At 43.6% G+C, this 278817-nt stretch overlaps 6 protein-coding genes across 11 annotated transcripts in view; 2 read left to right on the top strand and 4 right to left on the bottom strand.

Moving 5' to 3' along the window:
- The window catches only part of entpd1 (ectonucleoside triphosphate diphosphohydrolase 1), a 16019-nt gene extending 10596 nt beyond the window's left edge, over positions 1-5423 (bottom strand). Inside the window, exon 1 of the mRNA XM_071523972.1 lies at positions 5296-5423. Coding sequence (XP_071380073.1) covers positions 5296-5311 — 16 coding nt within the window. The 5' untranslated portion in view covers positions 5312-5423. The remainder of the gene's footprint in view (positions 1-5295) is intronic.
- Positions 5424-10985: 5562 nt separating this feature from the next.
- ptprea (protein tyrosine phosphatase receptor type Ea) lies at positions 10986-60802 on the bottom strand. 5 transcript variants are annotated; one of them, XM_071523967.1, is made up of 22 exons: positions 60692-60802; positions 36061-36355; positions 24719-24796; positions 23947-24043; positions 23333-23406; positions 22139-22183; positions 21377-21513; positions 20200-20290; positions 19738-19814; positions 19528-19564; positions 19329-19426; positions 18350-18469; positions 17827-17990; positions 17365-17500; positions 17053-17202; positions 16330-16423; positions 15890-15966; positions 15621-15755; positions 15191-15316; positions 14266-14417; positions 13328-13463; positions 10986-13040 (listed from the first exon to the last, which is right to left on the bottom strand). In XM_071523967.1, the coding sequence occupies exons 3-22, from the start codon at positions 24789-24791 to the stop codon at positions 12966-12968; spliced, it is 2094 nt and encodes a 697-aa protein (XP_071380068.1). In that variant the 5' UTR covers positions 24792-24796; positions 36061-36355; positions 60692-60802; the 3' UTR covers positions 10986-12965. The 5 variants fall into 5 exon arrangements, with proteins under 5 accessions (XP_071380068.1, XP_071380069.1, XP_071380071.1 ...); XM_071523968.1 differs by lacking the exon at positions 22139-22183; XM_071523970.1 differs by lacking the exon at positions 22139-22183 and having other exon boundaries at positions 17827-17987.
- A 2481-nt stretch (positions 60803-63283) lies between these two features.
- On the top strand, positions 63284-64465 carry LOC139647999 (clarin-3). The gene is made up of 3 exons (XM_071524024.1): positions 63284-63515; positions 63834-64019; positions 64188-64465. Exons 1-3 carry the CDS (start codon positions 63284-63286, stop codon positions 64463-64465), a joined length of 696 nt encoding a protein of 231 aa, XP_071380125.1.
- A 20225-nt stretch (positions 64466-84690) lies between these two features.
- On the bottom strand, positions 84691-86830 carry foxi1 (forkhead box i1). Its single transcript, XM_071524012.1, has 2 exons — positions 86191-86830; positions 84691-85770 (listed from the first exon to the last, which is right to left on the bottom strand). Exons 1-2 carry the CDS (start codon positions 86786-86788, stop codon positions 85223-85225), a joined length of 1146 nt encoding a protein of 381 aa, XP_071380113.1. The 5' UTR covers positions 86789-86830; the 3' UTR covers positions 84691-85222.
- Positions 86831-97302: 10472 nt separating this feature from the next.
- On the bottom strand, positions 97303-269721 carry dock1 (dedicator of cytokinesis 1). 2 transcript variants are annotated; one of them, XM_071523954.1, is made up of 53 exons: positions 269555-269721; positions 250245-250328; positions 249721-249761; positions 249476-249531; positions 247477-247573; positions 246812-246960; positions 245702-245837; positions 244131-244288; positions 243061-243142; positions 242339-242474; positions 241531-241603; positions 239099-239238; positions 236840-236965; positions 236352-236476; positions 233730-233828; positions 231758-231830; positions 229338-229441; positions 228399-228582; positions 222769-222866; positions 220565-220654; positions 219173-219273; positions 218885-219013; positions 216781-216889; positions 215946-215957; positions 211831-211901; positions 206385-206491; positions 201282-201409; positions 198299-198394; positions 155407-155508; positions 152923-153017; positions 138740-138818; positions 137629-137729; positions 133858-133916; positions 133006-133154; positions 131685-131770; positions 131117-131273; positions 130322-130362; positions 129810-129900; positions 127290-127409; positions 125900-125989; positions 125164-125268; positions 120673-120814; positions 120319-120400; positions 118018-118102; positions 116692-116778; positions 114527-114703; positions 113403-113486; positions 106793-106930; positions 103394-103536; positions 102565-102763; positions 100869-101049; positions 99078-99229; positions 97303-98174 (listed from the first exon to the last, which is right to left on the bottom strand). In XM_071523954.1, the coding sequence occupies exons 1-53, from the start codon at positions 269595-269597 to the stop codon at positions 98079-98081; spliced, it is 5688 nt and encodes a 1895-aa protein (XP_071380055.1). In that variant the 5' UTR covers positions 269598-269721; the 3' UTR covers positions 97303-98078. The 2 variants fall into 2 exon arrangements, with proteins under 2 accessions (XP_071380055.1, XP_071380056.1); XM_071523955.1 differs by lacking the exon at positions 215946-215957 and having other exon boundaries at positions 239099-239178.
- LOC139647995 (inhibitory synaptic factor 2A) lies at positions 176819-191510 on the top strand. Its single transcript, XM_071524021.1, has 3 exons — positions 176819-178053; positions 183537-183608; positions 191327-191510. Exons 1-3 carry the CDS (start codon positions 176819-176821, stop codon positions 191508-191510), a joined length of 1491 nt encoding a protein of 496 aa, XP_071380122.1.
- Positions 269722-278817: the final 9096 nt, after the last annotated feature.

The following is a 278817-nucleotide window of genomic DNA, read 5'->3' as shown; positions in this document are numbered from 1 at the left end:
GACGTTGTTGGCAACCAAACATAGACCGACAAACACATACGCTGAGCCTCAGAAAACAAGTGCTTACCTGAGTGGCAAATTACTAAGGGCATGACATCATTTAGCTTAACAGTGACTGTATGAAAAGAAATTCACCACACGCAGGCAAATACACTTCCATCACACATACACAGACACGTTTTAGCCCACGCACACATGCACACTTATTCAAAGACAGATACACACACAAACATACATTGACACAGACACATTAATACACACACATCCACGCACGCCACATTGTTTCCATTTCCGATCCCCTCTGTAACCACAAATGTAGCCTTAAGGTGAGGCAGGATGGTCCAGACAACGACACAAGGAGTGGTGGGAGAGAGAGAGCGCAGTTAGAAGTAGAAGAGGAAAGAGAGTGAGAGAGAGACAGAGACACAGACAGAGAGGAGTGATAGCAGATGTTATGTGGTTGCATCTATTCTGTCTGTGTCCTTGTTCTGTACTTAATCCAAATATTTTAAGATGTTAGGAAGCAGGGAGTCATTGGAGAAAAAGAAGAGTAGAGAGTGTTGTATGATGAAAGATTCAAGATTCGAGATGAACTTCTGTTGTAGAAAATGGCCCTGTTTAAGTACAATCTTTTTTTTATAAAATCTCAACATTCCTACACTCAGCTCTGAACAAAAGGAAAGCATTGAATCCCCAGTAACAGAACACAATATCAATTGGGCAATTGGATCAATGCAAAATGGTAAAGCCCCAGGCCCAGACGGATTTCCCATCGAATTCTTCAAAGCCTTCTCCTCTAAACCTGTCCCTCTCCTTTGCTCAGTTTTCTCTGAAATCCTTGAAAACCATTCTCTACCCCAAACTTTAACCCAACCTGCAATATCAGTACTGCTTAAAAAAACAACAAAAATTCCCTTGAATATGGATCCTATCAACCAATTAGTCTGCTATGTGTAGATTACGAGATTCTCGCCAACACTCTGTGTCTCCGGCTATATTTGGATGAGACAGGTTTTATCTCCGGAAGGCAATCTTTTTTCAACAAATGTTTATTTATTTAAGATTATTTTTTGGACATTATTTTTGAAAGTTGACAGCAGAGACAGACAGGAAAGATTGGGTGAGAGAGAGAGGGATGACATGCGACAAAGGCTGGATCTTAACCCAGGATGTCACGGTTACATGGTACGCACCTTAGACCACTGAGCCACAAGAACACTCCTTCCTCTCAACACTAACATCATAATTTCCCTTGATGCCCTATAAGGCTGATGCCCTATACTTGCTTTTTTTAATTATTATTTTTGGAAAGATTTAGTTTTGGCTCATTTTTTTGCTGGATAAAGATTTTTTATTCATCTCCCATTGCCTCAGTCCATACAAACAATACTATTTTGAGTACTTCCCTTTCTTTCGAGGTGCAAGACAGGGGCGTCCTCTTAGCCCTCTCCTCTTTGACATAGCTATCGAAGCATTAGCTGTAGCCTTGAGAATGGAAGAGGGAATTTCAGGTGTACTCAGCGTAAATCATAAATTGTCTTTGTACACAGATGACCTCGTTTTGTATATTTCAGACCTTGATAATTCCTTACCCAAACTTCTACACATATTAGAAACCTTTGGTCAATTTTCGAGCTAAAAATTTAATCTATCTAAAAGTCTGCTTTTCCCCATAGATACAGAATTTCAGCAATGGTGCAAAAACAGTCTTAGTTTCTTTAAAAAAACAAAAAAAACCCCACAAACATAAATAACACTTTTGTTTCATTTGACTACATAAGTAAGAGCCATAATATTTGTTCACATTTGTTTAGATATTTACAAACTCACCACCTGTTGTGAGGTGTAATTGTTTGCCACAGGCTACTGTAGGCGCATGTTGATGACGCTAGGTGTGTCCAGGTGAGATGTAAGACATGTGACATGAGGCAGCACTCAAGTACTTGTTTGTCCAACGTGAATAAAGTAACCCAGAAGAAATAAACATTGTGTTGTCACTCATCATCAGGACACCACCACATTTCCACCCCTCTGAAGGGGCCAATAGATTTGCTAAACTGCATAACTCATCACAATGGCCAAATCTCTCGTATCTACAACAAATACAAAACGTCGATCCACCATCCTTGGCAAATATAAAAGGTGCATGGGAGTGGGACCGTGATATGGTCATTCCTGACACTACCTTGCAATCCAGTATTGAACGCATTCACGCTTCATCTATCTGTATTTGACATTTCACTATCTCCACCTCTCCATGGACAGACTTGCTAGAATTTACCCCCAATCCAACTGCTCAAGATGTAATCAAACCTCAGCAACACTGGGCCACATGTTTTGGTCTTATCTATCTCTAGGCATTTCTGGTCCTCAATATTCAAGCCTTTTTCTGATATCTTCAGCAAGACAATTAACACCCATTCATAGCATTTTTAGTGTACCCTCAGTGTAAATATAGGCATCACACCAACACACCAAGCTGCTGCAAAAGCATTTGCCTCTTTACTAGCACACCGCCTCATACTACAGTACACCCGTCCTCTCATTTACAGTGGATTATGTTGAGTTTATGTTGTACCTACAGCTTGAAAAAAATGAGTTACACTGTGCGAGGTTCCTTTAAAAAATATAAGAACACATGACTCCCCTTTATTAACGGTGTAGAGAGTCCTTCCCAGAAACCTGAACAATAACATTAACTAGTCATTCTAAACTCCTACCATACTGGAAATGCTTATAGAACCAGGCATCATGTTGTCAGTAGAAACACCGCTCAACCCCCTCACCTCTCCCTTCTTTTCTCTTCCCCCTTCTCTTTCTTCAACATAATTTTATTATGAGGTATATAATATACCAATAATACCATCACCATCATTAGGCTGTATACTGTACCAATATTGGCAGGACCAGGGGTCTCTACCTTTATCAGTTGCCATTTCTTTGTCTGTACCTCTTCTGTCTATTTTTTTTCTGTTTATTATTATTGTTATTGTTGTCACTATGAAAAATTGAAATTCAATAAAAAAAAATGAAAAAAATAAAAAAAATAATAAAAAAGTTCTGTTTATATTAGCAATGTTCAAATTATTCACCTACAAAAAACATTCACAGCACAGACATTAATAACAGAGCCTAACACACACATCCTTGTACTTCTATCCTTATGAGCACCTTCCATCGATTATGTTCATTCCCTAACCTTAACCCTCACTATTACATGCTTATACTTAACATTTACCCTAACCTGAACCTAATCCTAATACTAAATTTAGCCCTAAACCTAAGTCCGAATCATAAACCAACTCAGTGAAGAAGTGAGGACTGGCCAAAATGACCTCACACATCTGACACACATGCATACAAACACACTTACATACAGCAGGGTTCATAGTATCGCCTAACCCTCCATCCAACATGCACTTTGTCCTCCTCCACACAAGCAAACACACCTATAGAGTTTGTTCCTGTGCCGTGTTTAAGTCAGTTGGCTCCTTGTTTTATAAAGCTTTATGACATAACAAAGAATGGCCTCCACCCCTGTTGGCCTTAAACTTAAAGTTCATAAATCTCCTGCCAGAGAAACTGAAAGAGACTGAGCAACACTGAGATTTAGAGGTAGAGAATGAGAGAGAGAGAGAGAGAGAGAGAAAGGGGGAGAGGGGGGTAGAGAGAGGATGCCACAGACAGCAGATGCTGAGTCTGTTCTCTGAGTCTGAGTCAGTGGGTGACGCGGTGGGAGACGGAGTTTGTGGTTTCATAATGACAGGGGAGAGGAAACAACAACGTCGCTGTTAGACAGGTCTTAAGTGTTGTCAGTCTGGTGGTTGGGCTCTAACAACATCCATAAGCCTCTCTGCGGACACACATGTACATGTAAATATGTAGTGCTAATACATCTCTCACACAGACACATTCACCTCACCTTGCCTCACACACATGCATGCAAATACACACACACACACACACACACACACACACACACACACACACATATTAACAATTCCCTTCCCATACACACGGAGCATTGAGTCCAGTGTCCTTGAGTTGTCATTAGGCCTTCGGCTTCAACTTTCTTCAATTAATCAAGCGACACTTTGTTTGTTCAACACACTGAAAGAATGGGCCGCACTCCCTCAGCGGTTCCATAAATACTCTTGGTTGGGCTATTGTGAAAAAAGCATCGTCTGGCACTTCCTGCAAAGGGGAACCTCTGGCAGAGCCATATGACGAGCATCTGAGAGGAAGCATCTCTGACCTCCGCTCTGCTCTACAGGGAAGTAGCCTTTCTCATTGGTGGTAGCAGTCCAGTCTGACTCAGCCTACAGGACAGCCCCATACCAACCCTGGCCTCGTCTGGTCTACCCTGAGCTTATAGGAGGAGCAAAAATAGAACTGTTTTGGGTGGTTGTTAGTACAAAAGGATCCAGCTGGGCTTCCCTGGTTGGAATAAGTCAATGTTTCCATACACAGTTTAGTGTTTGCTTTAATCTACAAAGAGAACCAAATTGGCGGGATTCAAATATTTCAGGTAAGTTGTCAATCACCAAAAGTAAATGAAATTGCCTTTCATATACTTTTTTTGGATAGTCTAAACTTTCTGGAATTCATTGTATTGTCCAGTGTGACAAACTCCACCCATCTGGTACCTACAGTAAGCAGTGCAAAACATTTGGCTTGTCAAAAAGCTCTGCTTTGATCCTAGATGCGTAATGGAGTTGTCAACAGGATTACCTACAGCATATTGGCACTACAAACACAGTGCCCATTGAGGTGTGTACTTAACTTTAAATTACATCACTGAAACAATGATTACCTAATTGCTCTACCTAAGGGTCAATACATCTGATTTAATGATGATTAAGCATTAAATGTATCCAATTAAGTAGATAACCTTGTGTTACAGCCTCAATAACCTGCAATGCTTGATAAGCTCTATAATAAACCTCACATGCTCTTGCTGAGTGTGCCTCTGTTTGGGCGTGCTACTATGTGTGTCCTCAACTATATAATTCACATGGACGCCTACCCCCCACCCCCTAAATCCCTTAAGCACAGCAAAACACACAGGCACCTGCTATAGAGAAGTCACATGCTTAACATTCACATTCACATAGCTGGTACAGCTGAATACACTGTCTGATAAGGGTTTCCTGTCAGCCATCTGGTCAATAGTGTGTGTGTGTGTGTGTGTGTGTGTGTGTGTGTGTGTGTGTGTGTGTGTGTGTGTGTGTGTGTGTGTGTGTGTGTGTGTGTGGTGTGTGTGTGTGTGTGTGCCAGTCATAGCAGTACACCTACCTCTTTGTGCAGACATGGGTTCTCTCTCAGCAGCAACACAATGCTCTTTCTATTCTTTGCCTCTCTCCCTCTCTCTCTGTGTCTCTCTCACTCTCTCTCTCTCTCTGCTTCCTCTATCTCTCTTTCTCTCTCTCCGGTAACACAGCTCTCTGCTCAGTCTAATGTTTCTCAGCACCTCCTTTCACATACACTCGCTTTATTAGGAGAAGCAGAGCTTCCCTCCTCCCACTCGGCCCCCTCCCCTCCCTGACAGGCGCCTTTAGCTTTTCATTCTGTTTACTCCTCTCTCATTCTTTCTCTCTACACCTCTGTCATTCTCTTTCTGCCGCTCTCACTTACTCTTTCGCTCAGTGCCCTTGCCTTTCTCGCTTTCCCACTTTTTGCATCTCTCTCTCAATCTGTCTCTCTCTTCCTCCATCTCCCTCTCTCCTCCACTGGTGTCTTTTTTTCCTGCCCCTTTCTCATTTTCACTCTGCCTCTTTCTCTTTGTCGTTGTTCCTGTCTTATAAAAGTGGGTCAAACATGAAAGCATCGTTAGATCTGGATGGGAGCTGGAGCTGAAGCTGGAGGGATAATAGACAGAAGGCAACGGGTGAATCAGTCTTCTGCTTAAAAAGCTTGATACCCAGCACCCTCTTTTTATCTACAGTATGTAACCTTAAGTCTATGAAAACCGTTTGAGTGGATTTACTAATGTCGTTAAACCTCAAAGAGATAGCCCATAAAGTGAGGTCCAAGTTCACATTATATGTAAGGGAAATGGATTTGTACATGCAGAGCAGCATGCTTTCAATTAAGGATGTTAGACCTTGAGGCCATGGACACTGTTACTGGTATTACCTGTGTGGACACACTCTGTTTGTGTGTATCTGTGTGTGTGTGTGTGTGTGTGTGTGTGTGTGTGTGTGTGTGTGTGTGTGTGTGCGCGCGTCTGTGTGTGTGTGTGTGTGTGTGTGTGTGTGCGCATGCATGTGTGTTCCACACTTTAACCAAGGCTAAAAAACAAAGACTTGTCTGTTTTTGAGTCATGACCACAGGGGGAGACCAATATAGTCAGTTATACACTGGAGTATGCTGCAACCAGCTAGCGATAGCTGACTGCTATAAACTGATGTTGTGCAGCACTGCTACATGTACTGTATGAGGGAAATCTCATCATCAGCAGAAAACAGCTAATATATGGATGTGATCAGTGTGCATGCTGATGTGTATAGCACAATCAGTACGAGTGGGGTAGGAAGAATGTCTTTTTATGGTAGGACCCTCAGACAGAGGAATTATTTTGCTTGGAAGCCACCAAAATGTTGTGCAGTGAAAGAAGAGAAACGCACACAGGAAAGACAAAAATAACCCCAAGTTATATTGAATAACATTTAGAACCTGCCTTGTCTTGTCCTTCAGCTTGCATCTGTTATGTAAATCATTACTCATTAGTCATATGGAATATCTACCCATCTTGGCTGAAAAATTAATCAAGTTGGAATATTGCCTCCGATTCAATTCTATTCAAATTTGGGTTACTGTAAAATTCACCATCAGGACACTCACAGCCCTCTTCTGTTTATGCTTCAACACTAAACAACATTTTTCTTTGGGTCACTGAACATTCTGGACGGCACAAATCATCACAAATCATGCTGCCAGATAGTCCTCCATAACTATCTGTCATCATATGTACAGTATATCTGAATGAGCACTGATCACTCTGTGTGCCTTAATACAGATTGTGTGAAGACAATTATCAGACAAAACTGCAAGGGTTAGGTTGTTTTTTCCACAGGGTGAGCCATGCTAACAGTTTCTGCCCTTGTGGTACTGTGAGGTGCTTTGAATAAAAGCGTCCCACCAGATGGCATATGGCATGTTACTGGCAGACTTAACATGTTGCCATTACAGTAATAATAATGGACATCCTTGTCTCCATACCATGACAACTATGTTATTCACATCTCAACTCTCTTCTCTCTTACAGACACAGGAAGAAAGTCCAATCTTTTGATAGATAGATAGTTGTATTTGCGTAACATACAGTATCAACACAATTTCATTGAGCAATAGAGCACAGCTGGGTCAAACAGAATGTGCAAATAATTAATGAATAATAATTAATAATTCAGATATGACAGAAGAAAGAGCATGTTATGAAGAATAATATCGCGTGGCTAAATTGGTTGCGAGCATGACCTGTGGGAGATTGGGGATGTTCCTCGAGGTCCGGTGTTCTGCACGTGTTTGTCCCTCCCTGACAGTTAATGAGCCACACCTGGTGTCAGGTAGACACAGACCAGCTGTGGCTTGTTAACCACCAGGGAGGAACAAACACCTGCAGGACACCAACCCCGGAGAACCGTAATTGAGTACCTAGGGTTCTCTTCAGTTCCGGTCCTTGTGAGCCGGTGTCCTGCAGACTTTTGGTTCTACGTGGTTGTTAATGAGCCACACCTGGTCTGTGTCTAATTGAGACCAGTTGTGCCTCATTAACCACCAGGGAGGAACAAAAACCTGCAGGACACCGGCTCACAAGGACCGGAACTGAAGAACCCTGCTGCGAGGTCTTTCTTTCACAATTCCTTTTGTTTCCTCATTTTGCGAATCCTTTACTGATGCAACAACAGATCTTTTAGTTCCTCAAAATCAACAACAATGTGGATGGAAACTAAGACAGGAGACTGAGACGGGGTAAGCAACAGAGAGGGGAAGCACAGGGGAAGTGAGGAGAGGAGACGGGAATTGAGAGGGAGGGCAAGCGAGACTCATGAGGTTTGTTGCATCACATACTCAGTCTGCAACCATGGAATCATGACAACCAATAAATCAAACATTTAATTTGATGGCTTTTTCCACCGATTGGCACCCAGAGGGCTTTTAGTTATCGCGGACATTTTTATTAATTACAGCCATAACATCAACAATATTTCATATTGAATGTTTTCCTGTTGAGCCATGGCAACCTCTTAAAGAGGAATGCCACACATTCAGAGAATTCATGTATGGTTTTTCACACACTCACTCTAATCTGTGACATCATCAAGATGCACAGCCAGAAATTGCACGCCCATTTTATTTTATTTAATGACCCAGGTTTGTTTCACATTTGTTTGACACTCAATAGACCTTTATATTATTATAGAGCTGTCTTTTCTGCACCGGGAGATGTACAATTACTCACAGAGAATCATCAGAGTGCAATTTGTCACCTTTCAGTTTTGGTTCAGTGAGAAGAAAAGTGAGCAGCCCTACAACATACCCTAAGTATAACATGCATAAGGGTTATAAATAACTTCTCTCTTGCCATTTGCCTTTGTTTTCATTCTTTTGGGGCTAAACCCAGCAGTTCATTCATTGGAGCTTCCAGTGGATTTTACTGGGAACGTAGCTAGAAAAACACAGAAACCCGATGGAACAAGGGAGGAATAGGATACCATGTGTAATGCATTTATTTGGCTCTTGCGTTGCATTGACACCGTGCTAAGAGCTGTCTGATTGAGTTATGGTAAGTCTTAAAATGTCTGTTGAGAATGTAGTTAATGTAGTAAGACTCAGAAGACTAAGAATGAGACAGTGAGATAGAGACAGAGAGGGGGAGAGAGAGGGAGAGACCAAATTTAACATCAAGTCATTATCAAGTCAGTGAGGACTCGCAGAGATGTGTAGATAACATCCAGACAGACGGACAGGATCTCCAGTCCATTCTTAGGATATTAATGGTACAGTATCCACGTTCCACCCTGTGTCAGTCTCTTGTCCCACACAGCCACAAGACAAGCGAGTCAAGACAAGAGAGAAGCTCTGGTATGGTGAAGAGCAAGATAAAGGTACACACATTCTTAGTAACCACACTTTTGCAATACATCTTATTATGAAATTCTCCTATCTTTGTCTCTTTCACTTTTAAAGAGAACTTAAGAGACGGTCAGGATACAGTTATGGTCAGCCCCTCCCTAATGCCTTGTGGGTACGTGCAAGTGAGTTGATGAAAAACTGTGAGTCAAAGCAAGAAGCACCAATTGGCACTTTGGCTTGACTGTTCATTGCATTAAATTGTGCTGATTTGAAGCATTTCTGGTTCTTAACTCCTCCTAAAAGATGAGTGTTTTATCGGGGTCAAGTGTACGGGTTGATTGAACTCATGTGCCTTTGACAAATCTGATTTATATGAAGGAATCTTTTAATAACTTGACTTGACTTGACTTTATGATTCTGTGTTTTTCCAAATCACAAAAATCACAAATTCCCACAGAGGCCAGTATGTCTGTGGTTTTGAGTTCTTTCTATGTTTGGCAGAAAGTGAAAGGAACGCTGATAAAGTGATAGAGGAAGTGAATCGATGTGGGACCGAAATATTTTTAAAACGCTTTGTTTTGCATGTTATGCACAGTGTAATCGTGAATCTGTTTCCTCGATACATACATGCATTGGAGCAGAGAGGTCAGAGTGCAGCGGCAGCTACCAGGCTACCCTGCTGATGTATGAGGGAACCCATGTTCCATACTGTAGTAGAAGGAAAATGGGAGGCCTTGTGGATGAAAAGAAAAATAAGTAAGGGGTCAATCAAAATAAGGGAGTGGGTTAGGGTCAATACATAATTCATATGACCTCTTCACTCATGCTGACCTCTCCTGGGCTAAAGCTCCACCCGTTGAGGACTGTTACCATGGCACCAGGTCTCTGAGGAAGTGGAAATTGTCCACAAAGGAGCTTTTTGTCACTGGGGTTCCTCTGTCAGATGAAAAACATGATTGTTTGGCAAAAATAGTTGAAATTTAGTCCCTTACTGCTTGGATTGAACCTTTATCTATCAAAAGCACACATTTAGATTTTAGATTTAGAAGCTGAAAAACCTTTTCTCATGTCGTGGCATTCTAAAACTGGTGCTTTTTCATTTGTTTGTCTTGTAATCATAAAGTAAACGCTTTTAGTGCTGTTTACAACACTTTTGTTGAGGCTTTGTGTGGAAATTGCCATTAGATACAGTGATGTAATAGTACTATCTTGTTCAGTGGAAATGACTCAGTTAATATTTAGTACAGCAGAGATAGATGTGAAACTGAACCAGTGGCTAGTTTAGTTGCAGGCGGACCTTTAGACAACAGTTCAACATGACCTTTAACAGTGTTGCTGGAGTTAAGTACAGAAGCACTGAAAAGCCAACTGGTCCTGGAACAGCTCAGTATTGTACTTAACCAGAAACAATTCTTCAGAGCACAGTGAAGAACCCACTGTACGTGTTAAAGTGGTTCTTCGAGTAATGGCAGTTCAGTATAGAACTATTTAAACTACCAGCTTAAGGCTGTGTTACATATATATTATATACTTTTTTAGTTAAGATAGGCAGTTTCTTCAGCAGGAATAGGGATTGGCAAGTAGGATTAATTAAATTGTCATGGCTAATGTATTGTAATCTACAAAATCGTATTATTTGTTTTAGGCCTACATGGCTTGTATATCATAGGCTTTAAAGATGGAAGGCAAAAGGCCTTGGACTAAAGAATCCCTCATGTTTGTAGGTTGAAGCACGCTGCCCTCTGTTGGCCAAACTATTAATCACAAAGGTTAAAGAACCTTTATCAATCTGTGTAAAACCATAACAACTTTGCACAACTATCAAAGATATGCATGAGCTGTTGTATAATGGCATTGAAAGTGTGGTAAGTACATCTAAATGAAAACCCATTCAATGACTCGCAATGCATTTTCCAATGAATTTAATATTGCAACCTGCATTTAAAAGACATTGAGAATCCAAAAAGAGACAGATCACTCACAGAGAGAGCAAAGGCAAAGAGCTCTGACCTAAACAGTCTCTCCTCAGTCGTTTGGAAAGTAAGGGATTGACAGAAATGAAGCCAAGGGAAAATAGACTCGGGCTGGTTCGCTAAATCCCAATTTCTTCTTGCGCTGCACCTCACATCTCTCACAGACAGATAGCACAGAAAAATAATCTGACAAGTCCATTCACTTGACAAACAGTTTCTTCCTTTTCAGCGACTTTCACAATGTTAGCACTTCATCAGGTTGTATTTACATAACATACACTATCAACACAGTCACGTATTTCATTGAGGAATAGAGCAGAGCTGGGTAAAATAGAATTTGCAAATAATTTGTAATGTTTGGTTTAATACTTGAACCTGCATGGAGTACCAGATGAGTGGGGTTACTGCCTCAGGAGGAATGTACATACTGCCAGGTAGGTAGTCAAGCACAGAAAAGCAACTTCACTTTCAGATACTTTCCTATGAATGTTTAAACATTGTAGTACTGATTTTGTTGTCTTACGTGGCAAACCACACCAATGTACTCTAAAACAAACAAAAAAGTCATTGCAAATACTATTTGAACCAGGTCTGGATTATAGAGTTCTTTTGGCTCTGGTTGTTTTAGAGGTTTGTTTGCCCTGGTTAAAGCTGGCATTAATTTAAGCTGGCAATGAAGCAGCACTGGTATTTATTGGGGTTATTACCATTATGAGACTCACCTAATGTTGCTGTTTAAATGCTAATTCCAGATGTTCACTGGGCATCTAGTAGGAACTGGTACTGACTATATGTGTTTGCTTGATTACCAAATGCCATTTTGTTTCGATAGCTTTTGATATTGTGAAATAAAGGATTACAGTGTTCATAATTTATGCATCTTTCTATAAATTGAGCTACTACGCTTACCTTTTCCTTTTGTAAATGATCAACTTTGACCTTCAACTCAGAGAGTTGTCTTATAAAAGTTCATATGGCACAGATTTATGCAATAATATATCTCTAATCTAGAATATATATATAAAGCAACCATAAAACATATTCTTGAATATTGTAAATTCTTGGAAAAAGGCTTAGTTAGATGTGCTTTTTAATGTGCAGTCATTGTAGCAAAATACTAACTGTTGTCTACACACAAAAGGCAGACTGTAGTAACATTAGATCCATGTTATGTGCAGTTGCATACCACTTGTTGAGGTACAAAATCATTTTAATGGTCTTTCACTACTCTGATATGTCTTGCCTGAATCAGTTTTGGAAATCAACCCTGTATCATCAACTTGGTATCCATTGCATATAGGTATGTTCTCTGCATTATGGCTGAAGTGATGCATGTTTTCTAAACATTTCCATTGGAAAGTGTCACATTCGAAATGGGCATCTAACTTGAGGAAAATCAAAAATAGTTCCAAAATCACCTCTAATCTCAGATAGAAGTCGTCAATAAATGTAAGAATGTTTGTTTACATAAATAAAAATATCTTAACATCCCCATCATGTTCTCCAAATGCAAGAATGGAAGGTCGCTGACAATACATAAATACATTTACAATAGCTACAGCTTTTAAAAATATTACGTGTGGTCAATCCAAAATAACACTTAGAATAAACATTTAAACTTAAAGTACAGTATCATACAACAAAACTGAAATGAAGAGACCAAGGTTGAAACAACACTTCATGATAAAATAATTAATATACATGATGTGAAATATACATTATTAATCTGACTTTAGCATTTACAATTTTCATCCACTGACATACAGTATATTACAGCGAGGATGGAGTTTTAGTTAATGGTAGGACAAGTGCATAGCAAAATAGAAGATCATTTGACCAAATTAAGGAAACACATAAAACTGACAAACGGCTTTAGAAAACAACATTAAAAAATCATGTTTAAGGCAAATCTCATCATTTAAAATTGGCATAGTCTGAGAAAATGTCAACAAAGTCTTGTACCACCCTGTAGCAGAAGTCATATTGTTCCTGTGAAGAAAACAACAAAACAAAACAGAAAAGAACGATTAGGTCAACTAACCTGTAGTTCAATTCCACTCAAAATAAATCATTTTAGAACAATATATTTATAACATTTTTCTTTTGGTAAAAAAAAAATCTATGGCAACCTTGCAGCTCCACCAAAATGCATAAATCAAAAAGAACCAAAGGAATGCAAAGAATTGACAGAATATGACAAAGCTTTAATATTAAATTCCCAACATTTTTCTTTTGACAGGTTAGATTATTTATAACCAAATTCTTCTGATACCTACCACAGTTTGGACCATATGAGGCCTCTGCATGCGTAAACTCTTCACAGTTTGGAACACGTCCAGCAGGCCCTCTGCTTTGACTCGCTCCAAGATATTGCTCAGAGCAATGAACGTACCTGTTCGCCCCGCACCAGCACTGCAGCACACACACACAAACACAGAAACCCCTGGAGATTAATACAAGCATCGACAGTGGCTTGCAAATACAAAAAATATATTGTTTTAAGCTGTCATAGGCAGAAAACCAGCAGGAGGAGACGAGACAAATATAACAACACAAGCCTGAACGTCTGGCATTATGCCCTTATGCAACGCTACAGAAAAACACTGCTGCAAGGAAGAGCAGCATATTGACATCGAGTGTCAGAATAAATCTCTTCATGGAATCACACCAAGATCTAATCTGCTCAGATCAACGGCTGTATATTGAGCCATTCGACTATGGATTTCCTTACCCACTTTTATTATAGCTAAGGCCAGGAACAAATGTATTTTTAAAAAACTTGTTAGAAGACATTTGAGTATGAGTTAAGGTCAAATGCTTAATTTAAATTCTCCATGTTTTATACTTGCATATGTATTTCATTCACACTTTTGTTTGTTTGACCTGGTCCTTAGCCTTTGTTTGTTATTGTTTACTGTACAAATGTGACTTATCTTATTAACATTTCTGCTTGTCTTTCATGCTGTGGCCCATGACAAAGTGGTCCTAATGTATTTATTGTAACTGGTTTTAAACTTTGTGCATATCTTTTGGATGTATAGTATATTGTGTTTTAGAGGGACTCCTGGAAGAATAGCTGACACCCTTGTGCACAGCTAATGGGAATCCTTATCAATAAACAAATAATCTGGGTTGCAGACATTACTTCAGTCTGTAAGTGGTCATGCATGCTTCCATACGTTAACCAGGACTAGACGAGGGGTTTGGGCCGTACCTGCAGTGCACGACGATGGGATGGTTCCCAGACTGCTGCTGCTGCCTCTGCACTGAGGCGATGATGTCGATCATGCCTTTACCCTCGGCCGGGATGCCGATCTCCGGCCAGCCGTGGAAGTGGAAGTGCCTGATCAGCCTCGTCTGCTTCTCCTTTGAGAGGAAACGCACGGTGAGATGAGAGATCATAATACATTTCAAATACGATTTACTAGGGCTATATGAAAGTCTAATGGCAGGTGCAATGTCAGTGCAGTGTAAGCTTCTTAGGAGGTGCTGTGGGTCTGATTCAATCAAACATCTGAGATCCCAATGAACTGCTCTTACCCACTCCACCTTTCCTGTAACATGTAGGTATTCACTATATTATAGCACATAAGATAGTTACATCAGATCCTGCATAAGGTCAGAAATTAATGGAGGTTTGGGGCAAAAATGCCATTAAAAGTTCATAAAATGCCTGTGAAATTAAAAATGAGGGGTCAAAAAATGCCCCGACAATTAGAAATACCATTTTTTGCATTTCACCCTGTGCACATATTTTTGTTAAGTAGTCAAATAGAGCATAAATGTGGCTACTTTGTGGGAGCCTATGAGCAGGAGTTCTTTCCTGTCCATTCTTGACGAGAAAACAACTGCGCATACAACTCTGATTGTTACTCTGTCCATGTGATGGTATTATGATCTCAAATAAAACAAATCTTAGTGGTACAAATTGAGTGTTTATTTGCCATTATCCAATGCAAATGTAGAATTTCATAATTCAATACAATTACTTCAAAAAGCACCAAAATGCTCAAAAAATCAGATTAAGGGGGCAAAAAAATGCCCTCTTACCCTGATCCTGTGTTGCATTGGTAAATGCAATGTTGCATCACCGCCTCACTTAATGTTGTGTCTTTATAGTGTGTGGTTAGTTTGCTTACCGGGCCAAAGGTGAGTACCAAGTCTCGTAGACTGAAGGTTTCACACAAAGTGTCTCCCTTCATCTCTACTGTGTAATCTCCATAGGTGACCGAGTCCTCTGTGGGCCAGTACTGGAAACACTTGTCCTGCACACAGAAAAAGATGACTGTCATTTCATCAGCTTAAATGCATAAAAATTCTGTGGCATTTTTGCCTTAAAATCTGGTTAAAAAGTGGTTCCTTTTTTGTTTCTTAAATACACCAACATGAACACATTTTTTAAACAGGAGGAGGAAATCATAGCAGATGTAAAAGGAAGAATCCTTGTAATCCTCTGAATCCTTATAATTGTGGTGTATAGTTCTTCAAATGCCTAGTGGGTGGTGCTGTTGAAGCACTAGCAGTGTATAAAACAGCTAATGTAGTAATCATCACTTATGTGCAGCTTACCTGCTCCCTCTCCTGGAGCTCAGTGAGCATGACAATGGAGTGGCATTTCCATTCCCACACCATTCTCCAGAAGTCCTCTACTGTGTGGGACAGAGGCCCCTGGGTGGCGATGAAGTAGTCCTTCTGTCTGTAGCCCTGAGACACAGCAAACACACAGTTTACATCACCTTTATAGGTCCAGTAAAGAGTATAAATAGCAATGTCTATGAATTATTAAGGTCATAAATGAAGGAAGGAAGCCATTTGGTGATAAAATGTAAAGTGCTTACATCTATAAAAGATGCATTGATGTAATCGGTGAACTCCTGTCCTCTTCTCATGGAGAGAATAACTCGGTTGAAGTCATCTAGAACAGAGGTTGAGCAGGAAACCCCTTAGCACCATTCAGAATAGAGCAGCTCATAAACAGTTTCACAGAGTATCAGGTAACACAAAGTGGCCTGAGTGGCTAACACAGTGCAACAGACTCCCCCGCTCTATTTCTGAGAAACATGAATGAGAATGTAACATGAAAGCAATTGAATGCTGTGGAGCACAGCACTGGATAAAATCTCGTATTTAAATTCTAAATGTGGATACAGACACAATATAATCTGGAGGTCAGAATCTGCCATGAGTGATATACTTCTGGTTGACGCAATCTATTGGAAAGGCACACAATCAGTTCTATTCTTTATCCTGGTTTCTCATACGCTCCTTTCTTCCTTACATGGAATAATCTGCAGGACTCTGTTCTTCTTCATGTTGGCAGGAAGGTTCCCCGTTCTCATGTTCTCCTTCATTATCCGCATGTTGGTCAATTTCTGGACAGGAACCGAGCAAGCAAAGTCAGAATGTTACAAACCTGCAAGCGCTCACTATCCTTTTGTGCACATATCCAAGTAGGGCAATGATACAACTGAAGCTGCTGATTACAAATCACATTTAGTATTTACAGTCATACTGTATAAAATGTATCACTGCACATATAAGGGCACAACAAGTGAGTTTTATTATCAGGGCTTGATTTTGCTTTGAGTGATAAGGGTTAGGGTTTGGTTCTTATACCAAAAAAGGTTGTGGGCATCTTTCTATGTTCCCAGTTCTTTTATGTTTTAACTGCCTTTTGTTATGTTGTGGCCCACTGAAATTAAAATTAATAAGTGTTGACTGGAGTGTTGTTTGTTCACTCATACAGTTGATATGGTTCTGGGGCAGCTATTCTAAACTATCTAAAAATTAACTGTGATGGGTGTGGACTTATAGAAACACTGCCATAGTGTTGCTTTGTCAGTGAGTTAAATTGACAGTAATAAGTTTGCTGTGAAGTCAAAATATATTTACTCAAACTGTATCCCCAGCTACAATGAGATAAACATTTGGGGTATAGCAGTCTTGATATCTGATTAGATGTGATCTGTCATTCACCAGTATGTGACATGAGAGGCCTTACCTTAAACTCCTCCTCCAGCCCGACTCGGTCAGACGGGGCGGAGGTGTTGTGCAGTTTGTGCAGGTGTCCTTCCAGAGACGACACGTCCAGCTCCGTGTCTCCATAGAGGTAGTATTCCAGCAGGGCCTGGTAGATGAATGAGTACTGCATCTGGGGTGAGAACACATACACACACACACACACACACACACATCAAAGGGATAATTTATACTGCAAAAGGAACATTATCAGTGTGTTTCGCATTAACTGTGAAGTGCTGATGTAATGCCGCGCCTCCGAGAGCACTGGGAACTTGTGCTATCGCCAACTCACATCTGTCTGGATAAGCTGTGAGCGCTGTTCTCGTATCTTGGAGACGAAGCCAAACACATCAACCTTCTGCTCTGCGTGCATCATGTCTATCATGGCATCTATGACGATGAAGGTGCCTGTCCTTCCCACGCCGGCGCTGCGGAGACACAAAACAAACCGCCAAAGGGATAAGCCATAATTCTGACATGACAGTCACAATGTTGTTGACATTGTGACTGAGGAATAAAAGACATCTGTATTAGTAAACAAGTGTACTACTATAGTCACGCTAAATGGTTCCAAATGTTTCCGGCCATACTAGAAAATGTGTTTGTCTCCAGAGAAACAAAGAGGATACTTAAACCAAACATACCGTATGTCTCCAAAGAAACAAGTAATTGAAACCATTAAAAGCAATGTTCAGTCAAACCCACTGGAATGCACGTACAGTAAATGGACCCAAATTGCTATTCTTTCTGGTACCTGCAGTGGATCACAATGGGCCCGGAGAAGGGCGGATTGACCGTCTTGACCTTCTTGAGGAACTTGAGCATGCCGATGGGGGAGAAGGGAACCCCGAAGTCCGGCCAGCTGGTGAAGTGGAGCTGGGTGACAGGCCGGGGGGTCTTGGAGGCATCGCTGACCTGCTACACACAGAGACAAGACCAGACACAAACACACAGACAGACAGACACAAAGATAAATAAACAGAGTTAGCAGTGTTACCTGGAGCAGAACAGACACAATAGCCTCAGTCTGGCTATATTTTATGACTCTTTTTTTCAACAGGGACCATTATTAAACGTAGTATCCTTTGAGTTCAGTTGTTTCAGAAGTTGAAAGTTAAAAAGATGCTAGGTATTGTCTAGACTAGCACTATGAAAAAGGCATTGAACTACACATGATACAACATAATGTTCCTCAAACACCATACATTTTGCTGTCACATACATTTTCCAACTGGCTGTACTTGAACCTCCAAGTAAAATCCTTAGGTGAAACTCACATATTGTACACAGAACTTGCGTATGGTGTAGTCCACCAGGACAGTGAAGTCCTCTACTGCCACCCTGACATTCCCATAGGTCCAGCAGCCCTGGTCTGGCCAGTACTGATAACACTTGTCCTGGGGAGAGAGAACAGCTGTGACTCAATATATACAAACCCTGCACACGCCCCAGCCATAATTATTCACATGACTATGACATGCTGGAGACTGAATATACTCAGGAGTGTATGGAAGTTGGAGAAAATGCAGCAACATCCTCTGAATGATTCCCAGTGCGATAGCCTTGAGCTGGTGTCACACAGCACACAGCGATCCACACATTATAAAGGCTCCTGCCTCTGAAATCTATTCAAGGACTTTCCTTTCAAGAGACAAAATGATTCAAATGCATGACTTGACCAAAGGTGAGCGTTATGAAATCACACTGTGCAAATTATAGGCTTCAATTTTCCAGCCAGTCAGTCTAGATTAGTGTGAGTGAGAGGGATGAAACCACTCAATAAGAGTTGGCTGGGTAATTATGATACCGCCTTGAGGGCTTTATGAGGGCTTTATTACACATTATGTGGCCATTGATTTCAACCTGGGCACATGCTGATTTAAATCTCTTCACCAATTCTCTTCTTATTGATCTTTTTCGCCTTCCTCTCTCTGTTCTAGCCTGTTTGTTAAGTGAGGTTGTTCTGGTTCACATGCAGGGAATAGAGATTGTGCAACTGTTGCAGAAAAAGAAGGAAAGATTACAGGTGTGAGGTGAAGAGTTTAACTTAAAATCCACGGTTTCCCCCTATGACCGTGACCAGTTAAATCTATTCCAAGCACAAATCTTCTCAAGTCTTTTTGTGATGCTCTATTAATCCCAAAGGAGAAATTTGACTTTCTGCTCGCCCCCTCCACAGAAGAAAGCACAGAATCAGCTACAGAAGCAACTGTGGCGCTGGGAGCAACTCAGTGAACAGTGCTGAAAATCACTCACTTCTTTCCTTTCTTTCAGGTTTGTCAGCATGACAACAGTCGCTACTTTCTGCTCCCATATCATCCTCCAGAAGTCTGCAACAGTGTCTTCTTTTGGACCTGAGGGACAAAGAATATCAAATGATTTCCCAATGGATGAAATTTCATATCAAGGATTACGCAACATGATGATATACATTTCCGAATAAAGTGTGCCTCACCTTGTGCTGCTATGAATTTGTTCTTTTCCGTGTAACCCTAGTAAAAATGAAAATGACATTGCACTGTCAAATCATAGAGCAAAACATTCATTAATAAGACAAGAGTTCTTGTTTTGGTGGAACTAACATTTCCATTATGAATAGTGGATTAATGGCCCAGCCCATTAAAATGATCAAATAACAAAAACAGAGATTTCAAGCACAACTCACATCAATGTAAGAAGCATTCACATAGTCTGAACAGGGATTTCCATCCAGCTGAGTCAACACCACCCTGGAATGGTCATCTATTGGTGAAAATACAAATTGGAAAAGGTTAAACACAATTACTGCGCAGATGACCCCATTTATTTTCATAGAGAGCAATGAGGATCAGAATGCGTAGTTGAAATTAAATTCTACAGAGCAAATAAAGGAGTAAGGGATGAGTGACAGGAACTGGAAGAAGGAAAGAGGATGAGGAAGTGTTGTTTCATTGCGAATGAATACATGAGCTGCTGGTGTGAATCTATCATTCACGGTGGCTTCTCTCTCATCTACACGATGAGAGAGGAGCCACTGAGGTGAAAAGGCACACCCCCCACACACCCACGTACAGGAAACTGTGATGTCTGGGTGTGAGTCAAAAGAAAATGTATTTTCTATTGCATGGCAGTCAGAATACACACTCACAGGGAAGAATGTTGGGGTATCTGTTCTTCTCCTTGTTGTCGTCCTTATTGGCCTCCTCACATGTTCCATGGGTGTAACCCCCAGGCAAGGACTGCAACACAAAATGACATCAACACACCAGTTAGTAATGATACCATGACATGTGTTTTTACTGTTTTTACACACCATCAAATACTGAAAATCAATCAGGCTGACGTTCTGCAGTTCAGCACCAGTGCGTTGTATACTATGCTGTGCTTTGTTCAGCCTCGATATAGGCACTTCCTCTCCTACCTACAGTAAACAGACCTCCGTTAAAAGCAGAGAACTTGAACTTCCTCTGTCTGCGCTGAAAAACCATCTGAAAATATTCACACTGTTATGTGTTACATGGATCCTGAGTCATACACTTGAGGCTCTATTCCAACCGTCCTAGATCCTCAATTCTAATCAGAAATAGGCAAAAGGGTATTTTTCATGTCTGTGTGTCATGGACTGTGTGACACACACATAACTCATGTAGTTTTCCCGAATACTAAAATACACACAGGATAAGTCATGGTAGGAATCTTCTCCACGTGTGAACACCTTGCACATCGTTGTTGTAACTGTAATTTTGGAGATTTTTTATGTCTTAACTTCAATTGAAGGAGGACTACATGCTACTCTATGGGTTGAGAAGGTTGTCCCACCTCTAGCCTTTTGCCAACTACTAGCTTTTGTATCTTGTCTCCCTGTTAAATTAATAATAGCAATAATAAAAATAATATATTACTTCTACTACTACTACAACTACAACTACTACTACTTCTACTACTAAATCACTTTATTAGCATTTTTCCAATTGTAAATAAGAATTTGTTCTTAATTTCTTGTCTGATTAAATAATGGTTAAATGAAAACATGCAGATCTTGCCATAGCATAGTGTCTCAAATGAGTCTATGTCAAAATCAACCAATCATAACGTATTTAACCACACATCACAAAAAATTAACAAACATGCAAACAGAAAACGCTCCAATATTTCAGCAATCCCATAAATCTTGGGGTATTGGCTCCACAACAACTAAGTACTTTAACCCTACACATTAGAAGTAAACAGCACTTCCAGCACTTGTGCAGAATACAGAAGACTCTGTGCTGCGACATGCTGCTGTCGCCCTGAGCTTCAGACAGAGGAGAGAGGGGGACGCTCACATTGTACTCCTCCCTGAAGAGCTTGCCATCATCTGCTGAGCGGAGCCTGTACTCCTCCTCTAGGTGGTCCACTGGGAGGGGGAAGTAGGTCTTCGTGGCTGAAGGGGATCTGGGCAGAAGGACCACCGTCTGTTGCTCTGTGGGGTTAAGACAGAACAGAGAGTTTATCATCCCCACTGGGCTGATAAAGTTTAATGCAATAAGGGTGAAATACCGTTTGTGCTCAAGAAAATTAATAGCGGGAGTGCCACTCCGCTGTCACAATTGATTTAACTTTGCTGATCAGCTCAGTATTTTACGATTGTACTAAAAAATGAAGTTAATCTTATAATGGTGTTATGCTGTAGTGAATGCGGTTCAGAGAAGTGACGTGTACAAAGAGGATTGGGTTTAATTTAGACAATCACATAACCAAACTAGTGTATGAGGACTTTAATAAAAATTCATCACAGATCAAAATGAATGATTTGAAATGTTGTTGCACGTTCGCCAAGGGACAGCACCTCAGTAATAACATACAGAGAAGCCCGTAACAGTGTAAGTATTCAATGATCATCACTAAACATCACTGGTTGTTAGAGAACCAAAAGACCCCAGGGAGAAGCCACTTACAACACCCTGTACGCAGGTTTTTCAATGGAAACCTCTGGTAAGCACCCAACTAGGCATTCAGTTAGAGCTCACAATTTGAAAATAAGTCAAAAAGTACTAGATAGTGTTAGTAACATGAGGATCCTGATACCTCCACCCTGTATACCTGACCTGGTGGTAAAGTTGTGTATAACGACTCAGCACTGTATCCAAACTCTAAAACACAACACACACCAAATCACATACACACACACAGATGGTCAGGAGGGAAAACCATACTATGGGAAATATGCCATTTGATGTTTGAGACAGTTTTGACAATACATTGTCCACAGGACTGTAGATACCGTACCCTCACATAACATGGCTGAGACCATTTTACTTTCAGTTTGATAAAAATGTAACTTTAACAGCAGAACTGCACTTACTGTACTAATGACACAGCAACTTCAATAAGTAATCAAAGAGTTGATAAAAAAGATAAGAACTGTCTTATAGCAAGAGATTTTCAGTCTACTTCCTGAATTGAAAGTGAATTATACCCAGCCTTGCCCAGTTGTATAATTGGTGTGATTCTGTCACAGTACAGTAAAGGAAACTGTAAAAAGGAAATATAACATCTCCTGTGTGAATACAAAGCGCGCCATGTGCCGTGTTTAGAAAAAACATCATAAGCAGCTCAGTCAATGTCTTGAAATCCATCCAGTGTTTGTTAGAGCTAGATGGGTGTGTTCTGTGTTGTAAGCCATATCCTAGTTAGATTCCAATCAGGGGGCTGTAAGAACACAACCAGTGGGAACCTGCTCTGTGCATTCCATTGTGTTGTCGGATGAGAAAATACTTCCTAAAGGAACACTCATAAGTCCTTATGATGTGTGGCTTCCTTTAAAGTCCAATAGCTGTCATCATACTTCACGCAAATCAGCTCTTAGAATAGAATTAAAATAATGCAGCTGGATAACTGCAGTGGTGTTTGCACAGGTCACTGCAGAGCACCTGAGTTGGTATATACAGAGGTTACATTTGCTGTCAAAGCGCTATCAAATTAAAATAACTCAGACTAGGTGTCATAGCTTTCTTCTTCACAGCATTAACCACAGGAAGTCAAACCCAAACCACGAGCAAGTGGTGGTAAAGTTGCACCGAACAAACTCAGAGATGACATTAAGCCTCCTACGGAGTGTCCTTAATACTGTACTTCTTTCTCTTTCTCTTTCTTCCCCACCTGTCTATGTATATGTCTGTATGTCTCCCTCACTCTCTCACTCTCTTTCTCTCACAGTTTTTGGCTGCCAGTCTATTGCTCTCTCACTCTCTGTCTGTCTCTGTCTCTTTCTTGCATCGTACCATATACTACAATGTTACCTTGTTCTTCCAGGATGCCATTAGGTATCTTCTTGTCGACTGTTGTGACGACTGCTTTTCTCTGGTTTCTTAACCTGCCAGGAAATCAAGAAAAACAAGGGGAAAACAACTTAAGATCATTAGTAAAGTGAGTTCAAGTTCATTTTTACCAAAGCTAAACACTAAGATATTTTTTTTCAATATTAAAGATCTCCTTAATGATCTAGCATTAACACTATGAATAAAAATCTATCCGTCCTACCATCTGAAGCTTGAGAAGCTATTCTTTCTCATTAGCTGAAGTCGTGGAAAGACAGCGCTCCTAAGTCCCAACGTGTTACAGAACCTCTATTCTCTCTCTGTCTCTGTCTCTGTCTCTGTCTCTGTCTCTCTCTCTCTCTCCTGTTGCCTGTCTAGTCCTCTGTCACAGCCTGGCTGTCTATGCTCTTTCAGTTCGAGGAGCATGAGAGGGAGTAAGCTCGCAGCACTTCCTGACTGGGCTCCGCCTCGGTGACTAAAGGAGGAAGCGCTCGTCACCCTGAGCTCTGCCCCCCGGCCTGGCTCCCGGCCAAACAGCCAGGTCCGTGGGTCAGGGTGAGTGGGTGGGCGGCTCCTGGCGGGGCTTTGAGTTTTACCTGAGGAAGTACCAGGCTAGCAGGGCGATGATGAGCAGCAGCAGGGACAGCACCAGCACGGTGGGGAGGATGTGGGGGCTGGGGGACTTAGCGTCTTCTGAGGAAGAAGGAGAGGTAGAGGCAGGGTCAGGGAGCACCGTCAACAAAGGAGCAGGAAGAGGCCTGCGTGGCAGACCAGGGGGCAAGGCCGGCTGAGAGATGGGTGTGCACGTGTGTTTGCGTGTGTGCAAATGGTTGTATCTGGTTGTGCATGTGTTTGTGTGTGCATTCTGTGCATGTGTGTGCACACGTATACATGAGTCAATGTTAAATCAATAGTTGGCACAGCAATGCACCTCCCATGTTCTGCTCTGGCCACATGCCTGATTTAATAACTGGCTTCAGCAGTATTTTGTCTACAGAGATAAGTATCTGGGGCCGAGTTCATTTCAACCTGGCAATAAGTCTAACAGTAAATGAGAGGCTCTAAGAACGGAGACTCGGCCAAGAGTCACAGCCACACAGCCAGCTATTAGCTGTGTTTATATAGAAGTACAATAAGCTGTAAATTATTGTCCAGGGTAGCTGAAGTTCACTATGATCCGCTAATAACAAGGCTGTAGAAAAGGCCATTATCAAGCAGATGCACACACTGCAAAAGATACACAATAATCATATCTTAGGAAAAATGTTGACTGCAGTGGGTGGCAATGGGATTTTGTTGCTATTGCAAATTGTTTAGTGTTGTTCAGTCTCACATGCTGAGGTGAATTACCATTGTTACTGTTCTTACCTCTTGTATGGTTTCCATTGGTAGTGTAATTGGATGTTATTGTGGTTGCCACCAAAAACAGAACTGGGACCATTGTGACTGCAGAAAAACAAAATGAAGACGGATATTAAATTTACTGCCAGACATGTTGACAAAGTCAAGATTCATGAGAACATGGCCTCTGGATAATATCACCATTCAAGATACACAAAGACTATTGATAGATCTAAGGCATATTTCCTTATTCATGACCATTACATTCAGGAATGTGCTCATCGGTGCAAAGTTCATGGTGCTACAATAGAACAACACACTCATATCCTGGTGATTCATTAGCCCTGTCATACAGCCCAGGGTGTAATGCCCAACAAATCCACAGGGCGGCACAATACTCTAACCTTGGAAAAACTAGGCTGGTGTCAATACATGCTTCCTCACAGCTCCAGTGAGAAGAAAAATTCAAACGATAAAATCTAGTCTGAGGAAATCAAAAGCATTCAAAACATTTTTAAGTTCTACTGATGTCAAAAGAAACGTTCTTCATGGGATTCATTTTCATGAATAGCATTAATGTCAACATCCTCACACACTCTATAGCCTTCATGCAAATCTCAAGGCATTGCTATACCAACCATAATGGTGTAGCAGTGCCCTACAACCCTTATGAAGCATGTGCTCATGTGTTTTTATCAGTGTATTATCAGATTAAGAAAAGAGAACATGAGGAAGTGCCACTCAAAGCTGATTACAGATGTTTTCTCAACAGTCTAGAGAAACCAAATCGGCCATGCCACGCTTAATCACATTGTATCATTTTATACATATAGCATGCTTAGGGTCTTAGCGTGCTATGTGTGTAAAAAAACACACACACAAATGCGTGCCCCCACACACAAGCACACAAACAGGAAGCCCAGATATGGCACAGTAATCACCAGCTGACATGGGTCTACGAATGAGTGAGTGAGCCGAAGCTGCATGGATGGGTCAAGATCATGGGGAGTCTGGCAATCTGCAGCCAGGCAGCCCTAAGCCATATGACACTATGTGCTCAGACATCCACCAGGAGTCTCAGCTGACTGACTTGGATCATTCCCTTATTTTCTCTAGGTAGGAAAATGCAGAGGAAGGAAAGTAACAGGGTATCTCCCATCGATTCCCAGTGTTTGAGCATTCTGAGCGAATTCTACATTGATTTAAGCAGGGTGGACTACCTCCTCTCTTCTTAAATAAGCTAGTAATATTTTAAAACCAATAAGCCTTGAGATGTTTACAGTTTTTTTTAGTTTTTTTTTTAAAGTGATCTGTATTCAAAAGACACCCTGTAGAAACTTGGATTCTAAGCAAAGTGCACCAACGTAGCACTGCAATCGCCCCATAATGAAGCAGAGCAGACTAGTGCTTTGTCTCCACAAGGATGCAGGTGTGTGTGTGTGTGGCTTTGCAGCTGCGGTGATAAGAAAGCCCAGGCCAGTGCATAGTCAATGAAGACACTGTGTGTTGGAGCTGCCATGCTGTGCCGCAGTGTCCTGTAATGTGTCCAGGACACCGGAGGAATGTGGAGGCAGCAGACCAGAGGCACTGACTGCAGCGGGGAGAGAGAGGGAGCAGAAGGTCCGGGTCAATAATATTTCCTGGAGCGATTAATAAACCCTGACATGTCAAGCCCCCCTTCCGTGGGGAAGACTGATGAGAGAATTCTAATGAGAAAAGAGAGGAGACAACCCCCCCCCCACCTCTCCTCCCTCTTTATCCCCCTCCTCCTCTTTAAGGCTCACTCTTCTCCACGCCTCTCTCTGCAAATGTCACCGGCTGGGACCAGGGGGAGGAAGCTTTGTAGAGATACTGAGCTGAGTTAGTACAGTGTGTGTGAATCCTCAGGGCGTGAGTTTATGTGAGAGACTAGAGGTTTTTGTGATGTGGAGATGCAGCCATGGCACCGTTTGGGACTTTCCTCTAGACAAGTTGCATTGCTTTATGTGCGCTGTCTCTGTGTTTGTTTGTGTGTGCGTGCGGCTCAGCAGGGACATCCAGCGCAGCGCTCTTAGCTAGCCCCAGGGCTACGTCTTATGGTCAAGTATTGCTGCTTTCTATAAAGGTCCTCCAGTCCCCGGCTCCCTCTCCATCCCATCCAGAGGCGTCACCCTGTCACAGGCACATTCTCATTTTCCAACCCCTGTCTGGCTCTGTTGCTCCTGGGGAATCTCAGACTGCTCACCCCCTGCTCAGCCAGCTTTTCCCATCCCCTCACTGCAGTGGTGTCCAGACCCACTTCTTCAGCATCTTGGAGGAGATGACCCGCACACAGAGCAACAAACTTCCTTTCCTCCCTTTCTGTCCCTGTAGGGAATATCCCTCTCATAACTATAAATACTTTTCATCCCTCCGGATATCCAATCTCTCTCTCTGTTCCCTCTCTCTCCTTGTCTCCTCACTCCCTCCTAACTCTCTCATCATCAGCACAAACTAAGACCATAAGTCTCAAATTAGACCACTAGTACTAGTCATTGTTTAACACGGGTCAGACTGTGGCCAAACAGCTATCATCATATTGTGTATATTCTTGTCTGTCTACTCCATTTAGCACTCAGCAGCTAGTCACCTACCTTCAGCTATAATGAAAATAGGTCATGGGATATGGCAGTGCGGGGCAAGTTCTAAGGCGTCCTTATTTTCCGATAGGAGGCATTTGTAAGTAGCCTTGGGGAAGGGTATTGTCCTGGCCGGCCAGACAGCCAGTCAGTTGGGTGGTATGCGTGTCCCGAGTTACTCAGGCATAGAGCGAGCTCTGTCTGGCGGTGGGTCAATGCGGTCCTGGACTGACAACATAGCTACAGAATGGGAGGCCTCCGCTGTATTGACAGGAACTAGGCTCCTACAGAGACTAAATAGTTGTTGTGATGACAGCAGAGAGCAGGAATTATTCCCTAGGCCTAGCCACAAGCCAGCCTAAACCACGAGCGCTTAATCTAAACCAGCGACAACACAAAACTCATGTCAACACAACAAGACTGAGTAAAATAAACATATGTACATGATATTGGGACATAGTGGAATACATTTTGTGGTGTAAAAAGGCTGTACGATCTGCAGCTGGGTAAATCAAAGACTGCTGATAAAGGAACATCCAGAGGTCTCCAAAAAACACAGCATAAACACACAGCATTAAATCTAAATATATGACAACAGTTTAGCCACTGTTCTGTGCTCCCAGGGTATGTACAGTGTGAGTCAGACTCTGTCCCTGCTGATTACAACCTGACACCTCTAAATACCTGCTTACCTCACAGCAAAGTGTGGCCCGCAAAAGTACAAACACGCACACATGCAGGTGCACATGACATCACACACACACACGCGCATACACACACACACACACAATAATCTCAGCCTCTCACATTACACACACAGGCAACAGAAGACGGGAGCAGGCCACTACAAAGCCATTTCAGACCCTCTTTCTGCTTCTTTATCCTCGCTCCAAACATCAAAAAGGCAGTATGGATGTTTTGACTCATTGTCAATCTTGTATCTCTCACAGTTCCAAACCAAAAGCTGACAAATGCTTTTGTCTGACAGCTTTTTGTTTCAGAGGATGAGCCAGCCATCTCTGTGGACTTGTTTTGTTGTGGAGTGCTTCCCTTCTCTCTGTCTTTCTTTTAGACTGGGTTTAAAAAAAAAACCCTGCAGTGACATAATGATACCCCTGCTATTCTCCACCATTGTCTCATGTCTAACTCAATAATTAGCCTTGAAAACCTCACCATCAGAAAGGACAAGCTTGTTACAATCAGAAGATAAGATAGACCAATTGGCTGCACAACTGGCTGTCTTTGCCGCTGACAAGAAACACGGCGTTTCCCTGGCATTGTGTCTTTCCCCAGACACAGCACTGTCAGTTCCATTGAACGTGGTTTCTCTGGGCACAGAGTCTCTCTGTCTCTTCAAATAAATCAGCTGGGTAATTTGGAAAACGGGGGGTGGGTGGAGGGGTAGGGTGGGGGCATGAGGGGGTATGTGTCAGGGTGACTGAGCAGTAGGTACACCGAGTCCTCCTAGCAAAGAGTTGCCAGACTGTTTACCCTCTAGGCCACAAGGTCTTTTAAAACTCACAAATCTGCAAGACGGCTCACAACTGGTAACTCAGAGACTAGTGCGTTTCTTCCCACTATTTAACAGGTTCACTCTTTCTATTTGAGTGGGTCGTCCTCATATCACCAGGTCTCTCCATCTCAGTGCTCTGCCTGTGGGGAGCGGCAGTGTATAAACCTGGGCTGGGTTGGCTATTTAAAGGACACTGTGCTACATTCAGTCTTGACTGGGGAAATGGAGCCGGAGTGTCCATCTGCTACCACTGCGCTACCACTTCCCATGCAAAGTAACCCAGCTGAACAAGGTGTCCAATGTTGCTCTTTCTAAACTGATCCATCCATTTCTGTCTAAACTAGTTCTGCCGATGACATTCATAATTTAAATTCAGAATGTATCAACATCAGTCCGAGCATCAATTTTAAATATTTAAAATGAGATTGAAAAATTAAGCAGTTTTCTCACCTTGAGACTCACTGGCTTAACATTCACAACACTCACTTGTAGCCCCTTGTAAGATTTGAAAATATAAACTGAGTGTAAAAGAAGTAGTAGATTTTTTTTGTTCCATGCACAGGTTCTTCACAATGTGTTCCCATGGTAACCTGGGGACCAGCAGTGCTGCCACCAACACGCCACTTGTGGGATGTTGAGCATGTCCGCTCTATTTAAGAACAGCTCCAGCACACAGACAGACACACACGGAAAACCTGAGAACCTGATGCCATTCCAACTATTTGTCAGACCTAACCATTAGGCCCTGGGGAAATAGGGGGGTTCGGTGAAAGGTGTGGGTAGGAACCTCCTTGGTAGGAGAGTGTTTGGGCAGAACGCTGAACACCCCCGTGTCTGTGCAGTAAAAGACCCTGGTGGTCCTGAAGGTTTGGTTGTGTGCGGCTCAGTGCATAGTCTTGATAATAAGGGTTAGGTTCAGTTCCACCCAGGACCACCTATACTATAGCTCTAAACTGTCATTTTACTAGTTAAAGTAATTTTTAGCAGACTATATAATCATGCCCATAACATCTAGAGATCTGTGCTGAATTGCTGTGTCCCTCTGATCTCCTGCTGTATGTATTTCTCACCCCTTTGAGGTTAAATAGAACACACACCATGACATGTCAAGTGAAGCCAGGGTAATTAAATGCCAACCTCAAATCCTACCATGGGAACTTTAAAGCACTCTAATAAACCAATATAAACCAATAATAAATCATTATTGCGGAAGTCAGATAATCCCAGCTACCACTCACATTTGCTCATGTTTGTACATACCTTGTAAAGCACTTGGTGACTTTGTTTCTGCTCCATAAATGAAGATCATCATCATTATTATTATTACTATTATTATTAGCAGTAATAGTCGTGTTACTGTAAAACACTCTGCAGTATGTCATACTATCTGCAGCACCATTGTAACAACTCCACCTCTGCAACCCTGCTCTCTTGCCAACCTGGGTTCCTCCCCTCCTGCGCTCCCAGCATTGTCATTAATCAATTCCTGCCTCCTTCCCAGGGCGCCCAGACGCTGTGGCAGTGGTAATGACCTTGGAGACCCGCTGGCTCCGCTCTGCAGTGTCAGCCCTCTACCTCAATGGGAACAAATGTAGCATCTCCCGCAGAGAGCTCAGCTGAACGTGGGAGAAAGAGCGTATGTGCTTATGTGTGTGCGCATGTGTGTGAAACATTTGCTGAATGGAGGGACGAAAAGAGGTCAAAACCATGTTGGCCACTGTCAGCGAGCAAGCTGTGGTTCTGCGCGCTGTACAGCACCAGGTTCAGGCCAAAACATCCTGTTGACCAGGATATAGCTGCTACTGTGTCTGACCTTACAAGACCTGCCATTAGAGCAGTCTTTATGGGAAACAGGAGCTTTTAGCTGCTCCATATTAGTTAAAAATAACATGGGATGAGATGAGAAGCGATTAATGCTAATCCTCTTAAATAACATTCCAGCCATAACTATATTATAACATTTGAGAGCAGTTCTCACTTAACTATGTATAAATAGGGTTAGTGTATAAAGTCATGTCTACTGCGTTTATAGCGTTTGGAAGCTGCTGTCACATTCTAGTATTGCATGGAGACCGACCCCATAATTGGATGGTAAATATTTACTCCAATCTGTGGCTTGCACAAGCAAAAAAGCACATCTAAGCTTACACTTGGTTGGCTTGTTTGAGCAAGTGTGGTTTAGTTTGTGTGTGTGTGTGGGTGTGTGTGTGTGTGTATAAGTGTCACACACACACACACAGAGTCACAGTTAATATTTCTCCAAGAGGCACTAGGGCTCTTAATCACTTCTGATCCATAGATTTACAGGCCTGCACACCCCCCCACACATGGACACATATGCACATAAACCAACGCACACACACACACACAGAGACACACGCATACCCACAAACACACAGACGCTCCAGCAGGGAACCATGGGAAACACGTGCGCCAGGGCCACCATGCCAGATCTCATTCTACTAGTGGTCTATCATCCATAGCATGGGGGTGGGGGGGTTTGAACACGAGGGTCTCATCATCTCCTCCAGGCTCCTCACACCTCCTGACCCGACACTGTTGAACACCGATGCATCCATCATTCTCCCACCCTGACACCTCTGGGATTTACCTCCTCCCCTCCTTCAATTATTCAGAGGCAGAGCAATTATGGGCTGGAATCAGAGCCGTCGATGGCCAGCGTAATGCGCGGCAGCTGGGCTGAAAGTGACTGAACCTGCGTTGTGACACTTCTCATTATCGTCCAGCACTGTGATTACCGGCACTTTGCACTGAACAGGTATTAGCGAGAGAGGGGTGGAGAGACAGAGAGAGAGAGAGAAAGAGAGATGGGGAGAGAGAAGAAGGGATTCTGCATATATCTGGGAGCTTTTCAGGGTGGTGATGTAAGGGAATTTCATTACTCAATCGGTATGGCAGATGTTTTTACGAGAGACATCAAGAGGAGTAAAGTACACTCTAAATTACAAAAAAAGTGGAACTGAGTTCTCAGGCTTGTCGCTGTGAGGTGAGCACTTTCTTTTTCAGCGGTCTGACTGTATGCTAAATCTGCATGGTTCATATCACAAAAGTTTTTGAGGGTTTTTTGAGGGATCCTTTGTGATTATTGATAATGTAAGATTGCAATTTTATGGTTATGTGCATTAGATAGATACATTTGAACCTTGAACTTTGTAACAGTGGTTATTTGTATGATGCATTTACTAGCAGAAAATGTTCTTCAACATTGGAGCAAGATGGTGGTAGCCCTTTAGGCATGTTGACCTCACAGCTTCCCTATGAGGCACTCTGACTGTTAGTCTCTGAAATTGCACACATCATATCAGCTTTGAATCATTACAATAAACCAAAGGATGAATGGTGGTGGTCAAATTAACAGGTTATCACCTCTTCATCTGAATCTGACTATGAATTTGTCCTCTCATAACTTTTTATCCTCAATAACCCTCTCTGAAATCTCTTTTGCATAAAGGGTTATCCAGATTAAAGAACAGTTCTATGCAGAATCATAACAGCTGACTCAGAAGCCTTCTGGAAGCCTTATTTTTAGAGAGCATTACTGCCGACCAGACACTGCCTCCCATGAGAGCTTATAGCTCATTTTATGTCATAGAAATAACTGGTAATTGAGAGGTCCTGTGGGACAATGAGACTCACTTCACTCAAATGAATGGAAATAAAAAGCAGTGTCAGTTCCTGTAGTGATGACAATCCACTAAGCTTTGCTTCTGGCATTAGATTTATTTAACATCAGTTTTGAAGCAAGGACTGGGGCTAAACAGACCTTGCTCTCATAGAAAGCCCCCCTGACACAGCTCTGTCAGTTTCTATCTAAGATAAATTCAGAGGGAGAGAGAGAGAGACAGAGAGAGAGAGAGAGAGAGAGAGAGAGAGAGAGAGAGAGAGAGAGAGAGATAACCACAGTCCTTCAGGATCTGCACAGGACAGACAAGATCTATCAAAAAAAAAATCCTTTCATTCCCTGAGAGAAGGATGGGGAGGAGGAGGAGGGCAGTGGTGGAGAAACAAGTGATAAGCACTACTGCGGGAGAACAAAAAGCCACTTGATTCTGAGGGAGAAAAGAGAGGAGGAGAGGAGAGGAGGAGATGGGGGACCAGGAGGGATAAGTGAACGGCCCACGCTGCGAGGATGACGAGACTGCCAATGTTAACTGCCTCTGCTGCTCTGCAGAGATAGAACAGACCTGTCTGCTCAATGCGGATATACAGTTAGACTATAAAATCCTTGCACGAGTCTTTAAATGGGATATGGGGGCTGCATTTTCTGGTTCTTGACACAATGTCCCCAGATTGTCAGCATGGGTAGCAACATTTGATTGGGTGAACAGCGCCTGTTGCCATAGCAAACCGCACTAATCACACTTGATCTCCCGAATAACAGCCCTTTATGCTCCCTTATCACACACCCAGTGACAAGAGGTTTCACAAACAACTAGACAAACAGAAGCAACTGGTATTTTCACAAGGCTGGGAAACAATACAGTCCAGATTCACAGAGTATGCAGAGTATGTACAACAAGTACCGGTTCAAACAACAGCCTTCTACTGTATATGTGGGTCTGGAAGTGGAGGCAGAGCAATTATGTTACCCAAACCCCGACACAACCTAACACGTTTTCCACAATCCTCTTTCTCAGGATCACAGCCCCTGCAGAGCACATTATGAGCAGCACTTTGTTGATTAAGATTGTGTAACCCTGTTGTTTGGAGTTATTTGGTCTCGGCCTGAATTCTATAGGAATATGGGTCATTCAATGGGGCCTTGGGCACCACAGTGAGCCTCATTGTCCTCCCTCCTAAGCAGGCTTGTCACACGAACGAGAAAGGACACACACACACACACACACACACACACACACACACACACACACACACACACACACACCATAAGGAGAGCGAATGACTATTCTAAGTCTTAACTATTGTGTTGCGCGGCCTCTTGGAGAACTCGTTGCCCTCTTGGAAAAAGGAAGTGCAACATCCAGTCCTCGCACACCACCGACAAAAGCTCTGTGAGATGGGCCAGCCTGCTGGGAGAGACCCGGCCTGCCACTAACAGCTCCTGACAGAGGCATGGAGGCATGACAGGCCATCAGAAGGCATGGACACACACCAGGCAGGGAGGAGGGAGGGTGGAGGGTGGAGGGGGGACCTGGGGGGTACCACATGTTGGGTACCACTAAATCTCAGCCACAGACAAATGCATTTGACCTGCAGGCCACCAGAGGCAACAGAGAGGTCAAGATCTCAGCTCAATCTGCTAATGTCTGCCTGTGAGAGGTAGAGGGAAAAGAAAACTAAATTGAAGTTAAATGTGTAACTGTTTTTCACCACACCAGGGTCTAATAATCATTGCAAACAGTATCAGATAATTGTGTTTCTCACATAGGACAATACACTGAGTACCAACAAAGTTTAGACAGTATTTTAAAGTCAATTTGGTTACTTTTCTGTGATTGGCAAGTTACCTAACACTATCTGAGTCATTTTGATGCAGTGAACACCACCCACCTGGCACTCCACGTGAGATAAAACAAATGCTTATTTGCAAATACTTTGTGACCCAGGTCTTTTTTTCGTTTTTCACTGGTGAATTTAAATGTGAAGGTTAAAGACCTACAGTGGACCGCAGCAGTATATAAAGTATAAATATGACAAGGGAAAAAAAAAGCTGTCAGAAAAGTCGAGAGGGCAAAACAACCTCCCAGCTAGAGAAAATGTCCTTGGTATTATGAAAACATTTCTAAAGTTCATTTGAAAAGCCAAAATGTCCAAAACCTCAGATTCTGCACGGCTGACATTTGGGATGTGTGATTTGGGTCACATTCCTAATAAAAGCTACTGTATTTGCCCACATTTCCTTGTGTGTGTGTATGTGTGTGTGCATGTGTGTGTGTTTCTGCAGTGTAAGCACATGCTGTCCTCCATCTGCTGTTTGATAGAGACTGTTTCCTTTCCTGTGCAGCGAGCCAACCAGCCAGCCTTCCTGTACTGCTCCGCTCCAGAGGGGAAATGGGAGCAAGGCTGCCACACACTCCTGACAAAAACCCTGGATAAGATACTCACACACGCAGACACAGAGAAAGACACAGATAGACAGACACAGCCACACACTTTAACACAAACACACACACGCACACACTATCTCACTCTCTTCCTTCTTTTCCCCCCTTCCCGTTCTCTCTGCCCCAGTCTTTGTCTTGTATTCTTTTTTCTTTAGCCCTGTTTTTTCTCACTCACACCCCTACAAGTCACTAAACAGCTTGGTAGGGAATAAAACATTTGAATTGCAGAACAATGAAGGGGATTGTTAAATAAAGGGAAAGTCAATAGCCGGGGCGTTGGGGAGCTTTTGCAGCTAATGTGATCTCTAATCATGAGATCAATACAGTGAAATTTCTATTAACCACTGAGCAGGGAGGATAATCAACAGGAAAATTAATTTGCAGCTAAATATATGGATCATGTGGACAGTATAAATGTGTGTGTGTGTGTGTGTGTGTGTCCCCTGCCTGCAGCCTAGTTTGACAGAAGCAGCCCATCTAACTGGTTCGGCCCCAGTGACCTCAATTGATGGCATGGATCCTCAGATACTGGGGTGAGACAAATTGGGAGAGAACCGTCCTGATAAAAATTCAGTCACTGCTTTGTGTGTCTCTAGAATGATTCACTACCACCTCTGTCCGCTTCACTTCTCCCATCATGTTTAATAATATCTGGAAGTCTTCAGTCCTAATGATGCTGGCTACTTAAATGTCACAATATCCTTGCTAATATACTCCAACTGTAATTAGTGTACTGTAAAGCCAATATACACTTCACAAAATAAAGCACACAGCCAACAGTGACTGTATTTCTCTGACTAATCAGATGCACTCAGTACACTCAAACACACTCTCAACACTCTTTCACATCACTGTCCCACTTCCTGTTTCTCGGTCTTCTTAACCAGGACACACAGACAACTAGAGCACTGAAGCTCCAGAATGAGGAAGTGACTGACCACAAACATGCTGGGAACTTGTGATCAAGAACACAAAAGACCATGAAATAAGCCGGAAATCAGTCATCTCCCATTGGAGGTGAATGGGGGTTCCAATTGAAATCCTGAAAACAAAAACCCTGAAAAATCACATCCTTGAACTCATACAGATCTAAAATCAGCAGCTACTGTACATTAATAACTTAACAGAGTGCAGACTCAGTGTTAAGCATGTGGACCACTGTGTAATAATTACCTGGACGAGTGTTGATTCACTGTATACTGATTCTCAGATCCATAATAGCGGGTGGGATTGGTACTGGCTGGGTCCAGTGGTCACATTGCTGTTGCTGTTGTCTTCTGGGCCAGGATGGACAGAAGATGGAAGTGATGGGGGTGAGGTCTCACAACCCAGGGAGGAGAGACGATCTCTGGATCCAGGTGGCGGTGAGTCGCGGGTCTCAGCACTTCACATCCAGCAGCTCACCAAGCAGCAGCCAGCCAGAGTTTCTGTAGAGTGGCGCCGCAAGCCTTAAAGGGATGCTCACCACCTTTTGTTAAATAGAGAGGGAGAAGAAGAGGGAACATGTTCGACATTTAATTACACAGCTATTAAAAGGAGAAAGTAAGAGGAGACAGATGAGTAGGAGGAGGTGGAGGAGGTAGTGCTACTCTTCTCTCTAATAGAAATGGTAGTTAGCAGGAAGTGGTGAGCAGAGTGAAGAGCAGAGGACAGCTTCCCCAAAGGAGGGGACTGTGAAGTCTAAGCAGAGAAATAAAAAGAGACCCTAGAGCACTAATGAAATAGTATAAATACCCTTTATAGGGAACCCTTTACACGTAATGATGCCATTTAGCTTTGAGGGAAATTCATAAGGAAGCTTTGTATGAGAATAGTCCTCAGCACCAAAGGAGTGGTGGATATGCCACAATATCTAAAGAGACGCCTAAGGGTGATGTGCATGTGAGTATACAATGGTCACAAAAAGTAGGTAAGGTGAGGAAAAGAAAACAGTCCTTAGGAGAGTTCTGTGAGTTTGTTTATTGGGGTTACATTGTACCGAGTGTCTATGATGCAACAAGGCTTCCAAATCAACACTCACTCACAGTATATCTCACTTTATATCCAGGCTAACCTCATTTAATAACTAAATTTAAACTATTTAGTTTCCTCCAATTTCTAAATCTGCTGATGGAAAAAATATGCATACATCAGCCCAGATTTGAGGCCTAGTTTTACATAAAGCCTCATTATCAAAATATTTATTTTGATCCCTGAAAGAGTTACATATATCACTGAATACATTTACTCCATCAGAATCAAATGAATGGGAGACAGCCTGGTGGCATGTTTTCACGTTAGCTGTTTTTTATCCATTTGAGTCGCATGTATGAAAAAATACATACATAAGCTGTATGTGGAGATCGTGGTTTGGTGATATGCCATCTACTATATAATCCCTGCTATCACCCTAGGGAGGCATGAAAGCAGGATAAGGGGGAGGGGAGGGGTGAGAGAAAAAGGCGGACGAGAGGAGTGCAATTTATCTACCTGGGAACACTAAGCAGCCAAAGAATCTGAGAGCGTGACACTGTTGTGAATGTGAGAACCTTGTAACTCCAGTTGTTGTGATACTCATGTTTGAAGGACCCCGGACACGGTCCTCTATGGGTTGAGAAAAATTCTTAATAAGAAAGCTTATTATGAAACCCTTTCAAAACCCACTGAAGATCCTCACAGTCCTCAAGCCCATAACAAGGTTGTCTCAGTTCCTGAAACTTTGATATTTTTGGAGGTACAAGGTTTTTGCCCAACAGCAGCGGTGAGCATACCGAGCGGTTGCTATGGCGACGCTCTCGTCTAGCCTAGCGGAGGAGGAGGAGGGGTGGGGGGTCTCTCTCTCTCTCATTCTCGAGGCTGTAACGTCGAATAAATGGCCACATCTCCCACCCCCCACCCCCATCCCTTTTCCACTGGAGCTCAATGAAAACAGGCAGTCAACATTTGCTCTATGACATCTTGGAAAATGAGGTGTCATGCTTGAGGATTTCCATGACAGCCAAATAATGGCAACAGCTAAAGAGTCTCTGTTCGGAAAGCAGGAGAAGGTGGAATGGAGACGTGAGACAGGAGACTACTCTATCAAAAAAAGATGATATCATTATTCCTGCATAATACACTTTTAAATATTTTTCCATTCCCCCTCTTACACCTACAGTACCTTCCTGGAAAGCGCCGCGAGGGAGTATTTCAATTCAAATATCATCTTGAAGTACATAAATAAAGTATATGAGGTCTGACAGTGTGGAATCAGATCAAGCTAAATTTTGAATAATAGAGAACCTTTGAATTCAGCCTCCTTAAGATATTTATATTTGGATTTACCAGCTTTCTGTCTGCCACCCTCTAATGCAATTAGGTACGGAGCATCATGCTTGACAAGATCAGAGGAAAAGACTAACCTCTAACAAAACACATGAAAGCTGCCGAATGCTGACTGGGAGTTTTGTGTGTGAAGTCTGGTTATGTCCCTTTTGTGTGTGGAACAAGCTGTGATTCATTTATAAGGGTCACCAGACGCGCCTTCTCAACTTCTTCGTCTGACTCTCTGGGTCGATACGGCAACAGCACCGACCAGCCAGCCGCCGTTGGACACTCAGAAAATGTGGGAAAAGGAGAGCTAGTGAGAGTGAGGGTGTGTGGGAGTTCATAGAAATTGAGGAATAAGGGGTTTCACACACATACACACACATACACACACACACCCTCAGGTTGTGCCCTAAAGGCGAACTGAAACATTCAAGCAAACACACCCAACTTCACACCCACACACACTGTTCTGCAACTACTTCTGCCACTTGCCTCTGGATTTGATAATAATGTAGTAAGGGGGGAAAGGAGAGAGACGGATCAAATGAAAAAATGTAAACAAGTCATCTAGGGGATGAAGATGAAAAGTAAGATATCTGACTCAAAGAGCGACTTGCTCGGGGAAATTTTCTTATCTTCATAAAAAAAAATAAAAATGTTCCTAATCTTTCCTAAACTACAACAACATGATTTTCAAAGGGGTATCAGTTGGTTTGGGGGAGAGGGGAGCGCTGACAGACGGTATGCATTGGTCAAGGCAGACTGTGGTGATAAAGTGATCATCGTTTATCACAGGTCTCTTTCCTGTGGACTTGGAAAGCTATTAGTTTCAGTTTCTTACAGTGTATCACTTCCTCTAAGTTATACACAGAAATAACCGCATGTGATCATGCAGTTGCGTGTTATATTTCATACAGTATATTGTGAAATGACTGTGTTTGACTAGGTAACAAAAATGCATTCAGTTGAGGAAATAAAGTATATTTTAGTGGATATTAGATTTGAATATTTTTATTTTTTGTCAGTGAAATCAGTCCAAATATTGTACATAATGATTCCCACTATATACACTACTTCAATAAAATGTCAATGAAAGGCATAAACAAAGGCATAATCCCATCCATAGATTCCTTTCATCTAAACAGCTGAACACTTTGAGTTTTCACACCAGCACAACACATGCAGACATCACACAGAAATAGTATAGCCATGTCAAACCATCTCTGGCACTGGATCTGATCTCTGCTCTCTGGCAGGCCAGATGCTAGGTGTGTGTGTGCGTGTGTGTGTGTGTGTGAGTGTGTGTAGCACCTGGGCTTCTAGAGAGGTAATGCTGTATTCTGGGCTTCGTCCGACAGAGCCCAGGGTGTAATGGATTGTCCAGGTACAACGTGAGGACTTGCGGGAGATTTACAACTGCAGAGTGAAAAACACACTCTCACCAAAAGCTTCATATAGCTGTGTGTTATTTCTCCCCGAATAGACCCTAAGCTCAGCTGAAAATACATAAAGTCAAGCTGAAAAATACCAGCTCAAAGAGAGATGGACACTTCAATGGACACACACACACCTGGCTCTCTCATCCACCTCTCAGGGGTTGTGGTCAATCAGATTACAGCATCATACCGAGATCTCCGAGTGCACCGACACAAATCCACTTATTGAGATAAGCTCAGAGGGCAACCGCTGCCACACACACACACACACACACACAGCCGGGGAGAGAGAGGGATGTCACTTCACCCACTGAGGAGCCATCTGAGCAGCTATCTGGCCCCAGCATCAGCCCAGCAGAACGGTGTGTTCACAGAGGTCCTCAGTGACCTGCCACACTATGCCAATTCCATCCGTCATATAGTCAGAAACACAGTGCCTCCATAGACGATCCACTTATAAGTCATTACTGTAATATAGACAGATTCATTCTCAGTCATGCCCGCATATTTTCTCTATGGCCTATTTTCCAAATGCTGTGTGATCTGCCCAATAACACTTAAGCTTGGCTAACGAAAAATAATAAGGCCTAATAAGGCAGTGTTAAATGTGTCATGATAAAGCTTTAATTATAGCAGAGCTCCATAGCAGCAGCAGCAGTACTCTAGCACCTGCTTCACCAAGTCAGTGTTAGAGAGGTGTAATAGTGAGACAAGTGGCAAGGCTCATTGTGATTAATGGTGTTTACAGCCAAACCTGAAAGGGACACAATCAGCCTCTAGGTGAAAACTGCTGCAGCAGAAATTATAATAAATGGCACCGCAGGAAACAAATGCACGCGTCTGTACTTTATGCCACTATGATTAGATGTGAATAGAGCCTAGTCCCTGATGAGCTGTCCACACAGTGTGAGCTTAATGTTCCTCAGCAAGAGGACAGAAGGAAATAGGGAGTGTGATTTGGTTAGCCGAAACAGTTTCTCTTCCCTGAGACTCCCTCCTCTGTCCTCCTCCCTTCCTCAACTCGCCGATGTGTCTTGGCACCCAGGTCTGTCGAGCACCGGTGAGTGGCCATCGGCCAAAGCAAGCAGGATGCAAACGTGATAATATCATATAGCGGCTCTCCTAAACTTGGCAATCACCGCTATAATCAAATCTCTGGAAATTTCCTAAAAGGCCAAACAGGACTAGATCGTTCACAGACAGATGGTGTATGAGATACTACGTTGACAGTGTTATTTATTTACTCCGTGGCTAAATGAGAACCATGATTGAATACAAACCTGTGGCTCTCTCTCTACCTACAGATTGATACAATACAATGAGGGACCTGCGCTGTGAAAAAGTAAAAAAACACCACGAATAGCAGAGAAAACCTTCCTAAGGCCAAACACAATGACTCCCAGGTAGTGTGAGAAACACCTTGTGTCAACAGGGGCTGTGTGCTAGCTGGCCAGGTCTATCGATTAGGCTGCCCAGACTGATCCTCAGTCTGGGCAGCCTGTCAGTCGAGCTCTCAGTCCCAAGACCCAGACATGACTTACAGCTGGCCAGAGGCCTTCAAAATCCCCGTTTCATTATAACAGCAGACTGCAGCATGTAAAAAACACACATTATTCTGCTTTCCGTCCCACAATCCAACGCATGTCCCCTCGGTGGTGCTGTGTCTCCTCCCTCCTCCTCTCACATCCTTTCCCAGTGCTTCTCCCAGGCGCCTGGGAGCAGCTCAGACAGAACGGGGGGTTAGGATTTAACAACTCCCGCGCCGAGGATTCCCTGCAACACTTAAACTCTGTGAACCCCGCTTGGTAAATATTCATGACTGCCTTACACAGAGGAGTAGTGGTATTCCAGGATAAAGGGAGAGAAACAAACACACCTCGACAAAATCATGCAGTTGTACTCTCATATACGCACATAGACACACGTAGACTGACGTTAATGGGCGTGTACGCATGCATGCATAGACACATGTACACCCACACATATTGAGAGAAAAAAAGCCCTGTGGACTCTGTGCTCTGTGTGTGTGTGTGCATGTGTGTGTGTGAGTATGCCTGGCTGTAGCCCAAGGCTACATGTCTTGTCTGTCTGCACAACCTTGTCTGGGAACGGAGATGTTTTGCACGTTGCAGAGAGAGCCATGGACGCCTCCACTTCTTTCGCGGAGAACTGCCAAAACCAGGCACCAGTGTGAGAAATCATAACGGACTACGGAGTAATGTGCAACACTGCTCCTTTGAGGGATGAGTTTATTTATTCCCGTCAGATCATTGTTACTGAAAGGTCACACTGTCTATTGGATAATTAACACATACATCAACAGAAAGCCAACGGGTGAGCAATGTTGTAAACCTCTGAAAGATACACTGGTGCATGACCTCGTCCTGTAGGCTGTATGAATAATGTAACGCACTATCTCAACCCCAATATACCTGTATTCCAGTAAATATATGACCTTTGGCTACTGGTCAGGAGTTCTCTTTCTCTCAGCTTCAGATCTTCGTCATTGAAGCTGACTCAGAAGATGCAGTGTCCACAAGCAGGAAGAGAAAAAGTTTAGATCATATCCTGTGAGTGTACTGTGGTTTGCAGCCAAACACACAGGGGGTGTAAAATTAGCCGGACTGTGAGAACTAGAAAGGGAGTGGGAGACATAGAGAGAGACACACACACAACCCCCCATACACACATAAAAGACAGACAAAGGGACAAAGGGGAGGGAAAGAGTTGAAACCCTAACTGGGACAGCTCCGGCCACCCACTTCCTATCAAGAGTGACAACTATGACTACACTAACACAGATGTCATGCTTTGCTCAATACTTGCTTGGTTGTACAGTACATTAAGCCAGAGTAGAGGAGGAAATGCCAAACTAAATTGCATGGGTGTGAACTATGATCTAGAGCATTTATTGCGGGCGTATGTGTGTCTAACACCCATAAGCCAAGTATTATTTTTCTATGATGACTCATTCTGTAATAAACACAGAAAAACAACATCATCGGAGCAGATGGATCCTTGACTTAGGAGCAGTGGTACAGTGGGAAATAAAATGGTGGGTAAACTATTACATCTAGTTGGTGATCATCATGAGGCCAAACAACCACTAATATGAACAAACGCCAGTTGTATTTTCAGAAAAGCATTAATTTATGTGTTTGTTTCCTTAAAAGACCCTATCCTCATATAACTATACTATACCATGAATTCCACATAGGAAAGATTTATGTTAAAAAGGTGTGTAAACATGATCCTGCAAATCAAAAGCTGAGCAAACTGAATTTAGGTGGGTTTAGCCCCCACTATGTCCCTCCTCAAGATTGTATTAGACAACAAACGGCATGCTGCAATCTTATAGCTAACTCACATCAGCAAAGTGAACTGAACTGCAGCCCCTTGCTGCCCATAAGAAGGCATGCCCGGGACAGGAAGTGAGAGCTCATAGGAAGAACGCCCTGTAAAATTAAAATCAACAGGATATGGATGATTCACAGTGTAACATCCACTGCACTCCGGAGCAGTGACCAACTGCGCCTCAAGTAAAGTTCTTGAACCTCTTTGCGTCCTTCTCTTCAAAGGCATCACTCGAGCTGATCTACGGTCAGGGCCGTGCGTGTGAGTAAATACTGTAATCTAGTCATCAGACAGTGGGCAATTTATCCCCCCGCCCCCTTCCAGGATGTAGTCATGTAAACATGCAGTAAATACTGTGCTGTATGCTCCTCTGACATGTAACCTGAACCGTTCTGAGGGCCATTAGCTGCACACCGGAGGTAAAAAGGATCAGATTTACAGGGCTGGCGGCCGACCAAGCGACCGCGATTCCGATATTTCTAAAAATGAAAGTTACGATGGAATTTCATCTCTTGCTGCAGACATGTCGCACATTACACTAACAGGCCAGAGATAATTCAGAAAATCCCACTGAGTTTTGTTCTTCAGGGTATAACATCACTATCTGTCACACTTTAAACAATATCAAAAGGAGGATTTCTGCTTGGATCCCGTATTATCCAGAGGGCTGAGATTACGGATGCAAATTCTATTCCCTATTCAAGTTTTTTTTTTTTTCACTGTAATCTACTTCCCACCAGGGTTACAGTGATCCAGAGGGAAATCTTGGTTTCAAGAGCTGAGAGAAGCCCTGCTGTGGTGCTCTGTCTGAAACAGGTAATAGGAAATTGGCTACTCAGCACATCATCTAGCTGCTCCAGTCAGCCAATGGACTGATGGATGGCAAGCCACACTCAAGTGGCGACACCATTGATTTTCTTCTCATACACACTGCGAATGCTGATTCAAGATATTGCTACATTTTCAAATCGCTGTGATTGCCTTGCTGTGATATTATGGTGATAAATCCAGCCAAGGAAATTGATAAATGAGTTCAAGCGACATTGACAAAGCAGATTTATTTGCACTGAAATGGTTCGTTTGTGTGGTGATGCACATTATTTGTAATTTATTGTGAGGTTGTATCATTTCTGGTCCAGTTTTCCCCTTTGTTTAAAAAAACAAAACAAATTGAAATAGATTGCTGAGAAAACTGCAAAAGTCCATCCATCAAATAACACTGTAATAAAGACATCCAGTGCAATCTAAGAGCTGTCATAACATTAGCCAAATATAATCAGCGAACCAGTGTCAGTTAATGACATTTCACAGTGTTTACCACACCACAGTTCATCATGATGATGTAAACTAAAGCACTTTGTGATTGTGTTGTTCATCTCCATTAGTGATCCGAAACACCCTCACCGTTGTCTAAATATCACTGTATTCAACTGATATTCCTGTTGTACTCTGTCTTTTCACTGTCCACATGACTATCCAAAGTGAGCAGTTTCTATCAGCGCAGGCTCTAGCCCAGCTGGTATCTGTCATGGCCAATGCTGAGGGGGTGGAGGGGTGGGGGGGCTGTCAGAGAGTCATGCTACCTGTCATGGGGATTACTGGTGTGGATCATTGGAAAGAGCTGTAAACAAAAGGCCCACGTGCGCAGCTCTGAGGAGAGGAGATAAGAAGGTGTAGGAGGGTTCTGGTGGTGGAGGAGGAGGGGGAGGTGGGAGAGGTGGGGGGGTGGGGGTCATTGTGCCAAGCTAGCAGCCGTGTGACGGATTTCACACACATCTACTCGTCTATCTCTGCATCCCTTTGTGTCAGGCAAAGAGCAAAAAGAGCCCCCTTTGGTGTGCGCACAGTGGAGGATCACCATTTTCCATTCATGCCATTTGCTCTCCCTGCATGTCATGCAAGGGTGAGCAAACACACTTCCGTGCTCCTTCGGCATGCCGGGCTCAGTGCAGGCATGCAATTATTGTGTTCGTCAGCCACACTGGTCTCAGGAAAGAATGTTCTCTGGAAATGAGGAAAACAAATACTCATCCAAAAAAAACAAAAAAACAAAACACGCAATCCTGCCTGCACAGTGATCTAGCCCGCTGATCTGCCGTCATGCTTGCTGGCTGAATTCAAAGTGGATCCATGTTTGTTGGGTATATCAGACAAATCCAGCAACATGACAGCAATGCATTGTCTGGGCTGGTATCAGAGAAAGGCAGCAATTTGGCTACACAGCACTAGGGTCTGAACAGGATATTGCATCCTTCATGACATAAGCCGTAAGCAACCCCTTCATTTTTAGAATCAGTGAGTGACATTACACAAGGAAATAACAACAGACAGGCCATTCCAGCCTTTCCCAAGGGTCAGAAATGTGTGGATTAGACTGTCATTAATACTGATTCTGGATTATGGAAATCCTGAGGCAGCTCGGCCTCGGATTACTGCTATCCCAGCCACAGGAAAGTAGAAAGACAATGAAGATTTTTGTTCCCCAGAACTGACAGTAGCGCACAGTAACAAAGGGGAACTCATTTCCAATAGGGTCAGGAGTGATTAGACAAGTGGCAGCCCGGGCAGCCTATAGAGAAGCCCAAGATCCCCCAGAATCCCCCAGAATCAGACAGGATTTGGCAGATTATGACATCACCAACTCCAATTAGCCTATTACTGAGGTTAGCTGGGATACAATAGGTGAAAACGGTGATTTTCTCACGGCTAAGATTTACAAAGACATTGCATCGTAATGTGGGCCTGTAGTGAAAACACATTCAACTCTGTGACATAATTAATGATACTACTGATACTACAAAACATCCTTGTGGTATTAGGATAAATCTTTGTAGGATACCATGCAATCATGGATGGTACTTTACTGTGACAAACAATGGCACCCAGCAATTTGTGAATTCTAGACATGTCATTGTTAAATGAATTGTGATGGCTGCCTAGCCCCTATAGCCTTTGTGAGCTATTTTATATGAGTATATTTCAACATTTCCCTTTTCTGATGCTTTTGATGCATAATTTATTAGTCGCCCACAAAGGATTTCTAAGATTTTGCATCAAATTGAGTCTGAGAGCTCTGAAATTGCACCAAATGTCAGCATGAGGCAGATAATACAGTACTGTTTGTATTGGAAACAGTCATAGTAGAAATACAATGCTTTGTCACAAGTTATTTCACTGCGATGTATTAATGAGAAAAGCCTACAAGCAGCATCTCTCTAGTCTGAGCTCAGAATACACAATGATGGTCTCTCGCTATCTCAGAGCAGCTTAGACGACCCCAGGGCGCGTTATCTAGAAACAGTCAGTCCCAGAAGCTCCTGCTCTGTCACAGGCCCCTCCAATCATCTCCTGCTTCGTCTTAATGACAGTGAACGAGGCTACAGCTTGATTGCACATCTAATACCCACAAGAGAAACAGTTTGAGCGCTGGCACCCAGTAGAAATATCCCTGGGGTTGAAATGTCTCTTTTATAAATGAGCGTCAATACTCGCTCTATGCATAGAGACAAGTAGCTATTTTCTTATTTGGATTTTTCAACATATGTAATCATTTAAAAACCGCATTTGCAGTACCAGTGTTATTCTGAACCAATTTCCTTCCAAATAGTTTTGAACATGAATCTAAAACAGATCAATTCATCACAGCTGGGAATTCAGCATTAACCTTTGTCTTATGAGATTAAAGAAATAGACCACATAATATCTTGTGTTATGGTAAAATTGATTCGGAACAAAACACATTATCTCCGTTTCAAAGGAAGAAACGGAGGAAAATCAAAAGGGACAAACATCCAAAAGCAGAGAGAGGGAGAGAATGAGTGGGAGTTAATATAAACGTGGAATGAAGACAGGAAAATCCAAAGACAGAGGGGGGGAAGAAAGAGGGAGAGAGAGAGAGAGAGAGAGAGAGACTACAGAGCAGCCAGCGTGACCCGTCCTTGCCCCGCAAAAACAAATGACATCAGTGAATCTGCCAATCAGCTGACGTGACTCAGAGAGAGGCTGTTAGAATTCACTCCATTTCTCCTGAGCAGCTATTCTCTGACACACTGCCATTATCATATTATGGCAATAAGTGTTTTTAATAAGTGTAACTGCACCATGGATTTGTAAATTTGCAGCTCACATAAGGTTTTAATACAGAATTTACAACATCACTCCGTCTTGTAACTTTATGCCTGATGCAGATGGTTTGATTACACTTTAAGACCAAGAAGTAAATAAGCACAGCCTATTATTCTTCATGTAAAACTCTCCCTCCAATAAAGTGATTTCACAAGACACCTCAGATAATTAAATTCCAGACCTATTAAAATGAATCAATTTAGAGGGAAAAATTAAAAGCAATGGTGGTTGGCATGGCTGATTGTGATAAACATAATTAGATGCTGCTTTTGTGATAGGGCCAAAGCATAAAACCATTATATACAGCAGCGCTACAGGCACTCCCATTGACTGCCATTTAAAAGCCAATAATCACATCACACCCTTACTGGGTGGAATCATTGCCATTAGGGCACAGCCTTCTGCATTATAAATCTGTGGACTGAATTTATAGAAATTAAATATGAGGAGTCAGAAAGGATGTCAGTTATACCAAATTGTTTTTTTCTGCAAATACTGTATGAATCAATAATGAGAGAAGAGTTCAAGGCTCAATTCATATTTGCAGTGTGGCGCCAACTGTTGAAATACTGTCACCATATTGCTAGCACTGTTTACATAATGATTTATTAGATTAAAGAGATTTAATCCAAGTCAATCGGAAGAATGACAGTATGAAACAGTTGTTGTTTGTTGTTTGCTGTAAAAGGTTTATTTACATTTGTAATATTTGTAAAGCCTGGATTACAGTATTTTGAACTAGTTTTACTTTTTTCCCCATCGACACACCAAAGTTTTAATATGTGAACCACAAAATTTAGCTGGACAAAACAATTACAAATTGTTTCTTTCTCGCTTTCTTTCTTTTTTGTTTTGTTTTTGGAAAGCCACTTCTTTTCGCAGAGCACTACCTACTGCACAGGAGAGCGATGACAGAAAATCATTTCAAATCTAGTAAGCCTCCAAAGGTCAAAAGCTGAGGCTGCTCCCGATAATCAACCCACCTACTGTTCCAGAATAATGATTTGAAAGCCTTGTTTAATAATCTATTTCTATGTCACAAGGTTAGAGGGAAGCAATTTTGAAATGCTAAAACAGAGAGACTGGTGTTCAGGGATACCAATAATCTGGCAGACAGACAATTAGCACTGTCTTTTTCCAACTCATAACAACATTTATATCAAAAGGTTTACAGCATTTACAAGATTTTTTCTTAAAAATTAAATCTGGAAGTGGAAAATAAAGATTGAATGCACGCAGCTATCATAAAATGAGAAATTTTGTAACTTACTGCATCTGAATCGAATTAGAATCAAGATACCGATGGACGCCAGCTGTTTCAATGCAAAGCACAGATTTTTGCTGCTCATTCTTTTTGCTGATCTTGAACAGAAAACACTCAGCTCAGCAGGTTTTGTGACAGATCAATTTGGACAGTGAGTGAGTGCCATTGCACACCGCCATCAAAGGGAGGCATTCTCTAATGACTTCCAATGTGTCTGGACCAGATAAGGTTATTCTAAGATTACAAGCTACAGAGATATGTCCTGGCCAAACTACTTATTACACAGCTTCTTAATAAGGCCTCACACAAAAGCCACATCAATATATTCACGCCTATGTGTGCGCAAGAAGATATCAGTGGTGTCCTTTAACACACAGCACAGTGCTGCTTCTTATTGTTAGTAAAATGCTGAGCCCCATGTTAACCAGGGATGCACATACAAAAGTAGGACAGCATAACGCATTGGTTTTACATTAGAGAATTCCAGGCCAGTCTCTGAGCCAGCAAGTTAAAAAAAAAAAGGCTAAAAGAACTGCTAAACAAAGCAAAATGGATTAGATGAGAGCAGTGGTGAATAAAAAAGTGGGTGAACTATGATTGCCAGTGATCATCATAAGGCAAATGACCACCAATATAAACAAAAAACATTAGAAAAGCATTAATTCATGCTTTTCCCCCTTAAAATAGCATGTTCATGTAACTTACATCAGTGTGATACTAATTACTATGATGTATGCTATGGTGTACATCATAAAGATTTATGTCTGTTTAAAAAGGTGGGCAAACTCTGTTCCACCAATAAAAAGGTAAAAAAAACCAATTGTTCACAAAAAAAAAGGTGGGTAGACTGAGTTTATGTGGTTTACCCAAACAAATAAGTTCAGAAACCAAATTCAACAACGCAGACACACCCATGTCGTCTCTGGCAAACACCATGTGCGTAAGAAGAAGACGTCCCAGAAACCAGCACCCCCTGCCACCTTCACCCCAGCAGCATCTGAGAGAAGCCTAATTGGACACATGCAAATGAAAAATGTGTTAAAAATTCCTCTTCATCATGTGGGAATGTATTTTGGCACAAGCACCCATAGTTCCCTGTGTTTCATCTCCTCCAGTAGCGGTGGTGGTGGTGGTGGTGGTGGTGGTGGCGGTGGCGGTGGTGCACGGTGACTTTGAATTGAAATGTACACCCATCCCCTATTTTCTCTCCCTCTTCCCAGATTTCTCTTCCGATCCATGGCTTACCCCAACCCCCCTCTGTATTTTGACAATAACCAATTACAGGCACTGGAATGCAGTGCGATATGTGTGGCCTGGAGCATGTAGGATTTCATACCAGACTCCACACCGGTATGATAGTCAGCAACAACAACAAGGGTGGGGAAACTATAAAAACAACCCTTAGCTTCACCTCTCATATTTTTGGAGCTCATGGAAAATGACAGCCATCGCAGCAGCTAGTAGTATCAGACTACCACTGCCAGACTAATGAAAACAATCAAGAGGAGCCGCGGGAGTTCTGGTTGTTTTCAGGACAAAAGTACACAGCACCATAGGACCAACTGCTCACTGGTGCAGCAACACATGAGAAACAGTGTGCGACTAGAGCTGAGCCTGATGAAAACAGACTCCGACTAGTCTGCGCTAATGAGTTTTTACCATGAGGCTGAAGGCATCTCCCTGGCTAACTAAGCGGCTAACTAGTCCCCCGCTGTGGGCCAGCTGCTGGATGTGATAGTACAGTAATGAATTGGTGGCGGCACAAAGCCTTTTATTTATTTCCTGTTGTAGATGGGCCAAGTCAGACAGGCATCACCGATGGCTCAGAGCGCTGTGTCTGCATGTCGGATTTGGTTTAGAACACTGCAAAGGACACAGCAACACTGAACCCTGAGACTGAACATTTGCTTCATATCAAATATCACACAGCCAATAAATACCACAGCAACACAAAGCAGGTCCCCCTTTGACGACAAAATCCCAGCATGCTGTACCTCTGACACTGACTGTTGACTGAAGATTGCTGTACATCTAGCATTAACTGCCTGGCTCCTGCACTGGTTCATCCCAGGCAGTCATGAAAGCCTGTAAACGAGGGAGTGTCTGAGTGTGTTCAGAGAGCAAGGCGTTTTCCCTCTCCAGGGAGGACAGATCTGGTGATCACACTTCCTTTCCTGTCTCCTATCTGAGCCCCTCTCCAAGCCGATCAGGAGAAACAGAGGGTCTATTTTTCAGTCTCTTATGTCAGCCATGTGTCACACTCCGCTGGCCGCCAGTTTTGATAAAAAGCCTAAATATGTACAGCCCACAGAGATCGGCCTCATAAAAAGTAAACAGGGAAATGTGGAACTAATTACAGCCAACTGCCATATTTACGATGCCGCATCCTCCTTCCTTGAGGGAGCCTCATTCAGGGTAGTATAGCCAATCAACTAATACACTATACACAGTCAATGGCATATCAAATGTTTTACCCATCTAAGCCTTCTTTCAATAAGCTCTACTCTGTTAATAAACTGCAAAAACATGTCAGTAGCACAGAAAGTGGTGTGATTTATAAATGAAGAACACAAATTCTCAAATGAGGCCATCAAGTGCGGTTGTTTTCTAAAGCAACCGTGTAATTTCTAGCACGATAACAAATTAGTCATTGTGCAAAGATACAGTACACAGAGGAGACAGAGGGGAGGCAGTTTCCCAGTGTTAAAAATACATATCCCCTAATGTATGTTTGTCTTCTGTTTGTGCTCCAGATGCTGTGAGAATGAAAGCAGGGGAGGAGGAGGGTTTAAACAATCAGTAGTTCACCAGCGGTAAAGCAGACATCTGTGAGAAGAGCCATCCACCGGCTCCGCTCGGCCCATGGAGAGAGACACCGGGCGATATTCAGCCCCGAGACACATCATTATTATGATTACGACGATCCCTAACCTCCCTTCCCTCCACCTCTTACTCCTCCAGGGCGCAGCAGCAGAGAAACCACTCCGGGGTTTAGATCACAGCTTGTGATCCCTGCTCCTCGTTAGCTGACACACAACTGTCTCACTGCATGAGGCACCGTCAAACGGGGAGGCCCAGAGGACGAGTGGGTGGATAGAGGAAGTACTAGACTGTTAGCACATATTGCTCAATTACCATTACCATATGTAGCTAGCACTATATCTCAGAGTCTTGTTGTGGTGCGTCGAGTGGTGAGATAAAAGGGGTGGCTTACAACAGCTCCAGAGTAAAACACAATCAGCTCCTTTACATCCATGTTTCTCTGCAGTGGCGTAATTGTGTCTAAAACATTGGCGGGGGGGGGATTCTTCACACAAATATTTAAGCAAATAATGGCTTAACTCTATTCATATACATTTATTATTTTTCATTTATTTTCTGAACTCTATTCTGTTCGCCGCTTTCATCCCGGTGCAGCTGGACCAGCTGGAGGCTTGGCGGCGTGTTTATGCTTCAAGGCTGTTAGACAACATTTAGGCCTATATCACACACACACACACACACACACACACACCTAAGAAGCTTGTGACATCCAATTCCAAATGCACATACATTTTCACTTATTTTACATACATTAGTCTTGAAAAGTTACTACTAGCCTACTCCAAACAGAAATAAAGTTCATTGAAGAGCTGGTGGTTGGTACGAAGAGGCGCAGTTCGTGTCCCGTTGAAGCCAACCTGCCAGTCACTCCAAAGGTGTAGTCTGGCGGTTAGCGATGGCGGTTCGTTGAAGAACTGGTGGTTGGCACGAAGAGACGCAGCACGCCTCCCATTGAAGCAAGCCTGCAGCCAGTCCAAACGGTGGTCTGGCGGTCGCGGTTGAGGCGCGGTTCGCCTCCCGCTGAAGCAAGTCTGCCAAGTCTGTCTGAATTTCCCGATTAATCAAGTGCTATCTTATCTTATCTTATCTTATCTTATCTTATCTTATCTTAAAGGGTTGTAGGCCCTTGTCAAAGTCCACAGTAAGAGCTTTATCAGGGAATGTGCTGGGTGCTGCCGCTGCTGCTCCTGCTGCTGCAGCAGTACAGTTAAGCCAGGTGGTATTAGTCAGTAGTGGCAAGCAACAACAATGCTGCTGCTACTACAGCTGCTGCAGCAGTATAGGCCTAGTAGTGGTAGTTCCAGTAGTTCTCAATACAGATATCTTAAATATTTTAAAGTGGCATTTTGGCTAGTCATAATGTAATGAGAGATATTGTAAATTAGCATTTAAGATATCTCTAATGACATTATGACCTGTCAAAATGCTAATTTAAGATATATTTTATTACATTATGACTAGCCAAATTGCTAATTTAAGATATATTTTATTACATTATGACTAGTCAAAATGCTAATTTAAGATATTTTTTTTTACATTATGACTAGTCGCAATTCTAATTTAAGATATCTTTTATTACATTATGACATTATGCGCGTCTGCAGCGCACCCACATTGAAAATAATGGATTTGCGCATGCAAAAGACGCCGCATGTGAACCGTCAATTTTATTAGGGGGAACAATTTTGCTACTTTGAACATTGGGGGGACACGTCCCCCGTCCCCCCCACCGCTGATTACGCCTATGTTTCTCTGACAGTCTCACATCCATTGTTACACCCAGTCAACACATTTTCTTTCAGACCAAAGAGCAACAAAAATTTGTTAGAAAAGAATTTGCTTCAGTGTTAAACGTGACATTGTTGTCCATATGAGCTCTTACAGATTGCGTACGATATGTTAGGCTCTACATAAATTCATATCAACTGGCCATAAAATGGCACCAGAATAGCACCAGGCACTGTCATCCAATTACTCACTTCTATGAGAACACACAAGCCAAATAACAACACTTTATGTTTGCATCTCTGGCATCAAAACAGACTCTAATTATGATAAACAAATGTCCCATCATTTTAAATGAATGGTGTGGAATTTTACATGGTCACCAGCTGAGCCAATGAAGGCTTTGGCAGTATTTAGGAGTGTGTTATTGTCAACAGTGTGCTTTCCCAGTGGGAACATACTGTATAACCAACTGCTGTGATGGTTAGCAACATACAGCATCGTGGAATAACTATGAAGCCTTGTTGCCTGCAGAGTGAACATGTTTCTAAGCCTTTATAGATTCCTGTAGTTCTCCAGTGCTGAAGGTCAGTGTGACAATGCCATGTTTGCTCATAGGCATGCTCAAAATGAAGGAAACACTCACAGAAATGTACACCACAGTGACAGGTACCTGCAGTCTTGTGCTGATGTGGGGTGCATTTCCTTATATGGAATATAAGGAATCCTTATAATATAAGGATTCCCCTTAGAGGCATATTACTCTCACTACTCCAAATTATGATACTTATTCCTGTGATAATTTCCTTCCTTGTGGTGTTTTCCTTGATGACAATGCCACTATGAACAGGGCAGTAGGCCACCCAATTGTTTGAAGAGCATGACAATGTTGTTTACCAAATGCCAAGGCCTTTTCAATAATGAGATGTGATCCAAAATTAAGATTTTATTCTAGATTCTAAGATGGCATCTCGGACAACTACCATTGTGCAGATGGAAAGCCCACATAATCACTCAAATTCATTATTTCCCTCTAGCAAAAAAGTGGACCAAAACCAGCAAAAGCAGCCAACAGCATTAGTGGCCATCCTGACTGGGACGAGTCTTTATAGATACAGAGATGCCACTTGGGTACTTATGGGGTACAGCTAACCCTAGCTCCCTAGTGATGCCAAGAATCTATCATTTTGCCTGTTACATTACGAAGCTATTCATTCTTACAATTTTACAGTCTACTGAAAGCCGAGAAAGCCACCTACGTATAAGCTGACATCATTATAGGCTAACAAAATAACAAAATGCATGGTTAGAAGGGAGTGGGGAGATGAGCGTGTGCCCTGCTGGTATGCGTTTCCTATTGAGTCCCATGTCTCCATGGGTATCGGTGCTTTTGTTCCCTTTATTTTGACCATACCCTGTACTGTACAGTATGTTCTCTTTTTGGCACATAGGTAGAGTTGTGCAATACCATCACGCAAAGGGAGCAGAAATTATCCTTGACCACTGTGACAGGAATTCAATGGGATGAGGCATTTTCAAGGTTCCTTCCCCTCTTCTATGGTTTTCCTCGTCTTGCCTCTAAGACACAGTGAGATCCGGACTGCCTGTAACCTTGGCCATTCATATTATCCAGGACAAGCCCTGATTATCATCCCATGCATTAGCGCTTTCTGGCGCTTGCTGGAGGCCATCAGGATGCAGGGCATGTCGGCTCACCCCTAGCCGTGGGCTCACTGCGGCATCTGACTGCATTCATTTGGACACATTCATCACAGTCAACACCGGCTAAACACTACAAAGAAGCCCAAAGAGTCAGAAGTTAAAAGGTGCGTTTACTGAAAAAGATCTGACCTCGCTCGTCACGCCACATCCTTTTCAGCTCAACACAAAAAACGACAACGTGTCCAATAAGTCAACGCTTGTCACTAACGACAGACTTTTGATCTCATCAGCACAGTTGGATGAATTGAACAAGCCTCAACAGTACTGATTTCAAAAGGAGGCTCAAAGTGGATTGGCAATAGACTGACTGACAATAGACACCATCACCTCAGATTCATGAGACTGTTAAAATGAATAAGCGTGACTCTGTTTTTTCTACTCTCAACAGCTAATCTTCATAAGAATGGAGTAAACAAATCTAATTGTTGGTGTGTTTAAATTGTTGTGCTCTATTTTATAGCTTGTTGGCATAATTTCGATGACTGAATACCTCCAATGATCAAAAACGAGAAATAATAAAACCATTTCAATTATTGTACTCCTGTATTGCATTTCAGTACTAGGGTAAAAATGTTTATTCAGGTTATTCAAGCGCCTTCAAACCACATTATAGCTCTGAAAACACAAAGAAAATATCATTGAATGGGCTGTAACGATCATACACATCTCTCTGTGTAGCGGCCATGAAAGAATGAATAGGAAATGGGCCACTTTAGTATGGCATCCATTATTCATTAAGCCCTGCGCTCCTCTATGTCATCAACCTCTGTAGTGACACAACCAAACCATTATTTCCTCTTTCTCTCTCTCACTCACTCTTTACATCCCTCTCTTTCTGTGTGTTTCTCTCTCTCACCCACTCACACCCGGCTTTCCTCTCTCATCTCTCTAAGAACAAGGATCAACTGGTATTTCAATGATTTATGAAGGACTGCGGGAGCTTAAGAGCCTGCAAATTGTAAAACACTCTACAGAACATCCAACTTTATAATCCAACTTCATAATCCGACTGTATTTAATGTAAGACCGTTTGAAGAATATGATCCTACATGAACATTTGTAAAGACAAAAGCCTGCTGCAGCTCATGCTGAGGTGCAATAGAAAAACCATTGCAAGTGCTGATCTATCGCATAGCAAAATATATGACACTAGATGTAGAGGGGCAGCAGAGGCCCATAAAATAAGTCATAAGACAGACAGTAACCTTGATGCGTCTCCAGCCAGGCTCCATAGTTTATGGTCCTGCGGAAGTGAGGGGAGATAATCACTCTTACAATATGCCCCATTCGCATGTGAGAGACATATGATCACAGCCACACTACTGCTGCTATTGGACTCAATTGTAAGCCACTTACAGTGTTTGGAAGTGAGCAAAAACATAGAAGTGCAAGATTGTTCATTTTTAAATTAGTATTTTAGAGGAATATAAACAATGTGATTGCAATTAAGGAGAAATGCCTAAATCTCTTTAGAAACGTCAGAAATGTCATGAGCACATAGACTCAGTATCTATGCCTTAGTTTCACATCTTTTAACTCCAGAACAGTGACTGCATATTATCATAAAGATCCTGCTATCTAGGAGTGCGTGGGTGTCTTGGCATTCACATATAATAGGAGCGCATCTCAGATTCATTTACCACGAACATCAAACAAACAGCCTTCAAGGAACTCCACAATAGCTGACATATTTCGTCCTTGTTGTCAAAGGGTTATTACATACTAACTGCTTTCACCATGTAGGTTGCCCATTGTTTTCCACGGGAAACCTAATATTTATTTTTCTAGTCATTCATTCAGATAAAAAAGTGGATTGAAACAGGTTTTAAGCCAGAGCTTGAAATGTTTACTTTCACTTCAGCTAAATCAGGGCACATAGCACATAGTTAATCTCTTTTGGGCTCCACCCTGCTTTTAGTCCCTGAGCAGGTCGCCAAATTGGGCTGACATATTCTCTGGCCTAAAAAAAATCATAGCTCAATGCAATAAGTGTCTTTATGTTAAAATCACATCTGTGAACATGCTGCCCCCGCCAGCAGATCATGTTAAGTATGTGAGTACATGATTATTACGTCATGACTGCAAGTGCACCGTAAACAAGTTGTTGCTGTCTGCTGCTTTTTTTTCTCTATTCCTACAGGCTGAAACACAGGCAAAAACATACAGATCTTAAACCATTCCAACAATGCTTTTTTCCCCCTTTCTCTTTGGAGACTCATAAGTCAACTGCTGGGTCGTGGCTCAATCTCTCAGAACTTGTCTTCTAAGAGCTGTGTGGTGTACTTTGTAATGCTCTCATGTAACAACTGACAGAAATACAATAGAGAAACTATGTGTTGCCCAGAGGGGGAAATACACCCATATTACTACTGGGCAGCTGTTGTGCAGTGACATCATTCAGTCTTTCCCTAGGCTATATTCTCTTATTCAAACCAGAAGGTCTCAGGCTTAACTACAACATGCCTTTCTTCGTCATCTCCTATTTACATTTACCAGAGCGACTTACAATGAGTGGAATAAGCTTAAATTCCTAGATCATTAAAAGCAACCAGTAGTAAGGGGATCAGTGGTCAAATCCACAGCACCCAGATGATCGATGCAACAAATATCCCTGTGTCCCAACAGAGAAGTGCTAAGTAAAGAACTAAAAGCTGGGTAGAAAAGGTACGTTTTTAGGGGGTGTAGCACTACACAGACAGATTGATTTAACTTTAACTTCTCTTCAACAAATAATCTCTCTGTCTTGTCTCATGTGCTTGGACATACTGTTACTTTGGAGGAGCAATATACAATGACTCCTTCAAACAGATGGTTGGTAGGTTCTGACGCAACTGCAAAGGGACAGCCTTGATCTCCGTCCAGCTGTTTCCACGCTGCTGTGACCTAGCTCAGTCTTAAACACAGCTGACCGTAAACAAGCACAAGGGTAAAGCAAACAGCCAGCACAGCTTCAATTTGATATACAACGGCAACATATCTACAATTCAAACACCGTAGCTGTCTCTCACGTTCCCCAGTGGCAGCATTAGGACCGGCTCTGTGACCGCAGGCTCGGGTGTAACACAGACCATTGGGTGTGTGAGAGAGTGAGAGAGAGAGGCAGGTAACAGTTTGCACAGCTGCGTGAACTGTCCCCACGGCGGCTATGTGTTTAATAGCTCCCAGTCCCGGGCCTCCTCACATGGTGACACACCCTCCCCCTGTCACTGAGGTCCCACCTCTCTGTGAATGGAGGCTAAGGGGCTTTCCTGATCCGAGCAAAGTCCTCCAGGCAGGAAGCAACACACTGCTCACATGCTCCGTCTTTGGTTTTCCTGGTTTTGTTGTCGTATATTCTCTGCTATTGCTTTCCATCTCGCTTCATCAATTCCCTCTTATTTCTGTAATTTTTCTATTAGAACAAAATGACATGTCTAATATGAACTTATCCTAGTAACTCCTCCCCCAGGCCGCTGCTGCAAATTGGTGCTCTTAATATGAATTCGTAGTCCACTTGCCTGGTTAAGTGAGGGCTTAAAATGTGTTATCTCCTCTGCATGATTTGTAATACGTTTTATCATTACTAAATCATTTAAGCATGATGCCAAAATCCAAAGGCGGACTGCAGTGTGTGCATTCTGTGGCATTAGCCGCAAGCACAAACAAGCCTACAGTTGCAACATTGCTTCATGTGCTTTAGCAAGCTTCCACTACAGCAAGCAGAAAAATAACAGGTTGAATACAAATGGATGGTTTCTAGCGTTTCTATCAAAAGATGGATCTTCCCATGTCTTATTCATGAGCTTTCCACAAAAGACGGCTGGAGTTGTTTCTGCTGGCACATATCTGACAAGTTCTGGGTCAGTCCCGGGTCAGTCCCAGCCTCACCCCTTAATTGTCATGCCTTTATATACCAATTAGTTCCTTCTCCGTGTATTTGAGAAACCTTCAAGTAGAGTGTAAAATGTGGTTGCAACCTAAGAGGTAGCAAAGCACAGCATGAAGTCTTGCAGCGGCAGCACAAAGTTAGAATCTGTGTGAATCCATGTTTCCAAGACTTGGGGATTGGGAGTGACTGGATGGTGGGCGAGTTGGAGGATTAGCTTCGGGCTGCACACTTGAGGTTTATACCCGGCAAGCTGCAAGAAACTCCAGGTATGCACGAGTCATTCCTCGCTGTGGATTTCATTAATCACCACATCTGTTCATTTTGTACAGCACACCCACGCTCAAATAACATGGAACAGTGCTTCACATGCATTCCAATCTACCATTTTCCAATCCTAACTATATCTGACAAAACTGTACAGCACAGTGTTGAACAGCAATCAAATGTAACTTGGAAATAGCTGAACTGCTTTACCTATTGAGCATTTGTACTATTTTATAAAAAAAAAAATGTAATAGTAGTGTAAATGATAAACCAACATTCCTCACCCTCTTCCACACTTATATCCCTTAAATGATAACCATAGTCCATTATGATACTTCTACTACTGAAACACATCAGTACACACACCTGGATGACCTCCATGCACTGAATCAATCTCACACCTGGGACTATTCAAGGATAACAAGTAACAGAACAGGCCAGTCTTTTTGGCTATGATATTCTTCTGTGAAATATACGCTCTAGTAGGCATGGAAATTTCACCAGCCTGGTAGCCCATGGCTAGTATTTTTCAGTTCAGATTTAACTTTTTTATTTTTTAGCTGGTGCAAAATTGCTCAGACAGAATAGAATTTCAATGGGACTTAATGGGAATGGTGAAGAGATGGAAGCCACATCAACACCCAAAACACGCGGAGAATATACTTCTCAATTTCAGCAGTCAAATATGTTAATCCGTCTTGAGCCCTTAGACAATTTGGGCTGACTATCATCTCTTATGGCCCCCCAGAATCTGTGTCACACCAACGTAAATGTCCCCCAAGTATCAAGGGGTAAAAATGGAAAATGTGACACTGACTGTATGCAGAATTGTTTTTAGAAAATATGCACACATTTTGTTTCAGTATAATCTCTACCTTAAAGCCCAACCAGGAGTCAAGGCTGTCAGAGTCAGTCTCCTGTTTATTGACAGTAAAGACCTGAGTCTTAGCTCTTGCATGTGGCTTGTAAGTTCCAGGATCTGATTAGAAAAATATGTCACACATGGCATATAAAAGGGCTTGGCAAGAGGAAGATGAAGGCTAGTGTGTAGGGAGCCCGCCCCTAAACAGAGGACCCAGGGTTCAACCCCCGAGTTGGCAAGCACCCACCCTGCTGAGGTGTCTTTGAGCAAGACACTGAATCCCTCCCAGTAACCCTGACCTCTGACCTCCCTGTGGAGGAGGCACAGCAAAAACTGAAATCCCCTGCAGGGACTAATAAAGTGTCAAATAATTATCACATTAAAACCAAAAGATAATTTTTGAATTGTTTGGCAGCTAACATTACCCCTTATCACCAAACACTAAATGAGGACTAAATGTTATGACAGAACTGTAGAACCTGCACAGACTCTAGTACACAATAACAAGCCCTAGCATGATCCATCCATGATGTCTGAAGTACCAATGTTGCCTCTTCCCACTGACATGTTGGAACTAGCTCAACAGTAGCCCACAATAGACAAGGAGTCTATTGAAGAATAGGGATAAAATGATATCCGTGATAGAAATAAACACAAAAGATAAATACAATAGATAAATCGAAGAAGAACTGGACCAGAAAAATAAAGATGAAGAAGGACAGCAGCGAAGAAACTCCAACAGCTTGTTCTATTAACCCACATTCACTCACCGTGGGTTGACAGAAGTCGTCTCAGGTTGTCAAACAGAGAGGCACGGCTCCCAGTATTTTGCCATAACGTTGTGAGCTTAACAAGAAATGCATTTACAGCCTTATTAAACCTGAATGTGCTCGTGAAATTAACGTTCCGGCGAAGTATTGCTGATATTTAACCGCGCGTGCCGCTGTGCGTAACGGACAGGTAACACGATGTTGCAGTTGACTGAAAAATGACTGAAAAATTGACGTTTTCCACTCGCTTACTATGTGTCAAAATCCAAAACGGCGGCATGATAAAATGCACTTATCACTCACCTTGATGATTTAAACGTTAAATCCAGCGTGATCGCAGATTGTCTTGTGGCGAGGCGATGCTTCAGTGGTGCCGCCTGTCACCGGGAAGGAGCAGTTTGTGTTTACCCCAACATAACATAGCTGTACTGTCAGCGAGCAGAGCGGCTCCGGATCCGCTCTCCTCTCCGGTGAAGAGAGGGAGCCACAGCCTGGCCGTACGCTTTATTACAACATGTGGTTACCAAAGAAAGCGGGGACTGGGGACCTCCAAGGGCGTCCCCAAGTCAAATAAGGAATAGTTACATTTTGCTATTATTTCATTTCATTGCTGTCGGATCAAAATTCTTTAATCAGCAAAACGTTAATTAAAAATAAATGCATAAATATTTTTCCACACAGACACTTTCACTTATGCACTTCTTAAATTACACAATGGGGTTTGAATGAGTTTCGTTATGAGACTTGCTCACCCCACAAAGAACCCCGTGAAAATCATCAGAATTTGCATTAAAAGGTTTTCACGTAACAGCGATTTAAAATATACTGTGGAAATGACTGATTTGTTGCTGAAATTATAATGTAAGCATTTAGCTGACAGTCTTACTCGGAGCAAATTACAATGAGGCAGAACAATGTTGGCTGATTGAACCTGGGACCTTGTGGTTAAGGGACAGTCACACTGATGAGAGATTTCTCTCTTTCTCCAACTACAACATAAATTCTGTACTAAACTATCTAACAATAAAAATCTCCTGGACAAAATCTTACCAAACATGGGGCCCATGACTTATCTATATATTTAGGGGTCCTTAATATGGAAAAGTTAGGGAACCCCTAAACATGTGCACACAATGACACCCAGAGGTGCAGGACAGGTGGAATAGCTTTGTAAAGACATAAACACAGAACTATTAATGAGCATAGTAAGAGAGATCTCTCAAAATTAAGATCACATTTCCCATAAACCCTGTTGCTTCCTGTTGGAAAGATGATGTTGCTACTTGTCCCTCTCCCCCTCCCTTGTGTCACTCCTTGTGTGTTTGTTTTGAAGATATTTTGTCTTTTGCTATACTGAAGAGGATAACCATGCTGAAAGTGATTTTTCAAGAGGCCTTTCACTCATTTTGCCATCTGCCATTGCAAGAAACTCCATTTGTGCTGGAAGAACAGCTCCCTCTTCCTGTTGTGCCACAAAGCAATTCAGCAGTTTTCCTGCAAAATCCGACCCGGTGGCACATCCTAATGTAATATGCAGTGCAGAGGCCAGGAGAGGCTGTCTCATTGGCGATGGTCTCATTTGTTTATAGTAACGGTCTCAAAATTGTGACGGCCCCTGTCTGCTTGTGTGTGTGTTGTGTCAGTTACTGTGTCTACCCATGTTGTTTTTGAGGTGCCAGAGGAGCTGATTGCAGTAGCTGATTGCAGGAGCTGATTGCAGTGCACCTGGGCCCAGTGCACTACAGGATATAAAAGTCCCAGCTTCCAGCGGGGCTCTCTCTCTTCCCTGCCAGTGCCTGCACCCTTTTGTTTTAGCCTTTGTTTTATTTTTACTCCACAACACCCTACACTACACTATCCACACACATCCACATGAACACTACTGATGTCATTGACTAACACACCTCATATTTACCATAACATAAGTTACCTTGCAGTTTATTTTCTTTATTACAATAAATAATTTGTATTTATTGGCATTTGGTGTCTTTTCCCGTTTTTGTCATGGCCTAATGGGCTGGGTTATGACAAAATGAATATGGTAATAATTGATTGATGTTAAAATACTGTGGAGCACCTTTAATCTGATATACAATTATATTGAATTTGAGATATTAAATGTTTCTGTGAAACCTTTTGCATGATTCCCAACACACGTCATCTGCCCATATCATGGCTTTAGTGCTCCATCTATGACACACATGGGAGATCTGGCTATCATATCTCTTCCAGTAAACCTACTCTAGTGAGAAAGGTAAATAATTAATCTGCTTTATGTTTTATGACTCTGCCCTTTTAGGAATAGGACTTTGGATCCAAGGCTGTGAACCTACTTCCTTTCCAAACAAAGTGCACCGCCACTGGAAGAGGGAGACACTGAACACTGAGAAGACTATTAAAAGTGTCTTTCAAAAAGTGTCTTTTACATGTCTTGAAAGTGCTTTTGTTCAGTTGCACTAGGTTGATAGGCTACTGTATAAGCATAGTCGAACACTGTCAGTAATGGTCCTTCAAAATAGATTACAACATACTTATATGGAGATAACAGAAATAAAGGAGGAATGAAATAAATTGTAGTTGAGACCAGACACTTTACAGGCTGAGAGAAAGGCTTTCCTTTTGGCATTACCCTGCTACCTACCATGTTTATGCTGTTTGGGAAAATAGTGTCACCACTATGACAACCAGCTTTCTCTCTCTCTCTCTCTCTAACCAAAGGTCACACTCATAATCAAGAGGTTTTATTACCAGCAGTCTGCATTTTACTCCTCCCAGTAAGGTAACTGCTTCAGGGAATCTTTAGAGGATCAGGTGGTCCTAATCTGGTTCTGCGGCTTCATCGGAGCTTTACAGAAGAGAAGCTGAGATTTACATTCAACTAGTTCAACTGGAATAATGCCATCCACAAAGAAGACTCTCCATTTCATGTCCAGTGCGCTGGTGACTTCCATTTCTGTGGCGATGTTGGGGTATGCCATGTCGACACAGTGGGTTAAGACTACCATGGAGTGCGCTCCCAGTGGATATGAGCTCTTCAACGGAACTGCTGTGGTCACACTGGAGCTTTTTGAGGGCAATTCTAATAGAACCGCTTGTCCCTTTTTTGGGGGTATCAATGAATTCCAAGGTAACTTATGATCTGAATCGTATCCTTCAAGTTAGACAGAATGCAATTCCATATATACTGTGTGAGCACGTTATTGCTGAATGGTGTGAATTTCATACCTGACCAGACTTGACAGGACAACATCTAAAATAGTCTGTTCACAACATACAAAATCCCCCTGAAAATAACTGATATGGGCATTTCTTATTCTTCTCATATTTCTCATAGACTTCTCATACTTAGTATTAGCCAGCCACCAAATTGTAAGATATCATAATAGTTCCCTAGTAAGTTTCACATGGTTAACAATCCCTTGATGTTCCTGTGCTGCTTCTGTAGTGTTTCCTCAGTTGGGAAAGGCTGGAGGAGCTCCTGTGATCCTACATGGTCTGGCTGTGGGCCTGTTGGTCCTGTGTCTGCTGTTCTCAGCTGGCAGCATCCTTATCGCTCTCTACAACAGTGTCAGCAACCCTTACGAGACCTACATGGGGCCTGTTGGCTTCTACGCCTGCAGCTCGCTCAGTGGTAAGGATGACCATGATCTGGTAGTGACACAAATCTTAGAGAATTGAACATTTGGGAGCTGGTTTTGAGTAATAGATGTAGAATTGCCAGAAATGGATCGATGACGAGACTGATATGGAGGGTGGGATATAATTTTGTCCCGTTCTTTGTGCACTCTTTCTTCCACAGCGTCTGTGTCTTTTGTGGTCCTCATCTTAATTGTGGTGAATGTCAACTTGACCAACATGGCAGAGGAAGTGGTGAAGGACTTCGCCGGAGAAGATGTGATACAACTGAGGAACAAGTGGTCTGAGATGCAGGTAGGATACTACCTCCTGATCCCCTACATAGTACTCTCTCTCCTCGCCATTGGCTTGATCTACATGTACGAGCATGCAGCCTACACACAGAGGAAAGAGCAACAGAGGCCTACCGAGGACGCGCCCAAGGAGATAATGATGTATTAGCGGCCCACAAAGGAATCAATTTTCATTGACATTGATGAGTCGCTCATCATGCTCAAAGACTGTTTCTGGAGCGGAAATTATTTATCATAAGGGGGAAATTACTGAGAGAAATCAGAGGTATTGACAGTAAAGTATGTACAGTATGCCTGTTCAGCTGGTTTAGTATACGTATAGTAGGAATAGGGTGGAAGTGTCCAGTATTGTCATATTAAAGAATAAGTTTGATCATACAGCCCACACAACATCTTTGTTTTTTTCAAGTCAGTTTTTTCGAATCATTATGAGTAGTTTTAATCTGATCAAAAATGCCCATGTTTTAAATAATTTGCTCATACAAGTTGAATAGAAAAAACTAGCATAAGTTAACTAGCTGATATCTTAGTGACTTTGCAAGTACCAGTCTAAAAATATCTATTTATTTTGTATAAGGGCAATAAAAGTGTTTTGTTTGTGAAAGATGATACAAGTGCTTTATTGTTTCATTGCTTGGAGAAATTAGACAGTCATGCTTAAATCTTAAAGTCACAGTGAAACTGCATTTTGAGAGCAGCTTGCTTCCTTAATTTGATGTATTTCCTGTTCAAACAGGCTATAACACGGGGAGGGATCATTCAGAAGTGTAAACCGATGCCATATAAGTTAGGCAGTTTTATTTGATGGGAGTTAAGGAAGGGTGTGATTGTTTATTGGTTGGAATTTGTATTTACCGCTTTTATTTATCGCTTACTGGTACACCATGATGTAACCATTTAAGACACACTGTTTTCCAGGAAGTAAAAGTAACAGGATTTTGATATAAAAATACAAAAAAAATAAAATGCTTGTACATGGTTTTTTTTTTTTTTTTTTGACACTTACTGTTAAATACGTGTATTTCATGGTGTGGAAAATTAGCTAACAAGGTGAAAAAGTAATTTTTAATTTCATTGTGACTTCAAATGCATCAGCATGTTTTATAGGTATACAAAAACTTTATTACATTTTGACCTGCTTATGTGTCCCAGACACTAGTTTGCATAAAATCTGTGAACTTGAATAAACAGTGATGAAATTATGTTGTTTTCTCCTTGGTAGTGTGATTTGTCAAAATTACTGCAAACCTTCAACTATACACTATTCTTGTCATTTGAAGTTATAGAGGCTGTATAGAGACTGACTAAAGAGCAGAAGTCAGATTGAGTATCAGTTATTATACTATCATATATGTGGTTCACAGGTAAATCATACTTAGGTGAAAAATCTCAAGGTAAAACAATAAAAGGTGAGAGGCTGAGACAGAAAAGGGGATTCTGTAGTCATACCCAGTTGGAGGTGAAAATCCGAGGTGATAAATGTATCTCTGCTGCCCTCTATCTCTGAGACTGAGAAGTAATGCCAAAAGAAACAAAAAAAAAAACCATGAAAGCATGTCAACAACTAGGCTTAAAACAAGTACATTTGAAAAATAAAATTAAAAAAACATAATCAATGACTTTATTTTAATCACTCATCTCATAGAGCTGACAGGAGGACTTGAGGACACCTACTGTAGATGCTCGTGGATAAAATAACCAATTTTTAGAGCACATGATGCTCTAAATCATGATGACAATTTTTCTGAGATATTTCTGCCAAATGAGCTGACTGATGTTGCTCAAAGAGAGACAGAATGCAAAGGGAAGTCACTGTCATCCATCTTAAAATCCCCAGGAAATGGCTCACAGCGAGCAGTGACACAGGACACAGACACACAGACACACAGACTCCCACAGGCATTCCCATGACTGGAAATCTACTGCCTCAGACCTGGGAAGACATACATGGATTACCTTACTTACCTAGGCCAATTCATGTCTCACGATAGGAGCAGTGCTTAAGTTGAGCCCTTTAAACTCCGGTGATGCATTGCATCCTAACCCTATCCACTTCCATGTGGGATCAACTCGGAAAAGCCTTGATGAGAGATAGAGATTTATTGCAGATCTGCTCAATCCATTTCAGAGGATTTGAAATACAAAACAAAAGAAAACACATAATGAGCAAAACAAAGCGTGCTGATAATGTAGATGCAGAGATAATTCTTGCTGAGAATTGGCGTCTATTTTCTCCTGTAGACACACTCTCACAGCTGTGATTCACATGACTGTGTTGACATGGGAGCAGGGGCGAGGTGTCCTGTTACCGCTTCACGTGTCTCATCACTCAGGGCCTAAGTCTGTTTGGACATGCCCTTTCCAGCACCTCTCAGCCCCGCAACGCCTTCTACCTGCCTTCAAAGGAACCACTCTTCCTTTAAGTCTCACACTTCAAGGGACGTGGAGAAGGATGCGGCAGTCTGCTTTGTGCTCTTACTGTGAATATGTATTGAATTTCTGAGAATGCATGGTTTCTACCATGAATAAAAAGCACTGCAGGACTAAAACAAATTCAGTGAAGTAATAAATCCATGACAAACTTGGCTAAGGTGCTGGAGACAAAATGTAGTCTCATGAGAAAAGGAACTTCTGCTTACTTATGCAAGTTTAATTTATTGCTTCAATAAATTTCAGCCTTTCAGTCTGCTACACTCAACAACAAGCAAGTGTGATATGCCAGTGGCTAATATTTGAGTCTTCACATTCATTTCCTAACCACTACCATGATCACCAACCTACTACTACTATACTCATGATGTAGGATGATGCAGCATGATGTAACCCTAAGGTGTGATTGGAACCCAGTGAAGTCTTACAGCAGGTTGTATTCTCCAGAGGAAGCCACATTAAGGCCCTGTTTCAGTACAAAATAGCCTGCTGTGAAATTGATACGCACAACACACACACAGCCTTTTCAACCATCAGAGCCTTGACTTGACTGTCACCACTGACCCAGTCTTAATTCTGACAGTAGTGTGATACTAACCCTAACCCTAACCCTAACCCGAACTAAAAAGCAAAATAGTACTCCATGATTTTGTAAATTCTAAAATCATTATTTCCAGGGAATACTTGCATAAATAATAATGTGAAGGACTGATCCGTAAAAACATAAAGCATGGCAGCTCATGCAGTGTGTCTTTCAGTGCATGTTATCCCATATTTGCCTTGTAAAGAAGTGAAATCCACTGTAGAGTGCAATGCAGACACTTTAAGTTGTTGCAGGTTCCCCTGACTCTGAATATCAGCCTGCATGACAGCTGCCAGAGGAAATATTTACCTATCTTTTTTACCGCTCCCCTCCAGTTACTGTGTGCACTGAGGTGTGAAATAGCAAAATTGCTATTGAGAGATCTCTTTTGCCGTTTGCTGTGCAAACATTGATTGAATATAATCAGAGATGGGCACTAATCTCTTCCTCTCACCACGCTCTGTGTCTCTTACTTCTCCAGAATAGATAAACCTGGGATTATGCAGGACCCCTGAGCCCTGGCCACTCACTCTGTGTGATAGGATTAAAGCGGAGACTTTTGTACCTGTGAAACCTTATCCTCCCAGGTCCCGCATTACAGAGGCCTGTGAAACAGACACCTCCAGCTGCAGGGCAGGGGGACACACATTCAGCCAGGTAGAGTCCACTCTGGTGGGGCACGGAGGGTCGGGGGATGGGTCAGGTCTCCTTCCACCTTCAAGAGTCAGTTTCACGTGGACAACAGGGGGGGTGACAAGGTGTGTGTATGTGTAGATGTGGGACAACACTTGTTTTTACACTTTCACAAACACCCTTAGAAAAGGCTCCTCTACAGACAGATCTACTCTACTCTACAAACGAAAAAAGCAATAAAAGAGCAATATACACAGGTCACAAGGCAACAGCAAAATTCACACATTCTGTAAGTGACTCTAGTGCTGTTTCCTAAACTGTGAGTTTCCACTACACTCCCCAGTGCATCATATTCCTCTGGCAAAGCCTTAAGCTCAGTGAACCTGGAAGTCCTTTACAACTGAGAGTCAATCCTGCCCCAGAGCTTCTTTATGTCTCTACACTGGACGTCCTTATCTCTACTGACTGACCTCCTCCCTCCCAATCCATGATAGTGTGTGCAGTATCTTCCACGTGTTTCATTTCCATATGACATAATGAACATTTATTGCACTGCCACTGCCCTGCTGTGTTGGCAACACGCCTTAGCAACAGCAGCGAGACACTGCTTTAATTTCAAAGAAAGTTAGGATGCATAGGGGACAGGTATCAAGTGGTGAGCTGTATCTCTCCACTCATGAGGAGCAGGCCTTCTCTCACACTCAGCCTGACCATGTGATATCGGAAAGGTAGGTTATCTTTGTCATTAATCTTAATTTGTCAGTGAGGGCTGAGGTGTAGGCGGAGGGAAGGAGAGGAGGAGGAGGACAGGAGGAGGAGGGCTAAGAGGTAATTGCACCCCTGCTGCTCCATTATGGTGTCATTCCTCTGTTAACAGGAGATAAGATCTTCTCCAAATCACCTGAAGCCAATTCTCCACTTTACCCTGCCTGAGACAGACAGAGAAAGAGCGGGTATCCAGCCTGGTCTCCCCAGCTTACCTGGTCTCACAACCCTGATGAAATGCCTGGAGACTGGCTCAAACTGAACTAATCAATCTGTGTAGAATCTTGCTGGCCAATCTGTGTCCATGTGATAAAGAATCTCTGGTGTAGCGGTGGTATGCACCGATGATGCTGGATGGCGGCTTACACCCAGAGTGATGGATGGAGGGGAGGGGGAGCACTTTCTCTGCCCCATGCCGCTTGACGCCCTAGTTGATTAATGTAGCCCTGATTGGCAGGTATGACAGATATCACCGGGTGTAACGAGCAGGGACACACACTTAACCTATTGACACAGCCTGTGGTTGGATTATATTGGGGCCATTTGACCCAAACACAGAAACAAAATGGTTAAGGATGTAAAAAAAAAAAACAGCAAGGCTGCAGGGAGCTGATTAACGTCAGTGTTGTGTACCTATTAAATTATTACCTGATGATGAGACACTTGATTTTTTTTTAGCTTTTTATTGTTATCAAAAATCCAAGGTTGAAATTCTAGCAAAATATTTTTTTTTGCATATCAATACATTTAAAGTCCCGATTTGGTTTGAAACTTCCTCAATACAAAATACAACAGGCTTCCATTAAAATACATTTCTCATAGGAGTGACAGTTCCCCAAAGGGAATTACTTACTCAAGCTTTGCACAAGGTGGCAGTATTCAATAGTTTAATCAAACCAAATCTTGACTGAAACTGGCAATGTACGTAGATATCATTGCAGCCCATCATTGGGCATTAACCTAAGCCTGCATTTTGTGATACGAATCGTATATACGTATTTATAATAAAATAGCATTTATAATAAAATATCTTGTCTATGCCAGATACTCTTATAATAATACAGAAAACACAACATGAACCACTTAAATGAACCACTGCAAATGTCTCACCTACTGATTTTTAGGACACATATGAGAGTTTATATCTGTCAGTAGTTTTAAGGTTCATCTCTGTCTCCCTGAGATGAAAGGCTGCTGTGTGAGGGAGGAGCCCAGACTGTCACTGGAGCGGGACACAACTCCATAGATCACAGACACCCCACTGTAACTGAGACGCTCACTCACAGACTGCAAGCTGTTCCCCAATCCATATGGCCATAAAACTACTGAGATTCCAGCAGTCTGCAACCATGGACAGCACATATAAATTCTAGTCCTCCTTGGACAGTATTGGCTTACTCTTGTTTGGCAATAAGAACTTTTCTGTGCAAAGGATTCACCTTCTCAATAAGCAAGAATTTCAACTCTAATTTAAATAAGGTAAATATCAATGAGTGGTGTTGATACGAAGGTTAAAGAGCAGTTGAATGCATGTTCCACCACTACTGTACACTCAGTGGATTTCCATGATGAAATACCATGTCCCATAAAAGCTCTCAACGCTGCATGTCATCAGCTCCTGTCAGGGCTCTAGGAGCGTCTGACGGCACCGAGTGTCTTTTACAGAAGCCAGATGGGGAGAGGTGCTGGAATAAAGTGCATCAAGTGCCCCCCTATTGAGCTTTATGAACGGATTAAAGGATTTGCAGTGGACTGTCATGAGGCCGTCAATCAGTGTCACACCCGTCCAAAAGAGCAAATTTACGAGATCGACCGCAGAGAACACCTTGAGGCTGTTGTCATGAAGAGTATAACTTCATCTGTCAAGCCATTCCCTTCAACATCAACACCTTGAGCAATGGGAATAAAAAAAGATTGGGACTGTGACACAAGACACTACAAATTACCACAGCTTCTCAATACCCGAAGTTTACCTTAAGGAATGTTGGTGCAATCCAATACTTCTACACATTTACTCCATTCATCATCGAGCTTTCCGACACTCCTCTGAGTGGTGGCTCTGGCATTTCAGCCTGCGATGCGAAGTCTAAAAGCTGCAACGGCCTGTCTGTCTTACTAATAAAACAGAGGTTCTTTGAATACAGCAGAATTTGATATCAGCTTTCTACATCCTACATAGGGAACAATGCAGCCTCTCTACAGGAGCCAATGTTCAGTGTCAGTTACCATAGACGTGGAGACATGGTGTCTGTCTGCTGGAGGGCTCATAAGTGCTTGAGGCCTGTTTGCATGTGTATGAAATAATTTGTCAGACCACATAACCAGCTGACCCCTCACTTACCACAAGCTGGCCCCCCTTCCATGCAGGACCATGACAGAGAAGATGTTCCATCCATAGCTGCATTGAAATTAGTGTAATTCTCAGTAGTGCCAGTATCTAAAAAATGCATATAAGACCAGAAAATAAGAGATGCTAAAGAGGGAATGGAGGAGATAAAGCTCCCAGACCTGTCTTCACCCTCTGTGTCAAGTCATCACCTCCTGGTTGGGTGGGTGTCAGCAAAGGGAGGAAGGCTGCTGAAGAGTGGGGTGAGGTGGAGGGGATGGGAGGGGGGTAGGGTGGGTGAATGGATCACCTTGCCAAATCCGCTGTGAAGGCCTCTGCTCGGTGCACTTAGCGCGGCGGCTGGAGTCGACGCATAAGCGGGTGCAGGTCTCCCCGAGGCGACACTCAGGCCCCGGCCTCCCCTCTATTGTCATCTGCCCGTCTCTCAGCCTCTCCATCCAGCAATCTGCCTGGAGGAAGCTCACTTCCTCCCTCCGCATTCTTCCTCCCTCCATTACCCCCAGGAGGAGCAGGGGGAGTTCCGCCAAGGGGGGACTCCCAGGCGGGGTCAGGGGAGTATCGATGTCGGGGCCCGAGTGTTGAGGTCTTGCCACTATAGGCCATCTATCAAACACTATAAACTCATCAGCCATACGGAAATGGAATCATCACCATCCTGTCCGTATCCCTTTCTGAAATAATGACTATAACCTAGCGGGGCGGTTGGACAGAGGTTGTGTATTGGTTCGAGTTGGTTTTATGAAGATTGCTTGTGCTACTAAGGGGATGGATGCAGACAGATGCTAGTGGCTCCTGGATCTATGACAGTGATAAGAGAGTGATAGGACACTAGCACACCTCACTGAGCGGAATGGCAAATATGTCATCATCCCGAGACAGGGTCTAGCCAGGCCGTTTCAGAGAGTGCACCCATGTCAGGGTGATGTATGGACGCAGTAACACAACCTCTGAGAAGGCATGGGGGGGAAACGCTGTGCTGCCAGCCAGCTCCTCAGATCCTGAGCAGAAGAATAGGGGCCACATGTAAACATTTGAAATGTGCCACTCATTTCTCTCACGGTGATTTATCACCGACCTGACCGCTCTGACTGCAGCCATGTGTAAAAATCTGACTCAAAGCTCTAGCAAAGGTCAAAGCAATTTTGGCGATAGACTTCTTGGCAAAAACATTTCTTATAACTCTAACATAAATGCGAGTCCAATTTATAGTTCATGGCTGCAGAGATAGACATCAGTTAGTTAATACCAAAGGTCAGTCTCTCTGCTTTTAACAATATGGATTACATCTTCAGAGGTTTGTCTTACAAAACCCTGCCCTTTGGCTGGTTATACATTCTGTGAAGCTCACAGAGGGCCTGTCCCGAGTCTCTTAATGGAAACGGCTTGGGAACTCATTTGTGAAGAGCAGCGAGAAAAAAACACTAAGTCTTGGTGGAATTTCTTCCCCTGGGGATCCCTAAGTGATGTCCATCTTCCCCTCTCCCTGCAGTCATTCAGAAAACTGAAACTGGAGAACATGACTGACACTTTCAATTCTCTCACTCAGGATGTTCTTGGCAATTTATGGCTGAACGCAAGTTATCAATGAGATCAGTGCAGTGGTTTCAAAAACTAGATTTCTTGCAGATTGTGGTTATTGTCTGTTTTAAGGTTAAATTCTGACAATGTAATCATTATAGAATTAGCACCATCGGAAAAGAGGTAGAAATTGAATAGACTTGACAGAACAATTAACCCTAACCCTAACCCAAAATTAGAAAATCCTCAATTAACATTAAGATTCCACATTCAAATGTTTTACCCTCTCACTGTCAAAATGGATTTGCAGTGAAGTGACCAGCGCCACAACCTGCCCAGCAGAGGCCCTCATTCCCTCTCTCCCTCCACCAGAAACCAAAAACCCCTGTCACCATACCAAAGCCACACCAAGACAGAGGATCCTGAGACACAATAAAATCGGAGATGTATGGGAACCATCGAGGTAGAAATCTTTCCAATGATTTATCCCAGCACGCCTTTCACAGTTTAGACTCAGACAGGCCTACATGTAAAGATTTAAATGTGAGATACAGGTGAAGGGATTTAGAATGACCCTGACAGAAACTATGAAATATGGGAACATAAATGTACATACTGTCGAAAGGGTAAAATATCATATGGACAACACACACTGTACCATACAATGAACCCCTGCCAACCCCTGGCACAGTGCCCAAACCTGGACTCTGGGACTAGCACTCGCTGTATTCTGGCAAAGTTGCTAATTTCACCCCATAAATCACTTTGCGGTTCATTGGCTGGATAGCTACAGGAGTAAAACTATTCAGTAGGTGATTCCAAACATTATTCCTTGTGCTTTTCAAATGCTTTCTAATCCTTTAAGTGTGACACAAACACTTAACAAAGGAATGCTTCTTCGCTGTGCTTAAGCGCGGCCCGCTGAGAGGAGAGTTCTCCTTGCCATAAGATGTCAAAATAATCAGCTCGGAGCGCTCAGGAGCTGGCACGGCCTCAAAGAGCTAGCCATCACATATGACAAAGCCAGTCTGCGCCCAGGACCCGCTGGAAAACAGGACCGCGGCTGTGAGCAACTCTATTCATCTTAGACTGCAACTTCAATGGATCAAGTGTGTTTGACACCGGGTGATGTAGCGGTCGATATAAAGGTGGATAAACCGTGACGTCTAGTCGGTGTTCAAACAACTACAATTAAAGAAAAATCTAATTTATTTTCATGAAAGCATTCATTTATGCCATTTTCCCAGATCCTCAGTCTGACACTATGCACCATGATGTGTACTCTGAATTTACCTCATAAAGATTTATGTCAGCCTAAAAAGGTGAGTAAATCCAATTCCGCAAATAAAAAAGTGGGGACTTAAGGTGGGTTTACCCTCCACTATATCAATACTGACAATGATGTTATCTGAGTGCATGTACTGTATAAAGGGTATAATCTGAAAGGAACAGGGATATATCTTACAGTCCTTAGAGACTTCATTCACCTATTCACTGTTTTTTTAGGGATTACTTTTTTTTAAATAATTTCTGTTTTATTACAAAATATACATTTGAGCGTGACAGGAAAGACGGGAGAGAGAGAGAGAGGGAGACATGCAACCAGTGTTGTGAGTTGGATTCAAACTCATCATGACTAAATGGTGACTACTGAGCCACCAGGACACCCATTCACTATAAATATAACATACAACAACTTTGTATTTTGCACTGGTGATTCACTTTTTAATCTTTATATTTACATAAACATTTCCAGTGATAAAAAAAACAATTGGTTTTTTTTTAATTACAGAGTGCCAATATTTGCCATCTGTGTGAGGTATTCTAAAACTCCATAACCCCAGACAACAGTCATGAATGGATATATAGGATAGTGTCTCTGTGTACCAGCCACAGCGTAACCAGCATATAGTATAACAGAGGTTCCCATCCGCCAATCATCCACCAAAGGAAGGTGAATACTATTTAAAACACCTGATCTGTCCCACATATGGATCTCCAGTTCTGTTGACTGTAAACAACAACCAAAACGGACCTGCAGGTGCTCTTACCTCAACATTCACAGAGGAAAACCGGAACAAGAAGATGAACAACTCGAATGACAGCGGGAAGTTTTCATCTCTAAACCACTGGGAATATCTGAGAAAGAAAGATGAATTTACATTACATTACTGCTTCTTAGTGTATCTGAAATATCAGGTAATGTACAAAGCTTGTCAGGCTGGTAAAGTGCTTGTGCAAACACTTAGTGACAACCTTTAATTTGGTTTATATCCAGAATCCTATCTTCCACTTATTGGGGATTTCTTTCTTCATTCTGTCTGCTCGGCTTGTTAAATGGCCAGTCACTTCAGAATCAGTGACTGGAAAGAGCTTTGTCGTAAAATGTTGGGTTATATGATATGGACTTGGGCAGAAAAGTCTAATGAAGGATGCATTGTCTGAGAGAGCAGGTTCTCTCTGTCTCACTAAATGCGGTAACTGCCCTGACAGCTTCCCCACCTCATGGCATGAGTTTGGCTTTTTATCAGAAACAACACTGTACACCTGATCACTCCATTCACACTAGAGCCAGTGCAGCTTCATACTCTTACAATGACAGCATTATCTCATAAATACCTGGTACCACCTACTTTCTTACATGACATACAGCAAGGCATACACTGAAGGCTTATGTTATTTCCACTAGGCAGGCAGCAGATAATCTGACTCAAATATAAATTATTTGAGGTTTTGAAAATTAGATGTGCAGTATGAATGGGCAATCTGATTTTCAGCACTGAAAATTAAAACTTGGGATACACATGGAGCTTTCAAATATCTTTGGTTAAAAACACATTTGATGATTGCATCCATTGCCTTTTCATGTATTTCATGTATAATTCACAATATGAGCATCATCTTAGGATCCTTTTGAAATGGTTGCTGGTCTCTGAGGTCGGCCCGTGCTCCTTAGCAGGTGGCTGTTTTCATTAAACTTAAACGACTGATGATTGTTCTCTTCATTAAAGGCTGGCCAGTAATATTGGCCTGAGATGATTGCTCTAGGGGGGTTAACTATAGTGGTTGGCCGAGGCCTCTGCAGCCACGTAATGAGAAAAGCCACTAGAGCCAGGGCTATTACGCTGTCAGCGCTCATACCATTACACACCATTAAAAACAGCACAACTCTCTGATTCATCCTCATTATATTTATTGGATAGATGGCCTAATCTAATAGTAGAACCAGCCCAACCGCTGCATAGTTCAACTTGAGTCATCATTCTGTAGCAACTCGACAGGAGCTTCCATTTATAGTATATTAAATGGTATTAAATGGGGGATATGTAACAGCACAGTCGGTATAGGTTTTAGGAGTAATTCTGATTGATAGTTTGACAGATAAAAGGATTTATAGGGGACGTGGAACCTGTTCAGTATTTGGTCAGAAGCCTCTGGTTGTTCAGTGAGTGAAAAGCCCCAAGCTGTACACTTAGTCATCAGTGTGTCACCCCTGCAAGCATCTCCCAGTGTTGATATGTACGCATAGGGCAGTGTGCCTGGCTTATTCAACATAATGGAAATCAACCACTTGTCACTCCCCCTTTATCAAACTACCGCTCAATAAAACCTGTTGCTTCTTGGGACAGGTACCGGACGAAGGGGGATTCCCAAGATCCGAACCACACATGCCCATGCACCAGAAGACGCCTGGGATCGATCCAAACAAAGCAACTTCTGTCGGCTCATTAGTGAAGGTCATTAATGTCTAATCGTATTCAAATAGTTCTTGAGGAGGCGTCTAGGCAGCCCACCCATATGCAGATGGAGGTCAGGGGGGCTTGCCCTCCAGGACTTGTCCCAGGGCGGCTGTCCTCTCCTAGGTGACTGGGGCTGGAATCCCCTGTGGGCCTGTGGACATGTTGTGGCCCATCACCCTGCAGACACACAGCTCCCTGACTGGGGTTGTCTGCTAGACAGGCAGACTGGCTTGATAGCTACTGTTCTGCCACCCCTATTGTGATTTAACTGCTGCTCACAAGACCCATTAGCATAATGATAAGAGATAGTGACACCTCCCTTTGAATTCTATCAGGTAGCCTGAAAGCCCAAGGTAATGAAAGGGATAATTACACAATTTATATAGGGAGGGGCACTGACAGTCGCACAAAGCTATCTGGCCAAGGCCTGACACCACCTAATTAAGATGGTGTCCCATCCGTCATGATGTCCCTGTCAGCGTGTCGGTTCCTTGTAGGTTAAGGTAAATTAAAAAAAAGTGTGTCTCCCAACAACTCAAGCTACTTTAAAAGCCTTTTTAAATTGACATATTTATTGAAGAAAATTGGAGCCATGTAAAAAGGCTGATAAAGAAAGATTAGATGAATAATGGAAGGCAGACATTATGAGAAAGGCATGATAGTTTTTCTTATGGGACACAGAAACCTAAAAACAACATGACTGAACCTCCACAGACCTATTCAGCCATTTCTTGTCATGTTGTTCCTAAGCTTAGTGACAAGGGTTTGAAAAGCCACTCCATGCTGAGAACAGTAGGGGTTAGAAAAAACAAGGCGTTTTAAATCATTGTCTGGTTAGCAATAGAAGATGGGAGAGGGACTTTGTGGGACGTCACAAATACTTTTCTTATTGGTTTCTTATTAAGACAGAAATATTTTTTGTCCATGCAAGAGGTAAGGTTTATATGCAAATGATAATAAAGGAGTATAAGTCCTGAGTGTCTCCCTTTGTAATTCAAAATGATGCAAAATGTTTTTATTGGGTCTCAGGTTAAGGAAACTTTATGCTGTCCTTTTTTTAGAGAGTATGACCCTCTGTCTGTCTCTCCTGTAAATCAGTGTAAATCAACACAACAGTGTGCCTCAATGATTCTCCCAGTAATCAGCCCACCATCTCTATTTCACAGGGTAAATACAGGGCTTCCCTTTTGCTGTTTTAATTATGCCTTTGTGTGACTCAGATTATCTGAGGCTTGTAAAAACCTATTTTCCCTCATGCTGAATAAAAAAGGCCCCTTTGTCAAGTGGGGGCATGTCAACACACTTTTGAGGATGATGTAGGCCTCTCAATGGTGCTGTCAGCATCAGCCGTGTGGAGTGGATACACACACACGCATGAACACACACACACAGAGACAGACACAGACACACACACACACACGCACACACACACACACACATGCATGCACCCGCACACATGCATCCTGGATTATGTCATAGCACAGGAATGCCATCACATGGCAACGGGGAACAGACTGTGTTAAATGAGTTGGAGCGACATGACACTTGTTTTTATCACGAAACGCAGCCTGGTTAACAACGGCAGACCAAGCAGAACCCCGAGTGTTAACTGAGGGCTTCTGCAGCAGCAGCAGCAGCAGCAGCAGCAGCGAGGGTGGAAGCCTAGACTGGGTGCATGCCTTGTGTTTATAGTTGACACACAGAGCTGTTTGGGGTTGCTAGACTCCAATACCAGAGTCAACACTGAGCACTTGCCATACACCGATGTTTGTTTGAACACTTGTCTGGCAAATGAGCATCTCCTTTGCCTTTCCCTGGCTGCTGCCGCACAGCCAGGTTTATTTCTGTGTGCCTGGTACCTCTCTGTTCCTAAAATAGTCATTGCGTTCCAGAGGGAAATTAATGTTTCGAATCAAATGCATTTGAGAATAAATCCGAAAAAGATGCAACTTGATCCATCCTGTATTTTTACACAGTGTGAAAATTTCAACATGGTAATTATTCTAGTCAAAATCAAAATTGCAATTCATTAAGAAATGAATTGCAATAATAAGTATAGCTAATTGTAGTGTAATTACAGCCATAAGGGGGGTGATCAGCTTATCATAGCATTACATCTACCTGAAAAAAGGCTAGCGATTTAAAACAGGGGCCTTTCTTTCTCTCCTATTTAAGATGATAGCAGCTGCCTCAGAAGTGAGCCAGGGCCTTGAAGTGCAGGCCGGGATTAGTGGCGAACAAAAGGAGCGTTTGGAGGGGGCATGCCTGTCCCTTTTGAAAGGCTATCATTTAAAGCCTTCAGCCATAGATCATCTGCAGCTTACGTGGGGCAAACTGGGTTAAATCTTGATCAGGCCCATTGCTTTACTCTCTGTGAGGGGAGCGTTTGATGGTTCAGAGCAGGGAGGGTTCCAGAGATCTCCAAGGCTCAGTCTGTCTCCCCTCTCCTGTCTCTCTATTGGTATGCATCCCTCATAATAAAGGGAGGAGGTAGGGGGTCTCATTAGGGGCCAGAAGGGGGTGCCAGGGAATTCCTCAAGGCAGATGCACCAGCATCACACAGGACTGGAGCAGAACAATGCTAGCCTGCTTCACAGAGCAGGTGAAACTCTCACATTCATAATGTGAGATAATAATGCATAGGGGCAATTCTATCCAGTTGGCTTCCAGTATCAACAACACTCACCTTGTCCGCTTCTGCAACTTCTATTCTATAGTTTCACATCTGTTTCTTCTAAATGCCTCACATCAAGACATTTCTAAAAGTACAACAGTACTCCAGGTGGGATGTGTCTTCTGACAACAGGAACTTCATCTTACGTAATGTTCACACTGAGAGATAGCTTCCTTTAGAATTACTGACAATGACTGACAAGTTGTCCAGAAGTGGCTGTTTTGAAGATCCCCTGAGTACTGCATGATCTCTTCACTTCCGTCTTGCCACCAAAGGTCCAGGCAGCAGTGGGTAAAGTGGATTCCCCGGGGGTAGCTACTTCCTCTGTCATCTGTCACCACTTCCTGTATGTGAAGAGGAGGCAATGACAGGTCACAGGTGTTACGAGCAGGGTGGTATCACTGCAAGGCATCAGGAGCACAACACAGGCCATTCTCCTATAGACGGTAATACTGGTGCCGTACACTTTGGTCCAGTTTACTTGATTTCCTCAGATAATTTAGGATTTAAGGTTTCTTCAATTTGTTACAAAAAGTATTCTTAACTTATTCAGGCACTGCAGCAACCACTATCATGGGTTTAAGTGAGTGCCAACAGGTCAAATGTACCATAATCATGTGCAAGGCTTAAAGCAGTCCCTGGACCGAGCTAAAATGATTACATATTGGCTGTTACTCAGATATTTGTTCTGCTGCACTGCACATAGAAATTGATGTTCCGTGAACCCTGGATATTGTTCTCATAAGGTCATGGTTTGGAATTTCAGGGAGGTGATGAATGGTTGTGAATTTATTGGGGAACTTGTGAGAAGTCTTTCATTCTATTGAAATTATTGCACTTGATAGAAATATAAATAACCTACAGTAATTACCTCCACCAATGAAGTTGGAAGGAAGTTATGTTTTCACCCCTATATGTTTGTTAGCACAGATTACCCTTGTCCCAAAAATCAGATGATTCGATTTTGGTGGTAATCTGGGATTTCCACCATTAGACAATTATTGTTTTTTAGCCATAACTGCCATAACTGCGTTCATGTGCTGTTGGGAAGGTCCGACATTCTGGATTTGTAAGTGGGCTGCTAAACAGCATTGTATTCAGGTACTGTTTTGTCAGAAATTCAAACCCAGAAGACAAACACTAAACAAACATAAACTGTTAAGGAGGCTGCAGCTTTGCAAGTTGGAGAATTGTTAAGCATTGGCAGAGGTTTGCGCTTTATTTAGTGCCTTCTAGTTTTTAGTGTAATTCATGAATTCAAAAATGTAATAACATACTATTTTTTTTTCTGAACTGAGCACTTTTTCAGATATTTATTGAAGTGCAAAAATAAATATGCAGATGTTATCATATTGGAAGATTGTGTGTTTTCTTTATCACAAAAAGAGGGGTGCCTTAAAGAGAGTGAGAATGCCCCATAACTCGTTACAAACATCTTTCCAGCTGACGTGAACCTTCCATCCTGAGTTCTCCAGCAGTGTGTAAAACCACTACCATGGTTTGTTATGACAAAGGTCATGGATAAAGAATTATCTGCCTACAGTTCCCTAATGTGGGAACAAAGACATTGTCAAAATATATTCCAGCAATAGACTGAGCGGAGGATAGGTTACATTGTTGTGGGGATAGGTTTTCCAGACAGGACGATGTGAAGACAGGCCCCGGCTGTGGATTTACTGGGACTCGTTCTAGTCCGTTAATCCTTGTATCTCTTTGACTCTTTCAGCAGGTTCCTCAGCTGGCGAGCCTTGTGTGCTCTAAAGTGCTTGCCCTTCCTGTGCTCACCTAGACCAATAATTCCTGGTCCTGGTCCTGTTTCTACTGTCACCAAAGACTGGAGGGATGCATTCCAGGTTAAAATGCTTCACACAAAAGTATAAGAAAAACGACTGTATGGTGGAAAAAATGAATCTTGCATAAGGAATGTAATGTTCTTAGATATTTTAGAATTACATTTTTTGGTTATTTTATTCTGAGTAATAGAGTAATATTACATCCAAATCTAAATTTAGATCTAAATGAGCTTAATCTAAAAAAAAAAAAAAAAAATGGTGAATATGACACACAGTGTAGGGAGAGGTGTCTCCAGATTTTTCACATGCTCTGTACTGGTAACAACCGAGCAGTTTGCACTGAGATGAGACTTGTTCTGTATAAAATAATCCATATGGCTGCTCGCCCAGAACAGGGATCCCATGCCGTTATCGGCCCATACGTTAGGCTTTTTATGGGCCTCGGACGGGGAATGATGAAACCGAATCAGGTCATGCCAATTGATAGACATTATCCTCAGCTATCACATGCACACATAATCCTTTTAAAGTGCAGTGAAGATAGGTGCCCCCCTCCACCCCGCCGTATAGTGGCTTCCCCAGAAGCTGTCATCATATTGTTCTCTTAAATATTTAACTTCCTCAAGAGATTGAGCTGTAATATAAGAAATTACCCCTGTAATGCCCGCTGACTGCTACAAACAGATGTGAAATTTCAGGGTAGATCCAGACTGTAATCAGACCCTCTGTGGCAGAGCTATCATGTTCTTTAGTGGGGTCAGACGGACAGGCTCCCTCTTCATATAACCCCTCACATTTGTCTGTAAGGTAGTGTTATATGGGCTATGGGAAAATAATTAGGTTCTGGACATATCTTTTCATTTGACATTCTCAGTGACTTACAAACCAACAAAGTGCCATATAAACAAGCTTTAAAATGACATAAATGTCACTAGAACAGCAGATATAAATCTATGTACAAAAGAATGGTATACCTGCATAGTACATTTTAAAAGCACATGGAGGCTTTTGGAGCAGGGGAGGGGGACAGGCCTCGTTCTAGTTGCTTATTATCAGTTGAGGAGATCTTCCTTAATGGCTAATGGAAGTAAAGTTTCTCACCTTGGCTAGTGCAACTTTATCCACCAGTGATTCATCACTCCAGCTCATGTCACTCAATGGCTAACTGCACTTATCCCCACAGTGCCGAGCCTCCAGGCCTCATTGAAGCTGCAAGGCCCTGCTGCACACACAGCTCCTCTCCATTCACTGTGTTATTCCTAAGTCCTCTATACTGACTCAATACAAGACTTGAAAAAACAGGTTGACAAGTTCTTATTTGGCTTAATTTTGATAAATAATATTTTGTAGGATAACAGTACTGAACTTACTGAACAAACTATGTTTGATTTGTTCTGTGTCTCTCAGTAAAACCCATTCCAGTGGACCAGCTGATGTACATTTCAGGGAATACCTGTCCCTGACATTGCTGACTCTCCACTCAGATGACTTGTTGAGGAGATGGTTCATCTAGGCCCGTTTATAAGAAACAGGATTAAAATAATCCAAGTCTAAAACACGGGGTCCTTCAATTATGAGCTAACCTTGCCTTTGGAGGGATGACCCTGTGAGCCTGAAACCCATCATTATGGGTTTAGCCCACTAGGCATCTGTGGGGACCGGGGCCAGCCTTATGCAGAGGTATTTCGCTGGGCCTATCCCTTGCCCTGGGGCCGGGGGCCTACAGCAGCTACAGCAGACAGGAGTACGGGACCAGGTTGGCCTGACTGATATTCATAGGGGCCAGGTAAATGTGCCCTTCAGGCAGAGGGCACTGGAGCGTTGCCTTTTTGAGAACTGATAGCTGAGATGAATCACTGTATGAGAACTTGGAAGGCAAAAACAAATGGATGTACCTTGTGTTTCTAGTTTGCTGATTTGCAGGCAGCTTATGTAAATACAGATATCATTTAAGTGGATCCTCCTATTTATTTGTGATTTTCTTTACTTCTTTAAATGATTGTATCCTGACAATTCCACATTGGTTGTCCATGACATTTTGTAAGAATAAGAACTGAACTGGGTGACCGAGAAACACTGTAAGGACAAGAATTAAAAGGCCTTCAGTTTTGAAAGACTTCATACTCATACTGCATGTGATGAGGATTTCAACAGAAAACGTGTTGCTGTGAGAACCCGCTTCAGTATGACAAAAATCCTCTTTGTTTGATCCGTGGCCCTGCTCCATAGATAATAGAGCAAAATGTGGCCTGAGGGAGATAATTTGTTCCCAGATCCTCAGATCGCAATATTTTCATTTGAGCCCAGGAGGGGATCTCTTGAATTGCCAGCTTCCATTGTGTCCCAACCAGGAGCACGAATGTCTTGTCAATTAATTTTTCTTTTATTCCAGACCACAGAGCGCCTGAGTGAATTCAATTATCAACCAATTAAGAGGTGTTTCCTTTTATTTACAGACTTTGATTCCGTGCGTACTCCATATTGTTTCGAAATAAGACAGGAGCAGGGTGTTAAATCACTTGAGCATTTCCATTGGATGGGCTATTTAATATTTTCCTCCAATAACAGGCTTTCCGTTGTGTCCCCCGGGACACATGCAGCACAAAAGCACGTTACAGGCAGTCGAGCTCTCACGTCAATTGTTCAGCGGATGCTCTTCCACAGTGTTTCACAATAAAAAAACAAATCCCATTACCAGGACTCACACACACACGAAAACATTTCCCAGCGTTTTGCGTGACAAGACTTTGGGAATAGACGGAGACAGGTGGAATATTCAGCAAACAGGTTGACATCAAACAGGCGCAGTATGAATAAAACCCGCTCCAGACAAAAAGTTGAACTTCTGAACCTCGTGGAAGCAAGTTAAAGGTCTGATTGCTTGTTGAAATCGGGTCTATTGGAGGTGACAGGCGGAAAATGTCTCTGTCTTATACACTGTACTGTTTATAGCCACTTGACTTCAGGTTTTCTGACAGGCTCTGAAACATTTAAAGCGGTAGGCTATATTTATGGCTTTCTCGCAATACCACAAAAATGCAGTATTGAGAGAATAATCGGAATATTTGTAAGGCCCTATTTGCAGAGCCGAAGGTCTGTACAAACTCAGTGGACGGGGGAGAGGGGGAGAGAGAGAGAGAGAGAGAGAGCGAGAGAGAGAGAGAGAGCACAGCGGGGCCTCTAGATTAATTCAAACGCCCGATTTAACTTGAAAATCTTTGTAAATAACTCTGTCCTACACATGCATAGTCATTCCTCGGGGAAAACAGTTAGGCCCGATTAGGTCTTATCAGAATCCAAAATCGGTCAGTAACTGACGAAAAAGAACTAATAAAGTTTAGAATGGTATAGAAATATCACAGCAACACTGCGAGTCCCTGTTAAAATATTGTACGAATACCATAGGGATATTGTAATGATAATATTGGAGATAAAATTACTATAACATACAATAAGGTCACTTCACTCACTATTGGGTATACCATACACTAGAAATACACTAGAAATTGAAGGAAATTAACCATAATTTACGCTATAGGCCTATAACTGATTTTGATAACTCAACTGCACAGATATCAGTTGAATAAAGGATGCGTCATAGCTACCTAGGACAGTTCAAAGCATATAAATTACATTTTGTATTTAACAAGTGCCCTTGTTTAAGTGGCCTATAGGCTACTTGTCAGTGTTGCACTGAAACTATTCTAACTGATGATTTTCCGTCAATTGACGAAGTGTGTATGAATATGACACCTAATCAAGGAGTTCACATAATTGACGTTTATTCAAACAGCGACGTGAGTTTAAATAAAATACAGAACACAATTCATTCAAAAAATACATGCAATGTTTCTTCTTATGAAAATAATAACAATAATTTCTGTTGGGGAGGTGGGGGTGGGGATGGGGGGTGTTGGCCCAACCAAGCAGCTACAATAAACCATTAAAAACAGTAATCACAGGTAAACTACCCAAGACCCGCAGGTCCAGGCTGTCTCTCCATGGGCAGGTGGTTATTTTGTACAACTAAACATCCTGTCACAATGGAGCTGTGTTTTTCTGTTATAGCCATGAAATGAAATTTCCCATAGGCCTAAATTGGAATATAGACTGGGATAAGTTTTAGGTTTAACCCCAAGTTTTTTACTTTCCCAGTTGTGAGTAGTGTAACAAATTGCTGTTTCAGTTTCACTAATAGCGTTACAGTTAGGCCTACCAATAAAAAAAGACACATTTGTTCCAAACTCAGACTGAAGTTGTGTAGACTAACGGAAAAGCAATGTAACGAGTAGAAATGTAAAGTGTAACGAATTACATTGTAATAACATGACTTATGAAATCTGCAATGAGTAATAAATTACTTTTTCAGTAATGGGCCAAACACTGATAGGGATATATATATACACAGGATACATAGTGTTTCTACACCTCTGTCCCTTCCCGACTGTATATGAGGTTATTAACACTAAAATGGTTGGAGAGCGGGTTGGAGAGGCTCTGCACTGATGTGTAATAGTTCATTCTGTTGTTGTCAGAGTTCAGAGGAGCGATTAAAGTGGGCGAGTAGGAGCCAAGTCCGGACATGCCCTCTCTGCTCTGAGACAAACCCCCGAGATGCGACCCGGACCCGAAGTCCCTCTCCCCGCCTCTGGTGCCGTCGGTGCCGCCGCTCCCCGCCAGCAGCGAGTTCACGTTGGACACGAAGCTGTTGAAACACGGGCTGTGCTCGCCGGACGGAGAAGGGGAGGACTTGGGCTCCGTGGAGGCCGGGGAGCCGTGCAGGCTGGGCGGGGAGGAGCTCAGCAGGCTGGCGGTGTCTGAGATCTTGTGCTGCCCGTCCTCCGACTTGACTGGGAGCCCGGCGCTGTCACCTCCGTTCAAGTCAGCTCTCCGTTTTCTCTTCCTCCTGAAGTTCCCGTTGTCGAACATCTTCTCACAGTTGGGGTCCAGCGTCCAGTAGTTCCCCTTACCTATAGAAGAAGCAAAAACAAAATCATTAGGGCGTGTTACTGAAGGGTTGGAATTATTTGGGTGACATAAACATCAACTATCATCTTAACAAGATATTTAGTCTAGTTTTGAGCCTTATAAAGCCTCTTGTCCTTAGTGGAAAAAACGGACAGGTTTTGGATGATTCCACTTGTTTCCAGTGCAGTTTTACCAGTTTCGAGAGTCTTGGTTATCAAGATAATATCAGTTGATTCAAGAAAGTTCATTTGCATTGGAATTGCATCACTTAGGCTACTTTCATAAGAATACGAATTCAAGACAACACTAGACAAAATGACTTATTAAGATGTTTTTTTTGTGTTTGTTTTTGTTTTGTTTTTTTGCAAAACAGGCCAAAAGCCAAAAGAGAAATAATTTGAAATTGGAAAGATCGCACTCACCGGGGTCATCCTCGTCCCGTGCCACTTTTTTGAAACAGTCGTTCAGTGACAAGTTGTGGCGAATTGAGTTCTGCCATCCAGCTTTGCTCTTCTTATAGAACGGAAAGTTGTCAGCTACATACTGATAGATTTGACTGAGCGTCAACTTCTTGTCTTGGGCGTTTTGTATGGCCATCGCTATCAGCGCTGAGTAGGAGTAAGGTGGCCTGACCATCTTGAAAAGTTCCTGCTGGCTGGATATGGAGAGCCATCCCAGGTCAGCTCCACCAAAACCGGTGGGAGGCGGCAAGAACTGCCTCTGGTTCGACCCATATCCAGACTGTATGTACGAGGTTCCGTTGCTCCCGGGAAGATAAGGAGAGGAGTTGATGCTGGGTCCGTTCAGCCACAGGTAGGGGTTTGTGGACGGGGAGGTGTACTCTCCCAGGCCGTAGCTGGACGGGTGCGCCGATGGCCTCTGCGGGTGATGGTGATGGAGGTTCTGCTGGTAGACGCCGAAGTTGTCGCAGTACACGGCCATGTCCAGGAGCTCCTGAGCGCTGTGGTGCTGAATAGGGCTGGATTGTTGGCTAGATGGCTGGTGTCCAAAAGCATTCATAATCCGCTCTAATCAGATTCACAGAACCTCAATCCGTCTCTGTCTCTCTTTGTCTGAGGACTGAACTCTTCCCCAGAGGGAGGAGTATTTATGCGCTGCGCCCGGAGCCTCTACAGGTAGCCCATTGAAGGGAACTTTGGGGATGGTCACACCCCTCTTTTCATGTCATGCCTCGAGTTGTACTGACTCAATCTCCCTATCAATGAGCACCGATACTGCCTTGGATAGGCTACTACATGCTGAGCTTCATGTTATTTTTCGAAGGCATATATGGCACGTTAATGGCCTGTGCGTAATTACGCACGGGTAATTAGTTGGAAACTAAAAAAAATAAAAAGAAACTACAGGCCTATATGTAGGGGCGTCAATTCATTAAATCCTACGGTATGGCAAAGTCCCTGTGTTTAATATAATTTTCCACCAAAACTTCTAAACCCCGACATGGACTAAATTTAGGGGCAAAGTGGAGCAATGATGACTGACAAGATATTATTTGGTCCATGTGATGAATTAGTAGACTTATAGCTCACCAGTTTAGAGGAAAAAATCTTCTGGTTTCAATATTTGTGGTAATTTTTGCTTGATCTTTCTTCTGTATTATAATGATGAAAACTACAAGTTCGAATTTGAACTCATTTAACGGAGCGACCAAGCCTATCAGATTTGTTTAATGAAATGAAAGCATGTATGCCATTAACACAACATTATGTAATTCATCTGTTTTTATTTCTTAAGAATATATTTTTGTTATTATGCAATAAAATAATAATTATGTTTCATGCGACTACTGTGCCATGATTATCTCATGATGCTCGAACTCTGACATGTCATGCATGATAATGCTAAACCTAAACAACGAAGGCCTGCGTTTGTTTATAAAAATCCACCTTCTCTTAAAAGGAATTCGTTTGCAATAAACATCTCAATTGCTGCAAGCGTGGTATCAACAAGTGACTCGTGGAAAAAATATTCCCCCAGTATGCTATTTTTTGACATTCTATTTCTGTTGTAAAATAAAATTGCGTCTAATTTGTAATATTATTCTGCTCTATTGATCTCCACCAGTTGCCCCACTACAAATGGAGTGAGGACAAAACAAATCAGTCGCGTTCAACAGGTTATAGGCCTACAGCAAAGTAAATAATTAATTTGTCAAATAAATAGGCTAATAAATTCTTACAAAAATTGAAACTTTTTATAGTAGTAATAATATGATGTAACATGATTATTTGTAGAATATATAATATGAAGGAACTAAGGCTACTAATTGCATCCTTATATCAGAGAGAAAATAGTGAACAAACTTTTTAAACGTGCAGCTTCCATTTTGGAGTTGAATTGGAATTAATACATACGGTCTATGTACCTTGTGCTCATTGGAATAGCCTATATTACGAGCTGTACTATGTTTCACAATAGGTAAGTCTGTAGGGAAAGAGGACTCTTTGGTTAAGAGCCACAGAGGAGCTCTGCATTGTGAAAGCTGGTAGGGAATCTGCTCCAAAAGATCTTTTTTTGCCAGAGGGAGACCATGTCAATGGTTTCTAATGCCGCCCCCCTCTGGCTGGCAAGACGGGCCCAACTTTCGATGGAGAGTGAAACTGGACAGTAATAGCCCACCGATACTGTTCACTCGTCCTGTAAGGCAATGGTCTCTCTTCAAGACGTTCTAACGGATGGACACTCAAACCTAACTATAAGAGTCCTATAATGTTCCCATAGGGACTTATAGTGTGTCTCGTTTATAGTCATCTTATCGTGCCGTTTTAATTCCTATGGTATCTATAACTATGCTCTAGGGATTTCCACACGCAATCGAATTAAAATTGGCGGACTGATGCAACAAGTCAACTTTTGATTTGAAATGATCCCCAACAAACAAAATGGAAAGTGGCTTCCATTCCCTGTTGTCAGACACTTGAACAGTCTCTGCAGGGCCGCTGGGCCCCTGGACTAATCGGCAGAACATTCCTCCTCTCCATGACCTTGGTGTAATTGTTTGGCTCCAAGGTGTTGTCCCGACCACAGGCTGTACACCAGTGGCAACCTGTGGGCTCCGCGGGGGGAAGTGGCATTTAACCCCCACATGAAAACAACACAACCTGTTAGGTGTCTGACACACAGTACAGCTAATTACTGCTGACTGCCGACTGGAAATCAGAGTCTGAAACAATTTCAGAAAGGAATCCAATGATCCTCCTCAGCGACTGTCACCATAACATCCATATAATATTCCTATAGGGACTTATAGTGTGTCTGAGGTACCTAGTGAACATATCTCACTTTATGGTATTTTTATCTTACTTTTATCTCCGTGGTATCACTACAATATTCCTATAATACTCCTATAGGGGCTTTTAGTGTGTCTGAGGTTTTATCTCCTATGATATCACTGTAATATTCCTTTAACATTCCTATAATAATCATTTTGGAACTTATAGGGACTTTTTCCTATTTGAATATCATCCTTCTAAATTTCACCATGGGATCACTATTCAGGCCTATAGTTCTTCTTCATAAGGGATTGATCAAGGCACAGAAGTTTCCCTCACTGCATCAGAAATCGCAGCATAGCCTATTCCAACAAACACTGTATTGATGCGCTGTAGGAGCACATCAATCACAGTTCCCTCATCCTCCCCCCTCTCACGTTAAGTTCAGAGATGTCAAATGTGGCTCAACATGACAAGCAGAAGCCACCGTGTCATTGTAAGGTAATAATTCAAACATAGTGGGTGTGGGGGGAGTGTCTATTGTTGCTCTGTCATGTCTGTCTTCATCCCCTATTTCCTCGAGATTTTCTAGGTCATGGGAGCTTTCTTTAGGGGATCAAGTCAATCATAGCGGGGTCAGGGAGGCAGGGCAGAGCGAGCTGCAGGCCGCTTCAGGCAGAGCTGCACCGGACAGGCAGAGGAGCTCCATTGCTGCAGGTGATGGGAGAGTGTGATGCCGCTTTTCTGTTTAGTATTTATCAGCACATTTTACGGTAGGGATTACAGCTAACACCCACTGAAATCAACAAAAACCCTCAGGGTTAGTAAGGCTTGTTTTGTGCAAACAGCCTTGGCTTCAAGCATGTGGCCATGGGTTGGACATCTGCTAACTGTGTGCTGCTTTGAAGTGATTACCAGACTATTAAATATACTTAAATATGAGGAGCTCAAATAAAGTCACTAATTACAACTGTGTAAACAAAACTATCTGTGCAGCCAGAGGCTTGTCCTGCTCAACGTCTCCCCCCAGTGGAGGAACAAAGCAACTCATGTCATAAGAGATAGACACTGCTTTCTGCAAACCACGCAGTTTGAGTGCTAATTAATGTACAGCCTGTACGCAATTTGACATGTGAAAATGTGAGCTTCTCTTGCTGAATATTGTGCTGTGCAGAAAGTTAATTCCTCAGCGGCTCTGGCTGTGCAGGAGACTGGAGGTACTTGAGGTGTTGTGATGTAAGACTTGGCAGGCCCAGTAACTGTCTGGCCTCAAAGCATCCTTCATTTCTATACCGCTTGGTCTTTATGCCTCAAGCTGGCAAAGACACATTAACTGCAAGCAACATTTACAATAGGACCTCTAGCTGAGCTTTGCACTTTTTCAAGTTTCAAGTTTATGGATTATGGGTATTTTCATAAGTTGTGGAATACTAAAACGTTCTTTATAAAAAATGATCTCTTTAATGATCTCTTTAAATGTGCTTCAGTGTTTACAAACAATAAGAATGTAAACAAATCATTTACAGTTCCAAAATACATGTCTAGCTGTTGCATTCTGTACTGTCCTTGTATGAATAACTCAATTTGAAAGTTAAAAGATGTCCTCAGTCCATCAAAATATACATCAAAACAAGAAGTGGAGTGGCAATGGCATCACAAGTAGAAGTGTCATCTGTATTCTGGATGGAAAAGCTCAAGCCTTGTACAGGATTCTTCAAATGGAGCGATTTCAATTGAAGTTAGCTTTGATGAAATAGATAAATAGATGTGAAGGCATTTTTCAAATTTGGGTCAGTGGCCCCTGTTCAAATCTCAAATATCATTAGCACATGTTCAAATACATCTCAAGGCATTTGTCTACCTGTGAGGCCCATGCTGGAGAGTGTGCTTCTCAGTAATTAGACTTCCCTCTTGGTGAAGCCCCCTCTGACCAATTACAGTTTGTCCCTGGCAGTCCATCTCCAGCAGCCGTGGAGCCGGAGCACAGAGCGTGCTGTCTGAGGGAGAAATACCACCAGCCGGGCCCGCCGCTGCACCGCTGCTGCTGGTATTAGCTTAATTCACTCCTCCTCTGGGCAGATTTACGCCTCTACTCCTGATGATATCCTTGGAGAGATCAGACTTTACTGGTGTGTAAGAGCCAAAGTCGCACTGCAGTGGCTGCCAGCCTCCCTGAACGCTAGAGAGGCTGCGAGAAGAGAAAGCCAGAAAGAGGGTGAATTTCCTTGTGTGATTTTGAAAATCTTACAACACTGGTTTGTACAGAAAGTGGGTGTAGGGAAAGTCATAAAGGGACATTTTGACAGCTAAGATATTTCAATGGCCATCAAATAACCACAGCTTGGTAGTGGTGATTTGATGTAATATTAAGGTATAAGGAGTTGGTGGTGTCATTTCTGAACAAGGAATCATAATAATCAACACACCAACAACAATAGCTATAAGTGATTTATTGGTTTGACGGTGGATCATGTTTGGGAATACTTATGAATGGAGTTTAAAATTATACAAAACTATTAGTGTTATTTTTAATATCAATACACAAAAGCAAAGAGATTTTGGGTGAAAGCAGCAGTTTTATGTCATGCTGACAATACTTTATTAAGGCTACATCATGTGCCGTAGGAACAGAGGGGCAACCTGCACTAACAGTGTATGCCAAATGAGGGCAGCATTGCTTTAGTGATGACACACTTGTCGATCAGCATCATTCATTAAACCAAAAATCCTTACTAAATCTATCACCCATACTGTGTAGCTTTGTGAGGAGGCAGAACATATCAAAATCCATAATCTGATCATAGTATTGATTTTATTCACACACAATGCAGCTGTGTTGACAATTAAGAAATGCAGATGGTTCAGAATTTAAAATGAATGTGGTCAAATCTGAACTGCTGTCTTGCAGTGAACTATTTCTGAGTGCACAGTCTTATTTTAGAATATATATCTCACTATAACTTCCAGATAATGCTCCAATACGAATTGTGTTCATTGCTTACCCAGATGTTTAAATATATACCCTTATCTTAGTAAATTTATTCTGCTTGGAAAAGGTCAACAAGATGCTTGTGAATTATGATGTCAGGTGTAGGCATGGTTGGGTATGATAATTAATCATATTTTGCCATTTAACAGACAGAACTGTATGGAGAACAGGGCCTGGCTCTCAGCCTGGTTTACAGTTATCTTAGAAAGCAGCTATACTTTCCATCTATACCTTGAATGCACCAGAGACACTTTTGAACGAGCTCAAAAACATCATGCTCAGAAGATCAAAAAGACCATATCACACAGAATTGGAATAACATTACAAGGTCCCAATCAATATGCTGCTCTACAGACAGCAGGGCCCACTGTACATTCTAGAGATTTCCATGTCAGGTGAAACCAGCTGAGACCTCTGCATCTGTTTGCTTCCTTGTCACACCAGTTCTCCACCCCCTGATCTGTAGGAATGTTTCCTAGCAACACATCTCGCTGATTGCCTGGGAAACACCAGTGGTTCATAATAGCCCCAGCTAATATAGATCACCACCACTTGGCTCTCTCCCTCTAACCAAGATAACAGGGCTGTGCGCAGAATGTATGCTTTACAGTCGGTGCTGATTACAGCAGAAAATAGCATCCAGCCTAACAGGTTGAGATTTAGAACGCCGCGGCTCTCCTGTGCTTTATAGTCCGGTGTCGACGAGTAGCAGTCCTTGTAAGAGCCGGTCGTGACAGCCACTCTTGATAAGAGAGTGATGGAGTGTCTGTCTGGAGTGTGTAAAGTTGGAGGCAGTACAGAAACCTCATTAAAGTGTTCAATCAAAGCTTGGCTCACAGCAAAGAGCGCAGGTGTTTACTATAAAGTCTCTCCACACTTTAGAGGCGTGCTCAGACGACACTTTGCTATCTCAGAAAAATCTCAGACTTGAGCAGTGAAGACATATTTCAAACTTCACAAATAGTAAGCAATTCAAATTCAGTTTCTATCAGTACTTATTGCAGCCCTATTAGTCATATAACAGAAACATACAACTAAAATATAACATATAACTAATATTGAGTGTATTTGGCTAACCAGCCTTGCCTTGCTTTGGGATCATGAGGACCGCAATGGATATAGTTGACTTTATTGTGACTGCTCCATAATTTTATTGAGGTTTAATGTGTTTTTAAAGTTGTCTGATAATTCAAACAGCATTCAGCATTATGCTTCTTATAAACTGACTCAGTGTCAATGTTTGCTGGGAGCAGTGTGGACCTCCAGCATCCAGCTCACACAATCCAGGTAAAATACCTGAACCCTTTTCTCTCCACACAACTGATGTTTGCCCCTTTATTGAACACAACTCCATTCAGTCCGTTCACTCAACCACTCAATGACAAGTCCACTGAGGTAGAAAGGCTCCTGCATGACACTCTCTGTGACAGCTCCACACAATACTCCAATGTCACAGTGACACCTCCTGACTGATGGTGAATCTATACATTTGTTTACATGGGGCTAGAATAAGCAGAAGCAGTGCATGTAGCTGACAATGGATAAGGTCAATGCAAATCTCACAGACTATTTCTTTCCACAACAGTGAACATCTTGAATGGCCATTTTAGTGTTTTAGTTTTAAATTTGTATCAAACAACTGTTGCCTTTAGCGCTGGCTTTGGAGTCATGCCAGCTTTGACACCCATTAAAGTTTTCATAAATGACTGCAGGCAAAAAAGTAAAAAAAAAAAAAATATGTCAAACAAAAGTTTATCTGTATGTCTGAACAACTAATATACCTCCTGGACATTAAAATTACATATTTTATCCATGGGATTCTGCCTGAAGATATTTGTATATTATGACAGTTTTGGTCATATTAATAGCATAACAGCAACCACTACTATGTCCATCACTGTATACAAGTAGCAAGACTCCATTTGAAGAGGAAGCCATAACCCCTTAGAGAGCTGTGATTGGATTTGTGCATGGATGGTGTTTTATGGAAATATTGTCCCGTTTTATTATGCGGAGGACACATTAAAAGAGAACCGTGCCCATTTGAAGCCTCCAAACAAATGAAAGTGTGTCAAGAGGAACAGAAAATACACACATTATTTCAGGCAGATATGACAAATGACATGGGGCTTGGGTGTGTTGTAAATACATTTCTCCTGGAGAGAGGAGCTAGCTCACAGCTTTCTCTCTCAAAGCCTCTGGAAATCCTCTCAATTAAGTGATGCATTTCCCTATGCTGCGAGGAGAGAGAGAGGGTGAAGCATAATGCCTGTGCACAAATCACCAAGAGCCTATTGAAATAGCTCCCAGTTAACTATGTAATATTACCACTGCTGAAATGCTTCATTCTTTATCCCTTTTCAATTGCGAAGCTAGATATTGAGTGGGCACTGGGCATCCTTGGTAAGTGAATTATGCGATTGATGAAACCCTTTATCCCCACCTCATATTTCAGAGATTGAACCTATCACTGCAGTACAATAGGCGAGCTATGTAAAAGCTTAGGTCAAGGTACACTCTTAAATCATCACTGAATATACAGTACCTTCCCTCCCCCTCCTCTTCAGGCTAATTTGGCTTGTAGCCATTGATTAGGGATGGCCAGAAAGTCAGTGGCCATTTATGTTTGTATCTTTTCCTCATGTGGCACCCACACATGCACTCTTTTAGCTGATTTACATGGATTCATCATCAATTGAAGAGATAAATCCCACCAGTTTGCTGGGTTGAATGAGCATTAGCAGTGAGCAAAGGAAGGCTTTAATCAACACCATCATGTTTTGTTGTGGTAAGCAGCGTATGGCACTGTACAGTAGCAAGGGTAATGGTCCTTAGAGAGAGAATCAGCTGGCAAAGGCTTGAGAGAAATTGGAAAAAAAAGAGTGAGGGAAAAAGGGGAAAACATGTGAGAAAATGACATTGGTATGATAGTAAAACTTGCATTTTTATTGAATATTACTTACCCCATTTCTTTGTGTGTTGGAAGAGCAATTTATCATCTAGACAGATAATACATGGTCAAATCAAGGTCCTGTGGTGCACACACCTCACATTCAGCTGGGGTAACAGGTTCGCAACAATGATAAGTTCCCACCAGTAATGGATTTTACTCTTTAGATATTTACATATGAGGAAACAGGGAGCATAGGTCAGCAGTATAGGGAGCATGAAAGGAAATGGAATGGATCGCAGGGGCAATGTCATCTTATAATCTATGTAATAATGGTTTTTGAAGGCCTCCTTTCCAACGATTTTTTAACCCCTGAGACCGTTAATTTAACACTTCTGCAGAGAATTATGTAAAAGTCAAATTATTTATTGGTGTCAGTGCTAGTGAAGAGCCTATTGAGACCCATATAGCATTGATTCCTGCATTTTCATAGTGTGCGATATAATATTGGGATATTTTTCTCTACAAAAACCCACACAGGACCAACATAGCACAGCATAAGTAAAAAACACCCATAAGCCATTGTAAGTGGTCTCTGATGGTTGTTTTTCCCTGATCTAACTCCGCGGGAAAAGATGTCATTCAGTGCGCCTAATTAGGGCAAGAGAGCTTTACAAAACCCAAATCCAGGAGACACAAAAAAAACATTCTTCAAACAACAGATGCTACAGTTGGAGCGTTTCTCCGCAGGCGGACACCCACTCAGAAAATGTCAGCAGAATAGCAGAGGCATATGAGCCACCTGGGGCAAAAAACTGCAAAGAGGCCCCACAAGCTAGCTTTACGGCACACACCTTGGGACCTGTAAATACGCTGACAAAATGTACAGGTTCAAATGAAATGACAAATTCAACATTGAAGGTTAAACAGGACAATTTTTACAGCAGCTTTGAGCCAATGTAATGACTGTGGTGTGTTGGAGACTGGCCCTGTCAGTGTTTTAGTTCAACTACTGGTGCAAGATCACACACATCCCAGTGTGGGGATATCATGTGAGCTCAGTCTAAATATGGAAAGGAAGAAGACTGCCTCAGCTTATGGCTGAGAAGTTTTATAGCTGGTAGCCAACAAATGGAGACACCCATTGTTGCAGACGAAAATGCATAATGGAGTGATCATGGTAGTAAGAGGAAACCGCATAGACGCATTACAACCACAGAATACATTCTTATCTTTGCATGCATCCATCTTACCATATATATCATGGTATCTGATCCCACTAAATAGGTCAAAGTGACATTACTATGCATTATAGCCACATGAAATTTGTTCAATAAATAACACAGGTAGTTGTTTGCAGTATCTCCAGCAACACATTAAAAACATATCCAGAGACAGAATGATTAAAGGCTATAATTCATGAGCTGTGTGCCTCACAGTTCTTTATCCAAGAGGAAGGTTGCAGTGTCTATTTGTAGCTGAAAGGATTAGCTTTGCATACCAATTTTGATATTTAGCAAGAGTGCATGATAACTGTCATCTGAGCTTTATATTGTTCGAGCTATTCCACCGAGACCCAAAGTAATGCACTTATTTAGCAACTAATTAAAAAGTGTAATTCAATTTAAAGCTGCCGCATGACAGATAATAATACAATGACTTCATCGTGCAAACTTCAATTAATAATTTGGAGTGAAAATACATACAATGTGAAATCCATCAACCGTAGCCAGTAGGGAAACAACTCATCAGTGTTTCTGTCTGGGATGGAGCACCATATGGAGCTCGATAGTCCCGTGACATCAAATCTATGATATTGTAGGATTTCTCAAAGCTGTGCCAAGCTGACGCTCATCGCTGTCAACAAAATAAAACAAAGCTGGAAAAAGTGATGATTTGCATAAAGGGCCATTACACTGTCGCACAGCCGCAGTGTTTAATGGAGAATTCTTAGTATGACCTTCAACGATTACCATAAAAGCAGAATTCAAGATTGCGTGAAGCAAGGCAAGGCTGGCACCTGTGGTTTGTTGGCTCATCTTTGCAGTTGAACCGCTATTCAAATATGGGCCACATTCCAGATTCAAGCTTTCAGCTTTGAAAGAAAGAAACGATACCTTGGTGAGGGGATACATTATGTAAATTAGATTGCATCAGCCTATATAGAAGTCATTCCGTGGCATAACACTTCCCCGTATAAAACTCTGGTTTGTTGATAATGAAGCGGCAGCTCTGTGATGGCTGTCAGTCAAGAGGCAGAAAGTTGAGTGTTTAGTTGAAGTAAAGCAACGCGTACAGATTGCCGGTTTGTTTAGGATTTCAGAAATGCGAAAACATTCACATCTATTTTCAGCACCACTCACTGTAGACGGAATAATGAGGCAGACATCCTTTTTAAAAATACATACATTTGAAAGTTTATTCAGAAGTCATGTCAGTAGTGAATTGGGAACAGTCAATGTTATTGAAATCCAAGGTTACAGCAATCTATAACAGGGTCTATACAATGATAATGCGGTAGGAGTTAGTTGTATGTGCACTCCAAAAACACCAGCTTTACCAGTAAAATCAATGATAGGTACTCACATACCAATTCTTTACAGTCCCTGTCAATTCAAAACCTACAAGCCCTTTTTTTTTTATATAAATGCCAGTTAATCTAATGTTATGTTAATACAAAAAGACTCATGATAAAATCCACATACAAAAAACTGAAATAAAATAAAATCATATATACAAACCTCTGTACATAGTGGGAATATGAATTAAAAAAAAAGATAGGAATTATGTTTTATCAAGCTATGTGCTCTCATATACGTGAGAGTGGGTCAGTATTGGAAAGCTATTGGTCCAAGCGTATATGTCTGAACGCAATCTCATTTCATTACAAAGTCTTGAAGTGGCATGGTGTAGGTTGTAGACAGCATCGACAAATTCAGTGACTACTCATCTGTGCAACATGTTCCCTATGGTAGACTGCATCATCATCACACTGAAGGCAAACAAAAAAAAAAAAAGAAAAAAAAAGAAAAGAGAGGGGGCGGGCCGGAATGAGGTATTCATCTTGTCAAGCTGGGACAGGGAGCGAGGAATGTGTGGGTAAAAAAAAAAAAACAACCGCTTTAGGGAGGGCGGTTGCTGCTGATGTTTTTGTGGTGTTGTCAGTGTGTTGTTTGGTTGTGTCGTCAGTGTCTTTGTTCATTGTACAATTCCTGAATCGATAGAGGCCTGCTTCCTGGTGGTCTTGGGCGGGGGCGGTGGAGGGGTCTTGCTGGGCAGAGGGGGCGGCATGTGCTGTGAATAGAGAAAAAAAAAAAATCACCTTGAAATCTCCATTCGGTCGGCTGAAGACATAATAAAGCCTCATGTCTAACTTTTTATTCAAATCCAGATGGAAAATGTCACATTACCGAAGTTGGAGCTTTCGCCTGCACCTGCATACCGCTATCTAAAACTCCTGGGCGATTAAAGCGTGAGGAAGACAGATGAAAGACGGGGAGTAACGGCGGTCAACGGCCGCACCTCCGTCTCCGTCAAGGACCGGAACGGGGAGCCGCTGCCGCTCCGTCTCCGAACATCTGCTCTCGCTACATCACCGCCGGCCTCCTGCCACACTATCTGCCGAGGCTCCGTTTTACTACCTGTCCGCGGGCCGTGACGGCGGATAAATAAGATTAGTTAACAGAGTGGCGAGGAGAGAGGGACGGCGAGCGCGGCCGCCGGGCGAGCGCGGAGAGACGAGCCGCTGATTAACGGCGGGAGAGCTCCTGATGGATGTGAGAGGTAAAGTAATCATCCGATCAATCACGTCGCTGCGCCGGGCCGGCTGGGAGGAACGAGCATAAATAACAGCGGGGTGGACAGGCGGGTGTGGGCCCTCGCTGCTAACTGACAGACGCCTCCACTCTTCTCTTAAAGTGGATGCGTGACACAGGCAGAGAAAATAACGCAGAAATGCAGCTGTATACTGTAAACACGGACACGAGCGTACCACATGCGCACACACACACACACACACACACACACACTCCTCTGTACTAGACAGGAGGCTCGGGGGCAGGGGGCGGGGGACAGGCTTGACCCCGGTGTCAAACTCAGCGGTGTGTCAAGGGTGCCTGGCGTCGCTCGGCCTGTTGTTTCATTACGAGGGCCGTGCATCATTATGGAGCTATTCCCGGCCCTAATTAAAACACCTACCCTTTGATGCGGCGGGGGCGGCGGAGGCGTCGTGGGACTCGTCAAGTCTTGATTATCTAGCAGGTTGCCGTAATCAGCCGTGCTGCCTTTCACCGGCAGCGGAGGAGGGGTTTCGCCCTTGTCGGGGCAGCCCATCCCGTTCAGCTCCAGACCTGTGCAACAGAGGGCGCTCATCAGCTCACAGTCATCAACAGGCTACAGCAGCATCGGTTTCCTCAACAGTTTGGATGGGACCCAAAATGGGTCACATATGGCATAGTTCTGGTCAGACCACTCAAAACAAGAGTAAGGCTAGATACTTTTTTGTTTTTCTTGTTTTTGGCATTTTTACCTCTACTAGATAATTCAAAGTTGAGAGAGACAGGAAAGACTGGGAGAGAGAGAGAGAGAGAGAGAGGGATTACAGGTTATTATGACAGTTATTAGGTTATTATGAGGTATTATGTCAGGTGAGGTCGAGACAGAGATGCACTTCCTCCTCAAATGTGAAAAATTCAAACCAGCCAGAGAAATGTTCTTTAACAAACTCAGCTCCCAAATTCTAAACTTCAAAGAGCTGGATGACAAGTCCAGACTAGGAATTGTCCTGGGAGAAGGAAACACAGCAGATCTGACTGCACAATATGTGTTAACCTGCCACAACCTGAGGAACAGTGAGTGACCAACACATACGCACACACACACACACACACACATTGACCAATATGTTGTGTTTCTGATTCTTGTTTTATTGAATGTATTTTGTTATTGTTGAACTGTTATGACTATTGATAGTCATTACATGATGGAGTGCTAACCCAGCACACTCACACACACACACAGACGCACGCACACACACACACACACACACACACACACACACACACACACTCTGTACCTTCTTTGGCAACATTGTTGCCAAACTTTCATGCCAATAAAGCAAATTGAATTGAATTGAATTGAATTGATTACATGTGACAAAGGTCCTGGGCCGGATTCGAACCCAGGACGTCACATTTTCATGGAATCCAGGATGCCCCGAAGCACTGGTACGTTTTAATGAAACTAGGAGAAATGAGAGGGAACGTCTTACATTTGGGTTCGTGACTGAAGAAGTTTAAGGACCAGCGGGGTTCTTACGCTGGGAACACATTAGAGTGCATTTGAGTTACTCCAAACTGTGCGCAAATTACTAGACAAGAAATCCTGCGACTCAAAACTATTGAGATCAAATTTATTAGGCTGACTGATTAATTGCAATTCTGATTCATGGGCAAAATGTTTTCAGTACAAAAGCCTCCCGGAGAGGGAGACAAAATAGGGAATAATAATTTTGGTTTTAGTTTCCGTATGCATTATCAGCATGTGTATGAACTAAAATGCATGCATAAGTACAAAAACATTCAAAGCATGTGACACCTGCTTCACAAGGCAATGCATTTGGCAACGAAACGAAGCAGCCGCAGCGGACACTCTCACTTGGAAACGAATGCACTTCCATTTGGACAGTAACACGTTCAGTGCATTAGGTGTGATCCCGGCGTTAGCAGTCAGCACAGTGACAAAGAGATGGATTTACAGGCAAATACATGGTGATGGCTGCTATGTTTCAGGTGGCCATTTAAAGTAGTGCAACCGAGGACACGCTGTGCAGCAGGTTTTAAATCAAACCGAGTGTCATCACGCACCCGCATTGGAGTTAGCGTGGGGTAACACTGATGCAAGAGCTACAACACAGCCAAAAGCCAGAGGGAGGCAGAGAGGATGGGTGTGTGTGTGTGATTGTGTGTGTGTGTGTGTGATTGTTCTTACTGGAGACGGTGTGCAGGCTGAAGGAGAGCTTGCTCCTGGGCGTGATGGGCGGGGGTCCCGGGGAGGAGGAGGAGGAGTTGGAGGAGGAGGAAGGGGGTCCGGGCGACACGGAGAGGCGGCGGTCTCCTCCCATCAGGTTGAGAACTTGACTCTTTGGTCTCTGAGGCCGCAGGGGGCTGATCTGTGATGTCACACGCACACATGCATACATTCACAAACACATTTTTATTAGAGATTATATAGTGTCAGAATAAGTCAGTCATTAGTGCGCACTCAAAATAACACAACTTAATGCCAATAAAAGTCAGTAAAACCGCAGAGAGCGGAATTTACTGTGCGGCAAACCAATTGAGTCTATGCTGAAATATAACATAAAGATCAATAAAAGATCATTTAAAGGAGAAAATTGGTTTCACATCTCCATTGGGAGTGTTGTCTGCATATCCATAAGCATATTAAGCCGGCTATTTGTATTCCTGAAGGAGAACCCATTTAGATAAATGCGCTCGTTGGCTCACAGTATCTTATTTGTGATTACAAATAATTGTTTGCATGCAAGAGTGCGTTCTCTCTGCTTTATTATGACTGGAATTTGAATTTAAAAAGACATGTCCTCAGGGCTATTCCACACTGTAAGTTGACAAACAACTTTATAATTGGCCAAACTCAAACAAAGTCTGCCACAAGGGAAACACTGAAAATAACATAACACAGTTCTTTCAGTGATGTGATGTGGGACTTTTTTCAGGATTTTATTTTATTTTTACTCAAATTCATATCTAAGGGGAGATTGCTGTTTTCTTGCTTTTTACTGTTCCAGATCACATGAGAAATAGGGCACATTTTACTCAATCACTATCCTCAAAATTGCTCCTACTACTAATACTACTTGGTGACGTCAGCCAACAGGTACCCCAAGGGGCTCTACCCCTGGCCCCTGGGGTGGGAGACCCCTATCACAGGCCAGACGGCTGCACCGCTGCCAGGGGCCACCCTCAGATCCCATTCTTATCCTTATCTTAATGCCATTAGCCAGGGAGCATTCCTGCTGGGCACACAGAAATCACTGATACCTCTCTGCTGTAATGGACAGAGGGGAGCTGAAAAGGGACAAGAAGAGAGGATAGCAGAGTGAGAGAGAGAGAGAGAGAGAGAGAGAGAGAGAGAGAGAGAGAGAGAGAGAGAGAGACAGATAGAGAGAGAGAGAGAGCGAGAGCACAGCGGGGGGGGGGATGTAGAGTGCAAAGAGATATGGAGGGAGCAGAAGGGTAGTAGAGATGCGAGCCATGTGATGCAGAGAGAACAGAATGTAGAAGATGAGAGAGAGAGGGACTAAAGGCAGGAAGAGACGAGAGGAAAAGAGAAGACAAGAGAAGACAAGACAAGAGCAGAGAAGAGAAGATGAAAACAGAAAACTGGAGGAGACTGTAAAGAAGAGTAGTGTAGGATAGAGTAGATCAGAGAAGAGGAAAACAGAAAACGAGGAGGAAAGTGTGGAGAAGAGTCGTGTAGGATAGAGCAGACGAGGAAAAAACAGTAGAAGAGAAGAGAAAAGATAGAGAAGATAAAAACAGAAAAGTATAGGAGGAGAGGAAGCAAGTGTATTGTAGGAAAGAGTAGACAAGAAACCAGGAGAGAGGAGTAGAACAGAAAGCGGAGGAGAAGAAGTGGAGAGAAGAGGCCACTCTGCCGGTACCGTCTCGGACAGGATGACGGCCTCGGCGGGCTGCAGAGGGATCTCGGTGGTCTTCATCTCCTTGTCGAAGATCTCCTGGTGCTTGCTGTTCCTCTTCTCCTTCTTCTTGTCTTTGCGCTCCCTCTCGGGCTCGTCCCGGTCCAGCTTGTCCTGAGACTTGGTGTGCAGCTTCTTTGGCAAGAGAGGCTCCAGGGCAAAACTGGATTAAGACACAAAGGATAACGGGGCAATCAAACAAACGGCTGTCTCCTTCCTTTTCTGTGCATCTGGAGAGGGATTATTAATTGTTTATTGGCCCTGAAACATGACAACTTTTCCCAGGGACAATGCTGAGGTATTCCTGTGTTAGCTGCATGAAAAACCTACACTACACTGTTTAGTTGTGTGTTAAGGCATTTAAGTTGAGCATCTTTCATATTTTTTTCCATGATTTTGTGTCAAGACCTTTTTTCGTATCTGGAGTCTGTTTCTATGGCAATGACTCTGATTGAGGTCACAGAATAAATGTTTAGTTCATGTGTGTTCAAATTGAAGTTGGTTGGGATTTATATATATGACAGGTACACAGGACTGAGGTATCCAACTTAAAAAACAGTGCAGTTAATTTTACAAATATAACGTAAGCACATCCTGGGAAACCCTCTTACCATTGAAATGAAAATGGAATACTGGCGCATCCTGATCGACTTTATTCACATAAGGACAGGGAGCATTACGAGCCAACAATCCAAAAACAAATTTTCAACTGCTGAGACAGAATGGCCGTCGGCCAAAAGGAGGTCGCGCGCCAGGATTTTATGTCCCGAAGATCCAGTGAACCAGGTCTTACCCGTCTGAGCCGGGCCTGGAGGGGGAGTTGTCAGAGGAGATGGAGGTGACCGAAGCCACGGACAGCGGCCTCTGGGAGGAGGGCATGGTGAAGGAGCGCACCATGGAGCGAGGACGGGACCCCCGCCGCTCGTCTGCCGCCGGCTGACAGAGGAGAGGGAAAGAAAAAGAAACAAAAACACAAACACAAGAACAAATCAGGAAAAATTCACTGACTGCCTCAGAGTTCAGTGGTCAGTGACGTTGCAGGTTTTCAGTTGCAGCAGCTCTTTTTACTTTGTTTTTATTAATTCTATTCAAGAACATAGCAATTTAGGTACTTTTTACATGTTTTGTCATTCAGTAACAATATTTTTGTTGAAAATGTATATATTTTGAATACTTTTGTCAGAACAACTGAAATTCATGATTAAAGCAATAATAAATAAATTCAGCAGACAATCATACACCTAAAAAGGTATTTTTACCAGACATAAATCTTTTTAAGGGGAAAGTCGGTGCTTTTAAGTTGATTGTCTAACTTTAGCATAGAAATGTGAAACGTTAAATTCATATTGTTTAACCATTAGTGATCATCTTCAGATGTTTGGCTTGTTTTGGTCTTTTTTTGGAATATGATTTTGTGTCTCTGAATAACATTCAGCGTTTTCTGTAAATATAATTTAACGATGGTGTCATCTTGCTAGACTCACGTAAGCCGACTATAAATAAAAGAGAGAGAGAGAGAGAGAGAGAGAGGGAGAGAGAGAGAGAGAGAGAGGGAGACAGAGAGAGAGAATAGTGTTATCGTGTATTCAAGTACCAGCACTGTTATCCTCCAACACTGCCTGAAACTGTCTGTTCTGCTGGCCTGCCTCTCTTCCCTAGCAACAGGATTGGCCCTCAACTAAAAATCAACTCAATATAATGGTTAATATGAAAAACTCTTCTAATCTTTTAATATTGTCTATTGCAGATAAATCTTACATGAAATAATTAATTTATCTGCAAATAATTCACAAAAACATGAATTCAGTCATTCAGTAGAATGGATGAGATTTTGTGTTCCTGAAGGACATGAACTTGTTGCTGAATGACAAGTTTCTTACATTCATTTCTAAGCATTCCCAAACCCAGCATAACTTAATAAAAACTTTCATATACAAAATAAACGTTTTTAAGCACTTTTTGGATGTTGTCTTGTCTTGTCAATTTGTGGCCACTGTGTCAGAGCGAAAGAAGGTGAACTGATCTAAAAACCAGGAATGTCTTGCTCACTTGGCCTAAACTTCACATGACCTTCAAGGTCCTCTGTGTGATGTCATCAGTCGTCACATGACTATTAAATTTATTATCCTATGATTCAAAATGGCCTTGGAATCTCATGTTACTGAATGGCATTTGATGAAATCCGGATTTGTGGACTCGCCATTCAGTTAGATAGCCTATTATTAAAAGGATTTTTTCAATTATTCCAGAATTGTTCATTTCTTTTTAATCATTTTGTGCAGTTTTTCGTGTTACATTTTGAGTGCAAATAGAGTTACTGAATGACATTTTAGCACTGTAACAGTTAAATCTTCTAAAAATATTATTGTTGACCATAAATTGTCGGGCTTAAGTGATTTAATATAACATTTAATGAAATTAATTATTCCTGAATATAATTTATTGGTTGCGGACACAAATTCACTCTACAACTGTACAATTATTTTTTAGGTTAAGATCAAGCAAACGCATACTTTATGCTGATGAGTTCACTCACAATAGCGTGTAAAAGCATCACAGCACATATTTCTGGTCCTGCACCATAGTAACACAACGTACTGCTTGCAAATACTTTGACCACACACACATCCCATGGTTTATCACAATCTATAAATTAGTTAATCTATATTTCCACTCTAACGGAATTTAATATCAGGTTTTCAGGGCTATTTCCTGTAGCGAGCTGTGCGTCCTTGGCTGCTATTCTGTCCTTGGGAAATGCTTTCAGGCCATATTCATCACACATATACGGCTGTCCAGCCAGCCGGCCGGCAGGCGTGATGATAGGCTGGGCCGGCCCAAGGATTTACACCATGTAAAGTCTACTGCCTGACTGATCAATACTTTGCTACCTGGAAAAAGTGCTCATCTGCTGCTGCGGCAGTATGCCCTTGCTGTTATTAAAAAGTTCAGGGTCTTGTAGCTGGGTGTTATTGTCTGCTACACATTATATTAGAGATGCAGAGGCAGGGAGACAACAGGAGATATATATTCTGGAAAACAATCAACAATTGGGTTGATTTGGGCTGGAGAGGAGAGGAATTCGCAGCATTATCCCAGGCCTAGGTATGGAGCGCCAAATAAAGCAACATGATCTAATACAACGTAAAAGAAAAAACAAAAAAAACAGAACTCCACCATTAATTTCTGTACTTCAGCATGTCCCAAAAAGAACCTGCTGCGAGATTAATCTGGGAACATTTTAAGAATGATATGAACAAAGCTCATAAGCTCCTACAGTAAACCCTTCTGCATTTAAAGAGTCTTTTGAAAGGAAGAAAGGGGCTCTCGCACATCTGATAGCATAACCTTATTATCATGCCCAGGTAAGTGCTGGCTTTTCTCTCTTCTGAAAGGCCATCACCCTTTCCCTTTAAAGTGAGCGAGGGCCTCTTTACCTCAGGCAAGACTGAGGGAAAAGCTTGGCCAAGCAACAATTAAATCAGGAGTGGAGGAGAGCTACGGGAGGTAGTCCCCAGCAGCACTTAAAAACGCAACATCCCCACTACACACATGAGCTGACTTCAGCTAAAACTAAAACGAATGTCTGAGGGATACAAGTTCTAACTCCATTTGGAGGGATTAAAGCAGGCAAAAACAAACAAAGCTTTTATAAATGTCCTCATGAGAGATTTGGGATGATATAATTAGTCAAAAATGGGTCTTTCTGCGGTTTATACCATTCTGTGGTCATTTCCAGCCACACTAAATAGTCATACACCATATTGAACATTGTACGTTTTCACATAAAGAAAAGCCAGTTTCTCATTCCATTTGCCTTGTATTTGGTAGGTAAAAAATGTATGTGAAATAGTTGTAAAAACTACAAGCATCTCTGAGACTACAGAGAGGGAGACGCCACAGAGGATAAGGGAGGCCAAACAGAATCCTAGAATTTGGACTGCTAAAAGATTTGCTTTCTTACAGGCCAAACCAAAAAAATGCTTTTATGTTTTGCGAAACGGTGGTAGCACATTTTTTAGAAGAGAAGAATATGTGCAGCATTCACATTTTCCACAGATCTCCAGCACAGCGTACCGCAGAAAATAAATGAAATGGCTGCAGATCGCCCCCGAGAGGGAGGGATACCGGGCCGAGTTGCGATGCTCTTTTCCGTGTAAAGGAAAGGTCAGGTAAAAGTGAAGGCTCTTACCAGGGTCTTTACCCCGTACTGTTTCTCCACCTTCTCCCGCAGCTGCTTGAAGCAGGCCTCCAAGCGGTCGTGGAAGGGCCTCAGCGCCTCCGTGACCTTCTCCCCGTGGATGCGGACTCCGTCGGCCAGGTACGGGATCTGGTGGAACAAAAACAGCGGCGCGTTAAGACTCGATTAGATCCAACACTCCCCCGGGGGGGCGAGAGGCCGGCTACATCCCATTTCTACGCTACCGTCCCACTGCATAGATCCCATCTGACCCCCATGACCTTATAGCCCCTTTGGCTGTGCATACTCAGCACAGTCATATTGTGTGTGTGTGTGTGTGTGTGCGCAAAGGGGGGCGCTTCACTGCAACCCCATCCTGCTGGGTGTAGACTCTATTAGACGATGCCAGGTTGCCGTTGCCATGGTGACCCCCCACCCCCCCACCCCCACGATAACATTCTCAGGAGTGGTCTTGATAATATCATAACACTAGTGGATTGAACATGACAACAACAACAGCACGCACACAGGACTGAGGAACCGCAGGTCCTCCTCTCCACCTATGATGCTAAGAAAGACGCAATGCACCTTTTTCGGCACGCTGCTGCTTCTCACATATCACACCGCATGGAGCTGGCTAATAAGAATTCAAACACATAACAGAGGCAACTCAGGTAGAGAGAGAGAGAGAGAGGGAGAGGGAGAGGGAGAGGGAGAGAGAGAGAAACTGCTGAAAACTAGCAATTAGGAAACCCCAGTGCCACAGTCAATGTCAGCAAGCTCTGCTGACTAAATCTGGCAAGAGGAGGAAGTGTCATCCCTTGGGGACCGAACATTTGAGTGAGTTTTTTTTTTCCCCTGCCGGTTGGAAACACAGGTAAAGGTTTTCATTCCTGTAGAATTTGATGTTACAGTATTACACGCCAGGTCTTTGGCTGTGGTAAGTGGGGGAATTGCACAATAACTCACCAAGAACCAGCAAAGACGTTACAGTCATTTGTGGTAATAACAGACCTTTTCTTTCCCCATGGCAAATATAAAAATATTCCCTGCTTGTGTTGCCGCTATAAGTGAGAAATATTGTCAAAGGTAAAAGGAAGGTGGCTTATGCTTTTATGCTTATGAAAAAGCAAAAACAAAAACTAACCACATTAGAGGAGATTTAATTCAAACTTTTGTATTATCAGCCCCGGTCTGACGGAGTGGTGCATTTACACAGTTGAAAAGCAGGCATACACTGAACTGGAGAGTACATCTCGTGCCTCATCTTAAGTACAGTAGCTTTTATGGCTAACAAATCCTCCACAGCCCAGACCAAATTGAACAAAGAATCTGTTCAGAGTACAAAGAAGTGTATGAAGTCAGTCTGGCAAAGGCAGGCCAGCCAAGAGAGGAGTGTGTGTGTGTGTGTTTGTGTGTGTGTTTGTGTGTGCCCATGTTAACCTCTATGATTCCCCAGAGCATCCTCCCCTTTCTTCCATTTCCCTGAGGGCAAACTGCCCCTTCACAGCAGGCTACAGACAGAACTGACTTCACACAGCTGACACACAAAACACCACCGCATCACTTTTATGTGATGCAACCTTTTGCAATATTCTCTAACTGTGAATGTTTTATTTACAGATATAAGAACGCATTTCAACACGCATGACTGTGTTAATGGGGGGGGCGGGGCGGGCTGGCAGATCGCTATACCGCAGAAACACACATACATGATGTTGGAAGATAGACAGATAGAAAAATTAGATACCCTCAGGTTGTAGTTTCTCAACCATGTGTATTACACTGCACTCATACATTAAACAGCACTCTTTGATGGCAGAAGCATGCAGAGGGAAGCTGAGGCTGCATCACAGTGCACACAACCCGGGATTTTTCACTCACTGAGTGTTAGTTACTGTGCTGTGTTCCACAAAACCAAAGACCTGGCACAGGAAGATAAATGAGAGAAGGCTACAGACACCCTGTGAGGATTTCCCCTGATATTGAGCACCTTCATCATCACCACTGGGACCTCTTAGAAGAGAGAGGAGACAAGGAGGCTGACAGAGAAAAGGTGAGGCTATAGGAGGGAAGGAAAGAGAAGCAGAGAGAGAGAGAGAGAGAGAGGGGAGGGAGACGGGGGTTATGAGTGAGAGGGGAGGGGAGGGGCACAAAAAGAAGGAGGGAGGAAGAGGGAGAGGAGTAGGAAGGACATAGGAGGGGACGAAGGAGTGCTGAAATTCTCCTTGAGAGAAGGAGAATGAAGAAAGATAGAGATGGGGGGGGGGAGAAAGAGCGAGAGTGAAAGCTGAGGCAAGATTCACGTCTCCCAGGATACCCACATCTTTTTATAGACCTTAGGATGATATAACACCAGAGTGGCGGCATGGCAACAGAATTCTGCTTGGTGGCTGCAAGCAGATAAGCTCACTGTGGAAGACACCTTGGCTCTAGGTTTCTAACACACACACACACACACACACACGTTCAGCAGATTAATTAAATACACTATCTTTTGAAAAAGTTTGTATTTCACCACAGTGATCCAAGACAGATACACCACATGGCCAAAAGTATGTGGACAGCTGCTCGTGAAAACATCTCATTCCAAAACCAGGGGCATTAATATGGAGTTGGTCCCTTCTTTGCTGCTACACCAGCCTCCACTCCTCCCCAGACCATTATTCCTCCAGCAAACTTTACAGTTGACACTTGTTGGGAAGGTGGCATCCTATGACAGTGCCATGTTGAAAGTCACTGAGCTCTTTAGTATGTGCTTTTCTACTGCCAATGTTTGTCTATGGAGGCAATCTCCATGGCTGTGTGCTTTTCATATACCTATCAGCAATGGGTGTGGCTGAAATAGCCAAATCCACTAATTAGTGTTTAGATAGTTTTTAGATTGTCTTTAGCTTTTAGATTGTCTCTGACAGTTTTTAGACTTGGGTTTTTATTACTGTGTGTTAATTTATCTGAGTCTGTCTTTATCATTGTTTGTGCACTATTGTTTTATCATTAACTTGTCTTGTTTTTTTCTTACTATATCTCTGTTGCATCTGAGCCTGGAGAAACAATATTTTGTGTCACAGTCTATGTAAAGTTGGATGTATATATGTAGATTTATGCAGCTGAGATGAGAATAAAGCGGAACTAGAACTAGAAGGGGTGTTCACATACTTTTGGCCATGTAGTGTATTCCCTCACCTGGAGCCAATGTTAATATCGGCTAATTCGACCTGGAGACCAAATTTATAATCAGGCAAGTGCCACTATTGTCTGTTGAAAAAAAATCTAAAAGAAACCGGCATTGTTATTTAATATGAGCAGAGTTTTTCAGACTTCAGTCTTTTCAGCTGAACCCTGTCCCCCTCTCTCTCCCTAATGCACAGTGAAGAAACTTCAGAGCCACATGGCCTTTGAGATGCCTGACATTAAGGCTATGATGACATATTAAGACATTTCATGAAAAAGGGCTCGGAGAGGTGAGCAGCCAATGGTCAGTCAGACAGAGTAATAGGCAGACAGGATGAAGGGAACAAAAAGTGCACACACGAAAAAAAACCAAAACGTAATCAAAAGGCAGGGAATTGTTATTGACAAACTATTTTGACTTTTTCCACAACTTCTGCCAGTTCGCACTGATATGCTGCTGATGCCCTGTGCCCAGTGTGCATTGAAAAGGGCCTACTCAGCTCTGTGATTAGATTTATTGATTACTCAGCTACCCTTCACAACTCCTAATAAGGCAAATCAGACTACCACTGGGAAGTTTCACTGACTATAAAAGGCAGCTGTCCAGAGCTTTTACCAGCTACACCCAGAGACAACACAATAGGGATCGGCTACCTTGTATTTGCCAGCTTTCACAATACCTCATTTCCTGATTTCCAGTTGCTAATTACTAAATGAGGACAATGGGTATTTCACAATAACACCGCGCACTGGCTCATTTCTCCCTGTTTAGCTTGTTGATTGGAGCAGGCTTCCCTTCATTTGTCTCGTTTAGACAGATTCAAGATGCAAGATAAACAAGCATGCTGGTTCTGGCAAGGAGACAGCTGAAGCGATTTCAAATGAACATCTCTGCCTTAGTCATGTCTTTAAAAGTTCCCTGTGTGTGTGTGTGTGTTTGGCGTGGGCTGGGCAAGTGTATTTCTGTTTTCTCTATGACATGCCTCCGTGATGAACACACCAAACAACAGCTTTAATCACTTCTTCTTGTGCCAGTGGAAGATACGTCTTGGCTCCCCCGCATTTTCAAACACTTGCTCAACAGGATGTGATGGACATTTCTAACCTGCCACTGTTGCCAAGCTAGAGCAACTCATTTATCTCTCACTGGAAGCTCGGATATGACTGGGATGTACAACAGAGTTCCTGCTAATTGCTGCTGCGGATTGTGGCCGGGGGATCCATTTAGAATTGCAACGTGATATCTAATACAATTTTACTTCAGTTGAAATCTCTAAATGATGCTGAAATGAAACCGGCTCTTTTAAGTCTCGCCATTATTTTGCCACCTACACAAGGCTTTGAAAGGGAGGGAGTCCTTCAGACATTATTGTTCAGCACCTTTGCTTTGAGACGGATATAAAAAAAAAAGTGTATGATGTGTCTCAAAGGAAAAATCCAGCTTTGGATACTACCTACCCTTATTTTGTGATGATGTGATGAAGCCATTATTTTTAGGTCTACCCACTTTCCCTCAAGCTGCATCGTCTACTTCTACATCAGTTAGTGACGTCCTGCATTTCCCAGAATGACTTTCGTCAACTCCCAGAGAACGGATGTGAACTTGTTGCTTTCAATCAAAGGTGGGCCAACAACTATGTGTCGTGTCAAAGTATCCTTAAGCAAACTAGCAAACCCCTACCTGCTCCCTCATTGTCACTATAGATAAAAACATCAACTAAATGCCTAAAATGTTAAATAATTTTAATGTCAGAAACTGTGCTCACAATATGTAAGTATATAATAGTAGCACACTTTTAATAAGGTAATAATAGTGATAATACTACTACTACAAATAATAATAATAACAACAGAACACAATATCAAAAGCAAGGGACTAATATGAGAGCGGCATATCTCTGTATGAAGCATCATGCCAGATGAAGACAAAAAGCTTCACAAAGACAAAAGACTTTACTATTCAGATTCGGAAGAGTTCCACAAGCGATGCAGAGCACAAAGATGACCTATTTTAAAACAACCGAGTGGGGGGAAAAAACTTGCCAATTTAATTGTTTTCCTCTTTCTTTGGAACTGATGGTAGGAAGTAGAAAAAAAATCTTCTCCCCATGTACTGCAGACATGGAACCTCCTGTATCTTACTGGGTGACACACAAACCAAGAAACCATGAATTGCCGGGTGATAACAGTGACCATTAGTTGAGAGCAACACTGGTATTCATGTTTGAATTACAGCTCTCTAAAACTCCCAAGGGGGAAATCTTCAAAATCCCCTGGAAAACAAGGATAGTCATGAGAGGAGTTTATTGATCAAAGATGAGCCACAATGAGCTTGCTAAAGATCTGTTGAGTTTCACGGTAAGCAGATAAACTGTGCATTGTGTGGTGTGTTTGTGATGTATTCTAAGAGTGTGTGTATGTGTGTACGCGCAGTTCTTGTCTGCTGCGTATGCACTTCCTATGGGCTCAGCGAGGGTGCAGCGCACGCAAAACCGCCAGTGCTGATCTCACTCTCTCTCTTCATGCAATGGAGCGTCCTCCCTAACTTCAGAATGTTTGCTTCAGCACTCTCCCATGCTATTATCTCCCCTGAACTCTTTAACACACTTCCCTCTGCGTCATTGGGGATAGTTTGCAGTGCACTCACCTGTGGATGCAAGTTCTTCAAACAATATTATGTGTTTTCAGCTGTAACCTTTCACAGAGACACCCTAATGGAGGGGCCTTTTTCGCAGCAGTGCTTTAGTTAGGTGACTACATTTCAGACATAAACGCCATAATACACACAGTGCACCAAGTAATCTCCAGCATTCAGCATCCCCACTGTGTATACAGAGGGCTTTCAGGTGAAAACACACTGTCTGTGTCCACAGTGGAGATTCTCAGCTAGTGGTGCATGATTAGATGAAATTTCTGGTGTCGATTCAGACTCCCACATAATTGTGGGATCAACTCCTCCACTAACATCCTATAGATTTAACCACAGGAAGTTACATTTGAAACAACCCTGCACCTAACAGGCTACGTCTTGGTAACTGTTTTGTGAAGGAATAACATAAAGCTAATTCATGCAAATTAAGAAATTGGAATTATGTTGCAATAGCAATAACAATTTTGCACCAATTTACCTTAAATTTATGATTTGATATTTTTATTTATTCCTCCATACCATTGTGATTCATGCTCAGCTCAACATCTCTGGGTGCATGTGTGCCTACATCTGCTCTAGGGGTGTGTCATGGGAAACAGAAAGACCAATGGAATATGATGGAATTTGTCATCTTTAAATGCAAAAAAATCTGCACACTGTAAAAGTAGACCATAACATACACAAGTAGTTTCTCCAACAGACCACTGAGTGAGCAATAGAATATGCATTATTTGTGCACAGCCAATTCTGCACCTCACACACGCACAAATGATTCAACATGTTGAGCCTCAGTCTCACCTGCCAGGCGATGAAGTCCTTCAGTTTCTCAATCTTCTCAAGGTCCTCAGGGTGCTCCTGCATGTACTTGTCATTGAAGAAGGCCTGGAGGGGAGGGAGACAGACAAGTGATTAAGAATGTGTGTGTGTGTGTGGGGGGGTTGTTACCATGTAGAGTAGAGATGGGTAGGGGAGAAGAAACAGGCAAAGGGGTAGGAAAGGAAAGAGAGTGGAAGGGGAGGAGAGGTATTGGAGAAGGAGGAAGGACAATTTGAATTGTGGAGAGAAGACAGGGGGGACAAAAGACAGAGAGATGGGAGGGAGAAAAATGAGGAGTCAAGGGGGAAAAGATTGAGAGGGGGGTGACAAAAAAAGAGATGGGGGAAAGGTGGTAGGGGGAGGAGGGGAAAGATAAGAAATATTCAGCCGAGACGCCTGTCTTGCCTCCACCGCCTCCACTATTTCACTGAGAGGAAGAAATGACTTGGGGGCAAAGAATTCACATGTCGCTCCTCCTCCGACTCACACCGCACTGTTACAGCTGACAAATATGAATCCATTCTGAGCGGTGATATATGTTGAGAACCAACGGGCTATGACTGTTTTATCATCAAACACAAGGTTTCCCCTCACAGATGAGTTGCTACGGTGTTACGGGGAGCAGAATGTGTAGCCCATAAACCACTGAGAACTGTAGAAATGGGATGAAAAACGGGATGGGAAAAAAAGAAGAAGATTGAGTCGAGCCTTTCAGAGAAGACAGGCCCAGCTCATATCAAACAAAAGCAGATTTCTAATGACCTATGACGCAAACAACATGTGAGTGGAGTGGAATCATATGTGAAATGATGAAGAATGCCATTATCGAGGTTGATGGCATGAGAGCTTCGAGCTCATGGGATATGCATGGGTTTGTTTTGCAGTTCAAGAGCAATTCAAACCTGGGCAAAGATACAGTATATCTGAGTTGGTTCTGAATATAGTCTCACTTATTTGAACTTAATGAAGTGTGCAGTTACTTCCAATATAAAATGTATTGGGATACTATTTGTTCAGGCCTGTGTAGAAGTTGGAATGGATTTTTCCATGTAGAGGTATAGAGGGAACAGAATGAAGACAGAAGTGTGTCTTCCCATTGACTCTACCTTCTCATAGTTGGTGAAACCTCCCATAACAGCGGGGTCCACGATGCCGTTCAGCAGCATGGAGAGTGGGTTGATGGGAAGGTTGGGATCATTGAGATGCCTCTGCACCATGCTGCTGATCTTCTCATTGGTCAGCTGCATGGTTTCCATGGCGTTCTCCAATGGACTGATCTCCTCCTGTGCAACACAGAAAGTGAAGATGCCATCATACATTCTCAGCATTTATTCACCTGTATCAATATATATTATCAATATCTACAGTATATATTTATATATACACAAATATCACTGCCATCTCTGTAAACCTCACCCAAACAATCTAGCTGAATCATTTGTCTTTAATGACTAGGGATAGGTTATTAGAAGATGGGCCTGGGAACCCTTAACTACACACATACATCATCTAGGATAGGGTAGCAATGAATCATTTTCTACGCTGCCCATACAGTACATGAACTTGCAACTGTCAAATGAAGATGGATAGCACACAGTGCAGGGGAATTTCAATTCCCACGTCAACAAAATATGATTGGTGAATCTGAGAAAAGATGAATAAAATATTTAGAAACGCTTGTCCCGAAATGACTAAGAGCCAAACTGTGTGTCCGTCATTAATTTTACTACCCATGTGAAAGAGGAATCCACTCCAATCCATGAAACTCCACATGGGGGCAATCTCATGACTTGGAAAAAAAAAGGACAAACAACATAATGATAAGATCTCCTTGCAGACTGCTAATAAGAAAGTGGAAGAAACATGTGTGGATTGTCTGAGTAAATGTCAGATTTAGGCCCCAGCCAGAAAATAGAGATGTTGTGCCAGAGTGACAAATCTCCAATCTGTGCCGGTTTGTCCCAGGCCAGCTCGGTAAAAAGCATTGTCAGATGGAGGGCTTTAGCTCGGTGAATCTCAGCCCAGTCATTAAGCTTTAAATAGAGAGGCTGACCTGGGGGACCCGGCCTCTCCCTGGCTCATCTGGAGGGCAAGCTGCTCCTGCCAGTGTGTTCCAACCCAGCCTGAAGGAAGTTACCTCTACTCTGAATAGTGTCGCAATGGAGAATAGTACTTCACTATGTGGAATCACGGGTTAGGGCAAATCAATTTTATGCATTGCAATGACTGTACTAAGGACAGAGTGACCAGAGGGAGCAGTGCAGTGAGCTAACTGCCTGGGCTGCATGGTGTGTGGGTGGTTTGTGTTGACCCAGCTATTTGGGGGCTATGAATGCAGCGTGAGCCACACAGAGAGACTGTAGTAACCGGCCCGGCTAAAGATAACTACTGAGAGTCAGGAGAGAACACACAGTGGAGATACTCTGGAATAGGGAGAGACATGGGGAGTGTGTGTGTGTGTGTGTGTGTGTGTGTGTGTGTGTGTGTGGGGTGATTGTGAGACGAGAGAGAAGTGCCCTTTTCTGAGGCTATTCACCAGCACAGACATGAAAGGGACTAATCAAAGCGACAAATAAAGAGTAATTGATTGCAGAATACTTAGCCAGACTAATTACGCTAAGTAGCGCATTTGTTTTTGGACAAAATAACGACACATTAAAAGGATGAGGCAGGCGTCTGGGCTCTGACTGATACTGTAACCCGCTCCTGGGCTTCGCCTGATACTACTGTACTGCTATTTCTGCACGCTCTGGCTTCCCACTGACAACATCTCAGCCCAAAATAAGGACACAGGACCTGCGTTTTAATTAGTCAGAACAACAGAGCTAAAATAATAAAACCTTAATGCGGTTTCAGGGGGATGGAGGGGAGATGTGCCCATTCCAAGTGCTACCGTAAACACTAAAGTCATTTACTGCAGTGAGACCGACCTCTCATCAACAGGTTTTCAATACAGCAATCCAGGTAATTTTATAAAGGGGAAATCAACAGTAAGTGAGTTCTGAACTCAGTGGCCACTCTCCTCTTGCGGTATTTCTGCTGTGTAGCTATTTTCCACGGAAACAGGCTTTAAAGAGCGCTTGGTAAATCAATGCGGGGCCTCTGGCAGAGGGGGAACGTGCCCTGACGTTAGTCTAGGGAGTGGCACGCCTGCGTCCACACCGCTGTCTACACTGCTTAAGTGGACAAATCATATCGATTGCCTCTGAGCAAGGCCGCAGATCCTCATCTGATTAGGAGGCCGGCTTTGGCACAGTCCCTTCATACTCACTGTGGAGACGGACTTGACTTCGAACCAACGCAGGATGCCAGGTAGTTTGTATGCGGTCGTGTAGGTAGTCCTCTCGATCCACATGTTCTGCAGATGAAAGGACAAAGAAAAAACATACTTAGAACTCCGAAAGAGCACGCTGACATTTTGGGAGATGGGTGGAAAGCTCTACAGGCATGACAGGGCACTTTAGAGGGATCAATTTGCTGTTGATTTTGTTCCAAATAACATTCTAACAAGCTTTAAGACAGCTGTTCCGTAGACAAGAGTGAGGTGATGTAATGGTGGCTCGCTAAAAGCCCATCAAAGGCAGGCTGGTGGGAGCAGTGTAGGTAGAATAGATGTCATCTTTGTTATCTGTGGTTGAGCACCTCTCCCTCTTCCTCGTCCTGTACCAGCCTGCCTGGATGGCAGCTCATTAAGGCCCGGCTCACAGACAGTCCAAATGAGAGGGACTCTCCTCTAATACATCATGCACACACTACTGGAGCCGAAATAATGACTCCAAATCTTAAGGAAAAAAAAAACACACCACAGGAAAAGGCAAGTGATTATTTCCCTTGGGAGGGGGTTTCAGCAATCAAGCCTTTTTCATCAGTGTGTCAGAAGAAAAGAAAAACGATATCCCCATTTGAACAATTAAGTGGATCAGGTTGAAATGCACGAAAGAGTGTCAGCATCTGAGCATTCTTACTATTCTTGTACTCTGACAAGGTTCAGAGAGATGGCAAATTACACAGATGTGTTTGTATGATATGTTTAATAGCTTTGACAGACACAATGTGTCATCTTAGCAATATCTATCCAAGTGCATCTCTGGCAGGGCAGAAGGAGAGCTATCAGTCTGTCAGCATAATAGAGCAAGGCTGTGTGATGAGTAAAATGCATCATCCTGCTCTGCTGAAGTGATCCCTGGTAGAAATATGGAGCCAATTTACTGTATGAGAAGTGTGAATGGGTTTAATTGATTGAGTGGATGTGGCCTTGTCATTTGTAACCTGGATGTTAATGATCTGTATTGAGCAGCAAATGGCCAGCAAGGTTTAGTATACTGAATCCATTAGATGTACTAAAAATACATACATGGATGCTAAAATTGATGATGGCTGATGATACAGTACTACTTGATGATGATGATGACACTACTACTACTAATGCTACTAATTAGCCATCATGTTGCATAGCATTATGTTTAGCAAGCAATGTGCATCTAAGTTAGATTTTAAAGAGCATAAACATCATGTTCATAATACTAATATTGGTGAATCATACATAAAAAAATTAATTGTAACAGCTTATTCATGGGAAAGAAAAGATGACAATTACCGCAAACTCGTTGTCCGGGTCCTTCTCCCCCTTCCTCACTGGCCTGGAATACTGGAATTTATGGACTTCATTTACTGTGTAGAAGCTGGGGAGGAGAGACCAGCACCCGAGTAAATTAAAAGTGTTATGGGCAATCTACAGCTTGATTCAAAGGTTGATTGCTTTGCTTCAGGTCAAACACAGGACACGCTGCTTCCACACTGGGTTCGCCAGGAGCTATGGCATTTAGCATGTTGGCAGGCTGTCTAGGGCAGAAATGGCCTCATCTACATGGGAAATAAATTCACTTTGGGGTTGGAGGCATCTCCTGGAGCCAGTCGTCTCCGTATGTCAGACATGTGGAGACATACATGACAGAGGCGCATCACTGGCAGGGATGAACCTCCCCAAGTCAGGTTAATAGACTTTTCACACCAGGAAAATGATGGTGTTACAGTGGCTGTGGGGAGCAGCTGTCTGGGATCCACATCGTACGCAGACATGTGCACATGCTTACTCCCACACAGACACACGCTCTCTCTCTCTCTCTCCATCTTTCTATCCGTCTCTCCCGCAGACACAAATCCACATTCACAGTGAGAGAGGACTCTCCTGGGGAACGGAGTACATACCTATTACCCACATACAGCGTACTGCATTTTCCCATTCTAAAAAACATGCCATATGGTTCACTGAGTGGATTTTAACTTTATTAGCAAACTGTCATGAATAAAATATCAAAAGAATCAATGCCGTTTCAAAGCCGATGCCCTTTTCTGTTTGTAGTAGCAGTTACAGGAACACGTTCAAATGGGGCCGCCCTACTTTGAACAATTGGAATTGTTCATGTTCTGCTGATGAAAGGTGTTCGTTCTGTGTGCTCTGCTGCCAGATTAACAGAGCACACAAACCCTGTGTGTCATTCAAGCTCCACAAGGACAGAGAGCCTGGACCCGGGCCTCACTGGCCCTCCACTCACAGCCGCTTCTGTTGTACCTAAAATCAGATTTTCCCCTCTGAGCTCGGTCACCAACGGCAGTACGGTATTTAATGAACATGATAAGGCTCATGCCCAAATTAGTTGAGAGAGCGTGGCTTGAGCCTCAAAAAACCGAGCCTTGGAGCGTCTGATCTAATAAACAGATTAATAAAGCGGCTTTAAAGCAGCTCTGCCACCCCAATTAAGTCTTTTACATTCCATTAGCTGGCGGGCTGGAGATGAGGCAGTGGCATGGTCTGGACAAAGCAAGGTCAGATGGGGGTATGCTCTGCCTGCCGCTGTGACCCTTTGGCTCGTACAGCTCAGTCTCATTGCTATGCACCGCTGATCTTTTGCACCGAATGAGAGAGAACAAACGAGACAAAACGCAGAGAGAGAGAGAGCGACAGAGAAAGACGGAGAAACCAAGGTGAGACGGAGAGAGAAAGAATGTGGCAGCGGAGGGGGCAGAGTGAGAACGAGAGCGAGAGCTGGAGAGAGAGAGAAAGAGAGACAGCCAGAGAGAGAGAGAGAACAGAGAGTGAGTGAGACAGAGAGATAGAGAGAGACAGGCAGAGCAAACAGTTGGTGTGGAACCCGCCTCTATCGCTCCCCACACACGGCTGTCTAATCCAGGCTATTAAGAGAGTTACATATTCCAATCAGACCCTGTTAGCAAACAAGCCAACAGGCTGCTGGAGGGATCAATGCAGGGGGATGTGACCAATGCCGCAGGCTTGTGTGATAACATCAAGGCCCAGATATATTTGCCTAAAGGTAAAATCTCTATCCTTTGGAAAAATACAAACATTTCCGAGTAAACACCTTCTTTTAATTATGTCCAGTGTTGCGTTGGGTGGTGTCGGCCCCGACATATCAAAGCGAATTTGCACAGCTGAGTGATGTAGCGTGTGGCTGGCATGCAGGCTGGGCAAACAAGCCGGCGCATAGGGGCCTGGTGTTTGCCGGGGCCCCGGCGCTCCATGCCAAGGCGGTAATAATGTCGGGGAAACAGTGTTGCGCCTGGCACAGTGGCTAATACCGGGAGGCTGGAGGAAGTTAATAACCAAGAGGACTACAAGAAGGTCAACCGCTGTTTGTTCTACACACACATTTACATTTAGATTTATTCACCTCCTCCGCCTCGCCCCTCTGCCCACCGCTCTCTAGAAAACGCTACTGTAGTTGTGCATGTCCTCACAAGCTCTCTAAATTGTCTTCAGTGTGTCTGGGGAAAATAAATTGGGCTTGCCGGATTGAAATGCATGCAGTGTGATTTTGAATAACACACACTGTAATTGTATATAAATGAGTCTGCAAGGAGCGGGGGATATCCTGCTTACCTCACTATTTGTTCAGAGACGGGCTTGTTTTGGAACTTGGCAGGGAGGTCCAGGATGGGTTTCACTGTGAAACACTGGATGTCTTTAGCAGAAACATCAAGGAAAAAAACATGAAATGCCGAGCTCAAACAATAAACAACTAATGATGAATGAAAATAGATTCCTAATGAGCTATACATGAATGAAAAATAAATAGTGTGCATCATGACTTAGGAGAGTATGGTTGTGATGTTTATTTTCATTTTCTGTGCTGGTGACATTTAAGCCGGTGACACTAAAAACATTTCTGTGGAAAATAACCTGATGAAATTCTAATAAAATTATTCTAAAAAATTAAGAGGACAATAAGGATACACTGTCCAGGGGAAGTCTTGGTGTCCTCGCTGGGCGGAGTGGTTGTCTTCATCTTCTCTGCGTTGGGGAACTGTGTGAGGAGGCGAGCCTCAAAGTCCTCCCTGCGCTCATACTCCTTCCCACGGTAAATGAACATTTTGTTCTGGAGGACAACAGAAGAGGGAGTGAGACCTTGGACATGTATGTGTGTCACACACACCACCATACACATGACAGCACGCACGCTATCAGGCAGCCATGCAGGTGGGCACTAATTCGCATACACTATGTGGACATACTGTAAATACTCACCAATTTATCAGCCTGAAAAGGAATATGGCAGCACTTAAGGATGCAATGTCATTTAATAAGCAATTTCATTGGCATATTAGATCCAGTGGCTAACATTCATTCAGTGACAGTAGTGGGGTAAGGAGGCAAGGTAATGACAAAATTGTGATACTTAATGGAAGTTACATAGATGAGAACAGCTTTGATTTGTAAAATAACTTGGCAAGGTACTTAATCTCCATATTAAACACTTGAAAACGAGGGTGACAGCAAATTCTTGGCACCTCTTCAATCATTAGTCAGTCCCGGCTGAGGTCACTGTGGGCCTGCATGGGGAGGACTTGTGTTGTAGCAAATTGGCGCACTGCGCACACTCCAAATGGCTACTACCAGTTTGCTGGGGGCTCTCACACAAAAGGCTGCCGCAATGTGTTACTGGAGAAGTGGCTCGAAAACCACTGCAGTGGTACTAATGCCTCGGCTATTTCAATCAACACTTCATCATTGGCGCAGCAGCTGAGAATGGGCCCTCATCACACTGTTCACAGCACTTTGGTAATAGGAGCTTGAACTACTCTGGACATCAGCGAGCTCCACATCTCATACAGGGCTGCTTGAGATTCATTGGCTTCATTCATTAGCTAAACATGGGCATTACACAGAGAACAGAGCTGTAGAGTAAAGACTTTGTTCAGATAGAATAGCCATTTGGTACAGACAGCTTTGAATCGTACCTTCTTTTCCTGCCATGTTTCTTTCTTTCCTTCATAGCCCCTCGCTGCACAATAGCTCGCACACAGCAAGCCGTACGCTCATGCACAGCACACACCTCAATTTCCCAATTAATTAAATGAATTGCAGCCATGAAATATGCCTGGGACCATTTTCAAATTTGCTTTGACAGATAAGGCGACAAAAGCACACTGATTTCCAGAGTGATTTCCATTCCAACCGCTGGAGAATCAGCTAAACCTGCCTGACAATAAGCGGCTGCAATTCTCCGCTGGTGAACAATTGCAACATTTGTTTTCTATTTTGCTTGAAATCATTCGAAAACTGAATCATTTTCTATCACTGCGTACTGCGAGTCCATTCACATGAGACAAGCAGATTCACGTTGTATTGTTTAGCATTCTGGCGGCGTGTGTGCTCATCTCAATGTCACAATTCTCATTTTCATTACCCTCAAACCCAGACTGTCTAGTTATGGCAAAGAAAATCACCGTCATTGAGAGAATAATTCATGCTAAAATAGCCTTTCTTTCTTGGATGGTGAGTAGAAAGACAATTTCACACAGTCAGAGACAGTTAGTAAACAGTTAGTGCTGCTGCTACATTAACAAGCTTAAATCAAACACAGACGGTCAAGATTTTAAAGGTTCCTTGGGATTGTTTATGACAGTAAGACGGGGAGGGTTGAGAGATATGGGCAAAACCAATGGAATCGTGGCAGTGATACTTTCCAAGAAGAACGTAGGTGAAGGTTTTGTAAGATGCGTAGGTTTTTCCTTTCAATGTATCGTAAGGATCAGATGAGGTTCAACTCAAGTGGAGACTGATATAAAAAGGTCATCTGGGTTCACGCCAAACAAAAAAATACATTATATGAGAGGAGAGCACGACTTGTTCCTAAAAATGTATGAGCCGGGAACTTTTCTTCATCTCTGTTAGTGTGCTCAGGGGTCTGTTTGAGGAGCATTTTGAATGATAGAACATGACAGCTCATATCCGAGTGTCTCGGAATGTGGTGTGTTAGGATACATATTTCAAACCAACTTGGAGACCCTGAGCTCTTCTTTAAGCTGAGTGCTCACAAGAAACTCAATACAGGGATTAAGTGAAGTAGTATTGATAGGAAGAGAAGGGAGAGGAGGGGAAATACGGCAAGTGGATATAAGTTGAGAGAACCCATTGTAGAAGAAATCGGTCTTTGAAATAATGAGAATAACTTTGGTCTCCCTTGAGGCTGAAAGTAAGTTACGATTCTTTATAGAACAAATACAATACCAGCTTTCAATCACGCTTCGGAGCTGCTTGACAAGGTTTTGTGAGTTTCAAGGTTGAAATGATGACTTGGATACACATGATGCGCCTGTCTTTACAATGCCTTGATTGCTCAGTAACTGGGGCATTTCAGAGTCTCCATGAGCACCCATCCACCAGCGAACAAAAGCCTTCGGGTTTTACAGCACATACAAAAGAAGACATCCGAGACCAATGACTCTATTGTGTTTGCGGATCCATATTGAGTTCCGTGATCTAGAGCATTATACGATTAGCAAATATCCTGATGTCTAACCACATTAACAACTAATACATCATAAGCAGGTGAATTAAGCACCCTTGCATAAAATCAATTCTTAAGGGTGTGGATACAAAATGCCTTTATCAGAGTATTGATTTTCTCATGTAATTGACTATTCCCTGAGGCCTGGGCGATGCTGCAACACAAACAGCAATATAGTGAGTAAAACAAAACCCCTGTGAACTGCATTTATCTTAATTAGTAGCCCATAGATTAATACTTCCCAGTGTATTCACGCAGACAGTTGTGCATTAATATGTAATTATGAAACACATCAAGAGAGGGTACAATCTCAGAGCCGCTAAACAGGACAATGTGAGGGCCATGAGGCAAGAGCACTGACTATAATTACTGTATAAACAATCAGTTTCTAGCTCACTGTCAGGACAGAATGCCTCACAGCTATTTGGCTGCATTCATTCAACAACACTTAATCAGATTATAAATGTTGCATGGAAAATAACAATTTAGAGAAAACTGGGTTGCAGCAGAGGCTGATATTTACTGGGCTGAGTGTGCAGACCAGCTTGTATCTTGCAGCATAAAAGAAGCCATTATTTCAAAAGACAAATGAACTGAGCTGTGGAGATAAGTCCTGATATTACATTTCATTTCGCGGAAGTCCCATTTTAACCAGGTCAATTAACAACAAATTATTATTTGCTAAGACAACCTGGCATACACCTGCTCTGGTTCTTTCAGGTGAGGTCGAACCACTGCCAACAGAATAAAAAGGAGAGAAGAAAGAGGACTCAATGCAATCCTCAAAGGCCTTTTAAATAGCCAGTTAGATTAGGCCAGTGCAGCTTGCCCTGTCTGTAATGGAGTTTCTGCCCTGCCAGATGAAAGGGGTTAGGAGGGGTACATGGGAAAAATGCCGGAGAGTGGTAAAAGAACCCGGTGAAACGGATGTTGTTCACAATGGAATGAAAAGGAGTATGATCGCAGGAACACTGTTCTTGAAGCTGGCCTTTTCAGATTATCTCGTTCTGTGAGGACTTCTGGGCCATTTGGTGTGGTTCGGCTGCTTGTGTGATAAAAATGGCTGGAATTCCCACCAGAGAGGAAAGCCAGAGCTTCAATATACAGCACCCCTGCTGAATGACAGCCTTAGAACGACATCTAAAAGGCAGACCAGTCATCCTTCCTCAGCCCTACTGGTATTTTTTTCTCCTTTTTAAGCTCTGAAGAAACACCCCGACCTAAAACTATGCTCGCTATGACGCAGCGTCGCAAAGATATATCCCTAAATCAATTTAATTTTTCTGTCTAAATGAAAATTGATATGGGGAGAGAGTAAGAGCCCCATCGCAGACAGAATGCAAAAGAGCTCTGATATGTGCTCAATGGCACCTCACACACAAGGCTGGTGAGCAGATATCAAAGAGCTGCTAAAAAACAGATGCATCTCAGATAGGATAGAGAAGGGCTGAGAGAGAGAGAGAGAGAGAGAGAGAGAGAGAGAGAGAGAAAGACCTTACTTCACTCTCCTAATTTTAATTCATTTTTGCACACTGCTTCCACAGCTCACTCAGCTCTCTGCCTTTTTTTCAGGGAGACACAACCCTCTCTCCCACACTGAAGGGCATCCGTCCAGCATGTTCTGGATCTCCTCTGCAGCCCACACATGGAACAGCTGCTTATAATTCACAGTTTGTTTTCCTGTGAGTGAGCAAGCGGCTGAAAACCAGACCGAACGGGATGCTAAACAGCGCTTCCCGCCATAATATCCAAAAGGCGTGGGAGTGAGGGGTGTGGAACGCATATGTGTTGACGGCCGAGGCCGAGAAACTAAGCTGGCACTGGTAAACCTATTGATCGTTTGTAGCTCACCCACACTGAGCAGATGGAGGAAGAGATATCAGCCTTGTGCAGGTTTCAGAGAGTTGTGGGAGAGTGTTGGTGTGTGTGCCTACCCGGAGGAAGGAGGGGAAGCCCATGCCGTAATATCCTACGGCAAAGTAGTCTGGTCTGGGCCGGATGACCTTCACTATGTTCTCGTAGAACTGGGCCTGCTTCCTCTGTTGGGGGACACAATGGTAAGTTTCAGAGACATGGACATTAAGAGTAAAACTCTATGCATTCGACAACTGTAAGCACAAAAACAGCTGTATACAATGAGATGCACACGCATGAGCACATGTACACTACCAGTCAAAAGTTTGGACACACCTGATTGAATGTACAAGGTTTTTCATCATCTTAAAGCCATTTTGATCTAAAGGCTTATGTTGTTGTATGTTAAATGCTTGAAATTTGTTTCTTAGACAAATATAAATAGTGAAGTTGATGCCTATGTATACATTTCTTTCCAAAGCCTTTGCCTTTCCATCAAGGCAAAGGGTGGCTACTTTAAATAATTTAAAACATAAGATCGTTTTAATTTGTTTAACACTTTTTTGGTCACTGTGTTATTTCATAGTTTTGATGCATTTACTATTATTCTAAAATGTGGAAAATAGTAAAACAAAAAAGAAAAAAAAGAAATGAAAGTAAAAAATGAAAAATGAGGTGTGTCCAAACAAGACACAGGATGTTCTGTATCTATCATTTTAGAGTAATAATCCATATATTGCAATAACTTCCTTGACTCCATCCATGACACTATGCGCAGTTCAACACACATATAACATAACATATAACATCACTTACCAAGGATGCACTGAGCTGCTCGAAGTCAAACATTTCATTCTCGTACTGTTCTGCCAGCTCCTTCCCCAAAATAATTGCTTCCTCCCACATCTATTGGACACACAAACAGAGACAGTTAGCAAATGAGTTAATTTTCAAGGTACAAGTTGAGAGAAGGAATTCCATTCGCAGTCAATTGAACAGCACTATCTAACAGGCAGCGGTATTCAATGTAAACTTGCCTTTTTGAAAACAAATAAATCTGAATGCTATTGAGCTGCACCTGCTTTGAACACAACTGGCTGCACACAGGGATCAGAGAGCCTCAGGTCAATAATACTTTGTTTCTCTGATCGAATGCGCTGCATCTCGGAGGCCATCCCCTTGAGAGTTTGCGAATTGATTATAGTGATGCATTTCCCGATGAGCACTAGCCTCCTCCAGCGCACTGGAATAGTGGTGGGGATAGATGGGAGGCACTTGAAAACGCTGAGAGGCCTGTAAGTGGCCTCTTGACAGACTAGACTGGGCTGAGCTGAGCTGAGCTGGGCCAGGCTTAGGGGGGACTGAGTCCAGACCGCACCTCAGAGCAGCCTGCCATCAGCTCGAGCAGGGGAGGCAACACCATCTGGACCTGCTTTCTGGATGGTTCCTACGACACTTTTAGAAACCGTCCTCAGTCGGTACCATTCCCTAGAGTGCTGATGTATTCTTACAGCCACTGTAACACTTGATAATCACTCCATAGTGTTTGTTTGTTTATCCCAGGCTCTTTCAATTCGCAGTCTCCCTTGCCACTTCCTCCAGTTGGCTAGAAAACCCGACTCTGATGACACAAGTAAAGCCTACGGACATCCTCTCTGACTGGGTCTTATAGCCCCGACCAAGGCTAAGCTAAAAGGCTTTTTTTTTAAAGGAGCACATAGGAGTCCCCTGCTGCTAGGACAGATTTTTTCAAATTGGGGCATCTATGAATGGCGTGCTCTTCGCCTCTGAATAGGGTGGCACCATACAGAGATGGCACTGGTCTTGTATCTCTTTAAAAGAGGTATAAAGGATATAGAGAGAGGTGGGCAACAGAGGAGAAGAGAGGGATGGAGGTTATGAAAAGCAGGGGACAAGAGAAAAGGCAGAAGATTCTCTCTAAGAAGTGACCGCTTTTGTGCGGATCATTTACAATCCCTGGTCTGTATGAAGGGAAAACCAAACGGCTGTTTAGCAGCTCTTCCACAGCAGCTGCCTTCTCCTGCCAGAGGGGGTATTTAACAGAGATGACAGCATCCAAAAACAGCATCCTTAGGTTTTGGGGGTTTGTCATGATTTTGAAGACTGTCCTCTCCCTCTTTATAAGCTTACTGCATTGCATTTATATTCAACAGGATCTTGCGTGCTGGTGACCTCTGTCTCTTACCTTGCCCTTGTCGAAGTAATTGATAATCTGCTGGTAGAGCTGGTCCTTCAGCTGCCCTTGGGTGGTGGCCTGGTAGCCATCTCTCTGGGTCAGGTGGGCTGCACACGCCTCCTCTGACCACTGAGGAAGACAAGTAAGCGTCGGGGTCAACACAATGCAATACAATACAGAGCGGAAGGGATACAAATGACAAGAAATCAATCACTGAGTTGTTGCCAATGCAAATAGGTGAGATTGATGTGTAATTCTTTCTAAGCCTGCCCCGCGCTCTGGCATGGTCGGATGGAAACTTGAGAAATGGGCAACGAAACAGCCGTCGATACACATCGAATGACTCAGAGAGCGCATCGATGCGGCACGCTGCCTTCTCTGGCTCATATTTGCTGTTATTCAGCATCCCCGCAACCCAGAACAGTTCTCCAACAGGCCAGTTCACTGGAAGCCAATCCAGCGAAGTGGAGCAAGGGGAGCAGAGGGATGCTTGTGTTACCAATAAACATCAGATACAATTGATTCATGCAGCAGCATAATCTTATTCATTACAGACTCAGCTTGATTCTGTAAACAATCGCGGGCGAAGAAGAGGGGTACATCAAAAAAAAAAAAAAAGAAACAGAGCAAGATTAAAGGGGTATCCTTTTTTGCTGACCCCACACTCCATCCTGCTGTTTTTTCGCTCAACACAGAGAATAATGAGGCTTCTGAGTGGCTAGAAGGCTTAGCTAACAGGGAGATGTACAATCTGATTGGCCTCTGTGTACAGGATGCCTAATCCTATGCGGCCTGTCAGGACTGATTCATTACCAGCCCGGTGTAATTGACATTCTGTGGTGTTGTAAGAAACGTGAAGAGTAAAGATCTCTGGGAAAATCTGACCAAGTTCTGTCCGAGGGGCCACATTTGAATAGTAAAGCCAAGGCATTTGCATACACTGCACCGGCGAGGGGTGAAAAAGTAATTGCTCTGCACATTCTTGCTGTGGCATGAAGAGAGATGTTGGGAGAGATTGGCTCAGCCTATTGATCCCATTACAGCTGGACTGCAGCATTTATATGGTTAAAAGGAGATCCATTTATTCAGGAGCCACGGGGGACCCGGCATCGACAGAACTAAAGTGCTGATACATCTCTGACCAATATACATAATGCTGTAAATTCAACATCCTTTACTATACTACTGAAGGTATTCTACCAGAGGACTTATCGCTCTCCCAGGGCCTATTTTCATTCTCTACAAAATAATTAATGCTGGTGGACAGATATACAGAGTGACACTAAATCACGCCGTCATCGTTCCCAGCCAAGCTCATTTACAGGCGTCTGTGTGCGAATACAAAAGAAAGACAGTGCTTCCAAAGTCTACATGGAACCGCTTATTGGAGAAGAAAGGATTTAACCAGGCTCTGGTGGAACAGAATCAACCTCATTTCACAATATAACAGCGACTCCCCTTGTTTGCTCTCTGAGAGCATGCAACGGTCGGGAATACCGCAGCTGTTGGGAAATGAGCAGAATTAAAATAATAATAACAACAACTCGTGCGAACTCTGCCGCGGCTGTTCTGTGTGGAAAATGCGATTCAGTCACACAGCCCCACTCTCCCCTGTCGGGACCTGCACAAAGGCTGGAGCAGTCAGCTATTTATGCAAATAAAGATGAGATGTGGGTGCGACCATTTTGGATAAAAGGCGGAGAGGAACGACTCCAAATTCGGCGTACCCCAAACCCCCGGCTGGGAATAGACACGGCATCTCTTTGTGCGGAGAATTCTATTTGGGGTATTTTTGGCAACAAAACAAAACTACCAGGCATACAGCGGGCCTAAATTATATATCATTATATCTAGTAAATATTCATGTATCTGATCAAAATTGTCATTGGACTAGAACCTCAACGCTATGCTTCAAGATTTCCAGGCATTCAAACGACATCAAAGATACAGGCTCTATGTTAAGTGTGGTAGCAACCTGCCCTCTCCCCCCCTTTAAAGCCGAGGCACCGCATCCTGTGACTTACAGTAAAGGACCTGCGACTCTCATTTTCCAGGCTGACAAAAAGGACGGCGCTATCTTGAAGTGCCTCAGGTGGCTCCGCGCGCGTTTCCCCTCCGCTTTTAACTACGTCTGAGCTTCTTTCAAGTCAGATCAGATACCGGGCCATCATTTGCATCGGCCGGTCTACGCAAGGTGAAAAAGATGCTGCTCAGCAAGTCCGCCCTCTCATCAGCCATCTCCTGCCAGTGCGGGATTAAAGGAGGGGCGGACCTATCTCTCCGACCAGACCGCGTCCCGTACACATTGAAATTCACAGACACACTTGTTCGATGCCTAAGGTTAAATGCCACCTGGCTGATACTGGCTTACAGTAGATTTGGTTTCTGCTATCTGTGCTGTTTGAAGAGGAATTATTCACCTGTGTGTGTGTGTGTGTGTTTGTGTGTGTTTTCTAGTGAGTGCACTGGTACATTTATTTGTGTTTGCGTGTTTGCGTGTGTGCTCTTGTGCGAGCGCTATCTGTGTACCTTGAGCAGTTTGGCGTGCAGCAGCAGAGTGTAGGCAGCCTCAGTGTAGTTGTCACACTCTTTGTGGAGGTCACACAGCTTGTACAGGTACCTGGCAGGAAGGAGAAATGATTTATGGGTCATGCCTGGGTGGGCCTCTCACACTTTAACAATAGAGACAGAAAGTTAACTCTGCCAGACTGATGCCTCCTGACAGCCTCTTTTACCTCAAGTAACGCTTGCCAGACAGAGAGTCCGACTGGCAAGATTGTGCAAATGGAAATGTATTCTAACAAAATCAAAAATCCTATGTTGGATCTCCGGGGACACAGCTGGGAGTAAAGGAGCCAAAGCGTATGGTATTTTGTCGTTGACAGGGAAATTCAGGGTAATGCCTCAGCACTGACTCACCTAATGCATGTAATGTGCCTTAGTGCTGTGTAAGACAAGTTTATGTGAAAATAGCAAAGACCTCAAAAGGATTTAATCCATAAATATGTATATTAATAAGGCAGGATAGGTCTCGGTCTTACCTGATGTACATCTCCTCTCTCTCTATCTCCTTGTAGAAGTTCTAAGGGAAAGACACAGGCAATTAAAATGGGCTAGAGTTCATACATTTTCATTGAAAGCCACACCATTATCTTTTTTTTTTTGGAAAAGCCACTATGAACCACGCTAGATTATACTGCATAACATTTAGAAGTGACCAGTGGATGTAAAAGTCAATTTTCTAAAATATGGTTAAAAGAACAATGTTCCGGCTTCCAGCAGGCAGAAGTTAAGTATCTGCTAAAGAGATGCAAGTTGGCTGAGATTAGAATCACAGTGGTAGGCTGTCAAACCGCTCTCCTGGCTTGCGCTGAAAAGTTACATTTTAAATGGGCCGGCGCGGCGCTTCAGTGAACATGACTCAGTCGGTCTAAATGTTGAATATAATCACACATAGCCCGGGTTCTTTTCAATGGCTTATTTTAGGCTCGGCAGTCACATGAGGGAATATTGACATTTCACTGCTCCCAGATGAAATGTCATTTCACAAAAGAGAGGCCTCCCAGGTGAGCTGCACTGTGATAATGCCTTAATACATTCTGACATGTGGAGGTGGTCTCTATTGTTTCTCCTCTGCGGGGTTGTCACATGTCACCGCGGCTTACTCTGCTGACAGCACTAGCCTATAAACAAGGCCTGGGGGTTGATAACGGGACTTATTGATAACTGTTGTCAGAGTCATCTATATGGTCAGTAATGAGGGACGAGTTTGTCGTTATTGCACATGTGCTTATCTGTGACGGTGTGTGCCGTGTGTGTTTTGGGGACGGTCTTACCAGCACGTTGACGGTGCAGCTCATGCGGTTCTCCTTGTTCTCGTCGTGCATGATGGTCCTGTAATCCAGCAGCCTCTCCAGCAGACGCACCACCAGGGTGACGAAGTTCTCGCCCGTCTTGGCCAGGTACTTGTGCTTCCTGCAGTGCTCCAGTAAGCTGGTGTGTTGTTGTTGTTTGGGGTGGGGTGTGGTGGTGGTAGTGTGGGCAGGTAGAGGGTTGGTGTGTGTGTGTGTGTGTGTGGGGGGGGGGGGGGGAGGGGGGGAGAGAGGAAACACATGTATGAAAGGGTTTCTTACACAGTTAAAAATGTTTTGAGAAAACCCTCTTTCTTGCCCATTAAAACAGAGTTGGCACCCGGCTGTGCTGAAAGCAAATCTCACAGTTGCGCTCACACACACACACACACACACACACACACACACACTAAAAAAGCTTGTGTTTGACTGTGGTGGGAAGTCGTGTGATCATCAGCACACTGTGATTATTTTGAGGAGTGCTATGTTGCAATTAGCATTATCTAACTTGTCAGAGGCTCAGGCGTAATCCTGCCCATTAATCAGCACTTACATTTTCTGAAAGAGAACTTTGTACTGCTCATCTCCGCGGCCCCCCTCCACCTCGTGATCCAGCTTGGTGATGATCTCGTTCTCAAACTGCAATTAGACAGAGCAGGCGTAAATAATCAGTGTAGCTAATTTTTCAATTCATTAACGCCATCTCCCCCTCTCGCTCTCTTTCTCCCTCTCTCTCTCTCTCTCTCTCCCCCTCTCTGCATCATGGCTTGGTTGAGGGGATCTGGGCTTCCTACTTAATAGCCCCCCTCTTTCAGCCCAGCTGGCTGTGAGCTGGTATTCATCTGTTCATTATTACTAGCTAACTTCTCTTTATCTGTATGGAATTGGCTGGAACAGGGTGCAAGGCCATGTGATGAGACACATCCCCCTTATCTGAAACTCTCCTCTCCTACTTACCATTGCTGCGTTGTTGCTGCAGCTGTAGCACTTTCTGACAGTGATGCATGGGCCTTATATCTCCGGTATTTGTATGTGGCAGCTGCATAAAAATAAGTTTTATTGTGCTGAAACAACCCAATTTACACTGACTCCTTGATGTGCTGGTGTGTTAGCGGGGCCGCGGGAACGGGAGAGGAGAGGAGGTGAGAGCGCAGCCAAGTGAGAAAAGATGTAAACGCTGCTCTCTGTTAAGCTAGGGATTTACACAGCACACACCCGGCGAAGGGAATATTACTGGCTTACAGTATGAAAAGGGGTCAGGCCAAAGTGAAATTGATCACATTTCACTGCGGGGAGAGAATAAGAGGGCGGCATTCGCCTCCAATGAGCCAGGTCCTGAGTGACACATTGACTTAATTACCAGGCTCCCTTCACTCCCATCCCAAACAGACTGCGCTATTGGCAGGGTCGATGTAGCGGGGAGCCATCGGCTAAGCTGCCACTGCCTTCACGGGACTACAAGGTCCAGCAGTGGCACTGGAAGCCAATATAAAGAAGAGCGCTGAGAGGTGTTGCTTTAGAACTGGGTACAAAGTGCAAGAAACATGAGTCACTTTGGGAGCCCGCATTGCAAAGCAGAGAATTGGCTGAGACATCTCATGGCAAAACAGCTGTAGCCAATCGGATTTCCTCATGCAAAAAGAAGCTTAATTTTGTACTGTAACAAGGCATAACATTAAGTTCCACTTACCGCGGCTGTTGATAACCACGGCACAACAAAATGAGATTTGCCGAATTACGACTAAGCTTGTGGCTATAAAACTTTCTCTCAGACAGACCGTCCCTCTGCCCCCTTTACTCCTCCTCATCTTCCCTCTCTGACTCTCTCCCAATTTCCTGTTTTTTTTAAGTCCTTCTGTGACTGTTTCACACACCCGCTGGAAGCTGCACGTGAAGTGGAACTCGCACTGCATCATGTCGAAGAAGATGGGGATGGTGGCTTTGCGGAGCTCGATCTCAGGGACCAGCGTCATCTCCAGGATGGGACCCACCATCTCGGGAATGAATTTGATCTTGTGTGGGCCTTGTGGAGAAACACAGGGAATGAACAGATCAATCCATTTGCAGACTTCCAGTGAAATATTACCAGTACGGTATGTTGATCCTGGCAGGGCATAAATTATCATCAATGTGCTCTAAACTGTCAGTGAAATCTCTGTGGGTCTAGCGAGTTTCCTCTCATCAGAATTTTCATTGACATTTACCTGGTCGATAACTTCCAACCAAACACCTCAGGTACAAAATAGTGGTGGGCTAATTAAAAATCCTGGCGAATCAATCTAATTTGATGGAAAAGCCCTAATTATAGGAATCAGACAGTGGATGTTACAGTGAGAGGAAGACCTTAAAGGAGGCACAGGTGCACAAATCTACCATCCCACCACCCGCTCCCCCGTCTCATTCTCCTCCGAGGCGTCACTGCTGAGGTTTCATCACAACACAACATACAGCCAATTAGCACCTGATTCTCTATTCTTAGCTGCTGTTCTTTGCCGTGTAGGCACATGATGTGACTGTAATTAGATGGCAGATGATCACATAAATAAATTGAGAAAACAACACTTTAGCATGTGTTGGCGAACAACGTTCTATTTGTGGAGTTCTTACTATTGATCCCCAGCAGTGAACTCTTTCAACAAGAAAGAAAAACTTTTTTTTTTGGTCATATTTCCTGTCTGAAGTGAAACTGTCTGAACAAAATGGACATGCAGATGTTTTCACATTACCTAGATTGTACCACATGTCCCTGATTTCAAAGCCAATTTGTCTTCTCATGTCCTGGTACCTGAAACACAAAGATGGTAAATTTTTTATACATGAGCTCCACTCCAATCCTGGCATAGCAGTACCAAAAATAACACGGAAATGCAGTTTTAATGAAATCCCAGTGACAAATCGTGACTTGTGACTCATTGTGTTTGGAGATGGGGTTTAAAACTGAGACACGGGCATAAAAATACACAAGACAGCTTGGTGAGAAGCCTATTTCAATTACCCTAAGCAATGCAAACGTCTGTATTGGGACTGTAAGGCAGGAGTTTTTACATAAAATGTAGGTTTACAGAAAAAGCTGGGAGGATCACTCCCATTGTGACTCTTTGTCTAGGTTTTTGGAATGAGGGGGGGATAAGCTGATGAGCTCTCTACAGTCTGGGTCATGAACCAATCTCCACAGAGAGCCAGCAGCTCGGAGCCTATCTCCCTGCCTGTCACACTGGCCCCGGTCACACAAAGGACAAACAGTGAAATGGATAGGACGGAGAGAGAAGGAAAGAAGAGAGTGAAACAAAGTGAAAGGTGAGACAGTGAGTGACTGAAACACTCAAGGGGGTGGAGGCAGAGAGTGAAACCAATAACACGAAACAAAGGTAATGCCTTCACTTCTTTCAAAACAGACTGAATGTTTCATAGGTGATGGGAATAAACCGAAGCATGAAAATTCTATGCAGATCACAATTTGTTCCAAGGTGAAGAATGCAGAGGACAGGATGAACCATCTGACAGTCCTGAGATCAGACTGACTGACTGACTGACTGACGGACACCGACAGACACCACAGACTGACCGGGTCACTGAGGGGAGCAATGGCACCTCAGCATGACATTGCAGAGGAGTGGAGAGAGACGGAGAAGTGGAGGCATGGGGAATTAAGCGCTCTCTGAGCGCGCCACCTCTCCTGACCCCTAATTAATATCCATTCAGAGCCTCCTTCACACATCGTGACATTTCGCAGCACCCCGGGACCCTGACGCAATTCTGAAACCCGATCGATTGTTTTGCCAATATTTCACAAAGACACACTAATATATGATGACACGGATGGGGGGTGCATTAAAGAATACTTAACAAAGGAGCTGCGTCACCTCTCCGCAGCCCGGCCAGGTCAACACACTCACTTTACCATCCTTAGCTGTCAAAGGGAGGACTGTTGCAAAGTCTAAGGATCGATCAGTCGGCAGAGGCATCGGCAATGAGATAAAATAACAAGCAACTGAATAGCCTGCCTCTGTACAGTACCTCTGTAAGGCTAGGCGCAGAAAAAAAGAGGCATGGTGATGCATTATGCATAACGTCGCCATATTCTAATATAACAGTCCACATGATTGCTAATCCAGCATTTCAACACCTCTCAGAAACACTTGACTTGAGATGGCTAGAGCAGATGCTGTCCCAAAATTATTATTTTGGAGGGTCTTTTGGGACTCTTTTTGCCTCTCCTCATCCGCACTGTAATGTGTGAGAGTGTATGTGCGTGTCTCCTAATCTTTCCCCTGCGTCTATGAGCGGAAGTGTGTGTTTGTGCGAGTCTGTGCATAATCATCTGTGTGTGTGTGTGTGTGTGTTGTGTGCCAGTGTGAGCGCATGGGCTCGTGTCTGCTCGCGTGAGCGTGTGGGTGACTGATCAGGAAGCATCATGTCGTCGTCGGAGCGGAGACAGATGCAGGTGCTGGTTTTGTCACGCTCCTGCAGGCAGTGAGACAAGCAGCTATGACTGTCAGCTGTCAGGACCTACAACACATACCTGTCAGCCGAGGGGAGGGAGGCTCTTAGAGAGGTTAACTAAGAATAATCACTTGTCTACGGAGGGACGACGGCGGGGGCGGGGGCGGGGGGGAGTGGATCTGGGACTCTCAGCAGCTTGTGCTGTGCATTGCAGCGGGCCAGACCGCTGGGACAAGGGGCAAGGGGCAAGGGGAAAGAAAGGGTAAGGAGAGAGATGAGGAGAAAGAGAGAGAGAGAGAGGCACAGTGAGAGAGGCAGAAAACAAACAAGTGAGCCACCTGGAAATGATGCAATGGCCTGAAGGAGTAGCTGAGATATGATCAAAGCCTGGAGCGAGGGAAGTGTGGGATAATTACAGGACTTGACACATGCGACACTCGGAGTCTGTTTGCGTATGTGCGGCGACGACGCGGCTGTATGTTCATTTATCCGACTCTGTTTGTGTATCTGTGATTGCGTTTCCAGGGGCGGCCGGCCTGCGCCCTTCCAAAACAAACAGCTGAAACTTGATTAGCATATAGAGATGCATTAACCCTCCTATTCAGGCCATGCTGCGCCACTGCCTGGGCATTAAACGCTTTATGGCCATGTTAGCCCGATATCACTCCGTCTTGGCAGTTTGAGGTCAGCGACTGAGCTTGTGAAAAAAACGAGGATCACACAGACATCAGTAATAGGCTGTAGCTTAACAAACGGCGCTGGGAGAAATTTGCGGCGGCGGGAGAAAAGCTGATGCACCGAAAACCGCCATGCTCCACACATCTCTCCAATTTCACCTCTTTGCTGTTCTCCGCTGCCAGACGAAGGCACAATAATTGGCATGGCGGGCGGGGATTGACAGTTCATGCGCCAGCACACAGGCAAAAAGGGAACGCGCCGAGGAAGAGGAAGGGAGCGAAGGTGAGAGGTAGGTGGAGGGAGAGAGAGAGAGAGAGAGAGAGAGAGAGACAGAGAGAAAGACACACAGAGAGAGTGGGCGGGCAGAGGTAGGAAGAGTGGGTGAGAGAGCAATTGACAAGGCCTACAGAATATCCCCTTCTCTCTCTACCTGGTTATATTTGAATGACATGCTTGGGAACATTAAATAAGGTGGAGCTCAGCCCTTTCCTCTACTTACGTCACGAGAGCTAATTCCTGAGGCAGAGTGGAGGCGGCCGGGTGGGTCGGCTTACTGTGTTCGACTGTGTGCGGGAGTTTATCTGGAGCGATAATAAAGCATTGGCCAACAAGGAGTTTCACTGTCAAGCCGGGGCCGGTGTGATATACGCTTTAGTGACACAAGCTCGGCACCTCCTCCAAATGAAGATGAGAGCCAATATTCTCCGCTTCTGCCCAGAAAGCATTTACACATTTGGCTGCATAACCAGACTCTATTGACGTATGAGAAATTCTAATGTAGATGAATGGCTCTTTGTAGATACAGGCGGCGCATGAAAAGGAAATGAAACTACTCTCTGAACCTATAGCCGAGAGAAGGGCCCGGTCTTAGAGCAGATTTTCATAAGCAATAAAAGTCTGAAACTTCAAGGGACTTAAAACCTCTGCCGTTCTAAAATCTCACAGTACGACATACAGCGAGGTGAGGAGCGATATCAAATTTTCACCCCTTTATCTATTGAGGGGATAAGATGGGAGAGAGAGAGAGAGAGAGAGAGAAAAAAAAACATGTACGTTGGAAATGCTTTGAAGGGGGTTTGAGCAGTTCAGAGCCCCGCATCTGAATTCCAGGAGGGGATCTCTGACTTTGCCTGATACCTTGGATCTGAGTACAAGACGTGTTCCTCCATAAACCCCCGGAGTGAATCCGAGGCTGTTCGGCCTTGTTCGGGAGCGCCGGCGACTAGCGCAGAACTCCAGTGGGAGCCATAGGATGTTCGCTATCCCTGTGAGCCTCCGTGCGATGCATTATGGAACGCCCGCTCTCGCGTCGGGGACGGAGTTTGTGTGTGCACGAGGACGGCTGGCAGAGCGGAGGAGAGCGCTCGTGTACTCACTTGTGAAAGATCTTGGCTCTTTTGTCGCTTGAGAAGTTCTCCAGCTGCAGGGACTCCTGGGTAAGGAAGGCCACGGCCAGGTGGAAGTAGTTGTTCCACAGCTGACAGAGGCAAAGAGAGAGAGAGAAAGACAGAGAAAAATGATATGACTATTCAGATCACAGTCCATGATCTACCTGTGTGTGTGGGAGCTGTCTCAGTGGAAGAATAGGTTGGTGATTTTGGCTGGTGGCAGCTAAAAGGAGCGCTACCATAACCATAGTTTGTCTCAATCATCCTCATACGCATAGGCTACAAGTCTATTCATTCTGAAAGCATGTGCGCACTTTCTTATGAACATACCCAAAGGCCAAAATATATGCATGCATAAACACATAAATGCTACAAAGGACTGTGCAAGACTATTTATAATTCTATCCAGACAAATTATCCGTATGCCCTTGAGTTATTGATTATAATAAAGGAGAAAAACACTTTTATTCATGAAGCATAAAAAGGAGAATTCCAATCGCTATCAGACATAACAACTTTGTTAAATGAATCCATCCATAAAGACCTTAAAAGCTCAGAGTAGTTAAGTTGTTAGCTACATTAACATTCTTCCATATGTCACAGATTTGAAAAGCAAGCAGAAGAAGCTGTGCTATTCCAGAGAGCAGGTTAAAATATTCAGAAATGCAAATCAAATTGCCGGCCATTACAGAGTAATTGATGTTCCCTCTCAACAATTTTTATGCTAATCCCTTTCAGTGATCTTTTTTTTGTATCCAGAAGGTCCAGCAACCCTGCAGCTGGAACACTAAAGCAGCCACAATATGACACTGCGGGGATCCAGTGGAGTGGCTACTTGAAAAACACCATCCATTCCACAATATATCATCTACCTACTTCTCACTTTCTCTTTTTGGCGTGTTAAGAGGCATCTAGTGCTCTGAACGCTCTGCCAAACCTTTCCCCAAAACTCTGTCTCATAAATCCCATTGATTAGTAGTATGGAACTTAGACAGATAATCAAACCTTGCTTTCGCTGAAAGCAAATTGTCTCTGGGAGGAATGGTATCAAGGCTGAGTTTCAGAAACAGAGGCTTTCATTAGTTCATCAGTCACTTACCTGTAGCTCAAAGTTGGTTTGATCCAGGAATTTCTTGTTCAACACTGCTGCATACTGATTAATGGCCCGCAGGAACACCCTGGGAAGATAAGAGGAGTTGTGTTGGGATCTAGTCTTCTCGTTGATGAAATAAGCTCATTCCTCAAACTAAGGTATTTACCCACTATAGTTTCTAATTAGATGGGCTTGGAGCCCACTTTAAGACACTGCTGTGCATTCCTCATTGAAACCAATTAACAGTGCTTGTTAATTATGTATATCCAGATTTTTATGTTCACGCTCCATGCAAATATCAATGCACAACACTTACACTCACAAGAAAATGTAGCGTTACAATCTGTAACAGAAATGCTCGCAAATGAGCCATATTTGAGCTGTTAAAACAACAGTGCAGCTCATGTACAGATCTTTGCATACTGAATTTTAGTGCATTTACAACAACAAATCAATAAAATAACATTATTTTGTACATTTGACCACTTAATGGACCAAACCATTACATATCATCTATCTGACAGAAATAAATGTATTGGACACAGTTGTTTTCCACAAGGTATGGGAGCTTCTAGTTGGAACAGGAATGAGGAACAGATAATAAACTTAATCTCCACTTCACTGACTTTAATACAACTACAAAAAAACAGAGTCACTGAAGTTAAATTAGGCGTGGAAGAAATGAATACAAATGTCTAATGCATTATCCCACTTAAGCACTACCTCACACTGTACAGTTGGTATGCTACAATTTATTGTCAGTGTCTTATGATGGCAAATTAATGCATCAGATATAAATCAGACTCTCTTCTGCATGCATTCATTCATGCTTTTGTTCTTTCTTTGAGTTTTTGATTTATGACGTCAATCTTTTTCATTTACTTTGCGAAAGTTCACCATAAATCTTGTGCTCTTTGTGGTTCCATTTGCTGGAGGAAAATTCATTGATGTTGACTGTGTACGGGACTTAGAAAAGCTTAGAAAAGGTCACATCAGCAGAGCCAGTGTGATTGAGAGACAAACAACCGGCAGATCTTAAATTATGATTTTGAAAGTATAATTAAATACACAGAAGAACACTGTCCCTGGAATGAATAAACAAACAAACAAATGAATTAATGAATACATACATATAAGGAGGAAGTGATATACCAACGAGCTATGTGAACCTGCTGTACTGAAGATATGAATTTGCTGAGATTCTCAGAAAAAGCCTCATCAAGACTTTACTTTGCTGATCTGTCAAACTGAAAGCAATTTTCTGGCAACAGCATTTGATCATTGAGTGTTTTGTTTTTGACCCTAAACAGCATGCCAGACAATTTTGCAGAGTGCTATCACAAAACAGGCACATTTTATTTGATCAAAATGGAGAATGTCAAATAATTTCTGTGAAAACTCCCTGTAAGTTTAAAGTCATACATAAGTGAACACACATGAGAAAACGATACATGTACATTACATAACAACCAAGGAGAAGCTCTGTTCAATAAAGGTCCTGACAAACTGCTACAGTTTCTCCAGCATGAAAACACATTTTTCAGGCAAGAGGGTCTCTTTAATTGCCCTCTTGTAATTTTCATTAGCATACTAAGACAAATCAAGAGCTTAATGAGCAGTAAAGAAAAATGTGTGCGCATGGAGAAAATTCTGTCTACTTCAGCATGAATGCTGAGAAGCGGTGGTGTTATTTTGCATCAGAAATGGCACATCTTAAATGGAAAATAAGCCTGCTCTCATTTTCAACGTTATAATTTGGCAGTCTCTCAATCAGCAGGCCTTTTTTGTAACTATCAGAGTTGTTTTAAAAAAAAAAAAAGTTATCCTCCTCACAAAAATGATCATCTTTTAATCAATGCTCTCTGATAAGGGCTTATTTACAGTAATAAAGTAACATAACCATCACCAACTCCAAATCACCACCAAAAACAATAACTCTGCACCTCTTCAGTTTCAAAAAAAAGAAAAAAGAGAACCTTAAGTGGTTTGTACTTTCGTGCATAATGAATGTGTGACCCTGTGGAGAGGAGCCTACTCCCAACAGAGCTGGAATGCAGGTTGAATCTTTCTCTTTGGCAGACTAAAGAACACAAGGGCTGGAGGCCTTCCTAAAAAAGATGCGATGAGTAGATCTTAATGAGAACACTGGCTGATGGGTTAATCCACTCTGATGTTGCAGAATGAAATGTTAATAACTTAAGTGGCATGAAGCATTTAGAGGGGAATTATGATTGCTACTTACAGAGTCAGAGGCCCATCCGCTATTTAACTTCATTCCCTTGTGGCAGCAACCATATGACATTGTGTGTACCCATCTTCAGGAATTACCCGCCAAAAAAACTTTATCATGAGTGTAGGAGAGAAAAAAAACGAAAAGACCGTCTATCCCAGCACATTTAATAAGCTTGTTAACTTTATCTAAAACACAATCACCCCAGGTTCTTGTCATGGCTTATGTTCTCTATCTCAATCGCTACTTCAATCAGCCGACGGTTTGAACCACGCTCCTAGCAATTGCGGCACAACTGCTGAGCAATAAACAAACTCAGACAAATGATGGCCTGAGGCGGTATATAAAGATACATCAGCACGCATGATAAAAGATGGCAAGGTGAAACAAGGACAATTGTTATGCCAGTTGAGCGGCTTGCATCAGGGTTTCATAAGCAGGCAATAAAGCAGCATTAAGATGTAAGGCCCATGTAATTGACCCTGGCAGGTGAGCAGACATCCGCTACCCGGAGAGCTCCGAGTGAGCCTTCCCCTTTGCCGCGGCCCCGGCTAAACCCTGACTGGTCGGGACTGGGTCTTGTCGCGGGCATCAAGAATTCCCCGCACATCATCTGAGGAGTCTCTTACTTTATGATTCAGCTGCTCACAATAAGGCTCCCTGTCACCTGAGCTCACTGGTACGTCTCTATTCCAGAGCGCAGAGAGGGCTGGGGGTTTCCCCTCCCTACCCTGACTGGCCGACCGACCTTGAAAGAGGAATAGCCATCGCCATTGAGATGGCGACGCCACGGGATCCGGGGCGTTTTAAAGCAATACAATATTCATGTCCAACATTTATCTCCCTTGCTGACTAGATGCTATCTGGTGCCGATGGGTGATACATAGTAAGAGTCACCTTCATCATTATCTGGAAAGGTTAACTGTCGTTGAACACCTCTGGATAGACCATTAGAAGTCCATTTCTCGGGCTCTCTGGCCCCGGAGTGGGAGACCCTCCAGCCCCCCCGGCCCCCTAAGCACTCAGACAGCCTATTACCACCACCCTGCATCCCGGAGCACAGGCTCCCCCTCTGCACACCTCACTCAATTTTCTGCAGCTGTGAACATGCCAATATAGTTGATACGCTTAACGCTGGACTAATGGTAAAATGTGTTTCCATCCACTGCACCTGTCAACAGAGAAATATTACTGCTCTATATGGCGTGTCTACCTGGATGACCAAAGTCGGCCGCAACTTCCCTACAGAATGGATATCTGCATAGGAAATAATGCTCACGTGTGGTAGTGGCACCACACTGGTAATAGGCTAGTGCCGTGGTTTCCATGCAGTTTCAGAACAAGGCACTACAGGACATCTGTCTAGGCTGGTTTGTAGACAGAGGATATGATGGGTTCAGCTGTACAAAATTGACAGAGCATTTCAAATTACCGGTAGTTGTAATGTCTATAGACTTCACAGAGGCAGTCAACAAGTCACACTGCTTTGACAGCATGCTGGGTAACACAGCGGGGGATAGCTAAAGATCAATACTCTTCAGCGCTCCCTACTAAATATGACTCAACGGGCAAAACACAGCTATAATCAAGCATTCCCTCTTGATCTCCCTTGCTGGTCGTAGCAGTCCGGCCTCATACCGCTACAATTGGTTAATGTTCCAGACTGATGCATCCTCCTGCGGTCTCCTCATGACCTGATCTGCAGTATAACAGCACTAACACGACACTGGGGACTCTGTATACTAACCTGAGACGCTTCGTGCAAAGTTCTTTATGAGTGCTCGCTCATGCTGCAGTCCACATGGAAATGTAAGCCCCACCATCTAAAAGCCCCATTTCAGCCCAGCAGTCTGCCTGAGCACAGACACATAATGGGCTCTAACGAACAGACAGGACGGTTCCTCTGTGAGCACATCCTGCCATTAATTAAAGTGAAAACCTTAATGAGGCGGATGAAAATAGAATATACTCTCCCTCACAGTGGGCTCTAAGACTCTCCAAAAGGCCATTTCAAATGAGATTAAAGGCACTCTAAGCTAATTCCTTGAATTTAAGAATAGATTTTTTTTTTTAGACTTTTTTTCATGGAAATTGGGCTTCACAAGTATGAAACTTGAAAACCGTGGTTCTTAAATAAACGTGACATAACGCTTATAAAATCTTTTCTCCAGCTGTCTATATTTAAGTTCATTCAGGAGAAATTATTCATGGCAATGTAATTACTGCACGGTCTACAATTAATTACCCTATCGATTCCATGGAAAAAATATGACTTGAAAATACTTTGCACTGACAGAAAAACAGATAAGTAGATAATAGACATGAGAGAGATTCAGGAGTGTTTGAATAGGGAGTATGTGCTGGATATTATACAGTCTGTGGTGTCACTGCTCTTTCAAGCTTGCATTATTAACAAAGCCAAATGCCAGGGGGAAGATGCTTGGCCGCCTTGCAACATCTGTGACGGCCAGTCATTACGCTGCAGAGGGAAAATAAGATGCTCAGGCACACAGGGAAAGACGCTGACAAACCGCTGCTTTATAACTTCATTACAACTATGAGGCAAAATGTTAATGGCTGGGGGATTTAAGCAGCTCTACTCTAAATGTAATCAAACACTTATCCAACAAATTCAGTGTTTGTTTTCCGCCTCCAGCTACGACCTGAAGCATTTCCAGGGACACCCTAAAAACTAGTAAATCCTAAAAATATCTTGCCCTCTTGTTGCTCTCCATGTTTTTTCTTGAGGAGTTCAGCCGGGAAATCAAGGTAGCTCTAATCATCTCCAGAAATCTTGGGCTTCCATAGTTTCTGCTTAGGAGGACAAAAACAGAACTTGGCGATGCTTTCACTTTTTAATTAGGCGGTGTGAAAACAACATCCTACTTCCTACATATTTAAGCCAGTGAGATACATTCATATACGAATGGGCATCATTATGATAAATACACTCCATCAAATTGTCAGTGTCAGAAAAATCAGCCCATTACTGCTGACTGATGGGTGTGCTTGTACACATTTCCCTGGGCCACAGCACAGACTACAGAGGATTTGCTTTTTATACCCTTGTTGCATATTTTTCAGCTGCAAACTTCCCGCAGCCCGTGGTGAACAGACTTCAGTTCTCCTCGGATGATCTGCAACGCAGACACCTAGCGCATATGCTAATGACAAGTTATCAGCGGATCATACTTGCTAATTGAGTTCAGAGAGCATCCCAGATAATGATCGCGATCTATTTGCATACTATCGCTGAATAGCTGGCGTATCTGCCTGTGCTCAAAGATAAGGCAAGGTCAAAAACCTTCATTACCGGACCAATTTATTAAATTAGATTACCTTTATTTCAGACATCAGATCTAATCTTGGATGGATTTATCTGTCAACATATTTGCACTCATATTTCTCACTCAAGTGTGACAACTTTCCTCTATTCCTCTAGTGCATCAAAATATTTGACTCTTGTTTAAAACTAAGTCTATCACAGCCATTGCGATGAACTAGGCTATAAGAATTTATTACAAACAGCATCCCAGGAAAGCTATAGAGCTGCAGCCCTAATGACTCCAACCATCAGAGGGGTGAGTCTAATTACAGCTCTCCTCTATTAGGCCTTTCCATTTACACTGAGGGGAAAATCACAAATAATGACTTCTGGCTCCATTCAACTTCAGTCAAAAACACCTGGGCTGGCATTCACAAAACCTTCTAAGTTTAAGAGTTGCTCCTAACAGCCAATTCAGTTATAATATCTAACAAAAATATGGCTGGTACATTACAATTGTTTTTACTTTTTCCAAAAATAATTCCTAAATCATTTTAACAATAAAGAGGGATGATGATGCCTGACAAGGGCTTCCTGACCGCAATTTTTGCACCAAACACAAACTGAGTTGCTACAAATAAACAAAAAAGATGAATCAAATGTGTTTTTTTAATTCAGTGGCTGTACTGATCATTAATTCAGTGGCTGTACTGATCATTTTGTTTTCATTCATATTGCTTAGTTTACCACATGACATCTGTACATCGTAACTTCACATGACTGGAAGTGAGTTTCCCCAGAGGAAATATTTATTTTCCTGCTGATGATCCACAGCTTTATTTGGATGTAAACATTAGTGACACCTATGGCCTTGATATTCATTAAATGTTAGTTGCCTCGTTAACTCATTCATGATAGATCTGAGGTTGTTATATTTGTGATGCAACTTTCATCAGAATCCTGGCAATTAATATCAAATCTGCTGTCAGAAGTCTGATTTGTGATTTGTGTGCTGTGAGAATCAAGTCAAAAGAGCCGTTCTGTTTTTTTTCATTAGGAAGCCGTTGTTTATTTGCTTGGTGGAATCCAACATGACTTCTGAATTTTGCTGAAGGGCCTTTACAAACCAGCAGTATCAGCTGGGTTTTTGACTTCAATTAGCTGCACTTAGCAGTCGCTGTCAAGTGCTGAATGGATTTTCAAGCCTATAGTGTTTTTTTTGTATGTAAATTTGTATGTTATACTTTTACCATTATTTAGTCTTGTGATTTCTATTCTGCTGAATAGGCATTAATGGAGCCAGCAGTGCAAGCCCCCCCTATATTATAACTTACTTCTTTTACAGCACTTTGTTGAATAAAGTAATATATTACACATACTGATATTATAGCTCTCAGTAAGGAGTGGTTCACTGCATCATGGGAGTTACTGAGGGAGTTGACCCCAGCAGCCCTTTGCTGCATTCCTCTATAGGACACTGGAATCTGATGATAGAGGCCACGTAAAGGATCACTTTCAGCAGGTGTGTGTGTGTGTTTGCGACTGTATGGAACAACTGTGCAGGATAAGATTTCGGGCTGACCCCTCGGGCCAGTGAGGGCCTGTGTATTATGTGCATGCTGGGAGAAAAAGTTGCAATCCCTTTGACTTAGCAGGGCCAGGCACAGTCCCTGGTGTGATGCCACTGTCAGGGCTGACGTGCGCTAGCTGCTGCCAGCCGAGGAACACAGAGATCTGAGATGTAACGACGACAGCAGAGGCTGCGTTTCATCCAGGCCTAAAGTTTGAGAATAGGTGAACGGATTACTAATGAGGTAACGCAGGCTGTTTTTGTCAGAAGTCTAAATATAAGTAAGCAGGAAGCTCCCACTTTATCCATTGTATTCACAGTGTGTGCAAAGTTTAATGAGGCATATTCAAACAGTTATCAGCTGAATCACAAAGGACTTAAAAAGGATTCTAACAATCTAAACCCTTACCACTGTATCTATTTTTCATAACAGGTTTCCCATTTGTTGTAAATACAAAAGGTACTCCTGTATAAAAAGTTACAAATAAATATCTTTATATGGACTTTTATAGACTGAGTCACAGTGTATAAAATATAAGCAGAGTTTCACAAAGCATCTCTGAAATAAAGACTTACAGTGTATAAAGACACAATTTTATACAGTGGAAGTGTTTACTTAGGTTCACAGGTTCACAATCAATGCATTAGTGATGAATATATGGTCTCTATACATTACCAGACTCAAATTAATGCAGTGGCTGCCCCTTTTAGTTAATTTTGACTGCACTGTGCTGTCAATGCTGCCCTGAATGCTAGATCAAATACACATCAAAGATGCAGGCATGAAATGGGGCCACTTGGCTCGGCGCATTGTTAATCTAAAGACATGAGTAATTGGGTGATCAAAGTGAGAGGAGGCTTCCCGTGTACACTGACAAAACATGTCAGTTACCGTAAAAGGGGAAATAAAGAAATGAGCGATTGCGTGTTGGGTGGGTCTCCAGTGAGGTCTTAAAGCAATAACAATAATAAACCTGGCTCCTCCAGCTGAAAGGCGGTCTTCCTACTCGCTACGCCGCCTCGATGCCCTCGATAATGACTGTTATAAAAGCATGTTGAGAGAAATCACATCGGATGTTACCAATCTATTTAGAGAACATGTGGCAGGGTGAGATCACAGCTGCTGAAGTGCACCGTTCTCCGTGGGCGAGGCAATAAAACATGCCCGGACACAGAATTATCGACAAGTACACACACACATAAACACATACTGTGCACACACTCTCAAAGTAGTCTACCCTGGTGGTGTGTCTGGCATTTACGTTAGAGCTGTTCAGAGGACACAATGGAGCCAAGAGAGATAAAAGATTAACTCGTGGCTTCTAACCCACACTGGCATGCTGGTGTATTTTCACACACACACACACACACATACACACACACCTGGTACCACAGCCCAGCGTGTAATTCTATATCACAAACCGCGTTTCCCTGACACAATCCTCCCAGGGTTCCTCTGCAAAACTGTGTCTTAATCCTGTTATTGTAGAATTACCAATCCGGGGCTCTGGCATGCAGACGGCGAGCACACACACACAAGAGAGAGCGCAGACGACTGTCACCACGTAGTAGGGAAGCCATGTAAAGGTCAGGCCTTTCTCTTGGACTCAGAAGACCAGAGAGACGAGGCTGGAGAAGCTCTGGCTGGAGCAGCTCTGCTCGTGCGCAGAGAGTGCAATGAGTAGAGCATGTGGAGGATTTATGTTCTTTATTTTTACATGAAATTCAGTAATAGTATTAAGTTCGGTAGAAAAGTAACTACTTAGTTTTAACAGTAACTTTATCCAACACTGAACAGGGGCACTATGTGAGTCTTTGCACTGTACTCATGTTGGATAGTTTTACACATCTCTGATAGCTAAAAAGTGTGAAGTTACTGCTTACACACACGGTTACAAACACATGCGAGGCTGGAGCAAATTGTAGAATTTTAAGTTTCACTTTCGTTTTCACAAACTACAGTGTACCAGAAACTTTAGCGTGACTAATTCTCTCACCTCTATCAAACAGCCAATCACGACAAGCCATTTGCCTACAACATGGCCAATCCCAATCAAGATTGGCTAATCGCCAGCCAATCGTGATGCATGCTGGCCAATCCAATCGAGATTGGGTGACGACAGCCAAACATAAAAAAAAGACGACGTGCACCAAACGAATAGAAGTGGCTTAAAATGTTAGTATTTAGGTATTAAAATAACTAATTAGTTAAATGGCTTTCCTTGAGTTTTACTTTCATGTCAGGAGTCATCTTGTCAGAGCAGGTGTTAGTGCTTTCAAATGATGAGCATTCCATTTTGAAAAGAAACTCTTCATTTACTGTATAACTGTCATTATACACTTAATGCCTGACGAATGAGAAAGGTACATACAGCTACTGTCAGGTATAAACCTTTTATCTCAAAGATGTCAGAAAAAAAACACCTTATTTTTAGGTTGGCAATCATGTATTTCTGAAATCATACAATGGAGCTTCAAAGGATTTCAAGCATCATAAAATTTTCTCAACCCACAGAGGACCATATAAGCTTTCAATTCATGTAAACATGCTGTATGGAAGTGACCAAAACTGGAGTTGCAGCATCACTGCTCTTTAACTGATAAGCCCATAGGCATTTATTTTTTTCCTGGTGGGTGGTGGGTGGTGTGGGGGCACGCAGGATCACGACTTCATTGGCAGTCTTTTCACTCTCTCGGAGTTCTCCTTCCTCCCAGCCTTCAAGACCTGCCCTACAGGTCCTGGATTAGTCAGGGGGAGTACTCCAAACGGCAGCCAACCAGCTTCAGAAACCCTCTCCTAATGAGTCAGCGTGGGATTGATGGCATGGGTTACCGAGTTAAAGAGCCGCTTCTCCAGCTCGCCGGGGCTTTCATCTTTTCATCTGCCGTGCGGGGCTCTCTGAGAACTTCCCATTCATCTCCCAATGCACTATTCTTACACATAATTAACCGCTTCACAAGAAACTTTGTTTGAGATTCATTTGGGGAAATGAACTGCTTTTGAGAAGGTCATTTGATGTTAACTTACATCTAATGCTTGAAGGTGATCACGTGTACCAGAAAGGTTGTGATGGTGTCAGAAAGACTAGTATTATGAGGTGGACATATTGTGTAGAATAGTCTATAGAGGGGATGTAATAATCTGAGCCAATATGTGCCTGCAGGATGATTCAAAGCTGTTCAATTCATCTCCATGTATAGATAATCGAGTGGATTAGTGCTTCAAAACCCTTAACACTTGTATTAACTTGTTCAGAGAAATCACAGTAATTGCAGTGATTATTAAGCAATATTTTCACTCAATCTGTTAATCATGTCTTTTGGTTGTTAAGCACAGCCTTAAGACTGGAAGAGAACATGCTGCCAATGAACGTTGTGTAAACTGATGATGATGACTGCACTTAGTATGCAGTGATTCAGCACATCTCGGGCCATAAGGTTGAAGAACACACAGCTCCTGCAAAGTTTGCTACACAAAGCTGTAAGGGAGCATATTTAGCTGACTGTACAAAGCAGCCAGCAGCTGTTGTCTTGTAAAAAAATGCGGTGCAAGGCTTTTCATTCCTGGGAGAAAACTGACAGTGAATAGAGTGCTTAAGCAAATGTCATCTTGTGCTAATTCAGTAAGCACTCTTTAATAATAATCACGGTTTACCTAAAGGGCACTTACACCTCTAAAAAGGCAAGAGCAATAGTCGCACTGAGTAGCACATCTGAATTTCTGTAATTCCTATGGCGATGGTTAGAGAGAAGCTTGAAATGTTTGATACTTAAAGCACCTCATATTTACTAGGAAGCCAAATCATTCCAAAGATAGCATTAATAGATAGATGTAGGATATTTTGGGTGATAAAAGACAAGCCTAGGAGTGGGACCTGAGTCTGTACACCAACACAAAAGGTCAAGATCCTCGGAGCCAGCTGCATATAAGCCTTGACATATATTGTGAAAAATTGTGTGATACGTTCACATAAGAACATATGACCTCAGCCTCAGACAGATCAGTGTGAGGGGCCACATTGATCAGGTTCTTAGCCAACCATGACATTAGTGAACAAACATTACTCACACTTCTTCCACGTCATTTTGGAGAACAAGTGCGAGTCCATCTCTACTGCCAGTTAGCTGTTATTATTACGACAGGGCCAGTTGGCACTGGGCAAATGGCAGTCAACGGCTAACTGGCCTGATGCTGCTGTCCCTGGGGCAATTAGAGCCCATAAATCAGTTTACAGCCTGGAGGAAGTAAGAGGCAAGGGGTGGAGGAAAAGAAGGAGTGGGAGCAAAGAGTGCTGCTACCGCTGATGCCCATCTCATTAGTGGTGCTATCACAATGTGTGGACAGAGAAACATGAAAGAACTTTGTGCTGGCCCCGTGGGTGGCAGTCTGTGTGCTGAATGTGGCATGTGTCCACTGGCCACTGACGCAGCCCTAATGCCTCAGTCATACGTACTGCATCAATGCATATGCATTGCGTTGCTAGGACGCAAATTAATAGCATAGAGGACAGACTGATGCTTTGAATTTGACATCCGTGAAAAAAAAAAAGATTTGATGACGATGAAAGAAACTCATTTGTGCCGTCTCTGAATGTCCAGAGTTGTTTGACATTAGTTCTGAAAAATACTGGCACCTGAATGAAAAAAATGACGCCTGGAGGAAAATAGTATCAACTTTAGAAGTACCCGGCAGGGTGATAGCAGTCACCTAACTCGTCTGGGACCAAAATTATAATACAAAATTGTAATACTGATACTTAATGTTGTGTCTGTGTTTGTATTGTGTAGTTATAAATCAATTTTATTAAAATGTTAGCAAATGTTGCATTTTCCACGCACAAGTTGGGAAAACCCAACACATGTGGACATTCTACGGATGGATTCTCTCATCTGAAATCACTGAAATTCTGTTGTGCGGAGTCAGATTGACATATTAGGTGTGATTGTGGCTCAAGTGAAAGAACTGAGGCAAATGTGCTTCATGAGGCTTCCAAATCTGCTAACAAATGTCTCAGCTGAGCTCAGTTTTTAGAGCACTCACAGCAGAAACGGGAAGAGCTCATCTTTAGAATCCAAATGGACTTTGGGATACGGTGTTGGTTCTAGTTTAACGCTACAGCCTCAGAGCCGGGTCACCTTTAAGTCTGCAGAGACTGGTGTGAACTCAATCAGTCTCCAGCACGGTGGCAATCAAAGAGCGCGCGGCAACTGAACATGGCACACGCACTCAGCCTCCCCTGCTCTTAGATTATTAATGCAAAGAATATTTGAAGGGAAACGGCTGGTTGAAGCATCCTCTCATGGGATAAATGGACGTGTCACCTGGGCTACTGACGATGGGGAGGAGGAAACAACCGATCAAACGCACGCTGAAGGATGGCGACAAATGGAGGAGTTTTGCTAATTTGTCAGGTAGCCGACACCTGCGGTATTCAAACAGGCTCAAGTATAAAGACTGTGAGATGAGTCAGACTTTGACAGGCTTGTTTTTCATTGAGTTGAACAACGATTTAACTCCAGCAAGTGGCTGAATGCATTGACTAGAATGCAGAATTAATCTCTCTGCTGTCACAAACAAGCGCAGGCAGACAAAAGCTTCAAATGGAAAAGATGCTGCTGAGGCATGAGAGATGACACACTGGCCTCTGCTCTTTGGTTTCGAGCCAAAAATATAATAACAAAAAAGCATTTCCCAACCTACAAAGCATGATCCAAGGCTGAAATGCTCGGAGCTCAGTGATGCTCAACACACCCACCAAGCTGTAAACACAGCTCCAGAAGGTGCAGGATCACAGTGGGTACGGAGTACTTCAAAGAGCACATCAGTCCCGTGTGTGTGTGTGTGCATGTGTGTGTGTCTGTGTGCGTGGCCTGGGAGGGTCAGGGCCGCCCGACTGTTTTCATTCCCTGACACGCATTAACACTGCAGCTCAGTCTACGGCAGCGCAGATGTGATTTCCACACCTGCGGGGCACAGGGGGGCTCTCATCACAAAGCCACGCCGGCATCTTTTGCATTCTGACCCAGGTGGCTGACAATGTTTACAGGAGGATTGTGTGAATTCCAATAGGAATCGGGCTTGTAGCAATCACAAATGGGCCGATGGCAGCCGCGGAACAGAGACGAAGGAGCAGCAATGCAATCTCTTGTCAAATACGCTAGCCGGTGATGATGCTGGAATGGATTTGGGAAGAGTGGGCAGGGAGTCAAACTGCTCACAGTCAAGTAGAGGCTGCCTCCATAAGCTCTGCACCTGCTGTAAATGACCACTTAGTTAGACTCTAGTAGATACTCCAATAGACACTCTGTCGTGTGAAATAAACCTTGTCAACCTTCAGTGTTTCACTTCAGATGAAAGTTGCCATTGTCAGGGGTATTAAGTAAATTTCATGATGACCATGGATCTTTGGAACCCATTCAAAACACATCCAGCAATTTCAGAAATGCACGGATGCCACTAGGTGAGGAAGAATTTCTTTCTTTGTTATTGAAAAACTGACTTTGGATGCTACAGGGTTTTCTTCTGACAACTGTGAATACTAGCTATGTCATTTCACAATACGGCACTACAGTACATTTTTCGTGTCTGTCTAATCCGAAAGGATGCAAACAGAAGAAAAGTCTCACCATCACAAAAAAGAGCTTTCAAATACTTTCCCGGGTCTCACTTCATCTGACAACTGCACAAAACATAATGTGGTCCAAAACCACGGCTTCTGACTAAACTCCTGCCTGCAAAGCACATTTCATCCCTTTTTATTTTTCCAGCAAAAACGGAATCAGGCAAGGTGCACATTAATAAAACAGAAGACCACCGCAGCACAACAAGCAACAAAGTAAAGAGATGCTGAGAGTAAGTTTGGAGATTAGCAGGCAGTATACACCCAAGCATCTATAATTCATGCGATTGTTTGCGGCTGCGCTGGCTGCTCATCTGATTGCTGCACTGCTGAGGCCTTGTGCCGATATTTGCATGGAGAGAAAAACATTAGAATGTCCTTACCCACTTCTGACTGCCGTTCCTTAGCAACAACAGTGTAGGGAGATCAAAGCGGCATGATGTGTGTGTGCATGCATGTGTGTGTGTGTGTCCTAGGGAGGCAGTCCAGTGGTGTCGTACTTACTTATTTTGCATCATGTTCATTATGACCCAGTCCGCGGGGTAGACATTTTTCCCAATGAGATCTTTAAACATGATAAATGTTTCCATTAGGAAATCCTAAAAGAGAGAGAAAGCGTTCAAAATGAAAACTGTTATTCTTCCCACCTGCAAGATAAGAGCAATCTGAAATGAACGGTTAGGAGTTTATGGCTTGCAGGCAGAAACAGCTTTTAGATTAGTTTTAAGGGTCAAGGTGACTCATGCATTTCCCTTTTGCAGCGGCCACTTGAGACCGGTAATCCAACCACATGCTCACATGTGGTATTACACTGAGATTACAACCACGTTACTCCTCACGAGGAAACAATGCTTGTGATATCTAGATACTGTAAAAAGGATACACAGTACATATTAGGGATGGGACGTTATATCGAAATTCAATATATCACAATACAAAAATGTGACAATATGAATTGTGATATTAGCCCATATTGCGTATCGAATCGTATCGTGAGATAAGCATATCGTCCAATCCCTAGTACATATAATTGTCAGCCATCAATACATCCTCAATTGACAACTTGGGAACTAGATTCAGTCACACTGCTAACGGGTACTTAGCTCTCCCTTCTCTGCAGCGACCTGCCCATCGTTCCACTCAGCCTCAACTTCTGCCTCCTGACCCCCCCCCCCCCCCCCACTGTCGGGACTGCAGTCGCTCTCCTCTTTCCGGCGTGATTTCAAAACTCATCTCTTCAAGAAACACTTCACATTGGTGTCTCTCCACTATCTCTCTCCTGTCTTAAAAAAAAAAAAGAGAAATTCTGTCTGCCTTTTATTTCTTTATCTAGCACTTCTCTATCAAATAGATATAAATATTTTAGGGACCTGGGAATATTTGCTACATCTGTTCTCAACACACTGTGGCATTAACCCTCGCAGTCCTTACTGTAAGTGGTTGCTTGTAATGTTAGCAATCTAGGAAATGAGGCTTATTCTACTGTCACGCTCACTGCTCTTAGTAAGTTGTTGGCTAAATACCCAAAACTTAAATGGAAATGTGAATCTATTTTTGGTGGCAGGTGTTCCCTTCAGGATGAATCCCTGTGCTTTGCAGTGGGCTGTTTGGAGGAAAACTGCAAAGCACCAAAGTCCTTTGGGCTGCAGCCAGGTCTGAAATGTTGCTGTGGCCCACGCCAGCTTCAGCAACAATAAATCTGTGAAAAGGCCTAACTTCATCACAGTGATTGCTTACCCTACTACGGGAACCAGGCAGACTCCCTGAGACAAGCCCTGTATATACTGTTAAAGGTTAGAAACTTCTATCCCCCTCTCTCTGTCTCCACTCTCAAAAAATTTAATTAGCAGTTCCGTGAAAAATCGACATACTGTAAACAAATACCGCTATTTAGACTGAGCAGGGTGTCAGCATACACAAGACAAATTAAACAAATGACTAAAAGTACTAATCTTGCTCATTTCATAATTTCCCATAGGGGCATTTATTCATTCAACACCAGACAAAAGCGGTATCTGCCACAAGTGATGCCAAAAAAAGGCTTCTGTCTAACTAGATTTTAGAGAGCTTTACTCAGACCCTTGTCCAACCTATGAGGCCGAACAGTCATTTGTTGTGGTAAAAGCAAAGAAAAGGGATTTCCCCAATCATCAGAGAGTAACATTATGCTAATCTGGCAGCAGATACTAGAGGAATAGCGCTCCGAGGGCAGAATTATTCAGAGCTGGAATCCATAACATCAATCAGATTTATCCCTCCCCCACAACTTGTTGGCTGCAGGGAGTGGTCTGCTTCCCTTATGAGCTGCTATCATCAAGAGCAGGCTGTATACAGCAGCTTATGGAGGAAACATCCCTGCAGAAACTAGCAGAAATTCAATATGTTGTGGAAAAAAAACAGCCCAACACATGGACATTACTCCAGTGTCTGACTGTAAACATGCAAGCGATGGATCAATCAAGTTAATATTTCATTTCCAGAAAGACAGCGGGTTAACATGCAACAAGCCAACATTTAACTGCAACAGCCTACACTGTAAATAGAGCTGAACAATTAATTGAAAAAAAAAAATCAAAATTGCAATATGAACTTCTGCAGAGTTCACTATTACCACAGAGGATGCAATTAATTGCTTAAAAGAGAGGAGCGTCCAAAATGAATTTCTGAACAAGGTGTTTTAGTGCTGCGGGAAATATCTGGTCTATGAATCAAGTACAATATTGGTGAAAACATTTCATCATACTCAAATTCAGTAAATCCTGCACACTGACATCTATTTTTTTTTTTAACAAAATCACTTTTCTTTACACAATTTTAAAGTTCTAAAAAATGTATGACGAGAAAATCTTTTTGCGATAGTCTGTCAAATAATTGCAATTTAATTTTTTTTGTCAATATCTTTCAGCCCTAACTGTAAGTGTGACATGTCAAGACGGCAGGGTGTCAGTGGTTAATCTAGCTGTTGACACAGTGAGAAGGAGCACTCACCACCACATCACTCCTCATCTTGCCAAAGGTGCTGATCAGATGGGCGTAGTGGTAGTCGTCCATCTGCCTCAGTGTGCCGGTCATGCTCGCCACGAAGCTGCCCTGCAGAAGAGAAAAGAAACATGGAGAAGTGCCTTCAATACACAATCAGCACACATTTCAGCTAAAATTAAAGCCTGAGGACAGAACGAGTCTGCGCCTGTGATTTCGATGGACAGTGACTAGCTGACTTGATTGCATCGGAGGACCGGAGGACCGGAGGACCGGAGGAGCGGACCTGGCCTCCCAGGTTTGAAACAGTAGACGCCCGCACTCAGTGGCTGATCTCATTAACCTACTGCCCTCCACTCCTCAGCTCTTTGTCTCCGCTGATTATAATGTGTGTGAGGTCCCTAAAGCGCTGTCTTTAATTCACAGCGCTCCATGCTGGCTCTGGTTAGCAAGCTGCGGGTGTGCTGCCGAGAACAGATAAGGGAAGGCAAATGGATGGTAGGCTGGGTGGAAAGAGGTTGTCGCTGCCCGTCAAGAGCCATGCCAGTGATTTGGCTGATAGCGGCACAAATGTACGTGGGATGGAACGTATTGGAGAGGAGAACTAGGAGTTATTGATAGGAATGGTATATTTCTACAAAACCTGTGGAAACCAGAGGACACAACCGTTTGTGTGACTGAAAATGGTTTGTACCATAGAAGGGTAATAGCTAAAGGGATGCTAAAGGGGTGACAGATCCAAAGAAAGATGAAATGGGATGTTGATAATTCATGCAGCTATCAAGAGACTCATTATGCAAGAACAAAAGAGAAGTAGAAAGAGACGGATGGAAAAGAACAAGTAACAGATGAATACAAAGCACAGATAAAGAAGCACAGCAGTGTTGTGAGTGTATTAATTACATCATAGGCTGTGTTAACCAAACAAAATATGTAGTGCAGGTTAAAAAGAATTCTACCAGCAAGTTGCATAATTACAAAAACACTTGAAGAATGAATGAATGGTATTCTTGGAATTCTTTCATCATTGTTCTTTAACATTAACTCAATCAACACAGAATGCATGAGAGCACATCCAAATGAAGTCTAAAGTGTGATAAGCCTTTAGATGCACAGGCGTTACAGGTAGCTGTCTATCTCCATGTCAAGAACTACTGTTGGTAAGCAGCATATCACTGGATTAAAACTGACCACTTCCATGACCCAGATACATCTTACTAATGAAGAGCTGAGTAAATCTTATGAAAAAAGATATTCAAGCAGAAAGACAAGACAAAAAGGCCAAAAGGCATATTCTCCTATAAGATATGTGTTAAGGCCTCATCAAAAATCAGAAGCTTATCTAACTAGTTTAAGAAAATATATTTCAACCCTGAATTGAGTGACAGGTGTCTTTACACAGACAGATGAGTGAGATAAACATGTTTTTTTATGCAGTTTGAAGCTGTAAATGGTCTGTTTTTGTTCATGCTGTTTGCAATATGGAATAAACTAGATCAAAATGGGCCCATACTTTTTATTATAGTACGCTTTAGAAGTCGCAAAGAGAGCATTTTCTATCAGCAAGTATCCTTCCACACCTGATCAAATCCGAAATTGGGAATTTAAGAGGGACAGGGACACTCTTTGTGAAATGAGGCCTCTGCCAGTGCAGCCCTCCTGTAACAGATATATGAGTCAGCTGCTTCATGGTGGTTAATCCACACAGGGCATTCCGTTTCACTGGAGAATGTCTCCTTGAGCTGTAATTAGGCCTGACCCACCAAACAGAGCAGAGCAGAAACAATGCTCAACGCTCCCTCTCCCCCCACCCGACCCCTCTCCCTCGCTCTCTTTTTATGCATGGCCACTGTGCTTAGCATAGCGGCGCTAACTACAACTGAATGGAATGAATACAGCATAGATAATAATAATGCGAAACGCACCAAAACAATCACCAATGCAAACATCTATTATTCATGTTGCCTCCACTTTTTCTGTTGTCTTAAGTTGTGGGGCTGATAGCTGCTTCACTTCCCCTGCTGTATTGCTCCACAGAAACCAATGTGACTCATGGTAATATCGAGGCGTTCTCCTAAAGCACAGAGGGCAAGTCTCTTTCATCTGCGAGGGTATGTTAGGTTACGTGTTGCCCTCAGCTCCTCAGCACTGCAGCTGGAGAATGTATCCCAATTAGACAGCGCTTGAAGTAGGAAGTAGCATGTGCGTGCAAAAGAGTTATATAATTTCTTATTTTCCTAACCGGAGAACAAAGGATGCAATTACTTGATCGCGAGGTAGATAAAGGGATGAGGTGTGTAAGTGGAGGGGTGGTGGGATGTCTGGTTGCTGTGAATAAGTGTGGCTCCCCCTGGTCGGGGGGGTGGGGGAGACAGATTAACGTGTAGTTTCCGGGCAACTGCCACGTTATTCAAGGACTTGTTTGAGGATGTCGGGCCCATCCTTCTTCATTTCAGCTCTAATTTGACAGATCCAGGAGTGTGACTGGTGTGAGGGGCGAGCGCCGGCAGATGCAGTTCCCCTCGCATCGGGCAGTTGCTGCATTAATAAACGGAGCAAGGACTTCAAAGCAGGCAGCAGTCTTTAGAAGTCATCGTTTGCCGGTTACAGCTACTCCCCTCGCCGCACAGTGACGAGATCAGCTGGCGGGTATCCCATGTTCTTGCTTTCTTTCCCTTTCCATCTCTTCAGCTATGAATGAATCCCCAAGATGAAGATCTCGCAGAGCAAACTTCGTACGTCATAAGCCCCGATGTGGGAATTGCCATAAGACGCCGATGCCGCAAGCCAGAATTCATTGTGCGCCGTGTACAGTAGTGTAAGTCCCTAAAGCTTTACTCCAAACCTTCAATCTCCAGACTACAAAACAGCACAGGCGTACATACGTCATTGTGAGTATTGATTTGATTCCTGTAATGTATTGCTGCCAGACGTGAATGATTCTTAAGCTTCCAAACAAATGTAATTGCTGCTTCAGCCACCGGGATCTTAATCCCGGCAAATCCTAATGGCAAATTAAATAGAGGTAAGGGATCTAGCGCCAATATATTCTCCCATCTTGATGCGTGTATGGAGTGGGAAATATGGACAGAGAATCACTCCCAGAAAAGGATAAAGACCTTTCAATGTGCGGCAATTAAGATCTAAATGCAGAACAGGAACACATGCCACGCCAGCTGTTAAGGCATATTGCAAGAACAGAGACATGAGGCATGACAGCTAATGAAAAAACGCAGGTACGCCACTCCGAGGTCTCCAACTCTAACTGGGTGACTGCATGGTAACACGGTGTGATAGCCTTCACTGTCATACGGCCCACTCCACAGGTCTATCAGTGAGACCAGCGGCGGGTGGAGTGAACCTGGGAACTCTGAGGCCAGCCTGTCCTCTCACGCCTCATCTCTCCACTTTTATCGCTGTGATGAACCCAAACCTGTTACCATGGCAACGCTCTTCTTTTTTTTTTTTTGAGAGACAGAGAGAGAGAGAGAGAGAGAGAGAGAGAGAGAGAGAGAGAGAGAGGATGGAAGGAAATCAAATAAAACAGACTAGGAAAAGAATGCTTTGGGGAAAAAAAAGCCTCTCCCTCACGACTCTCACACGGGCCTATCAATTCTGATTTAGGTGTGGGCGATGGAGGCACCTGACACACTGAGCAGCTGCCGAGAGGGGTAGCAGCAGAGGAGAGTGCCGGTTCAGTTTCTGCCTGCTGTGACTTGAAGAAAAAAAAAAAAAATACAGCAAGAAACAGACATGCTGAGAAATAATGTTAGAACTGGTTTCAATTTCTTAAAATACAGTATATTTTAAGTTACAGAGCAAATAATAGAGTGACGCCTCCTGCTCATCACTGACAATCTTGGGATAATTTTGACAGAGAACGCGACACTGTACACCAATTCAACAACTAGACAGTCAAATGAACGCTACAAAAAATTTGAAAACAATGAAATTAATTACCAAGAGCTCAAGAAAATGAAACCAAAATGATTTCCTCAGGTACTGACAATACAAAAGCTGGGATTACATTCCAATTTAATGGTGAGCAATTGTCAGTGTAAATTTCACTCTGGTCTAGATAGAGCCCATCTGATATAATGAAGCACCACAGGGAGATAGCCAATAGAGGACAAAGACAGAAATGCTCAAGATGCTTACAGAAGACAAATAATCGTCTAAATGGCCGGCAATCGAGCCGTTATCAATCTCAAGCATTTATCTACTGAAACAATTATTCAAGCTAGGCAACAATAAACGGATACTGACAATTCATCATCAATATCCATCATGTTGTCCAGAAGCTGCGGATTTCTGAAACCCTTGCTCCATATCCATCTCAGGCTCGGGGGCAAATGAGGCAGAATCTTAGCGGAAATGAAAAGCGGTGATTAGAGGGCAGGGCCAGATCCATCATACTCGGCTCTCCAGCTCTCGCCTCTCTGATAATTCATCTCACTTTAGTGCCTGACAGCGGGGAAGCAAAAAAAAGATGTTTGCTCTAGTAGTGAAGGGGTGCCCCATAAACACAGCATTGTTTTAAGCCTTTAATTAGGCCAGTGGGGACATGGCATGCCAGCCTCTGGAGGGATGAAGACTGTGCCTCAACCTGCCTCTGGAGGAGAGGACACCGATAGAGGAGAAGAAAGAAGGGGGTGGGAGACCAACAGGGGCAGAGGTTACTCTCTCTCTTTTGTTTTCTCCTTCTCTACTGGCTTGAGGCCTGATGCAGATACACATTTGCTGGCTCATTACAAAGGACATTAAACAAGCACACACAAAACTTCCCATGGAGGTCACTACGCAATTTAATCTGGGATGGATGAAGACACTCCACTTGTGCAAACACAAGTGATCAGCACTGCTAAGTCATGGAGCCTTTAGTTCTACGAAAAAAAAAAGCTAATGAGAAAGCGAGGAGCGTAAGTACAGTACAGTGGGCCGCGTTGGCAGAGATAACCCACGGCAAACAATGAGATCTTCATTTATATTCTCTTCAATTTGCCTCCTCACTCAGGGATAGCGGAAAGGATATTGTCGGAGCGGAGTTTCAAAAAATTTCCATTGAGGTGATTTTGTGAGCAGAATTCAAAATGAAAGGGTGGAATGGCATCACTGCTTCCTGCCAGGGAGAGTGGAACGCACTTCACATACCCTCTAGGAAAAAAAAAAAAAAACCTGAGAGCTGCGAGCTGTGGAACGACCACCATCTGCGTCTAAATGTCCAAATACTGCTAGTTATAAAACTCAGTTCTGATTGACTGAGTCCTGTTCGAAGTCGTTGTAAAATACCCAATAAACACACACCTGTGCCCGTATAACACTTAATTTAAATATTAATGTTCTGACCAAAAATCACCACTCATACATGTACTTTTGTATCGCTTCGCAAGCACATCGTTTAGCCACTGCTTGATAGAAGAATAACATTTCATTCATACTGCAATTAAATTTCAATTAAAAGCCAAAGATGTATTGACCATTTGCACTCTTTCTTTTTAAATATAAAGGTGTATAACCACCATTTTATTAAAGTTATAACAGCCACTCGGTATATGCTATATAGTGATTTTAGAACAGTTAAAGGCATTGGTAGGTACAACATGAAGCAATCACACTGTTTAGCTTCTGTTGAAAAACTTTTTTGCTTGGTAGAAGAGCAATATTTCATTATTATCATCATTTAACTATTATTGATTGAGACAATAATTGTTCATTTTGAGACAATGTTGTGTCGGTGCTCTTATAAAAGCAATGAGCCACTCACTCACACTCACTTCACAACAGCTGCTCTAACATCACTGCCTCCTCTGTCTTCTTGCTCATGTACCAGTGGGGTAAATCTATCTGCCCCGCTTCTTTTTCTCCTCATACTATTAACACACACACACACAATCACACACACAAACAAACAGCACCGGCACAGAGCAGCAGCTGTACAGGCAGCAGCACTTGAGCACATTTCACAGTGGCCTGTCAAAGGGAGGCAGAGCTGACACATGCGGGGTACTTGGCCACCACTGCTGGATTCAACAGCATGCCCACTTGGCTCAAACATCAGGCGCTGGCCAACAAGGTGGCAGACAGGCGGGTCAGCCGATGGAACGAGCGGAGGACCTGTTAGAGGCCAGCTGAAACCATTCACGCTTCATTTTCATCTTCACAAGCATTTGGCCCGATGCAGCGCGACGTCTATATAAACACTTCAGGATACACAAGGATAAATAATACCCATGAATACCCTGGCCGCCCATCCGTGAAAGTGACCCGTCATGCCATTCATTCATACACTATCCAACTCAGACAAGCTTGAGGAAACACTTTCACACTCTAATACATCAAAGCATTCTTCCTCCTTGAACAGACACCTTTATTTATACAGGGAACCCCATCGAGTCATGGTCTCTTTCACAAGGCAGCTCTGTGTGTCCATTAATATAATGCCCAATGCCAAGCATGCGTCACTTACTGGACAGGAGATAGATGTTACTGACCGCTGCCCTGAGTGTAGGCTGTTTGTGGGCAGGGTGAGGAGAATGAGGGGACCGTGTAGGTCAATATGTGTCGTCATGTCTTGAAGCCAAAGCGCACTGTCCAGACTGTCCAGACTGTTAGCAGCTAAAGGTCAGAAACAGCTTCAAGTATTGTGGTTGGAGAAAGTCTACACTCTGGATTAGCCCTTGGCAGTCAGTGAGCCTAAGGCAGAGCCAGGCAATCATCAGACCGTTTTTTTTTTACATTTTTCTAAAAAAAAAAAAAAATAGGATGTTGAATACCAAATCTGCTCAATACAAATTGCAGATAATGCCACGTTGGTGTACTTCCCCCCTTATATTTCCATTGACATTCACCCCTAGAAAGATAGACCATTTCCCCAAAATTCCCCTCTTCAAGCTGTGCAAGAAGCACATGTCTGGTAAATAGAGAGTAAGCTTTGATGGATGATTTATTTCTACGTTTTGTTTAATGCTGCTTCATGTTCAGGCTAATTTTTGGACCGAGTCAGAGCCGGCTTTGTACACAAGTGGTGGGCTTGATGAAAAGACCAAAAGACCGCAGCAGATCTGGTAGCCATGTTTTCAGCTTTACTTCTCGCTCAGAGACTTGTGCTGGGGCAATGCAGACACATCATATCAGCTTGTCAGCTGAGATGCACACACACACACACACACACACACACACAATAGCTTTGCCTCTCGCTCTCGATTGTTGAGAAATCTAAGCTACTGTAAAATGACAGCTCATCTCCATCTGGTAACTCAGTCCTATACCAGATATGATACTCAGCTTTGTAATGTATCCTGTATGGATGAATGCACTCTGAATTTCCGGGAACAGATCGGATATTGATATGAAGTTGAGCGGCGATAGTAAGTGAGACAGAAGTGACTAAAATGAAAGTTGCATTCGTCGTCTGGGAATCAGCAGTTGAAGAGTGGTTTAGGCTAATTTGTTAATTTGGGCAGATGGGGAAGGGGGGGTGGGGGGGTCTGGGAACTCATAGCAGCTGTTTAGGGATCCTCTCCAAAGACTACTGAGACAGCCAGGGAATCCTGCGCTGGAAGGGCCAAAAAAAACACAGACGGCTTCCCATTCCTCTGGGTAACACCAACACATACTGCATCGATAAGCTCAAGTGACAATGACAAGAAGATGCCAGTGTAGGGAATAGTAGTGGTGGATTTTCCCTATATCACTAACAACACTGTACTCAAATAAAACAGCCCATGATCTATAAGTTTACTTACAGTCCTGCGTGTGCCATACATGCGGAGGGCAAGGACATCAAATAGGAGTCCCCCGAGGGCTTGGCTGTACGATAATGAAATCAATAGGAGAGCAGAGTGACTCCAGTGACTTCTCTGCCGCACCGGTCTATCCATCTGAGAAACGGTTTGCTTACACAAGCAAATCCCCAAGCAGATTCCAATAAAAGAGGACGATAAAGCCTATTTGAACCCCGCATACTGTACACAGCACCTCCCAGAGGAGAACTATCCATTACATTAATGCCATTAGCCCAGGGTCAAACCTAAAACACTCGCCAACCAGCACAGTGATCCAAGGTCAGATCTTTACAAACATTACACAGCCTTCTCCCGTGTCAAACCTGCACCTTGTCAGCGCCTGGCAGAGCAATAACAAGGCTGTGAAGCAGATGTGTTACTGTCACTCCCAAACAAGAAGCCAATCTCATAAAACTGTGTTGTGAGTGCGAGCGCACTATTCAGCACCTTCAAGGCGCAGTCATTCAGGCAGCAGGGATATCTTATGTCACCTTGTAGAGGAGCGAGATGAGGCGAGGGGACGGACAAAGAATAACAGCATTTTCTGTTATTCGCATGCGTCATAAGGGCCTTGGCTGGGAGAGATGTGAAGCAGTGAGAGAAAGATGAACAAGGGAAGGAGGTCTAATGGATTTAAGTGTGAAGTGAACCCGCCGAGCAGCTTTTCCCCTTTTCTTTCTTTGAAACCTTTTGGCACTTTCCTCCCAGCTGCATCAGTTGTCCTGCTGTCTTCAACTTGATGGTGTAGCAGTCACAGAACTGTCAATTATTCTTTCAAGCCTATATATTTATATCTATATTTGTGTTTTTCTGCCACATTACCATGATATAGTTTTGTGCTATTTTTGTTCTCCTGAGCTTATTAATGGAGCCATGGAGCCAGCAGTGCATGTCCTTCCCTTTATTGTAGCCGAGTATTTGTTAATATGTTTATGTTGTTTTCATTTTCAACTTTTGATAACTATTTAAATAAAATAGCTATTTTTGTATAGCAACTGTAAAGCCATTACGTGTAGAGCCAGAAACACCGGACGAGTGAGCATCACTCAATATGAGGTGAGCGAGTGCCGTTTGACTGACTGATAAATGACTGACCTGAACTTGACTCCTGATGAATACATCTTTCACAGTGGGAAAAATAACTTGCCTCCTTACACAAGTTTATTCTGGCTCCATTATTCAGTTTGAATTATGACAATTTCACGTCACATCTTCTGTATTGACATGTTTTACCAGGTTAGAAAAGGATTTAGGTTTCCCCTAAATATTTGCCTAACTCGTCTATAAGCAGCTGTGACTCGGAAACCACTGTAGACCTTGTGATACTTTCCTCATAACAAGAAACAATATTGAAGTACCAAGAAAAGATCTCATAGTAACAAAACAAATATCTAATAATAACGAGAAATGATCTCATTATAATAATTCATTTTTTTTCCTTACATTGTTAAATCAATCTCTTCAAGAGCTTTTTATGATATATACAGTAGATTTCATTTTCACCCAAAAAGCCAGTTAGGCCCCTCTGGCTCCAAGCCCTTGAATTGGTAACAGCTTACATGAATCCTCAATAAGGGACAATATGTGTGGAGTATACAGGCTTCTGTGAATGGTAATGCCAGCCCTTACTGTGTGTGCTTTTCTCTAAAGGGTTGTGATGCGAGCAGCCGTCCATTGTTTACCTGCAGGTTTGCTCCTAATGGTGGGATGGCCAAACAGGAGCACACACACCCACCCACACAACACACACACGTACGCAGAAGAAAGAACACATATACAAAAATAACACACCAACAGATGTAATTGCATGCACAGAAAAACACATGTAACATCTAACACACTGGCAAACATATGTGAACGCACATGGAAGCATGCACATATTCTAACACACACACACATATACACACACACACACACACACACACACACACACACACACATACACACGCTAACAAAAATACACAGGAGCAGCAGCAGCAGCAGCAGCAGCTGCCGTCTGGAGGACTGCAGCTCATTACCATGGTACCTGAGGCTTATAGCAGAACTAGGGGTTTCCCAGTGAGAGAGAGAGAGGGAAAGCTGCGGCTCCAAAAACATCCAACCAGGCATAGATTACAGCTCCGCTTTTGCACGATCACGATTTCACCACGTGTGCCATTTCCCCCTCCTCATTCTGTTCATTAAACACTACAATGGTGCATCACGAATCCAATTAAGTCAAAAAGGAAAAAAAAAACACACATGTCCCCAGATGACAAACCAGGCTTCTCCAGCACAAACAGTGTTAACTACTAACTAGCCCATGACAGATGGATAAGAAGCTGAAAGGAGATGGGGCAAACAAGCTCCTGGGAGAGAGGGGGAGGCAGATGGAATCTCCTCCTCGCAAGAGGGAGCTGGGGGGGGGGGGGAACTCGGGGAAATTGAGATGGTGGAAGGTGAATGGACACATAATGAAACTCTCAAGGGTGACAATTACACGACAAACACGCCACATGCCCGGCGACACCACACTGAATCACAAACGCAAGGCACGCATGCAGCCTGACAAGAAGGCGCAACTCGTAAACAAACGCATTACTCCTCGGTCTCCATTACTTTCTTTCTCAACATACACACACACACACACAGGACCAGGCTGGGTGTAAAAGTACACTCTGATTAGACAGCTTCCAATTAGAGGTTGCATTTAATTCTTCTGCTCCTGCTACTGAAGACGTTAAGGCGAGTGTTGATGTGCGTACGGTCTCCGTGGCGATGAGGGTCACTGCCGGTACTTGCTCAACAGATGATGAGATAAAGGGATGATGCATGAGCCCGCCAGATGTAGCCAAAACTAGAGCTGGACTTTCTCCGCTGCACCCCTCCCTCCTCCCTCTCTCTATTCTCTCTCTCTCTCTCTCTCTCTCTCCTGCTCCCTCCCCCCTCCCTCTCAATCTCCCTCACTCTCTCTCTCTCATACACACACACACGCAGAAAGAGGAGAGAGCGAGAGAGAGGGGAACCGCAGCGGTACGATGGAGATATTCTGCGTGCGTGTCCTCTGTCGCTGAGGAGCCCGGAGTTCAGCCACAGTGTGGATGGGGAGCGGGTGTGTGTGTTGTTGAGTGCGTGTGTGTGTGAGTGAGTGAGTGAAGCCCCTGCCGCCGCCGCCGCCGCCGACATACGGAGGAGAGGAAAGGAGAGCAGAGCAAAAAGGAGAGCAGGGGAGAGCGGGTGGAGAGGAGGGAAAAAGGGGGGGAGTGTTGACTCTGACTGGGGCTTAGAGGAATCTCACACCACTGGATCGGAGGACGCCGATGTGCAACAACTACTCCCAACTCCCGCTGCCGCCGGCCCGCCCGTCCATCCTCCCAACTTCTGCCATGGCATAGCCTCCTCTTCCAGCTCGCCTCTAATCCACTGAGGGAACGGACATGCACAGGCACAACCGGGGATCTAGGCTATCTCGTCCTTTACGTCAGTAATTCACAGTCTGAGGTGAGTCGCTCCCTCTCCCCTCCTGTCCTCTCCTCTCCTCTATTTCACCTCTCAGTCGCAGCAGCTGCATGGGGAAAGTCTATTCAAATAACCTCTGGAAGGGGAAATCCGAGGGATCTGCTCGCTCCGTGGGACTGAGCTCGGGATAAGCCACGGGGGAATGTTTTCACTGAAGATTTTTTCCCTTTTAGCCGGGTGATCGAATATGAAATACGTGCGGCAGATGAAAGGAGAGGAATCTCAGATTTGATTTTATGCTTAGTTGCTCTGCTGCATAGAATAGGTAAGCTGTTTTCAGTCAGGTGTTGTGGAATGTGCTGCTACTGGAGTTTAAAATTCTGGCAGTGAAAGAAAAAAAAAAAAGTTTAAATATGAAAAATGTGTATCTCAGGTGAAGTTGAGGAAAAAAAAAAGCACTGCCATCGAAATCAAAACAATAAAACTGACGTTTATCAGATGTGTCGGGTCAGTTTTCTCTTTGCGGGAGGATTCTGATCCAGATTTAACCTGATTGCCTCAGCACACATAGCTGGAGCGGTGCTTGCGTACGAGGGCTCGCATGATGCTGCATTTCCTCTCCTTTACGCAGCTGAGCGTGTGTTACATAAACCACGCGGATATCAAAAAACAAAAAAAAAAACAAAAAAAAATAAATAAAAAATATCTGCACCATCTGAATTGTCGTGCGGAGCTGCTGGCCCCTGTACGGAGTCAGAGACAGTGTTGCATGGAAGAGCAGGCAGCTTGCAGTGGAGAGGAATACGTAATGAGAGCCGTGCATCAGCCAGCTGACTGCGTCTGATGAAGGACTTTAACTGTGGAGTAATCTAGATTAATGGATTGGGCGAACCCACCATCTCCTTACTGAATGTGTGTGTGTGTGTGTGTGTGTGTGTATTGTATAGAGAAGTGGGATTCTTGGCTCTCCCCTGTGTGTGTGTGTAGCAAATCCCATATTTTGCTTCCAGTCACTAAACACTCACAGAGAGAGAGAGAGAGAGAGAGAGAGAGAGAGAGAGAGAGAGAGAGAGAGAGAGAGAGAGAGAGAGAGAGAGAGAGAGAGAGAGAGAGTGGGAGAGAGAGATGGATGGTCTGGAACCCTCAGATCTTGATTGCCCTTCAATTGCCACACAAAGCGCATGCCATTCCCGCTCATCACCGACACCCTGCTGCCGCCGCCGCCGCCGTCTCTCTCTCTCTCCCCCCCTCAACCCCTATCTCACATGATCGCTCTGATACCATCTCCCCTCTGCTCTATTCCACTTTCTGCAGACACCGAGAAGGGGACTGAGGGAAACAGATGAAGATAGATAAATATAGAGATAGACAGATGGGAAAAGGGGATTGTGTCAGAAAGAATGGAGAAGCAGATAGAGAGTGAGCGAGGATATTGAATTTACTTTCCACAGTGGAATGGCATATGTACTAAGAGTCAAGGAGGACACAAAAAAGTGCTTATAGGCTTATTTCTATCTGTACAATATAGGAGGCGGGGGAATAAGAGTGGGATGTAAGCTAAAAAAATACAAAATACAGGTTCCCCTCCGTTCCTCCATCCCTCCCTCCATCCTTACTGCCTCAGTGAGAACCCGGGCACAGTGGCCCAGGAGGAACGGGCGTGCTGGCCTGCCGCTTCAAAGCTAATCTTTATTTTTAGGAATCACTGAAATCAGTTAGCGGCACTCGCAGTACCACTCCCGAGGGAAGGGAGAGGAAGACACTCGCAGCCCACACACATACACACACACACACACGCAAGCACGAGTGCACACACAGCACCTCTGGACACAATCACTCCAAATACAGAGATACACGACGCTGGCGATGTAGTACAAAGCTGAAACAACGCTTTCAGCCGCGAGAGAAACGGGAATCAGGGAGAAACACAGCAGAGGCGGCCTGCAAGAGACAGACTACACACACTCCATTCTGGGATGTTCGTTGCATGACACCTGACTCCACGGAGCAAGCGAAGAAGGGATGAGGGTGAGGAGAAGGGGAGGAGAGCCGGGTTTCCAAACGTGCGGCGAAGTGTGCATTCGCCTCCCGCGCCCCCCGCTTGCTGGGAGTGGTACTCATTCATCCAGAAAACAAATTGCTCTCCTATACGAGAATGACTGCTTTTTGGAGCAAGCCAGATGTTACCTTTCATGTGGTAATGGGATTATTCATTAAGAGTCAGATTTTGTTATTTTTTTTCCCCCCTGCGTGCAGCACAACAACAAACAAGCAGTTGAGGTGAAGCGTGCGCGTGTGTGTGTGTGTGTCCGTGTATGTCTGCTGCATACTGAAAGACACATTTCACACCTGATCCCACCTGGCTCTGGTTGCGTGCGTGCACTGGTGTCTGTGTGTGTGTGTCTGTGTGTGTGTGTGTGTGTGTCCCCTCTGCGTTGCTGTAGAGGCCGACTCAGCTGGGGTGCCAACAGGCCCTGGGGAAGTGCTGTGGTAAAGGTAGGGGGGGGGGCTGGATGCTGTATGAATGCGGAAGAGGAAATGTCCCATTACTCTGCTGTGGCTTTAGATTCTCCGAACACTACCGTGACCTTCACTTACTTGTTCGATTGATTTCAAACACTGCCCCAAATTTCCTTCAAACGATTCAAACTGCGAAAGCTGCACATTTTTTTCAGCTGTGTCCAACAAAAAAAAAAGAAAAACAGAATCCAGACATGAGGACAAGTAATGGTCGGTCTTAAAGGAGGCCCATTGATTCAAGAGACTGGCCTGTAACTGAAAGGTGACTGGTTTGATCAAGTCAATAGTCATGTGTCCCGCAGAATTCCTACCTGGTCACTCACTGCAAGTAAGAGTGTTAGCTGAAAGCCTAAAATGTAAATGTTACACTACCAGTCAAAAGTTTGGACACACTAGATATTTCTTTATTTTTACTATTTTCCACATTTTAGATGATAATAATAATAATAATAGTAAAGACATCAAAACTATGAAATAACACAAATGGAATTATGCAGTGACCCAAAAAGTGTCAAACAAATCAAAACTATCTTATATTTTAGATTCTTTAAAGTAGCTGCCCTTTGCATGGATGGAAAGGCAAAGGCTTTGTAAAGAAATTCATACATAGGCATCAACTTCACCATTTATATTTGTCTAAGAAACACATTTCAAGCATTTAAGCATAAGCCTTTAGATCAAAATGGCTTTAAGACAATGAAAAACATTCAATCAAGTGTGTCCAAATTTTTGACTGGTAGTGTATGTGACACTATCGTTGATATACAGATATTTAAGATGATTTGGATCTTAACATGTCCATGTTCAGTGGAGTGTAAAGTAAACTCCAGCACACTGAAGAAGGCCTTCATGCTGAAGTTTGTGCTGTGCATGTTTTATATTCTGCACTGGAAAAAAATTGAAATTGGAAAAATCTTGAAATGAAGTAACTGAAGTAACAGACCTTATTTTTTCTCTTTGATTATGAGGCAACTTCCTACCGACTCCTTACCCACTCCACTATGGCTTTACCACTTACATTCAAGAGATGCAGCGGAACTGACAATATGATACATCTTACAGACAAGAGAGGATGGCTTTTGCCGTCTCTCTTCCCCCCGTCTGTCTATTTTGGTTCATGGCTCCTTTTCCGCGGCTTTGCCTTCCCTCTTCCCCTCTATCTCTGTCTATTTTACTCACTTTCAATTCTTCTCCATCCAAGCGCAGTGAGAAGTCTTTCCCCTACCCTCTTCCTCCTCCAACCTGTTTATTCTAGTCCCTTCCTCTCCTTTTCCATCCAAGCAGCTGTGTTGGTGTGTGTGTGTGTGTGTGTGTGTGTGTGTGTGTGTGTGTGTGCGTGCGAGTGTGTGTGTGTCGTTTCTTTGCTAGGGAAGACTAGGAGGAATCTGAGAGCAGCAGGGGAGTTCTCTAGTTACCCATCAGCTTTGAAACCTCAGCGTGTTTAGGAGGCAAAGAGAGAGGGAGCGTCAGAAAGACAAAGAGAGAAAGCAAAGGAGAGAAAGAGAATGAGAGACAAAGAAAGAGAGAGATATGATGTTCTGTCGAGAGACGGAGAGCAGAGGAAGGGAGAGAAGTGATCTGGTGCATTCTGATTAGAGCCGGCAGCCTCTGCAGCACGCATCCTTTCCTGAGATCTGATCTCTATGTAGCCTCTATGTTCGGTGACGTATGGATTACAGGCACGCTGTGAATTCATCAAGCCCCCCTGGAGCCCACCTGGGGTTTAGGCATAGCACACGTAGCCAACTGACTACAGCACGCAGCAGAATGACTAGAGGAAAAAAAAGTGCAATTCAGTGGGGAGGAAGTGAGTAAAAGAGAACCAGGCCACAAAGTCCAAAGGCAATCATCAAAAGATAGGAAGTCCTACATAAAGTAGCAGCATACTGGCATATACTGCATTGTGGCGCGATAGTAATCTCTAGTGTCATATACAATAGGAGATGATGACAAAAGGGCTGATGGTGACTATATCCTGCATTCTGAGCCTTAAAACCCGCAGGGGAGAAAGTCTTGCAGTGAAACTCCAGTCTCTCTCTCTCTCTCTCTCTCTTGCAGTGAAACTCCAGTCTCTCTCTCTCTCTCTCATACATATTACACACATAGAAGAAATAAATGGTTGTGTTACAGCTGCATTTGTCCAAATGTAGCTGCACCATATGGTTATCTAATAAAAGCTGTGCATATGGCAGGAACTCAATATATAAGGGCATTTCAAAGTCTTATGGATTAACAGCAAATCTGATTGGATTGAGATGTGATGGGGGTGAAGCATGTTGCCGTCTCCTCTGTTAATAAGTGAATAACTAGACTACAAACAATATGTTCCTGGTGGTATTTAGTCATTACCGCAATACCTCTTAGAACACAATGATCCTGAGCCCAATCTTTAAAATGGTGCCTGTTTGGTACCAGTGGAGTGATCCATGATGAGTGAGCAACAATTACTAGAAACACAATCCCTTAAAACCCTGTGGTTTCCAGCGCCCCTTCCATCTTACAGCATTAAGCTACCATTAACTGACAAAGGATTTGCTGCATTTGCTGTCAGACTAATGTACTGCTGCTATCCCTCAACACTGTTCCGTACAGTCAATCATTCAGCTATATATACCCTTCCATCACACCCTGAGAGCATGGGCACGCGCACGTACTCCAACACACACGCACACGCAAAAAATAAACCCACACCGACTGACCTTAACGACACAATCTAAGCTAAAGTACGAGCCTCCATATCTTTTTACTGTATAATCAATGTGCTCTTAAGAGACAGATCAAAGACTTTTCAAAACACTACTAAGCCCCGTGTAATTATGAGCAGAAGCTGACAGAGGAGAGGAGAGGGGAAAACAAAACAAGAGTAGATAAAGCTGGATTACAGTGGGGCTTGGCACTTCCATGAGTGTGATGATACTGCCGTACTCATTTGTTCAGGCAGCATCTGAGGCCATGCTGAGCCGCAATAATGTAAAACTGTAGCAATCAGAGAGCAGGAATTTGCCGTTGATCACATAGCGCAAGGGCAGACTTCAGGCCCACTTTGTCTCTAATGGAAAAACACAATGCTGGCTGCATATATTTTCCTGTGATTTCACTCAGTAAATAACACACAGAGCCAAGCTGTCATTGTGCATTTTGAGAGGGCAAGGACCTTGAAATAAGAGAGTTTCGGCCCAAGCACACCATCTACCCCATAATTGTGGCAAATGGCATCTAAAAGGATGTCACTGCTTTATTTGAATAGGGCGGTACCGGGCATATGTGACTGAGCAGCTTATGATTGCGGTATCTTTTCGGTAAGCTGTCGATCAAACAGCTGAAACATTCACTGAGTATAAATTAAGCAAAGTATTGAGTAATGTGAGAGTGAAAATTTAGGTACTGGAAATTACACTCATGAATCAATGCTTTAAATGTTTAAAGAGAAAGGCTGTCGAGGTCGGCGGTGTTAATTGATATGTAGGGCCATATTTCCAGGGTGATGAATTCACTGGGTTTGTGATCCACGTATTAATGAATTTTCCCTTTGGTGGAGCAGAAGCGATAATACAAAAGTAGTCAGGCTTGAAGTCATGGTAAACATTAAAACCCCAGGTTGAGCCAGACACTGAAGTCTCTACCTCTTAAGGTTTTACCTCCAGCGACCAAAAGTTCAATTAGGCAACTGCCATTCACAGAACTGCTGACTCATAGAAATCACCACTTTTCAAAATAACACAAGTAATGTGGACCCATTTACTCATTCAAGGTACATTGCATTAAATGAGCACGTACTCTGAGCATCATGACCGCTTCCATTAAAGGATAATGAATTACATTGCTGCAGTATTCTGGATTGTCCTTGCAGGATTCTGGAGTTTCAAAGAATGGGTGATTTAGCAGAGAAAACCTTCCCAAGAGGCCGCGGTGCTCAACAGGCTCTTGTGTCCATTCATCACGGCAGAAATGCACTTGTTTGGTTAGTGCATGTTGTTCTTAGTGGATAGAACAATGTGTGGCCAAGTCAAATCCCTACATCTGACCTAAACACCCGTAGTGCCAGGATGACGGCCTGCGCCTCTAAAAGAAGGTCAGATGTGAACACGAGCTTGCCATGCGCAGATTGACTTCTGTGGGGGCTGTTTTTGGTCTCTCCTATTGGGTAGCAATAGTGGGTCAGTTCACTTCACTAACTTGCCCCTAAAAAAAGAATCAGGGCCACCCTAAACAGGGGCAGTTGTCATGGCCTTGCGTGATGAGTCACGCTGTTTATGCAAGAGGCCGGGGGGTGGTGTCACAGCCCGAGGCGAGATACGGGATGCTGCTGCAGTCGCCTAGGCCCAAACCCAATGGATAACAAATCCGATCTGTGGAGCCCGGGACACATCATTCACCCTGCAGTGCTGATACGTCAAAAGGGATCAGACTTAAATTAGGACATGATACAATACCATGAAACTGTATGTATTCTGCGGCTTGTGTTTAAGGCAGGGAGAGTAGAAGGGAGGGGATGGGGAGAGGAAATATTGTTGCCTAGTGTGTGCCTCAAAATGGCTGTGGCTGTTTGCACCGAAAAACTGAATTGAATGAATGAATGTTCCACTATCTGATGATATGTAATATGGTGGTCGCTTTCATTATAAAGTATAATTGGATGTAAATTTGGACATCATAGTGAATTGCAATGTTTGATTCTGGGCTCCGTTTATAACCTGGAAGTATTCACACAGTCAACACTGACCTCATTTGGAGAGTGGAAGCAGGGTAACAGTTTAATCTCTTATTCAAAATGTCATCCATTGAGCAAACATGGAGAGGACATTGAGAGTGATGGACCAGAAGAGCATGGCCATGCTGGTGAATAGATAATAGCCTAGGCAGCCGCATAAACGCCACAAAGACACAGAGAGTTAGAAGGAAAAAAATATCTCTGACGCTGTGTTCATTCCAAATGCCTCAAGTTAGGGCTGGGCGATATGGACCGAAAATCATATCTCGGTATTTTTAGGCTGAATGACGATACACGATATATATCTCTGTATTTTCTACGAAGTGGGCTAAATGTTCAGTTGTAAGTAGGGCTGGGCAATATGGACAAAATCAAATATCACAATATTTTTGACCAAATACCTCGATATGGATATTGTGACAATATTGTAGGGATGACTATTGGTGCCATCGCAAAATATTTACACAATGAGATTTTTGATATATAATCATTAGTAATGTGGATATAATGACTAAGTGGGTAAAGGCAAATAATAGAACAGCTAGAACAGTCTGGTCAGTTGAGAAAATGACATCACTTTACTGTAATGAACCCTTTAAAACCAGGAAAAGACAACACTTATGCCATATCACGATATTACAATATCCAAAATCTAAGACGATATCTAGTCTCATATCACGATATCGATATAATATCGATATATTGCCCAGCCCTACCTCAAGTGCTGTATAGCTGGGGCAATAATTGGAAAATTAATTTATTGGATTGTGCCATACACAACCCTGATTCTGTCTGTTACGTAATTCCATGGTTGCTTCTCACGATGCTCTCACAGCTCAATCAACTTAATGGCGAGAGGGACAGGAGTGATTACATGCGCACAATGCAAGGTGCTGACCTTTATGGTCAAATGTTGTTCCTTTGTGTTTCCACTGATAACTACATTGTACACTTTTTTGCTCCTGCCCTGGCCTTTTTATGTGTATAATTACACTGACTGTGCTAAGTGTGAATGCTGTTAACTTGTGAATTTTCTGTTAACATGAGAATGTATTGTATGTTGTCCACTGCTGCACATGATTCAGTGTATTATGCATGTATGAAAGTGTGTATTATGCGTTGGCCTTGCAAACTGAGTTTCCATTGGAACATACACATTGCATTGCATTGTATTGCATGGTCACTTGGTCTGTGATCACCTGTGTGTTGAGACACAAACACACATCTGCCTGCACAGCAGAAGGCTGCCATGTCCAACCTCTCTGAACGGGCATGCTGGGCAGCTCTCAGCCAGTGTTTGCACTATGCTATTACTGGGCACTATTTGGACTTACATTGGCTTGAGGAGGTGTCTTCCCCACAGCTCAAGGCCACAATGCAAGAGCTCTACTTTACTGTGTGCATCTGTTTGTGTGCATGCATGTATGTGTGTGTTTCAAGCCTGTGTGTGTGTGTGTGTGTTAGATTGTTAAGACAGGCGAAAGCCTCCTGCAGACAGAGGCAGGCGGCCATCACTCTACTGACAGGCCGGGATGCCCAGCATGCTTTAATTTAATAATACAGAGCTAGGCTCATAATTTGATAGAGGGGATGGAGAGACAAGACGTCCACTCCATTGCTCCTAGGTAAATAAACAGGCAGGTTTTAAATAGGAAGTCATTCCCTCTTGACAGTGAGCAGTCATGGCAGATAAGCTGAGAAGGATAATTGTCCTATCTGATTCAGCATCTATATGAGCGCGTGGAGTGTTTGCTTATTGTAAATCAGCAGGCAGGAGGAGAATTATATATCTGTCAGAGCCTCAGAGGCAAACTGCAGAGTCGTGATGCAGCTACCGTACCTGTTGTGGTGGGGAAAGATAATTGATTCTCTCTGCTTAGGAAGTTTGTCCTTAGGGGGTTGCTGTACAGTGCTCTGACCAAAGTTTGTCTGTTTGCAAGTATTGTCCCCATTTCATTTTTTATGTCTTTATCTCTTTCTCTGTTCATTTAAAAAATAGAATAAGAACAAACTCCACATATATGCATGCCACAGGGGTGCGCGTATACAAACAATACACACCATTTAGCTTTCATTTAATTATCAACTGTAAAAGGGAAAGATCAGACACTAAAGATTTGTGCTGAACGTGATGAATCACAGCAGTAAACTGTGGACCTCAGGCATATTCTATACTGCTACTTTTTGACTCAGTGTGCTTGCAAATGTGTGACTGACTATGCATGTTAGTGAGTGCAGTCAGTGGTAATACATCGCCAAGTGACTGATGGCCACTGCAAAAGCTCCCATACAAACTGAGATGCACGCACTCATCAACTTAAAAAGTGGGTGAGGAGGAGGAGGAGTTGGTGATGAAAGATGCATTAACTGGCACTGATAAATGAGTGAGAAGACTTCTAAAATTGGTGTCATTGGTTTCACAGAGAGAAGATTAAAGGCATCATGGAAATCTGTTAGGATTATTTTTTAGGGCATACTAAAACCCTAACCCTTGCAGCTTTCCAGTAAATAAAAGCAGAAGGATTGGCAAGCATAAAAGACCATAGCCAACTGGCAATAACAGATGGAAGGGTTTTCATTCCAAGGGTAAAAGATACACACATATGGAAACTTCAGACCTCCTGCATGAAATCATTATGTCTTCTATTTCACGTGTAGAGAAATAATATTATATACGTTCTCTAATTATTATGGAGGGAGGTTAGATGTAATAATTTTCTTCAATAATATAAATCTGCTCATTTAATATTTGTACTTGCTATGCTTATGGCATGCATAATGATATATGTCCAATAATAGCACTTTTTAATGATATTCATTCAATAATTGCCCAGGTTCCTCCCTTCTCCCAGAGCTTATAGAGCATGTGTTCTGTGGTGTGGGATATAATAGTCAGACCAGGGTCTTTGTCTGAGCCATTCATTACCAGTGATTAACACAATGTCTCTCTCCATGCCTCTCAGGAACCATGGTGAGCAAGGAGGGCGGCAAATGCATGCTCACCAACTCTGAGTCTGACTCAGAGGCGGCGCCCTCGCCCTCCACCTCACTGGCGTTGGAGGTGAAGTATTCCCTGGAAGCCAGCCGACAGGTGAGGAAGAGAAACAAGGCCCTGCAAGTGCGTTTCAAGGACATCTGCGAGGCACAGAACGAGCAAAGGGAGGCGGCGCTGCAGGCAGCAGGGAAGGCTGGCAAGCCCGTCTCGTACAAAGTGGCGTACCGCAAGTACATGACCGTCCCCGCTCGCAGATCCATCCCCAACGTCACAAAGAGCACGGGTGTGCAGACGTCCCCCGACCTGAAGAAACGCTATCAGACCTTCCCTTTTGAACGCAAGAAAGGCCACACCTTTAAACACGTGGCATCGGTGGAAACTTATAAAGGTCAGAACAACGGTTTTGTCATGGAGGTGAAGCAGTCCAAGGCTGCTGAGCAGGGTTTAGATGAGGAGGAGGAGGAGGGAGCCTGCGGAGGGAGCGGAGTCCGGAGGACCAGGGCTCTGCTCCATACTAATGAGTGCATTGCCACAGTGGAGCAGCACACTGCACCTGACGGCCTGTGCTCTGACGCTCTGCTGCTCAGCTGCTCTGCGGACACAGACTGCCTTCCAGACACACCTAGAGGAAGCGGAGCCAGAGCACAGGCGGAGTACCAGCTCTGCAGTGTCCCGTCCAAACCCAGGACAGGATTACAACACAGGGAGGCCGATACAGACCGCTTGGCCAAGAGGCAGCTGCTGAATCTGGAGGAGGGCTCGTCCCGGACCCTGCCGGACAGGGCCTCCAAGGTTACAGGCCCCATCGCCTGGAACTCCCTCACGCAGGTGGAGTGCCTGGACAGTCCGTCTGTGCAGAGCAAGCGTAAGAAAGGCCTGCAGCTCAACGGGCTGCAGTCTCAGACGCTGCCACGTTCCAGTGGAGGCTGTACGACGCAGGCACAGTGCCACGCGGGACAGTTGTCTGCCCAGCCTCTACGAGGCATGGAGGAGCCTCTGTCGCCCTGCGGAGCTGGGGAGGCTGGGGGGGCACCAGCGGACCCAGGTTCAGGGGAAGCCTGTAAGCAAATAGTGCCTGTGACTCAGGAGGGGGATGTTAAAGCACAGCTCCAGGCCATGGAGAACCTGATCAGCTCCAGCCAAGAGACCATCAAGGTGCTGCTGGGGGTCATCCAGGAACTGGAGAAGGGTGAGGCCCACAGAGAAGGGTAAGACATCTCACTTAAGGCCTGTGCTTTAAACTGGTTTGCATTAGTATGTGCCTATTGGAAGAATTACTGTGATAATTCTAACTTACCCATGTCAAAATAACTAAAACCCCTAAGAGATGTCATAACTCTATGTGTTGAGATAACATGGTCTAATCACAGGTTTAAGTGAAGGAAACATCAGAGACAGTGAACACATTATAATTCAGCATGAGCAGGGCAAGTGTCCTCTTGATGTGTAGCAACACAGTACTTCTGCATGTGTGACTGCTCTTCAGTAGAGCCTCTATTGAACAGCCCATAGAGGAAGGATTGTTAAATGTAATCTTGGGGTTTGGGGGATACACTCTCAATGTATCTGGGACGGTGTTGCTTTCACCTGGATGTGCCCCACAGTGCTATTAGAGCACAGTGTCCTTTTGTGATGATTTCCCCCCAGATATCATAGCAGAGCCACTGCAGAACTAATGTATGGGCCAATCATCTCGCTCAATTTGGCCCGAGTGGTTTGATGACCCGTGGTATGAAACACTGCCACTCAGGATGTAGCCTTTAATCACAAACCCAAGGTTAGGAGACAGCTGAGATATTCTCGCTAGTTTTGAATGGAATCGGCTCAATGAACGATGAATGATCCTGCCCATTGATGAAAACTCCACTGAACTGAAAACACTACCATATGTGAGCAATTAATATTCTTTTTGGGGTAATATCTATTAAATAAATTCTTGATATAATGACTCAGGAGTTTGCTTTATAGTTAATATGAATACCAACAGTCAGATCTGAGCTATGGTCTTATATGGGAATTGAAGGAATATGAGACTGAAACTGGAATCCCCATTCTAAGAAAGACATGGGAATGATACATTCATGTTTTTTGCCCCTTAAGCGAAATACTAAACTAGACATTTGGCAGTTGGCCTTATCCAACTGTGCAACGTAATGTTAATCTAGTGAATCCAAGGCCTTTGAAAAAGCCACAGCCTGTGAAAAAGCCATTTGCTGTCTGATGGAAATTGAGTATATACAAAAGGGGCTCCAGATAGCATCTAGCCAGCTGAAGTAGAGGATTGTCTATCCAAAGGGATGAGACAAACAAAATGGCCAATTAGTTGAGTGAATTGCTGAGGCTCGGCGTTCAGATCCCTATCTGTTTTGACCAGTACTGTGAGGTACAGAGTGAGAGAATCCAAATAATCAACATCAGATACCAACCTGGTCCAAAACCTGTGGGAATAACACACACACACAGACACACACACAAACAAACGCACACACACACTCTCACCTGTCAAGCTGATAATCGGGCCGACTCTCACTATCAACTTGACTGGAGAGCAGGTTGAAACTCTTCTCCAACGGGGTTTGAGCAAGGAATAGATCTTCCAACCATCAGAGTTTACACCATCTAAAAAGCCAATTATCCTCCCCTCAACCTTTCACGAGGCAACCTTAATCTCCTTATCACCAAACTCATAAAATTGGGCTGCGAGTGAAAAAGTAAGCGGACATGTGGTGCTGCATGGGAAGCCGTCTCCTATGCGTTGCCTGGCACATCTGCCTTATCAGATGTGTGGAATAGTGGCAGGCGGAGGAGAGGAGAGGAGAGGAGAGGGAAAAAGGACAGTACAGAGGAGAGGAGAATGTAAGAGAACTCGCCACAGTCATGACTGGTTGAGTCATAATGATGTTTGCACACACCATATGGCCTTCTGTACCCATCCAGTGGGTGATTAAAACTAATTTTTAATTTAATTACTTTTTAAACTTAAACAAATTCATTGAGAATGATTAGTGACTAGTGTTTTACAGGGTCATCTGCTCATATACTGCAAGGAACAATCACTTCGATAGCAGAGTCATGTGCTATACGGTTATTATAAAAGCCTAAATTTCATATAACTCACTGAGCAACATAAGCCTCTTGTAATCCATCTGAGGCCGAACGCACTTCTACTTTTCTTTATTAACACAGTCTTCTTCTTACTGTACATGTTTCCAATTTCCAGAGTGGAATTTTTAGCGAGCCAAGCAGAAATTCTAATGCTGCCTTTGTCACACTACATTAGCTCCATTCTCCCGTTACAGAAATGTCACCGGCCCAACAAATAGGAGCGCCCACGGGCTATAGGTGAATTGTGAGTGCAATTACATCTGTTATATTACTGTTTATGTTATATGACATTCATTTTTCATGTAATGAAATGCAATGCCTTGTGCATTCATCAGTAGGCATGTGTGCATGACACACCCTTCAGACGCAAAACGAAATTCCATGCCTAATGTGCCGTGTCCAAAACACAATAACATGGGGAAAAATGGAAGAAATGAAAAATAACCTGTGTCTCAGTGCTGTTTATGAAAATGATTGGAATCTTCCATTGATTTATGTTACAATATACTGTAGTAGCACAGTTCAAAACGGCCAAGATTTCATCTAGAGATCTGCCACAAGGTCAGCTGCCTCCATTTTTCCATGATCCTTAAATTGGTTTCCCACACAGTTCCCCTGATCTGCATGACCTGGAGAGGGAGAGAGCAAGTGTGAGAGAGAAGGAAAGAGAAAAAGAGAGGGAGAAAAAGGAAGGAGAGAGAGGGAGAAAGAGGAGAAGCGAGCGAGAAAGCAAAACAATGAAAAAAAAAAGAGAGAGAGAGAAAGAGAGAGAGAGAGGGTGAGGCCTCTTCTCCCTTGGTTATTGTATTATTCGAACTCTCCAGTGCCAACCCGCTATTTCCAGATTATATGAGCAGCTCTTGCCAAGTGGCTGTGAAGAAGGGAGGTTAGAGGACACGACTCGCCTTTGAGGAAAGTTGTTGTCTCCTGGCAGCCTCAGGGAGCCTGGTCAAGATCAGGCGCTGATGTCCTCTCATACCATGCACACACACACACACACACACACACACACACACACATCCCTCGAGTACAGCTGTGCCCAGGGCATAATATGCAGCGTGAAGGGTGCGATGCATTTATAGAGTACATCATCGGTTGCATCCAACAGCAGAAAGTCCGGGAATAAATTTGCTGCATCATCAGCCAGTGTTAGTAGCCTTGCCCTAATTAATCACACTCATGAGGACTTGTTGCCAGTCTGTCTATTAATACTGTGTGTGTGTGTGTATGTGCGCATGTTTTTATGCCTTTGGACTCCCACCCACTCAGTGACCTTTTGGAGAGCTCACCTTGTAGCAGCAGGGGGGGGGAGGGTGTATAAATATACTGTTAATGGCACTTTTGGCTTCGCTCTCCCGCGGGAGGCCTGCCGAAATGAGCTCGGCTCTCTTATTTTCTCTTATCAACTCCGTCTGAGAGGGAGAGGCGGGGGGTGGGGGGTGGGGGGGTAAGAGAGATGGAGGGAGAAAGAGATCTAGACAGCGTGAGGGCGAGAGATACAGAGAATAAGAGAGAGTTGTTGAAAGGACGCGATCCAGTTGCCTGCACACCCCATCAGCGCTTATCGATCCGCTCATCTGGGTTGAAAGTGAAGGCGGGCTTGACCTTCCTCCGCTGCGCTGCATTATGGGGGGTCACTTCCTCTCCGCTGGCGTCCGCCGGGCTTCGCCGACAAACCCCTTAATTACACCGGAGCCCCTTGGCCGAAAAGCCGAATATTTCCCTTACCTATAAAAGCCATATGGCCACACTCATCCTCTTCTCTGCCCCCCCCCCCCCCCCCACCTCACGCCCTAATAACAATATTGGTATCAACACCCCTAATATAACTGTCAAGTGAATATAGCAAAGAAAGTGCAGACGGGGAAAGGGGGGGATTTATGTCAGCGTTTTAATTTTTATTGGCGCTTCGACGCTGCTCAGTTCTAGCAACGTGACACGAGTGCCTGAGGAGAGAGAGAGAGAACTGAAACACGTCTCTGCTGCAGCACACACACGAAACGGGAACTATCTGGAAACACGTCAACTACAATGGGGGGAGGCAACCAGTGGCTGTAGCGGCTGTGTGTATGTGTGTCTGGGTGTGTGTTCAAACCTACAATCTTAACAACCCTTGCTGTGTGATGTTATTCATTTGTTAACATACAGCATACTCCTCATCATTCCTTGCTATCAAGGTGATGTGGAACTTGAAGAGAGTGATATCAGCTCACAGACAGAGGTTGGGAGATTGATCCTGGGCAGAGAAAGTCAATAACTAATGCTCTCTCGTCTTACAAATACTGCCAGGTGTCCTTGAGCAAGGCAGCTGACCTGTACTGCTCCAGTGGAGCTGCTCACTCTGTGTAGCTGCCTGATAATGAAGGGGAGAGTGGTGGATAAAGGGCATTGCCTTGGAAAATAACAGCTCCAAGAAGCCTGGCATCTTGACTGTAGTTATTTCTGTGAGGATTTCAGAACTCATAACCTTCATAACTGTACATTTCTGGGTTTGCAAGACTGCTTTCTGTTGATGCAGCAATTGTTTACTTTAACAGCATTACATCCCATCTCACATTTAACAAAAAGTGATCAGCGTGGGTCATAACCGTAAAAGCCAACAGGCAGAGGATTGATTTCTGGTCCATGTGCTTAGTGAAGTGAGTCCACAGTATGTCCATGGTAATATGCCATTAATTACGAGGAGAGGCACTTACTGTCAATCTATATTCACATTACCACATGCTAATCCAATAAGAAAGCCATTGAGCCTTTGAAGCATGTAACCAAATTGTTCAATTCAGGGACGTCACCTTGTGTTTAGCTGCCCCTGGAGGGATAGGGAGCTATAATAAGATCATAGCTCAGGACAGCAGTTCATCTCAGAGACAGTGGATGATAAAATCAAATAAGGACATACAGAATAGGATATTGATTGGTTTGAATGTGAATTGGTTGAGAATCAATATCAGACTGACATCAAATGGGTTGTCATAAAACAAAACACATTTTATCTCCAACAGATTCTAATTAAATACAATTCATCTACCTAGTTTTGAAGTTACGCAAATGACCCGAGCCCATTTTGAGTACTGAAGACCACTCCAATGCTTCGCAATGCCATCGTTAATAGAATGGAAGGAGGCATGATGTGATTTCTCTAGTGTGAGTCTAAAGGCTATTATACTAGGCAATTTTTGGACAATATATAACACCAACAGGCAAGAATGAATTAAGTCCAAGAGTAAATATCTCTTTTATCTCTTCTACCTGACAACAAGAAGTTCTTGGTAGTTAATGCAACGATGCTGAGACAACTCCTGGGGCAACACTACTTTTCAACTTAGCCCAGAAAGTTGCCCTGTGTATCGCTGCCTTATCTGATCTCCAATCAGCCAAACCTCAGCTAATGGCCAACACTGCGCCCCCCCCCGCCCTGGCCGCCGGACACAGGCCGCTCATGAGGGCAGCGTGACTCCTCCTTGCCCTCGTTTGCTTCGGCCCCCGCTAACGAGGGATGACAAACAAGATGAGAAAGGAAGGTGGTGAGGGGAGCAGCTAAACAAGTCCTGTAATTACTCATTCACGACTCTTATCTTCCCCACAGCCTCTCCTATCGAACCGGACAGGACACGGCCAACTGTGACACATGTCGGAACAGCGCATGCATTATTTACAGGTTAGTGGCCATTCCTCTTTAAAGACAATGATCCAAATGTGCCCTGTCCTTTCTCCTTGGGGAAAGAGTGGACAGGTGGAGAGGGGGGTGAAGGGAGAGGGGAGAGAGGGAAGGGGGGGCAGGGGATGCAAGACTAATGTGGATCCTGTTAATGAGCACACAGAGACGTGTGACATTCGCACGCCACGCTCTCTCTCCGTCTATATCCGTCTCTGTCTCGCTCTCCTCTCCCTCCCTCAATCCGCCCCCTCCATCCGCTGAAGGGCACTTGGCGGGCGGAGGTTTAGCACTATTGAGAGACAAAAGGGCGCACTTGTGAAAAGTATGGAGGAAATACAGAATGAGAGAGAGAGAGCATGGGGGCAGGAAAGGTGAAATTAATTTAAATCAAAACATCATGAAATATCATCACGGTGTGCTGTTGCCAAGCCAACTGAGCCTCCACATATGCTCAAGTTCAGCTCAATTATAACACGACTCGGCTGGTATAGACGCGAGTCCTAAGTCCTTAGCGGTACATTTCTTTTCTTGTGTGGATGTGTGCGTGTGTAAAAGCTTTACTGCCTGCGTTTCCTTCTGTGTGTGTGTGTGTGTGTGTGACAGAGAGAGAGAGAGAGAGAGAGAGAGAGAGAGAGAGAGAGAGAGAGAGAGAGAGAGAGAGAGAGAGAGAGAGAGAGAGAGAGAGAGAGAGAGAGAGAGAGAGAGAGAGAAACTGTATGTGGCGGGGTCAAAGTCCACAGTCGGTGCCCCTGGCTTGTGACAGGGCCTTGCAGGTTCGGACACTGTCATGGGAGCCTTCCTTTCGGATATACAGTGGGACTGACAGTCTGCGGGGCCCATGAGGGCTCCTCGCTAACAGCTGGACCTGCACGGACACGCTCTGTATTTGTGTCGTGTGTGTATGCATGTGTTTTTCAGTTCGGTGCGTAGAAAAGGCATGCTTCCCACAGTCAAAAGGGAAAAGCGAGAGAGGAAAAAGAAGAGAGATTTAGAGAGTAGGAGGGCGAGAGGAGATCAATAAAACTGTTTTTAGTGGACACTGCAGTCCCACTCAGTCGGCATTTTGCCTCTGAAGGGCCATTTAAATCATACTCTATCTACCGCTCTCAATAACCGATAACCCCCTGGCGAAACTACAATCGGCTCCTAAAAATGAAGGAGTAAGGCACCGCTCTGCTCGCTTTGATGTCTGTGCTGGGGAAGGCTCATCGGAAGGTGCCGCAAAGTGGAGTGTGTTTAAATCCCTGCATAGCCGCAGGGTGTTCAAAAAGAATGAAGGGGCGCTTCTAGGATAATACAATGATGGCAAGATGAAGTGAAATAGTCAAATTATGGCACGGTAACGCGGGGTGAAGGACAGACAGGCGATAGGCTGGGTGCGGGGTTAGGGGATGGGATGAAGTGAGACAGACTGTGGAGATGTGGAGCTAGTCTGGTATTATAAATTCGTCATCCCTAAGTTTAATGCTAACGCTGTGTGATCTGGCCCCGGGGAAGAGCGGGCTCAGCTCCTCCGGTCCACCTAGCCTCCGTCCCCGCTCTGCCTGCCTGAGTAAAGAGCGGCTGCGCCCAGCCTCTGCATACCCTAGAGACACCCGCTAACCAGCCGACACAATCCGTGAGCACAATTCGCAGCGTGACGACAAGTCCAAATTTTTTTTTAAAATGAGCCGTTTGCGTTGCAAGACTGTTTCTGTCTGAGCAGCTGTGGCATATTCTTGGCAGCTTGGTGTGCACCTACACTGATCACACTGGTGTGAAAGGTGTTAAATTTGAATTTTGCTATTCCTTGGGTTCCCAGTCAGCGTTTATAATATGCAAAATGTGGACCGCTATAAAAGCTATGATTATGCACGCCCATTTGAATTGAGCCAATTTTAAGTGTGCGTCAGTGATGGTTCTACTATGTCTGTCTTGTCTGTGTTTCTTCTTGTCTGAAAATCCCCAGAGACAAGCGATGTGAATATTATGTAGAGATATCACAGACAAAGTCGGGTCAAATTTGTCTCGTGGCTTGGTCTCTGCTGATCATCCACACACACACTGACAACTGTCTTCAAACAGGCACTATATTATCATCGATACTGTGGATACGGCTTCCTAGATCTGCCACAATCCATTGAAACGCTTCATCTGCGGAGGAAGCAAAGAAAAACAGAAACTCAATACAAAATAGGAGGCTCGTTTTTGACAAACCGTGCCAGCACTTGGCAAGGTTTCAACTTGATAAAGGGCAAAAATCTCTAAGTGAGATGTTTGAAATCTCTGGATGTAGCGTTCAATTGACCCGAGTTCTCCTTTAAGAGACTCGCTTGGCATGGTGAATTGTGTTGATTGGACACAGAATCAAATATAGCAGTTGTATTCACACAGGCAGGAGGATTAAATAGCAATCTAATTACATAGATCTCCATGAAAACAACCTCTCTGGAGGTGGAGGAACACAAGATAGGAGGTACAGCCGTGAAGGAACACACAGTGTACGCAGGAGGAATAGCTGTCTATAGTATCTCTCAGGATTGTGTGTGTGTGTGTGTGCATGTGTTTGTGTGTGTGCGAGTGTGTATCTTTGTGCCAGGGCCAAGCCCCTACACTCTTGCGTTTATGATGAAGCTGGTCTCATGAGCACAGTGGACATATGGGTCCATAAATCATTTTAACGCAGCTCAGTATGGAACCAGCCGTGTACCGTTCAGCATAACCATCTAGTCCAGGAGTATTAGGCTTGATGTTGTAGCCCAACCTTAGCATAGCAACAGCGCCAGATGAATACTGTACTCTAGCCTTTGGGCATGGACATCAAACAGAATACACAAAGCTGCTGTAGTCTCTCGACCTTCTAATGTGGTTCCACTTTCCTCATTTTCAACTATCTTGAACTCTCTGTCTTTCACTCTCTCTCTCTCTCTCTCTCCCTCTCTCTCTCTCCAGAATACGTTATCTCTCTCTAACAGCTAACAGTGTGCGTTCAAATGAACTTGGGAATGTAATGCTTAATCCAATGTGCATGACATTGAAATAGAACAGGAGAAAAAAGGGATGAAAAGATTATTGCAATTCATTCCATTTTGCCAGGTGATGTAATATCTGGTATCGAGAAAGGAAGGGAGAGGGGAGGTTGAAAAAAAAAAGAGTTAGAGAGAGCAAGAGAAAGAGAGAGAGGATAAAGAGAAAGAAAGTGAGGGAGAGAGAACGGTGCAGAAAAGCTGGGCATTACAGGGGATTTGAAATGCATTCAATTTATTTCAAGACCACAGCATTAAGTCATGATGCGTCTTGACGCATTGTTCACCCAGAAACCCTGTAATCTCATTTTCCTCACAGTGCATTGATATGGGCTAATGTGCTGATCAAACAGGGAGATAGATTTAAGTGGTTGTGATCAAGGGAGTAGATTGGGGAGGGCTCCATCATTGCAGGACACCATTGTTCACAATGGGCGACAGCTATTTCCCATCAGTCCAACATGTCATTAGAAACGGCAAACTGCAGCTGATCATTAAACTAACTATCTGATGATAAACTATTCTTTGAATAACACTGCACAGCGAAAATGGATAGTGAAAAACCAACGGAGGAAAAATCTCAAATCTATTGAGGGAGGCTATGAAAATCAATTAAGCGTTGCTAAAGGCTGAAGAGCTGATTATATTATAACATATGGAAATTACTGAGCAGCTAGGCTGTCCTACCACACTACTTTGCGGGGGGAAGATATCTCTTTTTGTGCAAGCATAATGATGTTTTCCACCATGGTGGCAAGCCGGTTACCATAGTTACGAGAGTGATCCTCGGTAGGACAGACACCGTCAGGGGACGGCAGGGACAGTCAGGAGAGCACATGCATAGCCAGGATAAGATAAGAGAGAAGGAGAAGGAGAGAGAGGGAGGGGGTGAGAATGTGAAACAGGCAGATAGAGAGAGGAGGAGAGAGACAGAAAGACAGATAAAGGCCCACAGGATGTTTAAAGTGGGGTGAAGGTGGGGTGAGAGGTGTGTATGGAGATGAATGAGTGGGAGATGGGGGAGAGAGAGAAGTTGGGCATGGCAGGGCAAATGCACTAGTTTCTTTTCTTGTATATGCACTTTTTGGAGTGCATGAACGAGAGAGAGAGAGAGAGAGAGGAAGCGAGAGTTAGAACAAGAGAGAGAGAGAGAGAGGTTAAAGACTGACAAAGTCCAAAGTGCCTTCTTCAATTTGTTCCAATCCAACAACTCACTCAGGGGACTCGCAGCTAGGGGAGAGGAAAATGCCAACAACGCTCACTTTTCGCTTTCAGCAAAAATCAAAATGAGAGCATCGCCATGCGAGCAGACCGACACGGCAGGGCCCATGACAGTTTCATGAGGAGATGCTGATAACTGGGCCGGGTAGAGACTAATAAATCTTTCATTAAAAGGCCTTTTGAGTACGTTTCAAAGACGGGATGATTATCTTTTCACTTCGCTCTTTTTTGTCTAATGAGGCTGTGCAGAAAAAAAGATGATGATTTTCTGTCGCTTTTCAGTGACACGCAAGTTTCCCCTGCTTGCCGTTCCCAAGCCACGGGCCTCTTTGCTTATGCTTTGTGTGATTCTCCTGATGCATTGAGAGCCATGCTGTTGATAAGATAGTAGCACATGACATTAAGGAACACATCCGGCTTATCGCAAAATAACTCATCATCAGATCGAAGGTGGCGAAATGACAAACAGCTACTAGAGCGAGCGCGGTGGTCTCAGTATCATAAATCTATGGATTGTTCAAATATGTACGCTGAGGATCTCTGTGTGTTTATGTGTGTGTGTTTAAGGATTTAGCCTGACTGTAATACATCTATTGAGATTTGGGAGAGAAAAATACTGTGACAGTGCACTAACACAGGTAGCAGGTGAACTATAAAGGGCACTAAAACGGATTCTAGCGAAATAACAGCTGACGTCACATACCCCATCGCAAATGGGATAAGCAATTTAAATGGAGTGTAAACATGTGTCAGATGAGGAATGTAAATGTCTGATAAAGGTAACATCCCCTCCAGAAATTGAGAGGTGAAGCAGGGGTTAGTGCATGATGGCTTCATATGACGTGAACTTTTTTTGAACATCATTTTTATGGCATTGACGGGACAGTGTAGCGTGCAGACTGACGGGAAACGCGGCAGAGAGGGAGGAAATGACGTGCAACAAAGGTCGTGGTGCAGATTCAAACTCACAATGTTGTGAGTACGTAGCATGAATCCTAGCCCACAGTGGACACCCCACCAGGTCGCCCGGATGTCAGTGTGACCTTTACTCAGGAGACAGTGGACGCTATGGTTCATAACTGGGCTTCAGGGAACAAAATAACCAGGACACACGATGCAATGTACATCTGATCAAAAACCAAGACTTAAGTGTTATTCATCAGCACATAATGTATGTTCCTCCAGCATAAATGAGCACACTGTTCTAATAAATGATCACACCAATAATGTGTGTGTGGGTGTGTGTGTGTGTGTGTGCATGTGTGTCAGGAACATGGCTCACATGAAAGCTACAGCACTTCCACAACACAAAGATGTCCAAATAGGTAGGGAGATCCGTCTCTCAAAGCTGTTACGCAGTAGTAATTAAAGGCTCCAAATGAAGTCATCTTTAAGTGAGATGAAACAGGCACAGTGAAGCACAGCGCATGCTGCTTTGCTAATGACACTGCTGCACATTGCACTCACACAGATACACAGTCACTGATCATAGAATCTTTTGATGTCGGGTTACTACAGAAATTCAAGCTGTAAAGGCCTGGTAATTTTGAGTGAGTTTGACTTCAGAAGATATTAGTATTTGTCATGAGCTTTAACTTGCTTGCTGCGCACTCTGATACGCACATGCAAACATATGCACACGTGCGTGCACACACACAAACACACACACACACACACACACACACACACACACACACACACAGGGCCTCACACAAATAGGAGTGGATTTATGCCAGTATATTAACAGCCTGTACCCCATGATTAATGCTAATAGCTGCACTGTTCTTGGCTCTGTGTAAAGGCCTGAGTCAAACAAATGCAAAGTGCTGAGTGTCTGCTTCAGCACCCACACTCACTTGACTCACTGTCAAAGACCCACACGTCTATTCGGTTCTAATCAATGCCAAAAGCATTGGCTTACATAATAAAACCTGTTGTATTTTATTATGACAAACTTAAGTTGGATGCCCTGGACATTCCTGGGTTGTGCTTTGAGCTGCAGTGTGCTAAAACAGACATAAATAATCTGAGCTCAGGTGGAATGCCTGTAGTGACCAACATCCACTCTTTTTACATTCTATTCCATTCCATTCTATTCTATTCTATATTTGAAAACCTAGCCTCTGATCCCTAAATTGAATGCTTGAATGCAACAATATAGCCCTTTGAGCCCTTTGGATTCCTAAGCCTCTCAGTGATTCAGCTTGCAAGGATGTATTAGTGTTAATCCAGGACAACATCTGATGTACAAAATAATGAATACAACAATGGGTGATGAAAGACCGCTTTTGCAGTGAGCAAGAGGCGATCATAACAGATGCTTTGTATTCCAATCATAGCAGGCAGCCTGCTGCCCAGCTGACTTGGGCACTGCATAATCTCTTACAGTGGTTCACGGCGGTTAACAGCAGCGTCTAGCCGGGCCCACTGCAGTATTTATGACCTGGATCCTGCTGCCATTGTGTATGTCTGTCTGTCCGCCTGAGTGCCCCCCCCTCACCCCCCCCCCCCCACACACACACACAACCTGACTCAGGGTAGTGGCTAGAGGAAGCTTTAGCAGATTAAGGTCCCTCTACACTTGCCACGGCTGAGGCTCTAATCTGAGTTTCACTTAGCCGAACATAGGAGTCAGATGGGCGCGGGCGTGGGATTACACCACATGTGAATGATGGCTCGTCCTGATAAATCCCCTAGCACCCTGGGGAAACCTAGTGTACACTAGGAGGGAAGAGATTGTGTGTTTGTGCGTGTGTGTGTGTGTGTGTGTGTGTGTGTGTGTGTGTGTGTGAAAGAGTCCCACGTACTTAAGCATCCAGCATCTCCGTTGCCTTTTGCTGATGTTGTAATATTGTGCGGGGATCAAAGCAACTTGGTACAAACTAAAGTTCTGAAAGGCTCACATCAATATCCGTCCTCTGATCTCAGTTTTAGGAAAGCAAATGATCCTCGGTTCAACCTCCCTCCAGTGACCCGCCGCTCTTCAATGGAAAACAACATACTAATGGGCTTCCCTCTCTCTTATGAATCACGATAAGAATGCAGCCAAAGTAGGCTGCCAGATGCAATCCAAAAACAGTCGGAATTGGAAGATTTGACTGGGAGTAAGGATGAAATAAGAGAGGGGAATGTAGGTCACTCTAGCAGGCTGAGCAGTGCTGTGAAAGATGCCTGTCCAGAGGGTCAAGTGAGAACAGGCCATGGAGTAGATACTTAATATATGACTAACAGGACTGGGGGGGGGGGTTGCAGTCTAATACGACAAGATCAAAAGAGGCGTGAAGGGAGAAAAAAGAAATGTGCATTAAAGTGGCGTAATATCTCCTCCGTGTTTTCAATGTCAAAGTAGGGAGAGGAGGAATGAGGGAATATTCTGCACGCAGCAGCATCTGGACAAGGTGGTTTTAATATCTGCATGCCAAATAAAATGAGCTATTGCCGGTAGAGAGCCCCTGTAGAGCTCATTGTGTGTCTCTCTATCTCTCGCTGCAGTGTGGAGCTGGACTTCAAGCAGCAGGAGGACAAGCTGCAGCCGCTGATGAAGAGGCTGTGCCCGACAGACGACGCCCACTTCTCCCCCCTGCCTTACCCCCAGGAGGCCTTCACCTCCACCCCCAAACGCAAGTCCAAAGCCGACTCCAAGAAGCACGCACGCTGGAAACTTTGGTTCCTGTGAGAACACAGGACCAACCCCCCCCTACTACTGATGCCCAGGATTTATGCATCTGTCTCGTTATCTATCGGTTTTTGTTTTGTTTTTTCTGAGTCACAAACAGAATCCTGTTTTTTTTTTTTTTTTGGTAGACCTGGCAAACCAGTTGTAACGGAGAGCTCCGCTATTGGATACTGAACCCGGACTCAGAGATGACAGGATGCGTCATGGAAAACAAGCGTGGATCCCGTGGAAAATTGAAAATTTTGTCACGCTTACCAAAAAAGGATTCAGTTATTTTGAACTAATTTCTTGAAACAGGGCGTGAAATTACACCAGGGCAACTTATTTGGAGATCAGCAAGGTGAGAAGAAAAATTTGATTTCCCTACATATATTTTTCTAGCTGAAGTCTATGGAGTCCTATTCTATTATATTGGTTCAGCAACTGTCTCAGTCACATTTCTATTTACCAGTTGGGACTTCCCCACCCCTCCCTGAGAGGTCGGAAATTCAACCATGATGCTCGTTTCCCTGAGATCCACATCAACAGCATATCACCGTACCGGCAAAGCACAATTAACACTGTTCAGGATACGTTTTCTGCAGAATAAAAAAAAAAAAAAGGACTATTTTGACGATTCTCTTACACATGCAGATCACCTACTAACTATGAAAGAATGAAGACAATGACTGAGCAAGAGACTTGAAGGAGGGAGAGGTCATAGAGAGGTTTATTGGAGCTCTATGATCAAATTTCTATCCATCTCTAAAATGTCTCCTTGAAATAACTGACTTTGAAGTGAAGAATGAATAAATAACACTTATTTTCTTATAAACATTTGCAAAGTTAGACGTCAATGTACTTTTTTCTATATAAATATATATATATATATAGCTCACTTTAAGGCTTATTGGAATATATTTATTTGAGCTGCAGCAAAGGGGGCTGTGTATTTGACAAACTACAGTGCAAAGGATTCGAGTAGTTTCTGAATTTTAATTCATTTTCATACATCAAACTTAATTCTTACTCTCCTCACAGTGCATATGGTCAATGACAGAAGTACAGTCTAAAGGAAAGATGGAGTCCATACCGTCCGAGTCGCTTCATCAGTACCACACTATAGCTAGCTCCGCTAAAACACACAAAAAAGTTTCAGGCGATTTTTTCTTTCATGCAACGCACTAAATATTATGAGTCAGCTCCTTTGTCAGCACATGCGCTAGTGGTGAGTGGTCAGGGAGGCAGCTGTGATTGTATTCCTACAGTATCCTGCATCAGCTACTACTTCAACTACTGAAACCAAGCCAGGAGGCCTGAATGTGCCGCTGGCCACAAGCAGAGCCTTCTGCAGCGCAGGGTGGCAGGCATGTAGCCTCGTATGCTTTTTACAACCTCCAGATTTCGCAGGACATTTTCTAGCTTTTCAAGGAACAATTTCTAAAGAGGATGTTAAAAATCAAAAAGAGCTTTTTCTTTCCTTTTTGGTTAATTAGTAGCTCCTGCCCCTCGTCTCCCATCCATCCGATTGTAAAGTGAAAACTCCCACAGTTACCCCACACAGGGTTCATCAAAGACTATGTACAGCCAAAATAATATTTATATATATATGTATGTATATTGTATAGCATCTAATAGGGCTAATAACATTTTAATGAGTGGGAGAGCAGCCAATATCTAAAAGAAAACAACATAAAGTTAACAGTGCTTGCAGGAGCAAACGGCCGAAGTCACTCTCAAAGCCAAAAACACTGCCCAATAGAGAGAAATGTGCCAAAGTGGTTTCAAGGGCATAAAAGACATCTTTTGCTACTGACACAACAATACATGACAGACGACTAGGTATCACTGGTTTATAACCTTCAGTATGACCTTCACAAGCTCCGACATGCTGCTTTCTGTTGGCTACATGTGATTCATCACCTCCACTCTTGTACATGGCGGGTTGGATTCTTCAGTAGTTGTACTGTAGCATAAAGAGAGAACTAGATGTTTATCTGTACCTTAAAGAAGTGCAATTGATTTACTATGTGCAATACTGTGTATTTTATACTGTTTTTTAAAAAAACAAAACAACTGAAGGTATTTAATATACAAAATAAAATATGAAAAATAAAAACGGACATCTACAGAGCTCTCAAAGTCTGTAGTCGTCTGAGTATCATTTGCAAAACTGTGACCAGCACAGCAGTATGGAATTTTCATGAGACAGATATTGGTTCAAAATTAATTTGGGACTTCACTCGGGGCTGAAAGTTCGAGGATTTTGTATGCAAAGCGAACTATAATAGAATAAAGTTCCTGGGCGCAGAGGGGGAGGAAGCTTTGAGAATACACCTACATACACAGCTGTGCTTTTGATGCAGCGGGGCGGCGCGAGACGAGGGCAGAATACGACGACGGAATAAGCAGCGAAGGGGCTCCTGGTACGGAAGTCAACCTGCCTCGGAACCTGCTCCTGACCCACGGCTTAGACTCACAACGCAGCTCGCTCCCTCGCTCTCCTCGCTGTCATGCTGTGGGGGGGGGGGGGGGGGGGGGGGGGGGGGCGCGTTGTGTGTGTTTGCAATGAGGTACACCAAGGACAAAGCTGTAGGGAATGTGCTTCAGAGCCGCCGGGTCACCCTCACATGGGCGCCTAAAGCTCCGGGAGCCATGCTTGAGGGCGACGCTCTCCCACCCTCTCTCCCTATCTTCTCTCACCCATGGCAGGGCCGTCTCCACAGGGCTTCCCTCGGGGGGGGTGGGGGTGGGGGGAGGGTGGGGCTGTTTACAACACACAACTGAGGTTACAAGCTTCAAATCAGCTTCCATTCCTACACGCTTTTTAACTGTGCTGTAGTTTGAAGGCAACGAGCGCGCTGTGCCGCTGCATTAACATGTGAAGCCCAGAGTCCCGCTGGTTTTCACACCGTGTTGACAGTGAGTACACTTCAGACATGACTTATCGCAGGGTCAATAAACCCAAGAGGACATTCAGTCAATGTTTCGGCGCAGGAGAGGAAAGGTGCAGCGAGTGAGTGATAAGTGTGCATTCCAGGCATTATGATGCAGTGCCATATCTCACTATGCTTCTTTTCCAAAAGAGCTCTGCAGCACTCTGGCCAGCAAGAAAGAGAGAGAGAGAGAGAGAGAGAGAGAGAGAGAGAGAGAGAGACACAGAGACAGAGGAATACAGTGAGAGACACTGAGACAGAGAGAGATACAGAGAGCGAGAGATACAGAAGAGCCAAAGATACAGAGAAAGCTTTGTTCTGAACAGACGTCATTGCACTGACTGTGTTGCAATGTATTCGGTCAGTGACTGCATGCAGCACAGCACAGCACAAGCTGCAGCCCCGAGCCTGTCAGCCCCTCACTGTCAATCAATAACGCAGAGTCCTCCCCCCCCCTGCAGCTTTCCACTCCATTCCCTCTGCACACTGCAGGCAAACAGGCAAGAAAACCCTGAAGTGCTGCATCCTCTCTGACCACAACGTGTAGTGGGCTAGTCCAGAAACCGAAGCTCAATAAATACACATGGGCCATCCGGGGGCGACTGGAGGGCACAGCTAACGCTCTAGCGATGTTTCCATTCTCTCCAGAAATGTCTGTTAGCAATACAATGCTATTAATTTTTGACATTTAACAGTCTGCTGACAACGGAGACAACAAAATATGCAAAGGTCAGTATGACTAACATGACAAAAACACAAGGGTTTGGTTCACTGACTCTGAAGTCTTGCCTCCTCATGTGTATCTACCAGGCTCATCCAGAGGCTTAAATTCTAAGAAATGCAATGCAAAGGCATAAAAAGGTAGGACTTAGTGATTTCAGCAGGGAGAGCAAAAAACGATTTTGTGCTACTCTCCTACCAAAAGTGCACTCGCAAGGGCTCATCACAACCGGTGCAAGGGTGGACATGAATACAAAAAGACAGAGCTCGCCAGGTCGCCTAATGATGCAAATGTACAGCGATGGTGTGTCCGGGGCCCTAACAGGCGTAGCGCCGCAATGACAACGTAGAACAAACCTGACGCCCCCAGCCCGTCACCGTGATCATTCTCATCAGCATTCCGCGTCCGCCACCGCCGAGCGAGGAAGTGGGCGAGAAAGAGGCAGAGGAGAAAGGAAAAGAGGGGAGAGAGAGAGCGAGAGAGAGAGAGAGAGAGAGAGAGAGAGAGAGAGTGTGGCAGAAGACAGAGGAGAAAGTTAATGCATAAATCTAAATGTAAGAGGCTGCCACTCAGAAGAATAAGGTCGGTGGTTGGCTGCGGTGTTGTCTGAGTAGCGGCGCGCAATCTGCCTGCAGAGTAGGCAGCCGTACCCAGAGGCGGCAACAACAGCCCTCTGATTGGAGCGCTACGCCGCGTCTACCAGCCTTAACTGGGTCTCACAGCTGTTAAAAATTCAGTCCCACCTTATTGATCATTAAATAATGATTTGGGGACCTGCTTCAAATGCGGCTCCGCGTCTCTCTACCCTCTTTCTGGCTTTGAGTGACAATTTCAGAGAAGAAAATGGCATGAGTAGACTAGAAAAAAGGAAAGGTGCCAAGAAAGGTTGCATTCCCATGAAGAATGAGGGATATGGAATTAGTCATCTTGTAAAGAGCGCTGTTTTAGGCTTCAAAAGGCAACATTGTATAGTACTCGAGAAGAAGAGCTGAACGGCTTTCAAAAAGACAAGGCTTTGACGTGACCTCCAAGTCCCTCTGCATAAAAGGACGCCCTGCACACTCCCGCTAAAAATAAATATTACGCAGGTACTAAGAAATGTCAAGGCAGTCAAGTACAGTGGCTCGCTATATGGGCAGCGGCTGACAAAAGGCAGGGGTCAGAGAGGACAATAAGAGCAAGCTGTCTATAGGGGAGTGGAGGAGGGCAGAGGGCAGCCGCAGCACATGTATACAAAGTAGATGCTTTCAATGAGGGCCACGGGAGGTCTGGAGCGGAGCGGTTTCATTAACCAGAGAGCAGGCTGATCTGCTTCAACACTATTCGCCACGTGCCGCTGGAACCAGAAAACGCCACCGCACCGCGACCACGAGGGGGGGAACGCTGAAATGGATGCACTTAGTATAATAGAGCGGAAAGGAGACCTAGGTGTGCTGCTGTTGCGGGCGTTGAGAGCCTTTTACGCTAAGTAGCAGAAAGGCGTGATCAAAGGAAAACCAGCAGAGTGAAAAATACCAAGGTGACCAAAAAGCAAAAGGAGAGGTGGAGGGGCAGGCAGCTGGTCCGAGCTCCGGCAACACATCCACCGGCGTCCGACCCCGTTCTCTCTGTTCTCTCTGAGCATGAGCCAGGCGTGAAGGTGCAGAGCCCACTCTCTCCCTGGTGTGGGGACGGAAGGAGTGGAGAGCCAGGGAGAGTGGGAGGGGGCGAGTGGGAGCCCTAGACCCCCTCCGGGCAGCTGGCTGGGAGACAAGGGGGGCAGCGGGGAGGCTTCGGCTCAACACGCGGCTTCATTAGCTTTACATTATGCAGTGTGACGCACGCTGGCGCTCTGTTACACAACAGAGGGCTCCCCGTCCACGCAGAGAGCTTGGTGCATTGCTAGGATACCGTAACACAGAGGGAGAGACGGAGAGGAGGAACAGCTAGAGAATCTCTGCAATCCAACACTGCACACAGTGATCAGTGTGTGTGATAACTCGGGGTACTATTGGCTTCATTAAATCACTCTCTGCCGGTGTGGCCCAGTGACTGGTAATAAAAGCAGATAACCCTCCATTAAAGCAGGTGATGTCGTTTCCTGCTGCTCCCCAGATGGAGAGGGTGCTGTACACGCACGCACACATGCACACACACACACACACACACACACACACACACACAGTAAATCAATCAAGACAGGAGGAGGTAGGATGCTAAGGCAACCGGCAAGAGCCAGCATCACACCGCAATCCATTTCCCAGGGAAAATGTCTCTTGTCATTTACTTGCATTTAAATGGACCATCAAAGTACCTTAAAGTGCCCTGGGAGAAATTTCCATCATCATTGAAACTGTGCATGAAACAGCATATTTTCATTACCCGGGCCTCACGTACGCCCGCGTTCTCTGTTTTCAAAGTCACATCACAAGCTATAGGCGACTCTAATGAAAACAGGCGCCAACTGCATCCATAATGCAACGAGTCAAAGAATACGGAAGTTGATATTCTTATCACTGTGGGTGAGGACTCATGAAAATGGATGAAGGTTTCGCCATACGTGTCAGGCAGACAGCATATTTATGGGATGGTAGGGATAAATGCGTTAATTGCCATTGAGCTCCAGCCGAGAGAGTGATTGCGAGACGCATGCTAACGGCATCGGACGGGAATACAGTGATTAGATTACAGTACCGAGGCCAGGCATTAGAAATGCTCTCCGTAATAAATGACAGATCACACACTCACACACACACACACACACACACACACACACACACACACAAACAAACACACAGTGAAACAGCAAAAGCAAAACACACACACATACAGGCAAATAGAATTGGCTTCTCTAACCGCAGAAGATAAAAGATTAAAGCAGTGGAGATATGAGGAGATCAAAGCCTCTCTTGGATTGAGGTTGTGTGAAGCATTCTGCCAAGGTAGACTTTAACATTAATGACAGCTTTGGAATGGAACCGGAGTTGCATTCGGGCCTGTGGGAGTGGAGGGGGTTGTGGTGAATTCGGAGTGTGTGTCTGTGTGTGTGTGTGTGTGTACGAAAGCCGGCGGGATAGGGAGAAACACGGAGAGACAGAGAGTCAGTAGTGGTAGTACTAATAATAGCTGGAGTAGTGAGAGAGAGAGAGAGAGAGAAGTAGAGAGAGACTTACGATGTGAGGCGAGTCGCGGCCCATGGAAATTACCGTCCTGTTAACCGTCCTCAGCAGCTTCTCCATGATGATCTGCACATGCCATTGGGTGGGACCCTGCAACAATACACACACACAGACACACACACACACACCATATGTAAAGGCACATGGGGGAGAGGGGAGACATTGTAACTTGTAACATGAGAAACATTTCAATAAGGAAAAATCCAACTTACCTACTTTTACATTGTTACATATATCTGTGATATTGTAATTTAAGTGTTGTAATCTACTTTTTTGATGTACCCACCCTCCCTCAACCTGTCTCGTCTGCTTCAGTTATCCATTTCTTACATTTCCCAGAATGCCTTTTGACAACCCTCAGAGAACAGGCGTGAACTTGCTGCATTCAGCTGATGGTTATACATGTAGGTGGAGAGAGCAATAGCAGTAACGAGAGAGAGAGAGTTATTCCAGTTGGCTGCGCCCCTTACTCAAAATACACCATGTCTTGTGGCTACATTGCATTCTAGTCTATTGAGGCTACTGTCAGTTTAGAAATTGGTATACTTCTTCTTCTCCAATGGATTTCCTCCCTGTGTGATTACTGAACGTCGGTGCAAAATGAGTCTAGAAAGAAGCCCTCGCTCTTTGCTTCTGAGGGACTGACAGCAAAACCTGACGTTTACCGTTGATGTGTTAGATCGCTGAAACATTTTCTCCTATCAAACTCCATTGTGGCTGCAGTGGAAATATCTCAGTGTGACATTATGTTGTCTACATGGCCAGTTATCTGTGGGAATAAGGAAAATACACCACCAAACAACAAAATGGCCCAGAAATTCAATATACGCTGGCAATAATTGCCAACAGCCGTTTTATTAACAATGTTTAAGTGCTTTCGGGCGGATTCTTCCATTCATTTCTAGAAATGTGACTGCTGTTGCTTCTAATCTTTGAACAGATTTACAAATATTGTTAACCAGAAGACGGGGAGCCCCAAACGTGGCGAATGAATAAACCAGTGAGTTCCTTGCTGCTCTTTTTGTGGTGCCAACACAGAGCAAAAAATCTGTTTGTCTCCATCAATAGATATGAGAATTGTTGATACGGTTCCAAGCGTACAAGGGTTCTGGATTGAAACTCTGAAGTTACTTTGAGGACATTTCTTGCCACGAAACACAACAGATGTGACTGATGCAGCGACGATGATTTATACATTGTGAATCCCTGCTTTTGGAAGGGAAAACACCCCTGGGGCAGCGATACTTTTGACAAAAGTGGGACAATTTTCACTGGACCTGCCTATTAGTGGGTTTGAGCGAGCAGAGGGCCGTCTCTTACTGTCTGTTTCAGTCTGTGGGGGAAATCATCTAAGCGAACCCGGCTCTGCGGCGTCGGCCTAAACTTTCAATAATTTACACAGCTGTTTCTGCTGCTCAAACACACTCGCACGCGCCGGCTCACGCGCGCACACACACACGCAAAGACACACACAAATATTCACAGAAAAATGAGCCGGAGCACTGAGGAGAATAAATTCAACTATCTGAGGTGGGAGCTTCAGCTATTGCCTTCCAATGCATCAGGTATGACGCACATCTATGGTGAAAGCCCACATGACTGCCTGAATGCTTCCCGCTTCTGATGCTCTTTTGGCTGGTACAACATTTGATTCCCTGACTGTTTTTTAGAAGAAAAAAAAAAAAAAAGTGCTTCAGGCGATACTGAATTCATAGTTCAGTGCATGGTTGAAAATCACTTCTGTTTTTCTCTCAATCCATTCACAGATGAAAAAAAAAATCCAATCCTATCCCTTGGTCCTAATAAGGAACAGGCTAGATGATGATGAAATGAAAGTTATACAGAAGAACACAGAACAAGGTTTCCATTTCTACTACTTTAAAGGATGGTCCTGCCTGCGTGCGCATGTGAGTCTAGGAGTGTGTGTGTGTGTGTGTGTGAATGTGTAAGAGAGGTATGAAAGAGACAGGTAGTGTCAGAGAGAGAGAGACAGAGAGAGAGAGAGAGAGAGAGAGAGAGAGAGAGAAAAGGAGTAGGAGAGGTGGATAATCCCTACAGAGTGGAGTGTGGGAGGTCGGGCCGCAGTGATCGATGGTGAGTGGGAGTCTGAGGGGGGCGGGGGGGAGGGCAGGTGTCTGGGCGGGGAGGATGAAGACACAGAGGTGTGTGTGGTGTCAGAGTGCGTGTGTGTATGTGTGTTATCATGTGTGCATGTGTGGTTGAGACTGTGTATGACGGATGTAGGGTCCAGTGATTGCTGCTATGATTGCTCACTCAACATGAACACTACCAGTCAAACGTTTGGACACACACATTTTTCTTTATTTTTACTATTTTCCACTTTATCAAAACTATGAAATAACACAAATGGAATTATGCAGTGACCAAAAAAGTGTTAAACAAATCAAAACTGTCTTATATTTTAGATTCTTTAAAGTAGCCACCCTTTGCCTTGATGGAAAGGCAAAGGCTTTGGAAAGAAATTCATACATAGGATCAACTTCACTATTTATATTTGTCTAAGAAGCAATTTTCAAGCATTTAAGCATAAGCCTTTAGATCAAAATGGCTTTACCCTAATGAAAAACATAGTACATTCAATCAGGTGTGTCCAAACGTTTGACTGGTAGTGTAGACTGCATGCTGCCTCTCCCTCTAAAACAGCGAAGGGAATCACAGAGTCCCTCACCGTGTTCCTGGAGCCCATTCATGATGCTGAGGATGGCCTCTTGCCACCCAGAGCAATAAATTACACAGTACAGCTGACTACACTAGTTAGTAAATTAACAGTGCAGTCAAAATGTGCTCCTTCTCTGGAGGAAGATGCCCTCTTGCCACACAGAGCAATAAATTAAATTCAGAGTTTGTAGCCATTCAGTAAGTGGAATGTTTTCGTTCTTTGGAGAGGAACTCTTGGATCCCCCAGTTGTCCTGCGGTACGCCCCAGAGCGAGAGAGTAAACAGAAGAGTTCCTCACCACGTCCTTCCTGTAGAGCACCTCCAGGATGTCACTGAGCAGCTGGCAGCAAGCCTTCAGCTCCTCCTGCTTCTCCAGGTGGAACTTGAGCTGGTCTGTCATCAGAGGCAGCAGGATCTCGCGGCAATCTGCAGGGACACCACCACACACACACACACACACACACACAGCCAGTTAACACACGGACCAGATGATAGATTACACAAGGCGGTGCGGCATACGCTGTTGACACACTCAGGATGCAGATGCACGCAGCTTGTTAATGGCTTCCTCGCGGCGCAGAGGATTAAAGTACAACAATGTATAAATGAAATTATTAATTAAAACAATTATGGCAAAAGCTCCCAAAATCCCTCGGAATGGTGACAGTACAGCAGCACAACTGTCGGAACGAAAGCCTGTCGGAGCCGGAGACACTTTCACAGCAAACTTCCCTAAAAATATCAGGCAGACAAATGCAGAGTCTAACCACCTAGTGACCGGAACGACATCTACACACTGGCTTGGAAAATGTGGCTGGACAAAATGATTCCCCCTCCCATAACACATGCTGCTGTGTTGCCCTTGACTAAGGCACCTAAGTGGACCTGCCCAGTGGGCAACAGTGAATGACTGCAGTTGTGCCGGTCAGCTTTAAAATGGGAATGCAACTGTAGTGTGAATGTCATGCAGGGTGTTTCTGAAAAAAAGAGTGAGCATGCTGGACAAAACTTCTCTGGACAAATAAAAGGGAAAAACGACAAACAAAAACAAACAACTTTCTCACTAACTTCTGTCTCACTACCTACTCCCACTTCAGAACATTTGATTAATACTACAGAATATTAAACCCATCCAAGGAGTTTATCTGATGTCGGCAGTGACATCAAACAGTGAATTTCCATATGCAGAGGGTAGAGAATTTGGGTGGCAAATGGACAGGGAGGACAGCAGTGATAAGCCAGACAGTGAGAGCACTCGCATGGAAGGTAAACCTAAGGCAGTCCGCCACAAAATTATCATATTTTTTATTAAACACCCCGATTCCAATCTAGCGGTGTGTGTGTGTGTGTGTGTGTGTGTGTGTTCACCATGTGTGGGTTCATATTTAAAGCCTGGGGGACAAATACTGGAGTTGGGTTGGCTCAATTAGAAAATAGGGAGTAGGGGTGGGGAGTTTTTTTATTGCTTTGGGGAGAGGATGGCAATGAAAACAGCTGGGATCACTAAAAGTAGCTCCAGATTGGACAGGGGATGAGGAAGGGGACAGAGGGTTGGATAGAGAGAGACAGAGAGAGAGAGAGAGAGAGAGAGAGAGAGAGAGAGAGAGAGAGAGAGAGAGAGAGAGAGAGAGAGAGAGAGAGGGAGACACTTAATGCGGTCCAGTTCTTGGTCAATGAGAACAAAGATATCTGTTGTGGAAGAGCAAAGGGATTTTTCTGTCCACTGCTCCATGCAATTGGTGGTATTGAGGGGAGAAAATTAATGACCCTCTGTTAAAAAAAAAAAAAAATTCCCCTTAATTGGAAAGCGCTCAAGCTACAGCGGCTCTGCCTCGCACATCAGGGGGAAAACAGAATTGAGCAGTACCGTCTACAAGGGCGTGACCTATCAGTGTCCCCATGCGGTGCGCCAGTGACACACACACACACACACACACACACACGCAGACAGGCAGCATCATTATCAGTGCCATCTCAGAAGAAAGCAGAAGAAGAAAGAGCGTTTTCGCCGAGTGTAATCACCGCCGATGCTGTGACAGACTGCTGGGACAACACAAAACGCGTCAAACGGCTTTCTCCGTAATGACAAGGTGCGGCTCTAAGTAGACACCCAGCTATGGATTTCTGTTCCCAATCAATAGGATCCCTCTGCCTCATAGAGAACGTCGCAGCTTTAATAGGCCAATCAACTGGAACGAAATGAAATTTGACTGCATTACTTATCTGAGGAGCGCACACACACACACACAGAAAAAAAGCTTTGCCAATTGTCAATATTGCTCTGGGCCATGTGATAAACAGCAGGATGTAAAGCATAATGAATAGCATGAACTGTACTGACCTCTTCACAGACAACACCCAGAGGCGGTCCCAACTTACTGAGCAAGCATTCAATCAGTGTTGTACATTCTCGGACTCCCTGCTAAAGGCACTATATGAAGAACTGAACACTGGAGTGATTCCATCGCAATGGCCTAAGGAAGAAGAGGTCAGTGTTTTTTTTTGTTTTTTTTACTAAGCTAGACTTTGACACGGCGAGCAGCAGCCATATATATGACTGCTGTTTGCGTCTTTGTTTAAGTGTCTTCAGAAGCAGTTTCCATTCTACCTTCAGCGTTACTGGAATGCTTTATCCATAAGCCACAGAGCTGCACACAGAGACCGTGACGAGGCTGCGTATTAAAAGTGTAACAAACGCATTACACAGCGATTAGCAATTTAACAAATACAGGCTGCCGCAGGATTGGAAATTTCCCATTAAATGAGTTAAGCATTGATTAGTGCATCAATTACGCAACGATTCTCTTCTAGCAATCTAGGAAATCTCGCTCGGCTGCTGGACTTCACATGAATAGCATTTAATTAATCCTAGTGCAAACGCAATTATGACAAGGCTCCGACTGGAAGACTGTAGACAACATCGATTGAATATAGGGCCCGATCGGTGAATGATTATTTCTTTTCAATACCATTAGAATTAGAATAAAGAGGGGAAAAAAACCTGCTGCTACTGGAGAGACATCAGGCACAAGCAGATGTTTTTCAAGCAAGGAATAAAAAAAATTAAAAGTGAACCTTGGTAGAACTGATCTGGAAAGTACCGGGTTGAACAGTGCATTAGCGGTTCAACCTTGGTTTAAGAGCTTAAGAACACTATGTCTGATGGCAGCATTGAGGGCGCGCTGCTCCACAATAGAGCTATTATTCATATAAAGCTTTCCCTGGTAAATACCTGAAATTAAACGTTATGTTTTGTAAGCATTCGCCTGGTCAGTTGTTAGCTAGTCCTGATAGAAAGTGACAGCCATGTCTGCACTAAAATATTTTTGGTGCTGTGGGATTGAGGACTAAGCTGCCCGCCAGTTATAGCTTGGAGGGAAAGTGTGTGTGTGTGTGTGTGTGTGAGTGCATGCTTAGTAATCTTCCAGGGCTTGAACACAAAAGCAAATCTCCTATCTGAGGGTGTCTTACATTGTGTGGAGTGTTTAATACCTTGTTTTTGCAGAGCTCCAATCCTCATTCCCTTTGCGCCTCCTCCAAACTCAAAACCCACACAGACCGTAACACACACATACATACACACACAACCACACACACACAAACAGTGGGGCCCATTTGTGCACATGCCTGAATGGACATGCACGTGAGCGCGCACACATACACACACACACACACACACACACACACACACTGAGCTGGTAGCAGGGTGGGAGTGGGAGAAGCAGACTGGAACTATCGAGCTCGGCCATGAGCGCTCTCCTCAAACTTCCAGCGCAAACAGATTTTAGACGCTACAGTGATTTTCCCCTTTACCACAGACCAGGAGAGCAGCTGACATATTTGTTCTCTTCCAACGAGCCCATTTGCAAGTGATTTATGTGCCCGTCCCGCTCTCTCCTTTTACATTATCGAGAGTGAAGGTGACACATTGTTTGTGCCCCCAAAACAAAAAAAAACCTCTTCCCAGTTTTCCAAGTTCATTAAGTTTTCATCTGCGGTGGGGGAGCTACGCGTGCATACCAATCACATCTGACACGCTGCATTTCAATTTCAAACATGGAGAGGAACCTGTGAAAAAGGGACGTCACCTTATTGTCCGAAGTCACCGTTTTAAACAGAAATATGCCCATCGGGGACGGACAAACACAAATGCATTTAAGTCATGTTTTTTACATGAAAACAGTTAATATGTTAATCATTGTGCAACATACAGGGGGAAAAAAACACTCCCGTCAGCAAACATATTCAATGCATATTGATGAGAGAGCGGAGACAGAAAAGAAACTCCATGTTGAGGGCCACGCATCCAGTTAGCTGCCTCTCGCTGTGCGTCCGTATGCTCGCTACATTTCACTCTGGGATTGGCTGGTCGGGGAACCTATCAGTGACCACCTGGGGATGTCAGGCCACAATTAGCACGAAGAGTCCTATAGGAGCGTGGGCACTTAGTACGGCTGATTAGGACGCCCTTAAACACCGCCTGGCCGACTCATCTGCTCGGCTCAGCGGTCATTATCTGTAATAAAACAACAGGATGTGGAGTTCTGCTTGACACTGATGGGGACCGGATCGACAAAGACTACTGGGCACATTCAAAGCGCCGCCGCGTGCCACTGTTGTGAGAATTGAGCAGCGGGAAAGCCCATATCTACATCCTCAGCAACAGTCCTCCCGCTGATCAGCAGGCCGTTCACAAGCATCGGGGAGGCGTGCATGCCCACTGTGTAATTACAGCATCAGATCAATACTAATGACCGAGGGGCCATGCGCTGAGCTTTCTCTTTCTCTCTATAGCTACTCTCCAAACTGGTCAAAGCACTAATCAGACGATGGTACGATGCCAAAGTATGAAAGAGTTCGGCCGTTAAATTGAAGACAAAGCGGTTTATGTGATGTCTAATATCAGACATGTATTCAATAAAAGGTATTGTCCTCATCGACTGCCCTCACCTTTGACAGCGGCACAGCATGGCCAAAATAAGAGCGTGTGTGTGTGTGTGGGGAGAAGCAGGGAAATAGAGAGAAAGGCCACAGAGAGGGAAAGAGGGACACAAATTATTACCTGACAAACACACTTTGAGATAGAGATTAAGAATCAAAGACAGGGAGGGAGGAAGAGAGCGAGAGATTGAGTAGATGGGAGTGCTGACATTTTGATACAGACATACAGGGTCTGTAGATACAGGTGATTAGCAGTGGGTTTCCGTAATTCCCACAGATAACAGGAGGGATTTCCACTACGCCTCGCCGATGACCTTTACCGTGAGCTCACACAGGGCACCCTGGGGGATGCAGGTGGTGTGTGTGTGTGACTGCTTGCATTAATGCATTTTGAGTGGAGGTGCATGCATTGGAGCAGTGTGTATGTATGTGTGTGTGTGTGTGTGTGTGTGTGTCTCACCGTGCTGGGTAAAGAGGTCACTGTGGACGATGTCGATCAGACAGTCTAGCTTCTGTTTCACCAGGCGCCCCAGAGGGACCTTTAGAATGAACTCGGTGAACAGCTTGCTACGGAGACAAAAGGAGGACAATAAACACAAAGGTTAAACTGGTCAAGCAGCTCAGGTTTGGCTGAGTGTTTCATTGAATGCCAATCATCCAAATCGCGATGAACTCCCATGGCTTTCTTCTTGCTTCTGTCACATAAAGCTGCGATATAAAAAGCTGAGGTGCACAGAGTCTTGTGTGCCACTGCTGGTTTCATATATCAAGGTGCACCAACATGAAGCTCAAACTATGAACATTCAACAGTGCTGTCCCTCAAAGACAAATCCGCATTCATGCACAGACGGGAAGCCGGGGGTTTTGTCCTCAGCGAGGAGGCCGGGTGCTTGTTATGCTGGCAAGCCGGGGCTCAAGGAGGAGAGAAGGGGTTCTGGCAGGGGATGAAACGCTCTCCCCCCTTGGCTTCAATTTAGTCGCCTCCCGCTCAGCCAGGTTTGTGGTAACAACAAGAACAACCGGTGCTGCCTTTTGCTAAGGCAGGAGAAAAGCCCGGTCTGCGATTTTTGGTTAAGTGAATAGCTCATACTCACTGCTTTCAGAGCAAAGGAGGAGAGTGGCGGAGGGCTACTGCAGGTGCACGCAAGAAAGAAAAAGAAAGGCAACCGAATTATGAAATTAGGATAAAGATAGAGGAAAATGTGTCAAATTGCCATTGAATGGCTCCCCTGGTGTGGGTGAATGTTTTTTTTCTGGCTGCACAACACAAAGAAAGAGTGGAGGGTGGGAGTGTGGGAGGAAGGTCACTTTGCTTTCAATTCAGCCAATTCAGAGTGTGGATTATCTTTACCATCCAAAAATGTAAAAAGTTTTGCGTGTCTTATCTTGAAAGAAATAATTACGTCTGAACATTCTGTCTATAACTAATAAATAACGGTTTCACTTTTGAATGGATTTAAATGAAATAGAATTAACCTCACACCTGGTGGGAGGCAGAGATAAATGGTGAATCAAACAGAGAGAGACGGTGAGAGAGAGAGAGAGAGAGAGAGAGAGATAAAGAAGCCGAAAAAAATTGCAGGGAGTTATGAGAGCCGAACAGAGAGACGGCGGGTGAGCGAGAGCAGAGAGGGAGAAGAAGAGATGACAGGGTGTCTTCCACCTCAGATCAAAGGCCCCCACCCACACTGTGGCTGTGACGGCGGCGGAGTGCAGGCCAGAGGCAGCGATAGGCGGCCCTGTCTGGCTCAGACTCAGCCGTGGAAATGGCAGCTGCCCAGGTGCTGGACGTGGGCAAGTAGAAAGGGGCTCCTTGCTGTGTGCTTCTCAACCCCTGAAGGATGCAGGTGCCATACTGTGTAAGCTGTGAGGCCCAGAACAAGCGATGTACACCCTTACCTCCGCGGGGAGAACAGAGAGAGAGAGAGAGAGAGAGAGAGAGAGAGAGAGAGAGGCACTTTGACACCGGTGTCCTGCACTGTAAACTGAGACGTCTGTGTTTGGTCAACCAGCAGCGCTTCTTTTTCCTTGCTGGACCAGACTATGTGAGTGAGTTACTGTATTTTCTGTGTGTCAGAGATGAAACATATGTGCATGCATTCATATATATGTGTATGTTTGTGTGTTCAGGACATGTTGACAGGTGGAAGCTCAACCTCGCCTCAGGGGTTGGCTGTGTCAGCAGTCTGTCATGGGTGATTTGACAAGCACATGGCTTTGGCCCTTTGCGTGTGGCGGCACTCAGGAGGCATGTTAGTCTTGTGTTACACACTTGGCCTATTTCACTCCTCTGGTTACCAGAGACAGACAACAAATTCACCGCCTGCAACAATTCACATTCAGTGTTTCCACATTTTTGACCTTTTACTCAACATTGACATTTTGCAAGGCTTTCATTTCCAGGTATTTGCATATATCTGAACACCAAAGTCAGTATTCTTTGATTATTGTGACAAAAAATGCTTGATTTTGTGGCAGTATTTCTATAAAAATCTGCACAGCAATGTACTTTCCTTCACTGTGCTTTAATCAAAGTTGTAATGATCTGGTTCATTAGACTTAGATTATATGCGAGACTGTTAATTGGAGTAAAATAGTGATCATTTAGAAACACTGCTGTCCCTCACATGTTTTTAAAGGAAGCAAATTGACAGGCAGAACTTCAACTCCCTTTTGAAAGGACGTCTGCAAGGAACTTTCCCAACTTTCTGGAAGGATTCCCACTTGAATCATCAGCTTCCCACAGAGATAAAGCTAATTTCCAATAAGGGACAGCCAGCGGATGGCTTTGACTGCAAACTACACTGGAAGTGGAGATGCCAAAATGTCATTATCCACTGTGGAGGTCAGCCTTAGGGGGCTGAATAAGACCTCAGGCCTGGGGCTGGGGCTGGGACTGGCACGGCGTTACAGTCAGGTAGCCGGCTCTTCCTCCTCGGCCCTCAGGCCAAGTCAATAAGGGGCCACAGGGGTCTGGCAGAGCACCGAGGCTCGGGCCCTGGCACTCAATCAGCGGATACGCTGCAGTATAGCAGCCTCAAGGTTGGGGAGGTTGGCTGGCCTGCAGTCTCCCCAATCTTTTCATTTGGGCTGCATATAATACAGTAACCCAGACACCGCTTGTTAAGGAAGAGGGGTAGGGGGAGGGAGAGAGGAATCCAGTGGGGAAAACACAATTATATTCATATTTCTCTTTCAAAGATCTGTGAAAAACTACTGTGGTACCAGTTGTTCAGATTTTCTTTGACGATCAACCGCCCCTGTTAAGTTTTTTAAACCTGAGACTGAAACAGTGGTTCCCAGCCTTACTGTCTCCGGGGCCCTGAATTCAAAATATACCACCTTCTTCCTCTTTCAATACATCCTGCCCAATAACAATCAGAATTTTTATTTTTTTATGACATCTACTTTGGTTGCTCCATCTCTGAAAAAATATGAAAACCACGAGGATACTCATTTTATATCAAGCTTTCTGTCTGTTGGAATCGCTGGACTAGAACATTGCAAGTGTCATCCAAAGAGTAGGGGAGACACGGGCTGGTTGGCCACAGAGGCTGGTTGTCACTTTGCTTATTACAGACACACTCAAGGGAGTTAATAATCTTCTGTAATAATCTTCATCCCAAAAAGGTACCCTCTTGTTCTGAATATAACCCATGTGGTGTATTTATATATATATATACACACATGTGGAGTATTTCTTTGTATATTTCATATGTTGAAGTAAATTTAAAACTTTGTGGGATTTTCGTAATGAACATTTGTATGCTTTTTATATCCATCAAAGTTTTCAATGGAAAGGGGGAGAGGAATAGCTTCAATTTAAGCTTATTTAAATAAACTAAAAAGTTTGCTCAAGAGGTGATATGGGGACAGTTGTCTCAGTACCAACCAACCCCTATTATAACAGAAAAAACATGTTTATAAACGGTTACTTACTTCTATTTGTTTATAGGTAGAGAAAAGTGAGAAACTTCCAAAAAAAATTTAAAAAACATTAAAAAATGACATCTTACACCCACACAGGTCCATAAATGTGCCTTTAAACATGCGGTGGTTCACAACTTGAAAATCCCCCAAAGTTGCCGTGAGTGTAGCAGGGCAGGTCCTGATTGGTATTCAGGTTTTCTTAAATGCCACACAATGCCCACAACTTTCCAGCCATTCTCCAGAGCAAATAATTATTTGATAAGCACAATAAAGGCTGCTATTTTGCACATTTTGGTGGTTTGGTGTCTCCAGCATATAAAAACAGCTATAAACATTTAAGAACGTTTCTGTATTTGAGCTCAAACCACTGAAAAAAATGTAGGGATAACTAACCCCACCCTGCAGTCAGGGCTTGTTGTCACATTGTGTCGAGAGTGTCTTTGATGGTTAATAAATATTTGTTATGATAATTTGAAACTATAAAAGAGATATCCATTTTTGCCCAAGACCTTAAGCTTTCTACTGATGTTGAAATTAATTTTGTAAGACACTCTGAGTCGGAGAAATCCACAAGAGAGCATAAAAGTGTGCCAACCAGCCCCTACTTCCCCTACTGATTCCCACAGACATCTCTCCCTCTCTCCCTCTCTGTTCTTCTCCTCTCTCTCCTACCCTTCAGCAGAATAAACATTGCATCATTAGGAAAAGTGGTTTACTCTTTATTCACTCCCATTAGGCTCAGTCTGGTCATAAGTAACCTGCTCATTTCATCTTCCTGCTGATGTTCTTGTCTATGTGTGGGAACATCAGTCACTCGGGATAGAAACACCGGGGCTGGTGTCTGTATATGAGTGTAAACAAAATGTTTACAGATGATGAAATGTCTGACGAATACGTAGATGAAATATGCATTTTTAAAGACTCATTCGAAGCTGAAATGTATTTCAGTGCACATATTGGAAAGGCTTTCCTGACAAATTTGTAAGTATAATGCTTTATAAATGAGGCCATCCTATTTTATTTTTCTGTGTTGTGTCCCTTTAGCATAAGAGATTAAAGACATTCAAATAGGACAGAAAATCAAGGGCACACCCATGAGGCATTTGTTATAAATGCAGTGTCCTTTCAGGTCTCAGAAACTGTTTTCTGTCCTCAAGACACATGGTATTGAATTTTTGGTTACAGGTTCTGAAGTTCATTTGCACTGGAAAAGATATACAGTACATTTACATTTTGTGATATGAACAATCCACCAAATGAACACTTAACTTATAAAAAACAGAAAAACAATGCATTGCAGAAAAAAAGAGTATGTTGTACTTCATTTTCAAATTCATTTATCATAAAATGGTGAGCATAAAGTAAGATATAGCAGATGACAATCACAGCAGAGAACATTAACTGCAGTAGACACTTTAGTGGAGCAAGCACAGCAGGTTTCCAAGGCAACCTGAGCGTGTTTAACCAATGCCCATCACAGTACATCTGGTGAATGTTGAGTTGCTGAATGGAAAACAGCCCAAGTTAGAGAGCCAGGAGAGTGAGTGGTGTTTCTGCCTCTCAGCGGCGGCGCAATATGCCATCAGCTTGTTAGGCATGTATCTAAACATGAAATTTTAATTCAAGCGGGCACCTCGAAAAATAAAAGCAAATAAGATTTCTATTTTCATTCCCCTGCAGAAGGACATTTAAGTTTAATGTGGCCATTTTCTATACAGTAGATTGGCTTTAATGAGTCGCTGTGCCACTCTGCAGCGGCACCCCCTCCGCTCAGAGAGAAGTTCACTGAAAGAAGAATTCTGCGTATGCACATTACCATCAAGTACAGAAACAGTTCACTCACAGAGCTGCATGATCTGCTAGGATGACAAGCCCTCTTCTACCACTGTATACTTTCCTTAAAATTATAGTTGTCTATTGTGGGGTCAGTGTAACAACATTAAAGCATGGATAAACAACAGATCATTTGAAATTACCTCAGTTCCTTGGGATCAAAGACCAGCTTGACATCGTTGACGATGGTGGGAATGTACTTCAGTGCGGCACCCTTAACCAGAGAACCAAGAAACATGATCAGAACAGCATTTTCAACTTGAAGTTAATTAATTTTATTTAATTTAATTCATTCATTCATTATTTAGTACTTAGTAAGCAACTCCATTGCATATAATTTAGTGTCGAAGTAAGTTTCCCGCAAATGGAGTGTAATTGTGTAGCTTGAATATAATTGATTGTGTGTCCTCTAGCCTGGACTCGCCCCAGACAGTTCCTCGGATGAAAATGGGCCTCCCAGCAACATGAATGCTACAGCTGTTAAACCAAATTTTGCCTTCTGTAGGCCACAAACTAGAACAGTAAAACTCTGAATGAGCTAGATGAATCCATTTGATGAGCAACATGTTTGATATGACTGACTATTTGTGTGTGCCTGCGCTTCAATAAACAGCCCATTAATGGCAGATGAGATCGTACAGAGCCAAAGTCAGGGCCTTCATATCAGCCACTTCTGCTCACATTCAGTAGTGTGGGTGCACTTAATGAGTGGGGATAAGTGACAAGAACTTGTTCTATAAACCAACCCATGTCTCTTGAGCTCAACTTGAAGTCTCTTCCTGTCTTTCTATGTCCTTCTGTCTGTCTTTCAATCTATCAATCTGAGAGTAGTGTGCCACGATCTCCAGTCTCCAGTAGCCAATCCATACCATGATAAAGTCATCAACTGTGTGCTGAGTGGCTGATTACAGAGCCATCCGTTAATAATGGGGAGCGATAATCTGAGTTGACACCTCCCACTCTAACTGACTGATCTAAATGCCAGCCAAGGTGAGTCGGGGTGTTTATACAGCATCTGTGCAAATTAGCGGCAGTGCCAGTCTGTCTCATATGGGTTGATTACCCAGACAGATGTAACACACTGGACATCACCTGCTACAGTCAGACTGTTTGTCATTGTGCGTGGTTTAGTTGAGAGGCCGCTGGAAACGTGTGACAGCTAATTAGCAATGTTTAAATGAAGTTAGTAAGGGAGAAAATACTAACAACTTTGTTATTGACTTCAGCAAATGTAACTGTGTCATAGTAAATTCTGTCACAGCTAAGAGCTGTGACTTGTCTTATTATCAGCATGCAGTTAAGGAAGCAAGGTATTCCTATTTCTCAAATTTGATTGTTAACAGCTGCCACAACCCCAGGGTCTTATTCCAAACAATCAACTCAGTAGTTAGTCCTCCTCCTAGTCAGCATATGGAAGCATCCACTGAGAAATGTGAGCAGTTTCTCCAACATTTCATAAGTAAAATTGATGACATAAGGCTCCAGATTGCACCGGAATCCAGAAACCTCTGTATCTGTACTGAACCCTCTGCCAGTATGATTCACTTCAAACAAATTTCTATGTTGGATTTAGAGGAGATAATCTCTCAATTAAATTAATCTACCTGTCAATTAGATATCATCCCCACTAGGTTTCTCAAGGAGGTGTTTCAGACAATTGGCCCACATATTCTTTCAATTACTAACTGCTCATTGTCTACTGGCTCATTCCCCTCCAGTTTTAAACATGCAATAGTTCGACCTCTCCTGAAGAAACCTACACTTGACCCTCTCATTTTTAGCAATTTTAGACCAATTTCAAACTTACCTATTTTATCAAAAATTTTAGAAAAGGCTGTCATTTATGAATAACAGTAACATCTTTGAGCTCTGTCTAACCATTAGACGACCAGGTGTTGGGCAAAGCTGAAAATTGGACTCATCAGAGAAGATGACCTTACTCTAAAACATTAGTATTGTGTTGTTTAGAAATTAATATGAACTTTTCTTTGCATTATTCGAGGTCTGAAAACACTGCATCTTTTTTGTTATTTTGAGTAGTCACTTTCTGCAAATAAATGCTCTAAATGACAATATGGGGAGAAATGTTGTCAGTAGTTTATAGAATAAAACAAAAATTTTCATTTTACTCATTTTACTCAAACACATACCTATAAATAGTAAAACCAGAGAAACTGATAATTTTGCAGTGGTCTAGTGGTTTTTTCCAGAGCTGTATGTCCCGCTTCAAAGCGGTGCAACTGATAACCTCTCACGTCCTATGGCTTGTCTCTCGGATATCAAGTGCTGGATGTCACAAAACTTCCTCCGACTTAATGAGTCAAAATCTGAGGTCATTCTATTTGGCTCTCCTCACTCGATTTGTGACTGGCAAAAGAACCTACGGAGCTTATCCTCCAATGTTCAACAGTCCGCCCACAATTTGGGAGTAATCTTTGACTCTGAGCTCTGCTTTGACAAACAAATCACGAAAGTAGTTCAATCATGCTTTCTCCAACTTAAAAACATTGCAAAAATTAGAACTTTCCTGTCTCAAACGGACCTTGAAAAAGTCATCCATGCATTCATTTCATCGCAACTGGATTATTGTAATTCCCTGTATTCAGGGCTCAGCCTAAAGGCCATCTCCCCCGTCTCCAGCTCGTACAAAATGCGGCAGCCAGACTTTTAACAAATTCCGAGAGACAAGACCATATCACACCCATCCTCGCCTCTCTTCACTGATACCTGTTAGGTATAGATGTGATTTTAAGATTTTACTGATTACGTTTAAAGCCCTACATGGCCTTGCTCCTACTCACATTTTAGATTTATTAGCTCCATATGAGCCTAGCCGCTGCCTGCGTTCCTCAGGTTTGACCCTCCTGAATGTTCCAAAAGCCCGCCTTGTCACCAACGGAGATCGGGCGTTTGCTGTTAGAGCCCCGCAGCTGTGGAACTCCCTCCCAGAGGATCTTAGCCTAGCAAATTCAGTGCATTCTTTTAAATCGCTTCTTAAAACCCACTTTTACAGGAAGGCTTTTTCATAGTATTTATAGTATTTGTCTGTTTTCATTCATTTTTATCACTTTTATTTTATTGCTTTTATTATAAACTTTGTCTTATTTGGTGTCTATGCATCATGTTTTATTTATTTGTATCTTATTTATGACAATGTTGGATTCCTGAGTATGTTGTACTCTTTTATCATGTTTTGTAAAGCACTTTGTAACTTTGTTTTGAAAAGCGCTATACAAATAAAGATTATTATTATTTTCTGTGCACATTTCTGGACATCTCGGCATCCACTGGCAGAGATTTAAATCAGAGCTACACTGTCTGCATCTTTGCCTTGATTTTTCAAACAAGGCTACAGTCATGAATTCCAAATAGAAACCTGCTTTAGTCTACTCCCGCCTTATTAGTTGTGGTTAGTGTTTTAGCACTTTGTTATGCATCACTGAACCGCCTCACCTCCCTCCACAGATGCAGACAGACAGACTTGGAGAGGCTGAAAGTTGAATTTCAAAAGGCATTGTTTGACTCTCTCAAGTATCAAACATCTTCAGTTAGAAATCCTGCCTTCTGATAAAAAGCCAACTGCATCTGTTGGCACGTTGGAAAAGCTATTTTAACAAAAACTTTTTTCCCCCACTATGTTCTCAACAACAACTAAACTCCCACCTGTTGTGTTGGGACGTGCTGTATGAAGCAAGTCTCAGAGGAGTTGTGTCTCTTGCTCCTGCTACTCCTGCTATTTGTGTCTCAGTCACCAGACGTGTGCAGTTGTGTGTCAGTTAATGCGTGTGTGTGTGTGTGTGTGTGTGTGTGTGTGTGTGTGTGTTTGTGTGTCCAGATGCTCATCAGGATGCGGTTTCAAGGTGTGACTGGGGCTGCTTATTAGCTTCCACCTGTCACAGTGCTTTCACAAGGGCTGACTTAGGGAGAAACCAGGAGTCCTCGCTTCTTGAGGAACAAGCCCGTTCCTCAAGATCAATTTTTAATTTACTGACAGTAAAGCTAATATCTCACCCAATTACACAGCAACTGACTCCTAATTGACTCCGGGGCATTTCCTATGGTTGAGTGTGCACATGCATCTGCTGTAGGTGTGCCCAGGTGCATGTGCATTGTGATTTTGTTATCTCTGGATGTGTGTGTGCACGCGAGCATGTGTGTGTGTGCGCATGTGTGTTTTGCAGGACAATGAAATGCAAACACACTAGAGGGAGCTTGAAGGCAGGATGACAAAGTGAAGGCAAGGCAGTGAAAGAAATACCTTGAGGAGCAGCTAAAGAGGAGAAGGCCAGAGGAGCCCCAGATCACAGGACAGTCAAGGTCAGAGTGAAAGAGACAGAGAGAAAAACACACACAAACAAACAAACAAACAAACATGTACAGACAGCCAAGAGAAACCAACACAGACCAAACATATAGAATGTATGGACAGGAGAAAAACTTCAAAAGGCTAGGGCTGTACAATAAACAAAACAGAAGTAAACATCTTCAATTTAAATGGCAGAATGCAGTGGTGAGATGTATCATTCCTCCAGGTTTCCTAAAATCTGATCAGTGGTCACAGAGACTGAGATCGCTTGTGACAGACAAATGAATGGCTATATAATTTCTCTAAATTTTCAAAGAATGTGGGTGGTGCTAATGGTTGGGTTTTGCATATTTTGAACAAAATTAAAATATTTTCTCTGACTTGCCGAATGATTTGTAGGATATGGTTTCTACTTTGAGTATCTGTTTAAGAAGCTGTCTGAACAGTCTTTTAATGATTTTATGATTTTGTTTTGCTTTTGTTTTATTTAATGTGCAGCCCTATAGAGGTCATATGGAAATTTAGGAAAACCACGCACTGTACAGAGAGACAGATATTCTCACTGGCCAGAGATGGATGGAGCAAACACATTGGACTCAGAGACCATAAGTTGCCATCATGAGTTTAAATCAAATACGATGCATACATCTCTATTATGTCCAACTGGAGAGCATGCCGCCCACAGCAAATCATCACAGTTTCATTTACTATTCAAACATGCAGGTGTTTATTGGCATAGAGTTGCAGTGGTGGCATGGTGGTGGACATGTGCAGTATGGCGGCCTACCTTCACCATGCCCGTGTTCTCCGAATTGCTGTTCATCATGTCATTGAAGGAAGTAAAGAGGTTCCTCAAGGACTCCATGAAGTCGGCCTCCCCTTTGTTCTCATAGAGTCTGGGAGGAGAGGAAGTAGAGAATTACACTGGCAGATGATCACAAGGCTGTTTGTTTGTTTCATCCTTATGCAAACAGACCCCCCTCTCCCTCCCACACACACCCCCTCCACCCCCATGCAGTGGAAATGAGTTGGACAAGTGGACAAGAGTTTGATGCTTCTCTGCTAAATCATTAAAAGCGGCCAGCAGAATAAGCCGTGTGTGTTATCAATGCAAATATTCCTGCATCAAAACCCCAGTCATCATTCTTGCTGCCAGCCAGATTAGCATTTAAAACAACATGACAAGACCCCGACGCACCTGCCTGTTGTCATGGGGAAACAAAAACCAGAAAAAAGAATGAGCTACACTAATGACTCTCCTGGAATACTAACGGAGGAACAGAGAGGGAGTGTCATCTAATAGCCTTCCCCATCTGTCTGGGCCTCAGTAACATTACTGTTTCTTCCACTAGTTTGGTTCCGTGGCGCAAAAGCTGCCCAGCTAGCAGCCAAAAGCCAATAATCGGAAAACAATTGATGAAAACGCTTCCCCCCATTTCAAAGTGCATGGGAACACAAAGCAGGGCTCCCTCCATAATCCCCCAAAAATGCAAATGCATTTCATCCCACTTGCAGAGCCTATAAATCTCCACAGACGTGGTATTAACCGCAAATGAGCTGCTTTGTGCGCTGCAAAGTAATAATGTGTGTCAACCAAAAAATAAAAAAACTACAAATGGCTATTGATTGAAAACACATAACCCAGATGTTTTCCTCTTGCTCTGCTTAGGGGGAAGCAGGGGTGAGAGGGGTGAAGTGGGGGTGAAGTGTTTAGGTTGCTCCCACCACATCAGATTTCACTGGTTTTCTTCCAGAGAGCCAGGTATTGTGGTGCCGCTATCTCTCACAGCGCTGCGGGTATTACATGGTCCAGGATAGTCACTGTTGTGGGCTTACAGAAATCATGGGATTTGAGGCATCCCTCTCAGGGCTTCCACAACAACAATTACTTAAAGCCGCTTCTCACCTGCAGCACCAAGGAGCAGAGTCAAGTCAGGACAGCCACACCGGTCGTGAGGAGCTTTCCTCCAGGGGGGAAAATTGCGTGATTAGAGTGCCTCCTCTACCATGTCATAGGAATGTTCCGCTGGCCGGCACTGAGAAGCCTATCACCTGCTGATGTAGCCCTGCTCCCACTGGTCAGAGCCCCATAAAAGCCTCCAATTCCAAGTCACTGCCAGCCATCTCAAAAGGCAACTTTTCAATTTAAAAGAGTTTCAAAACCTGCGTCTGACACAGCAACAATGGCTCGATGGGGCTGCCACCGGCAACAATGGCCCACAATGCAGAAACTTCACATCAACCAAGGAAAGTGCTATCCAACAAAAAGATTTAAAATACAGATAGAACAGTCTACTGAAAGGTTAAGATAAGGGTGTTATTAGTCATCTTGCAAGGGGAGCCACTCGGCACACACTCTGAATGCGGGCCGCTCGGGGAGAGCGACGTTGCTGCGGTCTGATATGTGCAGTAAAGGACGGAGCGTCCTCTAGACACTGGACAGAAAACCAATCAAACTCTGCTCACTCAATTAGACCAGGGTCATACATCAGCCCCTCGCCCACCAACAGCTTCAGTCCATGGCTCTACAACATTATCATCCATTTAACATCCCCACAGCCAATTATACATGCATCCATAGAAATGACTTTACTGCAAGACCCTTCACTTATACCCATTTCAACTTTATTCCACAGTAATGGCAAACTGTGGAACAGACAAACACTGTTACAATTTATATAGATTTTTCTTATGGAGTAGAGATGAAACCACAGTATTACTGAAGGAATAATGGCAGCAAAAAAGTTAGAATGGAAACTATATGCCAGCTAGTAAAATGTATAAAAGAAAATGAAAGAATAACTGATTCTGCCCAAAACGCTGAGAGTGACTGTGTGTGTGCACGTATGTCTCTATGCAGTGTGTGTGCACGCAGGCGCATCAGGACATACTGGTTGAAGAGGACCCTGGAGCGGACGATGAACTTGAAGATGTACTCCAGAGCCTTCATGGCCTTCAGCAGCTGCTCCGTCAGCTTCTCAGCATTCTCCACGTAGTTCTTCAGAACCTTGGTCAGCTTCCTGCAGGAACGACCAGACCATATACTGAGCTAGGCAAATTTGGACTTTCAAATCCCACAGTGGGATCTCATTTGTCCTTAACTGTTGTTTTTTTCAGTGCGTTTTCTTCAGGCATTCTCCCAAACTGCTCACTACTTGCACAGATGGCAATTTACTCACGTGTACGCCAGTGTGGCGCTGAAATGCTTCCGAATGTAGGTCTCCAGAACAGGGTTAAAGTGCTGGAACTTTCTGTCAGCTATAAGCCCAATTATGAACACCTGTCAGAGAACAAAGACATATTCATTAAAATGTAAACCACATTGCTCATAAAGGAGAACAGGAAAAACCACCTGTCTCATTCAATATGCTGAAAGGGATTGGGAAATTAAACAAGATTGCATTTGAGCAAAAAGCCATTTTCTCCCAATTCTCTAGCCTGCAGATAATCTAGGACACCAGACAACACAATTTCTGGGCCCGTTCCCTGAAAGAGAAAACTGTTCTTTTGAGATCTGCCCTATGATGTTGGGCGATGGCATGCAAGATAGAAGGATTCTGAGAGATACTTTCAAATGACTCAGTGGCTACAAAGGCTTGATTTAATACATGAAAAACTTCTGAAATTAAAATTCAAGCAGGCTAATTTATTTTTGCTTTATGCGAGATCTTAATCGTGGTCTATCTTGCAGGAAAATGGGATGTTAACTCCTAGACCAACACAATTAATGAAAATGTAACCCTGGTGCTACAAATTCATGCATATCAATGCAGTAGTGATTCCACATGAGATGTGACTTATCTACAGTGCCCTCTGAGCGATGGGCCCAGTTCTTATTGATGACCAAAAGGGAACATGACTACAGGATGTGTGCTGCAATGTAATTGCAATACTGTGGTGTTGAAATGCACTGTGAGCATGAGCAGGTAGGTGTCCCAGTTGAGGCATTTTCATGGTACAATCCTCGGTCAAACTTTGGCACATGCTCAGCATTCCTGTGAGGAGTTAAGGTGTGTACTCTGCATACTTTCACTCAACACACACCCTGAGGCAGAACACGTCTGCCCTGGGAGAGGTAGAAGTGGTTCTGCTTCACTTTCAGACCAAAATGGATGCTGTCAGACAGTTTAAAACTTATCTTTAACAGAGCCTCGTTTAAGACTTATGCTTGACAGCATATAAATAAGTCATGGTCCAGCATACATAAGAAATGTTTATAAAATGATCATGTAATACTTCGAAGATGCTCCCCAGAAACAAAAGCAAGTGGATTATTTACACCCCCAAGGAAGCGCAGCTGAGGACAGAAAACAGGTGGCTGAGCACTTGTGGCTCAAATGAAAAAAAAAGGAAGAAAAAAAAAAACAACAACAGGTTTTGTTGCGAAATCAAAAGGGCTAAAGCTAAGAGTGGAGACATCCTGACAAAGAACCTAGGCTGTCAAAAAGGCTTTTAGCATATGAAAGATTTGACAACATATTATTTTTACATCTGAGCTATGAGTGTGTCTAAGTGTTTATTCCCACCAGCAACAACCTCAGCAGTGCTGGTATGAATCCGTCTCTGCTTACCAAGGCATCGAAGACCAAGGTATCAAAAGTGTCACTGTCAGAGTTCTCCATCATGATGTTGAAGAGAGCATCCAGAGTGTCTTGCAGGAACTAGAATGACAGACGCACAGCATGTTATGGCAGACCAACAGTAAAGCTTTGGCATCCATCACTCACACAAAAAAATAAATAAATAAATAATTGCTTCCAAACTAGTTTTGGAAGACAATGATCGAGTCTGACCGGAAAAAACAACATTTTATTCACTGCCTTTCCAAATCAAATTGAGTCTGTCATTACCAGTATTGTCAATTGAGCACAATTCCTGCAAGGTTTTAGCAAGGACATCCCACATACAGCTAGTGACATCAAAGAAAACAACTAACAAATGACCTTAGGGCACTCTGCCAAACACTTTCAATTTCAATCACATCAAGGGGAACAAATGGTGCGAAATCACAGAATAACATGGACTAACGCAAAAGAACACGATCACACTGAGAAAACCTGAATAATGTTGTACGGCTGAATAGGCTAATACTTTTAATATGTGGTATGACAGCTGCAATTAAATGTTTTAACCCGGTATGGATCTTAGTGGGAGGCTAATATTAACTTTGACGGAGGGAGCAAGTAGAAACTGGCAGCAGTAAGAGAGAGCATTGCAGAAACATATGGTCAATGTCAGGTGAAAACCTCCTATATCCAAAATGTCAACTTTCCAGGGACTAAAAAACAGCCTTAGTCTTAGCTCGACAACAATGTATTTTTAAGTTTATCCAATAGGTTTTGAAAGGCTTTCATAAGCCCAAGAGTCGCAGAATTTTCTCAGCCCATAGAGAACCATGTAATCCTGCACCTGGAGTGAAAACAAAATTTGGTGGACAATTTTATCCCATAAAGTGCTATGAGTGCAAACATCTGGAATATGCACTCATGGCACTTGTAAGGTGTAACCAGTGGGAATGGGACCCCTAACTCTGGCAGTGTTACCCATTCAGCCACACAGGAATGCAGTGAGAGTCCGTCACATTGCCGTAAGCCTCAATGGCCAAGTGCCCCCATACAGCTGTGAGCATTCAGTGGTAAAGGTCTACATACACGGTGATAATTTCCCTGTCAGCATTACCTCCAGCAACACTAACTGTACACGCACCATCCCTCTCTGGGGAAACATGCTCCATTTAGTCGGCCAATTCTGAGGCAACGTGAAAACAGATGTAAAGGCGCTGGAAACAGAGCAGTGGCGCTGGGGCCTGTCACCAAGAGGATAAGATTCATCATGTTCTATACAAGAGACAAACACAATGTTGACGCGTTCAAACCACACTTCAATTACGCTAGTGCCAGGATAACGGCAGACTGCGTGACACTGATGAGGGAGGAGTGTAGTGATATTGCTGATATCACCGCATCGGTGAGAGAAAGATAAATGGCAACTATGACAAAATCAAAATTCTCCCCCTCTATCTGTGATCTAATCTTTGTAAACAACATCTAATATATATCCACCAAACGGTTTATGCGTATTGATGAATTCGCTTTGAAATGCCAAGCCGAAAATGGCGGCTAATTGTACAGCAGCGGCATCTGAGTGCTTTGGAGAGATCGAGTGCCGCTGTGTGGGTAATGATAATCACACCCCTACGGTTTAATGAACAAGTCCAGCTGTGGTTGACACATCTATCTGGCCCGCTCAAAACTGTCTGGGTGAAGGGACTTCCTCTGGCACGCACGCAATCTGCCGGGCCCCCAACCAGTCCACGCAAAACTTTCTCCAGATACTGATTTATTTATCTGCCCCACGCTGGGTACTTAAAGGGCCTGCCTATAATTTTGACAGCAGGACCACTCCTCTGTACATTGTGTGCGGCGCTGTGTTCTCCCTCCCGGCTGTAGACAGTGCTGAAAAAAAGAAAAATACAACCTGTTCCCACCGACAGGCAGTGAAATCGTTTGTGGAATCGCTGCCAAGGAACTGTGGCTTTCAGGGACACTATGGAGTGTTTTTGATTGCATTGTTTATGTCACCAGCTGTTGAGACGTTTTGGTTTTTTTGTGTATCTAGGCAGAAGAACTAGGTGCGTTTTCAAGGCTGTGGACAGCCAAACAATGTGACAGTGACTTCTCAATCCGGTTTTGGTCTCAGCATCAAGTCTCCCTGACACACCGAAGAAGTGAAACAGGTTTTTGCATCTGCATGGGTTGAACTTTGACTCTCTGACCTTGACAACCTCTCCGCCCTCCACCTTCATCAGCTGCCGGAGGTTCTGCTGCAGCAGGCTGGTGTTGGAGCGCCACTTCAGCAGGCCGAGCAGGTCCACTAGAAAGAACACACAGACCCGTCATTACCACAGAGCACCATGAAAAGTTCATCCTACTGACTCTGGATAGAGAGATTGACAGGCAGAGACGGAAAACAAAGATGAGAATGAAGGTCTATCATTTGCATTTCATGAGCGTTGGTGTACAACAGTTGTTAAAGAGTGTTTTCCATACAAATCAGTCTCAAATATTTCCCAAATATAGTGTTAATAATCCATGCTGCAATAAAGTGTAAAAAATCGTTCTATTAGATCCCTTAATTTAATCATGGAAAATGAATTTATGCATAAGAGGATGAGTCATGATGTGATTAATCATGCTCAAGGGAGCACTCGTTCAGACCACCTTTGGCAGATTATCAAATTGGAGGCTTAAAAAATTCACTCATCTCAATTTGTTAAGGCACTGTATCTCCCACACCTGTGGACATCAATCAGATCAATTCTGAGGACGAAAGGCGTTACAAATGGTATGAGCTAAGCGGGGAAGTTGGAGGATGGCAGAGTTTCGAGCAACATCAGTGATTTTGACTCTGGACTATAAGGCAGAAAGCAAGCCATTTCTATACCAGATTGTTGATGTAGTATTAGCCAAGCCTGCACAGAAAGAACTAGGGCTGGGCGATATACTGTATAGTATAATATCCATATTGTGGTATGAGACTAGATATCATTTTGGTTATCATAATATTGTGAAATAACTTAAATGTTACTTTTTCCTGGTCTTAAAGGCTGCGTTGCAGAGTGATTACTGAATGATCATTACAAATTTTTAAAAATTTCTAAAACAATCTTGTGTGTAAATCTTACGAAAGCACCAATACTCATCCCAAAAATATCGTCACATTATTGATATTGAGGTATTCGGTCTAAAATATTGTGATATTTGATTTTGTCAATATCGCCCAGCCCTAGACAGAACAGCTGGGCTCAGGAAAACACAGTTTTAGAAGAGCCCCGGCTGGCTCACCTGCCTCCTAGCATCGCCTTGGGAGCTTGCGCTTGCCTGGGACAAGCTGAGACCCCCCCTCCTCCCCCTCCTCCCCCTCCTCCTCCCCCGCCTCCCCCTCCTCCCCCTCCTCGCCCGTCATGCTCTGGCAGAGCCAATCAAGCGTGGCGACACGGTGATGGATGCCTATCATCTGCACTCCTGACAACCTATCAGGGTTCAGTCGCAGGGCCTTGTCTAAACGACCAGGGGTTCTCCTGCCCCCAGGAGATATAGATTTTAAAACTGACGGCTTAGCACCACGCAGAGACAAATGGAATGAAATGAGGATAAATCATCAGGCAGCTTGGCCCCGGTGGGGGCGTCGCTGTCGGAGGCCACGCTGACAGAGGGAGTGATAGGAGGACACGCTGTCTGTAGCGCGTGGGACGGTGAGGCAGTGTGTGGGGAGCACCCACAGCAGTTTGGAGCGGGAGAATTGGCTTGCCTGGGAGTTACAGGGAAATCACAGAGTGAGTTAGACAAATAGCATCTGCTCTGGAACTGAAGTCTTTGCTGGCAACAGGGCTGGAAGAAGACACAAAACCAGCAGATGGAAAGTAGAAGCAGAAGAATGATTCAGTGTGTGAGAAATAATTACATTGCCATTGCATAAATGTAAGAAAAAAAACACTTCACATTACCATTTGAATGTTTGTTTATATCTTCCTTGACAAGAGCATTTTCTGCTCATCTCATTGCCACAAAGCAAACAAAATCTTCAAATAGCTTTAAGTCGCTTGTTCCTCCTTTTCTTTACAGTGACAACCTTGTATTCAGATGTCTTATGACACTATTACATTTAAGATGTGCCTGTCGTGTTACCGCAGAGCAGGCTTCATCCCACAATGCAGTAAGAGTAGCTTCACATAGTGTGAACCTTAGGTGTAATTACCCACTCTCTTCTAAAGTCATTATGAACTCTCTTTCCCTTTCTTCCAGCCAAAGTCGGGAGCAGCGTGCTAAAACGTCGTTCAGCGGACCGGGTCGTCTCCCGGCTCTGCTGTCATTAGATCCCTGCCACTCCTGCGGCCTCCCTCCAGCCTCAGTTTAGTGCGCCACACTGCAAATACCCTGGGAAGAGCCGGCAGCCACTTCACATGAGCTCCCAGCGCTGGGAAACCGCCTGCATAAATCTAGCTTAATTAAAAGGAGTGTTTCATCTCAGATGTGGGGATCAGGGACTCGGTGTCGTGTGTGTGAAGCAAGCAGTCTGCTGGGAAGGGCATTACAGTGGCTTCTTTCTTTTTTGCTTGCTTGCTTGAAAAAGTCTTCAGTTGCTCACCACTCGTGCGCAACCCGTCACAATGCAGTGAATACGAACTGGACAGATGATGCAGACGCTTGGATACATTGTAGTAGGTGAATAGAAGCAGCAGAAAGAGGATGAGACTGCGAAAATGAGAGACGTTGGACAGGATGCTGGAAGGACAGGTGGATGGTAAAAGGAGGAGGGGAGGGGAGGAGTGTGTGTGTGTGTGTGAGAGAGTCAGTGAGCGAGCGAGCTGTTTGGGTGTGAGTTTTAAAGAGCTTCTAGGTTTTAATAAAGCAGGCAGACTCCAGCACTGTCGGAGACGAATTGGCTCTGCCTCTCTTTATTAAAAGAACTCAAACCTTTTCCCAGAGCTTTGGCGTGGGATGACATATCCTCGGGGACACACACACACACACACACACACACACACACGCACACGCACAAGCCTCTCTGTTTAATCAAACTCAGTGTGTAGTGACGAGGCAGTCTGATCCCCAAGCGCCCATTGGTGCCTTGCAAATTACCATCACAAAAGTGCCAGGTAAATATCAGCAGTAGACCCGCTCCACAGGACCAGATCTTCCCACCAGGACACACACTGCTGCCCATCTCTCACACACGTTGAAAAGGGAGAAAGTACAAGTGTGAGAGAGAGCGGGGGAGATAAGGAGAGAGGACGGTGCCGATTGATTTCTACCCGCAGTGTGTTATATAGATCTACATGGCAGTTCACAGTATGGTTCGGGCTACTTCTCGGCTCTCTAATCTCATCAGTGTGGGCAGGACAGGGGATGCGGCTCTGCTGCCACACCTGAGAGCTGCTCCTCCGCTGACATCGCCACCCGCCGAGCCCAGTGGGAGGCCAGGCAGGACTGTAGGTAAATGACAGAGCACACCAGACTAAACTTAATAACCCTCAAAGGTAACATTACTACATCAAGGCACAACACCTCCTCTACAGCGGACAATATACAGAGCGGCGGTCTGACAACAAAATTCTCCCCTCGTCCCAGAGATCTAACCCAGGCCCGTTCGGGGGTCCGTTGTGACCTCATTACTGAGGCTTTATGAACTTTGCTGTGCATGTTATTGAAACCAGAGGCAGGATAACAACAACAAAAATCCACTTCTTCTCCCACACACACAGGTCTTCATTAGGCGGGGAAGATTAAATTGCCTGTTTACCACAGGGTCACATTAAGCCTCCACATTAGTATGACGGCTGCTGGGGAGAGGAGGCCTAGTAGAGATCGATACGCAGACAGACAGAGAGCTGTCACTCTCCTTACAATGCCGCTGTCAGGAGGAAAACCAAAATCCAAAACGTCAGCTTATCTGGAATTAAGAAAAAAAGCCCTATTTTTAGACTGACAACCTTGCATTTTTTAAATCATACAATTGGTGTTCAAAGGGATTCATAACCACAAGCGGTCTTAAATCATGTAATCCTTCACTTGAGAGCAGAAATATATAAGTCACCAAAACTGGAGTTAGGAGTTTTTCACCTAATGTGCGGTGTATTAGCTAACAACACACTCATCAGAGCCCTCTGCCTCTCTCTACAGATGGGAAGAATCAATGGTGTATAGTCAGTCAGTGTGTCTGTGTGATGTTGTGAGTGAAGCCCTGAGCCTTGGTCTCCTTTAATAACAGGATGCTGTGTTGGAGAACACTTCTGACAATTTAGCAGACCCCGAGCAGTCAATTCTTTCTGGCCTTACCTTACTTTTATATTTAAGGCTGCACACTGCTGAAAAAGAGGAGTTAAGCTTTCAAGTGGATTATATTGTGCTGGGCAGCTGGAGGTGGAAAAAAAAAAAAACAGGTTCACAGGGTTTCATTTTTGGGGCCAGCGGAAATCAAGGATAACAAGGAGAGGTAAGAAGTTGGCGGAAAGTTTAGTGGCTGCAGTGGGGAAACGGCACCTTCACCGCTGCAGTGGCGCTCCCAGAGAGGGGCGTTCAGCCAGCGCTCTGGTGCTGCATATGCTATGTGACCAGACTGCAATGTGCTGGAACTCACGCTACATCGATTTGCTTCAACAGCTCACTCCAAGCATTCCCTTTCACTCTGTCTTTGTTCAACTGTTTCAAATTATCTCCGTGTCACGATGAATACAAAACAAAAAGAAATGATGCGCTCCTTACTCAAGATAGGGTGTTGCTCTGGGCAAGTAAAACAATTAATTCCATTTCCAGTCAATGTTAGGCTGCAGTGAATTTGTCCCCTGCTCATTCTCGCTCTCCTTCCATCTGTGGCAAAGAAGTACCGACAAGAATGAGGAAGTCATCTCTTCAATTTGGTTCCAATTAAAAATGGCGGCTCAGTCCTGCATACCCAAACACAAGGGAGAAAAGTCGGGCGCAGAAGAAAGCGCAGCCATACAGGTACGCTGAGGTCACTGTGGGATCAGAGCGAGGAGCGAGTGAGCGCTCTCTCTCTCCCAGAACAGCTTTCCACCCCAGCTCCCCAACGAGACAGCCACAAGGTTATGGACATGGTTTGGGGAGACCAGTAAGTCCGGGGGGGGTTTACAGCAATGTCTAAATACTGTAGATACTGTTGGGTCCCATGGTTCATGAACGCGTATAAATGCTGGGGGAACACAGAGGTCAAAGTCCTTAATCCGTGAGCCATGGGCCAGAGAAGGGGATTTCCTTAGCTTAATAAGCATGGCTCTTCTCGGCACCCTGGGAAATAAAAGTGCTCCCTGCCAGATTGACAGCAGTAAACAGAGCAGAGCTGTCCTCCCCTCGGCAGAAACGGCCTGGAGTCTACTGACTGAGACTGAGTGGCAGAGGGGAGTGGAGGGAGAGAAAGTAGGTTAGAAGGAGAAAAGGATGGAGGAAAAATGTTGAGTGAGGGTTTGTGTCAAACATGTGGACAGATGTAGAGACCGGGTGAAAGGAGCGACGGACGGAGGAGCAAGGGTTATTGGAAATGGTGCTGGAGTCCAACTTAAATTGTGAAAAATGTATTTTAATAAGAACCTTAGCCAAAGAGAGATATGTTTACTATTCATGGATAATTTTTCTGTTTTTGAATCTTCAGTCTGCCACGTTCAGAGGTCATGTGTTTCAAAAGCAGGGGTCTGTCTGGCTAAAATGTTTTGAAAAATCCCTTTCTTCAGCCAGCCCTCTTTTGACGGGCAGATTTGTGAGGCTGCACTTCGCTACAGTAGATAGTGCATCAGAAGGGGGTCAAGCAGCAGAGAGACCGGAAGGTGAGAGAAAGAAGAATAGAATGGGAATGAGCTTGCAAATGAGAAACGAGTGTAGAGGCCATTACCGTTCTGTGTGAGCTTGGTGGAGCAGACCAGGGTGGAGATCTGGAAGGAGTCCTTGCTGATAGTGCAGTTGCCCAGGTTCTGGGTGCTCTTCCCCGTGGCAGAGTAGCCCTTCTCCTCCAGCTCCAGCTTGGTGGCAGGCAGGTTCAGGTACAGGGACGAGTCCTCCAGCTTCTTCGCTTCTGCCTGTTTTTTCCAGGACAAGGTTCACTTTCAATTCATCAAGTAAATGAAGTGATTTTGCAATTCAACCAGTCCAGATAGAAGATTCTTTCTGTATACGCTGCCAAAAGGGGATATATATGCAAAACATTTTACATCGATAGCTGACCAGTTTTTGCATGATAATGAAAATCCACAACCTGAATTAGCAGTATATGTTGTGGTGATTTGTTATGTAGTGTTATTGCATTTTTTTATGATGTGTTCCGCTTGTAAATCCAGTCTGCAAACCAAATTTCCCTATGGTTCAGTAAAGTTTTGAACGGACTCCATCCCTGCCAGTTATAGCATGACGAGCTTATAACACCACCTGACAACGCCTAACAGTAGCCTTGACTGACAACTTCAGTGCAAATAATAACAGAGAGGGAAAAAAAATCTAATTGGGGGAATTTTGCCCGTATTAACTTTTTAATTAACATAAATGGGAGCCGTAACGCAAAGGTATCATTATACAAGGCATTTTAATTGGAAAGTAATTTCGTTTCAGTGTGGGGGTCGATATGGGCTAAATACACAGTTCTCCATAGAACGCAGTGAAGCCGTTATTACAGTAGCTTCTAATAAGACAGGCCAATTTTTCACCCAAGACCCTGTTGTGGTCACGTCATAAGGAGCGTGGGTCGGCCCTGCAGGTAGGCGGTCAGTGACGGAGACGCCGGCAGCGGCCGCAGACCGAGCCTAGCGGAGCTGCGTTATGGGATATTTTTCATATTTACCTTGTAGACAATGAGATCGTGCTCGCCGTCCCTTAGCGTCGTGCCGTCGTACCTCATCAGCTTCACGAAAGACAGGGCAAATATCTTCTCTGATTTGTCTTTGGCTGCGGGAGGAGGACAGGCAGCGTGTCAGGAGGGCAGAAGAACAGCAGGAAGGCAGGGGTTATGCTTTCATCAAACTCCATTAAGAACAATCATTATTTAGTGAGAGGGAGAGCAAAGGTGGGAACATGCAACCAGAAAAAACATTCAGTTATTTGCCATTTTAAAACCTTTCTCACCAAATATTAATTTTGTAAGAATGGAATTATCTACTTTTCTTAATTGTTGTGTAATAGACTGTAACAGACCAAGGTTGCACTTGCACTTTATCTTAGGGCAGCGGCTGTGATCAGTTTATATAGTCCTGCCAGGGTGCAGAGAGGATGCTCAGTGGGGATGGGGGGGGGGGACTGCATTAACAGGCCAGAGAGTTATGGCTTTGTCCTGTAACCGCGCGTTCCCATAGGGCCACATATATCATCATTGTGGATCAACAAGCTCAAATTTACGTGCGCGGAGACGTGATTCATCGAAGTATCTCACGCATTCCATCTGCATAAATCCCCTCATTGGTTTGCTGCCTGCAGCCTCACCGGTGAATAATTGCTGGGCTGGCTGGAGAGAAACCAGTGGAGAGGAAACACTGTAGGCATGCCACCCGGGTTGAGCAAAATGTATTCAGTGACTTCCAAACGAAAAGGGGGAAAACTCGGAGCTCAAAAATACACGCTCAGAAAAAAAGGCTGCTTTCAGGACCAAGTCACTTTTTTGAGTCCATCCAAGTCAGCTATGCGCTGACATTGGCGGGACCTCCAACTCTGAGGTGGGCTGTCAATTCAGGTTTCTGTTTATTCTACTGTGCTACATTTAAAAGCCTACCCTCTCCGTCAGTCACCAGGTAGTGGCATTTGGTCAGATGAAACAGAAGTGAAAAGATGGCGGCGTCTCTCCTGCAGCCACGGTCGCCATCTGTGATGGCAGCCATCAGTCTGATGAGGCCTGACAACACTACAGTGGCAGTCTGCAGCGCCATGATAGGGGCCGACTGAGTCTGAACTAGGGGGCCGAGACACTGAGTAGATGAGCTGAGCTCCAGTAGTGGCTGTGATGTGCAGCTGTGTCAGTCTGTGCCTCTAGTAAAAGTTCAGCACTAGCTAGGAGCAGTTGAGGAGGCAGGTAGGCGGACAGAGGCAGACAAAGGCAGAGACAGACAACTCAAGGGCCTGGAGTTAGCAGACCATCTCCAGTCTGCTTATCTTCAGTAGACCGGAGCTTCCCAGGAAAGTGATTGGCCAATACAGTGCAGACATCAAATATAAGGCTAGCGTAATTTCTGTCAGTTAAATGCAAAGGTTTATATTCTGCTTGCAAAAATCTATAGCATATTCCAGTAACTGAATATATAACAGGCGATGGAAGTTGACTGGAAAGCTTACACCAAACATGAATCCATAGAATCCAACCATTGTAACTTTCCAACATATCTCTCCTTTGTCAACTGTCGGCGACAGCCTAAAGTTCAGCAGCATCGGCGTGCCCCTGTAGCGTCAGAGTCACCCAAGGTGAGCTACTTTCTAAAGCAACTATTACAGCAAGATAACAGCGGGTCGCGGGGTTTCAAAAGCAGGCCGCATAACAGCATTAGTCCCTGCAGGAGCTGTGGCAGTGAGATGCCAAGCGTGACGGGAGGGCTCTCCAGGTGGATTATAAGCCAGCACAGAGCTGTGAGACCTGTCCGTTACCCGCCATGCCACCTGCATACTCTGGGTAACAACCAAACAGAGCCGGAGGATTAGTGGTGGCTGCAGGTTACTTGACTAGACAAAGGGTATAGTTTCTTGCTGATAACCTCCTGATTCTGTGCTGCCTGCGAGTCCACACTAATTGATTGTTTTGTATATATATGCCTGCCTTGGCCGCCACCCGTCTGATCCCCACGCCCCGCTCCACGCCTGCTGCTGGTGGGATGGCCTCGCCATGTGGCAGGCAGATGGGACAGCAATGCTGCCAGGACAGGCTTCCCTGCCCTCCACACCCCAAAAATTAAAAAGGATATTAAAAAACAGAAGGAAATACAACACTGTCTCCCAGCTGCATTTAGCTAGACACTGGTCCCGATAAACAAACGAGTCCCTTCAGGCATTTCTCGCGTCCCAGCTGTAGTCACTGACAAGCCGTTCGATGATGCCGCTTTATGCGGGGCAGCCTAATATCTCTGATTAATGTGACACTGGGCGAGCTTCAAAGTATTTATCATAGTGCAACACATCTGCTTGGCTTGGAAATCTTCCATTATTTTGTTGTGGATAGATTAGCAGCCAATTGTGCAGCTGGTCATCAGCGAAACTGATTATTCATGAATTGACATTTGTACTCACAGTCCTGCGATGAGCGGTGGCGAAAGGTGAACCGCAGGTGGCTCCGATTCACGTCTTCAATAGGAATAGCAACCTGAGATAAGGGAGAGAAAGGCATCTTGCAGTGATTCAACAAGCACACACGCACACAACACACACACACACACAGATTTTAAGTGACAGGCCAGGAACAGAGCGAGCCCTGAATTCCAGGTTGAATAGTTTGTGTGTTGATTCAAGGTAATAGAAGGAGTCTGTTCTCTAAGTGACCTCTGCAGTGAATGCCCCTCTAGATTGAAAATGCATTTCACCTGCTTCTGCATTCACCACTTTATCTATTGTCCATGTCAATATTCATCCTTCTACATACAATATAGTATATATATATAAGTATTTAAGTTGCATGGACAGTAACTTTGTACTCTTATAAATACATTTCACCTGCCTCCACATTTACTATTTAATATACTGTTCTGATTAATATTCATACTGTCTTTATATGCATTGGAGCTTCATAGGTCAATAGAATCACATTTTGATGATACAATAAGCTCAATCTTGGATCTATAAATGCCCAGTGAGCTCTGGGTAGGGATGTAGGGATTAACCTATGTCACTATTAACCACACTTTAAAACACCACGGTTTTCTAACTATAAGCATTTTAGAAGTTATGGTACCTACAGTATGTCTGAGGTTTTGTGCTCTTTGAATGCAGCCTTACGTACGCACAAGATTGCACCTGTCAAAACTTCTCAGGAGCGTGAATCAGGTTATTTGTGGAGGAGACACAACAACCCAGCCTTATATTCACTGAAAAAAGCTCCTTAAATCAGCAGTGTGGGAGCAATTTGGTACCTCAAAAATAATCAGGGGGTTGTTGGAGAAGGCCAATTTGCAAAAACATGCCAACAAAAAGTGGCTGCCAATGGGACAAACACATCTAACTTTGTATGGCATCTTTGAGATCACCATCCATCACTGCATGATTAAGTCAAGGTAATAAAAGACAGTTGAAGCTTGTTTACTTGGTGGCAAGTTGTTTAAACAGAAATCTGATAGGGGATTAACTATAAAATTAGTACTTCCAATCAACGTAGTAGAGTAGTAAAGTACAGGTGAATTAAGAGTTGCCTTTCAATGTAACATAAGCCAACATCAGCAAAGCAGGAATTGGAGTTGCAGGATCCATCAATTAGTTTGCATTTTAAAACGCTCACCAAAACAGCATGTAACCTAGTCCAAAAAAAACTGAAACTGAAATTATTCCATTGTTTCTTCCCATCAATGGTGTGATCATTTACATCCTGTTCGCTCATTCCCATCTGTACTGACTAAACGGTTTCCAAGTATAGGCGAGGTGTAAAAGAATAACCTATTATACCAATCCATTATTTTTAGCTGCGACCAGCAGCTCTATAGCTCGCTCTGTCGGTCGGTTGGTTGGTTGGTTGGTTGGTTGGTTGGTTGGTTAGTTGGTCCACAAACATTTCCCCCGCGTGTATGCATGCGCGTACATGGTCGCAGCTATTGCAAATTCGTGCTTGTTTGTTTTCAAAAGGCAGTTACTGTATTATCATTTCTGCTTCAAAAGGCAGCTACTGGCAAAAACATCCTTTTTCCACCGTATTTAAAATAGATTAAGTTTTTTCGCAGGTCCAAAAGAAATGTGGAAAAATACAATAAAACTGTTAACTATAAAATGCTCATTTGATTTTTCCCCATTCTTAGTGTTGTAAAAATAAATCATAATAATCATAAACTGTGAAACTGCGATTTTTCCTCACATTATAATCATACCATAAAAATCTAAAACTATCTCTGGGAGACCTGTGTTGTGATGAATAACACGTCTAGGACTCTGAATTATATGAAAGAGTGGTAATTCATTTGAAGGCGGTATATAATGACTAAAATACTAGATAATAGAATAGATAATGCTATATTATTTGCTGCCAGCGGAGTTGTGAAGGGGTGGTGGTAAGGAGACACACCTTAATTGTTTCAAACCAGCGCGGCTGCTTGACTTGGTAGTAGATGACAGACTTGTACTCCAGGATCCCCTCGTCTCCTGCCCCAGGGAAGATCACATTCTAGAGAAAAGGATGAAGCAAGAAAAAGGATGAAGTTATCTTCTAAGACATGTTATGTGGTTATGCCGGCTAAGCTGAAAGTATATTCCAAGTGACAGACTCATGTTGGTTGAGCTATTATCACTCTGTCCAAACATTAGCACACTCGCACCATGTGGAAAATTGACTGCCGCTTATTCCATCAAATGTAGTCCCGGGGGCAAAAAGCCTTAATGTAGCACCATGGCCTCCAAAAGTCTGGGTGCGCATTATGCGGGAACATCCGTCTGTTGGCCGCCAATCCCCTGGCAGCATTGTGGAAATTAGAAATAAATGGGAAATTAAATATTTAAGAGGGAGGGGCACTGGCTCACCTGCTTCAGCGCAGCGAGGAGCAGGGGGGAAGCCAGGCGCAGGGGGAGTGGACCAGCTGGTGCTGCTGGGTCCAGCCATGTCATTAGCTCTCCCTAGTGGGTTCCCCCCTCTCAAATCCCACAACAGGTCAGGGCCCGTGTGTAAAGCACCACGCGCCCCCTGGAGGATGCGGCGCGAGGGGCGGAGGGACGGTGGATGCCCCACATGCCTTATTCTCTATCAATCAGTGCTCAGCCATCCCGTCCTGCCTCTCTCCTCCCACCGCTCTGGCTGACTCCCTGGCCTGCGAGCGCACCGCCACTGACATACTCCGGCGCTAATGGCTTCTGACAACCAGCAATTATGAGGAATAACAGGCCCCGTCTCCCCCCGGCCGCGCCGAGCGGAGCTGGGGGGCAGGTGCTGGCTGCCGCGACTCTGCCCCTTCACTAAGTGGCCAGGATTCATGACAGCTTCAGATGTGGGAGAGACAAGGAGGGAATGTGGCCACACATCGTGGCCCCGGCCTAGCCGCAGGTGAGAGGGGTTTGCGGGGGCGTGCTAATATGTCAAGGTGATAGGGACTCTCACTTCACAACAGCACAAAGCCGTCTTGAGACAGAGAGGATGAGAAGAGGAGAAAAGCCAGAAGGCAGACAGGGAGAGCAGAGAGAGAGAGAGAGATAAAGGGTGGGCAGGAAGGGGAGGGGTGAGACAGAGAGAGAAAGATACATATATACAAGATAACCTTTTATAAAATGTGGCCATCTTTGTGTAATTACATTCCACTATTTCCAGTGCCTAGTGTATGGGGGCTCCTGCATTTTATTATTGTAAAATATATATATTTTCCAATCCGAGTGGTTTCCATAGCGACAAGTGGAGGGGAAGTTTCTTTTATCAAAGATCACACCAAGACTGGTCATCAGACATAATCACAGGAAGTGACAGCGCCTCTCATCTCAGAAACAGAATTTCCTACAGCCAATTAGAATCCGGGAGGAGGGAGAATTTAACCAATTACCGCTCCTCCCCGGAGAGTCGAAGAGAAGAGATGGAGCGTTTCTGCGAAAAAGTTGCACGCCACAAGGTTGAAGGAAGTTCCTTCACTGCAAGGACGACGCGGCGGTGACACCCGCGGGTCCGATCGATGTTACTTAATCATGGTCGACTGCTGTCACTGACTCCAATCATTACAGCCAAACGGTCTTGAATGCAGACACACACAGTGAAAATGTTCCACGGACACAGAGTAGAGTGAGCGCATCACTGATAAAAAGCCTGTTTGCCCACTGTGCACCAGTCAAGTCAACATAACTCTGCTAGCTATAATACTGAGTGCACTGGGCACGCTGTGTTAAGCTAGGGAGATAGTGCGCCCCCCGTTGCCACATCCCATCCGACGGAGACCAAGATCATCGCTGGTTTCCGCCACTTCAGAACCGCACTTCTCTGTAATCACCGCAGATCCTCCGCAGCACCGCTACACTTCCTCAGCCCGCTGGGCCGAGTCGCTGACGAAGCCTCTCCATCTAGGACTAAATGTATATACTTGAGGCAGCCGGGGCTAATGGCATTCTGTACTGATCAGTCGTTCCCAGGAGGCCTCCCCTCCACCAGGATTTCATCATCCCCAATCTCTCTGCCATCATCAGTCCTTGCAGCTTGCACTCACACACTCACACACACACACACACACACACACACACACACACACACACACACACGGGTGAGCAAGCACACACACACACTTTGTTGCCGGAGGTAATTATGTCAATTAGAAGGAAGCATTAATTTCAGTCTTTGTCACTTCCAACCTTCTAAGCACTATGCCCATATTGCTTGCCCATGTGCTTTGTTCAGCAACTGTGAACCTGACAATGATGAAGGTTGATTCCCACAATGGTGAGCCAAATATTAGGCCAGTCAATCAACCACAAAGCACCAATATTGCACTCTGTCATTTATGACAGGTGGCAAAGGCATACAATCTGGCCCGTGTATCACACTGCTTTATAGGAGTCCTGGTCAGTTAAGCAGTGTGCTGAGCTGTGGGAGATTAGAGAAAGCCTGCTAAATCACAGGCTGTCTGAGAGACAGATCAGCTGTAGCACTTATGTGCTGAATGCTGAGTGAATTGAACCCGGGCGAAATGCGAAAGCGGTAAATTGACATTTCCGAGTCGTATACCTCCAGTTTCTTGCCGTCCTCGTCGTAGACGGACATGGTCACCTCCACGTTTTTGGGCGTGGTCTTGCTGCCCTTGTCAAACTCCCCCTGAACCAGAGTCACGTAGATGTCGTTCCGCACGTCACCTTGAGGAGACAGAAACAAACTTATTTAGGCTTTGTAGAGCTCATCGTTACCCCTCATTAAAATTCATTTCTGGGTATTACAGCATATGAAACTCATTAAATGTTCTTGTTTCTAGTATAGTATCGGGCAGACTTATACCTTATGGCTAATTACATCAATTGAGCTGCAATGAGTAATGTCTTGATGAAACCTAAATGATATGTCCATTTTATTTCACTCACGTCTTGGCAAATAAGACAGCTTAATTATAACGGTACTTCCTGGATGAATGGAGCATTCAGTGAATCAATCTCTCTTTGAAGGAACTTTAGAGGAGACTTTAATAGACAGACAGCCAAGGCAAAGCTTTGTGAACCCCTCACCTGGCATGATGATCTCAGGGAAGCCCATCTTGCGTGCCACGGCTGTCGATCGGTCCACCAAGTGAGGGAAGTCCTTCCTGATCTGATGGATGTCTCCGGGAAGGAGCTTGAGAGTCACCCACAGACCTGGTGATGGAGGGTAGAGGTCCGGGAACCAAGATACAGTCAGTGGGAGACAGTGTTAGAGCAAATTGCCACAGAAAACTGCTAAAAAGACAAGTCTTCATCTGCTTTGCACCATCGGAGGGAATGAAAACAAATAGCTCTAGGGCAAGACACCTTACTAAACAGAACATGCTCTCAGGGATGTGATTAGTTAGGAAAACATAAAAAAAAGAGGAAAAAATTGAGCTAGCGCTTTCTAGATGCTCAGGTAGAGTCGGGGGTAGGCATAATTGGAGTGAGTGAAACTAAGCCGAACTAAGCCGGAGTTTAAAAACTCCACCTGTTAACACCAAAGTGCTGTGGCTGCACATTGTTGTAACTAAGAGAATCGCTGTACAAAATATTTGATTAATGTGTTGACTTAGCCAGTACACTTAGAAAATCACTGAGCTACTTCCTGGTCTGTGGATGTACAGCACACCAGCTTCCAGTTGGTTGATGCTTGTAAGACTTCTACCGTAATGCCTGGTGTATGAGCGCACACTGCGTTTCCCTTATGGGCTCTGCATGGCCTAAACAAACCCCAAAGCACTGTGCAGATGTCAAAATGACAAATACGAATGAACATACAGAGGAAAGTTGAATGAATGAATAAAAGGTGTGTGTCCTAGAAAATTGAATAAACCTGGAAAAAAGAAATCCCTGCATTCTATCGCAGTGCCAATTTCACAATAGCGTCCCAAAAGCTATGACCTATTTTTTAGGCACTGTTTGTTTTGTATGAAAATCAGTGACATTTAAGGTAGAGCATTTAAATTGTTCAAGCGTAGCGTGGACCAGTAATTTCCAGAGTTGAATAATTGGTCTTGGAAAGATCTGAGACTGTGATGCCTGGGAGGTTACTCTGTGGGTCCGACTAATTCTGAAACAAAGGACCGACGGGGGACTTTCATGGATCGTATTTCCTAACAATTTAACACCAGTAGCTGGTCTGCTTTTCTCCTGGCAGGAGGCTCAGACACTGCATGGTGTGCTGGCTTCAGCTACTCTGTAACCACGTTATGAAGGGCTTGGCATCACTCATTCATAGTATTTTGTCAGGGGAAAAAAACAGGAAAGACACACACACACAAAACCAATCTTGCCCCCCTCTGTTTGAAGAAGACTGAAAATGACTCCAAAAGGCACTGCCATCCAATTAAAGCCCCCCCCCCCCCGTTCCTTCACATCCCAAAATTAGTGGTGCTTGTGACCCATGGGGCTTTACTCCCTTTCACTGTACAGGGCCCATATTGTTACGAGTGACAGATCTCTCACTAGCCTAGCTGGAAGCCTTCTGATAAGAGAGCATGACCGAAACAGCTGCTCTGCTGTCGTCCCGGTCTGGGCCTGAGCGGACCTGACATTTATCCAAGTACATCTTCATAAGACATGACAATACCATGGAGGCCGTCATGATGCTTCCACACCTCCCGCCCCCCACCCCCAGATGGCTGCTGTTGTTCTAACCAGAAACGTCAAATCAATGATAAAAATCTAGTTTTTGCAGATGAATCACCAGCTTAATTAACAGCTGGATTACTTAGATCCTGTAGTCATGGTGATGCGGGCTACTATTTATAGTGTGAGCTGTGATTTATAGTGTGGGCACTTGACAAAGAATTATTATGTTCTCATCTGTGAGATGAGCAGTTTCTATACCCTGCCAGCATATTGGGAGAAATCTGACTTATATATGAACAGCTCTCAAATATAGTATGAAATTATACCTGCTAGCATATGACAGTATGCGTCATTTCGGACTGGACCAAAGTGTAAAGTTTTGTGCATTTTCGTTCATGGAAAGATAGGACAGACAGACAGAAATATATAAAGAACAGTAAAAGATAATGGCATAGTAAGATGAAGTTAAGCCTTTTAAATTTTGCACATAAGACTATCTTTTTTTTCTATAGAACAGACTCTATACCCTTAATTCCCTTGGTGCCTTCTCTGTATATAATAATAAATAGTGGAGCGCAAAGCAAGGACAAACTTGTGTTTGAAACTTATTATACATTTAATAAGACACAGACGTAAGCCATTAAAAATCACTGTTTAATGTAATCAGTCTCCTTCCAGCCTCGGCCCTTGAGTCTGACCCCTGCACAGTACCTTGGCCCTTGTGATTGACCTCTTTGGCAGCGATGACTTTGTTGATGACTGTCTGGAGGAAGTCGTTCTCCCCCGCCACCCTGGGTGAAAAACGGGAGATGTTCAGCTGCTTGTGGCGAATGGCGTCATCCAACGCTAGCCTGCAGTATGCACACAACGGGCAAAACACCACAGGGAAGAGATGGAGGAAGAGGAGGTGGAGGAAGAACAGGAGAAGGAGTGGGGCAGGAAGAGCCAGAGGGCAAATGGGTGTGAAGAAGGGAGTGGGATGAGAGAGAGAGACAGAGATAAAGAGGAAAAGAGAGACACACCGAACAGTGATGCGAATACCGTGACAGAGACAAAGCCAATTGTTAGCAGTTAACAGTGAGGCAGGATGGGTAATGAAAGAAACACACAGAGAAATCATCGTTTAGGAAGTGATGCTGAGTCGGCCTTTACAGAGCCGAAGCAGCAGCGGGAAGCTAGATCTGCCTTGAAACGTTTTCAAAGCGGGACGCCGGGCCTATTGACAGGTAGATGGTTAAAATCCCAGGCTCTAACACCCAAGAATACACCCCGCCACAGACATGCATTCCCGTTCTGTTTGAATGACGAAGCAAAGACAACTCCACGTCATGTTTCGTACTCCGGGGGGTTCAGGTGTAGAGAGTGCCAGATTGATTGAGACAAGGGATGTACAGAGCATAAGACAGTAGCAGATGTGATGTGGGAAGCACCACATGTGTGGCAGCTGTGAGAGCCAGAATAGAGAAATGCGCGGGGCGGGCGGCGGCGGCGTCTGCAGTGTGGAGGACTCGAAACAAAACAAGGGAGGAGCATGGAGGAGAAAACAGTGATGATGTCAGCATGGAGGAAACAGTACAAAGTCTTCAGTGCCTCCATCTTTCAGTCCAAAACCAGTATGAGCAGAGCAGCAGAATAGGAGACAACAGAGGTTTTAACACTCATGGGACAAAACATTATAGGACGCAGGCTTCCCTTCATATTCCACTTGCCTTCATTTAAATGGGAAAATTTCAGAAGGTATTTTGACGAGATTTTCATAAAAGTGCCAAAAGCTTTGAGAACATGTTGGAGAGTGGGAGATGAAACTAATAATATCAAGAAAACAGGATTACATTGCAATAACGTTGCATATAATGTACACTACCAGTCAAAAGTTTGGACACACCTGATTGAATGTACTATGTTTTTCATTCTCTTAAAGCCATTTTGATCTAAAGGCTTATGCTTAAATGCTTGAATTTGTTTCTTAGACAAATATAAATAGTGAAGTTGATGCCTATGTATGAATTTCTTTCCAAAGCTTTTGCCTTTCCATCAAGGCAAAGGGCGGCTACTTTAAAGAATCTAAAATATAAGATAGTTTTGATGTGTTTAACACTTTTTTGGTCACTGCATAATTCCATTTGTGTTATTTCATAGTTTTGATGCCTTTACTATTATTCTAAAATGTGGAAAATAGTCAAATAAAGAAAAGTATGGTGTGTCCAAACTTTTGACTGGTAGTGTACATTATAGCATATCTAAATGCTAGTTTAGTTTCCTTGACTTTCCAATGTGCCTCGGACGAGGTCAGCTGAGTCCCAGTCTCATAATGAAGGAGCCCCTGGCAAAACAAAAACAACAAACTATTTCAATTATATTTGGATCTATCTAGTCCATATCTGAGAGCCATTTCCATTAACAAACAACATTGTTTGGATGCCAGAGCTCGCTCCAAATTACAGCACTATGTCAAACCTTCCCTGTAAGTCTCCACATCCTGTCTCTGTTGGCCTTGAAAACACTATAAACACCGTGGCGAGGAGCGCTCCTGGACCCGGCGCTTCAGTGAAGTAACATCGCCCGTTAAAATTCACTGGCAAATATTCACACTCACATAAATAAATAAATAAACATAAATAACATAAATAAACCCTCGTAGATCCTATTCTTCTCTTCAAACTGGAAGGCTCTAATTTCCATGATTTATGCCCACAGATAAAACTGTTAAGTGAGGTGATCTGCCAGCTAAACTGCCTGAATCTGAAGCATTTCCAATTATGCAGGAAATCACGTTAAGGAAAAGGTTACTCTGGCTCTGTGCGGCGTCCTACGAGAATGGCAGCAGTTAATGAGATTGCCTTAATTGAGTCAGCGGGGAATAGGGGGAGCGCTACTGTCTTTAAACCCCCGCTAATCAGGTGTCAAGGATTCAAGACTTTCAAAAAACACACACACACACACACACAGCCTCTGTGTCTCTAACGCATACATACACACGCCCTCACAGTGATGGAAACAAGTGTAAGGACAGAACTGTGCCAGCATTGCACTTGCTATTTTATGCAACATTATCCCAAGCTAAAAGGAGCTCTATGCTTTTCTTGTGTGTGAATGTGCTTTTTATGGTGGCTAATGACTGTGCTGCTTAACACCGCACTTACGGCTGAAACGGGATGAAGTGCTGCTTGTCCTCATCGTCCATTTTGCCCGTTATGATGTCTGTGACATCCATTACTGTGGAAAAACAAGGAGAAAGGGTTAAAAATATTCCCAAGGCCTCAGGAGAAAAGCTGATCTGACTTCAAAACCACATTTGACTTCAAAAACTCAGGGCGGAATATCCACTTGCTCCTCTCTTACATTTCCCCACAGGAGTTAGAGCAGTTTCCTACACCACCAGGCTTTACACTGTTCCCCTACAGCCCAGAGGTCAGCCGTCTATAGAAAAGTCTTTAATCTGTGAGGCTCAATATGAGCAATTCTCAAAACCAGGCTCTCCACAATGGAAGTGTACAAAGGCAATGATGGTCATGTCTAAAGATAAGGCATCATAAATCAGGCTGTCATTTCCCTCCTCTTCAAGTGGCAGTGGCAAAAGAGATGGGAAGAGGGGCATAATTTTCACTGCTGGAGAACTGTGGGCAAAAATCCAATCTAATTAGTTTACGATGGGGCTGGCAGCTTGCCAACAGGGGACAAATCAAATTCCAATTTCTCTTTCTACTCTAGCTGTATATCTCTGAATTTTGGCCAAATATATTTATTCATCCGGGCAAAGGGCCTTGGTAGATTCATTATTTTTCAACTGTAAGGCAAAGCAAGGGATAATTTCTCAAGGCTGAGGCACAAGGGAAAATTCAAGCAGGGCCAAGGCTACAAAGCTTTAAGTTAATCACTGTTTTCAAGAGGTATCATCTAGAAAGTAACAGCTCGGCACATTATGCCGTGGCACTGCGTAGTCTGGTTTACCTGCCACTCCGAAGGGTCTTCTCAGTCCGGAGGTCAGCTTCTTGGTGTTGTTGTCTCGTAACTCCATGCGCCCCACTCTCACAATCTGACACACAAAGCTGATCTTCTCCCTCTTCAGATCTTCGCTGCCCAAATCCTAGGGAGAAAAAAAAAAACAACTGATGCTGTTGTCTTGGAGTAATCCAGCCAAAAATGATGTCTTAAACTTTAAGTAGACAATTCTAAAACTATTACTATCAGATATTGTATCATTTGGGATCTTATATTGGCAAAATCCTCTGGCAAATTTGTCTGGATTTAGAGCTCCATCAGTCACAGGCCGTTTATTAGGCTACAACAATGCAGGGGCGCAGAACAATCGATCAACTGATAGCACCTTTTTAGGGAAGGATAAGTTTTTGTTAAGGGGCAACTTTTCACCGCAAAGAGCTTTAACAACCTCTTTGATTGTGTCCACAAATTCATTTCCTGTGGCCGATCCTTGCCGAGGCCAGCAAAGTGCTCCCTGTGGGTGCGCGCTGACCCCTCCGCCCTTGGGCTTCCATTAGATAGAGGTGACTGCCTTGGTAAATACACACGGCGAGCCAGGCTCTTTCTGAGAGAGCTTAACAAATACAGGCTCCGCAAACAGGCTCCCACATCCCTCATAACATGGCTGAATAAACAGCGGAGTACCATAGGCAAGCTCACACACACACACCAACACACAAACACACACTCACCGTGAAGACCGCTCGCAGGTTATGGAGCTGGTCTATGTCTTTCACCAGGCCTGAACTTGACCATTTCACCAGGTAGTTCTCACTGTGAGGGAGAGAGGAGGGGGGGGGGGGGGGGGAAGCATGACTCAACCTTTCAGTGTGCCTCAGCAGTCCCTCATGCTATATTCACACTGAGAACCTCTATAATGCAATGAGATTATCCCAATCAGATGAGGTGCAGTAACTGAAGTTGCCCTCAAAGCTGTGGAAGCCTGAATAGTAATCTAGCCACCGGTCTGTTTGGAAAGCAAAATGCATGACTGACGCTGGATGCAAATGAAACATTCCAACAGAGCTGCTCTACTTGTGATAATTTGTTGTTGCAATCCTCAAACAATAGCAAATCCCTGGGCAGCTGGCTGTGCTTGGTGTGGTCACGTACTTGCGTGGGTGTGTGTGTGTGTGTGTGTGTGTGTGAGTGTTTGCACTAGCTGATAGTTAATGGGTTTTGGGCAGTTAAAAGTAAGAACGTCTCGAAAATCAAAAGGCCTCTAGACATTATCTGGTATAAAAAAAAAGCTGGAACTAGATTCCACCTTGTATTTGTACAGAGAACCTTGAAACTCATCATTGGCTGACTATCAGATTTGGAAAAGAAACAGCAATATTTGAGCATCTGCTGTCAGATCACTATGGAAAGCATCTCCATCGCGTGAGCTGCAGTCAAATATAAAAAGAACGTGGGTGTGCATGTTCCATTGTTCAGTTCCTAATTGAGCTTGGGACTCGAGGTGTTTATATTTCTTTTTACAATGAGCCTAGTTTTGTTTTCAAATATTTTTCAACAGTATAAAACCTTGTCATGGTCATCTTGCTACATAAGCCATAAGACTGTTGTTTAATACATGAGCAAAAATACTCGGATTCCACTGAAATCAATGGAACAGCTGAATTCTGGCAAACTGAAACACTATGGAAAACTTTGGTTTGTGTGTTTATGTGTGTGTGTGTGTGTGTGTGTGTGTGTGTGTGTGTGTGTGTGTGCGTGTGTGTGTGAGACAGAGGGAGACAGTGTGCACCCAGGGGCATACCTGATGAACTTAGACTCCACTGGGTCGTAGAGGGACATGAGGACCTCTGCGTCTTCGCCAATCTTACACACTACATTCTTCAGAGTCACGAAGAGGGCAAACGAGGGGGTGGAGGCAAACTTCGCTTGCCTGCTCAGATCAATATTTTGCTTCTGGGACTGCCGGAGGGAAACAGAGGTGTTGCATTCAATACCAGGCACAACACTCTTCACCAGCACACGGCTAGACCTCTGGCCTGCGCGGTTTGAACAATGAGACTTGGGACACTGCATCAGCATATAAAGGAAGGGAGGGACAGTAGGTCTCTGCAAGGTAGGCGAGCTCAGTAACTGCACACTGGATTATTAAATGTCGGTCACAGCCTTTGTGTGAGTTTGACAATTTAACAAGTTAAGAAGCAAGCTTTAACAAGGTCTATAAATCCGTCAGTATCTATCACGCTGTGTTGCAGGCTGGAATGAAAAGCCTTCACATGTGTGTTCCCCAGCATTGCATCAACAGTAATGACGAGACTTGGTGTGATTTTCTGGACGCCCTTCAAAAAAAATGTGCAGGGGCCATAGCATTAATATTTATGCCATTGACCTGGGAGACTTTCATATTGCCCATGCATATGCAATAAAGACCCCTGAATGAAAAGGTCACATAAGATGAGACCACATAGCTGCGGGGCACTTAGCGGCTAGCGGCCCTACATACTGCCGAGTTGACATTCAGGTGAGGGATGCTGTGTAAAATATAGGGAGGTTTAGACGGGGGAACTGGATGATTTTCAGACTTTCTGGATAAGCTTTTTTCCTCTGAGCGGTCGAGGATGTTGTTGTACCAAAGAGTGGCTCCATGTTTCCCACTAAGTTGTGCAGATGCCACACTCCATTCCTGGTTGAACTCTAGGTGTGTAGGTGAAGGGGAGGTGGGGAGCAGATGCTACAGTGGAGGAAGCAGTCTCTATGGGAGGTGTGATCCAACAGTGCTCTCTAAAATAACGCTCCTCTCAAGGTTACTCCCACATAAGGGCTCAGTCACAAGAGAATTTTTTTCTTGCACTGCTAAGCTGTTTCTTTACTGGTGATATGATGAAGATTCACTCTCTTTGTCTCCTTCCACCCCCTCCCTCTGCTCCTTTCTTCCTTCCTCTTTCTCCACAGACCACCGGGTCGAAGGTGCTGATGGTCTATGATCACTTCTGTAAGTGACATATTTGAGGTGAGTCATTTACACCTGGTATTAAAGTGCAATCTGCATATGGATTTATTATACATACTGAAAGATCTGATCATGACCTTGCATTTAAAGCTGCAATTTATATGCATTCTCGTCATCTTCTACGATTTTCTAGATTCTCTACCACGTGAGACTTTTCCCCTAATGCAAACAAACTATATGGATCGCATTTACACATGGGTGACTCCATCTGATCATATTCCAATCGCAAGGTGTACTCTGTGTAATCACACCTTTCATTCGTTTTTCCTTACCCAAATACAGATCGTATCTTAATGCCAGGTGTACTGTAAATGTAAACGGGGTCTAAGAGGCTGGACCAGGTCTCCTCCAGGTGCTAGCTTTACCTTCTCCTCTTGGATCCTGTCTTCAATTTGTTTGGAGGCCGCCTCATGTGCTCTGAACAGGTTGATGGTGCTGGTGAGATCTGGGTCCAGAATGTTACCATCTGTATCTCTCACCACCAGGTCCAGATCCAGGTACCTGGTTCAAAAAGGGGCGAGTTACTCACTGAGTGTGTGTTTGTGTTTGTGTGTGTGTGTGTGTGTGTGTGTGTGTGTGTGTGTGTGTGTGTGTGCATGCCTTTGTGTGTGTCAACATATGTGCATGTACAAAGGGGCGTGTGTATGCCTATATTTGTGCGAGACAGGGAACAGTGGTGTACAAGGCAGGCCTGCAGCCAGAGAAGAGTTGAGGTGGCTGAGACGAGAAGACAGATAGAGACAGACTGAGGTTGGCAGGCCTTTTTAAAGGTGCACAGAGTGTGGAGGAGGCAGGACTGCCAGGAGAGAGGGGGAGGACACATCAGCCCAACCTGCAGGCTCAGACACAGCCTTTGAGCGAGAGGGAGAGAAACGCTGGGCAAATTTCTCTCTCACCACAAACACTCGCCTGCGCACTACACACACACACACACACACACACGCACACATTGTCTATACTGCCACTCCCTTTTCCTCATTTTCCCTGTATGTAATATTCTCTCTAATATTCCCTCCTTTTTCTTTCAAAGCCCCCCTTCTTTGTCCAACTGTTTCTCCCTCGGAGGGAATCAACACAGAGAGCAGCTTCCTGCCAAGCTGGAGTCAATGTATTTCATCACTCCACCACTCCCTGCCGATCCAGAGGTAAAAACCATTTCTCTACCTGGCCAAAGGTTCAAAGTTTCATCACAGAAGCAGAGTGGAGCTTCACAATTTTCATTTTCAACCAATTTCCCAGGCCCACTGCAGACACAGCAAGACCTGTCATTTCATGATGGAATACAGTACGGTTTGCCGAAGCTAAATCCCTCCGGTTTGTCCTCAACCTAAGCGATGACCTGTCATTTTCTATTGACTGACACTGCTGACCTATTCAAACAAGACTCGTTTTCCAGCTAGATACGGGGATAAAGGGATATAAGCTGCGGGGAGGGAGGGATAACGCTAAAAGCTTCTTAAAAAGCGGATCCTTACTTGTTGCCGTAGTCTATCTTGGAGGTGACTTTCTGTTTGAGCTCGGTGAGCTCGTCCTGCGGGAGGGTGCCGGACAGGATCTGGGAGCGCCATTCGATGAGGTCGTAGATCATGTCGCGGACAGAGTTGAACATCTCGCGCTTGTCCCCCTGTCGGCGGAAACGGAGCGATGAACACGTGTACAGCTCAGACGGACAGACAAGAAATTAAATTGAAACAAGAATGAAATACAGAACATCCAAGCACGTTTTGGTAATGTTGTGAACTAGGTATAAGCCTGAGTGTAGGTACAGGGTAGTATAGGTGCAGAGAGGGGGTGGACCAGAACTTTTTGAGTCTAGTTCTAATGGTGTCTAGGTCATATCTGCGCTCACCTGTTTTCTTTTAACATCCAAGCCAGGTTTTTACATAGGCGCTCTCCCAAAATAGCAGAAGGGAAAGTTACATCATAATGTGTGCATGGATAAACAACACTGTGAGTCTAACCTAGATGTGGTTGGGAGATGTGTGGTTCCATGTGGTTAACTGAAGCATCTGTCAACACAGCTGTTCAGCAGCCTTACATCATATCTGACTAGAGGGTGTATGTGTGTGTGTGTGTGTGTGTGTGTGTGAGTGTGAGTGTGAGTGTGAGTGTGAGTGTATGTATTTCCAGAGTGGCTCACCACATAGAGGTCCCTCCATATGGAAGCCCATTCCCGCAGAGTGGTGGTGACCTCCTGAACCAGGGGCAGCTCAGTGGGAATGACCGTCTCCTTTTGCCTAGAGTGACAGTAGACAGTTTTGATTCAGTAGGTCTGATTGCATGCTCATTACACTCCACATTCAGGCATACTGCAGCATCAGAGATGTTGTGTCGGGTAAGGACAGGAGGGGAATCACGGAGGATATTAATCTGTCCATAATATCCGAGTCATTATCATTGCAGGCAGAATCATTACATATCTGTCAGAGGGATACATCCTAGTTGTAGCAGTTCCATCCACTGTGAGTATCATGTCCGCTTCTGGATTTCACACAGCAGTGGGCTTTGTGTGAAACTGCACTGACACCTGAAGTGACTGGCTAACTAATTGGCTTCTGACTGCTTCCAATGTAAAATCAAATTAATCTCACACCTTTGTTCACATCCTTTGGTACTAATTTTTATACAAAAAAAGAAAACGTCCGTTCCTCATGGTTCTCAGTCGAATTCAATGACTTTGCAGTTAAAGGTTTATTTTTCCTTGTGTGTTGCGCAAGTGAAATTGAAGGAGACAGATCAAAACAAAACAGTGCCACGAGTCAGGCAAGGACAAACACGCATGTCACATCATATCAAGTGCAGAACTTCACACTCAAACAACATTAAAGGCAGTCTATGTAAGATTTCCACTTTAATCTATCTTACAAGCTTCTCAGTAGGTCAAAAGATGTGGTGGAGGGATGAACTTCTAATCTATTCATTCCCTATTTTGTTTGTAGTTGTCCCCCGTTTTCCCCTCAATGCATTTTCTATGGGCCGCAACAAAGCTCCTCCCATATAGCTGCAGCCCCTCCCACCCCTTAGAACCGTCCAGGCTCAACCAGCTCCGCCTCCCCCAACGACAGGTGTGTAGTGCAAAATATGGTGGAGGAGCAGCAAGTCATAAGGCTGAAAAATCCTGGTAAGCCTCCCACATTGCCTTTGACCGAGCATGGTCAAAAACAAGAATAAACAGTGTACAGGTACAGGTATTGCTATTGAAACAGGGAGGAACCTGACACAAACCAAAGGAATTAAAATAGATGCCAAGTTTATCATTTATTTTTCTCCAATCTGGACTATTTGGGAAACTAGTACTAACTAGATCTAATCCCTTCCATTACTCAGAACCAGGCAATGCGGAGCTGTGCAGGGCTGAGCCTGATAAAGGCAAAGTCCAGCTGGTTTGTTGTGTGTTTCCATTTTATTTTGAGCTAACCAAGCTAACGTTATGTTTGTTGCTATGCTGCGCCCCTGTACTGGCAGGATGCTACTAATGTTATAAGCTGTTATGCCAACCGTGGTTTAGCCGACCGATTCGCTGGTAAATTATGAATTGAGGACTTCAATTTGGTGTAGCTTTGTTTTGTCTTCTGTATTCTGTTCTGAAAATATATTTACAGAGAACAGAGTTGCCTAACACAGCAAATAGGGGAGAGATAACATCATGCCCATCAGCTCTACTTATTATGATGATCATCGGGTTTTTCGGCAAAAGCCTCACTAATGCACATAAATAATTGGTCAGTATGGTCTGTTGTGATGTGCCGCAGCAAAATTATTAGCCTTGGTGGTAATAGAGCTCACAAGCCCTGGAGTGTATGCCACACTGATCCCCAGCCATTACTGTGTTTCACTTTTAGCTGTGTTGCACTTTGCACCATGTCTCTAGTAATGTTATTATAGAAGCCACGCCACATGGCCATGAGTCATTTCTGCCTGTCCCATCTTAAATATACTACTGCTAAATTGCTGCTGGAAAGGCGAGGCAGGTTTTGTCTTTGTTGTGATTTAGAGTCGTCAATCATCTTTGGGCCTGCAGGGGGTTCTGTTTTACATAATCTTACATAGTATGCTTTTGAATATGCAACTAAAGTATGATGCAGAGAAGACATACAATCACACAGATCATTCCAAGGTGTAATTGGAGAAGTACTGACCCATTGCCCTCGACTGTGGCCTCTTTCAGGTGGATATAACAAGCAGGAAATATACCCTGGAGGGGGAAGAGATCACAATGCAAACAACTTTATACTACTGCTGGGGCAAAACAAGAACAGAGTGTTTTTTGTTCAGCATGTCATATGAGCTGAAAAACTGAAATTTTAAACTTATAGATAAGGAAAAGAATAACCTCTAAATCAGGAATATGAGAGTGCAAAACCTTTGTTTAATAGCCACTCACCTTTTTGGACTTTCTTCTCAGCCTGTGCCCTCTGTACCAGCCTACAGCAGAATGGAATATGTCAAATGTACGCTCCCTTTCCAGTGCACAGTACACAAGCGGAATACAAACACAAGAAACTCAATGAACCCTGTGCAAAAGTTAACTTTTCATAAGGTTATTTTTGATGGAGTTTCTGCTTTATTAGATAAATTACAGCGGGGAGTGACAGGAAAGGTGAGGACAATATTGCGATTACATGGCATGTGCCTTGCACACTGAAACGCAAGGCAACTTTTAAATCCAGCATCTAACAAATTAGAAGGGAGTCTGGTGGCACAGCAGAAGAAATGAAGTTGGGAGTGGGGTTGCAGCCGCCTACAGAAGCACAATATCTTATGTCATTATTGGTAATATATGATCTTATTGAAAATATGTACAGAACTTTGATAAAGCACAAGAGGGACTTGAGATGACAGGGAAATAATGTCTGACATTGGTGTGTCAGCTCTGATCAGGCGTGTCATCGGTAAGGCAGTTCTCACCTTCATATGTCTCTAGTATGTGCACCGTGTCTCCGATCTGCAGCGACAGCTCCTCCTCTCCCCGGGCGTCGTAGTTATAGATCGCTGGAGGGAGACGAGAGGGGAGAGTAAGAAGAGGGATATTACAGGAGTGCAGAAAAAGGCAATAAAGCGCGTGGCTCCCTTGTGGCGCTAATTGTGTGTCACTGCAATGTGTAGTAGCGGCATCACACATCCGGAGGACACCCGCCCGCACAGTCTGACACATTCATGGAGGGGCATAGCACCACGGATGCTGCAATATCAACAAAGTTAGAACGCACACTGCAGAGAAATTTTAGCAAAATCAAATACAATTTTAATTAAAAATGTTAAATTTAGCTGTGCTGATGCTAAATGCATGGGAGAGCATATTATAGGGGCCAACAAAGTCTATTTCATAAGTCAGATTAGTTCAAATCACAATGAACACTTCACACAGCTAAATTAGGATGTCAAAAATTTGTTGTGACAAATTCATTTACCAGTATATAGTATTAAATACATGACAACCAAACCACACATTCCATCTTCCCCTGGTTTTTACACTACTCTAAAGCCAAAAAACCATCTAAACATCACATTAAAAAGGAATCAACCTTTAAAGCTTATGCATTCATAGCACATAACATACAGTACATCTCGACACTGTTTGGATTCATATATACTACATTACAAGAAAAAGAAAACCCTACTCAGAGCTCAGTACCACACTAGTCATTTTTCTTGTCCACTCTGTCCATGTCAGAACTCAGCAAATGAGTAATGGCATGTGTGACCTCCATTTTCTTTTAGTATCTAGACAAGGCGGGCTATTCTTTCTGCTGCCACTGATTCAACAGTCAACATCTCCAATCCATTGTCAAAGCTCCCACAGCATGTCAAGGTCAACCTAGAACGACAATAAAACGGGGGGCGCCGACACTCTTTCTCTCATCAGTGAGTGGTGAACAGCATGTTGCTGCCAAACCAGCCATGACCGACACTTGTCTTTGAGAAACGTGACACAAACACACACACGCATAATCTATAAGGCCGGGAACAGCGAGGAGGATCCCAGCAGGACTGACAGTGTGACAGGTGGCCGTGGTGACACAGGATTTTTGTGTTGAGGGGACACCAGTGGGGAGAAATGAGCCAGGTGTGTGTGTGTGTGTGTGTGCATCTGCATGTGTGTGTGAGTGCGTGTCATGCTGAGAGAAGGCATGCGGGGCCCCATCAACAGAGGTTCCCAGAGGTGAATGACAGCATAATTAAAAAAGACCCTCGCCACAGGTACTGAAGCCTTCCCAGCATGCTGATGGTGCATAAAGTGAATCAACCATTTTCTCCCGTTGTCACCTGCCACCAGAAAAGCTGATTATGTTTAATGACTACATTAGATGGCACACAGCAATGCTTTTTTTTTTTTACCATTTAGCTTTAAGTTGTTAAGGTAGATAATATTTTCTATCGCACAGGAGATTTCAGCATCTCTTTCCTGTGAGCGATCGTTCAGGCCCGGGGGTCGGTGCAGTCGATGGATTTTTTATTGTTTTGAGAAGATGATTTGAGAGCTGGAATGTGATGCAAAATGTTCTCATCCAGAGGTCTGCCCAGGGACGGCTGTGGCTGACATATTTATTGGACCAACATAACTTTTTATTGGCCCGACTCCAACGACTCATCCATATTGTTCGATCCTGCATATAAAGTGAGATGCACTCGAGTGGGTCCACTATGTAGGTGTACTGACTCGGCATGTTACTGTAGCAGCAAATGTGCGTTGCAAGGTTCAGTGTCAACATGCTGATTGATTAACTGTGTGTGTTCAAGACCTAACTTTTGCAAAGCACACAAATTTTCAACAGTGATTAATCAGAGCAAAATTACAGTTTTTGTTTGGGGATGGTGGAAACTTCTGAAAAAAATTATATATTAATATAATATTGAACACTGATGTGGAAACTTTGTTGTCCATCAATGAACATACAATGAGAGAACTAGTGTACAGCTGAGGATGGAAAAAAAAATCCTGAAATAAACCTCTTAAATAACGCAAATTTTTGTTCAAAAAAGGAAGCCATGCTGCGATTGTAGGAAATAAGAGAGTAATCGCAAGGGTTGAAAAGTTGATCCTGTAAACCTTTGCACATGTACTAAAAGAGATTTTTTTTTATTCAGCAGAGTCTCTTTCTTCAACTTTAGCCCTGAGCACTAAGCTCCTCTGCAGCTCTGCACTAGGTCATATTCCTCCTGCGGGAGCAGAGGGCTGATCTCTGTCCACAGCCGGACCCTCAGTTCAATGGTTTTCAATGGACTTTATCAGCCCTAATGGGTAAACAGGGATACTAAATTATCCATTTTTCATGCACAGTGGCCACTGAGATTACAGGCAACTACTGATGGTGACCATATACTTTTTGCTATGACTCATAGCACAGTCTCCAAACCACTCATCTCATCTCATTTCCTTTAGCTATTGTTACAACAGGTGCTGCATGCGAGCCTTTACACCACATTACAAAACACTGGAAGCACAGAAGTGAAAGCAGATAGCTCTGACTACATACAGCAAGAGAGATAAGGGAGGAATTGTGGGTGCATAGTGCATATACATGTATACACGTCTGGTCTTATATATCACCCTGTATCAGATGTTCAGTGTGTATAGGGTCAGACAGAACATGTGACCTGGCATCATTCCTCTGGATCCTGTAAGATTTGTGTTCTATCCCAGTATCTCTCACAAAACCTCACCATTTATAGGAAGTGCTTTCTGCAGCCTGTTTCATTTCAGCCTTGTGTTGTTTTGTTATGAATGTGTGCACAGGCGTACATGCACGTGTCCACACACGCATGTGGGTGCATTTTTATTTGCGATCCCCGGAACAATCCGGCAAGCCCAGCGAATCTACCAGAACGCGGGCCGGCGGCTGCGAGAGGGAGCAGTGGAACAAAGACCCAGTGAAATGAGTTCAGTGGTTCCATGCCGAGATACAAAAGGAACCTACAGGGAGAGAAAACAACAAAACAAACAAAAGGGAGGGGGGATTAATCTGTGCACGGCCATGAGAGAGCAGCCTAGTCACCATACAGCGGGGTGGGCTCAATTAAACTATCATTAAGAGTAGCCAGAAAAGCCTGCGAAGCCAACAACTGCTGCATGTGTGTGTTTGTCTGGAACTGGGTCACGGTTCCAGCTGATTCGGCGTGTTATCTAAACGGCAGGTGCTGAGAGGAGAGCAGCCTAAACAAACAGCTCTGATAGAGAAGTAAAGCATCACGTTTCATAAAAAAAAAAAAAATGAGAAACTGCCCCCGTGATGACTGCCAACGCAACCGCTTCACATATCAAACTAATGGGAGCTTGGAGCATTCGGGAGAATCTCACTGGGCAAGTGATGCGACTACGAAATGAACAGAAACGACACCCAGGGCGGACGCCGGCTAAATGACAACCATCAAACACAACCCTGACACGCGTCAAGGCGACGGTGGCGCAACTTAACACCAGATCCGACGCGATTCTCGTCACGTGGGGACTGACTGACGACTCTGATTATTCATAAAGCCGTATTTGCATACCCAAGAGTAAATTGATGTCAATTAGGAAGCAGTGAGGGAGAGAAAAACCATCAGAGGAAGAAGAGCGGGATGAGGAAGTGGACCATATTCTCCCCGGAGTGTGGCATGCAAATCATTTTCTGGAAGCGGGGGGAAAAACAGTAGCATCGTTTGCCAGGGGCTCATTACCATACGTAACCTCTTACATAAGCCTGAGCAGATTCAGAGAACATTATCTTCAGAGGAAACGAGTGAGGAATCAGATTACAGACCCATCCACTTAGCCGGCGCGTCGTCTACACCCTCCCCACAATTATAAGCAGCCCCAACTAAACACTGGACTGATTGTAATTCTACACTATGGGCTCAATAATAACTTGTGCTAATCCACACTGGGTACAACATATCATTACAGCTAGAGGAGAAGATGGTGATGAAGTGTTGGGGGGGTGGAGAAAGAGACGGGGCCTCTCGATGCTCCGTATACGGTCCTAAAAGGCTGTGCGCCCACGCAGGGACGGAGGAGGTGAGGGTATCCCAGTCAAGAGGCTTGTCTAGGGGGAGACCGGCAGAGTGGAGCGCTAGGCCACTCTCACTCCGGTCAAGCTGGCCCTTTGTAGAGACAGATGGAGAGAAAATCCTCTAATGTCTGGCAGCAGGTAGTAGAAGCCGAGGGGCCCTGTCCAACATGACCTCACATCTCTGCAGGCAACTCCATCCGCCCCGAGTGATGGGACTCAACTACTAGAGCATGGGAGTCTCAATGAGTGTGTGTGTGTGAGAGAGAGAGGGTGAGAGAGAGCGCCTGTGCGCGACTGCGTATGACAGAGAGAAAGAGAAAGAATGGGGGAGCGCAAGATAATAGTAATGGAGAGTAATACTGAGTCAGGGAATATGACTTTAATACAGTGCTTAACTTGGATGAGAGGAGTTCAATAAGCACATAGTACACTGTGAATGCCCTTTTCTAGGCAGCGGGATTGAATAGAGGATGATTACTACACTCCAGCTGTACTCCGGGTCTCCTAGGCAAGACAGAGGAGTTGGCCGGGGGGTGACACACACACACACACACACACGCTGCACATACAGTTGTATCTTCAGGTTATAACTGGCTCTCAATGACTGGCCCGATTGAAGAGATTTGCATGTAAAAAAGATTTACCTCTCACTACCTAAGTGCAGGAGACTAGATTATGACACCATATCACACGCAATAGAGACGGTGTTAAGGGAATAAGTCAAATGTAGGTCAAGTACGAGATTCAAGAGAGAGCCAATTCGTTTTGAAGCATCACCTCACTGCACATCCACAGTGGGTTAAATATACCTTTCTGGAGTACATAGTCATATCCAGACTATGCACTATATAAGGCTCATTGATGAAAATGTTCTTTGACGAAACACAGCTTGGTTAACAGAGATGAGTAGTTTTAGCTTTTAATAGCCTATAGCACAAAATATGAGGATAAAAACGCTGATTTGGAGATAAAGCTAACTTTTTTTTTTTATAAATTCCGACTTGGGGTTGGATTCGACCCCATGTGCAACATCTGAGCACAAGAAACTTTTACAAATGAGCCTCTCTGGGCCATGACGCCTCGGAGGACATGACTGGCGTACGAAACAAACATACCCTTATTTGACATCAACCTGGTGTAGCCATTTGTATGGGACAAATGTGAGCCGAGCGAGGCGCCGGTGCAGGTGTTTACTGTGTGTGTTTTCCTGATGAGCCCCACTGGTGGTGAGACAGAGCTGGCAGCAGTGAGCTATGCTGCAGAGCTGACAGGTATTCTTCAGGGATCTGCCAAGTGCTGTTAGGATAACGGGAGGAACATCGGCCCGGGGGGGGGCAGAACCCAGCCCTTCTGCTGCATCTCCACACTGGCTGTGGACTTTAACTAAACCGGTCTGTCGGACTCCCTCACCGAAAACCATGACAATGATGCACATGAAACAGTGTTTTTGAAGTAGATGATACGTAGATGCGTGGGGATTATATCTGTTGGTCTGTGGTAAGTGTGTCAAGGCGGCCTCTGTTTTTCTCTGAGTGTGAAGAAATTCATTAGCAGGAGATTTTTTTGAATAAAGCCAAACTCCCACAGTTAAAAATAAAACTCTCAGGTGTCATAGTTTCAGCACTGGTGACAGGATGCACACAGAGCAATTGACAAAATACACTGAATTATTACACGGAACAAACTGCTTCTCCAACATTTTCATTTTGATTTGAAAGCAAAAGTATCAGCAATCTACACCACTGCTTAAGGCGCTCAGGTAGGCCTACAGGCTATGATTTGGATTTGCTAAGAAATACTTTCCAAACATCTCAGGGCGACATTATCATACTAAAGAAATCATAACAAGAATCTCAGATTTCTTTCTCATTTCATTAAAGCCCCTATGGGTAGAATATTTAGCTCAATATATCATTGTCAAATTAATTTTGATAGCATAGTATAATGGCTGTAGAAATGAGACCATTCATTGTGGTGAAAATTGGTTTATTCTATGTGTTGCTTTCTATGTGTTTATTCTATGTGTCCCGGGGTATGATTTCCCACAAAATGTGCAGAAAGGAGGAGGCTCGACCAGAACAGATCAACTGCCTCACTCTACTTGTCTGTAGCATGGAACTGATGTAAGTATTATATTATAGTATATTATATTATATTAAACAAATTCACAAACAAGTATAAATGCTGTCCACAGCGCCTAGCTAGGTGTGCATGATTGACTGTTGCTGTAGTTTAAGTTACTGCAGTCCTGGAACAATCAGGATAACTGCATCATTCACCCAATGCATTATTAGCCTTCGTCACACAGACCACCCAGTTACACACTGTAATGCGAACACTGATCAAGCAAGCATCGTTAGCATTGGGCAAACTTAATAAATTCCAAATCTGATATGCAAAAACCTGCTTTGCTAGCTCAGTCTAGTTGTAACTAAAATATTCCCCAGCAAAATATATATTTTTTTATACACACAGATTAGCCACAGCAGTTGCAATGCTTAGGGAGACTATAACAAAGGCCTCAACAGAGGTGAGCAAGCGCCGTTTGACTGACTGACTGACTGACTGACTGACTGACCTGAATTTGGCTCCTGATGAGCACATCATGTGCTGAAAAAAATAATTAGCCTCCTTACACAACCTTATTCCAGTTCCATTATTCAGTTTGCATTATAACATTTTCACATCACCTCTTTTGTACATACACTCACCGAGTACTTTATTAGGAACACCTGTACACCTGCTTATTCATGCAATTATCCATTCAGCCAATCATGTGGCAGCAGTGCAATGCATAAGATCATGCAGATACAGGTCAGCAGCTTCAGTTAATGTTCACATCAAGCATCAGAATGAAGAAAAAGTGTGATCTCAGTGACTTTGACCGTGGCATGGTTGTTGGTGCCAGACGGGCTGGTTTGAGTATTTCTGAAACTGCTGATCTCCTGGGATTTTCACACACAACAGTCTCTAGAGTTTACACAGAATGGTGCGAAAAACAAAAAACATCCAGTGAGCGGCAGTTCTGCGGACGGAAACGCCTTGTTGATGAGAGAGGTCAGAGTAGAATGGCCAGACTGGTTGGAGCTGACAGAAAGACTACAATAACTCAGATAACCTCTTTACTACTGTTGTGAGCAGAAAAGCATCTCAGAATGCAACACAGCGAACCTTGAGGCGGATGTCACTTTGGTAGCTGGTTGACACTGAGCTGAAAGCTGATACCTACCCAGTATTAGTATGGTGTTCCTAATAAAGTGCTCGATGAGTGTATACTGTATTTATCTTCTCTATGCAGTCTGCAGTGGGGGGCGAGTGGAGAGTCTCTTTGCGACAGCTGACGTAAAATACTACCATTAAGGGACTCAAGGAGTCACTGAAGTCATTAAGTTTCAAATGGAAATGGTAGTAAGACAGGGAAATTACAATATCAAATCAGATTTTCCATGATCACACTTTTGCACTCTTGAGAAATCCAAAATAATTTCAAACACCATTACAAAATTACAGCCCTAAAGTGTATTATTAAAATACACGCTGAGATGACCCGTAGATACTGCAGCAGGTTTTCATGTCTGCATATGCATTAGTCAGCGGCATGCGCGGTGAAACAAGACAATCAACTATACAGCATACTTGTAACACTCAGACAGAGGAACAGCTTTGTCAGTGACGTACAAGGCAGGGAAAACATGATAATTAATTTCAAGTCCCTCTCTAATAGGGCTTAATAAGGGGTTTAGGCATTCAGACGGAAGCCTGATGGTTCTAATTTAGAGGCGAACACAGACGGTGGACCCGAAGACCAACAGAATCACCCTCTTTCCTCTTAAACCAATTATGCATAATAGCCTTTTAGGTTTATCTGTTGGAAAGCAGAGATAATGCTATTGTAATTAACCTGAAATTAATAAGACGGCAGCTGAGCTGAGAGGGAAAACCAGCAGTTTTCTCTCCCCAGTAGGACCAGTTTTTTCCCACCCTGTGACTGGAAAGAAGCAGGAAATACCGCCTGTCACCTCACTGTATCACAATAGAGACAGCATTTCCAGTAGCTCATAAGGAAATACTGGTGCATTTCATGAGTACAGGAAGATCGGCTATACCTCACTGAAAGAAGATAAGGTAAAAAGTAAAACGGGACACTGGCACAATGTAATGGTGTAAGGGGAGAGGAAGTGGGAGGGGCCGGGGGGGTGAAGAGAGAAGTGAGAAGATGAAGGGAGGAGCAGGTGGACAAACTAGCATACACCTGAACTGGATGCCAACAGTGCTAATGCCTCTTGGCAGAACTTCAGCCAAGCGCTCGGCTCCAACACAGGCCTCGGGGTAGAGTCTAACAGAGGCCGATAACTCAGACTCCACTGCCTCCGCAGAGCCGGGTTGTTTCTTTAATTGAAAATCATCTTCCCAATACAACAGGGACAGCGAGCAAAACCCAGCTCATTACAGAGCGCTGATGAAAGCCTTACGCAGAGAGATGTTTTCACACAATGGTTTCTGGTGTTGATAGTGGTGGTGCAGAAACGTCACGATGTCTGCCAGGAGAGAAATGGAGGGTTTGTATCTGCAGAGGCTCTCCGGTCTGCGCTTTGCACACACAGCTCAACAGTGTTTGCATTAGGAGTAAGCGCTTTTGAAACACTGTCTCTCAGACTCATTAATTCAACAGGCATAACGTTGGAAAAAATAATCTAGAACTGGATGTGCGCATATAATTCTTGATGATGATTATTGTTCATACATTTGCACATTTTTCCACATCTTATCAATAACTATAATATTTCCCATCATTGCATCTAAATGCTTGATGATCCGCTGAAACTATAAAGTGAATCTAGACCTAGCTAGGGGAAGTAAACTGGAAGTATTAGGCAGAATCCACACAAATTAGCCTCTTGCACAGCAAGGTGTAGCCTATTAATTACTGTTCTGTGTTACATCTCTTGTGATACGAATACTAATGAGAGCATAATTACCTTGAAATAGTTGAAGAAATTCTGGAACTGATTCAGCAAGTTTACTTTAAAACCTGTTTGGTGGTACTTTTCTTTGCCAAAAATGGCACTTCAGTGACAGGGCAAAAGTGCTTGACCCTCACGGTGTATCTGCAGCATCTGGCAGTGCAGTGCAAGAACAAAGTGGACATGTACAACAGGACAACCCCAGGACCTAGTCTTCATGCTGTTATCATCAATCAGTCGGTGTTCAGCTGAGGCAAAAGTCACACTGTCAGTGATGAGAGAGGAGCATGGCATCAATACTGAGCAGCGTCCTACAGAAAGGGAGAAGGTTGCATCTGGACGATGTTAGACAAGGGTGCCTCCGGTCACCCACTACTTCTAACTGCTGACATCAAACTGTCAGACAGTCTTAAGATGCCAGACACAGGCTTTACTGTAGTGCAAGGAACATTAAAAAGACAAGAGCTGAAGGGTGCATGAGCAGAGACCAGGCCAGAGGTACAACCCCATCTAAATACAGACGCTGACACAACACCGAAGCTTAGCTCCAACTTGACTAAAGACAATTTGTGTTAATATTACGCATATTCCCTAATTTAGATCACACATACCTTTAAAAGGTTGCATGTTAAACTGCTGAAATGGATGGATGTAATTAACCTCCAGTATAATCCACCGCACTGTGAAATGACCATGAGGAACCTCTTTGCCACCCAGGGTGACTGGTTTAGTAACCTGCTGTCTACAAAGATCCAACACTTCATTTGACCTGAATGTGTTAAGCAATAGAAATTAACTGCCATTTTGCTCTCTCTTTGATTGGAATATTTCTTTTACATTCGAGCAGACTACTTATGCTCAAAGGATTGATAAAGGTCAATCTGAAAGAGCATGGAGGCCTACATACCAGCCATTGACAACAGTATCTTGTGGCCTTTGCGCATTTATAATAAGATAGAGGACTTTGGGTTTATTGCTTTAAACTGAAGCTGGCTTGTGTGGAACAACTTGACCTCTGATGTAATGGCTGTTGGGTAAATCTGTTGGCTGGGCAGCTTAGAACCTTGGAGAAAACGAAATAGATCTTCATTCCACCTCATTTTAAACAAAAGAAAAGCAGCAGCCTAAACAATTCAGATGATTTGCCATCTGATCTACTATATATTTAAAATGGTTATATAGAAAAATGAAAGAAATGGAGGACTGTGATTGTGATAATAACTTTACAGCACTTGTGCTTAATACTATTCATTTCCTATTCAGTGTGAAGATTATTAATACCTAGAGTGAACTACCCATTAATAATTTCCTTTAATAGGTTTACGGGCCTTTCACAGGCCAGGTAGGTGCTAATTTATCTGCAGCAAAACCAAACCCTAATGTTGTAGGACTTTTTTTCTTCTGTTGTCTTGTTTGCACAGTCTTATTTATGACTTTACTCTAAGTATTAGGATGGTCAAACGGGTACTTGTGGTGTCACAAATGATTAAGTTAGGTGTGTGATTTTAGTAATAGGGGAGCTATTTTTACCTAATGCTTTTGAAAAATGTGAGAAAGCAATTTCCTCTGAGAAGTGCACACAGCGAACTACATTTTCAGTCATTTAGCATAGTCCAAGCTAAACTAAAGTACAGCCACCAGCACATCACACCAACTTGTCAGACTTGACATTAATGGGCTACATTTCCACACATGAAGCTTAAAGTTAGTCTGCACAACATTCTTGGGTCACCAAAACTTTTAATGCCGCAAACTACATTTTAAGTATTTGTATCAAAATGTTGTATCTATGGTGCATTATTGCATAACAGTACTTCAATCAGTAATCTATTGGCAAAAGTGAATTCAATTCATTCCCCTGTTTAATTTGTATGGCACCATTTCAGTATGCCATCATGTGATGTCCTAACAAGCTATTTAGGGATTTTGAGTACTGTCCAACACCAGTAAAAGGTGAATGTTGTGTATGACTTTAATTGACTCAGTTATGTCGCTGTATGCACATGCAAAGACAGAGAAAGGCTTAAGTTTTAATGTTTAAAGTTAGAAAACATGATGGCCAGATGAAAACGAGCACAAATTCATTTGATGTCTCCTGTAGTCAATATACAATCTCTGCCATCTTTTTTTTCTGAAACAAAAGAGGTAGAGGTGTCAGCTACAGCACGGAGATGACTTCATCTAAATCTCCAAAGGTTGATCACACAGTAGAGCTGACACTCACCGAAATCTAAAACTGCCTCTAGGGCCCACCGACATCTGAGCTGGGCTCCGAGGCTCTGACTTTATCAAGCATTTAGCTAGACACACACACACACCCCCACATACACACATACACAGAAACACACAAAAGGCCATTTCATCAAATGCCAGCAGTACTGAATGGCTGTCTCTTGCTGCACACGGCAATCCCTGGCCTGTCTCAGCCCACAATCAATGACTGACACCTCCATTACCAGTCCCCAAAAACAACCCATGCACAGGGCATTTTAAAGGTGACTAATGCAACATTAATATGGACTGCATTTGATATTAATGTCGACATTTTAATAACTTGAATAGCCTCAAAGATTTTGAACTGTATGGAATTGCAGCATCTGGGATTAAATAACTCAAAACTCTGAAAATGATTGGGGAAAAAAGAAACTCTTGGGAAGTTTACTTTTGCAGAATAAATATATTAAAAGTCCTTTTCAGTGGAGAGGGTGGCCGTGCCCAAGCCAAGCTTATGGGTGTTTAATAACAGCATGCATGTGGTCGTCAGTGTGGTTGGCGCTAGGCTGCACACCCCCAGTCATGTCAGCGAGCAGCTTGGAGCCGGACTTTGTGTTACGTGGTAATTAGGAGGGGAGTTTTCCCAGGGAGCCGGTCCTCTTGGCCCACGGTTGACCCACAGAAACAGACAGGTCTTCCAGTGTCAGCTCACCCACCGGCAGCCTGGCACCGCCTCAGCTCAGCTGCTGGCTCATCACTGCCTGCCATGCCTCTGCTCGAATAAAGCCTCAGCCACAGCGGGCGGCCGGGTATTGAGAGTAATCAATGTACAGCGCTGTAGACTGTGTTGAAAATCCACATTCAGTCTTAATTATTCCCTCTAATTATTTCTACACATCCCAACAATTAATAATTTAGAAACCTTTTCTCTGCAAGAGGATTGCAGCAGAACATCTTATCTCCGTAAGTGCTGCCTATTCTGTCTTAAGCTCTTGTCTCATATGAAGGATAACATTCCAAAAACTCCTCCAAAAGCTTCTTGATGTTCATTGCTTAATATCTTAAAAGGACAACTGATCATATTAGTTAAAATATTCATGTGTTGCAAGCAAAGGATTTAAGATAACCAAAAACATCAAAAACAATCTGTAGGGAGTTTGATATTTACGCAAGCAGTCATATTGTCATAATAGGTTCAATTGGTTGGTACCTCATTTTAGAGTGAAAAGCTGAAGTGAACCAAAAGCCTACAATGCTGTTAACTGCATGTGAACCACCAAGTTACCTTCCTGCATGTAAACTGCCTGCCTAATACGGCTTGATGCATAAAAGGTCACAATATATTTCATCCAGCTGAATCTAAATTATGTCATAACACACGTCTACATCAATGACCTTTGTTTCCCATTGACATGTGGCACACCATTAGCCATCTGTCAAGCCCAAGACAGCAGCACAGCAGGCTTCTTTCAGACAATACACAAGCTGCTTGGCATGACCACGATCAATAGGGAGGGGACGGGAGGACTGAAGTCGTAGGAATGACCCCCACCACAGTTACTCACACTCACACACACACAGCCCCATCATACATGACCAAGCCGAGTGTGTGTGTATCCTTTCTTCGTCATGTCTTGCTGCCTCTGACAGGCCGTCAAGAAGGACCATCACGCCGCATTTCACTTGGGCTGTCAGTCACACAGGGCCACGCATGCTCACACCCATGTGTGTCAACTTTCACCACAAAGATGCTTTGTCAAGTCACATCATGATACTGTCTGCCACTGTCTCCACAGGCAACCGCTCATATGTACCATAACTCAGCAGCAGCCATGTGTCTTGTTATAGTTTAGCTGAAGGAAGTGAGATCATTTTTTTGCCATACATTTCTCACTGAGGGAAATGAAACACTTGTCGTTAAGGGCGCTACAGGTCTAGGCAACAAATAGTTGTGTTGAGTGATGAGCAGAAAATTCTTGCATGCAATTCACATATTCACATATTGACTGGTGATTAACTTTGTCACAAGCCTCTCCAGAAGTTACAAACAAGACAGCCAAGGCTCTCTTACTGACTCACTGTCTTATTGACAGGTGATGTCAATAAGAGAATAAAGAGCAACATACATTGCTGTTGACAGTGAATGGGAGGCCAACAGTGAGCACAAAAGGTGACAGTGCCTGAGGTGGTTTCACACGGATATGTACCCGGCCATTTCTGGTTCACACGTTGTAAAATCTGTCTCGTTACTAAAGCAGCTCAAGGTTTTGTCTCATGAAGGTTGCCCTTGGTTGTCTGGTTTGTAGCTTTGGAGAGACATTTCTATGTTCACAAACTGCCTTAGAATTAACAGTTGTTGAGAGATTTCCATTTTTAAAAAAAAGGTACATCAAATTTTCACCTGCTGTGTAAATCCAAGGCCAACTTGTTCACAACCATTTTTTCCTCTCTTCAACCTTTCACATGACAGTGACACTTAAAACAAGATGTAAGTGTTCCAGCTTTGTCTCAGTGGCGAGCCGAGGAGGAATAGTGTGGAACCACTTAGCTATGCACTGATTAAATAGGCCGGCTGTCATTTGTCTTAGCCGCCATCTCACAGCAAGCCATTGGGAGCTGTACTATTAGAATTGCCTCACCAAGCAGCGCGGCCCATAGTTAATATATTATTTCCTTTCAAAATGAATAATAGCAAAGTCATACTGACCTCCAAAGAGAGAAGAGGAGCATTATGGCCAAAGTTTTGACTGAGATAAAGTGACAGTGTCTAATGAATACCAAGACAATGAAGTGTAAATTATCACTGCATTAAAATCTCAAAATGATTTGTTCTGCAAAAAAGCATATTATACAAATAACTGTCATATCACATATCACAAAACTGACCAGTGAAAGGGATTTTTTTTAAATCTCGTATCACGTTTACCAGTTAAACCAGTTATGAATCACAGGGTTCAGCACATAGCTGGCCTAAATTATGATCCCACGTAAAATGGGTTGGCCCATGTGTCAGTGCATTTCAATATAGTCACTCAAGTTTATACAGTGGCTGTTTTGTTGACAAAAAGCTCTGCTGTCTCCTAAACAAAGCTGGTAGAGAGAAAGAGGAAGCCGGTTTGTGTACAGATACAACACAGGGGGGCAGCTCTCGGACTGCAGCACAGTTGCAGTATGTGGAGGAAAAAAATCAAGCAGGATGAGGCCCCAGGTGGAGAGTGTGTTAAGTTCTGCAGGCAGACAAAAACAAATAATCCATCGCCTTGAAGCAGAAACTCATAAAGTTTGGAAATAATGGTGTTAGCTTAGGGTTCAGGCTCCAGGTGATCGCTCAAGAGGGTCGCACCCGTCTCACCATCGGCGCTTAATAAAAACACTTAGCTTCCTGCTATCAAAGTAGAACCGCGCTGGTCACCGCACCAGAGGAAGGGGATGTGCAGTTCTTAAAATAAAACATAGCCACATTGCACTGTGGCTCTGTGCATCCTCTTATTTGATCACTCCGCTCTGCTGCGAGAGGCGAGCAATTTCTGTTAGTATCTTTTTATTTATGAGCAAAGGAGCCGAGCCAATCATAAACACCACCTGGCTTTAACACAGAACAAACAAAGATGAAACTATTTGTTACCCTCCTGACAAGGAAGAAAACACACCTCTCTTCAACTTGTCCACCATTTCTCAGCGTCCCCTTCCCTCTCTCCTGGCTCCTTCCTATTAATCAGTTGGTTTATTTCACTCTAGTAAAAGCACTTTGTCTCCACTTTTGTCAGCTCAGCTCTTTTCCCGGACAAAGTTTAAGCGTGGGTAGAATCAGGTGCCTCATTCTAAAGCTCAACTATGTAGTTAATATTGTTAAATGGTTTGTTATGTCAGAATTAATAGTAGCAATGCTTGGCTCTTTCAGCTTATGCCTTGTAATTGCAGAGAGATGCACAATGTAGGTGTGTGACAACTGACAACAGCCACGCACACTCTTCCCTTTTAACATTCACTGTGTGAAACAGACACACTGTAAGGCATTTACTGAAACAATCACGATGAAAACAACTCCTACCATATAAAAACAAGAAAACTGCTAAAAGGGAATGACTCAAATTTCGCTCTAATGTTGTTTCTCCCTTATTTCACACCAAATAGCTTCAATAGTTTATGAGAAGAATAAAATACCCGGCAAGGAATTCAAAACACATGGAGAGAGTTGATGTAGTAACTGAGACAAAGTTTTAATTGCTACCATATTTGTTAGCTTTCTACACTTGTGGGTGGGAGATGGTTTTCTTGGGCGTAGGGCGGGGGCTTCACAAATTTTTTTATTGGCTCAGACAAGAGACAAAGTGACTGTCTCTCCTTCCCGCTCCCAATGTGTCATTCACTGCTAACCTGCTCCAAAGGAAAGAGTCCAGACGATGGTTGTCAATCCTGTCACACTATACCGTCAACCGCAGTTTAAATCATAGCCGCGTTCAAGCTAGGGTTCAGAGCTCAGTGTGTGTGGGCGTGTGCATGCATTTGTCCTCTTAACTAGATAAGCAGCCACTCTGAGCTATGTGAACTGACCCACAGGAAGCGGCATTTCCTTACTGGCCAAACCTGCAGCTCAGAATCGGCCAGCAAGCTCTGTGCTGAAGAAAAAAATGTTAACGCTATCCAATGCAGTTTGTACAATCATAGCATTTGCTATATTCCGAGCTGGAATTATGTTAAATTACTTTAGGCTAAATTACAAAGGAAGTACTGAGGAATGGAAAACGTTTCTCATGACAGCCCATGTTCTCAAGGCAATTTATACTTAAGTCTCAACAGCAATATGTAGGCCTACATCTGGTTTGCTTTCAAGAACTGCAACCCCTCAGAAGTCTCTCTCAAGGAACAGCAACATCCCGATGAAACAGAATTAACGAGACAACACTTGAAATTAGCATCGAAAAGGATTTCTGGTTAATTCATCACACAACTGGGAGACAGCTAGAAAACATTTCCCCAAGGCCCTGTTAAATCTCCTTGCCACGAGAGGAACCAGCCTTCGGAACTCCTCCGGTTCCTTTGATTTATGCCGGGCCGGTTGGCATTTGACAAGAAAAGAACTGTGTAATGAAATTAGCTCAAGGTCAAGAGAGATTTTATTTGAACATCTCTTTGACGACTGGATCATTTGACTTGTCTTTTTCTGATGTGAACATGGGTTGGATAAGAAGTCGGGCCCGCGCCCAACCCTCAATTTCCATTTGAAGTTAAGCCATAATAGTCTCATATGTGACTGTCTCATGAATGCACAATCTATTTTGACAAGTCATTAAATCAAGCCAGTTAAATCCAGGCTGATAGGCAGCATGACAGGCATTCTGAACATGCCGGTGTAACCCAAGATGTTCCCTAGAGGAGGAAGTTGAGCTCACACCTCAGGGTAACAGTTATCCTTAGAAACACTCTAAAAACAATGGGGTTTGTTGCCTCTGGAGGGATAGGGGGGATTCCAGAGGCAACAAGAATGGGAGTTTCCAAAATTGAGTCAAGGTGCCCACATTACCAACCCTTGCTCAAGCCCAATGGGGAAAAAAGTATTTTTACACCGAGGTACGTTCACTTTCCTCTGACTTCCCCATTACATCTTAGAGCAGGGATGGGCAATCGTGTGTTATGGAGGGAGTATGCAGGTTTTCATTCCTCATTCCAACCAAAGACTACAGGTCATTTCATGGTTGAAGGTGTGCTTATCATTGAAATAATCTGCTGTCTTTGGTTGAAAACCTGTATACTCTCTGCCCTCCATGGCACATGATAGCCCATCGCTGCCTTAATGAAATTTGCCACACAGAGGAGCTTACCTAAACCAGCAGAGAACTAGACAGCACAGCAAAGAAGAAACATACAAACTCATGAACTTTAGACTAATTTGTTTTTTTCAGATTATCATTGCAACACATTTGTAATATGAGAGAGAACCTTGGGATTGGCTTACTGTGTTGGGCCAACTAGCTAGTGTGCATGTACAATGCAGTGCCTCTACATCATACTGTGATATAAATCAGCTATATGGTGACATCAAGCTTTAAAATCACTGCTATACACCATGTAAGGCAATAGCATTTATTATTAACACTGCTGTGGAAAGACTAAGGGAGACACAAGGTTTTCCTACACTCGGTAATAAAGTCACGAGGCCATTATGAGACTAGCAAATGATATGACAAAACTTGCGCCGAAACAGAAATAGGTCCACAGTGGATGCTGCGAGCACAAGAGGTCTCACAGAGTGCTCATTAGTGCTACTTGGTCACCACAGGATATTTTCAAACTGCAATGCCTATGCACCCCACCAATCCTCTGCACCAGTGATGTGGTGGTGGCTGCTTCTCAGTTCATTCATGACTCATCCGCTCTAGCATTTACTGATCCCTATGAGAATTTTCCCCACGATTTCTGAAGAACCTCTACTTTCAAGACCACTTGGATATTTGAGTCTACATCCAGGCAATCACTATCACTGGAATAATACAGAATATGTCTCTACACATAGTCACAGCACACAGTGTGTGAACCAAAGCAATATTTGCTAAAACCACAGTGTGACAACAGGCTACCAAAGAATGATCTTGTTGGGTGTGGACTGGACTGAAAACGACAGAGGCAATGAGGAAGCTGTACAGTGAGGTGACAGTTCTGGTGTAACATGCTGAGTTCAACCATCAGTCACTGCAGCATCCTTAATGAAACTACAAGCCCTCTGTTCCACTGCTGGGCATAACAACAGCATGAATGTGGTGGGATATCTTACAAATGAAAATAATAACAATCCACCAAAGTGAAACAACATTCTTTAGGAAAACATGTTTAATTTGCTACATCTCTGACTGACTAGGTGATAGTGTACGTATTACTTAGTCTAGAAAAACGTGTACTTGTTCTTCTCAACAACAAATCAACTAGAGCAGTGGGGTCCGGGCTCCTCCAGGGGATCCCCAGCAAAATTAGGATTGGTTTAATTTCCTTTCATTTACTCCCTAGAAATTAGCACAGTGAGAAAATGTATAAGCATGCCTTTATTGTTACATTTCACTCTACCCAATGCCGTCTAATGTGTCAGTTATGTAATTCTCCACAAAATCAAATCCCAAAAATATTTAGATTGGGTTTCTTAAACCAAAGTATTATCAAAGGGAGCTCCATGATTTAATGAGCATCTGTTTGGAGGTCCTTGACAGTGAAAAGATTCACTAGCTCCTGAACTAGAGCAACAAAAGTACAAAATATAAAGATTCTGCAATAGCCATCTTGTTGCAAAAAATGTGTGTGCCTATCATGAGTGATTAAAACGATGCCCTAACAAAAACAATATAAATAGTGAGTTTATACTGGCCTTATAGTACTTTATCGTATTACTTATCTCCTATAGTATTACAACAGGGTTTCTGTGGTATATTTTTTCTATATCGTCCATGTAAAACGTGGACGATCCATCCATGTATTGTCGGATTACTACAGTTATTTTCTTTCGTATGGATGCACGTTGTTACATTTTACAGTATAGTGAGATACCGAAGCAGAGAGTGGAAGATACAGGACAGTGTTCCAGGCCACGGGACGCCTGTTTGCAAAACCAGTTGAGGAAGTGCCAGTATATAACTATAAAAACAAGACAATCTTGTGCTTAGAGTGCTGCGATAAACACCAACAGCTTCAAAAGTAACCAGTTGCAAGTACTGCGTAGCCTATTACTAGTTTCCAGCGCAGGCCCCACAACACAGGAAACAGGGTTGCAACTAGGCGCGCCTCTAACAATTCCCAATCCACACACAGTCCGCTCCCTCACAAAAGACAGGGATTCCTTGTTTTGCATTTCATGCCAACTAGTTGGCAGATAACCTACTCATGAGATTTGCATTCCCAAAATGTAAGCAAATTTGACCCACTTCTAAAGATGCCGCATAAGATATCCAATAAATTATATAGCCGGGGCGCTTTCTAATCACAATCCTTCCCAAACTTGTGCAATCTGAATGCTGAGAGCTAGGACGAGCTAACGATGGACCATGCAAGTTTTCTTACTCACCAACACCATATTTTTCCTTTTTAGTGGGCACCCAACGAGACATTCTCAGTGTCGAAGCTTCCCCGAGTTGATGTTTCGTCTGTTAGAATAGGTCCAGGGGTGACCTCTTCTTATTAATGTAGACTTTTTCAGTTTTCTCTGAGCTTTAGGGAGCTACACCGAGCAGCCATTTTCCACCAGTGACAGGACGCTCCGCAAGGGGGTGGAAGGGAACACAACTTTTTAGTCACCATGTAGGCGTTCATACAGTAGGCGTTCAGCAAAAAGTTACGCTGGTGGTTACTGAGGGGGAGAAATGTGTTATATGACTGATGAAAAGTTATATTAGTCTATAACCTGCTGCTGCATGGCTGTGACAGCCTACGTAAATCAAACAGTGGGTGAACTATGACTTCCAGTTCGTGTTTCGTCACGTATTTTTTCGACTGTGGATCATAAGGTATCACGTCCACCTGAATAAATATTAATTTATGTTTTCCCTTGAAACGCTATGCTCATATAACATATTGATGTTATGTTTACAAGAAATGTAAGTCATAAAGATTTATGTCAGGTTAAAATTAAAACTTAGGCCCTAATATAGGCTATGTATATGGAAGGCTATATGGATAAAATGAGTTAGGTGGGTTTGCATGTGCATGCTACAATTTATTATAATGTAGGTAAATTACTTGAAATGAATTGATTTTCTGTCTGAAACCAACTCAGCCTCTAGGAACAAGTGGGGCCCAAATTAATAACCTCTAAACTAATATAGTCATTTTTTGCTCCATTCCAGCCTGCAAAAAAAATAAAACAATAAATAAAACATTGTAGACACTGCACTGCAAACCCATTTCCATCTTCTCTCATGAAAAATCACTATATTATTCCTGTAATATTTCTATAGGGATTAACAAAGTGTCAGTGGGTCTCAATAGTGAGTTTATGACATTTTCATACTTTATGGTATCTCTACATTATATGGTAACACACACACACACACATTCACACACACAGACTTCCTCTGTCTCAATCCATTTCCATCCTTTTCTGCAATCGCCTAATGATGAAGAAGTGCAGCGACCCCGTTGTTTTGAGCGGCTGATCTGAGGCAGGATTGTCCCTCGGAGCTCCGGGCGCTAAGCACCATCAGAGAAATGCACCTGGTGCACACTGATGGACCTGCTCATCTTTATTCATGTCGCTCTCACAAATCTGACATGCCATCTTCTCAGGATTACAAGTTTGAGGAAGTTTCTCCCTCAAACTTGTAATCCCACTGCCTACAATTCTCTTCTGGGAAATGTTGAAGTCTCTCCAGCAGAGGGCGGTGTCGCTCTCATTCTCATTCTCACACACGAGGGACTGCCTCTGTTGAACCTCATTTAAATCTCCCCTCACTCGATTGAGTTTCTGATTTGTTTTGATGCCATCTCTCAGGCAGAGCATACAAAAGAGGTGCAGATTTGTTCACCTCGGTGTAGATATCTGCAGCATTGGTAAAACTCAATTTAGCTTCTCAACGTGATAATGCGTCTTAATAGCAATTGATATTTAAGATGGTTATCTTAATCTCTGTCTTTGAAAGTGACTGTTATTCCACTGAGAAACACTAAAGTTGCTGTGAAAGACATTTGGGGACTGATATTCCACTGAGAAACACTGAAATTCATCAACATCAAAGCAACTGCCAATTTTTGGGGAAAAAGTTACATCTTAGCAGAGTTGTGTTTAACTGCGTCTAAATAAAATCTAAAACAGAATCTTGCCTCCAGCCTTCTTGTCTTGTAAGTACTGTTCAGTCTTGGGTCTTGGGACATCATGCAGGTCACAGTTACTTATCCAAGCAAACACAGGGCCATTTTTCAGACAGTCTTGCAGAAATCACATGGCTTGGATAGGGGCTTGAGGATAGCAATGCCTCATCAGCCACCAACCACGGGATCACAGGGAGCAGCAGAAACAGGGGATCTCGGACAAAGAGGATTTTTGAAGCAGTCACTGAGTCATTGAATAACACGGATAATCTGCTTATTAGTGATGCTCCATCATTTGTTGGGGACTCTTGAATGTTAGGAAGTTTGATTTGCTCTAATAAATATTGTGTTGTCTGTTTCTGGCTTGCATAATGCAGGCCTGTAATTATATATTTAGACAGCTTAATAATTAATATTTTGGTCATTGTTGAAATTGGACTCTATTGCAGAGATATTATGTCAGGTATTGCATCCAAAAGCGTCTCTTTCTCTCTCCCCGACTCTCTCTTTCTTCCTCTCCTTTCCTCTCCCCCCCACTCTCTCTCTCTCTCTCTCTCCCTCGCTCTCTCTCTCCCGTTCTCCCCCTCTGTATTGGATGTTCAGCCCTTGTGCTCAGTAACTCTTTTGTTGGCCAAAGCATCCCTCACATTGCTACATGCCTGACTGGAGACAGTACCCACTAGCACCTAGTTAATTTCAAGACAGAGAGAGTGCTAACCTCCTAAAGACTAAGGACCAAGGAACCTGGGAACCCAACTGCTAAAAGCTTGATTTCTTTCCTAAAATGGCATGTTTCCAGCATGTTTAATTTGGGGTAAGTAATGCTATGATCTGTAACTATGGTGCATCTCACTCTTGACTGGATTCTTGATACCTATTTCTCATACACTACAGTCTTGAACTGCAGCATTCTTGTAGCCACTTATTCCTTGCAGTGCATTTCTGGTATGCCTCATGGCAACAAGGCGAGTTGAGCCAAGGGATTCTCATTAATACCTCCACTGTAAAGGGCCTTTATTGTGGGCTGAAACCCGAGAGCTGTCTGTGGTTACCTGAGCCCCAGAGGGATGACTCTCCGAGGGCCACCTGCCCACCTACGCAGGGCTCCGGGCTGGAGGAGATCAGGGGATGACTCCTACTGGGAGAGCCTGGTATCAGAGGGGGACGTCTTGCCCCATGTCCCTCGTGCCCCTCGGGTCCCTCGGCCCCAAAGCGCCATCGAAGGAGGCCAGATGGACAGCTGGCTGCAGCAGCTGGAGAGAATACAGAGCGGCCATCTCAGAAGCCCGGTCCACCATCAAGTTCCACCTTTCAATGACCGGACGGCGTCCATGCCAGCCCTCGACAAGGAGCCACCTGGACCTGCGCTGAGACAACAGGGGATCCCCTCCTTCTACAGCAGGGATTTCTCTTCGAGTGGGAGCCCCAGCCTGTGTGGGAGTTTGCTGGGAAGCCAGGAGTCCCTCCAAGCTGGGCTCTCCGCTGCTCCAGAGCGCAGGGGGAGCTGGGAGAGAGCTCATATCATGCAGGCCCCAGGGAAGGAGCAGGCTCAACTCAGTTCTCTGGCTCCAGTCAAGATTGGCTGGTTGCCAATCCGAAGGCGAGTGATGATGACTGATGCTTGCAGCCAAAACCAGTACTTGGACCACTCTGTTAGCCAGGTAAGACACAGAGTGCCTGATAATGATAAGGCCTCAAGCATATGTTCAGTACAGTTTGTTTTCTAGCTGTTGGGGCATTTTGTTATGTTAGAGGAATCTCTTTAGATTTCTGTGTTGGAAATCCTCTGTTGACATGGTAACAGTAAAATGTTAAATGTTCTGTGACACTATCACTTCACAGTGAATTTTAAGTTCATATTTGTGTTGAAAGATTGATTATATACACACATCCATATCTCTTGCTGGAATACAAAAGAGTTTAGCTGGAATTCTTTACCATTTTTTATCCATTCAGAAAGTTTGTTTTGGCTGTTTTAGCCTTCTTTACTCTTACTCTTACTCTTCTTATTAAGAAAGTTTTTTTGTTTTTTTTCGAAGAACAACCTTACAGAACAACTTTTGTGCCTGTACTTTAGAGTATCACCCTCTAAAAAGAAACATTTGCAGAGACTGTGGACTGATTTACCTCGGATTTGGCATTGAAACCCTCTCAGGCTGTGTGACTGTGATTCTAAGGGTTTGGAGAGGCAGAGAAAGCTCTGAAAGCCTAGGGGTAAAGTGCTGCGTGATGGAGGTGATGGTGCGTAGTGCCAGGCAAGGCAGACAAAAACACACAGAGTGCCACAGAGAGCCATTAGTAGTCAAGTCTCAGTTACCCAGGGAGAAGGCAGTGCTCTGGCATCCTTTGAAAACAGCTTACTCTGCAGGAACTCCATGCATTCTCAAAAGGTTTACGACTCATTTGGAGCTGTGGCAGCAGAGATTGAGCTTTGTGCCCTGAGAGAATGCAAGTCAATGTACAGAGCAAATTCAATGCGAGTTTTACCCAGTGAACTGATAAAAATGACTTTGAAATCGATAGGTTGCCGTGCTGTACCACAGATTTCTCGATTTCACTGCACTGATGCACAATGAACATCAGTTCCCTCGGCCCCTTTAATAGAGCACTTTGGAAAAAAATGACCTGTATTTTAGAATATAGTTGAGAATTTTAGGGCATGGATTTGCACTGTGGCCTACAGTAAGTTTTGAAATACACATCATTCAAAGGTATCGGATGCCATACTTTCTACCACAGAAATGCATTTATGTTTTATCTATTTTATAGTGATGCAGAGGTACAGTGCTGTTGAAATCGTCTCTTATTTCTTATGGGGCTTCTTTTACAGGTGAAAATGAAACAACCCATCACCCCAACATTTCAGAAGAGTGCAGTCAAAGCCAATGGGTTCAGGCATCTGGGTCTGTATTAATCAGCAACTTTTCTAACTTTGGTAACAACTTTTAGAACAGCTGGACATTCTCAGTGTAACAGGTGTTCAATGAACCACAAAAGGCAAAAAAAAAAACTACACCCACAAATCCCACAAATACACTATTATGCACATTTGTTTATTGCTATAACAGGTATAACTTACTAAAAGAAAGTCATAATACCAAATTTAACAAGATAAAGAAATGTCCTTGCACATTTTACAGCCACAACAAATGCTCTGAAACACACAAATCAGGTCCAGTTTCAGTGGATATTGAGTGCTTGATCTGTGCTACAACAAACATGGCCACAGGGTGACTGCAGGGGCAGGGCCAGCCAGGGAGAGAACAAGAGCTCATTTCAGGGCTGACTTCCCACACAGTTTACCTGACTCTAATCAGCTCCCACCAGAAGCGATGCCCCTGTCCTCTTTCAAATGCTCCACGCTGACTGACTGGATGATCACTTTAAACAACCCCCCCAAAAACAAAGTCAATTTCAAGTACAACTGACTCTGCAGCTGTTGTGCCATGGTAGTCTGGAGGAATTGCAGGTAAAGGAAATAGGTACTATTAGGCTTGAAAAGCTGACAAAAAAGAGATAGAGGGAAGGAGAGCAGTGAGAGGCAGAAAGATAAGGAGAGATGCAGACTGATTGAAGAAGGGGCCCGGTTAATCTTTGAACATGGCAGCCCTACACTCTCTGGGCTTGATCTGAGGCTTGATCTTCCAACCTTTCCTTGTTTATACATAGATTATCCTGGCAAGGCTTGGGCTGCTCGCAGAAATCAAAGCGATCTAGAAATCCACAGCGGCAAAGGACTTTGATAGACAGGGCAGGTGTTTTAAGGACATATTTATTTAGTTAACAGCTACATGCACAGGTTATTTTGTGACAGAATATAAAAAATATATAATGTTAGAATATTAGAATAATATAATAATAATAATGGTAACACTTTACAATAAGGGTACACTAAGTTAAGGGTTAGTTAATGCTTAATAAGTATTAACCAACCCTTAATTAACAGTTAACTAATGTGTAATTTACTAATGGTGTTCATGTTAACTAAGGTATTAATTTATACATTATTTAATTCGTTTATAAAGATGACTATTAAATAATGTATAAATTAATACCTTAGTTAACATGAACACCATTAGTAAATGATTACCAGACACATTAGTCAACTGTTAATTAAGGGTTAGTTAATGCTTATTAAGCATTAACTAACCCTTAATTAATGTACCCTTATTGTAAAGTGTTACCATAATAATAATAATATATGATAGTTTACCACCTTAATATTCATATATTGTATATTATATATAATATTGTACATTATATACAATCAAGTCTGAGCCAAACATAAGCATAATCTTAATAACTCCATTTCAACCAGCAGGGAGTTCACAGAATATTTGAAGAGAAAATAACATGAATTTGCATCAGACAGATAGTACTTCCAGCGATGCTCTAGCACAGTAGATCAATAATAAATCACTTGCTCGTCAATCAAATGGGCTATAAATATTCATATTTCAAACGACTTCACAGTGAATGATGATAGACATTCTGCAATTGCATGTGCACAAATTGGCCACGGCTGAAATCCCAACAATCAGGATGCAGAAAGCCTATCCATAAAAATCCCCAAAACAAGTCTGTAATGCAGGCACACAGAAAAGTGTGAACTGAGTAAATACATGCAGACGCACGGACATGTCTGAATATGATAAGTTGTAAATGTCATAGACAGCCACAGTGCTTAGTGCAGTGAAAACAACTCATGACCATCCAGTGGCAGCAACAGTGCTAATCATTGTGTGACCTGAATGACGACAACACTGTCTGTTGCTACAAGAAAGTTGTTATTTCAAGCTCCATCCAAATTTATCCTGCTTAGGACGTTAGAACACATTGTTGTTTTTGCTTGGCCATCAATAAGTTTGGGCACACGACCAAGAGAAAGCATTACAAAGTGGAGACAGTTTGGCATAAGAACAAGTATTAACCTTCTCAAATTTTACAGCCAATTGCAACAGATCCATAATTCCACATGTGAAACCAAACCAAGCTATTGGAAATTTCCTTAAAATCATTCTAACGATTATTGACTCAATTATACTCCAGCTCAGCAGACTCTCTCTCTCTCTCTCTCTCTCTCTCTCTCTCTCTCTCTCTCTCTCTCTCTCTGTCGCTCCTTTGCATTCACTTACTGCCCTCTCGCTCCATAAAATGCACATTAAACAAACATTATGTGGCCTGTTGTTAATGAGCACATGGTAATGACAATGGATCATATCCTCCAAGGGGCCGCTTGTTTGGGCAGGCTGGCCGGTTTTCTCTCACACTTACTATCAAGATAAAGTTCCGAAGGATGAGGAATAAATTGGGTGGGTGGGGACGTGGGGCGGTGTTCGCCATATGGCCCGCTCCTTTATTTTCCTTTGAGATTCCGAAAGTCAGCTGTTGACTCAGAAAGTATCTGTTATTTGAGCTCGGCTTGACGTGCAAGAGCACCACTAGTGGAAGGAAAAGGGGGAGCAGTTTCAGGTGGGCTCAAGCAGATGGGGGGCGAGAAAGATGGGAGGTGGGGGGTGAGAAAGATTGGGGGGGGGGGGGGTCAAGTGTTATGTCTTGTCAGAAAACCCAGAATCCCTAGTGACACCCCTGATGACATGTAAACCAGTTCATTAAAAAAAATAAGTGAATAGATTTGACTTAATGTCACTTCATTTTTTCCAGCCCTCATCACATATGCAAAGTGGTACACACTTTTAACCACGTGTCTTGTATTCTCCCTAAGATTGAAAATGCCAGGGATTACTTGCACAATATTCTAGGGTTATCCCAAAGTGAGAGCCCATCACCATGGTAACAGGAGCAGGTGGAAATGCAGCCAGGCAGGCAGCCAGGGTGGCAATAGAGTATCAGTCAGGGCTGAGAGGCAGACCGGTCATGTCGCGACGTCTCCTGAAGAAGTGGCTCCGGGTGGAGCTAGACTCACTCCACTACGCCAACATCACTTATTGACACTGTCAACACTGTCATACAGGCAGAGGAATGTGTGTGTGTTTGTGTGTGTGTGTGTGTGTGTGTGTGTGTGTGTGTGTGTGTCGAGATGAATGTGACTCTCGAGATTATTTGTTTTGCCTTCAAACACACATAGATGGAGAGGTGGAGAGAAGTCACACCAGTCCCAGTGCTTGGGGTGTGCGGACGTGGCAGGCAGCTGATCAAGGCTCTCACAGTGTTGAACAGGTAACTGATAACACCTATGGTATGATTGCATTTTCAGATGAGTGTAGGAGAAACCAGGACATAATAACATGGTATTATTGCATTATCTATTCCAATATGAGCATATCAATAGGTCTTGGAAAGGCAACATCAGAAAATGTTGCACCTGGAATTTCTGATTCAGACTGAATGTCATCACTCTTTATTTTCTACCTTTAGAATGTCATTCACATTTGCATACCGCTCTTCATGTGTTTGTGTGTGTGGGGGGAGGGCATATATGTGTGCCCATGTGTGTGTTTGGGAGACTGAGATGAAATTAAGTCGTTTAACCTTTGTGTGTTATGCTTGTATTCTACTGCCGGATGCTTAGGCCAGTCTCTCCAAATTACCTCTGTGTAAACACGATAGATCCCGTGTGTTAATGTTTGCTTGGTGAAGCACTGCCACATTAATAGCCTGTTTACACCAAGGACAGACCAGGTTTGTGTGCCACATCATAAACCTGCTGGTGATTACAACAGGGAGATATCAGCATTTCCCCATGCTCAATAAACTCCACCAGAGTCCTTTGATAACTCTAGCCTATGGACCAAAATCCTTTGCTTTTTGCCTTTCTGTTTCTGTGGAGGATAGTGTCTCATTGTTATTCTGTTGGGGATAAGTCACGCTGTGCGCTGGCTTTGCCTGCTGCTGCTGCTTCCATTGCTACTGGCGCATTTACTGTGTCAAGCATGGGGAGAGTCATCTGACTGAAGAACAAACAGCAAGGCCCTGAAGGAAGACAAGGCACCTGACCCATTGTTGAAAAGTTGTATTAGAGAGATGTCATGTTGTCAGTATCTCATGCCATGTTAAATGAGGTTATGCTCCATTTTCTGTATTTGTCAGCCACTTAAAAAGCAGTACCGCAAATTAGCAAGATGAATGTATAGCATCTGTTTAATCACATTGATTAATGACAAAACATTTACCAACAGACAATGGGAACACCAGGAGGGAGAAATTGTCCATGCATAATTACGGATTACTTTATCTCACTGAATCTCCTTTATCCACACAGGTACCAGAAAAACTAAGCTCTGCTACTAAGGAACGGGACAGACCTTTAAGCTGGCAGTCCCTGAGGAGAGGCTGGACTCGCAACAGGGCGTCACCTCTCTCTGGAGGGAGTCAGTCCAATGACCTTCCCACAGGAACCAGCTCAGACCCCAACAGGAAGACCTCTTTCATCAAAACAACCAGTATAGAGCCCTCCAAGCATACTCCTCTGCAAAGCACAGCCAATGTTGAGGCATACAAGGTGCACACTCCTCTGCAAAGGACAACCAGCGTTCAGCCTGTAAGGTCAACAGCCCACCTAAA

The sequence above is a fragment of the Centroberyx affinis genome, unplaced genomic scaffold, assembly GCF_046629955.1.
Source record: "Centroberyx affinis isolate AG114_WGS23_722 - 3 ecotype Tasmania unplaced genomic scaffold, CSIRO-AGI_Caff_v1 ptg001131l_1, whole genome shotgun sequence".
NCBI classification, from domain to species: domain Eukaryota; kingdom Metazoa; phylum Chordata; class Actinopteri; order Beryciformes; family Berycidae; genus Centroberyx; species Centroberyx affinis.
Note: the sequence above shows the minus strand (reverse complement) of the source record. Positions and strands in the feature narration are given on the sequence as shown.

What these genes read in the sequence shown, in the direction of transcription:
- LOC139647999 (XM_071524024.1), top strand. Translation starts at nt 63,284, where the DNA reads ATGCCATCCACAAAGAAGACTCTCCATTTCATGTCCAGTGCGCTGGTG. An exon ending in GGGTATCAATGAATTCCAAG is followed by an intron (nt 63,516 to 63,833) that starts GTAACTTATGAT and finishes CTGCTTCTGTAG; the next exon opens with TGTTTCCTCAGTTGGGAAAG. An exon ending in CGCCTGCAGCTCGCTCAGTG is followed by an intron (nt 64,020 to 64,187) that starts GTAAGGATGACC and finishes TTTCTTCCACAG; the next exon opens with CGTCTGTGTCTTTTGTGGTC.
- foxi1 (XM_071524012.1), bottom strand. Translation starts at nt 86,788, where the DNA reads ATGAATGCTTTTGGACACCAGCCATCTAGCCAACAATCCAGCCCTATT. An exon ending in ACGGGACGAGGATGACCCCG is followed by an intron (nt 85,771 to 86,190) that starts GTGAGTGCGATC and finishes CTTCTTCTATAG; the next exon opens with GTAAGGGGAACTACTGGACG.
- ptprea (XM_071523967.1), bottom strand. Translation starts at nt 24,791, where the DNA reads ATGGTCCCAGTTCTGTTTTTGGTGGCAACCACAATAACATCCAATTAC. An exon ending in CACAGCTTATCCAGACAGAT is followed by an intron (nt 17,203 to 17,364) that starts GTGAGTTGGCGA and finishes TTCTCACCCCAG; the next exon opens with ATGCAGTACTCATTCATCTA. An exon ending in CTCATATGGTCCAAACTGTG is followed by an intron (nt 13,041 to 13,327) that starts GTAGGTATCAGA and finishes TTTTCTTCACAG; the next exon opens with GAACAATATGACTTCTGCTA.
- LOC139647995 (XM_071524021.1), top strand. Translation starts at nt 176,819, where the DNA reads ATGGTGAGCAAGGAGGGCGGCAAATGCATGCTCACCAACTCTGAGTCT. An exon ending in GGTGAGGCCCACAGAGAAGG is followed by an intron (nt 178,054 to 183,536) that starts GTAAGACATCTC and finishes TCTTCCCCACAG; the next exon opens with CCTCTCCTATCGAACCGGAC. An exon ending in AGCGCATGCATTATTTACAG is followed by an intron (nt 183,609 to 191,326) that starts GTTAGTGGCCAT and finishes CTCTCGCTGCAG; the next exon opens with TGTGGAGCTGGACTTCAAGC.
- dock1 (XM_071523954.1), bottom strand. Translation starts at nt 269,597, where the DNA reads ATGTCTCGTTGGGTGCCCACTAAAAAGGAAAAATATGGTGTTG. An exon ending in CCTTGGTCTTCGATGCCTTG is followed by an intron (nt 219,274 to 220,564) that starts GTAAGCAGAGAC and finishes GTTCTCTGACAG; the next exon opens with GTGTTCATAATTGGGCTTAT. An exon ending in AGATGAGGAGTGATGTGGTG is followed by an intron (nt 153,018 to 155,406) that starts GTGAGTGCTCCT and finishes TCTCTCTTTTAG; the next exon opens with GATTTCCTAATGGAAACATT.